The 288,358-nt window shown below is 39.8% G+C and overlaps 1 protein-coding gene and 1 long non-coding RNA gene across 4 annotated transcripts; one reads left to right on the forward strand and one right to left on the reverse strand.

Moving 5' to 3' along the window:
- The first annotated feature begins 73,372 nt into the window (after positions 1-73,372).
- On the forward strand, positions 73,373-77,172 carry LOC136322890 (uncharacterized). The gene is made up of 3 exons (XR_010728873.1): positions 73,373-73,512; positions 73,959-74,050; positions 76,183-77,172. It is a non-coding gene; the product is annotated as an uncharacterized lncRNA (long non-coding RNA).
- Positions 77,173-93,498: 16,326 nt separating this feature from the next.
- Positions 93,499-227,557, reverse strand: ERCC6L2 (ERCC excision repair 6 like 2). 3 transcript variants are annotated; one of them, XM_066257417.1, is made up of 19 exons: positions 227,146-227,557; positions 221,503-221,927; positions 209,094-209,216; positions 187,408-187,601; positions 184,654-184,815; positions 184,048-184,255; positions 179,498-179,638; positions 178,090-178,203; positions 177,683-177,802; positions 170,870-170,941; positions 169,799-169,944; positions 159,027-159,122; positions 150,761-150,860; positions 145,544-145,696; positions 140,514-140,576; positions 138,068-139,229; positions 132,526-132,680; positions 103,729-103,910; positions 93,499-95,285 (listed from the first exon to the last, which is right to left on the reverse strand). In XM_066257417.1, exons 1-19 carry the CDS (start codon positions 227,189-227,191, stop codon positions 94,316-94,318), a joined length of 4,632 nt encoding a protein of 1,543 aa, XP_066113514.1. In that variant the 5' UTR covers positions 227,192-227,557; the 3' UTR covers positions 93,499-94,315. The 3 variants fall into 3 exon arrangements, with proteins under 3 accessions (XP_066113514.1, XP_066113513.1, XP_066113515.1); XM_066257416.1 differs by having other exon boundaries at positions 140,496-140,576; XM_066257418.1 differs by lacking the exons at positions 187,408-187,601; positions 221,503-221,927; positions 227,146-227,557 and having other exon boundaries at positions 140,496-140,576; positions 209,094-209,138.
- Positions 227,558-288,358: the final 60,801 nt, after the last annotated feature.

Here is a 288,358-nt window from a genome sequence, read left to right on the forward strand (position 1 = left end):
ACTCTTTTTCTCAACCCCAGTCTGATTTGTTTAGGCTTTAATAATGTCAACTTTCTTGATAAGGGCCTTATCAAGTATTTTCTTAAACAAAGAGCCATTCACCCAAAAGAAAAATGATGCTAGTCCCCTGTAAGGCACACTTGGATGCAAACAGTAGTGGGATTCAAATAATTTAACAACCAGTTCTCTAACCTAATGACTGTTTTAAATATAAAAAATGATAGCCCTGGCCCGTTGGCTCAGCGGTAGAGGTCGGCCTGGCGTGCGGGGGACCCAGGTTCGATTTCTGGCCAGGGCACATAGGAGAAGCGCCCATTTGCTTCTCCACCCCCCCCTTCCTCTCTGTCTCTCTCTTCCCCTCCCGCAGCCAAGGCTCCATTGGAGCAAAGATGGCCCGGGCGCTGGGGATGGCTCCTTGGCCTCTGCCCCAGGCGCTAGAGTGGCTCTGGTCGCGGCAGAGCGACGCCCCGGAGGGGCAGAGCATCGCCCCCTGGTGGGCAGAGCATCGCCCCTGGTGGGCGTGCCGGGTGGATCCCGGTAGGGTGCATGCGGGAGTCTGTCTGACTGTCTCTCCCCGTTTCCAGTTTCAGAAAAATACAAAAAAAAAAAAAATATATATATATATATATATAAAAAATGATATACCGAAAGGTAGTTTATTATTTCATGCATTTAATACATAGATAGAATAATAAAAGAGGTACACAAAACTAGATTATGTTATAATGGTTTTAAAATGTTTATAAAAAATAATAAATAATACTTGACAAAAACAATAAAACAGTTATTGAATATATTTCCATATTGCTTCTTCATTGGCGTCCTCACTTGGATTTTTTTCACCTATGGATGGAATGAACACTACTATGGGTGCTTAGAATACAGTACACTGTTAAGCAGATGAACGTTAAAAGAGAGTAAGGAATGTAAATATGTGGTTTCCTCATTGGGCAGCTGTGCAGATGCCCACCTTAGAGAGAACCCTGATGACAAGTGCCATTTTAACAACTGGGTCACCAAACTCAACCCAAAAAATTGGGTGTTGGTTCTGCTGAACCAGTGCGAACTGGCTGAATCCTACACTGCCTGCAAGGAGCTGTGGTTCTGAGGAAAACCTTTGCCCTGACCCACACCCACATTTAGAAAGAAGAACATGTGCCTGTGGCAAGATCATGTTTTGTTGCTGGAGTGCAGTCTTGAAGGTGAGAGCCAGAGAGAGAATAAATATTGATTGAGTGGAAGAGAGAAAGGAGAGGGAGGAAAGAAGAGCGGACCTGAGAGGAGACAGGAGAGCAGCAGAGGAAGGGGTGTAGGAAGGGGCGTGTCTTCTCCAGGAGATGGTTTGGGTTGAGATTCTTAACTATTTTCATGCCATGGATTCTCTTCTGCCATCTGAGTAAACTTTTAGACCGTTTCTCAAAAATAAAAAGTTAAAAAAATTTACAGAGTGAAATACATTGAGCTACAGAGGAAACTAATTGTATTAAGATACTGTATAGTTACAAAAATTTAAACATTTTGTCAAATAGTAGTATGTATGCTTCTTTATGACTATTTTAAATGACAAGCCCTGGTGGCCTGTGTAATTGCTGCAAGGTGAGGCAGTGATGCTCATGTGTGACACAAAGAGTTCCATGACTGGTGACAAAATTGCAGGTACTGCTAATCCTATGGTGGGGAGTTTCTTGCTTCAAAGAAAGAAATGCTACATTCAGTTAAAGGTTAGTGAAAATAAAGCTATGGGTTTTTTTTCCTATCCAAGTCTACTGGGCCACCATGCCCTCTCCTGCATGGACTCCACCATGATGTGGCACCTGAGGAACAATGGCCTTGTCTCAGTATGCACCCTCAGTGGTGCCCTCGTGTGGCTCCTCCAGGTGAAGCTTCACATAGGGCGGGGCTGGCAGTGATCAAGGTCCATGGCTGGGGGAGGAAGGGAGTGAGTTGCCTGCCTCTCTCCACTATGGCACCACCAGGGACCTGGCCGCCCCCTTGTGGATGGGAGCTCCTGATTCCTGTCAAATACCCTCAGGTCAAATTTTTTAGCTTTCCCACAAATATACAGGGATTTTAACCAAGCTTTTGTGCACAATGAAATCAGTTAAATTCAGGATTGTCTTCCTCATCATCTCTCCAGGATTTAAGCTCCAGGAGTTCACATGGGTCTTTGGAGAACACTGGTGTGAAGGGGCCTCTGCATTTTCATCTTGACCTATCTTGGTCTCACCCTGAGACAGAATTCAACCTGTCTGGTTCTGAAGACATGCAAGGTAGCCCTATCTGATCCCTGGCTCTGAAATTCCCTTGCCCTGGATGTAAATCATCTGTCCATCTGTCTGTCTCTCTGATCATCCTTCAAGTCCTCTTCATGGGCTCAGGAAACACTCCAACGCCTTCACCTGGCAGAGATTGTGGGGTTTTGTTGGCTCTCTAATGCTTGGACCCCATCCATGGCACATGAGCTTTACTAGTGCATCACCACGGTGGGCGGAGGCTTCCCTGTGGGTCTGATGACAGCTTGGCAGAGAGGGTGTAGGTGAACCCCACCCTGGAATCTTCGAACTTGAAGAGGTATTGTGTCATTCCTCCTAGACTCAGCTGGTAAATGGAAAGGGCAAGTGGAGACACCACACACGTGAGTCACCTTCTTGCCTTTTGTGTCCCCACTGCTCCCCCCAAGTGCAGACTGCACTTACCCAGGGCACCTGGATAAGGTGTGCCTTACTCATCCATGCCTGCTTCCAGTCTGCTGACACTGCACAAACTTTCTACTTTCATGCTTTGAGGGTGGTAGCCTTTTGAAATTCAACCTACCACCTCTTTTCTTCTCTCAAAATTCTCAGCTTTTCCATGAAGACCTGGGCTTTCAAGGCCATTGGTTCATTGAATTTCAAGGGCCTATTCAGAACTAATAATTTAAGACGTTGATTCTTTGGTTTCTGCGTTTGGTTTTGTTTGTGCAATCATGAACAAAGCAGGTAGGTGACTAAAGACAGAGAGGGTCCAGGGTAACTTTTGTTAAGGAAACTATTTACTATCTCAAGATGTTGTACCAATATCCCGGGCTGTGTGAGTTCTGGACATTTGTGGACATATGAACCTTGTAACATAAGCCACAATTTCTGCCCCAGAAACTACACTATTCTTTTTCTTATAATTTAAACATATTTAAAATCTCAATTTCTATTTTATCATGTTTGAAACACTTAGGAAGAGGAGAAGGAAGAGGAGGTATGTGATAGTGACAATGTGACATCCATTTTGTTCTGTAAAGGAAGGGGAGGAAGAGAAGGGGAAAAGGAGAGGAGGGAGGGTGGAGGAGAGGGGAAGAGGCAGACAAGAAACAAGGTCAGAGGCTCAGCCCGCTCTCGCTCTCATAGAGGTGTGGTGAATAACGCAGGGTCAGGAGAGGCAGCTTGGCTCAGGGAGTTTTAACAGTGAATTGTGTTGCCCTCCCCAGCCCACTGGTGAATGAAAATGTGAGGGGACACTTCGTTGTCACAATAGGGGCCTCAGGTAATCAGAGCTGAGGGAAAAACGTGGTTGTGTATACTTGCACGGGATTTTCTCACACAGAGTGCCAACTGGAAGGCTTCCTTGGTGGGAACAAACTGAAGAGCATGGAGAGAGCTCCAATGGCCCCTGGCTTCTTGCACCAACAGCTTTCCAGTGTTCCGGGCTGTGGGGATGAAGCGAGCAGGCTCCACCCCCAGCAGAAAACAATGGATGCAGTCCCGACTGATGCTCTCACACTTTCAAAATTGACCAGTGACCAATGCTCACTTGAATCCAGCTATGAATGCATTTTTCTCATCTCTGTAAGCCAACCATGAAACCTCAGCTGGAGGGCACGGGAGGCCCAGGGACAATGAGCACGCACATGGTGGAGGGTGCCCCGCTCTGACTCTGCATGCTGGCTTCCTCCTCACCTGTGTGTTATTAAATTTTTTTTCTCCTCTGAGGCAGCAGTCTCTGGGAAGTTTCTGTTCTCATATTGTACTACCTCAGAGTACTAGTATTTCATAGAAACAAGAGCCTGGGTCCTGTCAGGTTAGCTCAGTGAATAGAGCATCAGCCTGGCATATGGACATCCTGGGTTCAATTCTTGGTCAAGGCACACAAGAGAAGTGACCATCTGCTTCTCTTCCCTCACTCCCTTCTCTCCCTCTTTTCCTCCTGCAGCCAATGGTTCGATTGTTTCAAGTGTTGGTTCTGGGTGCTGAGGATGGCTTGGTTGGTCCAAGGGTCAGCCTCAGACTCTAAAAGTAGCTTGGTTGATATGAGTATTAGCCCCAGATGCTGGGTAGGTCCCCATAAGGGCACATGCAGGAGTCTGCCTCACTATCTCCCTTCCTTTTATGTAAGAAAGAAAGAAACAAAGAGAGAGAGAGAGAGGGAGGGAAGGAGGAAAAAAGAAAAGAAAAAAGGAAAGGAAAGGAAAGGAAAGGAAGAGCCTGGGCACCATGGAATTGAGGCTTGTTTTATCATCTCTGAAAGGGGACCACTACTAGTACTCACCTCACAGGTGATGTAGGACTAAGGAAGCAAACACACAATAAGTGTCTTGTGGGGACACCACAACTCAGTGCTCCAGTGGTTACCTGACTCTTTGCTTCTCAAACAAATCCAAAGCCACAAGGCTGTGGCCAGCAGCAGCTTAAAATGCTGTTTAAGATTTCTTGGAGAGGCCCTGGCCGGTTGGCTCAGCGGTAGAGCGTCGGCCTGGCGTGCGGGGGACCCGGGTTCGATTCCCGGCCAGGGCACATAGGAGAGGTGCCCATTTGCTTCTCCACCTACCCTCCTTCCTCTCTGTCTCTCTCTTCCCCTCCCGCAGCCAAGGCTCCATTGGAGCAAAGATGGCCCGGGCGCTGGGGATGGCTCCTTGGCCTCTGCCCCAGGCGTTAGAGTGGCTCTGGTCGCACTAAAGTAGCTCTGGTCGCGGCAGAGCAACACCCTGGATGGGCAGAGCATCGCCCCCTGGTGGGCAGAGCGTCGCCCCTGGTGGGCGTGCCGGGTGGATCCCGGTCGGGCGCATGCGGGAGTCTGTCTTACTGTCTCTCCTCGTTTCCAGCTTCAGAAAAATACACACACACAAAAAGATTTCTTGGAGACAATGCGGATATGGGTATGTCATAAACCACAGGCAAAATCTTTGTCTGCCACCCCTTTCCTGTCCTCAAATTTCCCATCAGGCTGTCACTGGCTCGACTGTCCCCTCAGTCACATTGACTGTCTTGAATGTTACTATCACGGAAGTTTTAGTCTGTGATAATAACTGGAAGTCTTAGCAGCTCCAGTGTAAAATGGAGCAAGGGTTGTTCAAAGTCCATCTAGCAATTCGACATTAGAGTAAGTTCACCCAAGGCCCACAGTCAGAAATTCTGCTTCGACATGCCCGCAGGTTGTGAGGGTCATGCATCCGAACTCTGTGCTCATTGCAGTGCAGCCGGAGGAGTGGAAGACAAAATGTGAGAGCACAGCTAGGTGTACAACCAGCAAGGAGTGAAATGGCAGGGACAACAAACATTTAGAGCAGGGGTCGGGAACCTATGGCTTGTAAGCCAGATGTGGCTCTTTTGATGGCTGCATCTGGCTCGCAGACAAATCTCTAATAAAAAAAAATATTAAAAATACAACACATTCTCATGTATTACAATCCATTCATTTCCTACTCCTCATGTTCATGGTTGCGGGTGGCTGGAGCCAATCACAGCTGTCCTCCGTGACAATACCAAATTTTTATTGGATGGTGCGAAACGTACACAGGTCGTTGTATGGCTCTCACAGAATTACATTTTAAAATATGTGGCGTTCATGGCTCTCTAAGCCAAAAAGTTTCCCGACCCCTGATTTAGAGGCTTGCTGCTCAAAGTAAGGGTGCGGAGAGGGTGGAGAGGGGCCACAGGGCGTTGTCTGGTTGCTTGTTAGAAGTGCAGACTCTGGCTGAGGCCGGTGGCTCAGGGGATGGAGCATTGGCCAGGCCTATGGATGTTCCCAAGTTCAATCCCAGGTCAAGGCATACAGGAGAAGCGATCATCGGCTCCTCTCCCCTTCTCCCTTCTTTCCCTCTTCCCCTCCCGCAGGCAGTGGCTCTTTGGTTCCAGCGAGCGTGGCCCTGGGGAATTGAGGATGGTTCCGTTGGAGTGCATCAGCATCAGCCCCAGAGGGGGTTGCTGGGTGGATCCCAGTCAGGTACCATGCGAGAGTCTGTCTCAGTATCTCCCCTCCACTCACCTAAAAAAAAAAAATGCAGACTTTGCCTGCAGATCAGATCTCCCAACTCTAGACCTGTGCATTCACGAGATGCCCAGGTGAGCACTCTAAGGTTGGAGCAGCACAGAGAGCAACAGCACGCTCTTCCGATAGCCACCAAAAACAGAAGGCCCTGCAGCAACAACTGAAATCCTTGCCTTCAAGGGCAGGGCCCTATAGAGGAGAATGGAGAGAAAGTTCAATAAATAAAACTGGTGAGGACAAAGGCAGTGAATGTGTTTTCCAGGGAGAGGAAGGTCAATGTACGTGGCTTTTACAAGAAAGTCTGCTGAAGATGCGGTTAAGTTTCTCTTTCTTCCTTCCAACCCTCATGCCTCAAAGGGAACCTGTGACATGAGGACAAAATGGGTTCAAGGCCTCAGCATCCTGTGGCATTTTCAACACACGACTTTGCAGAAGCCAGGTTGTCATGCTAGACTTGTAGTGAGACTCCCACGCCCTGCATTTGCTGTGGCCGCTCACCACGTCCAAGTGCTCACACGGGGAGGCCTGTGGGAAAGAGCGAGAGCACTTCAGACAGAACATTCGCTCAATGGAGACACAAGGAAGGCTTTTTCATCTAGTGTTAGTTCCCAGTCAGAGTAGAATTCCAGAGATTGTGAAAGGCAAAAGAGATTAGTATTAAGCTGAAAATAATTTGGTCTTCAGTGTCTCAGGACTCTGCTTCCAGTCTGTCTGTTGCCTTATACTGTTGCTTCAAAGCTCTGGATGGAGGGCTGAGAAGGGACTGTTAGTAACAGAAGGACGTTTTTAAAAAGACAGTGTGGGGAAGGAAGGGTGGCGCTGGGGAGCGGGAGGGACCCGGACCCTGCAGCTGTGCTCAGAATACCCTAGCTGAGCTCTTCATCTTCGGAGCTGGCAAAGTCCACAACAGGACATTTGGGCATCCTTATTTGGCTTTTTATTTTTATTATTGGTATTTTTTTTTTCATTTCTTTTGAAAATTTGGCATAATTCAAACATGAGTTCTAAAGTGTCTAACTCAAGAGTCAGAAAAGCGCTGGAATGAGACTATATTGCTGTTGACAATCACCCTTTCAAAATGGCTCACCCAGGAAATGTCACCAAAGCAACTTTGCAAAACCCAGGCCCGCCTTCATTTTTGTGGCCAGTGACAAAGCACCATGGTGGGGACAGGCAAGGTAGTGTTGCAAACCAGACAGAAAAACACAAAGGTGTGTGTGTGTGTGGGGGGGGACTGAAGACTCATCAGGGGAGGGGTCAGCTCAGGCTTCTCTGCAGCAGAGAGGTGGTGGTTGGGGACCTGCCCACCCGGAGGAGAAAACCTCAGGCCTGGAGACAGCATAGGATTTTTTCCACTCTGCTTTTTCCCTTCCTCAGAGGAATTCCAAGTCCCTTTTACAGAAGCGAATGAGGTCCATCTTGTCCCTATGAACATTCCTGGGTTGAAGAGGGGTTAAGGCCTGAGGAGTCACCTGTATAATCCAGGAGTCCTGGTTCTCCAAACCCGGGGTTTGGGTGTCGAACATGTGCTGTCATAAAAAGTCTTCGGAAAGGGAATAAAAATGGTGGGTCTTTTGTTTATGTGTTTGTTTGTTTTTAGAGATCTCCAGAATTCTGTTGTTGGTACTGTTTCATCTTTAAGATGCACAGAGTATCTTTCTTGCTTATCTGGTGGAGTTTCTGAGAGAATCAAAAGAGGTAAAGGGGATTGTACAAATATCTTTTAAACTCTACCATGGGATGCAAGCATAAGATGTTACCATCATTAATGGGTAATGCTTTCTGTTGTGGTAAGCCCTCTCACCCAGAACCCTTTGGGGACGATATTGGGCAGATAAAATATATTATGCTCACTTTGTTAAAGATGGCTCTGCCCACATGGAAGCCCGTCACCCAGGTGATAATATTAGTTGCCCTTCTTGCTTGGGATGGATGTGATTATATTAATGTGTGTTGGGGGAGGGCTTTTGCGTCAAAAGGTTTTAAAGGAGAGATCATATTGTTCAGGAAAAGAGTGATTACGTTCTAGGAGGGGCCCATGCTAGAGGAGAGCAGAGAAAGGCCACGTGGAGGAGAGGAGAAACAGCCAAGATGGCAGAATGCTGAAGGAGAAGCCAGTTTGTGCAGAGTTTATGCAGGGAGAAGGAGAAGGGGAACAGAGGTGAATGAGACTGGTGAGGTTAGAAATCTTTGATTCTAGGAAACTCGGATAAGTTTGTGGCTTTGGAAGCCCTGAATGGAAAGGGAAATGTTTTCCCACTGTGTGTATTTCTCGCCCGCCGGGTGCAAGCGAGGATTAAAGCTAATGGCCCACCAGTTCTTGGCTCCATTATTTCATTACCGTCTGTCTGAATCTAATGCGAACCTGCATGGGCCAGGCGGCTGTGATAGTGGCCGTGGCTACTGGCCTTACAGACGAGAACTTTATTTCTAATGGTTCCACTGCCAGCTGTTGCCATACTCTGTCCCCCTAGCTTTGGGCCAGGCCTTTCATTACCCGAAGCAACTTGCCGGAACCACTGTATTCATCCAGGTTCCCAGATGCTGGCCTGGGGGCCTTGGCCCCAACAGGCAACATTTTCATAATCCTTTACAAAATGTTAAAAATAAAGGCTTTTCTTTTCCCTACAAAGCCAAATTTATTCAACTGAAAAAAGAAAAAACTGTCCTAATAGTAAGATTCCCCCTTCTTTTTGGCATTAAAATGCTTTTCTAACATTTGGTATTAAATTGTTGGGTGCTTGGAATGGTAGGGGTTGTTCTTATTCTTTTTCCCCTTAATGTGTTTACTTGGAAAAATTACAAGTTGGCCATTTCATATAGGTCCTTCCAGTTTTTGTTTTGTTTTTCTAAACATTTTATTGGTCCATAAAATTCAACAATCTGGGACTCACTGCTCAATGCTTGATTGCTTGCTTTCTGGGCCTGAACTTGTGCTTACAAGAGGGAGGGATTAAATCTGTATACTGGACCCTTCCTGTGACACCGATGAAGAGAGGAATTTGGGCTGAGAAACCTGTGACTCAGGAATGAAGTTTTCCCAGAATTCAAGTGAGCAAGTGGCCATCAGACTTCCTGACCACACAGGGCAACTGCCTGGACCCCGGGTCAGATCTCCCAGGGTGGCCTCCCCGCAGAGATTCAGGGGGGTGGCTGCATCATCCTGCTGCTCGGGGCCAGAGTTTGTTCCCAACGTTCTTAGTAAGAGTTAACAGAAAGTACCATTTTGCATGATCATCGGGTATTTCAAGCCACTGCCGTGTTCGACAGGTATACTGCCCATTAATTAGAGCTTTGTGGGAGGGCCCGGCACTCTGACAGCCATTTATAGTGTTGTTTCTAAGGAAAAATGCATTCTGCGTTCCAAATCGCTAAATTAAAATCAAACTCTTGAAACGGTTCATACAAGGTAGGATCTGGGGCCCAGCCAAGAGACCCAGCTGAATCAGAAAACAATAATTAGCATTCTATTCCATGCTCCTATGCATAGCTCCATGGGCCCGCTGAGGCCTTTGAGGTAGATAGACAGGCTGGATTTTAGACTTGGAGGTTCTCTATGTGGTCACTAGCTAGCTATGTGATTTGAGTTGTGATGGGTTTTACGTATAAAATAAATGCTGTATTTCAAAGACTGTAAGTGAGCAATTGAGCAATCCTGGACATTCCCCACCTGGTCAAGCTTCCAGATGAGCACCGCTCTGGCCGAAACTACATGGAACAAAAGAAATGCCCAGCAGAGCCTAAGGCACTCACAAACTTGTGAGGGATAGTTAATGTATCCAAGTTTTGGGGTGGTTTGTTCCACGGCAACAACTAGCCAAAACACCTTGTCATTATCAACCCCTGGGAGCAAAAAAGGTAGGTCAGAAGGTGACCTGTCTCAAGAAAAAAATGAAATAAGTAAACCTTTTGGAACTGAAGACTCTTCTTACTGAAATTGTACACAAATATTCAGCTTGTTTCACAAAATCACTCTGGTGAGCCTCCAAAACCTTTCAGTTGAGGATTCTGGTCTAAGGAAAAGTGGCCATAGATATAGAACACTGGGCCTGGAGACCAGAGCTGAAGTCCTGCCCCTCTCTAGCTTTCTAATGTTGAGCAATCTTCAATTCTCTGACCTTCAATTTTCTCATCTGTTGCGAAAACAGCTGTGTTAAGCTTCCTTGCTTGCACTTTGCATGATTAGAGTGTGAGCCACATGTATATAGCTTATCTAAGGCTACGGTTGCTGTCCTTTGGAGTGGATTGCTGGCCCGCCACTGTGAGGGGCCATTTTGCTGTTCATTCACTCACTGCTAGGAGAAGTGGCTTTTCCCTGCCTGTTTGCTCGTCAACTGTTGGGACAATCTATTAAGTGGGAACGGCCCAATGTTTTCTGGCTCCGCAGTTCTTCTACCATCTGCCCAAATTCAATGTGAACCTGCCTGGCCTTGGCCACTGGCCTTATACTATCTATGTAAATGGATACTTTAATAGTATCATCTCTGTTAACCTTTATATGGATGTCTTATAAATTGCAAAAAAACTTTGTAAATGCAAAGCATTACAAAGTAATGTACCCAAGAAAATTTGAAATCTCTACAACAGTTGGGGGACCCCAAAAGTATAATATATTTTTATTTGATATGCAGAGAGTGACTGTGTAATACCGGTGGCTGAGGCCAGGCATGTTCACATTGGATTTGGGCAGATGGTGGAAAAATTGCGGAGCCGGAAAGTGTTGGAACATTCTGTTTAATAAAGTCTCACAATGGTAGACAAGCACACAGGCAGGGGAAAACTGCTTCTCAGGTACAGAAACAGCAAGAACGACCCCTCACAGTGGCAGGCAGGCAATCCACCATCCGCAATTACCCCTGAGCACAAGCACCTATAGCTTTATATAGGCCATACACACGTGGCTACGCACTCATGCACCAATTGGGCCAGTAAACCAGCGAGCAAGCCCAACACTGATGCACCACAGCCTTATATGGGAGTTTGTCCATCCAATTGACCTTGAAGTCCATGTCTTTGGAAGAGGGATGACAAAGAGGTGTCAGCTCATATGCCAAGTCCAATCGTGTTTACTACCTGGAGAACTGTTTTGAAAATGATTCTAAGGCTGCTGATTTAGTTTTCTTTCTGTTTTTTAAAATTTATTTATTTATTTATTATCAGGTGAAAAGTAGGGAGTCAGATGGACAGACTCTCACATGTGCCCCAACTGGGATCCATCCAGCAAGCCCCATACCTGGCAAATGCTCTGCCTATCTGGGGCTGCTGCTTTGTTGCTCAGCAATTGACCTATTTTAGTGCCTGAAGTGAGGCCACGGAGCCATCCTCAGTGCTCAGGACCAATTTGCTCAAAGCATTTGAGCCATGGCTGCAGGAGAAGAAGAGAGAGAGAGAGAAGGGGCAGGGGAGGAGAAGCAGATGGTTGCTTTTCTTGTGTACCCTGATCAGGAATCGAACTTGAGACTACCACGCACCAGGCTGACATTCTACTCCTGAGCCAACCGGCCAGGGCTGACTCAGTTTTCTTTTCTTTTTTTTGTATTTTTCTGAAGCTGGAAACGGGGAGGCAGTCAGACAGACTCCTGCATGCACCCGACGGGGATCCACCCAGCATGCCCACCAGGGGGCGATGCTCTGCCCATCCGGGGCTTCGCTCTGTCGTGACCAGAGCCACTCTAGCACCTGGGGCAGAGGCCAAGGAGCCATCCCCAGCACCCAGGCCACCTTTTGCTCCAGTGGAGCCCCGGCTGCAGGAGAGGAAGAAAGAGACAGAGAGGAAGGAAAGGGGGGTTGGGGTGGAGAAGCAGATGGGTGCCTCTCCTGTGTGTCCTGGCCGGGAATCGAACCCGGGACTTCTGCATGCCAGGCCGACGCTCTACCACTGAGCCAACCGGCCAGGGCCATCAGTTTTCAATGGGAGGAATGACAATGAATTTGAAGCCATCTTCAATCCACAACATATGCATTCAGAGAAATATGTGCTGCACTAGAAAAAACAAGAGAACACATTAATAGGTGGCAACTACGATTCAGCTTTGGTCTCAGACACAAGAGAGTGTGAGACCATGGCATTCAGCATGCCCAGGGAAGGTAGGCCCACCATCTCTGGAAGGCCTTTCAATTTCCGAGAGAAGGCTGACATATGAATTTTCATGGGAGGCCTCTGCTTTTCCAATGTGAGCTCAACCTTTAAAATCATATTGCATGGGGCAAATTGACTTGTGAGCTTCCAGCTTTCAACATCTGCCTTACATCTCTGTGGGATAGCACGTCTTTTATGTGAAACACCTGTCAGCAAGAGAGTCCTGGGCAACTCATTTATCAGAGGATGTCACTGCTTTGTGGTTGGTGAGAGAGGGAGGAGAAAGGCCAAGTTAATTACTGTGAGGCTGGGTACTCGCCAGGCGAAAAGGCATGCCTGTCACTTATTTACTAGTATTTACTTGTAGGACAGTAAATCAAAGTCTCACGTCGGCTGGGAAACTCGGCAGTGGCAACAGCTGTGCCAGATAGAACAATCTTTTTTATTTGATGAGCACTTGGGGAGGGGTGGTTTCCAGGTATTTCCTGTAGCTCTTATCAGAGTCTGGGGGAGGCAAGGGGAGGGGAGGATGAGGAGAGAGGCCTCAGCTCCTGGAGAGGCACACTGCTGTCCTCACGGGGGTGGGGGGGGGGGGGAGAAACAGACAGGAGGAAAGCCCCAGCCTCAGAAGACTCCAGAGCCGTGTGCACCTGAGGACTGGTCCCACCATCTAGGCAGCCCCACTTCCAAGGCCAGGACCTCTTTTCACCATGAAAACCAAACCACCTTGAGTTCAGCAATGAAAAAGCATCCTTCCAGCACATAATGAAGGGATGCCCCGTGCTGAACAGGTCCTTGGCTGTGATGGGTGATGGAGAAGAGTGTTTTGAAGTCTGAATCTTGCAGCACCACGCACACCCAACAAACCCCAGCTTTTCAGATCCCAGGGCAGACTTGAGGGGATGGAAGCTGCGCTGGGGACAACACTTACCCCCAAGGATCTGCTTGAGGGTGGACTGGAGCAGGAGCCAGGGCTCTTCCTCTGGCACCACCGTCCCTCCCACAGGACATCTCTATGTTCATGTCCAAGGGCAGGGGAGGTATTTGTTAATTCATATGCTCATTCATTTTTAAGTGCCCAGATGAATGAGCAGGTGCTTTTCCAAGCTGTGGGAACATAATCTCTGCCCTCGAGGCATGCACAAGCAGTCCTTGGAGGACTTAGGCCTCACAACCCAGGAGGAGGGGGTTGTAGGTCAGAGGTCACCCCGCTCCTCCCTGACTGTCAGGGGGACTAGGGATGGGGCCACTATCTATGACATCAGTGAGCTATCAAGGTGCAGCAATCATATTTTCCAAACGTAAAAAAAAGTTAGAGTATAAACTAAAAAATAATTTTTTTGGCTCTACTTCTGAGTGAAAGAGGCAGTCTGGGAGGTGCAGTTGGGTAATGAAAATGTGTTGTTTTCCAAGTGTTTTGGTGGTTTATGAGGATTGTTGGTCAGGGTATTTGGAATTACCATCCTGTAGCAAATTCCTTACTCTGTGGGTAAAGTTCATGTGGGAAGAGCATTAGGAACATGGAACCCAAAAGAATGAGAGTTGTAATTCTGTAAACAAATAATAATTGTAATTCTTATTTGTAAGATTTCTATAGCATATTTGTTGCTGAATGGGAAGACTGAGTTTATTTTGCATATGAGCATTATTAGAAGGAGTGAACACCTAATAACAACTAACATTTATTGAGCTCTGATTGTGTGCCAGAAATTATCTTAATGATTTCATATATATTATCTCAATTAATTCTTGCAAGGACCATCTGAGACGGATCATCTGATTACTCTCTGAGGTCAGGCTCTCCCCTGGGTTTCCTGGTTCATAAGTGGCAGGTCCTGAAATCAAACTCAGAAAGCCTACCTCGTAGGGGAGCTTAGGCTCTCTGTGCTTTAATTTATGGGAACAGGCCACCTGCCAGGTCTAGAGAAGGTCATTGACAGCACATTGTAGTGAAAAGGCTGGGCTCGGAGTCAGAAAAACTTCTCTGAGTCTCCATGTCACTGCTTGTTAGCTGGGTGACATGGACCAAGTCAATTCCCTTCCCTGCGGTCAAGTCCTTCTTCATTCATTCGCTCTGCCTCTTTCTCTGGTGGTAAAGAAAGACAATCATTGTGTGCCAGCCAAGGTGGCCCACAAGCAGGTGCCATGCCTGGTTTGGGGGGACACGAAGATGAGTGCATCAGGGTTATGCCAAGAGTAGCACTTGAAGAGGAGGGGTACGAAGCTGTGAGCAAAGAACCACAGTCCCTTGTGACAGCAGAGCGTGACAAAACCAGAGTGGTGAGCTGGCGACCACAGAGCTGTGGGTAGAAGTATGGATGTGGGAGAGCTCTCTAGGGGGGAAGCCAAGGGCCTCCAGGCAGGCGCAATTGGGCATGGGAGACAGGAAGACATGGCAGGGAGTGGACACCCACAGTCACGTCGTGGGGTCACAGGGCAGTGGGAATGTGGGCACTCACAGCAGCGAGGCTAGAGACCAGGGGCACATTGAGAGGGGCCTTCAATGCTGTGTCTAGGGCTGTGGCCTTGGCCAAAGGAACTGTCACTGAGGTGACAGCTGGACATGGAATCCTACTGGAGGAGTGGCACAATCCAATCTGTAGTGACAGTCACCTCTGGGGACAGCACATGAATACTGGAGGAGGTGGGAGAGCTGGCGAGGGGGTAGGGGATGTGGGAAGGGTGGGAGGGCCGAGGCAGGTGCCTCTCTGAGTTCTTTTCCAACCTGCCCTCATCTAAACACACATCTAGTGAAATTTAAATAATGTGTAATTATGGAATGGATTTCAACTATGTACTATACTACTTCCTTTTTATAGTTCTTTTTTTTTTTTCTTCTTCTGAAGCTGGAAACGGGGAGAGACAGTAAGACAGACTCCCGCATGCGCCCGACCGGGATCCACCCGGCACGCCCACCAGGGGCGACGCTCTGCCCACGAGGGGGCTATGCTCTGCCCCTCCGGGGCATCGCTCTGCCGCGACCAGAGCCACTCTAGCGCCTGGGGCAGAGGCCAAGAAGCCATCCCCAGCGCCCGGGCCATCTTTGCTCCAATGGAGCCTTGGCTGCGGGAGGGGAAGAGAGAGACAGAGAGGAAGGAGGGGGAGGGGGTGGAGAAGCAAATGGGCGCTTCTCCTGTGTGCCCTGGCCGGGAATCGAACCCGGGTCCCCCGCACGCCAGGCCGACGCTCTACCGCTGAGCCAACAGGCCAGGGCTATAGTTCTTTTTTTTTTAAGTGATTGTTTTTAAGCAAACATTCAGGATGGCTTGGGAGTGTTTAATATATTTAAAAGAGCAACTGGTTTTCAAGCATCTTACCGATTTCGTGGGTGACAGCAGCATGTGGAGTATAAAATGACCTTTTCTGTTTATTAAAGCGGGTTTGCGTGGTGTCTGCAGCAACACCCTGTTATCCATGCGCGTGTATGGCATGGTTTGGAAACTGTAAAGACCACGTGGCTACATCTTTTAACACATATTCTACAAGAGTCATTTCCCGAAACCTTTGTCTGTGTTCACACACACACACACACACACACACCCTCATTAGTCTATAACAATGCAATTTAATTATCATCTCCAGACAATTTCTTTTTAGCACAATAAAACCTGAAGGGACTTAATGGCCAGCAATCAGAGCCCTGGCAAAATATTCGTCTGGGAAAAAGATGTAGAAGATGAAGCTTTTGATCAGCTCTGAGAGCGACCTTGCCTGCAGGCTGGCGGGGTGGTCTGGACTTGCTCTGCGTTTATGGGCGGCCCTCCTGTCCGGCTCTCTGGCACAGAGACGCGGCCACAGCTGCGGGGCCTCTGGTTTCAGAGCCAGGACTGCGGCACTAAACATGTGGCTTGTGTTCCCCATCGCACGCCCCGAATTTTAGGGTTCTTTTTTCTTTCTATCCCCATAGGGGACCGTCTATTTTTGGTTAGATAGATGGTTCATCATCTATTGCAGTTGACTTCCTTTTATGATCAATTAGTTAGAGGCTGTCAGCGTTGCTTCAAAGTCACCGTGTATCTTGCACATACCTCTACCCTGTAATTTAAAAGTGCTATGGGTTTCAACAAGAGAGAGAGAGAGAGAAAGAAAAAAAAGAAAAAGAAGAAAAAAGAAGAACCCTCCAGTACTTTTATTAGCTGCTGAAATGCATTAGAGAGCATGCACTTTGAACTGCACAGAAGACAAGCATGCCTGCAACTGGCACAGCCACCCCAGTCCCGCTCGGCTCCCTTCCCTAACCTCTGCACTGTTTTATCCCCAGGATTTATTGATGACCCGCACTAGCCCTTTCCCAGGCCCTGGCCGCTGGGGTGTTTGTGGGGGAAAGGGCAATGCGCGTGGCCCACTCCCTGACCCAGGCCGCCCCATAAATCAGGGCCTGCATTCGCCTGTGACGGAGAGACAGATGGCAGCTGTTGTTGGAGGAGCTCAACAGGAATCAAGGCCTGTGATCTTTCCTGTTGCTAACAGGCCTGATTTTTTATGGCTGTCAGCATCCTTGGAATGGCTGAGGGAGGCGCAGAGGGAGGCAGGGGGTGGGGGGCGATGGCTCTAGATCTCCGCTTTTTTCTCCCAAGGGGGCAAGCCACAAAGGTTTTTCTTTCTTCCTCACTGGGCAGAGCCTTGGCCTCATGCTCTGTTTCTGAAGAAGTTTCCTAGAGTGTGCGCAGGGCAAAGCTAAATGTAACCAAAACCTTCTAGAAAGGAAAATGGTGGTCCGCTTCCGTTTGCCCTTGGTGCACAGACCCTTCGTGTCGCCCCACCTGGAAGATGACAGCCGGCCCTTTCCATTGGAGTAGCGTCTAAAACTCAGGGGTCCTCTTAGAACACAGGTTTGTTTTCCCAAATGCCTTTGATGTGGAAAGACAGGCAGTAACTTGAAGCTACTTGGTGGGTCCAACATTTTGATATTTTTGTTTTTGTAGAGTGGATGGACAGAAAATTCAGGAAGGATGAGGAGGTAAAGGATGAAAAGCAGAGCTTGCCAGACAAAAGAGAGGAGGAACTCTAGCCAGTTCTGAGGTACCTGATTAGGGGGTATTAGCAGCAGATATCCGGTCATTAAGGTGGAGTTGGACCACAGTGGGTGCAGTGGCCTGAACACCAGCGTGGAGTAAACAGTTTATTAACAGTCCTTGTGTGGTCCAGCAGCCTGCCTCCAACAGACTCAACCTCCCAGCAAGAACAGAGCCGGCCACAGGGCACGGTTGTGTGGCCAACACCAAACAGAGCCTGCAGAAGCCCAGAGGAGACAGTAATAGAATCCCAGATGCAGCCAAGTGGTTTCCAGGCAGGAGAGCAAACTGACTTATTTATTTATGAAGGGCTTGAAGCTAGCCTCAGACTGCAAGGACACTCAGCTTACAGATAAAGCAGGAGCACCCAAGAAATTGCATGCAGAAAGTTCTAGTGGACATCCAAGTTCTTAGAGACATTTGGGGTCCACTGAGACTTTTGCTATAATTCTATTTGCTGCAGTGGGATTTTGCCCATAGCCAACATTCACTTCTCAAGTTTGGGTCCATTGACAGAAGTGTAAGTAGATGACAGTTTCATTCCTGCTTAGGATCCTCTGTAGGCCAGGGCTCTGATGGCTGCAACTTTTATAATCCACTGAGTTCTCATTCAAAAAAGAAAATGAGCGAAACATCCTCAAAGTCAGTTGACCAGTACAAGGCTGAAAAAAGAAAAAGAAAAAAAAAAGGTGTTCAGATGTTTCCAGAAAGGTCAGGTGCTCTGCCTTTCTCAAGACCAATTGCCAGGTGGGGCCCCAGGTGTCAAGGGGTTCAGGGCACAGGCTAGATCTCCCAAACTAATACAGTCAACGGAGAGACAGGTGCACGGGGTTTTCACAGTATTCTTTGTGTAGGGTCCAGGTTTTTGACCTCCTGACTCATCTGTGAGGCTGATTATTGACTTGCTCTGTAAAAGTAGTGGCAAGGCCCCACCTTTGTCCTCTCCTTCTGGGCCCGTGACGCACAGGCGGCGGAGGGGCAACAGGGGCAGATGTATTTTGCTCCTCCTTGACACAACTGATCTGATCAGGGCTCCGTTTGCACCTGTCCCACCTCACCTGTAAAACCTTCAGGGGGGCTTCTCCATATGTGACCCCCATCTTTAAGTGGGCTCACAAGGAGGGAAGGGTGCTGCAAGCGCCTGCCCAGTGCGAGGGAGAGTCTCCCACCACCGGCATCCACACAGGGACCATAGCGAGAGTTTGGGGAACCTGAACAGATAGAAGACCTATTGTGGGGTCAGAATAATGTCCACCAGGGATGTCCCTGAGGTAATCCTCAGAACCTGTGAGAATGTTACATGGAAAAAGAGTCTTTGCAGGTGTGATGAAGTTAAGGATCTTGAGATGCAGAGATTAGGCTGGTGGGTCTCATAAATCATAAGGGTCCTTATAAGGGAAAGATACAAGAGAGGCAGGGACAGGATCATGAAAGCAGAGTTTGGAGTGATGCAATTGCCAGCAGGAGGAGACCAAGAGCAAAGGAATGTGGGTAACCTCCAAAGCTGGAAAAACAAGGGAGGGACGCAGCCCTGCTGACACCTTAATTCAACCCAGTAAGACTCATTTTGGACTTCTGATGTCTAAAACTTTAAGATGATAGACTTGTTCTGTTTTGAACCTCTAAGTGTCTGGTAACTTGTGGCAGCAGCAACAGTGAACAAATACACTCATCATTCATGAAATGGTTTGTCCATGTGGTAACCTCACTGTTTAAAAAGCATCGTGTCTCCTCACACAAACTCCCAGCTCCGCCATGATCGGACACCAATCAATGGCATTCTGAACAACTCAGGAGAAAAGTGAAGAGTTGAGGTGAAATTAGTTGTTTGAAAACAGATTCAGGGAGGGGGAGGAGCACAAAGAAAACTAGATAGAAGGTGACAGAGGACAATCTGACTTTGGGTGATGGGTATGCAACATAATTGAATGACGAGATAACCTGGACTTGTTATCTTTGAATATATGTATCCTGATTTATTGATGTCGCCCCATTAAAAAAATAAAATTATTAAAAAAACAAAAAAGAAAAGAAAACAGATTCAGTCACTACTCTTAACAATCAGAACAAATAAATCTTCTGTCTGAGAGCTGTGGTCGGAAACTAGCATGGACCAAGGGGCAGAGGCTCCAGGTCGGCACCCACTTTTATTTCAGGGAAATTTTGCTGTCACAAAGGACTGGTTTGTAAAGGGTTCTCTGAGCATCTCAGTCTTTTGAGCCTGGTCCAGTGTCTGAGAAAGAAATGCTTAACATTTTTCTTTTCTGCTTGAAAAATCTGATGTAAGCAAACAACACACACAAGCACACACAAATCCATACACAATTTGGTCCATGTTAAATTTGATCCCACATGATGTTTTGAGCTTGGCATTGTATACAGGCCAATGCATAAGAAAGCAGAATCTAATCATGGCTGGAGCATGGGCTCTGGAGTTAGGGAACTCAGTATGAATAAACAGCCCCTGTTCACACCAGTGAATGATTACGGGTAGTTTATTATTGTCCATTAATCTCCATTCTTGCCAGTAGAAGGGAGCTAATCCTAGTCCCTACCTTCATAGCATCATCAAAAACATTAGATGACATTAATGCCCATTGGGACCTTATCACAGTGTTTAGCCCATGAGCACTTAACAGGTATGCTGCAAATGTGAATAAGTCATTATTTTAAAATGTACTTGGGGCCTGACCTGTGGTGGCGCAGTGGATAAAGCGTCGACTTGGAATGCTGAGGTCGCCGGTTCAAAACCCTGGGCTTACCTGGTCAAGGCACATATGGGAGTTGATACTTCCTGCTCCTCCCCCATTCTCTCTCTCTCTCTCTCTCTCTCTCCTCTAAAATGAAGAAAAAAAAATTAAAACATACTTGGTAGAGTGATGTTTAATTAATTATTTATTTAACCAAACTCAAAATCTGACCCAAAGGTGTTGAAAGTGGCAATGATAAAACTAGAATGTGCTTATTTAATCACCTGCTATGTGCCAGACACCCTTTGAAGCCCTTTTCCTATGAAATAACAGCAGCTCAGGGAGTTTGGGTATCTTGCCTGGGTCACCCTGCTAGTTGGCTGCAGAACTTGGATTTGAACCCAAGCAATCTGAACTCGAGCTTATGCTGCCTATTAAGGGAGACCCTCCCAAAGCGTGGACCATTATCTGTATACTCACAGAAGGGCCAGCAGATTCATCTCCACTTCCAATTTCCTGATATCCTATATGATCAGTGTGGAGCCCCAGGCATTTTTCTTAAGATTAAATGACACTGATTAATATCTTGAAGATGTTAGCCAATTAAAGTCTTGGCTTCCTAGTGAAATATGGGAGGAGATGTGGAGGAGGGTAAATGAGGGTTTAGCCAGGTGAGCGTGAGGTAGAGTCTTTCGGGCATCTCTCCAGCACCATGGTTGAGGTAATCCCCATGACAGCTGCTGAATGATTCACCACCTTCCGCATCTTCTATTGTTCCTTTTCCTTCACATCCTCAGGTCAGATATCTGGCTATGGGGATAATTTAATTCCAAGAGGATACAAGGACAGTGGCATGGGTTAGATGCCGTGAGTAAGATTTAATAGCACTTTCACACTCTATGGTTGGAGGTGCACAGAGAAATACAGCAAAGACAAGGATCTTTTGTGGAAGGAGGTGAAAATAACAACAACAACAAAAAGACACAACATTTTTTAGTGTCATACTTTGAGTTTAGAGCTACCAGTTTTATTTTCATAAATTAAAACACAAAGCCTGACCGGGTGGTGGTGCAGTGGATAGAGTCGGACTGGGATGTGGAGGACCCAGGTTCAAGACCCTGAGGTCACCAGCTTGAGTGTGGGCTCATCTGGTTTGAGCAAAGCTCATCAGCTTGGACTCAAGGTCGCTGGCTCGAGCAAGGGGTTACTCGGTCTGCTGTAACCTCATGGTCAAGGCACATATGAGAAAGCAATCAATGAACAACTAAGGTGTCGCAATAAAAAACTAATGATTGATGCTTCTCATCTCTCTCCATTCCTGTCTGTCTGTCCCTATCTATCCCTCTCTTTGACTCTCTCTCTCTGTCACTGTAAAAAAAAAAAAAAAAAATCAAAACACAAAAAGATTAAAGTGAGTTTCTTAGGTATTACAGTGTAATTAGGTTGTCCTTGGGTTTAAGAAAAACAAAGTGTGGTTTAGTTAAAGCACATGCTTTGATTCTGTAGTAAGAAGGCTTCAAATTATACAACAAAAACTTTGCCGCCGTGGCTTGTGGACCCTGGTGGGTGCTGGTGCTTTGAATTCTATTTCCATTGGATAATGCTGTATTGAGGCCTGGGTTTTGTTAATATTTTCAGAATCTTATCTCAGCTCTCACATGTTTTAAATACCAGGAAGAGTTTAATGCAGAAGCCAAGGTTATGTGGACAACACGAACTGCATGAGAACAAGCCATCCTCCCTCCCTCATCAGTTAGGCTGCAGATGTGGAAAGTCAGCAACTCTTGTCTCAGACACAAGTAGACAGAGCAACTCTGTGCAAGCAGGGGCCTGCAGGGAGAGGGAACAACCCAATTAGACAATTAAACAATGGAGAACTGAGAGCAGCCAAATGAATAGAAACCAAGGACAGAGAAAAAGAAATGAACAGTAGAGCAAATTGGGTGAAGTTGATTGTACCCTCTTGTAAGCCCTTTTCGCACAGTCAAAATATTTTATTTAGTATACTATTCATTCATTCAGGCCCCCTCATGCTATTATCACTTTCAGGATAGACTGAGATAATGGAACATCAAAAATAAAAGCAACAGTATGAGTGAAATAAATGAGGGAAGCATACAGGAGACAAACTAAGGCATGATGCTGACAGAGGAGTCAGACAAAGGAACAGTTTTTTTCCAGTTCAAAACAATCAGACCCCCGGGTAGCATATTTCACGTCTTTTGGATCTTGGCCTACATGTGTCTTTGGTGCATGCTAAAACATATAAGATAAAATAAATCATTTTATTTTTATATTCTTTACTTCAGTGGAAATAATGGTGGGAATAGGAAATGAAGAGAGTGGTGAGCTCTGTAGTTGTGAAAATAAGGCGAATTAACAAGGGGTGGGAGTCAGCTGGGAAATACAGCAGAAGATGGACCAGGGACGCAGGAAAAGTAGGAGGAGAAGCCACAGATAAATGGCTGTACAGAGGACAGCATCATGCAGAGGGAGGAGTCTCTGTCTGCACTCCTCTACTGTTCCAAGAAACTTTTACCAGAATGTTCCATGTTCTACTGAATTGTCTCTTTAGAATCTATCTCGGCCCTGGCTGGTGGCACAGTGGATAGAGCATTGGCATGGTGTATGGATGTCCCAGAATTGATTCCTGGTCAGGGTACACAGGAGAAGCAGCAACCATCAGCTTCTCTTCCCCTTCATCTCCCCCTTCTCTCTCTCTTTCCCACCAGCAGCCAGTGGCTCCATTGGTTTGAGCATGGCCCCGGGCACTGAGGATAGCTCCATTAGAGCACATAGGCTACAGGCATTCAGGTACTGGAGCATCGGCCCCAGATGGGGGTGTATCCCTGTCAGGGTCCATATGGGGGTCTGCCCCACTATCTCCCCATCTTTCATCTGAAAAAAAAAAAGAATCTATTTCCCTCATTCATCTATAAATTTCTCTCCAAGCAGTTTTTAACCCATAGGAGATGTTTTATAAACGCTTGTTGGACTCAGGTCTAGAAGCTATGAATGGAAGAATAAGTACAAGGGAAAGCGTAAGTTGTATAAGATAGATAGCATTAGAAATAATAGTAAGAGACAAGTAGTAAGGGACAAAAAGAAGAAAAATGTTTTTCAGGTGTTGGTTTGGATCTTCTCTGGAAATCCCTTCCTGACCCTTCTAGAACAAAGGGCCCTACTCTAGGCTTCTATTGCACTATGCACTTACTTCACCACAGTTTATGGTGATCTGAACAGTGACTGCCTGGTTGTCGTTTTCCTACTGGACCTTAAGCTTTGAGCACAGTGGCGAGTGTGTCCATCTGGCTCACTATGGTATTCACAGAATCTAGCACAGTGCTTGGTTTATCATAGTGGCTCAATATATATTATAAATATTTTGAGGTAACCAATTGAATGGGAGAACATATTTGCAAATGATACCTCATGTAATGGACTAATATCTAAAATACATAGATAAAGAACTCATGTAACTCAACAACAACAAAGTAAACAATCAATTAAAAAAATAAGCAGAAGACTTGAACAGATACTTTTCCAAGAAAGATATACAAATGGCCAACAGATATATGAAAAAGTGCTCAACATCACTAGCTATAGGGGAAATGCCTATCAAAAGCACAGTGAGATACCACCTCATTGTACTAGTTAGAATGGCTCTTATCAATAAGATAAGAAATAAGTGTTAGAGAGTATGTAGAGAAAAGGGAACCCTTGTACACTGCCAGTGAGAATTTAAACTGGTCCAACCACTATGAAAAACAATATGGACAATATGAAGGGTTCTAAAATATTTAAGAATCGAGATATCATATGACCTAGCAATTCCTCTTCTGAGTATCCACACCCCCCCAAATTTGAAAACATTATAAAGATACCTGTATCTCTATGTTCATTGCAACATTATATATAATAGCCAAGACAGGGAAACAACCTAAGGTCCTTCAATGGATGGTTGGATAAATATGATATGAGGTATGTATGGAATACTACTCATCCATAAAAAATAAAATATTGCCATTTGTGACAACATGGAAGGATCTTGAGAGTATTATGCTATCAGACAGAAAAGGACAAGAGCCATATGGTTTCATTGATGTGGAATATAGAACAAAAAGCAATAAATGAAATAAACAATCAAATAAAAAACCAAACTCATAGATACAGACAACAAAATGATGGTTGCCAGCGGGGAAGCTGGATGGGGGAGGATAAAGAAGGTAAAGGGGTCAAATGTACAGTGACAGGAAACTAGACTTCAGGTGGTGAGCCTACAATAAAGTATACAGGTGTCATATCATAAAGTGTACACCTGAAATGATATGTTATTAATTAATGTCACCCCAATAAATTTAATAATAAACATAAATAAAATTTAATAATATACGCATTATTTTGAATAAGAAAATGAAACAAAAGTTAAAGAGTCTCATGAAAAATAGGGAACGTTTGTTTTAAAAGTGACTGAGGGGCTCTGGCTGGTTTGCTCAGTGGATAGCATCAGCTCTGTGTATGGACTAAGGGCATGAGAAGATGTTTAGGCAACTTTAAATGAACAACTAGTGAAGCAACTATTAGTTGGGAGTTTTCATCTCTCTCCTCCCTTTCTCTTTCCCTTCCTGTCTGTCTCTGTCTCTCTAAAATAAATAAATACATAAATTAATTAAATTAAATTAATTTAAAAAATGGTGGTTGTTTTACTAGTTTATATAACTAAGCCTAGAGGAGGGTGGGGAGAGACAGGGGAGTGTGAGTGCTATGAGGACCCCCTGATTTCTTTGGTTTGTTGAATTCATCCTCTCCAATTCTGGCTGTCCCCACAAACCTGCTACCATGGCCACCAGCACCTCTAGACTCAAGTGTCAACATGAGAGAGAAAAATGGGCTCCTCTCTCTCAGGCCCAATTTTATAAAAAAGTCTCAAAAAAGTTTCTGATGAGTTCCATTCAGACTGTGTCCTCACCTCCTCTGCTCCTCTTCTTACTCGGGGATCTGATGTGCTATGACTGCCCTACTTGGGTCAAGGATCACCTTTCAAAGGAGGGCAAGGAGGAAATTGTAGCAGGCCAGACAGTCACCCCAATCTGTGTCTGTGATGGTTAATTAATGGAAGCTACTGATAGTAGTAGCAGTAATAATAAATGTGGTGAAGGAATTGAAGAGGAGGAGACACTAACTTTTGGTTTAACTTTTCCACTATTACTCTAGTAACACGGCACCTGCCCCCGGGCCTTGAGCCTCGATCCCTACTTTGGATCTGACAGCATAAGGAATTGGAAGCCACACATGGCACTTGGTAAAATTCAGTGTTCAAGTCTGACTTATCTGCCAGCCACACTCAAGGCGACTGACTTTGGAGCTGCCTCCCTTTCTCCTTCTCCTCTTGTTTGAATAAATAAATGTCAAGTTCTACAAAAGCAGGCACTGTGCCTTCTATTTCCTTTTGCGTACCTTGCCTTAACCACACAGTGCTATGTCCCCAGTGTTTATTGAGTGCTTTTTAATCATCTGGTGAACCAGCAACTGGATGAGTAACATCATGAAGCATCAACCATGTTGCAAAATGGAACATGTTTGCAGAACTTGTCTGTGAAAGCAACTCACTGAAACTAGGTGAAAATTTTGCCTCAGAAAATGTCTCCTAAGCTAGTTAAACCTGTTTATTGGATGCTTAAGATGTGCAGCTCTGTGTTTGGCGCACTTCCTGAAGAAATGGAAGACTTGGCCTCCACGAAGGTTCCCATTAAATGACCTCTTTATTGTTTCTAAAGTAAGCTATTTTAATTTTTCTCAGTGAAAGATTAATTTATACCCTTGTAGTTCAGCTCTGAGCTCTTTTGCTAACCCTACAAGTAAAATCTAGTCTGGAGAGGCAGCGTGGAAGTGGAAAGAACACGTTACAAAAGAGCTCATCAACCAGGAAACAACACAGCACCTTGAATGGCTAAGTCCTGGGTTGGGGGTGGGGGAACAAAGGAGCGCATATGTTCATGTGCAGTCAGTCCTGAAATGTTTCCGGAACGAGGTGAGCTTAGAGCCATATTTTATAAAAAAAAAGTTAGAACCATGAACTCAAGCCAGGAGCGGGGACTGCAAAAGTGAATGATCTAATCACAAACATGAATTTTAAGGCTCTCTTTCTCTCAGTCCTGAAGAGGGTATATGACTTCTGAGATTAGGGAGGGTGTAGGAGGTGGGGTGCGAGAGATCAGATAGGAAAACTGGTGAGAAGTTACTCCAGGGAGCCCCTTCCTCTTTCTGGGCTGTGTCCAGAAGCAGGATTGCTGAGAGAGTTTGGCACAAAAAGGAAGGCAGGAGCGGGCAGGAGTAGCCAGGGCCAGCGTAGCTGGAATCTGTGTGCTTGGAGGGAGCTGGCAGACTGCAGAAACCTTGAATGTCTTAGAGCAGCAGAGATCATAACTGCGGTAGGTGGTGAGAGATATCAGGGTGTCTGTGAGTCCACACTGAAGCCAGTGACCTCATGTTTCGAACCTGAGTCCTCAGCATCCCAAGTCGATGCTTTATCCACTGCGCCACCACCTGGTCAGGCTAGTTTGATTTCTTTTTTTTTTTTTTTTAATTTTTTTTAAAATTTATTCATTTTAGAAAGGAGAGAGAGAGACAGAGGGAGAAGGGTGGGGGGAGGAGCAGGAAGCATCAACTCCCATATGTGCCTTGACCAGGCAAGCCCAGGATTTTGAACTGGCGACCTCAGCATTTCCAGGTCGATGCTTTATCCACTGCGCCACCACAGGTCAGGCCAAGTTTGATTTCTTAATACATACATTTCAATTTTTCAAGCTTAATACTATATTTTTTAAACTGAATTTTCATCTGAATTTATTTTCATATCTGTGAATAAAAAAACCTATGATGAATAAAAAAAGAATGTCTGGATTGTGCTCTGTGATGAGTCATCTTCTATGCTAAAGGAAGAGCGTTGTTACAATAAGAAGTAACTTTGGGAGACAGAGGTAGCCGATTGCGAGGCTGGCATGGTTAAATAGACTTGCCAAGGGGAATTCCTTGAATAGAAGCACCTTGCTTTGTATTATGCAAGAGCAGGTACAAAGCCAATGGGCAGCAGAGCTCCGGACAGAGCGCAGAGCCTTCTGCCCGGCGGAGCAGCCAGCAAGGGCAAACCGTGCACCCTGCATGAATGCGGCCGTGGAGTGTTTGTTAATCTCTCTCTGTCTCTGGAGGTAAGGCACTTGGGACAGTGAAGATCCGTCTCTTGTCCAATTATCTGTCCCAAGATGAGTGAAATAACATGTCTTTTAAGGAGTGAAGTTTAAGATTAAGCATAATGGTTTGGGGTGGAAACTTACTACGGTTCCTTGAAGGGGAGGGGCTGAATCTCACACCACAGAGACCTGTGTGTAACTCACTCATCTATCTGTCAAAAACTTATTATCTCCTAGGGATCACATGCCATTGTAGGCACTTGAGATGCACTGATGAACAAGATAGATGTGGTGGATAACGTGAGGGGCCACCCAGGTCCCCCTTCAGCAATGAAGCGGCTGGGAGTACTGCTGATGGGTGGCCCTCAGCAGTCAGTCCCTTGCGGACTGTTTGCTGTACAGAGAGCTGTGTCCCTCAAGACCACATCCCTCTAAAGAGCAGTCATAACCAGTGACTGACCAGTGACAGTCAACATCCCAGGCAGAGAGAAGAGCACCTGTAAGAGTGCTGAGGTGGAAACAGGTGTCAGGAAGGAGGGGAGCAGAGCGAAATGCACCACGGCTGGAGTCGCATGGGGGAAGTCACCATGAGGTCAGTGACACAGGCAGAGACAAATCATAGAGGCCGCTATCTGCCACCCAACACTTCAGATTTTATTTTAAGGACGATGGAAGATAGAAGCCACTCGTTCAAACAGGGGCATTCAGTGATTTAGAAAAAGGCACTGTTCTCTTAAGAAAAAGAAAAGTTAATGATTAGTCCAGTGCATGATTTGAACAACTCTCCCCAGCATTCCTGCTGGGGAAAGCAGGAAAGCAGAAGGCTGGCCGTGGCAGCTGAGACCTGTCAGGGGCGAGGAGAGGAGAGCGGAGGGGGAGATAGGAAGAATATCAGCTCTGGAGTTCAATCAGCAGCACCCAGCATAGGTTTATCCAAACAGTGGCTTCATAATCCAAACTGCATTTTAAATCAATGGTCAGACATATGCATCCTATTAGGAATTAGGCACAGTTGCTGCTGTGAGGATGTATCCCTTGACTCAGCCTGGCTCTCCCCACATACTAACTCATCATCCCTTGAAGTAGGGGTGCACGTGCAATCAATAGTATGCATACACCTCCTACACCTGCCCCCTTCCACCTGGACGTCCCAAGTTGTTTTATACAGCTGAAGAAGGCTGTGTTTCCTTGGATGGCTAGTTCCCTATCTCTGAATAAAATGCTACATCTCTTACATTAGATAGGAATTGTGTTCAGCTGCCAGTACAGAGATCCAGCATACGCTGCTTAAATAAGATAAAAATTTGTTTATCTCTTACATAAGAGAATCCAGACACAGGGAGCAAGATGGAAGGAACTTGGATCACAAATGATTACAGAACTACCATAGAAACCCTGAGCTGTCTACATCTGGCAAGAAAGAAGACATGAGAAAGAAAAAGGGGAATGCCCCACATGTTTTTTTGATCTTCTAAGGAGATTTTCCATAAATTCTACCAACGTAGGCTCAGATTTCATTGGCCCTAACCTAGATACATTTCCTCTCCCACCTCTGTTTTGAGGCAGATGTATCACTCTTTTTAGTTAAATTAATAATCAAAATTCCTATGTTTATGACTATGTAAATATAGCTTGCCCTAGTTCCAAGAAATGAACCGTTTCTTTTCCTATAAAGAACACATCTTAGAGAGTTTTCTGTTTTTCCTTCCGTCTTGACTAGCGTTGTTCGGTGTTTGCTACTTGCCATCATTATAGCTTTAGCTCCTCTTGCCACTGTCCCAGACTCTTCATCCAGAAGATGTTCTCTGCCTTCTCTTCCTCACCAAGACCCAGGATCTTCTGTTCTTTAGTCTTATCCTCTACTGGTTTATCCTCAAATCTGCTGCACAACTATCATCCTTGGACTTGCCATTACTGCTCTTCTGGGTTGGAGGCATTGTGTCCTTGGTTTTGTATATTCTTTCTTGATTTACTTCCACATGTTGCTAGAACTTGCTGCTCAATTACTCCTAGATCAGCAACCAAAGAGGTGCTAAACTAGGCACCAAACAGACAGAAATAAATGAAATATAATCCCTGTCCTGAAGGGTTTCTTAGCTTAGTGATGAAGACAGACATGTAGAAAGATAAGTAATAACCCTTAAGTGTACATATGTACTCTAGCAGCTACAGTGTAAGGCAGCGCATGAGAAGGAGCAAAGAAATCTATTTGTGGAATCAAGGAAGGCTTCATAGTAAAGGTGACACCTGGTTTTGAAAGAAGACTAAGCATTTGCTTATTGGAGAAGTGGAGAAAGAGATTTCTAGGCAGAGGTAACAGCATGGGTAACTTAGTGTAGGCATGAAAGACAAAACCAGTAAGAGGACAAGCAAATTCAATGATACATAGAAGCCTAAGGTGGAGTCTATTAGGTTAAAGTAGGTTAGAACCAGAGCTACAGGACCTCGTATGTTTTCCAAGTTTCAAACAACCCTTTTATAAACTTCTGAGCATGTCTTATTTCCAACTCATGAGTGGCCTAAACAGGTCTACAAATGTAAATAGGTCATTAAAAAACAAAAACAGGCCCTGGCCGGTTGGCTCAGCGGTAGAGCGTCGGCCTAGCGTGCGGAGGACCTGGGTTCGATTCCCGGCCAGGGCACACAGGAGAAGCGCCCATTTGCTTCTCCACCCCTCTGCCGCGCCTTCCTCTCTGTCTCTCTCTTCCCCTCCCGCAGCCAAGGCTCCATTGGAGCAAAGATGGCCCGGGCACTGGGGATGGCTCTGTGGCCTCCGCCCCAGGCGCTAGAGTGGCTCTGGTCGCAACATGGTGACGCCCAGGATGGGCAGAGCATCGCCCCCTGGTGGGCAGAGCGTCGCCCCATGGTGGGCATGCCGGGTGGATCCCGGTCGGGTGCATGCGGGAGTCTGTCTGACTGTCTCTCCCTGTTTCCAGCTTCAGAAATATATATATAAAAAAAACAAAAAAAAAACAAAACAAAAACAAAAACAAAAACATTTTTGTACAAGAAATGAAGTCTCTTCTGTTCTGGTTGTTGGTTTTTAAGTCCCAGTTCAGACAGAGGAGGCTGAAGTGCTTCTATCAGGCCTATGCCTCTTTCACCAACAGATTGTTTGAGATTTCTCAAGAGATAGATTTTTATTAGAATTAAAAAAAATAATTGGTTTAATAATCTAGAATGCAAAATCTTTGGTGTTCCTATGGCACTAAGCAATGTTAGGATTCAGAACAATTTAATATGGGATCCAAGATGGCAGTGGAGTAGGTGGAAACTACACTTACCTCCTCCCAAGACCACATTGGAATTAGAACTAAGGTATAGAATAATCATCCTGAATAACCAACTGGAGACCAGATGAAGAGAAGTCTTATAACCAAGGATTTACAGAAGCAGCCACATCGAGACTGGTGGGAAGAATGGAGACATAAAAAGTGCTGGCCACAGGTGGCTGCTGAGGTTCTGGAGAGATCTCTCAGCTGTGGATGGTTCTTCCTGAGAAGTGAGGGTTTAAACCCCAAGTCCCACTCCAGAGGCAAGAGCATGAGAACCAGGAAGAGGCAACCACAAAATATTTGGCTGTGAAAAGCAGTAGGGTTTCAGTTCATCAGGGAGAAACGAAGTCCACTAGAGAAACAGGCCTCCTCTTAAAGGACCAATGCACAAAGTTTGTTCATAGCCACTCACCCTGCATTCTAGTGAAGAGAGGACAGAGTGGATTATAGTCATGTGAGGAAAGTCTGGGGTGTGTGGCTCTGAGGTCTGAGCTGAAGGGACAGCCATCAGAATCCCAGAGCTGAGTCACTCTCCTACACCACAGTCACCATCTTTCTTGGGTGGACACTACCCTCTGTGTAATGTCAACCTGAGTGAAAGCAATAGTCCCCACCTTCTAGACTCCCTCTCATATCAATAGATGGAGGAAAATCCAGCACCTATTTATGATAAAACGTCTCAGCAAAGTGGGAATATACCTCAATGTAATAAAGGCCATATACAACAAACCCACAGCCAACATCATACTAAATGGGAAAAATGGATTAAAGACTTGAAATGTTAACTTAAAACTATAAAAACCTAGAAGAAAACATAGACAGTAAAGTCTCAGGCATTTCTCATAGCAATATTTTTTTTCTAATATATTTCCTCAGGCAAGGGGAAAAAATAAACAAATGGAACTACAATACATCAAACTAAAAGGCTTTTGCACAGCAAAGGAAACCATCAAGACAATGAAAAGACAACCCACTGAATGGTAGAACATATTCACCAATACATCTGATAAGGAGTTAATAACTAAAATTTATAAATAAAAACTTTTAAAACTCAACACCAAAGAAAACAATTTAATTAAAAAAAGGTCAAGGACCTGAATAGACACTTCTCCAAACAGGACATACAGATGGCCAATAGACATATGAAAGTTGTTCAATGTCACTATTCATCAGAGAAGTGCAAATTAAAACCACAATGAAACATGATCTCACATCTGTCAGAATGGCTATCATCAATAATAAATCAACAAGTGTCGGTGAAGATGTGGAGAAAGGAGAACCCTCGTGCACTGCTGATGGGATGCAGATTGGTGCAACACCTGTGGAAAGCAGTACGAATTTACCTCAAAAAATTAAAAATGGGACTGCCTTATAACCCAACAATTCCACTTCTGGGGATTTATTTGAAGAAACCTGAAATACTAATTTGAAAGACAATATACACTTCTAGTTCATTGCAGCATTACTTAGAATGGTTAAGATTTGGAAGCAGTCCAATTTCCATCAGTAAATGAGTGGATAAAAAAGCAGTGGTATATTTACACAGTGGAATACTACTAGACCATAAGAAAAGGAAACCTTACCCTTTGTGACAGCATGGTTGGACCTGTAGAGCATTATGCTAAGTAAAATAAGCTTGTAAGTAAAAAAAAGACAAGTACCATATGATTTCACTCATACATGGTAGCTAATGAACAAACTAACAAGCAAAATAGAGACACACACAATAGAGAGCAGGCTGACAGCTGTTGTGTGGGGTGGGGCTGGAGGGATTGAGCAAAAAAAAAAGGAGAAGAAAAACTCATGGACACAAACAACAGTGTGGTGATTGCTGGAGGGAGGAGGGATAGGAGGAGGTGAAGGAGCAGTTGTGAGATTCAAATAATTTAACAACCGGTTCTCTGCCCTAATGACCATTTTAAGTATAAGAAAATGATATTCCAAAAGGTAGTTTATTATTTCATGCCTTTAATACTTAAATAAGAACAATAAAAGAAGCACACAAAACTAGATTAAGTTATAAAAATAATTTAAAAATATTAATGAAAAAATATTTATAATACAGTACCTGACAAAAAACAATAAAACTATTATTGAAGATATCAATATTTCCATATTGCTTCTTAATTGGCATCCTCACTTGCAATTTTTTTCCTCTATGGACGGAATGAACATCATTATGGGTGCTTAGAATACGCTATTGCACTGATGAACTATAAAAAAGAGTAAGGAATGTAAAAATGTGGCGCCCACCTTAGAGAGAACCCTGATTACAAGTGCCATTTTAACAACCAGTTCACAGAGCTCAACAAAAAATTAGGTATCAATTCTGCTGAACTGGTTTGAACCAGTGCAAACTAGCTGAACCCCACCCCTATGAAGGAGGGTAAAGAAGAAATAAATGGTGATGGACTGAGACTTGACTTGGGGCAGCGAACACACAATACAGTGTACAGATGATGTGTTGTAGAATTATGCACCTGAAACCTATATAACTTTGTTAACCATTGCCACCCCAATTAGTTCCATAAAAAGAAAAAGAAATTATGATCTCTCTTATACTCAAAATCTTTTGTGCTTTAAAATCTAAAATGTGGTCTGGCCGCATAGCTCAGTTGCTTAGAGCATTGTCTGGAAGCACAGAGGTTGCTGGTTTGATCCCTGGACACTGTTCTGGTCTCTTTTTCCTTCTCTTCCTTCTTCCTTCTCTCTCCCTCTCTCTCAAATCAACATAAGAAATGGTTTTTAGATAAGCAAATAAACAAATAAAATCTAAAATGTTTCATACTTGGGTGCATACTTTGTTTTCCTTTCAGGAGACAAAGCTAGCCCGAGTTGCAGAGGGTAAAGAACCTCCCCCTTTTCACCTTTCCATGTTATTGGGTTTATTCTCTATTTGCAACGTTTTTAAGTGCTTCAAAGGGGACTAGAGCAGACATAACCTCACTTCCTAGACTCCTGGCTCCACATCACAAGTCTCCTGGGTATTTTTACAATATTATTGGTTGAAAAACATTTAAAATGTCTTTCCTCTATAAATGCATGAGTATATAGTTTCCCCGTTTTCCTGCAATACCCACATTATAGGTAGGAAGTAGATGAGTGGACAACACGATTTATTTTTGGGAGAGGCTCATACCTGGAGGAAAAAATACCTTCATAACCCTTAATGGTAGAACCCAGAATGACGTACTTCATGGTTACTATCCTCAAATTATTTTTGCCTTATAGATCAAGATGTTTCAGTTAGTTTGTAATACAGGTAATAGCTTTTTAGGAAAAATCAGAGAGGAAATTACTCTTTTAAATTGGTTGGTGGACTTATGGAAAGGTGTGTTTGTGTAAGAAGGCAGGTAACACTGAATAATATTTTGAAATCTACTCCTAAATCTAAAACTTGATTTGTACATTTTGGTATGAGCATTTGAATGTGCTGAATTCACTCATTTATTTTTCCAACTAATAGTGAATATGCATCTGTTTGATGCTGGGCACTTAAGGGACAATGAGAGCATGATAAACTAGGAGGCCTTGCCCTCAGGACCTTAATGGTCTGTACTGGCTGGGAGATGAGGGGCCCTTCCCGCCGAACCTGGCCGCCAGTGCTCAGGAGGCTGGTGGGGTTCGAGCCGTGCATCCCCACTCTCATGCTCACGTTTTCAAATTTAATATGTGCCCCCAAAATGAAATTTTCAGTCCAATTCAACAAATTCTACTATTATAAAATGTCTTAGACTTTTTGAAAAAGTTTTTTTTTTTTTTTAATAAATTTTTATTAATGGTAATGGGATGACATTAATAAATCAGGGTACATATATTCAAAGAAAACATGTCTAGGTTATTTTGTCATCAAATTATGTTGCAAACCCCTCGCCCAAAGTCAGATTGTCCTCCGTCACCCTCCATCTAGTTCTCTGTGCCCCTCCCCCTCCCCCTAACTCTCTCCCTCCCTCCCTCCCATGTCCTCCCTCCCCCCCCCACCCTTGGTAACCACCACACTCTTGTCCATGTCTCTTAGTCTCATTTTTATGTTCCACCAATGTATGGAATCATGTAGTTCTTGTTTTTGAAAAAGTTTTTTGACCACCGCTCAAGATAATTTTGTTTGGGTCCAACCAACCTCACTGCGGCTTTCCTTGGATTAAAAATCCCAGCATTGACACCGCGGGCTCTTCTTGCTTCTGGAAAGAAGTGTCAGCTGCCCCAGGCTCCCATTCCAAAATTTTAACCTAATCCAGTGTCATTCTGAAATCCTTTCTAGGTGTGTCTGTATATTACATACATACATATATGTGCACAGTGTATGTGTTTATATATAAATGCATATGTATCATATAGATGTGCAATATACATTGTACACATATGCACATACATTTGTATATATATTTACATTTGTTTATATATATTTACATTTGTTTGTGCCTCTTTTTTCTTCATACTAGGAAAAAATGCAATATTGACATAGAAATTAAAATATTAATTGGTTTATGAGTCTAGATTCACAACTCAGTGAATACAAGGAATTTTGGTAAGACTGAAAGAGAAGTGTCCCTGTGATGTCTTCATACGTAAGCTTGCGAGGGAGTCACCCTTTAGGAAGTAAACAATATTACACAATTCTAGTGATAAGACCATTTGAAATTAACTTGACCCAAATCCTCATGTGACAGACAGAAAACATCTACACAAGAAAGAAGTCTGTCCTGACAGCCAAATTCCTATGGAGCTTATCAGTTTTATGGACACAGTTGAACCACGATCTGATACCCTGCATCTTGGGGGTGGGGCACAATGGGACATCTCTTAGGGCAGTGGTTCTCAACCTGACATATTAAAATCACCCGAAGAACTTCCAACAAATACTCCTCTTGGGGTACTACCTTCAGAGTCTTCCTACACGGCATGGATGAGGCCCAGCCCTGAGTGCCCAGCCCTGAGTGCTGGGTGGGATTCTACGGCCCTGCCTATTTGGAACCACTGCAGTGAAGTCACCGGCCCAGAAGTACTTGTTTTTGGGAGGCAGAAACTACCAAAGTGGCCTTTTCTCTCTCTCTTGTCCCAGAGTGTAAGGTTGTGGAGAGAAACAGGGCAGGGAACGTGTGATGTGTCTGGAGACGGAAGGCCCGGGCCTTCTTGCAGGGAGCCAGTGACCCTGGGGCTGGCTGTGTGGACACCACTGCACACCCAGCCCAGGGCCAGCACGGATTATGGGACTCATGGAGGATCTGCCCCTGGGAATGCAAAGAGGGCAGCCTGCACCTTCCGGGCTCCTGTGCTGGAGCAGGCTGTCCCAGAAACGAACGGCGAGGCACGCACGGAACCAGAGGACAAGAGGACTCTGTTTCAGCAGATTCATTTATAAGGAAAATATCAGAAGCAAAAGGCACACATGGGAATATTATTATTGGAAAGAGCATTTTCCTAAAGAATTTTTATAAATGGAAACTGCTTCAAGTTCAAGCCATATTTAAAAACACAACCACATGGGTGGCAGGAAGGAGGGGAACAGCTGTGTTCAAATATTTTTCTGAAGGGGTGAACATCCGACCTCATTCAGCTGTCTCTCCCGAGGGCCTGAGGTGGCGGTGAGGGCCCTGCCTGCATTTGGACCTCACCCCCTCAGTCCTTTCTGAGGCCTCTGTGACCCATCCTGGATGATAAAATACGGTAGCTGGTAAAAGAGCTATCTATTTTAGAGAGAAAGTACCCCCCACTCCCACGATGATTCAAGAACAATCCAGTTCAGTCGTGGAGTGTAGAAGTGGACATTCACTATGTGAGAGTGAGCGATACAGTCAAGCGGACAAATTCCCCGTAAAACTGGTATCTGAGTGCAACTTCAGGTCCCTGGTATTTGCTTTGGGAATAACTCAGGACTTTTCTCTTGCTTTCTGTGACCTAGAGTGAAGTGGAATATTGGGTGTTCCTGGCTGATTGTTTTGGGATGGAGGTTGAAGTGATTTGGGAACTGGAGAAAACGATGTTCTGAATAGACCAGAAGTGGGTGCTTGGTGTGGTGTACAGCCCAAAATGTAGCGGAGGCCACTTGCTGTGGCATTTTTTGGAAATTGCCATGGTTTGACACAACCTTCTTTGGCCTGCTAGAACTTGGCTTTTCTAGAAAAAGCCATTCGTACATTAAATGAGGTGTCTGGTCCAGCATTAGATGCCAGCGCCATGAGGACAGGCTGTCTGCCCCAGGCCCAGAGCAGGGGCTGGCACTCTAAATAGATTTGTTCGGGAAATAAAAGGGTAACTGTCTCCCCTATGAATTCTGAGAAAGAATATCTGGAATGCAGAGTTCCCATTTATCTGTGGGGGATATGTTTCAAGACCTAACGTGGATGCCTGAAGCTGCACGTAGTACAGTACCCTACATTATGCTATGCTTTTCCCCACATGTATAGACCTATGGTAAAGTTTAACTTATATGTTAGGCACAGTATTAACAACAGTAACTGATAAAGTAGAATGATTATACCAATATACTGGAATAAAAGTAATGTCAATGTGTTATCTCTCAAAACATCTTATTGTGCTACACACACCCTTCTGATGAGGTGAGATGGTACAACACCCTGTGATAACTAACAGAAGTGAAGTAAATGACATGGAGATTATGGCATAGCGTTAGACCACTGTAAGGCTTACTTGAACAGGAGCTATAGTTGATCTGACTGACAACTGAAGAGGCTACTGAGTGACAAATGGGTGGGGAGTGTATATAGTGTGGAGATGTGGGACAAAGGAATTATTCATGTCCCAGGCTGGATGGAATGGGACGTCTCAAGGTTTCAACATGCTACCCAGAACAGCCCACAATTTAAAACTCATAGATTGTTTATTTCTGGAATTTTCCATTTATTATTTTTGGACCTTGGTGGACCTAGGGTAACTAAAACCACGGAAAGTGAGACCATGAATAAGGGGGTACTTCTGTAAACAAAAGAGCCTTAACACACATTTTCCCCAAAATCAATCATTTTAGTTCCCAGGAAACAAAAATTTCTCTGACCGTCTATATATTGTCTTACATCATATTAATGTAATTAATATTAAAAAATTGTTTTTTTTTATTTGTAGCAACATTTTATGAACACGTCTTATGGACTCGGGCATTGTTCAGGAGTTTGGTGTGCATTAACCATTTTTAGCCCCATAACTGTATAGGATCGGCTATTTCCATGCCACAGATAAGGAAACAGAGGCACAGAAGATTCAGTGACTTACTCAGGAGCACCCAGCTAATGAGACATGGAAGTGGAAGCCCATCCCAGGCAATCTGACTCTGCACCTTGCTCCCCTGACGACTGCCCTGCACTGCAGGGTCACGGCTTTGCCTCCCAGCACCTTACTCCTTCTGTGTGGGATGCTCATGGCCCACTCCAACAGCATGGTTTATGTTCTCATAGGACTCTGTCCCTGACCATGATTCATTGGTCTATGGATGTGCCTTTGACTCATTGGTTTATGAGTTCTTCCCAGCGTTTTTAAACTTGAAACCAGCAAGGAGTCAAGGTCTCTTTGTCTCCAGTAACTGTAAAAGCCAGGAGTTTGTTGGCAGCCATATTTTCTACCACAAAGAGATAAGCCTCTGCAACCAGACAGCAGAAGGAAGCCAGGGGCTCAGAGAAATGGGAAGGAGAGACCAAACATCCTAGAACATCGAGCTTCTGTTTCCCAACATTCCCAAGGCCTTCCCAGCTACTGCCATGGAATTGTGATCTCTGTAACATCTCCCCTCTTGGCTGAAGCTAGTTGTCACTGACAACCTAGATCAGTGGTTCTCAAAGTGTGCGCCAGGGTGCACTGATGCACCCTAGAAATTTTCCAGGTGTGCCCTATGGTATTCCAGAGAAATATATGCCTGTGGGGACCAAAAAACCAACAGGATTTTCAGAGTTTAGATTTTTGGGGGACAGAGGTGTGGGGAATTGGCTATAAGCTGACAGTCTGCCCAACCCCCCACCTCACTTGCCTGATTAGGTTGCAAAAGGCTGTTAAGCTGTGGTGCTGGATTGTTTACACTACCCCCCATGTTCCTGGGAAAGACTGGAGGCAAGTTTCTTCTATCCTTTGTTTGGTGTAAAGTTAAGATGATATGTATGGTGGGGGTTTTCTGCACTCAACACAATTAAGAGTAAAAAGGGAGAAATTCTTCAATGTATTGACAAGGAAATGAGAGTTTGCCTTTCAAATATATGCCCAAACATTGAGGAAATCGCTAGGACACATCAGTCTCATGTTTCTCATAAACACAAGAATGAAAAAACTTAACACATTTGCGCCGGGACCTGCTGAATTTACTAAATCTTACTAAGAATGTATCTATATATATATAAAAAGATAACTTTTTCTCATTTTTAAAATTTTTAACTCCTCTTTTTTACGAATTCTAAAAAGCATAACTCAAAAAATGTAACATAAAAATGTTTTTTAATGTCAGAATAAATTTAATTTCAGAATAAAATTAATGTCAGAATAAATTTATTTCATTTAATTACCATAAAAGCACGCTTGGATTTTATATTTTTTCTTTAATATTTGACTTAATTATTATAACATATGTCTCAGAAATCTGTATATAGTGTGCCTACAATTATTTGTAGGATTTTAAATGCACCTTGACTTCAAAAAGTTTGAGAACCACTGACCTAGATAGTCCTAACTAGTAGAAGCCTTTTATCAACAAAGGAAGCCTTTGTCTAGAGAGGGATGCAAGCCTCTTTTGCATGGCCTTCCCCACAAGACGGAAACTGTTCAGGGGGACTTTACATCTTTGTTGTTACTTCAGATGTTTTCAAAGATGCTGCAGCAATTTGTCCCTTCACATGATCTCTTGTGAAGGGACTTTGCTACTTTTCCATCAAGTGAGAGAGTCTCTTTCCCTTCACCTTAAATTTTGGCAAGACAAATGACGTATTCTGATCAATAGACTGCATGGGGGGGGGGGTGATACGCGAACTCCAAGGCTGGGCCTTCGAAGGCTTTGCAGCTGCTGCTTTCGCCATCGTGGACACTCTCCGCAGCTGCCATGGAAGGAAGCCAGTCAGCCTCCTGGAGGATGGGTTCTCATGGAACAGAACTGAGGCCTCCTGGCTGAGAGACAGGGTGTCTGCCAGACTTGCGTATGGGTTGCTCCTGGACCTCCTGCCCAGCTGACCTTCCGGCCGAGTGCGGCCACGTGAGCGAGTCCAGGTGAGCCAGCAGGAAAACCAACCTTCCAAATCAAGGGAAATAGTAAACCATTGTCAGTTTACTCCATTAAGTCTTGGGATGGTTTCTTTCACAGCAATGGGTAAGCGATTCAGCCAATTCCATGTTCTAATTGTTCAACTTTTCTTTCTTTCTTTTTTATTTTTCTTCTTTTTCCAAATGAGAGGAGGGGAGATAGAGAGACAAACTTTCCTGCATGTGTTTCTACTGGGATCCACCTGAAAATCCCCATCTCGGGCCAATGCTCTGCTCATCTGGGGTCATGCCCACAACCAAGCTATTTTTAGTTCCTGAGGCAGAGGCTCCATGGATCCATCCTCAGCCCCCAGGGCCAACGTGCTCAAATCATTTGAGCTATAGCTGCATGAAGGGAAGAGGGCAAGAGAGAGAAAGGGGATGAGAAGGGGGAGAGAAGCAGATGGTCACTTCTGTGTTCCTTGACCAGGAATCGACCCTGGGACATCCACACACTGGGCTGATGCTCTACCAATGAGCCAACTGGCCAGGGCCTAATTGTCCAAGTTTTCTAGTTAGTTTTCTTAATGAAAACAAACACAGCTGACAGCCAGCAAGAGACCTCTGCACGGCATCTGTCCAGGTGCCTGGGTTTTGTTGTTTGGTGCAGAGTTATGGGGGCAGCAGTTATAACAGAAAAACAATAATACCTTAAAAGGCAGAAAGGGGATAATTTCACCACATGGACAGTTGACTCTTTTATTATGTGGAGATTAGGGGTGCTGACTTCCCAGCAAGTTGAAAATCTGTGTAACTACAGTCAACCATTGGTATTTGTGGATTTCCAACTGCAGAGTTGACCCTTGAACAACACAGGGTTGAACTGTGCGGATCAATGGAAAACCCACAAACAACAGGATCTATGCCATTCAAGCTTGTGTTGTTCAAGGGTCAACTGTATTTTGTGGTCTATGGAATGCTTTGGTGCATATAAAGGTAAAAAATAGTGTTCTTGTTACCTGGCAGGCTGCATTAAATCTGAACACCTAAATGTGCATAAGGGGGAACAGCACATGATGGCTCCTGCCTAGGAGACTGGGCACGTCAGCTGTGTGACGTCTGCCTATGTGGACAAAATCCTGGGTGTCATCTGAGTGCTGTTCTGAAGAAGCTGTCTTGTTGGAAAGGAATGTTCTGGGATTGCATGGCTCTGTATTTGCTCTTCCAGGCCCTGCAGTTCTCTTGCTTCAGGTGAAACTGATCCAAGTCTAATTATCAGGAGCAGCCCAAACTGGGGTATGGTAAGCTTCCAAATCTCTAGTTCTTGAATCAGCAGAATGTTTAGAAATTGCATGAGTTTTGTACCTCTTTTCTGATTGAACGAGTTAGTGCAGCCAAGATCCTTCCCAGTTCTGTGCTGTCTCTTCTGCTCATGATTGCTAGAAAGCCATGGGCGTGGAAAGCTACAGGGTCTTGGGAGGTAATCCAGGAAAGCTCCTCATTGCCTGTTAGGTTGGGGGTGTGTTGGATAACTTGAGACAGACTTGGTGAGCTGTGGACTTGGGTATTGGCATCCAGGGGGCCTCTGGGTGCTCAGGGCAGCTCAACTACCTTAATTGTAAATAAATTCTCAGGGGCACGTAAGCCAAATCTCTTGGTTTTCCTGGAATTCCACTTAAAAAAAAAATCAAGCCACAAGTGAGATCCAAGAGTCTGAAGGGCTTGGAAGAAAGAGTGCAGGGGAATCTCTGCGGAAGGAGAGAGCGGGAAATCCCGGAGTGGAGAGCTTCGCCCATGTGGGGGCGCATTTAGCATGCAGCGGACTGAACAGTGGGTGTGGTGTGAAGAAGGAGTGGGTGTCTTTGCAGGAATAGTGCTCATTGTCCCTGATGGCACCAAGGCCTTTTTTTTAGGGATCCCTACCCCGTGGGGGCTGGGGACAAAACTGAAAAAACCTCAGCTTTAAAACCAAGCAGCAGTGCTGCAGGAGGGACATTCACATGTCCACTGTGGAGATTGGCAGACATGGGGTGGACTCGCCTGGCAGTCACAGGTTAAGGGCAGGAGGCCTGGGGTGTGGACGGCACTGTGGTTGGAACTTGTGTGGAGAAATTCAGCCATGGCATCAACAGCTGCTTGGATAGAGCTTTAGCAGTAGGGTCATAAACTTAGTGTAGGCTGGCAGGGGCAGTGCAGGCTGCTCAGCAGGTAGATGAGGGGCCACATAGAATAGAGGAATTATGGGATTATTGGTTTCTAAGGGGATATATATGTATGTATGATATGAATATTTATATGTACACACACACACACACACACAAACACACACACACAGATTCCAGGAGACAGTAAGGGCTGAGATAAGCCATACAATGCAAGTGAGGATTTCAGACAAATTGTTTCAATGATTCTACTAGACACCTACAAGCTGGAAGTTTGCAGGGATGTTTGGGTAATTTCCAGGTGAAGGCATTAAAGCTCAGAAAGAAGAAGTGACTTGTCAATAAGGGACAACACTGTTGGGCTCCTGGGCCAAGTGTGGATCAGGTCTGTTTTATAGATAAAGCTGTATGGGACCCAGCCATAACCATTAGCTGTCACAGTATTTATAGGAAGAAAAGGGTGGTCTGTGATCGAATCTTCTTTATTCCAGTGGTGGGGGCATCCCTACTCTTTCTGTCATGAACACAGAATAAGAACAAGGGTGAAAACCAATGATGATTCTGAATAAATGTCATCAAAACAAGGATGTCTTGGAGTAAAACGTTTTAGGTCCCTTGTACCTTATGACCTTGAGGGCTGAGAGCAGCCTCAGCACCATGCTGAAGCCATGGCTTGGGATGGGGTCAATATAAAAAGCAGGGCCACTGTGGGTTCCCCAGACAAGCATCCTTTAAGTTGGCTTATTCCCACTAATAACCTGTGATAGCTTACACTTCAGTTGATGTGCTCTTTTCTTGCCTAGGAAGGAGAAAAGACATAAGCAACATGTGAAAAGCTACTAAAAAAGACTTGATCCCATCTTTGGCAACACTGGGTAGACTCAAAGCTTTGTAAGACCCAAAGCACCATAGGTGTCTTTACCTGTGTGCATCACAGACATGCCAGAACACGGGGCAAGAAAGATCTAAAGGCAAGAAAGGGGAAGCAGAGAAAGGGTGAAACAATGAATTTTTGATCTTCAACTAGCTGCTTTAGGACATCTGGAGGTTGACAGTCCCCAGGAACCCAGCAATCAGCCGTCCTCTTAGACATATCCTAGATTACATGGGTGGCCCTTGAGAAAATGGACACTGCAGCACAGTCAGCACTAGGCTGTCCACAGGAAGGGGTGAAGGGGGCTGCATCTGACACAGAGCATCCTGGTCCTCTCGGCTGCGCAGAGTGGGACTCCACTGGCCTCACCCGTTCTCAGAGCCAAAGCAGCAGCGGTCCTCTTTCAGGGCTGTGAGGCAGCCTCATGGGGATACTGGTCCAGCAATCCTTTCTTTTTCTTCCTTCACTTTCTTCTTCAACCTCCAATAAAGCAAAATGTGAATCACAGGAAAGGACATTGAGATTGCAAAGAAATCATTTCCATGGGCATCAGCATTCTCATCTGTGAAACGGGAGACGTGTGGCTGGGAATAATGAATTCCCAAACTTTTATTTTAAAACAATAAATGCTGTTTTCCAAACAAAATAATCATCAACACAAAGGGGAAGCATTTCACTTGAGGGACGGGGAGGAGAACAAGAAGCCTGCTAGGGCTCCCATGTCAAAGTTCCCTAAACAACAGAAATGTATTTTCTCGTGGCTCTGGAGGCCAGACATGCTTAGTCAAGTGTCGGCAGAGTGGTTTCTACTCAACTGTCAGGAAGGATCTGTTCCAGGCCCTTCTCTTTTTGGCTTATAGATGGCATCTTCTCCACTCATATTGTCTTTCCTCTAGGCATATCTGTGTTTATATTTCCCTTTTTATAAAGACACAGTTATATTAGATTAGGGTCTACCCCAACCCTTCACCTTAACTTTATTACTTCTGTAAAGGCCTTATCTCCATAGATGTTCACATTCTGAAGTACTGGGGTGGGAGTAAGACCTACAAGAATTGGGAGGGGGCACAATTCAACCCCTAACAGAGCCTTTCCAGCTCTGACCCTTTCCCCCTCTTGTGAAGACTCCTGGGCAACGCCATGGAAACACAGAGTTCCAGACACACCCTGAACAGCTGACGGGACACCTTGCAGCTCTCCTCAACTCTGACAGCTGATACATCAGCAAAGGCCCGGAAACCTTTTGAGATTATATGTCGTCACCTGAGGTCCAGATTTTGGTTTCTAAGCACCTTTCCCCACTGAGTAAAGCAAAGGTTCCTTGAAGAAATGGCAGCTTCCAGAACTGGGGTAGGGAAAGTTATAAGACAAGTCTGAAAAGTCTGAAATAGATTTTTGTGCTTGGAAATGATGATGGGAAGGAATGTGTCAAAAGGCTGTAGCATAGGGGAGGAGGTGGGGAGCACAGGGAAGGAGGTGGGGAGCACAGGGTATGGAGCAAAGAGCCAAGAGTAGGGAGCAAAGAGAGAGAAAAGAACAAAAGAGAAGAATAAAGGACACAGAAGTCCACTTAAAAGGACCCCCACTGACCAAAGTAGGGAACTCTGAACATCAAAATAAACAATGATTATAATGGATTAAACCTTTTGAATAAAACAGTTAATCTGTCAGTCTATATTGCTAAACATGAATAAATAAATGTGGAGAAGGAATATACTTTCTTATCATCTAATGCCAACAGTACATTTTAATTAGTTGGATTTGGAAAATCAAAGTTTGCAACCATCACAGTAAGATTAATTAATAAGGCAAGAATCATCCTTAGATACTAAAATTAGATGCAGAAAGTATGAAGGCAAACAGGATATTTACATTTTATCAAAAGATCTCCCCCAAAATGACTTATTGATTTAAAAGGGGATACGGTAACGTTCAGTGGAGAAATCTGGAAGACATCTTTTTAACTAAGTGACCAATGTCATGATAATTGGGATAAACGAACATCTCCCTGCAGGAGGACACAATAGCATTTTTGTGCTATATCTGCTCTATTAGTTTCCTCACAGTTCTGGAGGCCAGAAGTCTATGAATCAGTGTCGCTGGCCCAAAATTAGAGTGTCAACAGGCCTTGCTCTTACCAAAGCTCTCAGGGAGAACTTGTTCTTTATCTCTTCCAGCTGCTGGTGACTGCCAGCATTCCTTGGCTTGTGTCCACACCCCTCCAGTTTCCACTTCTGTGGTCACATCACCTCCTCTTCTTCTGTCAGTGTGATATCTCCCTCTGACTCCTTCTTACAAGGATTCACATAGGCACACTTAGGGCCCACCTGGATAATCCAGGTGAATTTTCCAATCTCAAGATTCTTGACTTCACAACATCTACAAAGACCCCTTTTCCATATAAGATAACATTTACAGGTTTCAGTGATGAAGACCTGTGATTTTTGGTCTATTGAATAATGCTGATATTCAACATTATTCAATACCTGCTAAAAATGCAACACAAAATCTCTTCATGAGGACATGTCAGACAGACCAAAACCGAGGGCATTCTACAGAACAATGGGCCTGTGCTCTTCCAGAAAACTGGTGTTATAAAAGACAAAAAGAGTGGGCACCAGGCCCTGGCTGGTTGGCTCAGTGGTAGAGCGTCAGCCTGGTGTGCAGAAGTCCCGGGTTCGATTCCCGGCCAGGGCACACAGGAGAAGCGCCCATTTGCTTCTCCATCCCTCCCCCTCTCCTTCCTCTCTGTCTCTCTCTTCCCCTCCCGCAGCGAGGCTCCATTGGAGCAAGGATAGTCCAGGCGCTGGGGATGGCTCCTTGGCCTCTGCCCCAGGCGCTAGAGTGGCTCTGGTTGCAACAAAGCGACGCCCCGGAGGGGTAGAGCATCGCCCCCTGGTGGGCAGAGCGTCGCCCAGGGGCGTGCCGGGTGGATCCCGGTCGGGCGCATGCGGGAGTCTGTCTGACTGTCTCTCCCCGTTTCCAGCTTCAGAAAAATACAAAAAAAAAAAAAAAAAGAGTGGGCACCAGTTGGAGACCAGGGAGCCTAATGTGACATGACACGCAAATGCAGTGTGTAATCCTAGACTGGATTGTGGGTTGGGGGTGGGGTGGGGAATGCCACAAAGGACACTATCAGAACCATTGGTCCCATTTGTAATAATAGTAATTTATTGGTGCTAAATCTTCTGAGTTTTTGATATATAAGAAAATGTTCTAGCCTGACCAGGCGGTGGTGCAGTGGATAGAGCATCAGATTGGGATGCGGAGGACCCAGGTTCAAAATCCCAAGGTCACCAGCTTGAGCGTGGGCTCATTGGTTTGAGCAAGGCTCACCAGCCTGAGCTCACAGTTGCTGGCTTGAGCAAGGGGTCACTCAATCTGCTGTAGCACCCCTCCTCCGTCAAGGCACATATGAGAAAGCAATCAATCAACAACTAAGAAGCTGCAATGAAGAATTGATGCTTCTCATCTTTCTCCCTTCCTGTCTGTCTGTCCCTATCTGTCCCTCTCTCTGTCTCTGTTAAAAAAAAGAAAAAAAAATTTTCTTGCTCTGAATTCATGCTATAGCATTTAAGGGTACAGAGGCACCGTTTAAGGTGAAAAGAGTATCACAAACTAGTTCTGAAAAAACTTTTGGAGATATATTGATAGAGATAAGTCTATCTATCTATCTATCTATCTAAGATATAAATCACGTGGCAAAATGCTAACAATTAGTGAATCTGGTAAAGGTTATATGGGAGTTCTTTGTAATATCTCTGCAAACTTTCTGTAAGTTTTATGTAAGTTTGAATTACACGTGTTCTCTATCTATTATCTTTTACAGGTTTCAGTGATGGTCTATAAAAGAACACGTGTGCTCTATCTATTATTACTCATCAATGTACGTACAATGTTCACATCATGGGACAATTCAGACCTAGTGACTTCCTTGAGCTGGGAGCAGGAGTGCATCTTCATTAGTCCCCGGGACCTGTATAACTGCATATGATGCTTGTCCGTGAAAGGGCCACTCTGCTCATGGAGTATGAAAACATTGTGGCAGAACAGGCAGCCTGCTGGAATGGGGCTTTTTTAATTTTAAGTTTTTTCCTTTTTGGAACACTTTATTGATATATAATTTACATACATACAATACACACATTGTGTATAATTCAATGGTTTTTACTATATCCCCAGATTTGTCTAACCATCACTGCTGTCACACTGGGAACACTTTTATGCCCCTCCCAAAATACCCCAGACCTCATATCTATCACCCCCATCTCCTCACCCTCCAACGCAGGCAACTGCTAAACTACTTTCTGTCTCCGTAGGTTGCACATTCTGTACGTTTTCTATGGACTCACACAATATGTGGCCTTTGTGACGTGACTGGATTCTTTCACTCTGTGTTTTCAAGGTTTGTTGAAAACATGTTGTAGCAGTTAACAGTGCTTCCTTACTGTAGTGCAAATGAACCAAACATGGCCCTGAGTCATTCAGTTCTTTCCGGCAGACTGAGAACCCTTAGTTGGAAAGCTCTCTTGTGCTACACTCAAAATTTTACATCTCCAGTTGTTTTAAGAAAAGCCACACAAGCAGATTTTTAGCCATTTATGGTCTTCCTGGTTTGCAGACCCTGGGAAACTACACTTAGTGTCTCCTGTCCATTTTTTTTTTTTAATTTTGTGAGAGCAGCGGAGGCAGAAACAGACTCCTGCATGCACCCCAACTGGGATACACCTGGCAAGCCCATTAGGGAGCGATGCTCTGCCCATCTGGGGCCCTTGATCCATTGTAACCAAAGCCATTTTTTTTAGCATCTGCAGTGAGGCCATAGAGCCATCGTCAGTGCCTGCGGCCATCTTGCTTTAATAGAGCCATGGCTGCAGGAGGGGAGGAGAAGAGAGAGAGAGAGAGAGAGAGAGAGAGAGAGAGAGAGAGAGAGAGGCGAGAGGGGGAGGGGTGGAGAAGTAGATGGGCTCTTCTCCTGTGTGCCCTGATCAGGAATCGAACCTGGGACATTCGCATGCCGGGCTGACACTCTACCACTGAGCCAACCTTCCAGGGCCTGCTATCCATTGACAAGATAGAGACTCATAGTTTTAAAGTCCCAAGGTGCTATGGCCTTCAGAGCTCTTTTACCCAAAGACTCCTGGCCTTGCTGATGAGCAATATTACCTAGACACCTAAACTCCCTTTCTGCCCCTCTGCCCCCTGGACTGCCCTCTGCCCTCCTCCCCTTCAGGATGGTAGTTTCTTTTCCATGAACCTATGTACAGTCTCATGATGTGAAAAACTTCCCCTTGCATGTGATCCCATCCAAGTGCCAACCAAGACAGTTTAGTGGGCATTATAGCCTCTGATGGTCATCTCTTTTTCCTTGATCACTCCTAAATCTTTCATGACTCCTACAATTCATTTTTTTTGCTGAATAACATTTCACTGTATGGATAGACCACATTTTGTTTATCCATTCATTCCCAGATGGACATATAAGTTGTTTCCACAAGTTGACTATTATTTTTGCTACTATGAACATTCATGTACAAGTTTTTGTTTGAACACTTGTTTTAATATCTCCTGGGTATAGAGCTAGGTATAGAATTTCTAGGTCATATGGTAATGCTATGCTTAGGGGAACTGCCAAACTGTTTTCCAAAGTGATTGAATTATTTCACATTCCCTTCAACAGTGTACGAGGGTTCTAATTATTTCTTCCAACCCTTATTATTATCTGACTTTTTTTATTATAGCCACCCATGTTAAATGGTAACATATTTTAAGGTCTCTTCCTTCCTTCCTTCCTCCCTCCCTTCCTTCCTTCCTTCCTTCCTTCCTTCCTTCCTTCCTTCCTTCCTTCCTTCCTTCCTTCCTTCTTCCCTCCATCTTTTTCTTTCTTTCTTTCTTTCTTTCTTTCTTTCTTTCTTTCTTTCTTTCTTTCTTTCTTTCTTTCTTTCTTTCTTTCTTTTTTTCTTTCTTTCCAGCTTAAAATATAACGCATTTGTTAGCTCACAGATCTATAGGTCAGATGTCAAACAGGGATGACTGGGTTTTCTGCTTAAGCCCTCACAAGGCCTCAGCTGGGCTGAGCTCATATCTGGAGTCTTGGGGAAGAATCTACTTCCAAGCTCATTCAGGTTGTTGGCAGTATTTAGTTTCTTGTGGTTGTAGGACTGAGGTCTCCATTTCCCTGTTTACTTTTGGTGAAAGAAGCAGACCACTCTAAGGTCCTGGAGCCCTCTGGCCAGCATCAGCATATCAAATCTTTCTTCTGCTTTGAATCTCTCTGACTTCTCCTTCAGTGACCAGCTAGAAAAAACCCTCTGCTTTTAGAGGGCTCAGGTGATTATATTAGACCCTATGAGATAATCTGTCTTTTGAATAACTCAAAACCAACGGATCGGTAACCTTAATGATATATGCATAATCTCTGTTACTATATAATTTAACACTATCATGGGTGTGCTGTCTCTTCATAGACACAGTCCCAGGGATTAGGGTAGGAAATCTCGGGAAGCATTTTAAAGTATTGCCAACCCCATATGTACCTATGAGAAACTGTTCTATAGGCACACCAGGAGCCAAATTCAAGAATGTTCACAAAACCCCCAAACTGTGAGATACTCATAAGATGGAATTCTGTACAGCAGGAGAAATAAGTGAAGTACCACTACTTCCATGAACAGAATTAATCTCACAAACAATATTAAGCAAGAGAAATTTATCTCAGAATAATGCACATAGTTTGCCTCCTTTCATATAAAGTACAGATAAAGATGAAATGAGACTATTGTAAGGCAAAATTTATTGCATAGGGATGCCCTAAAATGAGGTAAAACTATAAGAAAGGGAAAGAAATGTTTCTTACAAAAATCAGGGTGCAGTTACTTCACTTATATCTCAGAGACAAGGAAGGAGGATGCACCAGGGAGGGGAATGGAAGAAGCTTCTAAGTTACTCTGATGCTCTCTCTACTTTTTAGCCTGGTTTTATTGTGGTTTTCGTTTCTATTTTCCTGATGGCTACCCATGTGAAACATCTTTTCATGTGCTATTTGTATATCTTCTTTAAGTTGGGTTATTTGGCCTTCTACTACTAACTTGTAAGAAATCTATATATTTTAGATACAAGTCCTTTATCATATATATAATTTTCAAGTATTTTCTCCTATTCTGTGAGTTGTCTTCTCACTTTCTTGCTGTCCTTTGAATCACAAAAGTTTATCATTTATAAATTATTTTTCTTTTGTTGTTTATACTTTTGGTGTTATACTCAAGAATTCATTGCCAAATCCAAGACCATGAAGATTTAGCTCTACGTTTTCTTCTAAGAGTGTTATAGTTTTAGCTCTTACATTTAGGTCTTTGATCCATTTTTGAGTTAATTTTTCTTTATAGTGTAAGATCCTTTGCATGTGGCTAACCACTTATATTAGCACCATATATTGAGAAAAATAACCCCAGCCAAACAGTTCCTTCTGCATTGAATTACCTTGGCATCCTTGTCTAAAATCAATTGAGCATGGATACATGAGTTTGTTTTGGGATTCTCAATTATAGTCCATTGATGTGTAAGTTTATCCCTGTGCCAGGACCACAGTGTCTTGATGCTTAGAATGGTGCCTTTTCTGTGACTCATTTCCCCAAATAATGAATCACTCAGGTCAGGCACTAAGGGTACGGTCCCTTTAAAGGAGCTGCTGCCTTAGGTATGTTGTCCTGGCTGCATCCCTGCACACACCCTTTGTTTCCCTCCTCTTTTTTTCAACCTTCCTGTGATCTTTTTTGGCCATTCTACCATGCAGGAGTGTTCCCCTCAGAGCAAGGGCAGCAGCTCATCAAATGTGGAGGCAACAAGAGACCTGGAGGAGAATAGTGGTTAAGCTCAATCAGCCGGAGACGGGCGGCCCCTCTGCGCTCCCCGACTCCCTTCGACACGGTCTCTGGGGATTGGCTCTATGTGCTTCACTTTTCCAGATCTGGTTTGAGAATACCAAAGTTAAACCCAAGGTATGAAACAGCCTGATGGGGCATGGAAAAGACATTCCAGAAGTAGGGAAATAATCCTTGCAAGAGAAAAAGACCATGGGCCCAATTCCTCAATATTTGGGCCTATCGCTATCAAATGTTCTCTAGCTTTTCCAACCCTTCAAGGCAGGTCAGAAAAGATGCTGAGGAGTGAGTCCCTTTGTCATCAAGAGTACCATGGCTTTGAAAATGCTCCTCAACCTGAAACATTTCTAAAAAGGGGTATTTTACAGAGCCCCTCTTCCCCTCGGGAACATAAAGGAATCTGGAACTGGAAAGGCAACCAAGAAGCAGCATAGTCACTGCCTTCAGGAGGGAAGTACGGGGAGGAAACCTCCCTCAAGAATGTTTATCATGTGGAGGAGGGACACGCAGGGAACTCGGGGAGCGTGTCTCCAGGATGAGGCCACTGAAGGTGCTTCCCGGGGAAGCGGTGAGAAGACCTTCTGTATATAATCTGGGAATGTCCTTAATAAAAGGATCATGGACAATGATTTTAGATGGAGGAAGCATGGACTAAGAGCTCTCATCTGGAGTCCAGCTAGAATGGGACAGGGTGCAGGAACGGGTTCGGGGACACCTAGAAAAGCCTCTTTGTTTCCTGGACACAAAAAAAGGCGTCCCCATCTGTGAATAGGAAGTGAAACATAAAGAAGGCAGAGGCCTATGCCAGATTTCAGTTGTACAATCAGAATTCCAGAATTTATACTAGCATTATAGCCACCAGCTCCTGACCCCAGAAATCTTGGGAAGGAAAAATAGGAAATGTGTAGAAAAAAAGCCTGGCTTAGACTGGCCAGTTGAGTCCAGTGGGCTCACCCTGAGCCCCTCAGCCTTCTATGCTGTGACACAGGGGCTGGTCTTTATTCCTTGCCTAGAAAAGGGCATATTTTAAATAATACCACCAGGATAGGCATGGGGTGGACCGAGGACTCTACCCCTCTGCACACCATGAAGAAAACACGATACTATGAAGGACCTTAGATCTCTGCTCCCCCAGAGCCCTGCTGCTTTGGTCTATTTCTGGGGTGTTATAAGCGGGGTCTTTTTTTAATAACTTAACACATTTTTACATGATAAGTGCATGTTGATGTCTAAAATGCAGCTAAGCAAAAGGACAATAATAATTACCTTGTACTCCCCTGATAACTAATTGATAATATTTTCATACCCCCTCTGCACAGCTTAAAAATACACACACATGCACACAGAGACATATACAGATACACATATCTGATTTCTAAAATTGAGCTTCACTGTATAATAGTCTCCTGTAGGGTTTTTTGGGTTTTTTTCCCCACTCAGCTGTATATGATGAATATCTTCCCAGGGCAGCTGAAGTCTTTCACAACATAGATTTTTAGTAGTTGCTCGGTATTCCAGCCCATGGGTGTCTCACAGCTTCCTGGTGGACAGTGTATTAGAGCAATAATGGTATGCAGAGCAACACATTTTTGCCTCTTCTGAGCACAGTCAGAACAGGGCTCTCTGTTAGACAAAACCCCTGCATCTTCTAACTTTGTTTAATGAAACAGGGGTCTACAAAATGCAGGACCAGGGAAACTAGTGACCCCACACCAGGCAAATACTAAATCTTCTTTAAGAATTCCTTATTTCTGAAGGTACCCTTAAGCGCCAATAAAATCGATGGCTCCCCTGAAATAGGCAGTGCCTAAGTAAGATGATACACTTAGGGTGATCTGTCAGGTATAAAATTGCCATATAGGTCTTACAACAAAACAACAATATTGTTATTATAAAGTAAGTTCTAGACCTTAGGTCTACAGTGGTAATCTATAGAAGCTTTAGAATGACACAAAGCAATAACAGCTTTGCCTCACGTTAGCCATGAACGGCTTCCTGAAAGTTTGGGGTAAGTTAAACAGTTGGTGAATCAAATTGTACATTCCTACGTAAAGTTAGAAATGGCTCTATTTTCCTTTCTGGTTGACATTCAATTTTCCCTGTTCTTAAAACTTTAGTTTTAAATCTACCCCCTCTCAGCCCTGGCTGGAAAGCTCAGTTGTTTAGAGCATTGTCCGTACGTGCAGAGCTTGCTGCTCGGATCCCTGGTCAGGGCACATACAGGAACAGACCTATGTTCCTATTTTTCTTTCTCTCTCTATTTTCCTTTCTTGCTAAAATCAATAAATTAAAAAATAAATTAATTAAATCTTCCCCCTTCCAAGAAGTGAAGGTTGGGCAAACACTTCAACGAGGGCACCCTGTATCCTGTGGGCACCCTCCCCACCCAACTCAGCTCCAGCCTGGGAGTCTGGCCTGTGTGCCAGCAAGCTTCATAGGCGGGGCTCTCCGACTGCTGGGTGGGTTTGCACTATGGGGGTCCCAGAAGGAGAGCAGAGGGAGGGAGGAGAAGGTGACCGGGTCATTCATTGCCCTGACTTCCTCCCTGCAAAGTCACCTCTCAGAGAGTCTTCTTCCTCACAACTCTCTCCTTTCTGGTTTCCTGTTGGGACCCTTCCAGATAAATACAGAGAGTTTAGGAGTCCTTGTGCCCTTCCTTAATTTGATGGCTAGAAGCCAGGGGAGGCTTTGCTACGTGTGGTAATGGCTCTGTGAGTTAAAGATAAGGGCACACAGAAAAGGAGCGGGCTCAGGGTCAGGTGTTGAGGACCTGGGTGCTCCACAGACATGGCAGAACCATCGCCAGGAGAAGAGCCCAGAGGTGAGGTATCTACACTGTGGAGCCATGCTGCCTGGGTTCAAATACAGATTACTCCAGCGGTCAGACCTTAGATGCCCTCAGTGATACCGCCTCCTCTAAATTTGCCCTTGTGTAATCTCTCCCTCTGAGTATGGGTGGGAACTTGTGCTGTTCCTGACCAATAGAATATAACAAAGGTGATGACATGTTGTTTCTCTGATTTTCTGGCATAAGATTATAACTTCCTTGCTAGCAGTTCCCCTCCCCACTATCCTTGGTGACAGGAGCCACCACCATTCTGTGAGTAATCATAAAGAGAAGACTGTGAAATGAGAAAGTGAGGTGGCCTTTGGCCAGCAGTCAGCTGGAAACTGAGGGCCACACCCCAAAACTCAAGGAGCAGCCACCTGCCAGCAACTGTGTGGACTTGGAAGCAGGTCCTTCCCCAGCGGAGCTCCAGATTAAACCACAGCCCTGGCTGACACCTTGACTGTGGCCTCTTAGAGACCCTGGTCATCAGCGGAGCTGTGCCCGAGTTCTTGACCCACAGAAGCTGTGAGATAATAAATAGGTTTTGTTTTAAGCAGCTGAGTTTGTGGTAATTTATTAGATAACAAAAGATAACTAATAGAATGACTGTCTGTGTGACCGCAAGCAAGTCTCTAAACCAGTTTATGTCTTAGCTTTCCTCATTTATAAAACCGGAATTAGAATAATCACCAGACACTGCTGCTTTGCCGTGCTGAGATGAGGACAAATGAGGACACCGTAATATGTTTGAGCAGCTCTTGTAGAGGTGGCTTGTCACGCCTAAATGTTGGCTAGTATTTTTAGAGTGACATCACCTTTACTGATCATAAGATTTGGTTGCCTTTCTTCCCCTGCTCCTGCCCCCCGGGCAGCCCAACTTTCACCCCTACTTTGTCTCTTTGTAAGTCTGGCATTCAAAAACAGGTTTTTCACAGACCAGAAAGCACCTTGCTGAGCCTTAGCACCCCAAGACGTCACCCTGAGTCTTTTCTGTGACTTGGTCCCTCTCTCTATCCTCCTCTCTGTGGGCTCTTTCCCACTGTGATCTCTGAATTCCTTAGAAACACAGCAGGAAACCCAGCCCAGCCAACTCTCTGAGAGCCCAGGAGCTGAGCATGGATCTGAATGTCTGTCCAGTGACACTTATTATAACGCACCCCTCTAGGGGCCAGCAGAGCATCAGAGAACCGTGGCAAAGAAAGCCAGAGAGGAGTTCCGCCAGCCCTGGGCCTCTCAGAACTCAGGGTTCCGCTCCTAGCCACTTCACCGTTCAGCGGAGATCCTGGGCCCTTCTCCCTTCCTGGGGTCTGATCGATCTTAGAGTTAAAAAGCTTTTCCAGTTAACCCTCTTTCCCTGTACCCTCTCCCACATAAACTGCAAACTGTCAAATCCATCTTTTTTATCAGAGTAAGTTGAGGCCTCTGAGCCCCTTCCTTTTTCCTGTAGCCACCTACGTTCCCTTTTCTTCACAGCACCTCACAAGCAGAAAGATCCCTTCCCTCCTGTTTGGCAAGCCCTCTCCCAATCAATTTACCTCCTGTTCCTACCTACCTTCATTTGGTGGACATGGATTTTTCCTATTGTCCCCAAATCACCCCATCCTCAAATAAACACACATATGTTTACCTAAGCATGTATGCCCGATAGAGGTTTATTGATTGGTTCACTTATATGCACAATATTTTCTCCAAGAGTAAGCTGACTGCCTCTCCCTGTCCCACGCTGTGGGTGAGGAAGCTGACTCTAAATTAGCCTCCAGCTGGTTGGCACCCCAGGAGTAAAGTCCAGGTGTGCTGACCCAGCATAGCTTCTTCTTCTTCTTCTTCTTTTTTTTTTTTTTTTTTTTTTACTTTTTTAAGATTTTATTTATTGATTTTAGAGAAAGAAGACTAAAAGAGAAAGGAGGGTGGAGTAGAAGCGGGAAGCATCAGCTTGTAGTAGTTGCTTCCTGTGTGTGCTTTGACTGAGCAACCCTGGGGTTTCGAACCGATGACCTCAGCACTCCAGGTCGACATATTATCCACTGTGCCACCACAGCATAGCTTCTGTTAGACAGAAGCTTCTGGTGTGTTGAGTGAGTCCAATCCACAGTCATGGTAACTTTCCGTCCTGTCCCATAGGACAAGGTCCTAGTGAACTGGCAACCCCAGAAGATTAGCGGCTACCTCTTATTTACATTCACTGCAGAAGGCTGGACGTGGGAGGCACTCAGGAAACCTGGGGTGACCTGAATCCCTCGTTTCTTTCAAAGTAGAGGACAGGTAAACCAGAAGAGGTTAGAGTTGGTTTTGAACAAGAGAACCCTGTTCTTCCAGTGGAGTGTTTCTAGGGGGCACGGATCCAAACAGCTGTTTTACCTGTTATGGCACTGACAGCTTTTGGGGTCCTTGCTTCCTTCTCACTCATCAGCACCTGCTTCGTTGCAAACAAAACTCTGTCCACATGTCCTTAACCTCAGGTAACCAGTATATGCAGTGCTTGTCATTTATTTTTTTTTTTTTTTTTTTTTTTTTTTGCATTTTTCTGAAGCTGGAAACGGGGAGGCAGTCAGACAGACTCCCGCATGCGCCCGACCGGGATCCACCCGGCACGCCCACCAGGGGGCGACGCTCTGCCCACCAGGGGGCGATGCTCTGCCCATCCTGGGCGTCGCCATGTTGCGACCCTCCTGGGTGTCGCCATGTTGCGACCAGAGCCACTCTAGCGCCTGGGGCAGAGGCCACAGAGCCATCCCCAGCGCCCGGGCCATCTTTGCTCCAATGGAGCCTTGGCTGCGGGAGGGGAAGAGAGAGACAGAGAGGAAGGCGCGGCGGAGGGGTGGAGAAGCAAATGGGCGCTTCTCCTATGTGCCCTGGCCGGGAATCGAACCTGGGTCCTCCGCACGCTAGGCCGACGCTCTACCGCTGAGCCAACCGGCCAGGGCCTGCAGTGCTTGTCATTTAAACTAAAAGCACACATCGAACACAGAGTAAAAAGTAAAAAGTGCAGAGAAATGTACAGTGAAACCCCAGTTGACTCTGTCCCAGTGAAGCTTGAAACTGTTGAACACTTACAGAAAAATGTTAACTCCTAAACCAGGAAAGATTATGTGCTTTCTCTTTACAGACAAGGAATCTTCCCATACTCATAACTGGCCTTCACTGATTTTGCTTCCTGCATGTGACAAATCATTCAAATGGCGTTTGAGCACTCTAGGTTATTATTGCTCCTGGCTGTATTGTACTCCATCGTATGGTATATTTAATTTATTTTCTCAGTTTCCAGGAATGGTCGCTTTGGTGGTTTGCAGTTTTCCACCTGGAGGCTTCAGGCAGAAGTCTCTGGCTAAAATGCGGGGCCTGGCCGTTAGTGGTGTGTCTGTCCCGTTTAGGGAGTCAACCAGGTGACAGGCTCTCAGAGATGCTCCATCCAGCAGGGAGCTGCCCCCACAGGACAGGACAGGGCCCAGGCACCGAATGTTAAAGAGGCACAAATAAAGGGACTTGGGCCTCTGGTTCCCAAATTGAGACACCATGGTCCAGGCGAGGGCGGCGTGAACACGCTCAGGAAGCCTGTGACACGGGTTCTAGTCCTGCCTCTGCAGAATAGTAAACAAGACACACAAAAGCATTTATTGTGCTCTGACTCTGAGCACACATGGCCTTCCTTTCTCCTCACAGGGACTGTAGCAGCAGCGTTCGGTGGCTGCCCAGGCCAGCACTGTCCTGGCCCGTGTGTGTGCATCAGAACTGCTTCTGAGAAGTTCCAGTTTTGAAGCCCTTTCCCTCCCAGCCCTGCTTTACCCTCCTGGCAGCCCCCTTTTTCATAATATTTTCTGCCCTCCTTTCTCAGGGTAAACTAAATGAGGTCAATAGGTTACTTATCGAATACCTACTCTGGGAGAACATCTTGTTCTCCTTACCCCCTGGGTTTCCAAATGGCAGGCACCGTTATCTAAGGGGTTCCATGGTGTCTGATCACTGCCTTGGGCCACACATGCAGGCAGTCCACCAGTCCACCTTCTTTTGGCCTCCTTGGAAGGTAATCCCAGGACAGCCTCCTGACCTGTGAAACAGCTGGTTTGACGGGAGGGACTGGTAGTGAAGCAGGTCCTCCCTGCTCCCACCTATCGCCTGCCAACAGGTGGGTTCAGGGCTCCTCGATGTTGCGCTTGGAGCTCCAGCTCTGAGGGTGTTTGTTGGAAGTTAGGATGCCAGAGGCCACACCAGGGCTCAGGGCCATGTGGGGCTTGGTAAGGAGAGACCCTAGCGGCTCCTAAAGCCAGGGCCCAGGGGCAGGCTGAGGACCGACAGCATGCTTCTCCCAGGCTGGACACAGAAAAAGAAGGTGGGTGCAGTTGGAAAATGTGAGGCACCCACATTCTGACCCCACTGCCCACCCATAATCCCCGGGGCTTCTGAAGTAGACTGACAGCAAGTAGCAGTGCCTCAGGCCTCCTGCTGCCATCCAGGCCCTGGCTGCCAGCAAGGCTGTGGGACCGCCCCAAAGTGCTTCCAGGTGTGAATAATAACAGCCCTTCACAGAGGAGTCATCAAGGCCAAGCTATCCAAGCCCCACAGCAACCTGCTAGCCAGTGAGGTATCAACAGTGAGATATCAAAGCCCACGTTTCACAGAGAGGAAAACGGAAGCTTGAGCTAGAGAACTGTGGCTCCGCACACTGACAAAGCAGGCAGACAAACCGTGTGAGCCCGGCACAGGGAGGAAACCTGGGTGGCAGCCTGGGGTGGATGGGAGGAGGCTCTGGCTGGGGCACAGGGAAGCCGTTGCATTATAAAAGCCCTTTGGGCCTTGTCGTCCCTGAATGGGGCTATTTATCGGTGAATCCATAATGTTGGAGCAGATTGGACTCCTTGGCAAATCCCTTGGCAGACCTCTTGGCGGGTTTTCCCTAATGGAACATCCAGAGAGAAAAAGTCCCCTGTCCTCCGGGTCCCTGGTAACCTCCGGCCCAACCCACTGGGATCTTGTTTGCTCTGGCAGACAGGGAGCCCATTCAGAGCCCTGGGTGGCACAGGCGGAGTCTGGCCCGGGAGCCTGGCCAGGGAGGGTGGGTCCGGGGGCGGGCGCGGGAAGCCTCCTCCGGCTGGTCGCGGTGGAGGGCTGACTATCCGGGCCGGTGAGAATGACTGCCCTTACAGTGCTGCCTCGCCCCATAAACCAGAAAGCCACTTCCAGCTGGTAGAATGAGGCCTCGCGGGCGGGCGTCTGGTGCCATCCTGCCCCAGGAGGGTGGTGGCTGGCGGGCTGTGGCCTCTGCTCACCGCAGGGAAGGCGATGCTGTGGCCGTCAGCAGCGGAAGTGGGTGCCAGGCTGTGCACACTGCAGGCATGTTGGCCGTACCTGCTCCCTCTCTGGACACCCACAGCTTCCCAGCTCAGCATTTTAATTACGCTGCCATCAGAGAGCTTTCCTTTTATACAAGGAGGGGCTGTCCAGACTTTTTTTTTTTATTTTTCCAAGGGTGCAAAACACTACCTTCCCTCAGGCTCAAACCACATCAGGCTTGGTAAAGGCTGCGGGTGACTTCCACGACTTCCAGGGCAGCTGCCCCCAGGAGGCTGCCATCCCCGGAGGTCAGACAGGCCCTCGTTTCCAGCTCCTGCCGGGCAGCCCAGCCTGAGAGGGGGAGGAGCTTCCCTTCTTAGCCAGGAGCAGCCCCTCAAAGGGAAAGCAGACCCCCCCCCCCAAAGGACCAAGGATCGTTCGCAGCGTTTCCATCCCCGCCCTCTTTCCTTGCTGGCCACAACTGCGCACGACGAGCTGAAGATGATTATGTTTAAATATTAAAAAGCGCTAAATACGTTGGCTTGTTTGCTTTTTGCTGATAGTCACAGTCTACCCACAGAGCCCTTTCAAAACTCCAGTGTTTTGGAAAGTGGATAAGGGACTCATTCAGCGACACGCTAAGTTTGACAGAGCCAGGAATGAAGCGTGGATTTCATGAAATGAGGACTAGGCTCAGACCACACACAGAGATGTTTCTGACCCGGCTCTGCCCGCCCCTTCTCCCCCTCTCCCGGCTTCTGCTCGCTCACATGTCCCACCCTCACTCCTCCTCCTTGCCCTGATGGGGGAGGGGGGGCGGAATGTAAGAAAATAATTTTCCTTCCCTGCCTCTAAGTTCTTCTAGCAGGACTAATAATCAAATTAACGTGACACAGATCAACAGGAGAAAATTCCAAAGTTTATTATTCATATGGACAGGCGGGGCCCATCAGAATGTGACCCAAAGGCGCACTGGGCAGTGAAGGTTTGTTTATATGCCGTTGTGGACAAAGGAGAAAGGGGGGCTGGGGTCTGGGATTTCAAAGGGGAAGTAAGCAATTCACAGGTAGAGGAGAAAAGGCGAACATGTGGCAAACAAATTCCTGCTGGGCCACCCAGAAGGAACGGGACCGGAGGGGAATCCAGCAGAACAGGTTTCTGCTCAGATTTGTGCTGTCTGCACACTCGGTTCAGGCAGGCCGAGGTGAGAATGCTGGTCCCCTTCCTGCAGCAGCCCTTTCCCTGTGACTTCCCTGGGGCAGGGGAAGGTTGAAAGTTTTTTCCGAGACTTCTGTTTCTTAATAACCAGCTTAAAATCAGTAGCCCCAAAAGGTACATTTTGGGGTGGCTCAAGTTTGGTCCCCTTTACTGACAAAATAGCAGGTCACCAACAGCAGGCAAACATGTTAGCAGTGTCCACAGCCCAAGGCCAGGGATAGGGGGCGTCCCATGGCTTATGTAGCCCTTTGTTAGAAGCAAGTTGATGAAAAGATGGGTGACTCCGATCTACAGCCCCCACCCCCCACCCATCCTAAGGGGACCTTGCAGAGAAGCCAGGGTCACCTCAACTCAGCTGTCGGAGAAGGAACCACCGGAACCAAACAAATGCACCTGTTAGACTCACGTTTGTGTGGTGAGGCAAGAAACACACATTTCTCCCCAAATAAGGCCAGGTTTGTGGCGACTTCTGAGTCTGTGGGTCAGAGTGCAGTCCCGGCGTCAGGCGGCCCACTGACCAGACTGTTTCCTTCTGTGGGGCTGTATGCTGAGAGTATTAGAAGGACACTTACTCTAGGTGACACGGTGTTGCAGTAATATAATGTTATAGTAATTAAATACAGTATATAGAAATATAGAAAAATATGAAAGATATATAGAAATAATTAGGATATAATATTAGAAGCAATTAAGGAAATTAAATAAAGTTATGCTGTCTGGATAGGAACTAATCTAGTGTGTACAGTTATGATAGGCAGACTGCCTTTCTCGAGGCCCAGTTAGTGTGTGTGTGAATTTATACATAGATAAGAAGTGGCTTGCTGTCATAACTCTGTAGGTTAACATAAACAAGAGGCTTCCCTAGGAACACATTAAAAGTGGCTTATGTAACATTTCAGTAAATTAACATAAAAAGGGCTTCCTGCCAGGAACTTCCAAAAAGTTGGTTTGAGGTGATAATCCTATAGATTGACACTTGTTAGAAGGCATAGGCCAGAAAAGGTATTAAAGCTAAAGGCCCCCCTGCTGCAGTAGTCACCCAGACTCCAATGTTGAAAGTGGACTGTCCCCATGCCACTCTGACCAAGGACAGCCTAAAGGAGCATGCTGATGGGACCCCTTACGCTGTACCCAGGCACGCCAAAAGGATTTGTGAGTAATAAACTGCCTGTGTGATTCTTGCAACTAATGTGTGTTGGTTGTGTTTTTCCCTCCGGCAGCAGTTGGTATCAGCACTGATAAGTGGAATCCTCACAGCCGCCTCAAGAGTAGTCTCAAAGACGCTGCCAGCCCTGCTGGTAAGCAGGAGTGTCCCACTGTGCGGGGAAGTCGAATCGGGAATGCTTGATCAACGTAGAGCTTGGGCTCTACTGGGACACACAGGAACAAGACTGCGTCCCTGCTCTTGGACAGCAAACTACCCATGAAATCAACTTGAACCTGACGGGCCCTGTTGGAAGTTTGAAAGGTCTTAATCTTTCTTTTTTCTTTTTTGAACTTTTAAATGTAGGCTCCAATGTTTCCAGAGAGAATGAGGCAGTTCATTCTAGAAGTATTCATGGAGCTCTCCAGGTATACTGACTGGGCTGAGTGTGTGGGCTGAGAGCCCGGCGAAGGGGAAGGAGCATTTCTGCCAGGCCTTCGTCCTGGTCAGGTGCTGCAGGGCAGCTCCTTCTTTGAGGATGTGCTCCCCAAGGACTCGGCCCCAGGAGACATCGCTGTTGTGTCTGGCTTGGCAGAGCATGCAATGATTTTTCCTGCTTCCTGCCCCCAACAGCAGAGCGATGGTCCTGAGAGCAGGGGAGGGATGGGATGGCCCCCTCCATGGGCTTCTCACGAGTGTGCTTCAAAGAGAGGGACCTGAAGAGAAGACTTATGTGCCTTCTTACTTGGTAAACTGTTGAGCAAATGAGTTTGTAAAATTTGTATTTTTTGAGTTTGCTCACTTTTATTGTTAAAAAATGGCGCTGGGCAGCCACATGTATGCTTGCCCTCAGAGCAGGGAAGTTGATTGCAAATTGTGGATTGTATTCCTGTTTGGGAGGGACCATTATTTTGCTAATGTTGCTGGAGGAGGGGGTCTTTGTGGGCCCCAGCAGTTTTGCAGAGAGAGCAGAGAGAATGCAGAGTGCTGAAGAAGAAGCCAGTTTTTGCAGAGAGAAGAAGGTGTTCAGATGTAGAATCAGAGCGGAGGGGCTTTACGAGCTCCACTGAGACTGGTGGAGCCTTTGATTCTAGGAGGAACCGGAGAAGATTCTCCTGGTTGTGGATCCGGAGAATGCGTCAGTGGCTTTGCAAGTACTGAATGAAAGGAAAGTGTTTTCCCTGCCTGTTTGCTCTTTGGCCAGAATGACACTTTAATAAAGGAATGGCCCACCATTTTTTGGCTCCACTGTTTCTTTACCGTCTGTCCAAATCCAATGTGAACCTGCATGGCCACGAGGACAGCAGCCACTGGCCTTACATACATTCCCGCTTTTTGAAATAACATAATTTTGCCAAGAAGAAACACAAAGTTGGAAGCCCAGAGGTTCTGGTTTGGTTTGGAACAAAGAAGCACCACAGTTCCAGGATGTCTTGACAGGTCAAATTCTTAAGCTCAGGCAGTGCAGCCGGTCATGAGGATGAGTTCTCTTTCTTGAGCTTTCACAGGGTTTCCCTGGGGCCTCCTCATCATCTGTGACCATGCTGGGGACATTGTTGGCTTGGCCTCCCCAGGCCAAAGCAGGAACCACAAAGATGAAACAAGGACCAAACTCACAGGTTCCTGGCTGAGCAGCCACTACACATCCAGAAAGTTCCGGCCCTTCACTCCCTTCCTGGGTGGATGGAGCCAGCTGCTACCTCCTCCTACGATGGTGTCACCTCCCACAGTAAACTCACTCACGTTATAACCAAAGGCTGTTCTTTAATCCCTTTGCTCTCTACCCCTGTTCCCTGCAAAACAGTGCCCAGCCTTCTGGCTTCCTGGTGTCAGTGCTCCTGCACCTCTGTCCCTCTAACCCCTGCAGGGCACTCAGTAAACCGTGGGCTGGGCCAAAGGGCCCCCACATGTCCTCTGGGAGACCCAGTCTTTCATTTGTGGCCTAGTGACTAGGTTGACAGGCCTTCCAGGAAGGACAATAAAACAGAGCTTCCATAAACAGTGAAACAGAAGAGAGCATGATTCTGATCTTGCAAGACAGTGGGAAGATAAAGTAAAATCCCCTCTTTCTTTCAACAAATGTTTATCAAACATGTACTATGTTCTAGGCCCAGAAACACTGCCAGTTCCCAGGTATTTGGTAAATACTCTGGAACACGTTACCAGAGAAGGAAGTAGCTTTTGTGGACATTATAAGTTGGCATGGCAGAGACGCTCACTTGTGCTCACTTGTACCCAACACTTGTGCTCCTCTATCCCCCTGTGCACAGCACTAGAATGCACCCCAGCATCCTTTGCAGTCAGGTAGAACCATGTGCCTAAGTTCTGGCCAATGAAATGCATGCACAGTGATGTGTGCTACACCCAGGCCTAGCCCACCAAAACCTCTACGTAATGTAACAATTAACTTAAAATGGATCATGAACTTAAACGTAAAACATAAAACTTTTAGAAAAAAATAGGGTAAAATCTTTGGGCTGCAGTGCTGGGCACAGAGTTCTTAGGCTTGACCTAAAATCACAATCTGTAAAAGAATAAATGATAAATTCAACTTCATCAAAATTAAGAGAAAAACAAAACAGCCCTGGCCAGTTGGCTTAGCGGTAGAGCGTTGGCCCGGCGTGTGGAAGTTTCAGGTTTAATTCTGGCCCGGACACACAGGAGAAGCGCCCATCTGCTTCTCTATCTTTCCCCCTCTCCTTTCTCTCTGTCTCTCTCTTCCCCTCCTACAGCCAAGGCTCCATTGGAGCAAAGTTGGCCTGGGTGCTGAGAATGGCTCCATGGCCTCTGCCTCAGGCGCTAGAATGGCTCTCGCTGCAAGGGAGCAATGCCCCAGATGGGCAAAGTATCGCCCCCTGGTGGGCATGCCGGGTGGACCCCGGTTGGGCACATTCAGGAGTCTGTCTGACTGCCTTCCTGCTTCTAACTTTGGAAAAATACAAAAAACAAAACAAAAGTAAACAAAAAAACCTTTGCTCTGAGTACGACTCTGTTACTAGGATGAAAAGACAAGCTACAGGCTGGGAGAAAATATTTGCAAACCACATATCCATATGTCTAGACTACATAAAGATTTCTCAGAATGCCAGAGGCAAAAAGAAACAATCTAATTATAAATTGGGCAAAAAAAACCATGAAGAGACCTCTCACAGAAGAGGGTGTACAGAAGCAAGTAAGCACATGAAAAGGTGCTCAATATTATTAACCATCAGGGAAATGCAATTGAAAATGACAATGCACCACACACTTGTCAAACTGGCTAACACAGATGGCTGTGGCCGCACTGAGGCTAGGCAGCGCTGGAGGAACCGTACCCCTTGTCCATTTCAGGCGAGACAGAAAGCTAAACAGGCAACCGTCTTCCACTCCGGCATTTACACACCTCGGGGCTTGTCCAAGAGAAATGAAGACTATGTTCACATAAAAACCTCAATCAACATGTTTACAGAAGCTTTATTCATAGTGGCCAAACACTGGAAATCTCCTTCAGTGGGTGAATGGTTAGACAAATCATAATACATCCATACTATGGAACACCATTCAGCAATAAAGAAAGAACAAACGATTGTTACATGTAACAACCTAAAAGAACCTCCAGGGAAGTACGTTGTATGAAAAAAGCTACTGTACCCCCCCCCCATGTATAAGACACACCCTTTTCTGAAAAATTTGGAGTGTAAAATCTGGGTGCGTCTTATACAGTGGTTGTGGCATTTCAAATGCCATAGATGGAATTGAGGACGAGGCAGTATATGAAGACAGTGATTCATCATCAGACACAGATAAGGACAAGCTAATGGATGGAAGTTTTGACAGTGATGAGGAGTTATATGAATTTTATGATGCATAAAACTTGAGTTCAATAACTTCATGTAATACATTTTTTTTTCAAATATCGGGCCTCAAAATTAAGGTGCATCTTATACATGGGAGCATCTTATACATGGGGAAATAACGATAATCTCAGGCCCTGGCCAGTGGCTCAGTGGATAGAGTGTCAGCCCTGTTCAATTCCTGTTCAGGGCATGGAGACATAGTAACCATCTGCTTCTCCCTCCCTCTCTCCCTCTTCCCCTCCTATAGCCATGCCAGGTGAATTCTGATCGGGGCACATGTGGGCATTTGTCTCTCTATCTCCCCTCCTCTCACCCAAAAAGAAGAAAGAAAAGAAAAGAAAAAAAGAAAGAAAGAAAAAAGCTAATCTCCAAAGACTACATACTGTAAGATTCCATAAATGATTCCATAGATATATAATATTGTTAAAGTGACACAGTTACTGAGATGAACATCAGAGTCACGGTTCCAGGGATTAAAGAGAGGTGGAGGTGGGAGGGAAGTGTGTGGCCATTAAAGGCAATATGAGAGATGCTTGTGGTGCTGGAACTGTTTTCTGCTTTGATTGCATCAGTGTCAGCATTGGCTGTGACGTACTCAAGTTTTGTTAGATGTAACCATGGGGAGACACTAGGAGAAAGGTACAGGAGGTCTTTCTGTATTACTTTTCTTCTGATGCATGATCTTTGCCCTTTTCCCTCATCTACTGGATGAATGAAGACGGTCTTAGGACCCAGAGGAGGGCAAGCCACAGAGGGAAGGGACTGGGGTCCCTGAATGACTCTGGCACACTTGCCCAGATGCAATCAAGAAAAAACTTTTCATGTGTTAAACCACTGATGTCCGGGGCCTGTTTGTTACTGCAGTCCCTTCTACTTACCCTGACTAATGAAACATTGGAGGATCTGGGGTTTTAACCCAAATTTAGGTTCCACAGGGAATCAACAAAATATGCTGATTTTTGCATGAAGCTATTTTGGTTTCTAGTGCAAAGAAATGACCCTGTCTTTCTATCAGTATACACACCTGGGATCAGCTCCCATGTTCAGCATATACTGGCTTTTCAAGGTCAAGTAAGTCCTCGGGTGCCTAAGCTTCATTCTCGGCTGTCACGCTTGGGAGAGAGGCGCACCTACAGGGAAGTCTTGAGGACCTGTGTGTCCAGCAGCTTCCTCCTGGTTCTCTTTGCAATGAGACTCTTCTGGCATTCAAGTTACTCTCTGTCTTTAGCCCAGAATGACCTTTCTTAAAAACAAACCTGACCAGTTGCCTTGGTTAAAAGATAAGAATGACAATGAAAAACAGCAGTAATGCTACTATTGATATCATAGCTGTCAATTATCCAGCACCTGCTATGCACCTAGCAACATTTGTAAGCAGTCTCAGTGTCCACTCTTGGGCTGTGCTGGCATTTCCAAGGCCAGCGCCTCCTGGAGAGCCCCCCACCCCCGCTCCTCCTCACTGTGGGTCAAGCTGCACCTCAGTTGCTGTTCACTGTGGCCCTCCGGGGCTCCCTCTTGGGGAAGTGCATCCATCCTTGGAGGCTGTGCCTTCAGAAACAAGATGTAGGCAAGTAGGCCTGGACTTTTCCAGCTCTTGAATGGCTTTACATGCCAGGTACTGAGCAGAGTGATTTTTGTACAGTGTCTTACCCGGTTAAACAAAGTATATGGTACAATGGGGAATTCTGACAGGTTCTTCTTAGGATGATCTCCTAAAGCTCAGGCCCCAGGCCTCGATGGAGCCACGACGAAGTCCCACTGGCTGCACCAGTTTTCTGTTGCTGCTATAACAGAAATGAGCACAAACTTAGTGTCGGGAAACAACATAAATGTGTCATTTTACAGTTCTGTAGGTTTGAAATGTCACTGCTTAAAATCCAGGGGTCGGCAGGGCTGCGTGCCTCTCCAGAGAGCCCAAGGGAGAGTCCTCCGTGCCTTTCCCGGCTTGTAGAAGTCTCCCCCTTCCCAGGCTCGCCGCCCTTCCTCATCTTCACAGCTGTGGGCTCCAGCTTCACGTGGCTCACTCCAGCTTCCTCTTCTGTCTCCTCCCACTTTAGATCTCACTGGACTAGTGACACAGCTTCCGGGGTTCAGAAGCGGGCATCACACCAGCTGCACAGGTCCACAGCAAAATGAGAACAATGACAGGGGGCTGACTTTCCCATGAAGCTAATTCATTTTTAAAATTATAATTCTGAATGCATGAAATGTCTTTCTGAGAAAAAAAAAGAAAGAGAAAAATTGGCAAACTGAAATTTTCCTGGTTTATAAAGTTCCAACTTCTGGGAAAAAATGCTTTGGTCCCATGGACAACCCTTTCCTTCCCACCCTGGTCCGAGCATCACCCACACAGTAGCCAGAGGCTGGCCACCTCAGGGGCAGCTGACGGAGGGGAGTCCTGAAAATCTGCAGCCTGGCTGGGAGTCATGCAGAGGTGAGGGCGCCTGTGAGTGGTGCTTTTCAGCCCCCTGGTCACACCCTGTGGGGCTGAGGAGTGGAAGGGCTAGCCTATGAGCAACCACAGGCTAGCTGCTGGGGGCAAGCTGCCCTACCATGTGTCACTGTCCTTAGCTGACAAGGGGGCAAGGAGACATTCATTAACACATGCTTGTCCTAGGCCAATGCAGTTCCATGGATCAGAAGGTTGTGTGGTCTTTGGCAGATCACTCAACTTCTCCCAAGTCATTTCCCCCACTGTCAGTAGAACAAAAAATGTCATGACACCATCCTCAGGCCCCTAGGAGGCTCGCCAAACACCTATAAGAGAACTTGTGCTCCACATGCATGTGCTCTATTTTAAATAAACAAACACCAGCTTTCACCTTACCTTGTGGAGAATGTTCACATTTTTTGAGGGTTTAAAATCACAGTAATCTTTTTTTTTTTTAAGTGAGAAGGAAGATAGACAGACTTCTGCATGCGTCCCCACTGGGATCCACCTAGCAACCCCTGTCTGGAGCCGATGCTCAAATCAACCGAGCTATCCTCAGCGCCAGGGGCTGATGTCAAACTAATCAAGCCATTGGTTGCAAGAGGGGAAGAGAGGAGAAGAGGGAGAGGGAGGAGGAGAGAAGCAGATGGTCTCTTCTGTGTGCCCTGACTGGGGATCCAACCTGGGATGTCTGCATGCCGGGTCGGTGCTCTACTCACTGAGCAAACCTCCCAGGGCCAAATCACTATAATCTTTAACACAACCTGTTTCTTGGGTTTTGCCTGTTGTCATTCTATCTATCATCTATCTATCTATCTATCTATCTATCTATCTATCTATCTATCTATCTATCTATCATCTATCTATCTATCTATCTATCATCTATCTATCATCTATCTATCTATATCTATGGGGAGGCAGGGAGGCAGAGAGGCCAAGAAACAGACTCTCGCATGTGCCCTGACCAGGATCCTGACTCAGGAAACCCCCTGTTCTGCCCATCTGAGGCCATTGCTCTGTTGCTTGGCTACTGAGCTATGTCAGTACCTGAGGTGAGACCATAGAGCCATCCTAAGTGCCTGGGGCCAACTTGCTCAAACCATTCGAGCCATGGCTACAGGAGGAGAATAGAGAGAGAGAGAGAGAGAGAGAGAGAGAGAGAGAGAGAGAGAGAGAGGGAGGGAGGGAGAGGTTGTGGGGTGAAGCAGATGGTTGCTTTCTCTACGTGCTCTGATTGGGAATCAAGTCCGGGACTTCCATACACAGGGCGGACACACTATTGCTGAGCCAGTTGGCCAGGGGCTGTTTCATTGTTTTTAGAGAAACAAGTTAAACAAAAAGCAACTTTAAAATAGTCTCTAAGTCTGCATTTCTGTTTCAAGATGATGATAGAAAATTCACTCAAGAGATGAGAGGGGAAACCAGCCTTTGACAAGCAAATTAATTTAGTTTAAAAATTGTGTGTTTACAATACTTTAAAAAATGTCTAGTGCTCTATTAGTTTCATAGATACCTAGCTACTGGTGAGACCTTTTCAAATATCAGTAAATGACTTAAAAGATAGAAGGAAAAAAGAAGAGAGAGATTAAACTTTGGTTTTGGTTTAAAAATTATATGAACTTTTCTATAGATAGTAAAATCAATATATGGATATATAAAGAAACATATAAAGAAGACTATAACAATCAGTCTTATTCCCACTAACCAGAAATAAACACTGGTAATTTTGTGGCATCCACTTCTGTTGTTTCATTTTTAACCAGCAAGAATTAAACAATTTTCCGCCCTGGCTGGTTGGCTCAGCGGTAGAGCGTCGGCCTGGCGTGCAGGAGTCCCAGGTTCGATTCCCGGCCAGGGCACACAGGAGAAGCGCCCATCTGCTTCTCTACCCCTCCCCCTCTCCTTCCTCTCTGTCTCTCTCTTCCCCTCCCGCAGCCGAGGCTCCATTAGAGCAAAGATGGCCCGGGCACCAAGGACGGCTCTGTGGCCTCTGCCTCAGGTGCTAGAATGGCTCTGGATGCAACAGAGCAACCCCCCAGAGGGGCAGAGCATCGCCCCCTGGTGGGCATGCCAGGTGGATCCTGGTCGAGCGCATGCGGGAGTCTGTCTAAATGCCTCCTCGTTTCCAGCTTTGGAAAAATGAAAATAAAATAAAATAAAAAAATAAAAGAATTAAACAATTTTCATACCATAATGATATCCCACAGAATCCTACCAATGTAGACAACTGACTTTAGTTGAACATAAGACATTTTGATTTATTTTTATTTTTATTTTTTAGATGAGAGGAGGTGAGACAATGAGGCAGACTCCACCTGGGAATCCCGCCTGGGGCCGATGCTCAAACACTGAGCCATTTTCACTTCCCCGGGGGGCCACTCAAACCAATGGAACCACTGGCTGTGGGAAGGGAAGAGGGAGAGAAAGGGGAGTGGGACGGGGTGAGAAGCAGATGGTCACTTCTCTTGTGTGCCCTGACGAGGAATTAAACCTGGGATGTCCATACGTTAGGCCAATGCTCTTTCCATTGAGCCACTGGCCAGTGATTCCATCAGATTCCATCTGATTCAATGGACTCAGATTCCATTTTGATTTTTTAAAATCATTTTACCCTCCAATATTTTTGGATGCTCAATGATATCTGATTTGACTCCACTAGGATTTCCCATTTTATTTCTATCCTAGAAATTTCTGGAATTTCTTAGTGCTTTCTACAGCACTGGTGGAAGAACACAGCTCTTAGCACCGCACTGAGTTTCATCCCTGGGCACAGATGCTAGGGAGCCCAAGGACAGTGAAGGTAAGCAGACAGGGGGCACGTGAGTCCTGTTCCACATTCTGGGCCTTATATATTATTTCATGACCAGCATAGTAGCATGGTGCCCGGGGTTCAGCCCTGTCCACCTTTCTTCTTCCGGCTCACCTTCCTGATCTGCTGGGCTTGGAACACTAAAGAGTTTTGTGTTTTTTACCAAACCCTTTTGCACTTGGGTTTTTACACATGAGTTCAAGTGTGTGACAGGCTTGGGAGATGAGAGTAAAGTAGGGGAGGTCAGCCTCTGTTATTTCCGGCCAGCTCGTGGATGTCAGGATGCTTAGGGGCCTCCCGTTTAGCCAGGATAGGTGGTACTAAACAGGTGTGATTTCTGGAGCCAGTAGCAGTGTGGCTCCTTCTCAGTCACAGAAGAGGGAACAGCTTCTTGGTGGCTTTGGGAATCATCTCCGTAAGCTCGACTTATAGATGGTGTTTCAACCCTCCCACTGAGCCTATCAGTGAACTGGGCTTCACACCAGCTAGAGTGGATCCTGGTCCTTGTAACTGAGCCCTTGCTGACCCTGCTATCCTCTTGCACATATTTAGAGCATCTGCTATGCAACCACACTGTATTTGGCAAGAAGACATCTGCCGTAGAAGTACCGTAAGAGCTCACATCACGCCACACTAAAAGTTGATTAACTTCCTTCCCAACAGCCAGGTGAGCTAAGTACTATTATCAAGTCTATGATACTGAAGAAGAAACTGAATCATGGATGGGTTAAGTAACTTGCCTGCAGTCACTCATAAGGAAAGAGGAAAAGCCAAGTTTTATCCCTTCACCCTCCAACTCCTGGGCCAAGAGTTTACATCCCCGCCCTGTGCCACCTTATCCATCATGCCTACAGTCTAGGCAGAGCCTGATAGTTAGTCTGATGTCATTTCTTTTGAACGGAATGAAATCAAACACCATAAAATATAGGCATGCCTTAGAGATATTGCAGGTTCGGTTCCAGACCACTGCAATAAACTGAATATTGCAATAAAGCAAGTCCTGTGGCTTTTTGGTTTTCAAATATATATTAAAGTTAGGTTTACATTATACTATTGCCTATTAAGTGTGCAACAGCATGATGTCTACAAAGTAACACACATACCTTAATTAAAATTATTTCATTGATAAACAATGCTAGCCATCATCTGGGCGTTCAGCGAGTCATAATCTTTTAGCTGGTGGAGGTGCTGCCTCGATGTGGCTGGCTGCAGACTGATCAGGCTGGCAGCTGAAGGTGAGGTGTCTGCAGCAATTTCTTCAAGGGAAGCAACAATGGACTTGGCTGCACCAATTGACTTTTCCTTCCACTTGAACACTTAGAGGCCATTATAAGGTTGTAGTTGGCCTAATTTCAATAGTGTTGTGTCTCAGGAAATAGGGAGGCCCAAGGAGAGGAAGAGAGATGGGGAAACCACCTGTCACTGGAGCAGTCAGAACACACAACATTTATAGATTAAGTTCACCATCTTATATGGGCACGGTTCCTAGCACCTTAAAAACAATTACAGTAGTAACATCAAAGATTACTGATCACAGATCACCATAGCAAATATAATAATGATGAAAACATTTGAAATAGTGTGAGAATTACCAAAATGTGACACAGAAACACAAAGTGAGCAAATGCTGTAGGGAAAAGAGCATGGATAGACTTACTTTGATGCAAGGTGGCCAGAAATCTTCAATGGCGATGGCACACAATAAAGTGAATGGCAGTCGCACGAGGCATGTCTGTGCACAGTTATGAACTGCATTGTTTTGACTCTTTGATTTTGTTCATATTTATTTGAGGGTTTATAAATGAGACATGAGAGATTTTTAAACTTGAAGTCCAACTGGGAACCATAAAGAACTCATGTTTTCCTATGTGGAGGACTCAGATCCCCCCCCCCCACCCCCGCCACACACCATCTTCCTGCAGAATGATACTCCACAGGAAGCCTGTTTAGCTCTTAGAAACTGATTTCTTATGCCCTGCATTTGCAGTTGGGAATATTAACCAAATAGTTATTCCTGCAAAAGACATTTTCAGTTTATTCCTGAAGAGGCCTGGGAGTGTGAACCACACACCCTGCATAGTTCTTACTTTCTTTGTAGGGAAGCTTAGCAAGAAAATTACGTTTCTCTTCACTCCTCCACAGAGGTAATTTATCACTATTTAAAGAGTTGTATGTTTCTGTGGTTACTTCAGAATTAACCACAGACACTCAGACTTCTGCAAAATTCTAGTTATGATCTGCACGGAATGCAATGCCACACACCAATGTCTCCCACAGTGCAAAATCCCAGCCCTGTTAATTACACAATCATCAGAGCCTGTGCATACCCAGAGCCTTACCATTGACAGTATCAGTAGCTTGAGTTCATGGTTTCAATGTACATGTCTAAGGTCTTCCTGCCAGTCCTGTCCTACTCCATCCAACACAGAAAGAGGCAGTGCTAACACGATGGAATTTTAAAAAGCCAAAACCACACAAAAGAACGCAGGCCTAGGTATAGCGCTCATCTGCTAAGTATGAGACCTGTTCTCCGAATGAGGGCTCCACACACAAGGTTAGTCCCGAAAGCCGATACCACCTTAGCTGGGGAGGGGCCGGTGGCGCCATTCAAAATTCTCGCCAGCGGTTACCTCAGACAATGTAAATACAAAACTGGTGCTTGTGTTTATTTAAAGTTATTGGCATTGGGCCCATTCCTGAGAGACAGAGATTATCTTGTTTACAGCAGCACCCAGATGATGGACAAGACTCTGTATAATATAAATAGAACTATGGGGGGGGGCACCCGTTAGCATAAACAACTTCCCTCAAGCAAAACAAACCCTGCCAAGACTCAAGCTGGAATTCATTTGTTATCCAGCTCTGAGTTGACATGTTTCAACATAAAACAACTGCGAATGCGGAGGGGGAGGGATGACGTTCAAGGGCACTGAGAGCCTGTCGTTGGACTGCTAACGGTTTTTACAAAAGGTACTTCTGGCTTTGTTATGTTGCGAAGTTCATTTCTCTGCAAATGCTTGTCACTCATGTCACTTCACAGGACGGTGTGGCTGTGGACTGTGCATTCAGGAAGGGGCCAAGGGACCACCTGAAGGTTTGCCCTTGCCCCGGCCCGTTGAAGGCATTTGTCCTGGTGGAGAAATCCAGGCTTGGGAATCTTGTGAGATGCACAGTATAGAAGCAGATAGTAGGATTTCAGGGTAAAGGTACAGAGTTCTAGTGTAGGCCAAGCTGGGTGATGACCATTGTCCTCTGGCAGGGTCCAGACTTGCCTGGGAGTCGGCAGGCCCCAGGAGAACTCCTGTACGCAAATGAAGGGAGCAGCGAGCAGACCAGCTCCTCCGGAGAGCGTGCCTCTGGGTCCGGCCTGTGACTCAGGAGCTAAGGCCCTCAGCGGAACCTGGTGAGCCCTGGAAGCGGGCGGTGACAGGAAAAGAAAGGGGAGCAGCGGGGAGGTCACAGGGGAGCTACCCCAGGGAAAAGAAACACTGTATTTGTATGTGTAGGGGGGTGTGGGGGACAGGACAAGAGGGCGACGAGGCTCCTGCCACAGATGTCTGGAGTCCCCTTGCTCTGGCACACAGCACAGGTGACACCAGAACGGGCAGGACAACTGGGCTGGGAGCCTTGCTTTCTCTGGAACTCATGTCTCTCTCAAGGGTCTTCCCCCTTGTGTCTGACTGCGTGGGGAGTCAGTGTCCCTGGTACTCTGCAGACGGGAGGGTTCGGCACTGGGAGTAACTCCGTGTGCTGGCCCGCCTGTGGCCTGCCCTCCGGGTCCCCGGCTGTCCCCTTCTTGCAGCCTTCCGGGGCAGTGGCGTTCTGAGCACTCTTCTTGGCTGTTTACAGGCTGTTATGCCACCCAGAAAAGTCACCTTTACCCCGTCATCTACTGGCCTGAACCACTCCCCCATGTATGATGAGGCCTTTGACCTATGAAGGTAGGTTTTTCTCCCCAACCTAAGCCGCACATCTGTCCTCTCTGGCTTCACTGTCAGCAAGTCTGAACACCACTGACCCTCACTTTCGCTTTACCTCGTCCACCCAAACATGGTCCCTGCAAACAGGAAGTCGCACTCCAACCCCTGTCTGTCTGTCTGGCCCACTCACCCTCACTGTCACTCGTGCGCACCCTGATTTCGGAGAACTCCGGGTCTGGACTTTTCCATTTCCCTCTCATCCGTGCGGCACCTCTGGTCCTGCTTCACTCTCCTTCTCTCGCGCCTCCATTCCCTCCACCCTCCTGCCCCTTGGACCTCTGCCAGGCCCCACTGGCCAACCTTGACTCTGGGTCAGTGCCACAGTCCTTCCCCACCCTCGCCCTTCGGTAGTATACAGTTATCTGCTGCTAATAACAAGTGACCATGAGGTTCAACAGCTTAAAACAACAAACGCTATTATCTCATACGGATTCTGCGGCTTAGCTGGTGGCTGTGGGTCAGGGTCTCTCATGAGGTTGCTGTGAAGATGTCGGCCAGGGCTGCGGTCACATGAAAGCCTGACTGGGGGCAGAAGATCTGCTTCCCAGATGGCTCGCAGTGGCTGTTGACAGGAGGCTTCAGTTCCTTGCAACAAGGGCCCCTCCACAGGTATTCTTGAGCATCTTGTCACATGGCAGCTCACTTCCGCCAGAACAGAACATGTGATCCAAGAGGAAGCCTCAAGGTCTTTTGTGGCCTAGAATCTGAAGTCACCTGCTGACACTTTTGCTACATTCTATCCCTTAGATGTGAGTCACTGAGTCTAGCCCACACTCAAAAGTAGGGAAATTAGACCACTGTTTGAAGAGAGAAGTGTCAAGTGACCTCTGGACGTATTTTAAAAGCTTGACAGTGGCCTTCATCCTTCCCCTCCCATGACAGCAATCACTCTTCTATCCTGCCCCCTGGGCTGCAGCCAGAGACAACCTGTGAAGCTTTAGCCCTGGTGAATCTTGTCATTCACCTTCTCCGCTTCCATATTGGTGCAGCTGAGCCTAGCTGGAAACCCATCCCACATGGGGGCCATGCTGACGTGCTGTCTCCAGCTGAGCCGGGCTCTTTCTGCTCCTAGTGTGCCCTCTCCAAGACCCCCGGTGACTCTTACTACTGTATCGTGGTGGCACATCCAACATCCATCTCTCTCCTCAGACCCCTGCCTCCCTGCCTTTCTCTCCCTCTCAGGGGGCAGTTTGCTTCTGACTCCACTGATGACACCTGCTTCCTCTCCTCTTTCACAAATGAGTCTGTATCGCAAACGACTGTCCCTCACATCTTAGGGGGTTTCTCTTCTTTTATTCAAGAATAACCATTCTTTTTTTTTTTTTTTTTGTATTTTTTTCTGAAGTTGGAAACGGGGAGGCAGTCAGACAGACTCCCACATGCGCCCGACTGGGATCCACCCGGCATGCCCACCAGGGGGTGATGCTCTGCCCATCTGGGGCGTTGCTCTGTTGCGACCAGAGCCATTCTAGCACCTGAGGCAGAAGCCACAGAGCCATCCTCAGCGCCCGGGCCAACTTTGCTCCAATGGAGCCTTGGCTGCAGGAGGGGAAGAGAGAGACAGAGAGGAAGGAGAGGGGGAGGGGTGGAGAAGCGGATGGGCGCTTCTCCTGTGTGCCCTGGCCGGGAATCGTACCTGGGACTCCTGCACGCCAGGCTGACGCTCCACCACTGAGCCAACTGGCCAGGGCCCAGCCCATTTTTTTTTAAGACAAAACAAAATTACAATCCATTCTTGGCCCAATCTCTCTGTCCCCCCACCCCCAGCAGACATGTCTATTGCCCTTCAAAGACTGTCCTGTATCTCCTCCACTTCCCCGTTGAACTTCTAGAAAGCGTGGTCTGCGCTCTTGGTCGCTTTTTTCACCCTTCCTACCACCACCCACCTCTCAACCTACAGCAACCTCCACCTCCAAGGCCTCCATGACACTGTCAGGGGCCACCACACCAACAACCACACAGGCACTGGACTCTCCTGTCTTAGGGGCCTCTGCATAACCCTAACTCTCTGGTGACCCCTCCTTTACTTCTAGATAGACCTCCCTACCCCATTCTCCTCCGGTCCCTCACTCCTCTCTGGCTCTTCTTTTTAGGATGCTCTTGGTCTCTTTGAGGGGTCACGCTAAGCCCGTGTCATCTTTGCCCTGGCATTCCCCAGCTGCACTTGGAGTCCAGTCCTTGCTGGAGCTCAGAGTCTATAATCAAGCTGCTCTCTGCACTGCTCCCTCCTGGCTGTCACACACGAACCCTAACCTCAACATGCCCCAGAGGAGACTGATCACATTTCCTTCCAAACTTGGCATCCCTGTCTACTCAGTCTCTTAAGCTGGAACCTGGGAAGACTTCCCTCTTTCTCCCCATATAACTAATCAGTTAAGTAGTCTTGGAAAAGAAAACAACAACAAGAATGGCTGAGACCATACTCCAGGGGTTCACCCCTGCCTCTGCCACCTCTTGGCCTGTGGACACTGGGCAAGGCCACTGCCCTGCCTCTGTTTTCTCTTGTATAAACTGGGCATAATTAACAGCATCTACTTCATAGCAGTGTTGTGCTGAGTAAATGATAAATACATGTTGTGCCAGAGAGTGGGAGCTCAGTGAAGGTTGGCCCTCACTACCTGGTCCCCTTCACCTCCAGGGACAGACATTACCCAGGCAATGCTACTCTAAGTCTGGTCCACAGGCTGGGACCAGGTTAGGAAATATTTGATACTGGTCTGCAATGACATAAGTGAAGTGAGAGTAAGCATTTAAAAGCATTTAAAACTGATACAGCAATCTTACAGGATTATTTTATACCTGTTGAACCTAATAATATAAAATTGGGGTTTCACCTCCATTAGAATAGTTACTATTAAAAGACCAGAAAACAGTAAGTATGGTTGAAAATGTGGAGACATTGGAATCTTTATACACTATTGATGGGAATACAAAATGGGTTAACCACTGTGGAACAGTACTGTGGTTCCTCAAAAAATTAACAATAAAATTACTAGGCCCTGGCCAGGTAGCTCAGTTGGTTAGAGCATTGTCACAATACACCAAGGTTGTGGGTTGGATTTCCAGTCAGGGCATGTACAGGAATCAGCCAATGAGTGCATGAACTAATGGAACAACCAGTTGATGTTTCTCTCTCTCTCTCTTTCTTTCTCACTCCCTCTCTCTAAAAAATAAATTAATATACAATATACCAATTTTACTTTTGGGTATATACCCAAAAGAATTGAAAAAAAAAAAGATTTGGAAATATATTTGTATATCCACATTCATAGCACTGTTGTTCCTCATAGCAAAAGATGGGAGCACCCCAAGTGCCCATGGACGGATCTAACGATAAACAAAGAATGAACATTCCTACACATACTACAACATGGATTAATCCTGAGGACAGGAAACTAAGCGAAACGAGCCAGTCACAAAGGGGCAAATACTATATGATTCCACTTTTATGAAGTACCTAGAATAGTCAAATTCACAGAGACAGGAAGTAGCATGGGGCAGGAGCTGGCAGGAAGAGGAAGTGGGAGCTGCTGGTTCATGATGCGTAGGTAGGCTCAGCGTGCGAGATGAAAGAGTTCTGGAGATTGGTTGTACCACAGAGTGAATGTACTTAACCCTGCTGACTGTACACTGAAAAATGGCTGGGACGGTTCATTTTATGTTATGTGTATTTTACCTGAATTAAAAATTTTGATTAAAGAATTAGGTCTTGTAGTTTATATGTCTTTTTCAATTTTATTTTTTTCTAGTAATCCATTCTATCTGTCCAGGAAGGACCAGACACAAAGCAAAGCAAGTCCCTTGCTGCACAGCACAGGTGCCCCCAGAGCACTGCGGGCTCCCTGCACTCCTCAGCGTGCTCCTCCTGCACTCCTGCCCTCCCGGCCCACTTTGCACCTGCTGGCCACTGTGATCTTTCCAAACAGCAAGCCTGACTTTGTGCCTGTCCTGTGCAGTTTTTCAGTTGTTCTTTGCTTGCTTCCAGAAAAACTCCAAGTCCTCCGCTGGGGACACTGGGTCCCCCGGGCTCCTGCTGGGGCCTCTGTTCCGCACCACTGTACCTCACCCAGTGGATGGTCCTCTGCATCCCTCTCCAGGGCACTGGCTTGGCTTGCAATGCCTTTTCTTGTGTCACATCCACCTCATTCTTGCTTGTCTGTGACAGGCCACCTTTTCCAGGGCGCCTCGTCTGAGGGTCTATGTTTCGTTTTTTCCACACTGGGTGATTAGCCAGGGGAACATGAGCCTCCTTCTCTTAGAGGCAAACTTTAAAAGTAAGTTTTCGGCAAATGGTCTACTCCTCAAATGATTCCTGGAAGGTGTTCCTGCCACTTGCATGAATGTTTTCCTTCTCCAGATTCATTAGCAAATCAGAGCAATCCAGAGGTCCTTCCAAGCCAAGGGGGATGAGAGCCAGACAGCTGGGTTCTGTTACATAACAGGGCCCAAGGGCATAAACCCTCTGAGGACCCACAGCCAGGATGCCCACCTCTGTCCCCAACCTGTGCAAACTCAATGAGCTCTCAGCGCAGGAGGATAGAGGCTTTGGGCCTGGTTTCTAATGTGCTTCCCACCAAGCAGAGAGCAGGCCCAGCGGAGCTTGGCATCACCACCCTGTGCAGGTTGGCTGCTCCCCAAGGCTGGTCTCTCCGTGGCCTTGATCTCTCTGCTCCATCTTGCAGGGCAAACCCTCGTGTATCCTGTTCGAGATCCTGTTCTGGGCCCCTGGATTCAAACTGTGTGCCCACACCACCAAATAAGTTTTTATAATTGGCCCACATTGTAACTAAAGACAGAAAGGGGCATCGCTTATTTTATTTCATGATAGCCACAAGTAGGGGCAATGTTATCCTAAGGCTGACCCTCCTTCCTGGATAATAGTTCTCAGCCTCCTGTTGTATCTGTGTGTGTGCACATGTGTGCACACGTGTGTGTATAAAAACGGCAAAAAATCTTTATTCATAGACCCAACATAGGAATTAGGAATTATTTATGGTTTCCTGCAATCCTCCCAGGTATAATATGTCAGATTCAAACTGGAAACTATGTCTGGGACGAAATCCTACTTGAAACAGTTCCTTGTGGTTCATATATTAATGACTGATGACTGGTGGGTTTACACAAACAAAATGAATATTACAATTTTGTGGATTGGCAAATAAATTACCTTTTCATAGGATTTAGGCACTTTCCATGAAGCTTTGGTTTATTCAAACAAGTGCTTATGCATACAAGTTACTGAATTGCCAACCTGCAACCCTTGAGGCCTGGTTCTTAGATTAAACAGGAGGCCGACTTCCTGCTTAAATGGGAAAATATGAAATGCATGATAAATAGAAAGATTCCTCGTTGACATTCTCAAGCCAGCTGGGAATCTTGAGAATGTGAGGTTCTTCCTCCATACAAGAGAACAGCACGGCCTCACAGGCCCTCAAATGCCTGGTAGGGACCGTGCAGGACAATGGCATGTTGGAGTTGGCCAGCCTCGTATCTCGGCCACACAAAACTCTCTGTGGCTGTGCCAGCCCCTGCGCTCGGTGAGATCTCTGCTGATGTTAAGTTGCTCCAAGGTAGGAATGTAGGAGCGGTCTTTACTTTGGGGTTTTCATAGCTCTGGAGCATGACTTTACTGACAGATAAAGACTCCCATAGGATAACTATCAAAGCTGATGGGCTGCATTTGTATAAATACCCAAACAAACTCGCCAGGGTGCTATATACGGTGAGAGACAAACTTGGACTCTGAGGCAAAGATAAACAAGCCAGTTATGGCGACATTCACAGGAAATGGTTCTCTCAAGAAGCTGTCGCTGACACAAACCCTGTGAGGAGAGAGGAGGCTGGGAGACCTGTGCTTGATAGTTTGGTTTCTGTCTGTCTCTCGCTTTCTTCTTTCCTCTCTTTAAAATCAATCAATAAATTTTTTAAAAAAGTTTTTTTTAAAAAAGGAGGCTGAGTGAGGTGCTAAATGTAGCTTCCACTTTAGCCAAGCAGGTCTTGCTTGGCCCACTTCCTGTTGCCCCGAGTGAAATGGGGCTGTTTCCTGAGGTTCTGGTGGAAGACATGGGAGAGACCTTTCAGCAGGGTCCCCCCTCTTTCTTTGATGAAGGGAGGATTGTGGGGCACTGGCCTCAGGGTGTGCGTGGGGAGTTCCTAGTGCAGGACACGCAGGCCTGGCCTGGGGGCTGTGAGGAAGGGGGTGGAAGCCGCCACCACCCTCCCTGTGCCCGGCACCCTGCTGCTCAGCGGCAGGTCTCCAGAGGGCCCGAGCCTGCTCAATGGCGTGTCACTAAGGAGGAGCGGGCCTGTGATTTAATTTTTCTACCCTTATTTGATGCCAATATCATCCAAAGTAAGTTGGAGCTAATTTTTTTCAGAAAGGTGGGAATGTCTGTATGCTGTTCCTGTGGGCAGAGGACAGCCAGCCTGACTGGGCCTGGGGCAGAGCTGTGGGGTGAGGGTAGGGGTCAGGTTCGCAGCGACCAGGGAAGGCTTGTGTTACCTCCGAGCTGAGCTAGGCAGGGGGTCCCCAGGGATGGGGAGTGAAAAGTGCTCAGGGATCTGTACACTTAACTTTTATTTGCAAATAGTTATGTAAACATATATTCAAGCTGGTTGCTGCCCTGGAGGGTTCTGGCGTGTAGTCAGCACATCCCCTGGGTCCCAGTGCTGGGCGCCCCCACTTTATAGCATTTGGAAGTCAATTTGATTGGAGCAGGCCGTAGACCTTGCTGATGCTGGAAACTTATTTTCTCTTGGATTCGAGCCCTCTTGTGCTTGCTGAAGAAGGCAGAGGAGGGAGTGTTCTGGCTGAGCATGGGCAGGAGGTACAGTACATCACTTCTGTAGTTCGGGTGCCTCCAGGCACCCAGCACAGACCTCAACGTACAGGCTTTGGCTCAGGTGTCATGTCCTCAGGGAGACCTTCCCTTGATTAGTCTTCTTAAAAAGGGACCAACCAAGAAAGAAATACAGTACCCCCTGAAAAAACAGGTAAAACAAGATAAAATGACCCATGTTGGTGTATTTTTTTTTTCATTTTTCCGAAGCTGGAAACGGGCCCAACCAGGATCCACCCAGCCTGCCCACCAGGGGGTGATGCTCTGCCCATCTAGGGCGCTGCTCTGTTGCAACCAGAGCCATTCTAGTACCTGAGGCAGAGGCCATGGAGCCATCCTCAGTGCCCAGGCCATCTTTGCTCCAATGGAGCCTTAGCTGCGGGAGGGGAAGAGAGAGACAGAGAGGAAGGAGAGGGGGAGGGGTGGAGAAGCAGATGGGCGCTTCTCCTGTGTGCCCTGGCCGGGAATCAAACCCGGGACTGCTGCATGCCAGGCCAACGCTCTACCGCTGAGCCAACCGGCCAGGGCCTATGCTGGTGTATTTTGTTAACATCAGTTACCGTAGGTCTACCTGGCAATATTTCTTTCTTTGTTGGTTTAGTATCTTTGTCCCACGAGATGTAAGCTCTGTGAGAGCAGGGACCTTGCTTGCATGCTCATTGCTCTATGGCTGGCATCTAAGACAGTGCCTGAAATACAGTAGGTGCTTTGAAAAACTGCATCCATTGTGTGGAAGTCCCAGGTTCGATTCTGCGTCAGGGCACACAGGAGAAATGACCATCTGCTTCTTCACCCCTCCCCCTACCCCACTCTGCCCCTCCCATAGCCATGGCTGGAATGAGCAAGTTGGCCCCAGGTGCTGAGAATGGCTCCATGGCCTCTCTCAGGCACTAAAATAGCTTGGTTGAAGAGGAACGGAGCAGCAGCCCCAGATGGGCAGAGCATCAGCCTCAGATGGGGTTGCCAGGTGAATCCTAGTGTGTGTGTATGTGTGTGTGTGGGGGGGCATGTGGGATTCTGTCTCTCCGCCTCCCTGCCTCTCACTTGATTAAAAAATAAAAATGAAAAAGGAACAAGTCCAATCTTGGAGTTTCAGAGAGGGCGGGTGAAGATAGGGCTGGAAGACATTCACTGAACTTACTGTTTTGGTGGCCGTGGAGGTGAGGAGGCACACCACTCAGATCTCCCTTTTGAAAAAAACTTGCCCCAGGGAGTGTATTACAGACAGCCTCTGGCTGTGGGAGCCAGGGTCTGCCCAGCATGTGAGCAGGGCCGTGTTCCCCCAGGGAGGCCCTCGGCCCGCGGTGGAGCAGTGCTCACACAAGGGTCTGCTTTTCTGACGACAGGGGCACACTGTGTCACAGATCCACACAGGATGCCCAGGCGTCCTCAGAGCTGCCCTTAGCCCAGCGCAAATGCTGCCCCATCCCTTTCCTGCCTCTCCTTCACAGCTGTTAGACCTGCAGCTCGGTCACAGGGTGCCTTCTCCTTGCACTGTATCCACCAAAGGCGCCCCCCAGATGAACCTCTTGTACTTCCAACTCTGCCTCTTGGTCACCTTCCGGGAGGACCTGAATTGATACGGTGGCATTGATGACTTCAGTGCGGGATGTTTAGGTAGAGTTATGAGGCTGGAAGCCAGGCTAGGGTGACTTAATAGTGGACAGTGAGGAGATAGAGCCCAAGAACATGAACAGTCCCTGTGAGGAGGCTTGGATGGACCACATGCTTTCGGCCATTAGAGAACAGCATGTCTTGCAAGTATCCTCTGGTCCCTCAGAAAGAGGTGAGCACCATGTAAAGGGAAATCAGAATAATAACGACGAATCGTTTCCTCTTTTGTGGGCACAACTATATTTCTTTTTCAAGGGCTTGCATGTAAGAACCCCAAGAAAAGCAGGGGAGATTAGCACCGCCTTCACCTTTGCAGTTGTTGCAGTCTTCAACATCTCCCTTTCTCTGCCACCGTCACCAGATAATTCAAAAGCTGTTTAAAAGTTCTTTAGTGTATGAGTTTTTAAAAAGTGCTGAAACCAGTACTATTCAGGAAAAGATAAAGTTAGAGCGTTTTATTCCCCAACAAACACTAAGTATAGGAAGTTCTGGGAAGCACTTCAGCTAGTAGGAAGAAGGTCCCAGATGGACAGTCTGAGAAGCAATAGGATTGACCGACAATGAAAGTAAAAATACAGGCAGAAATGTAAACAGAATTATCTCTATAAAACCAATGCCTTGTGGGTTTTTTTTAAAAAAGAGATAGAACATAGTCAAAGGAGCACTTAAGTTGTGTGGGAAAGCTCAGAGTTAAAGTGTTCAAGGTCCTTGGATTGTTCGGAGGAGGATCAATACACTGATTACCCAAAGGTTTGATGTTTTTAGTCTGCATACTAACGTGGTTAGGAAAACAAAATAAGGAAAATAGAGAGTCCAGCTTTTACCTAAGGAAAGAGAAAAAGAGAAACAATGAAAATACTCTGCTGTTTCCAAGGCTTGGGCAGGCCTCTTTCCTGGAGTGTGTAACTGTCGCGTGTACTCCTGGGCCAGGTGGCCAAGGGGCAGGCGTTTTGTGGAGCTGTGAGGACAGAGCTGGGCTGTCTCTACCATTAAGAGTGATTTCCCTCAGTGAGCAATGGAGCCATGGGTAGGGAGAGAAGGGGGGGTAGGCTATAGGCTGAGGCCTCCATTTAAAAAAAATTTTACACAAATTATTTATTTACTAATTTTAGCAAGAGAGGAATGGCTAGAGAAAGAGAGACAGGAACATTGATCTGTTCCTGTGTGTGCCTTGACCAGGGATCAAACCAGCAACTTTTGTGCTTTGGGATGAACAATGCTGTAACCAACTAAGCCATTCAGCCAGGGCTGGGGCCTCCATTTGTAATCTCAGCCAGGATCCTACAGGTGTTAGGAGAGGAAGTGGGAAGGAGGAAAGAAAGAAGAATGGAAGGGAAAAAAGAAGGAAGGAAGGAAAAAAGGAAGGAAGAGAAATAGGATCATCTAATAAAAAGGACGGTCAACTACTGACAGTAAAATCATTGATTTAGAGAAGTTAAATACAGGAGAAGTGTGAGTGTAGAGTTGAAGATAAAAAAATTCTGTTTTTTTATGCCACTAAATTCAACAACCTAGAAGAAATGGATAAATTCCTAGAAAAATACAACCTTCCTAGACTGAGTCAAGAAGAAGCAGAAAGCCTAAACAGACCTATCAGTAGAGAAGAAATAGAAAAAACCATTAAAAAACTTCCCCAAAAATAAAAGTCCAGGCCCTGACGGCTATACCAGCGAATTTTATCAAACATTCAAAGAAGACTTGGTTCCTATTCTACTCAAAGTCTTCCAAAAAATTGAAGAAGAAGCAATACTTCCAAACACATTTTATGAGGCCAACATAACCCTCATACCAAAACCAGGCAAGGATGGCACAAAAAAAGAAAACTACAGACCAATATCTCTAATGAATACAGAAGCTAAAATACTAAACAAAATACTAGCAAATCGAATACAACAACATATTAAAAAAATAATACATCATGATCAAGTGGGATTCATCCCAGAATCTCAAGGATGGTTCAACATACGTAAAACGGTTAATGTAATACACCATATCAACAAAACAAAGAACAAAAACCACATGATCTTATCAATAGACGCAGAAAAGGCTTTCGATAAAATACAACACAATTTTATGTTTAAGACTCTCAACAAAATGGGTATAGAAGGAAAATATCTCAACATGATAAAGGCCATATATGATAAACCATCAGCTAACATCATATTAAATGGCACTAAACTGAAGGCTTTCCCCCTTAAATCAGGAACAAGACAGGGTTGTCCACTCTCTCCACTCTTATTTAATGTGGTACTAGAGGTTCTAGCCAGAGCAATCAGACAAGACAAAGAAATAAAAGGCGTCCATATCGGAAAAGAAGAAGTAAAGGTATCACTTTTTGCAGATGATATGATCCTATACATCAAAAACCCCAAAGAATCCACAAAAAGACTACTAGAAACAATAAGCCAATACAGTAAGGTTGCAGGATACAAAATTAACATACAGAAGTCAGTAGCCTTTCTATATGCCAACAATGAAACAACTGAGAAGGAACTCAAAAGAATAATCCCCTTCACGATTGCAACAAAAAAAATAAAATACTTAGGAATAAACATAACAAAGAATGTAAAGGACTTATATAATGAAAACTATAAACCATTGTTAAGGGAAATTGAAAAAGATATAATGAGATGGAAGAATATACCTTGTTCTTGGCTAGGAAGAATAAATATAATCAAGATGGCAATATTACCCAAAGCAATATACAAATTTAATGCAATTCCCATCAAACTTCCAATGACATTTTTTAAAGAAATAGAGCAAAAAATCATCAGATTTATATGGAACTATAAAAAACCCCGAATAGCCAAAGCAATCCTAAAGAAAAAGAATGAAGCTGGGGGCATTACAATACCTGACTTCAAACTCTATTATAGGGCCACGACAATCAAAACAGCATGGTATTGGCAGAAAAATAGACACTCAGACCAATGGAACAGAATAGAAAGTCCAGAAATAAAACCACATATATATAGTCAAATAATTTTTGATAAAGGGGCCAACAACACACAATGGAGAAAAGAAAGCCTCTTCAATAAATGGTGCTGGGAAAACTGGAAAGCCACATGCAAAAGAATGAAACTGGACTACAGTCTCTCCCCCTGTACAAAAATTAACTCAAAATGGATCAAAGATCTAAATATAAGACCTGAAACAATTAAGTACATAGAAGAAGACACAGGTACTCAACTCATGGACCTGGGTTTTAAAGAGCATTTTATGAATTTGACTCCAATGGCAAGAGAAGTGAAGGCAAAAATTAATGAATGGGACTACATCAGACTAAGAAGTTTTTGCTCAGCAAGAGAAACTGATAACAAAATAAACAGAAAGCCAACTAAATGGGAAATGATTTTTTCAAACAACAGCTCAGATAAGGGCCTAATATCCAAAACATACAAAGAACTCATAAAACTCAACAACAAACAAACAAACAATCCAATAAAAAAATGGGAAGAGGATATGAATAGACATTTCTCCCAGGAAGAAATACAAATGGCCAACAGATATATGAAAAGATGCTCATCTTCTTTAGCTATTAGAGAAATGCAAATCAAAACGGCAATGAGATACCACCTCACACCTGTTCGATTAGCTGTTATTAGCAAGTCAGGAAATAGCAAATGTTGGAGAGGCTGTGGAGAAAAAGGAACCCTCATACACTGTTGGTGGGAATGTAAAGTAGTACAACCATTATGGAAGAAAGTATGGTGGTTCCTCAAAAAACTGAAAATAGAACTACCTTATGACCCAGCAATCCCTCTCCTGGGTATATATCCCAAAAACTCAGAAACATTGATACGTAAAGACACATGCAGCCCCATGTTCATTGCAGCATTGTTCACAGTGGCCAGGACATGGAAACAACCAAAAAGCCCATCAATAGATGACTGGATAAAGAAGATGTGGCACATATATACTATGGAATACTACTCAGCCATAAGAAATGATGACATCGGAACATTTACAGCAAAATGGTGGGATCTTGATAACATGATACGAAGCAAAATAAGTAAATCAGAAAAAAACAGGAACTGTATTATTCCATACATAGGTGGGACATAATAGTGAAACTAAGAGACATTGATAAGAGTGTGGTGGTTATGGGGGGGAGGGGGGAATGGGAGAGGGATAGGGGGTGGGGAGGGGCACAAAGAAAACAAGATAGAAGGTGACAGAGGACAATCTGATTTTGGGTAGTGGGTATGCAACATAATTGAACGACAAGATAACCTGGACTTGTTATCTTTGAATATATGTATCCTGATTTATTGATGTCACCCCATTAAAAAAATAAAATTATTAATAAAAAAAAAATTCTGTTTTGGACACAAGCATGCCCCTAGGTCATCCCAGTGGGCATGGTCACAGCAAAGTAACAGAGTCTGAGTCTGAAATTCAAAAGAGGGGTCAAGGGGCTGCTGAAGATCCGTGATCACACACATCCAGATTCATTAAAGCATGAAAGCAGATGGAGAATGTGTGATGTAGTACTGTCCTTAGGTTGAAGGCAGCATCCTAGGAAACATAAGTGACAGGCTGAGAAGTGGGAGCCCACCGAAGAGACCAAGAAAGCGCTGGCACAGAAGTACAAGGACAGCCAGGAGCACAGCCTCCACGTAAGGGAGTAAAACAGTCCAGAAGTGATTTGCTGTGTGATGCAATAGGCCACCTCATCCTACCTAGGAAAGCAAAATGAATTTTTTTCTGAATACACTCAGACTGATAGGGCAGATTTTAAATAATCTATGTCCCTGACTTCCCTTCATCTTCTTTCTTTCTTTCTTTCTTTCTTTCTTTCTTTCTTTCTTTCTTTCTTTCTTTCTTTCTCTTTCTTTCTGTTCTGAGAGGAGGGGAGAAATAGAGACAGATTCCTGTATACACCCAGATCAGCATCCACCTGGCTACCCCCGTCTGAGGCTGATGCTCTGCCTATCTGTGGCTATGCCTGTAACTGAACTATTTTTAGTGCCTGAGGCAGATGCTCCACAGAGCTATCCTCAGCACTCAGGCCGATGTGCTCGAACCAGTCGAGCCATGGCTATGGGAGAAGAGGGAGAGAAGGGGGAGGAGAGGATGGAGAAGCAGACGGTTGCTTCTCCTGTGTGCCTGACTGGGAATCTAACCTGGCACTTCCACATGCCTGGCGGATGCTGATACTTTCTCTTTGCAGTCACTGTACCCTTTGAATTCCATGTTATGGATTGATACAGAAAAATTAATTAAAATTATATAGAAAAGTAAGAGTGTGTCAGCAGATAAAATATATTTTGCTCACCCTGTTAAAGATGGCCACTGCCCATGTGGGGCGGCTGATTGCCTTCTTGCTTGGGAAGGGGCATGGTTATGCTAATATGTGTTGGGGAGGGTTTTTATGCCAAAAGGTTTTAAAAGGAGGAACTACAAGGCCATTTTATGGAGAGTGATCACATTCTTGTAGAGAGGAAGAGCCCTTGGTGTATGTAGCAGGGCAGGGAAGCCACGTGGATGAGTCAGTCAAAATGGTGGAACTGTGAAGGAAAAACCAGTTTGTGCAGGAGACGGAGATGGGTAACAGAGGTGAATAAGACTGGGAAGGTGGAAGCCTTTGATTCTAGGAAAACTCAGGTGAGTCAGGGGCTTTGGGATCCCTGAATGGAAAGGGAAGTGTTTCCTGCTGTGTGTATTTTCTTGCTTGCCAGGTGCAAGCTAGGATTAAAGGAAAATGGACCATCAGTTTTTGGCTCTGTTGATTCCTTACTGTCTGCCCGAATCAAATGCGAACCTGCGTTGGCCAGCTGGCTGTGATGGTGGCCGCGGATACTGGCTTTACAGAGTGCCTTTAGTAGGCTATGTATTACAGGAAGAAAAAAAAAAAAAGCATAAGTATTACATAATAGGTAAGTTCACAGAAATAAAAAATGGATTCACTAGAGCAAACACTAGTCAAGTGGTCCTTATTTACTGTTGTCTCCAAGTCTCTGCCTATTTTATCCAGGTCATGGTAGGGCAGGCGGGGAGGAATCACCCTAATTCTTACACAGGAAGTGGGGGCCAGGGGCTCTTGTGGTGTGATTTGTGGGTCTTGGAAGGGGGCCACTGCTGACTCCTGATTTCCCAGCCACTAATTAATATAAATCCCACCCCTCTCAGGACAAAGGCAGCCAGACAGGGCCTCATTCACATGCAGAGAAAGTGGCCAGAGACTGATGCTTGGCCAGGCTGGTGGAGGGTTGGGGTGGGTGGGGTGTATGTATGAATGGCTCTAAGAAGCCTGTGTTTGTGGGGAAGGGAGGAGACTGTCACAAGTCTGCCTTGGGGTTAGGACACCTGTGGTGTCTCCAGAATGCTGACCAGCAGCAGGAGGGTAGAGGAGGCTGTCAGGTGAGCACTAGAAGGGGCCAAACGCATAAACTGTTCTAGCTTGTCCACACCCAGAAACTCAGACGACTAACCCATTCAAGGCAGGTGGAGGAGCCATGGGGCCTCTGAAGGATTCCAGATCAACCTGACCTGACATCTACCTGACCCGTCCACTTAATAACAGATGGTTTTTGCCACCTGACCCCAGACACAGCTGGTGCTGTGGGTCATTATTCCACGCTTGTTGGGAAGGTCAGGGATTTCAGCAGAAGGGCACTGCTGTCATGCAGAAAGACTCAGGGGCAGCCGGGCTGGGGGGCTGCCTCTGCTGTTCACCAGCTGGGGAACCCCTGTGCCTTAGTTTCTTCCTCTATAAAACAGATGATAATAATGCCCAGAAAGTTAGTTGGGCAGTGAAATGAGAAAATCCACTTGAAGTGTTTAACAAATGATACATAGTAAGTCCTCAATAAACGCAACCATGCCCTTGGAGCCCAAACTCCCTGAGCTGTTCACCAGAGGAAATACGAAGTCCACAACCGCCTAGGTCCCTGTGTGTCTTAACACGCTCTGGGGGAAGCAGTGTGGAAAATGAATTAGGGAGGGAGGAGGCTTAAGCCCAGGGATCCCGGGAGAAGTCTGCAGGCATCCAGATGGGAGGTAAAAGGGCGGGAACTCGGGCCCTTGGCAGTGGGATTTGGGAAACGTTTTGGAGACATTCTCTCTAGGACTCTATAACAGGTTCGGACCCGGCACTTGGCCGAGGGCGCCGGCTTTGATGGCGGGAGGAAGATGCAAGGTAAGGTAGGCAGCTGCAGAGGTATCTTGTGGGGTGTGGGCAGGAGCCGTGCAGCAGAAGCAGCAGGCCCAGAAGCAGGGGGGAGTGCACACTGCGGGGAGTATTTCACGCACGTGGTGGCCTGCTTCCCGGCGCCGCTGGCCCTAATCTAGGTGCGGTGTGGTGAGGCATCGAGCCCGATGTCCTCCAGGAACCCGGAGCCCGGCGGCCGTCGGGCGTGCCACGGGGCGGCCAGGGCCACTGGCTGTCACCACGCTTCGGACAGGCCAGGAGGTCCATCTCGCCGAGCTTCCTTTTTTCCTCCCTGCCTCCCTTCCGTACGGTCCCCAGAGCTCCCATTCCGCCCCGTCCCCGCACCGCCCTCCTGCTTTCCGGGACCCCGGGTAGACGCGCTCGGGATCAAGTTGAGGCTAGTTCCCCCGCGGGCCGCCCGCCAAACCGCCGGGACCGCCGACGTTCACGCGCGGAGCCCACACCGTCCGCGGCCAGGAGGGGACCCTCCCGGGCCGAGCAAACCAGCGTAGGCCGCGGCCGAAGCAGAGGCTCGCCTTTCACAGCCCCAGTTCTGACCCCGAAGGGCCGGAGTGGGGGTCCGCGGCGGGCTGCGCGCCGCCATCGAGGGTACGTGCCACCAGAGGAACTCGCGCGCCCAGCCCGGGATTCCCCAGCCCGCTCATCGCGCATGCGAGCACACCCACCCTTGCCTGCCCAGCCACACCCTGCAAACTCCTGCGTGGTCCCCCAGGCCCAGAATTGGGATTATCATACACTCCACGCACCCCTAATTTGAGGGGAGGCAAAACCCGCAAAAGGCCCCACCTTCCTTGCCTCCCTTTTCGCCGTGGACAAGGCTTGGGGACTTTCTGAGGCTTGCTGCTGTTGGCAGATAAGCGCCCTCGAGGTGCAAGCCCCTAGAGTTTGCTTTTATGTTTTCCATCAATACAGCGGGATCGTAGTTTCATCAGCTTTCTTACTCGTTTCCCCAAAGGGGAAAAATGATCCAGTTTGGGAGGAGCAGACTGTCTCTCCTGTCAAAGGGTTGGGGAGGGAGGATGGCGAATCTCCAGCCCAGGTTTAGTGGCACCGCAGAGGGGGTTTCCAGTCCAGATCGTCAGCAGCGGTGGCTGCCTTTTGGAAACTCAAAGAAGAATGTTGAAATGAGGTTTACTTTATTGGAAGCAATTTCTATCTATGCACGTTCTCTGGTATTTGCGCCCCCCCCCCCCCCCATACTGGAGGGGCAGGCGGGGCCGGTAAGCAAGACAGAGTACCCAAGGGCAGCGCTCCTGAACACCCGCGTGCAGGGCAGAGCAGTAACCTGGCTCCCGGTGGCGGACACCATCCCACAGAGTAAAAGGCGAGGAAGGAGGGGCCAGTGTCACCAGTGCTAAGATGTGTTCTGAGCTTAGGAGCCTTCCCTTTAAGGCTGCCTAGAAGCCCTGGGGAACAAGACAACATCAGTGATGATTCAATGAGAATTAGGCGAGGAGCCTAAAAAGCACTCTGCACTCTGAGCTCTGGGAAAGTGATGCATCTTACAGGATCTTACAGGTTCACGACTACCTGGGTTGTTAACTGTATTTATGACAGTGACCATGAGCTCTATTCCCTCCCTTGTAGGTTAAAACATGAACATTGAGGCAGGCAGTGATCCCGTTCTTTGGGGTTTTATAGACTAGTAAAGTCAAATAAACTTTTAGGAATTGACATGTGGTTATCAACTTTTATGTCAAGGACAGTGAAAAAGACTAAAAAACTATGACCTACTAGCATTTCATTAAAACAGGGCTATTTCCATATGCAGGAAGGATAACTTCAGAATTTAAAAACTGCACACATTGAACTTTAAAAACATTCCTACACTGCCCTTAGCTTTCCCATTTTCTGTGGACTGATAAGTTTATCACCTACTCATCTTTGCAAACTAAGCCTTCTTCGCCTTGAACACTAAGGGCAGCCACAGCCCTTGCAGATGTTAATTTACTCAAAAAATGTTTTCAGGACTTTAAGGGAACCCTGAGGAATTCAAGTGCAGTAGTCTCTCAGTATCTTGCCTCAGTTTCCAGTGTTAATGCCTGTATGTTGAGTGCTAGCAGCCAGAAACTGTTTTATTGCTTTAAATAAAAGTGAAAAAGACAGATTGTGGCAAATAAATGCATAAAAACTTGAATTTGGAAGGTTTTTTTAGTAACGACCTTATCCCTGTGGTTTGCAAACTAGGGCTTTATGGAGCTAGTTCAAGTAGTTGCTACTACTTGAACCAAAACACCTCCATTTTAACTGCTTTAAATAGTTGAGCTTCCAATTAAAATATTCAATTGTTTTTAAAAAAAATGCCCAAACACCCCTGATTCAGTCCATCTCAAAAATAAAGTGGGAACTGGGGCTGGAAGAAGCTGCAGGATTTGTCTGGGACCATCTGTTTAATTGGCAGAACCTGGTGGCACACCAGTGGGGTGGGTAGGAAGGATTCTTACTGTCTACCCTTCATAGTGTCTGTTCCCAGATTCATCAATGGTTGAACCAAATCTTCCACTGCACTACACTTTCTTTTTTTGGGACATTCTAAGTGGCTTCTTTTCATACTGGACCCTGTGCTCTGCTTGGCGCAGTTTCTGCATGAATAATGACAAACCTTTCACTGGCAACTGTTAGAAAGTAAATTAAACTTCATGTCTGTATTTCTGCTCCTGTTTTGACTATTACTGATGAAAATCTCTTTAATAGTACTTTATTATATTTTAGGTGTAGAGAGCTAATATTTGTATGAAAATTTTATGATTTTAAGGCCCTGTCTATGTAAAAAATTAATAGGTATTTTATTTTATGAAAGATACACTTTTATTAAAATGTCTGAACTCTACTGTCTGGTATATAAACTGCGATGAAGAGCTGTTTATTAGCTTCTCCAACCTCCTGTACAGCTGACTGCATGGAGCTGACAACATTTAAATGTCCTGTCCCCCACAGACTGCAAGCGCACTCATTCTGCAGCAAGCACCTCAACGGTGAAATGTAGCATACAAGATGACAAATCTGGACACAACTCAGCTGCAAATAGACAAACAAAAACAAAAACCCCAAACTCAAAACTTATATAACCTAAAACAGTGGTTTTCAAACTGTGGTTCCCTATCATTAGTGGGTCATGAAATCAATTTAGTCAATTATAAGCACACTAAAAGGAGATTTAAGCAGCCCAAGAATCAAAAGTGCAATAGCAGAGAAAACATCAAAGTATACTGCATGCTGTAAGGGTAAATATTACTTCATAACCCTTATATATCATATATGCATTAACACATACATACTGGTATGATACAAAATACATTTCACAGCCCTCAACGCTGAAAACAGGAAAACATGTATTTGGCCATTCAGTCCTTGAGAAGAGATTTATTTCTGTCTTTTCCCCCCATTTCTGAGCAATGGCTCTTCATCCTGGGTCCTCTGAGGACCTCTCCCCTCAACACAGTAACAATGATCCTGAGCACCGCCATTTCTGACTTGTGGCTATTTTCTGGACTCTCCCCCGTCAGCCTGCAAGCTCAGCTGAGGGAAGCTGTGATAGTGCATCTGAATGTGGGTCAGAAGAAGCGCAGGTCCCAGCTGCTATGCGCCAGGCACGAGGCCAGAGGCTTCCCAGACATGACTCTTCATAGATAGGGTCCCCTTGTTCTTACCTGGAGTAGTGACACACCTGTACTTCTCGAGCTCCTGGCACAGTACACTCAGGCTGAGAATGTTTCCAAATAAAGGAATTCAGCAATGAGCACATTCCATTGGGTATAAACCACACAAAATCCAACAAAATATAAGTTTCAAATAAAATAAAATATTTACTCATCTCTTTACATTTAAATACAAAAGTACTATAGAAAGTTTTATATTGCTTAAATCATAATAATTATATAAAAAGTTGAGACACTGCCATTCTGTGGCTAAGGTAATAATTATATTCAACATCATATCTCATACGGTAAACTTCTACATTAACCCTTGGATTCTCAGCAGTTATAAACTTACTGTTTTAACATAATATCATAATTCAGTTCTAGTAATTTGTGTCATCTAAAGTAATTAACAATAGTAGTACATGATACTGAGTGTAAAGTAAAACAGTAACTTATTATTTTCCAAATGTTAGTAAGAAAGAAACCCATCAATGTACACCTGACTAGGGGGAGGTGTGAACATAATTCGGCCTATGATAACGGAATCTGGGAGAGTAAACCAAAGCTTTGTAAACTAGAAGGATGCTCATGTTGATCAAGTTCAAACCCTTCATCTTTCATATTAGGAAACAGCTGTATACCAGGTAAGTGACTTATCTGAGGTCACATGATTACTCAGCAAGAGAGATGCCCCAGGTCTCCTGATAGATACAGAGTCTCTTCTATTTCATAACAGGTTTATACTATAATAAAATCATATTTCTAAATAGGTCAAATAAGATTTTCAGGAGAGTAAATACATAACATTTCCGACTTAAAAAACAACCCTAGGGCAAGAGTTTAATAAAAATATATGTTGACAAGCACGTTCAAGTTAACATAATTAGGGTGTGAGCTAGTGCTGTCAACATTGATGGCAGAAGTTCATCGTAGCGCTTCATTTAGGTATTTATATATATTATTCTTGCGTATTGGTCATGTCTTCATCTGTATCACTTGAGCTAAATTTTTTCCACAAAAAGTTCTCATTTGATTTCCAGAGAGAAGTTTCTAGCCTGTCTTTCCTTGCGGAGGCTGCAGCACGGGGCGCTTTTCCACACAGAGTCTCTACTGCCGCCAGGTCGGTGAGTTTGCTGAGACTGGCGTCGTTCTGCTCATTCAAGATGTCCCAGAAATCTTTTGGTCTCTGTTTTGCTTTTTCCATGGGTCCTGAAAGACTTTTCTTTGGCAGTCGTGTGGGACTGTTCCCGTGACTTCTAAAGAGGTCATCAAGAATAGAGGTGTCACCAAGCAAGCCTACCGCACAACTCTTTTCCAACACTGGATTTTTTATCTTTTTGTTTTCCCCTTTGAAAAGGGGTTCACTTCTTGAAATGCCTGTTCTTGTGAGGTCTCTCTCGTCTTTCACGGTATTTTGTAACTTTCTCTCACATGCTCCAGACTCACTGTGCAGGGAATCAGATGCTCTAGTATCTTCAGATACTTGGGTCTCTTCTTCCTCGTCAGCCTCTTGGGGAGAGCTGATAGGCAATTTCTGAGTTACTACATCCTTTGAAAGCATCTCTTCTCCACAGAAACTATGACTCTGAGGCTTAATTGACTTTTCTTTATATATTTTTGGGCTGCAAACTTGAGAATTTTTTTTGGTAAAATCTTTAAATGACAAAGTTTCAGAATCCGGCAACCTTTCTTTTATAAAAGATCCTCTCTTTTCAGACTTATTCCTGACTCTCTGCCCTTCCTCAGAGGCAGGTTTGATGAATTCTGTGGCAGAAGCCACAAAAAAATCTTTTACTTCTGGATACTGAGAAGCATAAAAGTCCCTTAGCATATTCTGTCGTTCTTCTGATGTGGCATTAGTTATACGCTGAGCAAATTCCTTTATAGAAGACAAATTAAAATAAGAAGCCATTTCTTCAAATTGTTTTCTGAAGATTTAATGAACAAAACCAGTGGTTATTTTTATTACATTTCATTTTTAAAGAACTTGTCATCATAATATGAAATGTAGAAACAAAGCAATCTCATTCCGTTCACATACATTACCTTAATTCCATAATAGGCATTCATATTACTGTAGCAGAATGTGACCTCTTTCTTTATATTACTGAAAAAAATATTTTATTTCATGAAATCACCAGCTTTTAGAATTATTCTGATTTATACTATTAGTTATTTCCTGGGAATTATGGGATCCCAATTTATGACTGACGTGAGAATTGTAATTCATATAATCTGTATTTAAAAAGCTATGTTGCATTCAAGTTCCATAAAATAAAATAGTCAAAAAAGGGTCTTAATAAATAGAAAACAGAAAATTCTGAAAAATAAGAAAGGAAGGGGAAGAGGGAGAGGAAGTGGGCAAGGGAGAGGGAGGCATCAACTCGTTCCACTTAGTAGTGCACTCATCGGTTGCTTCTTGTAATGCCCTGAGATTGCACTCGACCTTGGTGTGCCAGAATGCTGCTCTATCCACTGAGCAACCCAGCAAGAGACTTTCACAAAACTTTCTGATAAACCTAAAGGAAAGTTCTAAACTGATAAATCTAGATTTTTTTCTTTCCCCAATTGGTCTGACTTCAGTATAGACAACTAAACTAAATGAGCTGCTATCTTTTCCCCACAGAACTGGAACAAATAATCCTGAAATGTATATGTAATCACAAAAAACCATGAATAGCCACAGCAGTTATGAGAAATAAGTTTGAGGTATTGCATAACCTGATATCAAACTCTACTACAAGGCCATGGTAATCAAAAACAGCACAGTACTAGTATAAAAACAGATACATGGATAAATGGAACAGCATAGAGATCCTAGAAATAAACTCACACCTACAGTGTGTCCATAAAGTCATGTGCACTTTTGACCAGTCACAGAAAAACAACAAAAGATGATAGAAATGTGAAATCTGCGCCAAATAAAAGGAAAACTCAGTTTCATACCTATTCAGTGCAGTTCCATGTGGGCTCACACACAGATTTTTTAGGGCTCCTTAGGTAGTTATCCATATAGCCTCTACAGACTCGTCACTGACTGATGGCCTACCAGAACGGGGTTTCTCCACCAAACTGCCGGTTTCCTTCAACTGCTTATCCCACCGAGTAATGTTATTCCTATGTGGCGGCACTTTGTTATAAACGCGCCGATATTCACGTTGCACTTTGGTCACAGATTCGAATTTAGCAAGCCATAGAACACACTGAACTTTCCTCTGTACCGTCCACATCTCGACTGGCATGGCCGTGGGCTGCTCTGCTGTATACACAGTGTTACGTTATCATCTGTGCATGCACACATGCTGCCACACCATCCTACAGAAACTGGGAGGGTTTTCCTTTTATTTGGTGCAGATTTCACATTTCTTTCATCTTTTGTTGCTTTCCTGTGATTGGTCAAAAGTGCATTCATGACTTTACGGACACACTGTATATGTTAAAAGGAGACAAGACTATACAATATATACAGTCTCTTCAATAAATAGTGTTGGGAAAAAACTGGACTGATATATGCAAAAAAAAATTAAATTAGACCACTTTGTTATATCATATATAAGAATAAACTCAGAATGGATTAAAGACTTAAATGTGAGACTTGAACCCATGAAATTCCCAGGAGAAAACACAGGTAGTATACTTTCTGACATTGCTCTTAGTAATATTTTTTTGGACATATCTTCTTGGGCAAGAGAAACAAAAGAAAAATAAACAAATGGGACTACATCAAACTAAAAGGCTTCCGTACAACAAAGGAAACTATTAACAAAATGGAAAGACAACCTGCTGAATGGAAGAAGATATTCACTAATAATACATCCAATAGGGGTTAATATCCAAAATTTATAAAGAACTCACACAACTTAACACCAGAAAAACAAACAATCAAATTAAAGAAATGGGCAGAGGACCCGAATAGACATTTCTCCAAAGAGGACATATAAATGGCCAATAGACATATGAAAAGATGCTCAATGCCACTAATCATCAAATAAATGCAAATTAAAGCCACAATGAGATATCATCTTACACCTGTCAGAATAGTTACTGATAAATCAACAAACAAGTACTGGTGAGGATGTGGAGAAAAGAGAACCCATGTGCACTGTTGATGGGAATGCAACTGGTGCAGCCACTATGAAAAACTGTATGAAGATTCCTCAAAAAATTAAAAAATAGAACTACATTATGAACCAGCAATTCTACTTCTGAGTATTTATCTAAAGAAATCCCAAACACTAGTTTAAAAAATATATGCATCCCTATGTGTGTTACAGCATTATTTACAATAGCCAAAATAGGTAAAGAGGAGGTGGTACATACATACAACAGAATAGTACTCAGCCATAAAACAGAATGAAATCTTACCATTTGTAACAACACTGATGTTCCCAAAGGGTAGTTTGCTAAATGAACTAAATCAGACAGAGACAAGAGACAGATGACTTCACTCATATGTGAAATCTAAAAATAAAAAACTACCAAACAAAACAGAAACAGACTCATAGATGCAGAGAGCAAACCGGTGGTTGCCAGATGGGAAGGGGGTTAGGGGGCAGGTGAAAAAGGTGAAGGGATTGAGAGGCACAGATTGGTAGCTACAAAATAGTCACAGGAATGTAAAGCACAGCATGGGGAATATAGTCAATAATAATGCAGTAACTATGTATGGTGTCAGGTGGGTAACTAGACTTATTGGGGGTAACACTTCCTAAGTTATATAAGTGTCTAACACTATGCTTTACACCTTAAACTAATATAATATTGAATGTCACCTGTAATTGAAATAAAACACACTCATAAATAAAAATACATATTTCATTTCTAATATTAGGGAAAAAAGGAGATGCTATTTGAAGAAGAGTTTCATTCCTGTATAAGATGCTAAATGAAGCTGTTACATGCATGTATGAGAAAGGGCCTTGTGGACCTCTAGGAAGATGGAGGCTGTTATGTGATCCCGGCACCAAGCTCTGCTCCTTTTCCCAGGTGAGGGCGCTGTCCCCCCAACAGTCCTGTGTTGAAGCCCTAATCAATCCCCAGTGCGACTATTTGCAGATGTAGCCTTTAGGAGGTAATTAAGGTTAAATGAGGCCATAAGAATTCTCCAGAAAGTTCTCTCTCATGAGAAGACACAGTGAGAAGGCGGCTGTCTGGAAGCCAGGAAAAGGGCCCTCACCAAGATCCAAATCAACGGGCACCTTGATCTTGGACTTCCAGGCTCCAAAACTGTGAGAAATTCTGCCATTTAAACTCCAGTCTGTGGTACTTTGCTTTGGTGCCCTGAGCAGACCCAGTGAGACAGAAGGTATTGCTTAGCTGATCCTGAGTTTGGGCCATGAATCAAGAGAGCCCAGTGTTTGTAAACATTCCTTTAGACAAAAGCCATCAATGGTGTTGCAGCACATGATTAAAAGTCCCAAAGTTTTAAAATTCCATCTATACTCTATATTCTATTTCCTTAAAGCATTCGTATATTCATTCAACAAATATTTATAGAACCTTCTTATGTGCTAGGCACTGTAGTACATAATGGTAACAGAACAAGCCCCAGTTCCCTATCTTCAAGGGCTTAATGAAAATCAAAGCAGAACAGAGTGGTGAATCCCATGACAGGGGTCAATGTGGGGTGCCCACAGAAGGGGTGCCTAAACCAGTGACTGGCAGTGGGCAAGGTGGCAGGGAAGGCACCTCTGCTGTCACCTCAAGCCAGACTGGCAAAGAAGAGGGATGACGCCTTCCAGAGAGACAGGGTATGGGCACAGTTCTGAGAGGACCTGGTGCACAGAGGGGAGGGAGAAACGCCAAGGACGAGGCTGAAAATGATGAGGGGTCCGTATGCCAACGCAGTTTAAATTTTACCCTGCACACAACAGAGAATCCTGAGGGTCAAATTTTTAAAAATGTGTGTAAGTAGGAGGTTTAAAGTCACTATTATTTTTGCAACCCAGTCCAGGTTCTGTAAAGTTTGTGTTTCCTTTGACTCTACAATCTACTCTGCACACTCATGGCGTTCTTTTGTAGCTTCAGGTGAGCACCATGGCTTCCAGCCCTTAGCGCACCGGTCCTGTGAGCTGTTCCAAAGCCAGGTACACCTCTGCCTTATCAACAGCCACACTCATCGCCAAGAAAATATTTAGTAACACAAATACAAGCTTCCAAATTTTTGTCCTGAAAATTGCCAAGTTCTTGTTGGAAAGCAATATGTTCTTAAAAGGTTCCAATTTTCACTTCACATGAAGCAATGGAGGTAGTGTTATTTTGTTTATTAATCATCTCCGAATCCATTGTCAGTCTTTCCAATAAATATTTATGCTGCAAAGACTTGGTTATTGGCAAGGTTATGTAGGGGCTGATGTCTTTTATTTACCTAAGACTCGTGGTGTCTCAGCAGCTGCCAAAGGACTTTTGCCTTTGTTGTAATGACCTTGCCCCTGACCCTGGGACTCTGTCACCTCTGGCAGGAGAGCTGCTTCTGACCCCATGTTATCCAAGTGTTATGCAAGTCAATTACGTTGTGTGGTTGCCTGTTACAGAATGAGTTATGATTTCAATTCTTTTTTTAAATGTTTACTTATTGATTTTTAGCAAGAGAGTAAGGGGGAGGGAGGGGAGGGAAGGGAAGGAGGGAGGGAGCGGGTGAGAGAGAGAGAGAGAGAGAGAGAGCCGGGAACATTAATCTATTCCTGTACATGCCCTGACCGAGGATTGAACTGGCAACCTCTGTGCTTCAGGACAACGATCTAACCAGCTAGTGCTGTAATTCATTTTATTTTGCCTTCTAACTCGCTTTCATAATTCTTGGTCTTCAAAGAATTTTCTCTAAAAATTTAAGGAACTGCAAGGTACAACTAGGGGGAATAAGCTAGCCGCTCTGTGAGGAAATTTCAGTAAACTAAGCCACTTAGAGGAAAAAAAAAAAGGAGGAAAACAAAAATAGGTATCTTTCAGCAAGTGTCGCCAGAGTAATTATATATCTCTCCCCTTTTCTTGAAGAATTGGGGGAACAGGGGTTAGACAGCTAAAATCATCATCTCTCTACCTAAACTTTCTGAAGGAAAGGTCGGGGTGAACACTTCATTCAGATGACCCATCGGGCTGTAGCATGGGACAGTCTTGTTTCTCATAAAGTAGGATGGTTAGTAGGAAAGAGGTTCCTTAGCCACCCTCTGTCCTTTTACTTAGCACAAGGCATTTATTCCCTAGGCTGGGTAGGTAAAAAAAGGAAGAGAGGCAAAAACTATTTATTGTTAACTGGTTTCTATATACAGGGTTAAAGGGGATGAAGACACACGTGCTCCACAAAGACTGGTAAAACACAGACAGTCTCTAGCCTCCTAGCAGTCACTGCCCAAAGTGGAAGAAAAGGCGCACTCTGCAAAAATCACTGAATCTGTGAGGAGATGCACTGCTGTCCCTGCAGGGGTGGGCAGCTGAGTGCCAGCTGGCCACACTAGCAGCTAAGGAGCTGAGGGACCAGCCTTCCTGGGACAGCTAAGACTAGTGGCCTGGAAGTTGCCAAACCCCTGAGAGAAGCACCTGGAACCCACAGTCGCCACTATTTTCCCACAGTCCCCAGACATGATGAGGACCAATTCAACCACACCTCCATTCCTGTTTGCCTCAGTCACTACTACTTGGCACCATAGCCACTGGTCTCTCATTGCCTCCTACTCTTTATATGCATGATCTAATCCAACCCCCCATTCTTCCAGACCATTTTTTGGTACCTGTGGAGCCAGGCTATGATCCACCAATTCCCCTGTCACTTCTATGCCAACTGGTTCCTCTGCTGCCTCATGAAACTGCCTTCCTCCCATGCACTATTTGCAAATCAATGCTCATCCTTCACACCCTGCACCTCAGGGTTCATGCTTCACATTGCTTTTTCCAGACCATCATTTTTGTAAAAACTCCTTTCCCTCTATAATGTTCATGCTATACGGACAAACCATTCTCTCCCCTATTTTGTTAACTGAGCCCTTAGTTGCTTCCTGCTAGTGACTGAAAACTCAAGATCTTGAGTTAATGTTGCTTCTGTCCATCTCCTGCCATCATTCTTGATAATTATCATCACTATCCATGTGGCTGGCCCACCCAACTCTTGGCCCACCAATTTCTAAAGATTCAATTCCATGTCAGGCCCCAGTTCCCAGGATCATATACTGCCAGTCATTACCATTAACGGTAATGCCTCCAAATCCTTGAATTCAATCATCTCATGCTCCAGCTCAACTGCTCAATGACCCTCATGACACAAGGCTGGAGCCAAGTCCTCCAAGTCACTGGCTTTCTGCTTCCTCATTATCCCCCTGTACAGCTTGGGTTCAATTTTATAATTGCTCCTTGCAAACATCCCTCAACTCTCTCGCTTCTCTCTCCTGCCATTGTAACCCCGGGCAAATGCAGCAGCTCCCTATTCTGTGTCTGCACCTACACAACTGAAGCTCGCTGAACAAGTCTGCATGACTGCAGAGTTTTATTCGAATGCTCTCAAACAGGGACATAATGTTACTCAGAAAGTCTAGTCCCACAAAGCCTACTTTATAAATGATTTCTTTCACAACTTCTCTCTCCCTAACTCTCTGTCCTTCTGAACTGATGACTGTACTTCTCAGTTAACTGAGGAAATATCACTGTGTCTGTCCCCGTCTTCCTGTCTTCCCTTTCGAGCCTCTCCCGGGCTGGAGCTTCCCCAGCTATTGTATCCCACCGCTGCTGCCCTAGCACTGTACTCTCTTCACTCACTCTGCCATGATCTTTTTTCCCTATTGATCTGTTCCCTCAACACATAAACAGGTTCTATTATCTTACCAACCTAAAAACCCACCCTTGCTCCCACAATGCTCTCCAGCTACGGCTACTTCTCATACCTAGACTTAGAGAGCTGCTGCAAGGTCTGCCCACGCGCTGCTGCCCACCTCCCCCCACCCAGCCTCAGTCTGCCCAGACCCCCCGGTTGAAACAGCCAGAGTCCCCTGCTGCCCTCTCCAGGGGCACATTCCCACAATTTTGATAAAGTTAAGAGATCCCTCCTATTTTATCTCACTTCTCTTGTACTTAAGGATCTTACACTATGCCTCAGCCTCAGCCTCTGCATGACATTGCTGCCTCCAGGCTCAGCCTGAGTCTTCTCTTCTCTTTCTCTTTCTCTGTGCTCTGTTTCTCGGCCATTTACACAGTCCTATGGCCCTGAACACCATTTATAATCTCTATGCAGATGTCTTCCAAATTTAGATTCTAGTCCCCAGATCCCAGAGGAACATATCCATTGCCTATTCAACATTTTCACAGAAGTTTCATATGAGCAAAGATAACTTTTAGTTTTTTTTTAAACTCTGAACTTGTTTCTCTCTTGGTTTCCCCCATTCAGTAAATCCAACCTGTTGCTCAAGACAGAAAGTTGGGTGTAATTCTGTCTTCTCTCTTTCCCAACAGCTAGTCTAACACCAAACACTTTCATGTGGCTGTGTCTCCATAGCAACCACTCTACAGCAAACCACCATCACCTACTTTCTTACGGGATCCCCAGTCCATTCTCCCCTCTTTCCACATAGAAGCTGGAACAACATTTTAGAAACATACGTTAGATCACGTCATGCTTCAACAGCTTCCCACTGCATTGGGAACACAATCCAAACTTTCCCCACGATCTCCATGGCTTCACATACTGCAGCCCCGTTTATATCTCTACCTTCATCCCATGCCACTCTCTGCTTGGTTTATTGTGAATTCAGTGCACTAGTCTTCTCTCAGGTCCTCAAACACATCATCCCTCTCCCGATCCTTAGGGATTTTCTTACTCTGGTTTTTTGCCAAGTTATCCCTCGGGCCCAAGTTAGATGTCACCTGTGTAGTGAGGTCTTCTCTGACTCCCCAGCAGAAAGGTAGTAGCACTCTTCTGGGTCCCGTCCTTTCCCATCAGGGAGGCCTGTTGCCTTCCTTTCTTATAACACACCATTATACAATTATTTCTTTATGTTATTTTACTTTTGAAATCTTATGGGTCAGTGCCAATCCCCAGCCCCTGCACTGTAACCTGTCTTTTTTTACACTGTATATTCTGTACCCAGTGCAATGCTTGGGTGCACATTAGGCACTAAGTATTTAAAATATTTAATCAATGAGTGAATATAATGCATGTATTTCATTTACCTATAGAAAGTGACTTTTTAAAAATATATTCAGTGATTAACTTTCTGTAAAGATCTAGAACATTTATTTGGAATTTATTTTTTAAAATGTGTAGATTCAGATTTTTCTGAAACACTCAGATGCCAGATACGGTTAAAATTAAAATAATCCATTTATTTTACTATGGAGCTGTATTTCTTTTGAGACTTATTCTTAAAGTCCAGTGTTGTTACAGATTACCTGCGAATCCCCTTTGGTGTTTCTCCAATTATGAAGGTGGCCTGGTCTGTACGGTGGACTCTTTTCTTCCTCTGGCTAACAGGCTGTGAGATGTAAAGGGGAAATGAAATACCTCCTTCACTTGGTTGTTGGCCTTTCTTTGTATGTGTTGATGTATCTGTCTTCATTTTGGCTTTATATGTCTGAAAAAAGGAAACAAAATTAAGTCTCAAAAAAAAAAAGTCATTTTGGTCAAATGAGGAGACTATGTTATGTTTTCCCAATACATTTTTTAAAAGATATTTTAATTGATTGAATTTGAGAGCGAAGTATTCATTTTGTTGTTCAACTTAATTGTGCATTGATTGATTTCTTCCCATATGTGCCTTGATGGGGTTGTCCTGGGGCAATGCTCTAACCGACTGACCTATCCAGCCAGGGCCCTTCCCAATACTCTTTATAATCAAGTATATCATCTTTTTCAACTGATGTTAATGTAGATATTTAAACAATATCTTTTAGATCTTTGTGAAATATATGAAAGTAATGATAATACTATGATGTTTGCATTGTATCTCTGGTTTAAGATACAGGCTAAAGATACATCTTTCTTAAAGATATAATAAAAGTAATGGCAATAATATGATTTCCACTGGCAAGAATGTGGGCAGAATGATACACATGCTGACATCCACTATACTAAATAAGGATAAAAATTAATTATTATATAAATAATGGGATAAAAATGGGATATTTAAACTTGTTAAATTCAGTGATTTTTTTAAAAATTATTAAGCAGACTTTGAGTTATTTAATTATGCTAGTGAAACTTAAAAAATAATAATCTTTATGTGATAATTAAATAAGAAACCATTTCCACAAGTCTTACTCTTCATCTCTACTGGGTTATAAGAATATTTAGTAACTTAAAGATGCTAACTACAGTTGACTGAAACTATAGATAGAATCATATTTATTTTACAGACTATAAGTTATTTACTTAACATAAATTATTGAAAACAGTGGTGATTAGTTGGTATTTCCCTGACAAGATGGTACAGTGACTATGTGCAAAGTTACCATCCTATTCCCCAAAGAGAAACACTGGATACAATTTGACAACAAAAAATTTATATTTGAGCTTTAAAAGTAAGGAAACTCTCTACATGCCCAAAACAAAGAAGTAACATAGTGCTGAAGCTCAGTGGCCCCCAGGGATAGGGTCTTAAGTTATAGTCTGCAGAACCTCTTGAGTGGAGGGGAGATGAAAAAAATAATTTAACTCCTGGAATTAAACAAACAAACAAACAAACAGTCCTGGCAAGGTAGCTCAGTTAATTAGAGCATCATCCTGATATGGCAATGTTGTGGGTTTGAACCCCAGTCAGGGCACATACAAGAATCAACCAATGAATGCATAAATAAATGGAACAACAAATCAATGTTTCTCTCTCCCCCCTCTTTCTCTCTCTCTAAAATAGTCTATAAAAGTTAACAAACGAAAATACTGCAGGAGTTAAGAAGGATATCCAATTTGCAATTTAAAGCTAGAAAATCCCAAACTGGAAACCAGGATAGAAACAGGCTACTTCTTACTCTAGATAGAAAGAATCACTGATGAAAACTGAAATGCCCAGCCTCTGCCATTTGTGGAATCTGATTTTGTAGCAACTGAATGGTATGGAAAAATCTAAGCAAAGAACTAACAAAAAGAACTAGGCTAGCCCTGGGTGGTTAGCTCAGTCAGTTAAGAGTATTATCCCAAAACAACAAGGTTGTGGGTTTGATCCCCGGTTAAGGCACACACGGGAGCAACCGAAGAATGCACGAGTGACAAATGAATGCATCTCTTCCTCTAAAAAACAATAAAAATCAAGCCCTGGCTTATTGTGCTCGGCTGATTGGAGTGTTGTTCTGGAGAGTAGAGGTTGCCGGTTCAATTCCCTGGTCAGGGCACAGACAGGAGCAGCTCGATGTTCCTGTCTCTCTTTCTCTCCCTTCCTCTCATAAAACAAACAAACAAACAAATAAACAAGCAAACAAACCAAAAACAACAAGCCTAGAACCAGTGAAAATCATAGAGCTCAATGAGGAGTGAATGCAAAAAACATACCACAGGAAGATTTCCATAATCTAGAGAATGCTTGTGATACTAATTGGGGACAGGGAAGAGAAGTTCAGGCAAAAATTATTAGGATAATATAAAACCCATCATCATGAAAGTGGACAGATGCAACAAATGTGAAAATTCACATATGAGGAACTATAAATAAAGCAATCTGAAAGACTTTAAATAATGAGCATGTTCAGAAAGACAAGGAATGGATAAAATCCATCTACCAGAACTATATATCATATAGGCAGATTTGAGAAAGAACCTAATACAAACTCGAAAAAGGAAATAATAGTTATGAAATAAAAAACGGATAGAAACAAACTCAAAATATAGGTTAAAAAAGCCAAATAAACAGTCCTACCTACAATGTCAGTTGATAAACTAATAGAAAAAAATTACTCAGAATGCAGTACAGAGATTAAACAAGAAAGAGAGAAGGAAGACAGAAAGAAAAAAAAAACCCTAAGAGACAAGACATACCAAAACTTGTAAAATACCAGAAAGAGAGAATAGAGAAAAATAGAAGAGATAATGCCAAAAAGATAATTGCAGAGAATTTAAGAAGGCATAAATCCTCAAACTAAAAATGGAGAATCTCTAGTGAAAAAAATAAAAATAAATCTGCCTTGTTTTGTAATAGATTATGGGAATATCTTTAAAAATATCAGAAAGAGGCCCTGGCCAGTTAGCTCAGTCAGTTAGAGCAGTGGTCCCAAACGTTTTTTGGGCCACAGACCGGTTTAATGTCAGAAAATATTTTTACAAACCGGCCTTTAGGGTGGGACGGATAAATGTATCACGTGAGCAAGACAAGTGTCAAGAGTGAGTCTTAGAAGGATGTAACAAAGGGAATCTGGTAATTTTTTAAAAATAAAACATCGTTCAGACTTAAATATAAATAAAACAGAAATAATGTAAGTTGTTTATTCTTTCTCTGCGGACCAGTACCAAATGGCCCATGGACTGGTACCAGTCCGCGGCCCGGGGGGTTGGGGATCACTGAGAGCATTGTCCTGAAACACTGAGATTGATGGTTTGATCCTGGGTCAGGGCACATATGGGAAGCATATGTGCCAGTGAGTGTGTAACTAAGTGGAAAACAAATGAATGTCTCACTCTTTCCTCTCTTTCTGTGTGTCTCTTTAAAATAATAATAATAAAAATACCAGAAAGAAAAGACAAGATATCCCACAAAGAAATGACAAAGTAAAGGCAGACTTCCCATTAACACCACCATCACCAAGGGAAGAAAATAAGATAATGTCATCAACATGTAGAGAGAAAACATTGTAAACCTAGAATTCTATACCCATTTAAACTACCACTTGAGAAATTTTCAGATATACAAAGGCTATAAGAGTTTACTAGATAAAGATTCTTGCTGATGACATTCTTCTTCTTCTTTTTTTTTTTTTGCATTTTTCTGAAGCTGGAAACAGGGAGAGACAGTCAGACAGACTCCCGCATGCGCCCGACCGGGATCCACCTGGCACGCCCACCATGGGGCGACGCTCTGCCCACCAGGGGGCGATGCTCTGCCCATCCTGGGCATCGCCATGTTGCGACCAGAGCCACTCTAGCGCCTGAGGCAGAGGCCACAGAGCCATCCCCAGCGCCCGGGCCATCTTTGCTCCAATGGAGCCTTGGCTGTGGGAGGGAAAGAGAGAGACAGAGAGGAAGGCGCGGCAGAGGGGTGGAGAAGCAAATGGGCGCTTCTCCTGTGTGCCCTGGCCAGGAATCGAACCCGGGTCCTCCGCACGCTAGGCTGACGCTCTACCGCTGAGCCAACCGGCCAGGGCCTATTATTCTTCTTTTATAGGAGTTCTATGAAACTGAAGTGGCGTATGTCAAAGAATATGGGCAAGGAATGGCTTTTCATTTTACAAATATTTACTAAGCACCTAATATGTTCCTGTCACCACACTCTGCAGTTGAGAACAGGGATATTTATAAATAAAAAGATACAAAATACCCATAAAAGACTTAAAATTGACAAGCTTAATTCTAAAAAAACGATGGCACATTTAGATTTTTCTTTTAAAAAATAAATCATTTATCTCTTTAACTTGAGGTTCATTTTACTGAAAGAAACTGAAATTAGAAAAAACATAATATCACTACTGTTCTTTAGTAACTAGCCATTTCAAATGAAAATCAAATTGACTTCTTTCAAAATTACTGTGTCTCAGAATCTACTGTGACTCAGATGGACAAACACAATGTTGAAAGTACTTTTCTTAAAGACAATTTCTTAAATCTTAAAACAGTATTAATAGAAAGAGAAAAATGTTGAACTCTAAAAACAAGTTTGAAAGAGATTTGATACACTTATTTACATCACCAGAAAACAAGATAATTGTTAAAAGTTCCTAATAAAAAGTCTCATTATCTTAGATGACCTCCAAGAAAGAATTATTCATTACTGTAAGGAGAGATGGGAATGTTTGCATGAGACTAAAGGGAGTAAACAGAAAGACAATGAACCATGCCAACCAGGAACACTCCCTCCTCGTATACTGTAATTTCTGAAGCCATGGAGAAATCCTGCCAGGAAATGGCAATTTTTAGTTATTTACAAGATTACTATGGGTCTTTCTGACCCTGGAAACATTACAAAAATCACATTTTGTATAAACACATTTTTCATAAACTCTTTAGGAAAATTCAGCCTTTCCAACCACAGGGATCAGATATGTGGAACTTTTTGGTTTTTTTCCACATATTATACATTTAAAAATCTGATTATTTTATACAATCATAAAAAAGGAAAGGCATTCATCTCTCATATGGGCTCAAGAGTCTATCTTTTATTTTAAATAAATCTATCTGGATTCAGATTTCCATTTTAGTAGGGTACTTTAACACTTTACTGAAAGAAGGCTGTGAAATAATATTGTTAATTAATAAACATTTGGTGCTCTTGTTATAAAAGCTGGTTTTCAGTATTTTAAAGTAAGAGTATCCTTCACAATGGTATCCAATACAATAAGGATAAAATACTTCACAATAGATTGTTTTACAATCCTTTACAACAGATACAAGAAAAATAGTGCCATAGTGCAGATGCAATTGTAGTGACACTTACAATTTATTATAAAGCAAAGTACAAGGCCTGTGGCCAAGATGAAAAGATTCCAGATTATGTGAACTGGGCTTAAACCCATTCATTAACATGAAGGCCAAAGCTGTGTAGGTATACGATACTGAGGCAACACTATACAATAGCATTAGTAATGAAGGCTCAAGTAATGAAAATTTCAGTAAAATGAGCTGGATTAGGAATTTAGAATAGAAGATGAGGTTGCTTGCTCAACAAAGCAAAATAAATCTACTCTTTTTCCCTCCAAAGAGTAAAGTGGCCAACAACTGGAACATTATGTCTATATTTAACAGGGAATTTTGTGATTATAACATGAAGAAAGCAAAAACACAGTCTTTGCAAAATCTCTTAATTGTTCCTTTTTCTTAAAAAGTTTCTTCAAGATTATCCATTAAGATTTGCCTTGAGGAAGTACCTCTATATTCCATGATTCTGATGAAGGTTTCCTTCATCTTAAGATTTATGGTTTTAATAATAATAAATTATGAACACAAGAACTTCGTATAGTGTTTGTACAGCTTAAGTATTTCTGCAAATAAGTATTTTAGAAAGCTTGACACTGAGTATAATTTATACTTTGGTAATTGACATGTTCATGATTATTTCGATAAGTTACTGGATATTATTAGGTATTTCTAGTACAGTATTTATATAAAAAATCAAATTCAACTTATGGATTCTTTATTAAAAGAAAGCTGAGGAAGTGTAAAAAATGCAGTAATCATTTCTACAGTTAAAAATTTGTGTGATGATGAAACTGGCTGAATGGAAATGGGGTTTACTTAAGAAGCTGAATTGATCAGAGAACAATGAAGTAATAATTCCAGTTTATGAGTAATATATATTCTTCTTTGGACATATACATGCTATACAAAGCAGTCATTGAGAACTGCAAAAGGGGAAACCCCATGCCTTCAGGCCACAGTCCGACAGGTCTAAAAGGATAAAGGGTGGGCCATGGCTGCTTATGTGAGTCCTAATTTGACTTATAAAATTTTAAAAACTGAAATACACAATATGTTATCTTTATAAAACTGTTTGCTATTAAATTTAGAATATAAAAATTGTTTAATTAAATTAAAACATACTATAAATGGTCATTGTTTCAATATATTTTGGGCAAAACAGTCTCCTCACCTACCCGCAATTAAATGTTTAACTTGGAAATGGCTCACTTCAAAGACTTCATAAATATGTGCTTTAATTAAATTTTGATAAAGTTATAAAATTATTATTGATTTTTATGATGTATCTATAAAAAGTATTTGAAAATATATCATAAAATTACTATTTAAAAATGTGTAATGCATATATTCTGCAAAAGAAAAGCTATCATGATTTTAAGTTATAAAAGATATATATGGAGACCTCAATACACCGCTGACGGCTCTAGATCGGTCATCCAAACAGAGAATCAACAAAGACATAGTGGCCTTAAACAAAACACTAGAGCACCTGGATATGATAGACATCTACAGGACATTTCATCCCAAAGTGACTGAGTATACATTTTTCTCCAGTGTACATGGATCATTCTCAAGAATTGACCATATGTTGGGCCACAAAAACAACATCAGCAAATTCAGAAAAATTGAAGTTGTACCAAGCATATTTTCTGATCATAAAGCCTTGAAACTAGAATTCAACTGCAAAAAAGAGGAAAAAAATCCCACAAAAATGTGGAAACTAAACAACATACTTTTAAAAAATGAATGGGTCAAAGAAGAAATAAGTGCAGAGATCAAAAGATTTATACAGACTAATGAAAATGACAATACGACATATCAGAATCTAGGGGATGCAGCAAAAGCAGTGATAAGAGGGAAGTTCATATCACTTCAGGCATATATGAACAAACAAGAGAGAGCCCAAGTGAACCACTTAACTTCCCACCTTAAGGAACTAGAAAAAGAAGAACAAAGACAACCCAAAACCAGCCGAAGAAAGGAGATAATAAAAATCAGAGCAGAAATAAATGAATTAGAGAACAGAAAAACTATAGAAAAAATTAATAGAACAAGGAGCTGGTTCTTTGAAAAGATCAATAAAATTGACAAACCCTTGGCAAGACTTACCAAGGAAAAAAGAGAAAGAACTCATATAAACAAAATCCAAAATGAAAGAGGAGAAATCACCACGGACACCATAGATATACAAAGAATTATTGTAGAATACTATGAAAAACTTTATGCCACTAAATTCAACAATCTAGAAGAAATGGATAAATTCCTAGAACAATACAACCTTCCTAGACTGAGTCAAGAAGAAGCAGAAAGCCTAAACAGACCTATCAGTAGAGAAGAAATAGAAAAAACCATTAAAAACCTCCCCAAAAATAAAAGTCCAGGCCCTGACGGCTATACCAGCGAATTTTATCAAACATTTAAAGAAGACTTGGTTCCTATTCTACTCAAAGTCTTCCAAAAAATTGAAGAAGAAGCAATACTTCCAAACACATTTTATGAGGCCAACATAACCCTCATACCAAAACCAGGCAAGGATGGCACAAAAAAAGAAAACTACAGACCAATATCTCTAATGAATACAGATGCTAAAATACTAAACAAAATACTAGCAAATCGAATACAACAACATATTAAAAAAATAATACATCATGATCAAGTGGGATTCATCCCAGAATCTCAAGGATGGTTCAACATACATAAAACGGTTAACGTAATACACCATATCAACAAAACAAAGAACAAAAACCACATGATCTTATCAATAGATGCAGAAAAGGCTTTCGATAAAATACAACACAATTTTATATTTAAGACTCTCAACAAAATGGGTATAGAAGGAAAATATCTCAACATGATAAAGGCCATATATGATAAACCATCAGCTAACATCATACTAAATGGCACTAAACTGAAGGCTTTCCCCCTTAAATCAGGAACAAGACAGGGTTGTCCACTCTCTCCACTCTTATTTAATGTGGTACTAGAGATTCTCGCCACAGCAATCAGACAAGACAAAGAAATAAAAGGCATCCATATCGGAAAAGAAGAAGTAAAGGTATCACTTTTTGCAGATGATATGATCCTATACATCGAAAACCCCAAAGAATCCACAAAAAGACTACTAGAAACAATAAGCCAATACAGTAAGGTCGCAGGATACAAAATTAACATTCAGAAGTCAATAGCCTTTCTATATGCCAACAATGAAACAACTGAGAAGGAACTCAAAAGAATAATCCCCTTCACGATTGCAACAAAAAAAATAAAATACTTAGGAATAAACATAACAAAGAATGTAAAGAACTTATATAATGAAAACTATAAACCATTGTTAAGGGAAATTGAAAAAGATATAATGAGATGGAAGAATATACCTTGTTCTTGGCTAGGAAGAATAAATATAATCAAGATGGCTATATTACCCAAAGCAATATACAAATTCAATGCAATCCCCATCAAACTTCCAATGACGTTTTTTAAAGAAATAGAGCAAAAAATCATCAGATTTATATGGAACTATAAAAAACCCCGAATAGCCAAAGCAATCCTAAAGAAAAAGAATGAAGCTGGGGGCATTACAATACCTGACTTCAAACTCTATTATAGGGCCACGACAATCAAAACAGCATGGTATTGGCAGAAAAATAGACACTCAGACCAATGGAACAGAATAGAAAGTCCAGAAATAAAACCACATATATATAGTCAAATAATTTTTGATAAAGGGGCCAACAACACACAATGGAGAAAAGAAAGCCTCTTCAATAAATGGTGCTGGGAAAACTGGAAAGCCACATGCAAAAGAATGAAACTGGACTACAGTTTGTCCCCCTGTACTAAAATTAACTCAAAATGGATCAAAGATCTAAACATAAGACCTGAAACAATTAAGTACATAGAAGAAGACATAGGTACTCAACTCATGGACCTGGGTTTTAAAGAGCATTTTATGAATTTGACTCCAATGGCAAGAGAAGTGAAGGCAAAAATTAATGAATGGGACTACATCAGACTAAGAAGTTTTTGCTCAGCAAGAGAAACTGATAACAAAATAAACAGAAAGCCAACTAAATGGGAAATGATATTTTCAAACAACAGCTCAGATAAGGGCCTAATATCCAAAATATACAAAGAACTCATAAAACTCAACAACAAACAAACAAACAATCCCATAAAAAAATGGGAAGAGGATATGAACAGACACTTCTCCCAGGAAGAAATACAAATGGCCAACAGATATATGAAAAGATGCTCATCTTCTTTAGCTATTAGAGAAATGCAAATCAAAACAGCAATGAGATACCACCTCACACCTGTTCGATTAGCTATTATTAGCAAGACAGGTAATAGCAAATGTTGGAGAGGCTGTGGAGAAAAAGGAACCCTCATACACTGTTGGTGGGAATGTAAAGTAGTACAACCATTATGGAAGAAAGTATGGTGGTTCCTCAAAAAACTGAAAATAGAACTACCTTATGACCCAGCAATCCCTCTACTGGGTATATACCCCAAAAACTCAGAAACATTGATACGTAAAGACACATGCAGCCCCATGTTTATTGCAGCATTGTTCACAGTGGCCAGGACATGGAAACAACCAAAAAGCCCGTCAATAGATGACTGGATAAAGAAGATGTGGCACATATACACTATGGAATACTACTCAGCCATAAGAAATGATGACATCGGAACATTTACAGCAAAATGGTGGGATCTAGATAACATGATACGAAGCGAAATAAGTAAATCAGAAAAAACCAGGAACTGCATTATTCCATACGTAGGTGGGACATAAAAGTGAAACTAAGAGACATTGATAAGAGTGTGGTGGTTACGGGGGGGAGGGGGGAATGGGAGAGGGAAAGGGGGAGGGGGAGGGGCACAAAGAAAACAAGATAGAAGGTGACAGAGGACAATCTGACTTTGGGTGACGGGTATGCATCATAATTGAACGACAAGATACCCTGGTCTTTTTATCTTTGAATATATGTATCCTGATTTATTGATGTCACCCCATTAAAAAAATAAAATTATTAAAAAAAAAAAAAAAAAAAAGAAAAAAAAATAAAAGATATATATTATGAATATAAGAAATGAGAGGGCACTTTTATAGGAAAAAATTCCTTCTACAGTAGCCAAAATGTATCCATACTAGGCCTAACCAACTATGCACGCTTCCGTATAATTTATTTTCTTAATATATACAATTTTTAAATTACAGTTTACATTCAATAATGTATTAGTTTCAGGTGTATACTGTAGTGGTTAGACAATCATATAGTTTACAAAGTGGTCCCCCAATACTGCAGGTACCCACTTGTACATAGCTATTACAATATTACTGACCATATTCCCTATGCTGTACTTTACATCCCAGTGACTATGTTGTGATTACCAATTTGCACTTCTTAACCCCCTCACCTTTTTCACCCAGTTCCTAATCACCCCACCCTCCGCCTCGGCAACCATCAGTCTGTTTTTTTGTATCTATGTGTCTGTGTACAACCTATTTCTTACTGTCAAGGTTTAGGTTTATATTGGTTTTACCAGGAAAGTGTCTTATTTTTGGACCGATAGTATAAAAATGTCAGATGATCTTTGATAATATACATTCTTTTTTCCTTTGATTCATCAGTGTACTGTCTGTATTTCAAGGCATTAGGTTTAAGCCTTACATTATTTTTATTGAACTAATAGTTATTTTTTGAAAGGCACAACTGAAAAAAAAAAGTATACATAAATTTTCAACATGAAAGAGAGAAAAAATAAAACTGACTCTTAAAAGTCTGCAGATAGCCATCTTTGATGTTAGTGTAATGAGAAAAGATAAAAAGGAACATTCCCCCTACCTCACAGCCATATGATTACTCTAGCATTTTTCTATTTACTTGGCCACATATGAAATCTATCTTTACACACTGGGAAAATTCACTGGAATAGTGTAGAGAATATTTACACCTCAGTTGCTCATTGATTGCTTTCTCATATGTGCCTTGACCGTGGGCCTTAAGAAGACCGAGTAACCCCTTGCTTGAGCCAGAGACCTTGGGCTCAAGTTGGTGAGCTTTTGCTCAAACCAGATGAACCCACACTCAAGCTGGCAACCTCAGGGTCTTGAACCTGGGTCTTCGGCATCCCAGTTCGACGCTCTATCCACTGCGCCACCGCCTGGTCAGGCAGTGTAGAGAATATTTAAAGAAAAGAAGAACACTTTCTATTCATAGTCTTTGAAGAAAAAATTATTTTGGAGGTACATCACTAAAAAACTGTAGAGGGCACTATGTAGGAATAGCAAGGAAGTGAGATTGATAGGGATCTATCTTTCCCACACCTGCCCCTGCTTCCATCTGTGCAGGCGAAATATAAATATTATCGTAATCTCGGCCATATTTCTAATTCTAATTTCTGGAGACCCATCAATAGCTGGCACAGATCATATTGCCTTCCTCTCTGCTCATCTATATCCTATGGAAGAGGAGTCTGGAGGGAACAGTGCACAATGAAGCAGAACAGCTTAGTAGGGTGGGTCAGCTGTCCATAGCCGGCTACCACAAATCACTATTTTATTAGCAATTTTGGAATGAACATATCTGCTGAACTGGTTTCTCTAAAAAACACATTACAGACAGCATACACCAGAACAAAGTAGTATATATTTAATAGTCATATGTACTGCTTTCCCCTTAACCATATGATTAGGCTTGATTAGTTACTGAGAAAACTGGAGATGGGAAGGTCATTTTCAAAGGCACTGGAAGGTCCAGAGGGCTCTGATACATTGAGAAACCTGACTAGAAGGAATAACTATGGTTTGGATTCTAAGATCACCAGAGGGTCTTTCCATCACAGGAAAGTGCCTTAATCTACACCTTGTTTCTGAGAATAGCACAGCTTCCTGAACTACCTACCCTGAGGTCACTGCCATGGGTATACCATGTGGCCACAGGCTGTCATGTTGACCTGGTTGCCCCAAACTTGCCATAAAGCCTAAGAGGCAGTAATAATTTTGTTTACGTATCTGTCCAAACAAAAGACTGAAAAAGCAATCTCTTTTTGGGTAAGGGCCAACACTGTTGCTAACACATTAAAAAGTCATAAGCTTGCTTGTCTTTGCAAAGAAGGGAATCAGAAGTACTACAAAAACATATAGCTCATGAAAATAAATTTATTCAAATGGCATCTGAGAGTCTAAAATGTCAAAAACTTTTAAGGATCTTCACACAAGTGTGAAAAGCCCTTCCTCAAAGTAATCATTCAAAAGAAAAGAAAAAAGGAAGGAAGGAAGGAAGGAAGGAAGGAAGGAAGGAAGGAAGGAAGGAAGGAAGGAAGGAAGGAAGGAAGGAAAACTAATCATTCAAGATATCTGGCCACAGGTAGGAAATGTTCCAATACTCAACTAAAACCTAAGGCAACCCCTGAACTGTCTTCATTCTCCCTCTAGAGACAAGCCAGTTGGTTAGAGGACCTACCACTAATATACTGATATATGCTGAAGTCAAGTTTCTGTATACGTTAAAAATTAAATTCAGGTCTGAAAACAAACATTTTATCCGTACTCTCATCAAAGAGATTTACCTATTTAAAAGACAGAACAAAGTGACAGTCTTGGGAGAGCACACACTATAAACAGAACGTGTAAGCCCCATCTCCTCGGGATCTGTTGCCTGGAAGTCACTGTCTTCATGACCACAGCAGTGACCTGTGGGAAAGGGCCAAGGAGAGAGGCAGTGGCAGTTCCCTTCAGCAAAGCCTGCAGATGAGCAACCTGGTGTGCTCACTACCACCACCAGTCCTCCACAGGCAGGGGGTCAGGGAGAAAAGGCCTTTACAACTCCTACAGACAAAGGCTAGAGCAGGATTGGGCCTTTTGGGGTAGCTGAGGACCAGATCCAGGACAATAGGCCCTGGGGTCTGGTCCAGGCCTTACCCAGATACTTATTGTATAAACTTCGGGGAGCTTTTATATCTTTTTTAGCTCCATCAGGATCTGGAAGATAGGAAATTTGAATCTGGGACTCCCATCTGTCTCTCCCATATTTAAAATTCACAATTCTACCAGTCTTTAAAGAGTCTCCAGTACATAGTAATGAATAGGTCCTCAGCATCTTATAGCCCTGATCTCAACTTCAACCGTTGTATTGAGTTTTATTTAAATTACTGTAAAAATTTCTCTAAAGACTACTTGAAGGTTTTATACCAGTGTTTTCAACCACTAGTCTGCAGACCATTGCCAATCTGCCAGAAATTTTGTGCTGGTCTGCGAAAGAGTTAACCCCCTTGCTGTTGAATGAAGATTATAAAGTCTACACTCATTGGATCTATAATCTTCACACAACAGCAGGTGGTTAACTTTCCTGGATCACAAGAAATTTCCGGCGGACCATCACCAGGACCAGCGGTTGAAAAAGACTGTCCTATACTAGATAACACTTGTTATATAAAAAGCTCACAAAAGGGTGGTGCTGAGGAAAAAAAATTTTTTTTAAGTTCTTCTTGGCATCAGAAGAACCTTTATGGGGAAGGTGTCACAGTGATGGTGGCAGATACAAGTTTTCAATATTTTAATTTTCACTTGAAAGCATGAAGTTTATCATTGGCAACAAGTACTGTCTGTTGTTTTTCCTGAAGTGACATACTAAGTTCATTTTAAAGAACATATCTACCAAATACACAAGTTTAAATAGCCATAGCTAATCAGTTTTTCTTTTAAGTACAAATGATGCTCCTCAAAAAGTGGCTAGGTCAGTTTGCAGTTCAACTGTATAACTGCTTATGTATGCCCAATTCACCAAACAATATAAAAAATGAGAACTAAAAGGTTGAAATTTAATAAGATTACTAATTTTTACTGCTTCATCAAGGATAGTCATAAGAGAAACTAGTTTTTTTCTGTAAGTGCTTGAGAGTAAACAATCCAATGACCACTAGTACAATTTAGGGCCAATGACTCATGCTAAGCTGCCAGCAGTTTTCCCACCATTTGTGCAAATGTCAACAAGTGGAAAGGGCACTTAGTATTATTCTGAATACAGTTCTGACCTTGCAGATCCTGAAACAGTCTCAATTATCCTAGGGGTGAGAATTGCCTGTCTGCAATAAACTGGCTTGCTTTCATTTAGCACATACTTGATACCTCCATACTGGTCATTTGACCAGGATAACCAAGAGTAGATTTTGGTTTCACTCGGCTTTATATGCATGTACATAAAAGGGCTCCTTCCTTATTGAGTGAAAACTGTCTAGAAAAATGATTGTATCTACCTGCTCCAGCCCTGGCTCTTAGCCTTCTGCAATCATGGAATGGTTAGACATCCATACATGTTTAAAGTTACTTGTCAGAGTAACTCTTACATTTCAGTCTACTTACGTCATTTTACCACTTATTATTTCTCTAAATGGAGAACCTTTCATGATCTGTTCACAGCCCCCTAAGCAGCTTTACTCTCCTTGTTGCCCAATATAAATTGGCCTGGTGAGGCCAGTCACCTCACTATTGCCAAACACATCATGACATTCATTTCTGGTCCCAAACTTCTTCAACCTTGCCTCTGCCCAACATAGCCCTACCCATGCTTGAAGGTCCAGCTTCATGAGACTTTCCTTGAATACCTTTCTCTTTCATTGTTACAGAGTCTATATTGGTTTAAAATTTTATGTAATCACACGGCATACCAAACCAAGCAGCAACGATTCTGCATGTGGGCCAAGATTCTAACTTCACCCTCCAAAAAAATACAACAAATATGGGTTCTCTTTGAATAGATAGGGTCCCTGTCCTGTTGGAAACTATGTTGTTTAGAGTTTACCTATTAATAGATTATATATGCCTCTAATCTAGGGAGCAACCATATACGGGGGTCCTCAGGTTATGACAATCTCGACATGCGTTTTGAGTTTACTACGCTCACTCCCATAAAAACTTAAAAAAATTGATATGTGAGTGTTTTGCCACTAGCATCATACTTATGAACTGTGTGGGCAAACTAGTTTGGTTGTGCACAGTGGAAGAATGCGCAGTCACACGGACTATGAGTGAGGGCGTTGGTGTCCCCCAGTACACTTTCCTATGCCATTCTGGACTGTTAAAAGTGCAAGTATTCCATTTGTGTTGCTTTGTTTGGTGACTTTTGGCCCTTATCAAGGCTCCTAAATGAAAGTCAGAGTCTTCAGATGGAAGTGCTTCAAATAAAAGGAAAGCCATCACGATGGATGTCACAGAGCTACTGGAATCACATAGAGAGGAGCTGTCTGCTGAGGATCTCATTCAGCTGGAGAAGCAGCTGATTGAAGAGGAAGAGATAGGAACCCCAGAACCCAAGAGATTTACTACCAAGGGTTTGGCAGAAGGTTTTCCTATGGTTGAGAATGGGTTGGCAAAATTTCAGGCTAAGGACCTCAGCAATGACAGATTCAGTAAGATCTATAGAGCTGGTATGGATGCCTTGCAATGCTATTGGCAGATTTTGGAAGAGAGATCATCAACCTTTCAGACTAGCCTGGAACAATTCTTTAAGAAGGGAGAGAGGCCTGCAGCAGATCCTGTACCCTCTACATCAGCTGCTTCTGAAGATTCTGTAGTATAGGTAGAATCATCTCCAGCATCTCCTGCATGTTCCTTAGGCAATCCTGGTTCACCTGACCCAGTATCTCCAGCACCTTCTGCAGGTTCTCCTGCCTCTCCAGCTTCCTCCTCTCAATAGGTCACTCCCACCTTGCAATGCCCCTTCCAGTGTGCAAGCCAATCACAGGAATAATGGTAAGGAATCTTTTCAAACTCAGTTTTTTGGTCATTTTTTCTATTACTAGTGTACAGTACAGTATATTTATGTCCTTTTATCTGTGGCTCAGTTGTGTCTTTATGTTCTTCAGGCATCCTCAAACTACGGCCCACGGGGTGCATGCGGCCCCCTGCCGCACTTCTGGAAGGGGCACCTCTTTGGTGGTCAGTGAGAGGAACACTGTATGTGGTGGCCCTCCAACGGTCTGAGGAACAGTGAACTGGCCCCCTGTGTAAAAAGTTTGGGAACCCCTGCTGGATTATGACTTTACAACTGTGTTAGGATATGTAAGTAACTTAGGCTAGGGTATGTTTTGACTTACACCAAAATTTGGGTTATGTCACTGTTTTAGGAACAGAACTGAACCTGAAGACCCGTGTATATATTTTTTGTACTGAGTCTTGAGTTATGTACCCTACATGTAGGCTCTCAATCAATGAGTATAAACTTATACAATTAAAATATAATTTTTGGAAGATACCTGTATTTACCAAATAATTTTAGGAACAAAGTGAAGAGTTCTTCCTATTAAGGTATTCATTATTTTACCTGGCAATAATAGTAATAGAATAGCCTTAAATACTGAATAAGATAGTAAGATATGTCTTTCCAGTTCCATTTGAAGCAGTTAATGCTAAAGAGTCATAAACACCTGTAAGTGCAATAGTCACGGCTGCTGTTACAGCTGGCGGGCACACACAGGTTTACATTTGATTCGGATAGATCGTAAGGAAGCAACGGAGCCAAGAACTGGTGGGCCATTACCTTTATTCTAGACTTGTACGGGCCAACGAGTAAAAACAAACACATGGGCACTAAAACTCATTCACATGTTCCCTGGTTCCACAACTGGAAGAATCTTTCCATTTTTTCTAGAATCCCTAAAGGCCTCACTAGCCTCAGCCACCTCCTTTTCTCCACCTGCATGCCTCCATCTTGGCTGCTTCTCTCTCTGCAACCACGTGGTCTCCTCCCAAAATGGCCTCCTAACTCCTCCTTTTAAAACTTTTCAGCGGGACAACCCCTCCTCCAGCACACATTAGTATAACCAAGCCCCTTCTCAAGCATGAAAGTAATTAGCCATATCACCTGGGCGAGGGACATTCATGTGGGCAGCGCCATTTAAAAAATTTTTTTTTTATTTTTTAACAGAGACAGAGAAAGTCAGAAAGACGGATAGACAGGGACAGACAGACAGGAATGGAGAGATGAGAAGCATCAATCATTAGTTTTTCGTTGCGCATTGCGACACCTTAGTTGTTCATTGATTGCTTTCTCATATGTGCCTTGACCACAGGCCTTCAGCAGACTGAGTAATCCCTTGCTCGAGCCAGTGACCTTGGGTCCAAGCCGGTGAACTTTTGCTCAAACCAGATGAGCCCGCGCTCAAGCTGGCGACCTCGGGGTCTTGAACCTGGGTCCTCAGCATCCCAGTCTGATGCTCTATCCACTGCGCCACCGCCTGGTCAGGTGGCAGTGCCATTTTTAACAATAAAAGTGAGCAAAACCAGAAAATACAGATTTTACAAACTCATTTGCCCAACAACACCGCTTACAAATTAACTGAATTTAATTCTGATAGTCACTTGACTAAAAGATGACTGAAACTTTTAAAATAAAACATCAACTTATCAACAATCTTGCAGTAAAAGTTGTGAGAACTGACTCTGGTTATGTTAAAATGAGTATTATCTCCATCAGGAAATTTGCAAAAATGTTACAAACTCCATATTAGATCAAGGACCAACCACAGTTCAGATATATTTACCTGCCAAAAGCCAATCCACCACAAAGAATTCATGCTTATACCAATAAATTAGAGTAATTTTTCACATTTTTACTTAACAAATCTCTTTGGGAGGCTTTATTCAGTATTTACTGAAAATTCAATTAAAATCAATAGGTCCTGGGAATAAAAGATAGAATAAAATGTAGTTCCTAATGTGGAAGAGTTTCAGTCTCATCAGGGAAATGCTCTCTGGTATTGTTGATGACCTATCAACAGATTCTGCCTTTCTGTTTGTTGTCTGAACAAAACCGGGGTTCTCTTAGAAATGTGCTCAGGGAAGGTGGATTGCTCTCTGTTTTGTGGGATAAATTGAGATTAGTCAAGCCAATAATGTTCTGCCAGAAAGATTTTCCTTCCAATAAAAAGAGAAATAAATATATGAAGTGAACTACACCTTCCTGGCTTTGGATCCATTTGCATCAGGAAATAAGTTCTTAAGATACAAGTTGTCACCCTCCAGCCCAAGGCAAAGAACTTTGTGACTGACTAAAAGTTATCTTACTAAGAACAGAGGGGGAAGAAAATGAAAGAGCCCGAACCCCTATGATGTTATTGGAATATAGCATCAACACTGGAAATACCTCCTTCCAGACTTGCTGATATTTTAGTTAATGACCTATTGTAGGCTGCTTTTAGGTGGTTATTCTATTCCCTATTGCTAAAGACATCCTGTATACATATATACACTATCATTTAATACAATGTGTTAAGTGCTATACAGATACACATACACATATAAATAAAAATGAAGATGAAGATGGCATTTACACTGCTCTGGAGAAGCCTTAAGGGAAAGCTGTCACAGATGACACAAGGGATAGGAGTTCAAAGCAGACACAGGTGAAACGAAATTTTAAATAAGGGAACCATAGAAGCAAAGGTATGGGAGGAGAAAAGAAGTCCATGGCATGCCTGAGACTGGTTCATGAGTTGAAGACTGGGTGGGACTCTCCCTGGTGTACTGCACAGTGCCTGGCACACAATGTAAGAACCCTGAATAACGAGACTGGAGAAGCAGGCTGGACCAAACTGCAATAGGTCTGTGTGCCATGGGAAGGAAACACAAGACACTTCACAGAACTGTGGAGAACAGAAAATTAAGCTTCACAGTGACTGCTAGATTTATCTGTGCCCAATGAGGAAGGCTCACAATGTCATTTATGACCTATTGTAGGCTGCTTGTAGGTGGTTATTCTAATGATCTATACAGATCATTCCAACTCCATTCTCCATGTTCTCCTTTCTTGACTGGGCTTACTATGCTAGCACTTACGTTGCTCTAAAATGACTAACGTCTTTACTCACTTTAATATTAACTGGTAGACTCAAGAGTTGAGGAGCTTACTTGTGAAAATGGCTGTGGTGATCTACACTACATAGTACTTCTGTGCAGGAATTACTCATAATAAACATTTTCTGAACTCCTGTGCTTCCTGTTGCTAAGTGGTAGTGTTTATAGAAGTGTATGCATGGTCCTGATCCTTCAGCAGCTTGTAACACGAACGGAGAGAGAGCAAATACATAAGAGGTAAGTAACAGTAACATAGTGCCGCCCATGTCTACAATGGTGACTGCTGGGAAGGGAACTGGACATGGAGAGATCACCAAAGATGGAGGCTTTATGGAGGAAGTGGAACTTGAATTGGGTTCACCTGGAATGGAGGATCAGACACCAGATGATACGGTTGGAGGTGCAGAATGAGTAAATTTATCGAAGACTTGAATGCCAAGCAAACGTGAGAACACGTCTCATTCAGATAAGAGGGGGCTGTTTCCCCTGACTGATTAAATACATTCAGTGGGCCCTGGCCGGTTGGCTCAGCGGTAGAGCGTCGGCCTAGCGTGTGGAGGACCCGGGTTCGATTCCCGGCCAGGGCACACAGGAGACGTGCCCATTTGCTTCTCCACCCCTCTGCCGCGCTTTCCTCTCTGTCTCTCTCTTCCCCTCCCGCAGCCAAGGCTCCATTGGAGCAGAGATGGCCCGGGCGCTGGGGATGGCTCTGTGGCCTCTGCCCCAGGCGCTAGAGTGGCTCTGGTCGCAACATGGCGACGCCCAGGATGGGCAGAGCATCGCCCCCTGGTGGGCAGAGCTTCGCCCCTGGTGGGCGTGCCGGGTGGATCCCGGTCGGGCGCATGCGGGAGTCTGTTTGACTGTCTCTCCCTGTTTCCAGCTTCAGAAAAATGAAAAAAAATAAAAATAAAAAATAAATAAATACATTCAGTGGTAGTTTTGAATAATGTCAAGTTATCTAAAGAGGATTCCCAGGAAAACTATGAAAGTTATTCATGGAAAAAATAATTTAACCTAACCTGTGGTAGCATAGTGGGTAAAGCATACAAGCTGGAATGTTGAGGTCACTGGTTTGAAACCCTGGGCTTGCCCAGTCAGGGCACCTATGGGAAGCAACTACTACGAGTTGATGTTCCTTGCTCCTCTCTACCTCCCTTCTCTTTCTCCTCTCTAAAAATCACTAATAAATAAAATCATTAAAAAAACCCTACAAAAACAAAAAGATAATTTAAACCACTTAAAAATTCTCAGAACTTAGTTATAGGGTTCATTTTACCCTAAAACAACTGAAAACTTACAAATGTATTATAAAAGTATCAATTATATATAAGACACTATTTTAGGTCTCTGGGGTTATCAAAAGTGAATTCAAGGTATATCTTGCTCTTTCAAAGTCCAGACTTTATTAGAAAAGAAAATGTATACTTAAATAACTGTAATAAAATGTGGAAACCGTACTGTAGACTAGCAGGTCATATAAGGTACATGTGGTGAAGCAGAAGCAGTGTAGGAGTGAGGAGAGCTCACTCCCGCTTAGGAAGGAACGGAGGCAGGCTTTGTGGAAGAGACGCTGCATTGGAAGCAGGGTCCGAAAGGCAGACGGGGTCTAGAGATTTGGAGGATTAGAAAAGTAAAGCTATTCCTACAGAGAAAACATGTAAGGAAGGAGAAAAAGGTAAAATATTCATGCCTTTGCTTGAATACCTTTGGCAGAGTAGATACTGCCAACAGTCTTGCTGAATTTTTTGAGTCCAGATAGAGTTTTCACTACCTAAAAACATAGTTTTAAAAGAAAAGAATGCACTCAGTCCACCAGATTTTTTTTTTTAAATTGCTAAAGTGAAGGTAATTCTTGAAAAAATAGACTGACTTGTCATATTGGAAAAGTAAAAGGGAGTTTTTAAAAAAGTAAAACCTTCCAAACAAAATAGAAACCAAAGGAAATTAGGAAATGCCTAAGAGAAGACAGAGACTGAGAATATAGGAATTTAAATGAACTGCCTCTGTTGAGCCTAACAGAAGCCATTTACCCTCTTATTTTTAAAAACCAGTAAAATAAGTTGTTTGCATTAAGTAGTCTCCAAAAGTCCTTCAAATTCTAAAATATTATGATTCCCTAGCCTTATAACTTTGCTTATTAATCCCATAAAAATTCAGAATTCATATGTGTGGAGCAGAATTCTCAGATGACAGGGCCATAGGTGTCTCCATTAAGTGGCCATGCCCAATTGATACAATGGTTTTCATGGTGGGATAAAATATAATTGGAAAAGGGCTAAATGCTTGACATTCTTTAAGTCATCTTTAAGTAGATGGAGTCAATTAGAGTTCAATGAGGCCTTATATCTTTAAGCTTCTTTATTGTTACTTAGAAGGCATTATTTGAAAAAAAAAAACACCCAGTATTTTCTTTTAACTATTTAGAATCTCCCAGCTATTCTAAACAGAGAACTTGTTCAAAGAAGCCATTTCTATCTTGTATGCAATTGGAACAATGAGTAGTTAGAAGAGTTAGAATCAAACTATAACCTAATAAGCAAAGATTATTTTTGTCATTCCGGCCCATTCCCAAATTAGTTTATAATTTCCTAAAATTACAATTCTTTTTCTATTGTATTCTTCATGACAAATCAGCCATAATTCAAGGCAGGTCCTCATCTATAAAATTAGAGGACTGGGCTAGATATATTTATGGCATTCTAGCATATCTTATTATTGATACTGTTAACAGAAATAATAACAGGCCATTGTAGAGATTAACAGAGGGAGTTTCACTAATCACCTCTGCTGATAATCAATAATAATAATTACAATAGAAATTGACATTATGAGTATTTCTCATGCTTTTCTTTCAAGAAGTTAAATGTGTTATGTACACCAGTCATATTACTCCAGTAACCCTGGTAACATCACTGTGAGGAAGGATGCCGCCGCTTCTCACAGTCATGTGCTAGGAGGGGAACAAGCATATATGTTTATGGTTAACACTAGATTCTCCTTCCTCTGACAAGGTAAAGGGTATTTTTCACAAATGACAAACTATCTTTCTGAATTGATTCTAGTTCTATAGATAGAAACACAAAAGCCTTTCTTTAGGCCAACACTAGTCACATAATTTCATACATACAGAATGGGCAAGAGTTCACAGGTGTGAGTATGAAAACATAGAGTTTATTCTTGTATTATTATTAATTATTGTATTATTTTCCATATAAATTGTAAATCTATTCTCACTCCACCCTGTATATATACACAACTTAAGAAACCTTGATCTTTACTAGAATTACTTGAAAGGCTAACTTCCTGATACAAACACCATAAAATCAACATCTAGTCTCAGAAAGGAAAATGATAAGACCATGAAAAATCCCACCCAGCAAGAGTTAATTCCATTACATGCTGAAACCATAAATCTTACTTACTGGACTTACTTCATAAACCGGTCATTTATGAACAATTACTTTAAACCATCATGCCATTCACTTTCCTGAAAAATAGGATAATGGAATGCTATATCTCCCCAAAGTCTGCTCATTATAAACAGTCCATCCCTCCTTGCTGACTAGGAAAGCTGTATAAACACACTGCAATCAAAGTCCCCATAGCTCACAGAAATCCTTTCTGTAAGTCATCTAGAAAATGCCACTTTAACATGAATACAAGAAAGAAAAGTTCTTACTAACACAATATTTTGTATTTACAGTATTCTGAACAGTGCTTAAACCTGCACTGGTAATATAAAGGCGCTCCCCCCACACCGCCCACCACCCCCAGGCTGACAGCGTGCTTAGTTCTCCCATTTACACCACACTGCAATAACATAAAGAAGGGTTTACTATTAATCCAGGTTTTACTACAAAGCGACCCGTTATTTCTCTGTCAAATACTGGTGAGAGTGCCAAGTGTCTGTCATCCAATTCAGGGGATTAAGTCTTCTTTTATAGTCTGATACTTGTACCAATTTATAAAAATACAGATATAGTTTCTTAGAGTTGGTCACAGTCTATATTTTGGCTTGGATTCAGGCAGCAGAGGTTGACTATGACAGCTGGCAGGAAACTAAGGGGAGAATACAACCTCCCCCATTCAGTCACCACATCTCAGTTGCCATAGTGATTAATCCTTAATTGAATGCTGTCTTTGTACATTTCTTTTCAGAAAACTTTAAGTAAACTTAAATTGAAAACATGCAGTTGATTGAAAAAATGAGGCACCACATCACAAACAGGTATAGCTAAATTTTGTGACATACTTACATATGGTAAAAGAACAAATGAACTCTAGTAAAGGTATTATCATCAGTTCCTTCAAATACTTGCAATATTATTTTTTGATCTGAGCTTACCCCTAAATCACACAGGTTTTCCCTTATCAGACATCTCATTGGTTAAAATAATCTATCTTCAGAAATGGTTCTAAAATATTGAAGTACAATTTAAGGCAAAACGAGTTCTTATTTTATATTGTGTGAATAACTATATAACAAAGGTAAAATTAGAAATTTATTTTAGAAAAGATAAATTTTCATTCAAGACAGCTATAGAAATTATTTATAAAAGTATGAACTATAAGAAACCAAAGATGGAAAAGACAAGTATATTATTAGGCCTTTTTCTTAATATGATATATTGTTGAATTTGAAAAGTAGGTTCATAGCTTTTGTCATTTTTGGTTATCAACAATTATATTAAAAGGGCCAAAAAACTCTGTAAGACCACAGAATTTGATCCAGAACTGTGATATATATTACCTCTCTTTTGTAAGTTTCCCGTTTAGCATAGTCCTGTGCAATTTAGTTAAAGGCTTTAACTTAGACTTGATTATAGTATTCCTTGGAAAGTGAAATACATGCGGATTATGATCAGTGCCAATTGTGTATTGCTGTCATACAGATAAATAGGATTTGTTTTCCTAGGAAGTTAAAAGATGCACATGTACACACATGTGCACAGACCACACATGACCACACACACACACACACACAATCTTTTCACACATAAGTAAAGGTCTCTAAGAAAACTTTGGTGCCTGACCTGTGGTGGATCAGTGGATAAAGCATTTGACCTGGAATGCTGAGGTCGCCAGTTCAAAACCCTGGGCTTGCCAGGTCTCGGCACATATGAGAAGCAACTATGAATTGATGCTTCCCACTCCTCCCACCCATCCCTCATCTCTCTCTCTCTCCTCTAAAATCAATAAATAAAATCTTAAAAAGAAAAATGGAATGATTAAAAAATATCTTTGGTGATAGATATGAAGCACTCAGAATTCTCAGTAATCAAGATTCTTGATGTGAGCCCCCGATGGAAGACACTGCACTGGAACTGGGAGGTCCGGGGATTTTTGGAGTCTTCAGAGCAAGAGGTTTACAATTTTTTCCAACACTGTGGCTGAGTCTCTTTTGTCTTCACCTTGCTTCATTTCCCTTCACCTTAGTTTATTCTCTTTTCTTGCCATAACTGTTTTTAGTTTTTTTCAAAACTGCAAGTTCACTATTGCCATCCACCACCATACAAGTTGCAAAACTTCTCAGTGAGTGAGATGCATATCTTTAACCAATGTTTCAATGATTTATTCATTAAAAGTGTTGAAGTAATATTGACCAAATATGATGAAATCAAAGACTGTAAACATTTTTTTCTTAGAAATTTTGTGAAATGTCATCAATATATCATCTATGTGAAATATTTTTAAAAGTCTTTTCATAATCCTTAATTTAACCATCTCTACTAAGTTTTAGTAAAGAGAAAACTAACATTACCATCATTCTATCTCCCTGACATTTTTGAAGTAGTATTTAGTTTCCAGAAGAATTATAATGAGGAGAACCATGAATATTATGCAGAAAGATAATGCAAAAGGACTAGTCTGATGACACAGTGATGTCTCACTCATGTGAATGTCTGTCAGCAGCTATGGAGATATCTTAAATGAGAAGCAGTTATGTCAACAGATGAATCTAGAGAAAAAATAAATCTATAAGCTTTAAAGAAAAAATTACTAATAACTTCAATTCTAATATAGACTATCATAAATAAATAAAAATGATAAAGTACTGAGTAGTTTTCTATTTTCATGAGCAAAAACTTAACAGTCACATATAAAAATTTGGGGCCCTGGCCGGTTGGCTCAGTGGTAGAGCATCAGCCTGGCATGTGGATGCCCCAGGTTTGATTCTCAGTCAGGGCACACAGAAGAGGCAACCATCTCCACCCCTCCTTTTTTCCCTTCTCTTTCTCTTCTCCTCCCACAGCCATAGCTTGACTGGTTCAAATGTATTGGCCCTGGCACTACTGGAGCCTCTGCCTCAGGCACTAAAAATAGCTCAGTTAGGAGGATGGCCCCAGATGGGCAGAGCATCAGCAGATGGATCACAGTTGGGGTGCATGTGGGAGTCTGTCTCTCTATCTCCTGTCCTCTCACTTGGAAAAAAAAATATTTTGAAAAATATTCTAGCATGAACATTCTTGATTTTGTTTGTTTTAAGAGAGTCCAAAGCCCCAGATTCCCTAGTACCACCCATTCTTTTATTTGTAGTTAAGTTTGGTTGCGTATGACTTTATAGATTATTCCTTGGTGACTGCCCAGGGGATCAACAATTCCAGAGGGAACATCAGCCTCTTCAAGTGGTAGCAGTAACAACACTCAGTTATTTACTGAGTGCTTCTTTGTGTCAGCCACCGTTCAGAGCATTTTACAGGTACTACTTCATTTAGGCTTTGTAAATACCTTCTGAGGTAAGAAGTATAATTATTTGTATTTTAAACACCAGGCACAGAGAAGGTAAGTAACTTTCTCATGGTCACACAGGAGTATGAGGTAGAGCTAGAATTCAAACTCTGACATTCTGAGTCAAGTCCATGCTGTGGGCTACTTATAACCATCAAAATTCCTTCTGCCTCTGGATGATTACAGAGTTCAATAAATTGAAGATGAGACTAATATTTCTTTTATTTAGTTACTTCCAATGAAACTAAAAGGAGAAAAGCATGAGATATATCTCAGGGGTTATATTTTTATGTCAAAAACAAAATAACTTTAGTCTTTGGCATTGGCGAAATACTAAAAACATCACAAATATGTATGATCACTATCTATTTTGAAAACTCTGATTTTCATATAACAACTAAAATCTTTCTTTTTTTAATGGTAAGTTTATAATACTGTCTTTGAGCGATTTTTGTATATAGTTAATACGTTACAACTTCCAAAATGTTAAAGTTCAGCTATATTATTAACCTGATGTATTAAATGGTATAGGTCAAACCTGATAGATTGAATCTTTTTCTGTTGGAATGTCACTGCATCAAGAATTGATTTAAAGAGTTGGCACTGAAATGAACATGTTTCCACAGACAGTACCTGGCCTGCAAACATTGGTGCCAGGAGTTGGACCTCCTGCTTGGTGAATATTTTACACCAATCACAATTTAGTCATGAAACAACAAATTTCTTCCTATTCCCTGAAAAAGGTCTACTAAGTTGGTCTACATGTGATGGGGGAGATACACAGCCTCAAAGGGCTTATGAGAAACCCCAGCGGACGTATACTCCTGTTTGTTTCCTGGTAAGAAATATCCCTCTTTAGAAATATCACTGTGAAGAACCAAGGTTTCTGATGAGACCGTGCTTTCTACTTGAAGAATGTTGTGGCAGAAGAAGGCTGAAAACTATTGGTATTGCCAATATAAAAATACAGAAACACCCTCCCCATCTGCCCCCCGCCCCCCACCCCCCACCAATTAAAGGCAAAGTGTATTTGCAGCATTTTCATTTTTACAACTTTCCTTGAGAAGGTTCCAAAGGGACTTTTAATTGCTTTCATGTCAAGGGGTGGTTTCTCAGGTCTGTTTGGGGAGAAATCATATGCCTATAAATTTCTTCTCTGAAAAATATTTAAATAAACTAGTGACTAATTATCTAAATTATTTCATTAACATCTACTACAGAGGTTTGACAAGCTATCTTACTTTTTTTCCTAATTAAATGTATTTATAAAAGGGCATTAAAAAAGAAAAGCTAATAGAATTGGCTGTCTTTTTAAAATATACTGATATGCTCTTCATTCTAATAAAGCACATTTCTGGCAAACCCAGCATATTTCTGCCTATCTTTTGCAGATAGCTCCTAAAAGGTAGTCAAACTGTAGAAATGCTGCCCATAGTGTTGGTTGAGACAGTACACTTCTAGATCGAGTGAGAATAAAAAGCAGCATACTTGGGCCATGAAAGAATGTTTTCATGAGTTGTATTTTGGCACTGGGTCTTTGGATTACATTAAAGAATACTAAAAGCACGGCCTTTCAAAGTCCGTTGCTACATTTACTCTAAGGATATTCATTATAAGGCAACTTTCTGCTAGCTAGAATGATTATTCAGTGGTGCTCATTTAAAACCCAAGTGACAAATTTCCTTCATATGAAATGCTAGGAAAAACTTTTCTCCTCTTCAGAAGAGCTGGTATATTCCCCCACTCCAGGACAACCATTTAGCCCAGTGTTTCTCAGCAGGGTGTTATGGCATTTTGGGCAAAACAGTTCTTGGCAAGTGGGATGTCCTCCTCTCCTTACCCCCTGCGCCCACAACAGCCATTTAGTATCCTTGGCCTCCAGACAGTAATGCCAGTCGGGCACTCAGTCATTGTGACCACCCAAACTGCCCACACACATTTCCAAATGCACCAGTTGAGAACTCACTAAATAAATTGTTTACTTCCTTTGTTTTGTCTACCAGGCAACTCAAACAAATTTTTACTTAAAAAAAAAAAGTCTGGGTAAGAACATTATGTCCTATATATTTGCATTCTAACTTTCTCCCATTCTTGAACTCCTAGTTTAATTTATATTTCCCTTAGTCCTGAATTTCATTTTCTATTCTGATTTTGTTAAAACAATCCAAACCCTTTGTCAAACCAGATGAGGTGCAAATAAATATAGCTAGTTTGACAGTTAGACATCTTCTTCCCTTCTTTCTTAAAAGTAATGTTAACTTGAAACAAAGTACAGTTTTATGTAGAATAGTATGTATTTTTAACTCCTATACATAAAGTGGTAGAACTACTTCTCAGACACTTAGTTCTTAGGAATTAATAAAGGATAATAAGACAAAGAAAAGAAAATATTTTTAAAAAACCTTTGATGAAAGTGACTGTGTGTAAAAAAAAATCACATTTATATAAAGCCTTATTTCTATATACAGGAAATTTAAATGAGAAGAGCCCATAGGAAGTATTTATCACTTTTTTTATTTTTTGCAGAGAGAGGAAGGGAGAGAGAGACAGAGAGACAGGAACATCGAGCTGCTCCTGTATGTGCCCTGACCGGAGATCGAAATGGCAATCTTTGTGCTTCGGGACAACACTCCACTAACCTATCTGGCCAGGGCTTTATTACTTTTAACATTATAAATTATTTTTGCTAAAAACATTAATTCTATATTAAGCTAGTTTTTGCATGTCTTCATTTTAGATGAAAAATTTAGAGGATATGTCATTTTGGTTTTAATTGCATGATTCCTTTAGATTCTTTATGTTTGGCAAACTTTTATTGAGAAAAACTATTAAGCAACTCAGTATTATTAGACATTTAGATATTTTTCTTTTACTATAAAACATCTTCAGTGACTACAGTGCCCCAAATAATGTTTTTTTTACACTTACTTGTAAGCCACTTATAATCTTAGCAGAAACTTTTAAAGGGGTCTTTAAAGAAAATAACAGTAAGTAACTTCTGTGTAAATGAGATAAAACTAAAGATGATATTGCCCTGTGTTCTTCTTACCTTAGAAGTGCAAACAGCTATGTTAGCAGGAAGCTGGGAAAACTGCTTCAATTCAAACACATCACGTGCTGCCCACCGGCTCAAACGGTTTTCAGCTTTGCTTGATCCAATCACATTCTGGTTTGAGTGAATGTAAGCCACTTCCTGAACACCATCTAGGAGGTAATTGATGCTTGTTAAGTGATAGTTCATTAGGAAGAAATAGGGTTCCATGTATACTTTAAAAATTAACAGCAATACACTAAAAAAGTCATGCTTGTTTTGTTTTTAATCTTCAAGAAGAACATTCACTTTGTCTTTTAACATCATATTTTTTTAAAAAAAAATTAAAAAGAGAAAGAATTCGAACATGTTGGTCTAGGTTAACTTAGAAAGGACTTTTCTCTCTTATCAGTATTAGAATGTCTAAAATTAGGTAACAATTTTTAGACTTAAACCTGAACTGAATTTTGGCTAACAGAACAGTCATGATGGAGGGTCATTTCTATAAATTTGTTGTTCCAGTTGATTTAAAAAATTGTTTACTAATGTGAAGAGCAGTGCTAAGCTCACCCACTTCTTTAAACATGCACTTGATCCCGGTGATGAAGTGGGAGCTGGGGGTTACGGCCAGGGAGTTTTGTTTGGTTGGCTTTGTTCCGTTTTACTGTTTGTCTTCCGTATTTTTTGTACATATGCCCAGAGAATGTCAAGATTAGAAGCTTTTTAGGAATGAAAAAATTAACTTACAGCTTTTATCTGAAAGAAATTTAGAAAATGGCTACATTTTTTATTGCTTTGCTTCTAGGCACCTATAATTTATTTTTAAACTTGGTCATAAAAGAGAAGGCTAGAACTAAGGTCTGCAAAAGCTCTCTCAAACAGCTCTGGCAATGAACCTCGATTATGACCTTCCACACTTGGCTGTTTCAGCCCTGAGCCTCGCTCAAGCAGAATGGCCAATCACGCGAAAATAAGATGTTAAATAAGATGACTTAAGAGCAACTAAGACAATATCCTCCTTAGATTTCAAGGCAACAGTGAGTATGTATGGCAGCAGTTTAAAACCTTCAAAGGAGTCTTCTGGAAGAAAATTTACTTGGGACTTTTCAATTTTGATCATACATTTTATGCCTTACGTAAAATAGCATTAGTTCCACACTACTGATACTTTTGGACAGTAAAAAACAAACACTCAGCCGATTAAAAAAAATAGCTTATGCAATAATTCCTCAAACCTAATATGTAGTCGTAGCACACAAACCAAAGGCTACTCCAGCACTTTGTTTCAAGGGTATCAAAATATATATAATCATGAACTTTTAAATGAGACTGCTAACAACTGCAGGAGAAAGCTTGACTTGCAAATAAGTTAATCACAGTGATTAAGGTTTCTATATCCTTGTACTCTTGCTTATATACCAGCTTCTTTCATACATTTTTTTGGGAATGAGTCAGACACTTTTGAACTAACTCTTAAAATCACTAAATAGAGTCTTAGCAGATGGTGGTGGCAGGGGAAGCAGTTCTTCATCTCTCTGAATCCCTACTGAGAATAGACAGCAACTAGAGAGCAAAACCAAAGCCATGGACAGCACGTACAGCAAAAACAGATGATAAGATAGACCCATGAGCCCTAAAGTGGCAGCAAGTGGGGCAAACCCAGCAATAGCTACACACTCTGCATGGCATCAGGGCCTGAGCAAAGGAAGAAGGAAGCAACAGAATGGCATCTGATAGATCTGAGAACAGGAGACCCCAAAACAGCCCACAGGTCTTCACTGGGAAGCACAATGAGCCGGCTGGAGGTAGCAGATGAGTCTGGGAGGGCGCGCCACCCTCTGAGGCTGAGCTGAGAAGGTGCATGGGACTGAGGAAGAAAGTCCGAGGGGCTGGAGCAGGGTAGCACTTAGGAACTTCCCAAACTGGCCCACCAGGGCTCCCAGGTCAGGGCCACAGAACAGGAAAAACTGTTGAGAGGGAGTAAAAGTGCGCAGGAAGAACAGAAATGAGGAAAAAGACAGTCTAGAGCAAAGCAGGGGAGAGAGATAGAGACAGGAAATCACACCAGTTTTAAACACTATACAAAAACCACAGATATGAATCTTTGTAAATTTACAGAAGAAATTTCTTAAACTCTGCCTCATTTAAAAAATTCAGGGAAAATATTACTATAAAAATAAGCAGAAGGTCAAATCTCATAAAATTATAAAAGAGAATAAGCAGTAGCAGAACTTATCTCTACAATAAAACATGCCAGATATATGTGCTCTCAACACAGATTAAAATCATAACTGATCTCAAAATGAGGTAAAAGCCTTTAAGAAAATGATAAAACACAGAAAGCAACAACATAAATCAGAACTAAAATAACTTAAAAATGAGTGGCACAACACAGAAAAAACTTAGATATTTTAAAAAATTATTTCAGAAAAGAAGACTAAACTATAAGAAAGATAAGATGGGCCCTGGCCAGTTGGCTCAGTGGTAGAGCGTCAGCCTGGTGTGCAGGAGTCCCAGGTTCGATTCCCTGCCACAGCACACAGGAGAAGTGCCCATCTGCTCTCCACCCCTCCCCCTCTCCTTCCTCTCTGTCTCTCTCTTCCCTTCCCACAGCCAAGGCTCCATTGGAGCAAAGTTGGCCCGGGCGCTGAGGATGGCTCCATGGCGTCTGCCTCAGGCGCTAGAATGGCCCTGGTTGCAACAGAGCAACGCCCCAGATGGGCAGAGCATCGCCCCCTGGTGGGCATGCCAGGTGGATCCTGGTCGGGCACATGCAGGAGTCTGTCTGACTGCCTCCTCGTTTCCAACTTCAGAAAAATACAAAAAAAAAAAAAGAAAGAAGGATAAGATGGAATGAACACAATAGATAATGCTTAAGAGAAACAAGAAAATTTTTTAAAAGCAAAAAGAAATGAAAAAGATATAAAAAAGAATTTGAGAGAATGTGACAAATTCTGGGGACAGGTAAAGAAGATTGAACATTTGAAAAACAGGAGTCCCTGAAGAAGAAAGTCAAAGCAAAGAAATAGAACAAGTAACTAAAAAGACTAGTACAACACAATTTCCCTAAAATAAAAACCAAGTTGAAACTACACTATGAGAATACTGACCCAGAATAACCAAAACTGCTATAGACTAAACGTTTGTCTCCCCCCCCCAAATCCATCTCAAAGTCCTAATCCCTGGGGTAATGGTACCTGCAGTTGGACCTTTGGGAAATCATTAGGTCATGGGGGGGGGGCAAAATGAATGGGATTAGTGCTTTTATAAGAAGAGACAGGAGAGATGATTTTTCTCTCCACCATATGAGTACACAGCAAGAAGGGGGCCATCTGTAAACTAGGAAAAGGACCCTGACTGAGACTCTTGGCCTCTAGAATTGTGAGAAGTAAATGTTAAGCCACTCAGTCTATGATAAATTTGTTACAGCAGCCTGAGTTGATTAAGACAAATACCAAAACAGAACCTAGTAAAGCTAAGACAAAAATAGAAAGGCGTTTTTCTTTGAGCACCTAGGAAAACAAATAAACAGACACATAACACGATACTTCCTGCCAGAAGAAAATAAAGCTACATATTTAAAATACTTAACATGTGAGCCAAGGATTTTATATCTAGCAAAAATGACCTTTAGTATAATGGGTACAAACTGTCATCAACAAAAATCTCAGGGAATGTTATTCTCATGAGCACTTCCTGAGAATCTGCTAAAAATAAGCTTCAGAAAACCAAAATGACTTGAGAAACAATGATATAAAGAGGAATGGGGAGCATTAAATTTATAGTTACTAGCAAACCAAGAATAAATTAAGTCTAAGAGGAGAGATTATATAATGCAATGTCTGTATATCCTGATACTGTAAACATAGTATGTCCATTTAAAATATAGGAAGAAATGGAAGAGCATGTTTCCAGGAATCACAGTCGTAATATTGGTATTTTTACTTTTATGACTTTTATATAATATGAGATAAAACAAATGAGTAATTATGGGACATGACAATTAAATCATTCCTTATATGCTTAAGAACCAGAATTAACATTATAGAGGAAATGGTATATAAATGCAATTTAGAAGAGGTTTAGTAAAAGCTCTATAGTCTCCAATTATCAATATAAATATAGAAGTATCAAAATAATCTCATGAAGTATTTAATCATCATATATAAAATATAAAAATTAGGGGATATTTTACAGCTTCATATTCATTTTGAAATATCCCTTAATTTTTGTGAGTAGATATAAAAGTAAATATATACATACATATGCACATATAAATATATACATATGTATATAAATGCGTGTGTGTGTATGTGTGTGTATGTGTGTGTATGTGTGTGTGTGTGTGTGTGTGTGTGTGTATATATATATATATATATAAATAATCTGTCTGCTGAAAAGGCCCAGAAATAATAACCAAGCTATTGGTAGCAATGATCATTCCTAGTGATAGACTGTGATCTTTTCTCACTAAAAGAAACCAATACTTCTTATTAGGGGTAGAAAAACGTAATATTGGAACATTTTATAATATCAGATAGCAATCTAAAATGACAAGCATCATGTTAAAGGGTCTCAGGAACCAAAATGCTCATGTCCAAAGACTACCACTGTCCCAAGATCACAGAGTTGAGCTTCAATAATGATACCAGTTGCAAAATGGACTGACCCCATTAAATGTGTTTAAACCAATTAATTCATAATAATTTTTAGAAAGTTCATTCCCTCCAGGATGACAGGGGATCAGTTTATTATACTAAAAACTAGTAAGGAAAGAATTAAATATTTTCCCTGTCTTCTCTATGTGAACTATATATACCATTGGGTAAGTAACAACATATGAAAGTATGTCCTTACAGAAGCATTGTAACTAACAAGTAAAACGGAAATAAAAGAAGTAGAAAATATTTTGCTACTCTGAATGATTAAATAGTTATAGGCATTAAGCATCAATGGCCAAGAAAGTAGAGATCAGCAAACATTTTGTGCTTCCCAGTCTTGCCAAACACTGATTTTGTCTTATCAAAGGTATCAAATAGATACCTCTCATTTGCAGGAAATAGAGGCACCAAGAGAACACAATGAGCAAAATTCAAATTGGGGAAAACTCTATAGATGGCCCAGGTGAATCAACAGGTAAATCATAAGGAAATGGAAGGGGTGAAGGAAGAATACTATAGAATAAAAGAGACTATATAAAATTTTTTTAAAAAAATGAGACCAAACTATATCTAGGGATAGACATCTGTACGATAAAATCATAAAAATGCAAAAAAGTAATTCTATAAAAGTTAGAATAATTAGTTTTTATGGGAGTGGAGGAGGTGTGATTCAGATGGAGCACACGTAAGGGTCCTTGGAGGAATGACGTGGTTCTCTATCTTGACCCCGGTGGTCTTCTCTTGTCCTGCCACCCACCCAGTTCCTCATCTGTGCCTCCATGTAGCATCTTGATTGTAGAGAGCTACTTTACAAGCTAATTTAAGAATCTCTTACAGAACTAATTGATTTCACAAAACAAATACATAAGAAAAAGTTTTCAGAAAACATCGGCAGTTACCTAGAAATTTATCCATTGATTCGTACATCTTCTCTTGACTAACAACGCTCTCATTTGAAAATTTCATTGGTTTTCTTGGTACAAAAGTGCTATTATGGTGAGACAGCTTTGAAGAGAAACTAATTCTACCTTTTACAATGTTTGGTCCATGCCTCTGTTTAGAGTAACTGACATGGCTCACAGAAAAATCGTCATCTGAGGATGAGAAATCAGGAGGCCAAGAATGACAATCTTTATCTGTTGCATACTGTTGATTTGCTCTCTCCATTGTTTTAGGAAAAGTGTCACGTTTCTTTTTATTTTCCTTTTTTCTCTTAAAGCTGGAAGAACTAGTAGCTCTTTGTTTCCTTGTTTTTGAATTGGAGGAAATTTCAATGTCATCAGACTCATCACTAATATCACTACTACCTTTTCTTTTCATGATAGACTTCAGAGTCATGCTCTTATGACTTAATTGTTTTGAAATTAGTCCACTTCCTCTGACATCGGTCTTGCTATCATCACCATTATTTGTTATTTTTCCAGGATTTTCTGTTTCAGAATCTTCAGATCTATCCCTAGGTGGCTTAAATCTTACGCTATTTTTAGGGGATTTCTGGGCTGTATATTGTGTGGGAAAGATGACATCACTATCTTCTGACTCTGCGACATTCTGTAAAATACAATGGTGGTCAGTTGTCATTTTAGATTTTTTCTCATCTTCAGACTCAGAAGAAATAGTCTGTTCTAAAATATTTTCACTTTTACCAAAAATACATTTTTCATATGGAGTTAGGATGTTAGCTAATTTCTGATGTTTTGAAGTAACAGGAGAGATTTGACTTTGCTGATAACCAACATCTTTGGTTTCCGCCGAAAGGCATGCAGGCTGCTCATCAGAACTTTCATCATCAGATGCAATATTTTCATCACTTTCTCCAACTGCTTTATGCTTTATCTCAAGCAATTTAGAGAAACCACACTGGAGTAAGGTAAGCTGTCCAGGGGTACTTGCAGCTTTACTGGAGTCAGATGCTTTGTTTTTAACAGACTTCAGCCTTGAGTTGTCCACCACTTCATCATCACTGAAATCACTGCAAAAACCACATGCTTCTTTCGCCAGTGGTTCTGCGGGTTGCTCTGGGCCTCTGTGCTCTTGTTCTTGACAGTCTGGCCCTCTAGGCTATAGAAGCAATGACACACGTTAGAAAATGTCAAGATAATGACATCAAATCTATCACACTGGAAAGGAATTAAATTTGGAAAGATAATTTCTGTATTACATGGTATTTTGTAAAAGGACATTTAATAAACAAATGTAAAGGATTTACTATAATAGTCTGGTACACTCTTTTCTCTTTTCAAGTTGAATAAATTTTCAAAAAAAATAAAATTTCAACTAAAATACCACATGACCAAATTATTTGTAAGAAAAGGACAGAGCTGAGTAGTCAGCTGATAAGAGACAGGGATCCATTCTGGCCACAGAGTGAAGGCACACAACTCATTCTTTCCGTAGCCCAGCAGATGCCTCCTTAAGAAGGAAGCAAATGGGAGTTAACAAAGAAAAGAATCCGCCACTAGAAAATGGTTCTAATCGATTAAAAATAAAAATGTCAAATAGGGTTTTGACAACCAGATATAAAGAAAATATTGAAGATACTTTAAAACAAAATTAGCTACAAACTTAAATCCAGTATTTAATTTTTTTATATCAGTCAGAGCGAAATAATAAGCTTCAGTTATCTAAAACTGAGGCTTTATTAGAAAAACTTTGGGAGAAGTATTATCTAGTAATACTTCTGCCAACACTTGTTATTCATGTATTGCTATAAATTTAGAAAAATACCCCATACTCCAAATCATTGGCCTACTATAAATTTATATAAAAGAAAAAGGAAAAAACCCAGCAATAACAAAAAAAGTATTCTATATATGCTTTTTACTTTTAAAAAGGTCCTTTGATAACAAAAACTGATTTTGTAGTATATGAGATGACAAACTATTAAAATGATTATAAGATCAAGGACTCAAAATAATATATCTACTTAAAGAGAATAATTTTGATGTTTGGATTTAATATTTTAAAATATATCTACATTCCTATTTTCCCATTTAATTTGTTGTATAGTAAAAACTATTTGTTTCGTTTGGATTGGTCAGCTATACAGTAAATTCCATTTTGGACTTACTGTTTGGTTTAGTTAAAATTCCAGTCTAGATAAAAATGCCTGGTGTATGCTCCTGAATGTGTTCTTATGATAGAAAATGTTAAATTAGCCATAATTATTAATTTTATTGACAGTCCTCTGACTTTGTGTCCGTGACTTTATTTTTAAAAGACTTTTTCTTTACACACTGAAAAATTTAGGAAAAAGGAAAGTAAACTTGAAACTGTCACAGTACATGATTTCTAGGGTTCTGGGCTACAGATTCAATCTGTGCTTACTGTTTCTGCTTTGCGTACTTGAGGTTCCTCTTTCAGCCACGTTGTAGCTGTCATGACCCCTGCTTCCACTTGGCCTTCTCTCTATAAAGAATGCAAATACTGTGTAAAATATGGGGTAAAAAAAACCAACATAAAAAATAGCAATGGTGGCCCTGGCCAGTTGGCTCAGTGGTAGAGTGTCGGCCTGGCATGCAGGAATCCCAGGTTCGATTCCCGGCCAGGGCACACAGGAGAAGCGCCCATCTGCTTCTCCACCCCTCCCCCTTCCTCTCTGTCTCTCTCTTCCCCTCCCGCAGCCGAGGCTCCATTGGAGCAAAGATGGCCCGGGCGCTGGGGATGGCTCCTTGGCCTCTGCCCCAGGCGCTAGAGTGGCTCTGGTCGCAACAGAGCGACCCCCGGAGGGGCAGAGCATCGCCCCCTGGTGGGCAGAGCATCACCCCCTGGTGGGCGTGCCAGGTGGATCCCGGTCGGGCGCATGCGGGGAGTCTGTCTGACTGTCTCTCCCCGTTTCCGGCTTCAGAAAAAAACAGGAAAAAAAAATAGCAATGGTATGCTAAAACTTTGAGTTAACAAAGAAAAACTGAGTGCAGCTTGCTTCAGTTCCCTTAATGTTATTTTTCAATTTGCTAATTAAGGAACTTACATAGTCTTTATATAATCTTTTAAAATACCCTTAATTCTTAGGTAGTTGAATAGCATAGCAAAAGCAGGCTGGGCCCATAAAGTACTCTTGTTTTAAAGCTTTCTTTATCAGATGGAAAACTAATAGTTTTTCAGACAACTCCATTAAAAGCTCTAGTAGGTGAGGCAGGGTGGAAAAATGATTTTATACAAAGTAATGATGCAACAATAACCATGTTTATATAATAATTATAGTGAGGACATGCTGTCTACATTTCAAATAGCACAGATTATGTTGAGTACTAGGAATATGACATTCTAGCCTACATTGTTAGTGTACTTACTGTTCATTTTTATTAAAATGCTTATTGATTCCTTAGATATAGCAGACACAAATAATAAAAAGGTCCATTCTAATATGAAACTAAAAAGGTCTTAATCTTATAATAGGTTTGCTGCATCTTTTGGGAGAGTATTTATGCATTTAAAGCTTTTGGTATATCATTTAGCAGAAGTATTTACTTACCTAAACTCTAGAATATTAAATTTTCCTTCAAAAGGAATTTAATATATTTCTCTTTTAAAGCTTTGTTGATAGAACAAGGGGAAATAATACTACCCTCACTGAGTTACATGTCCAACTTATGAATCCACAGACACACCAATGGCATGGTTCCAGCCACCTGGTATCCAGGGCAACAAGTGAGAACTTCCCTTTAGAGAATGATAAACAGTTCCTAAACTGCCATTTTTCTTCCACTACCTAGAGGCTATTACTGCAAAGGAGTAGGGAGCCTCCTTCCGAGGACCGCCTTTTATCTTTTCAATAGAAGCTACACGACTGGAACAGATCCAATGGGCAGAGGAAAGCTCTCAGGCAATCAGAACCCCTTTGTGATACATAAATGGCCACTACAGTCTTCTGTCGTAGTGCAGCCCAGCACCTTGGAGTCATCATCAACTCCTTTCTTTTTCTCATGCCCTCTATCCGATCCATCACCGCTATCATCCTGGCGCAAATGACCATCATTTCTGGGCTGGATTACTGCATTACCTACTCCTACCTCACTTCTTGCTTCTACCCTTATGCTTCTACAGTCTAATTCTTAATAGTTAATCTAGATAACATGAACAAGCCTATATAATTCTTCTGTTCAGAACCCTCTAATTGCTTTTTTCCCCCTCAAAGTCAAAGTTCCTGTATGACCCGCTTCCTATCATCTCTCTGGCACTATCTCTTACTTCACGCCAGCCACTCTGCCCCTTCCATTCGGAAGTCACGCTGCCCATTCCCTGCTCTCAGGGCTTTGGCATTTGTTCCTCTGTCTACATCACATCTTCCTCCCTAGTCTCTTCAAAGGGTCAAATGCAACCTGGCAGTGAGCTTCTCCTTGGCTGCTCCACTTAAAATGTAAATGTTTTTCCTAGACAGTTTCCCTATTTCCCTTCCTGCTCTCATTTTTAAAAAAATGGGTTCTCTTATATTATTTTAAATTTAAATTTTTTTTTTTAATTTTTCTGAAGCTGGAAACGGGGAGGCAGTCAGACAGACTCCCGCATGTGCCCGACCGGGATCCACCCGGCACACCCACCAGGGGACGATGCTCTGCCCATCTGGGGCATCGTTCTGCTGCAACCAGAGCCATTCTAGCGCCTGAGGCAGAGACCACAGAGCCATCCTCAGTGCCCGGGCCAACTTTGCTCCAATGGAGCTTTGGCTGCGGGAGGGGAAGAGAGAGACAGAGAAGAAGGAGAGGGGGAGGGGTGGAGAAGCAGATGGGTGCTTCTCCTGTGTGCCCTGGCGAGGAATCGAACCCGGGACTCCTGCATGCCAGGCCGATGCTCTACCACTGAGCCAACCGGCCAGGGCCTATTTTAAATTTTTATTTATTAATTTTAGAGAGAGAATGACAGAAAGGAACATTGATCTATACCTGTATGTGTCCCAACCGGGGATTGAACCGGCAACCTCTGTGGTTGGGACAATAATCTAACCAACCAAGCTATCCAGCTAGGGCTTCTGCTCTCATTTTTTAATCATTGAGATACAATGTACATATAACGCTGTGCACATTTAAGGTGTACATGTTGATTTGATACATTAATATATTTCAATATAATTACCACTGTAGCTTTAGCTAATATCTCTATCATGTCACATAATTATTATTTTGTGTGTGTGTGTGTGTGTGTGTGTGGTGAGAACATCTATGATCTAGTCCCATAGCAATTTTGAAGTATACAACACAGTACTGTTGACTATAAACACTGCTGTGTGTTAAATCCCCCAAATTCAGTCATCTTCTACCTGCTGTATTTTTAGCCTTGGAACCTATCATCATAATCTACTCTGTGTTTCACTTATTATTCTCTGCTTATTATTTCTCTTCCCTAAATAGAATGTAAATATTTTTATAGGCAGGATTTTATTTGTGTGTATTTTATCCATTTCTGTATGCCTAGTTCTATGAACAGTGCCTGACACTTCATATATACTTAATAAATATTTGTGAAATAAACTCTCAATATCTAAGTCTAAAGAGAAACTATGATATAGATTTAAAAAGTCAATAATAAAACTAAATTGCTTAGAAATCATCAGATTTAAAATGTTCTAAAAATTCACATTTCTTGAGTAACAATCAATAAGCAACTAAAGTGAAGCAACTAGAGTTGATGCTTCTCATCTCTCTCCTCCCCTCCTCCCATCTCTCTTCCTAAAAAAATAAGTTCAGATTTCTACATCTTAAAACATTATAAAGGGATTTCTACAGCTTTTAAATATTAAAATGTATCACAAGAAGTGAAATTGTTCTTTTACATTATGATATATATATATATATATATATATATATATATATATATATATACTTTCATTATACAGGGCATGGACTAATATTTTAAAACATCATTTGGCTAAAAGCAGCATAAATTTAACCAAGCGTGAATAATTTTAAATTCTGACTGACAATAAACTAGCAATTATAACTCAATTTTAATAACTAAGTGCCAAAGATGTTGCCTAGCAAGGACCACAAAGAAATAGGACAAGGAGAGTCCTGTCATTAATAAATTGAACACTCCTGCAGAAGAAACAAGACAGACTTATACTTAGGACAACCAGAGGACAAGAGGCATTTCCACTTAATAACTTGTCATACTGATAAGTCTTACTTAATACTTTATAACAAAGGAGTAGGTGGCTATTCTAATAAGACAGAGAAGTAAATTATGTCAGAAAAAAGAGTAAGTAATATAATGCTAATATATTTTTATAGATAATGATATAATATTAGACATGCAAACAAGGCTAATAGATTTAGAGAAAAGAAATGGGAAAAACAAGCCCATAACAAGAAATAGCATATTAAAGAACAAGAAAAAAATCAAATGGTTACTATAAAATAAAAACTCAGAATAAAAGTTACTATAAAATAAAAACTCAGCAGCACACACCAGATATAACAGTTGTAACATTCACAGGATACAAATAATATACACCTTTCTGTTAACCATCCATCTAAACACTTATTAGTATTAGTTTAGATTCATATTGCTACTTGCTTTCTGATGTTACATGTTCATTATGTAAATATTCTCTCCCACCTCCCATCAAGATGGTCTAAGTTCTTTGACAGGGACCAATTGTTTCTTGAACTATTTTATGACACCTAATGAATAAACAAAGTATATAAAGGTTTTATTACAAAGTCCTGGAAGTTAAAGAAAATATCCTGAAGTCTAAGACTTACTTTCATCACTTATATGATGGGGTAAAGGAGGGTTGAAAAAGATGATAGTCCAAGCATTTATGATACTCATATCAATATCAACCAGAAAATATATCCTTTGGAGTCTTTTATATTAAAGAATTTTAAAAGATTTTTAAAAAGGAAATAAATATCCTGTTTGAAGAATAAGAACATCTGCATGCTGACGATGAACACAACTGGGAGGGTATGAAATGCTGGTATGGAATTTTTATTGGGAACAAAACACAAAAATCTCCAAGAGATATGAGAGTGCATGTCAGGGAATATTTGGTAACTTTTAATAAAAATACATTTTATATTTTTGTTTATTTAGTAAAGTTTCTTTTATTTATTTAGTTCCTGACTTCAATAGCTGTTTCAAAACAATAAACTTCTCTTTTCCAGTCTGAAAATGGTGCTGGAGGGTACACTATCTAGTATATGTATCTATATTTGTGTGTGCACATTATAACTATGCATGGGGAAATCTTAGTTTAGAGGAACAATAATTCATATTTTATTTTTGGAAAAGCAAAAATTCTAAACATAAGGAATTTTTTTATGAAGAAAACCAAAAATTTCTCTAAAAAGGCACCAGCAATTATATTTCAAGTTTCCTGAGGGACAAAACCATGTTTATAGTATTACTACAAAGGTCAGAGGACAATTTCACACCTCCAGGATGTCCTTTGTAAGACAAGACCCTTGGGCCCTTAGTTTGAAGAGATTATAGACCCCAAAAAGCTCTCCTCGATGCTCCTTTGATCCTTGAACTGCTTCAAAATATCGCTTGGCATTTTCACTTCCAACCACCACACAATGAAGTTGCTAAAACAGAAAAACACAAGATATTTTTGAAGTGTTTGCTCTAACAATATGTCAGAATTTCCTGGCATTCCATGTATATACAAGCTTCAGCTGGAGAGGCAGATTCTCCTTAGAGAGGAAATTTTATTTTAATTCCCTAGCAGATGTTGCCATTATAGTAAAATAATAATAATCTGACCAGTCTTATTGAAGAAGGGATCTTACACTTCCTATGTTATCTGTTTCTATCAACTTAGTCAAGATCACATCTCTAAGGACTATGCACCTGACATGAAATGTTTAATATAGGCATACATTTGGATATACTGTTCTCCTTTCTAGACTCATTACATTAGGAACTACTAAAACTAACAGAAATAATCATTACATTATAATCTGAGGTAAATTATAATTTACCAAAGTTAAATTATAATCTGAGGTAATTATATGATAACTGTAGCCAGGTTACACTGTCAAGTACCAGCAAGAACCAAATTACTATTTAGAAACATTGCATCTTTGAAACAATTTTGATTATAGAAAGAATACTGACATGTGACTTTTAAGGACATATTCTCCATTAATTTGTCTCTTTATTTACTGGCTACTTCACTAGTGTAATGTAAATACAATCTGATTAATCTCATGTACACTTTAAAATTTATTGGAAGAAACAAAGAATGCACAGAATAAAAAACAGCCTCAGTCTAATGTTGATAGAAGGATTAGTGAGAAATCATACATTATTGTGATTATCATCCAAGTTGATTTGCAATGGAATAAATTACTCTAGGCAACTAAAATTATTCTTAATAATAGTTGCTATTTATTGAATACTTACCACATGGGTAGCATTTTTACATTCTCTCATTTAATCCCTTACAGCCTTATAAGATATTATTGTTTCCCTTTCAGAAATAAAGAAACGAGTTGGTCTTAGAAATAAACAAACAAGTTTTAGAGAAATTAAGTGCCTGTCTACAGCTACTCACTTAGGAACTGTCATTTCTAGAATTTATACCTGGGTTGGGTTGAATCCAAAATTTATGATTGTAATAATTTTTCACCTCCAAGATATTTCTTTTTAAAAATTTTATTTTTATTATTTTTTAGAGAGGGGGAGAGAGAAAGAGAGAGAAACATTGATATGTTGTTCCACTTATTTATGCATTCATTGGTTGCCTCTTTGTGGGCCCTGACCAGGAATTGAACTCATAACCTTGGCGTTTGGGAAGATGCTCTAAACAACTGAGCTACCTGGCCAGGACCCAGGATGGTCTTCTTAAAACATGACTTTTGGGATCTCAGTTTGAAGAAGTTATGGATCAACAAATCAGCTTAATCAGTTCAATATCAATGTCCCAGAAATGTGGGCTATAGTCCTGGGACTATAGAATCACTATAGCAATTGATGCATCTGATGGCCTAGTTGCCTGGTGATTTTACCCTTGCTACTTGACATTACCTTAAACACTGTATTGTCAAACTGCACAACTACTAAATTTAATTACCAAAGTTATTCATAAGCATTAAATCTGAATCTTTATAAGTTTTATATCAAAGTTTTATCACAAAATTTATAAAAGGCACATTATTTTTTATTTAAATTTTCCAGAGTAGTCCCAGTAAAAGTGAAGGCCCAATGCATCCATTTGTAGGCTAACAATATATATTTAAAAAAATCATATTAGAATTCAAGAGGGTAGGGGGAAAATCAGTAATTGGAAAATATAGCTTAGTTTCTAGCTTAAAAAAAACACATAAGGCTAAAATATGCTTGGATTTCTTCACAATATACAAGATACGCAATAAGTAAAAAGAAGGAATATCCATCATGTTAAGAATTTCATGACCTCTTCCTCTACTTTCAAGGTCAGCAGCGTGTCATCTTTATATCACTCTTTCTGACCCTCTGCTTTTGCCCTCACGTCTTCCTCTTTGTTTGACCTTCCTAATCCCCTCCCCTCAAGCATCTTTGTGATTACATTGGGGATTAGGATATGAACCTTTTTGGGCGACCATTATTCAGTTCACTACAGTAAAACAGTATAAAAAGAATTATAGAGGCTTCTCAAAATGACACAGAAGCCACCTTGAAAGGATTCCCACTGGCCCTTGCTGGTTGGCTTAGTGGATAGAGCATCGGCCTGGCATAAGGATGTCCTGGGTTCGATTCCCAGTTAGGGTGCACCAGAGAAGTGACCATCTGCTTCTCTCCCCTTCACTCTTCCCTTTCTCTCCCTCTTCCCCTCCTGCAGCCAGTGGCCTGGTTGGCCCAAGTGTTGGCCTCAGGTGCTGAGGATAGCTTGGTTGATTTGAGCATTGGGCCCAGATTGGGTTGCCAGGTGGTCCCGGTTGGGGTGCATGTGGGAGTTTGTCTCACTATCTCCCTCTCACTTAAAAAAAAAAAAAGGAAAAAAGAAAAAAAAGGAAGGGTTCTCACTGGTTAAAAAATGAGATAGTTTGAATATCAATATCATCATAAACTTGGTAGTTTAAATACAAAAAGAAAAACAGAAATTTATTCTCTTACAGCTTGGAAGCCAGAAGTCTGACATCAAGGCTTTGGCAGCTTCGTGCTCTCTCCAGACGCACTAGGGGAGAAGTTCTTCTTTGCCTCTTCCAGTTGCTGGTGGCTACCAGCACTGCTCAGTTTGTGATGACACCACTCCAGTCTGCCCCTGTGCTTGCAATGCCTTATCTTCTCCTCTCGGGGTCTCTGCTTCTTACAAGGCCAATTGTGATTTAGGCCCCATCTGGATAATTCAGGCTAAGCTCTCCATCTCAAAAACAGTTTATTCAATCATATCTGCAAAGATACCTTTTCCTCATATAAAGTAACACTTACAGGTTCCAGGGATTAGAACCTTATATCTTTGAGAGTCATTATCAGTGTTTACTTTACTAAACTGTCCAATAATTATTTTTGTTGGCTATTCATCTGTCTTCAAGTATTTTACATGCTTATGTTAGCCTACAGTGGTGATTATTCCTAGTGGGAGAGTTGCAAGTATTTAATCTTCTGGGTAATAAGTGGAACTTTCCTCTTGATTTCAGCAAAGATTTGGAGTTCTGTCTTGCTTCTCTGCTTCCAGTATTTCTAATTACTGTTCCTCTAGAGAAGACACCTCTGTTGGCTGCAGCTTGGTCCAATGGGATAATACTGTAAGCGTTAAACCACGTTGTGAGGTCCAATGATACCCCAAAGAGCAGGTACCAGAGTTACCCACAAACTCCCTTATTTTTTAGTATCTGATAACTCTAAGCTTGCAATATCCAGAAGTTACACCTACTTTTCTCAGTAGCCTTTTCCTGAGTTTAGCTTGGTTTCTTCCTCTAATCTGATCCCAACTGCCTTTTGTCTTTCAGGGTTCTTTATAACTTCTGGACCACAGAGAAAACTCCTTGCTTTCCAACATTTTTACAGTATTTTCCATAAATGTCATTTTTGGATATTTTCCCCAAAAGATCTGAGGAACATTTGGGAGACTAGAGTGTGCACCCTTGATTCAAACTCCAATCAATCTTTAAATCACATTTAGTGCCTTTTCTTCACAAGACTGCCATCCTATTTTTATGTGTGCCTACTGACTTATATGAATCTTCCCTAAGTGGCCCACATTTTAAAAATATTTTAATAAGTAACTAGATCCTATAAAGTTCTAAAAACTTATATAAACCTCATCTTCTGAAGCTTTTTAAAATTATATATTATATAATATACATTATCTAACAGGCCGTTTTATTTCATTATTGAGTCAGATGGATAGTTAAAAAGAATATACAGGGTGGGACAAAGGTAGGTTTACAGCTGTGAGTACACAAAACAGCTTATTCTTGTATTATTGCTTAGTTATTATTGTATTATTTTCCATACAAACAACTGTAAACCTGATTTTGCCCATCTGTATATATGTTCTAATGACATGATTGAGGAAAGACTCTTACTTGTGATAGGCTAAGACATTATTCTAAAGAGCTGCTCCTAAGTAGAAAAATAATATCCTACTTTGTTCCAAGATTGTTTAAGTATGTCTAAAAATAGTTTTTTAAGTAGTTGTGTTATACCAAGGAACAAAAAGATGAAAGGCTTCCTATGGAGCTAAATACTTTAAGAAAAAACAAAAACTGCTGTGTACAATTCTATTTTTAGAATTAAGAAAACAGCATTAATTTAAGATTGTATCATTCTTAGGTTAACTACCACCACATGTGACAGATGTTTGCTCTTAAAGAGATGCCAACTCAATGTATAGGGAGTAATTCAAATTTAACATTTACATATAATTAAACTTGAACCTCATTCCAGATCTTCTCAAGTCAGCAGTTAGAAACTAAATCATCTTTGTTTATTTAGAAACATAAGTGGGATAGTAACTGATACCCTAAGGATATTGAAAAGTTAATGCAATTTTAGATGAATCTTACAAGCACCAGCGCACGAGGACACTTGTGCTTCTTGACTCCTACAAGTCTACTTACTGGGGGGCTCTGGGTCCCAGTTTCATTTTGTACAACATGAAATGGCTGCATTAGCTATCTCTATAGCATTGCTCCTCACTCTTCTTCATGTCATGGCATATGTAGAAAACGGTAACACATGGACATCTATCTGGAGTAAGCAGAGGCTGTTACTCAAGGCTGGAAGCTGGCTTAGATGATCCTGCTGCTCCGAGTTGTGGGATCAATGTCTCAGGGCACCTGTATGCCATTTGTGGCACACCATTATGTCTTGGCCCACAGCTTTGGAAATTGTGACTTGCTGGTCTACAGACTAGTAGTGTTGGCACTCCTCGGAGCTTGTTAAAAATGCAGAATCTTGGGCTCCACAGAATCTGTATTTTAAAGATCCCTAGTTGATTCATGTGCACATTAAAGTTTAAGAAGTACTGTTCTAAGAAACTTTCATCTCTAAAATATAAGGAACCTAAGAAGTATATTCTAGAGCATATTTCATAATCTTATTAAATGCCATTTTATAGTTAGGATAAAATTAAAAAAACATATTTTTACACAATTTGTTCCTAATTTCTAAAGACAGGCAAAAATTGACTTTTTTAATTAGAAGAAGGGAAATATATTTACCTGCTTGTATACCTGTCGTAAGTACATGATCTCCTCTACAGTTCCCAAGGATATCAGCCTAAATACTTTGACATCCCTGCATTGCCCAATCCTGTATGCTCTGTAAAATGATCAAAAACAAAAGCAAACAAAGTCAAGTGAAACAACTCTGGGTTCAGGCAATATCTTTTGGACATAAAAATGAAACATTAGTAAAATTTTAATTTAAAAAGAAACATTTCATGTTTATATATGCTATACTATTGAATAATAATTCAAAATATTATAGAAATTCATATAAAAAGACCAGTCATGGAGGATAAAAGTAATATAAAAAAATGTACATATCAATTCATTTCACTTACAAACATCACTTTCCACTGTCCAAAAACTTTTCTTAAATGTAGATTTTTCTTTAATGGTGGTCTTAAGCCTAAGCTTATGAATGTTCCCAAATGATTCCATTTATATAAAACTCTCAAAAATGCAACTAATCCATAGTGATAGAAAGCAGACCAGTGGCAGAAGCAGGAGCGATGGATTACAAAGAAGCACAGGAGAATTTGCAGGGTGATGGCTATATTCACTACTTTTATTGTGGTGATGGTTTCATAGTTGTGTACATCTATCAAAACTTAATTATACACTTTAAACATGAGAAGTTTATTGTGTATTAATTATACCTCAATGGAGATGTTTTGTAAAAACCTGGGGAAGAGTAGCGAATCATCTGGTAAGCCTATGGAAGTGCAGATTTTTTTTTTAATTATGTTTTTATTTATTTTATTTTATTTTTTTACAGAGACAGAGAGAGAGAGTCAGAGTGAGGGATAGACAGGGACAGACAGACAGGAACGGAGAGATGAGAAGCATCAATCATTAGTTTTTCGTTGTGCACTGCGACACCTTAGTTGTTCATTGATTGCTTTCTCATATGTGCCTTCACCGCAGGCCTTCAGCAGACCGAGTAACCCCTTGCTTGGGCTAGCGACTTTGGGTCCAAGCTGGTGAATTTTTTGCTCAAACCAGATGAGCCCACACTCAAGCTGGCGACCTCGGGGTCTTGAACCTGGGTCTTCCGTATCCCAGTCTGATGCTCTATCCACTGCGCCACCGCCTGGTCAAGCTGGAAGTGCAGATTTAAAGTCCTCGTCCACAGAGATTTCCATAAATTTGGACTGAATCACTCGGCTGACTCATACCTCAGGTGTTTCGATAGACACCACAGTGCTAATTAAACCTCTAACCTGACTCACAATACTGATTAACTGGGGCTCTAGTCCCTGCAGCTTCTCCCAGGTGGAGGTTTTATTGGATGCTCTGAATGAGGTCACCTGCTTCTAAATACCTGTTACAGTCTCCAGGGGAATAGAGGGCAAGTCCATAAGACCTCATGCTTGAAAATGTTACAATCTGGGGGACATTTAATTTTGACCTTTTAGAGTTACTCTCTGTTGTTGTAGTTGGTGCTCCTTTTGCCTCCTTTACCCATTCCTTCTCACAGAGAATGGCTTTATAAGAGGGCATGATGGGGTTCCAAAAACCCCATACCTCCATAAGACATGGGGCTCTGAGACGCTGCACAGAGTGGTGAGTTACTGCGTGTTACTTTCAGCCAGCAGACTAGATACAGAGGGGTTCAGAATTCTTTTCTCTCCCACAGTAGATTTGGGATCTAAAAATATTAAAAATGGATTTAAGGAGAATCCTTTGGGTTTATGGGATAGATCTGTTAGAATCCATATTCTTTAATCTTTATAGACAAAAACCTTATATACATGTTACTTTGGACCTATGTTTCATTTGTACCTATAATTTCTTGGTACATAAAGCAGGGATATATTACATGATGGGTTTTTTACCACGTAGAGACAAGTGTTACATAGTATCTTCATTTCTTTTCCTGGTTTCTCATAACAGAGTCAGTGAAGGGGAGGAAAGAGAGGAGGAATGCTGCTGCTTTAGCTATATTGTCTGTGAACTTTCTCTGAGTCCACAGCACTGTGCTTTAATGGAATACTGGGATAACAAAGGTACTAGGTCCTGATGGCCTAGATAAAAAAGAACAAAATTACAATGAATATCATAAGTTAAAAATAAAAATGAAGATTTTTCTGTGGTTTTCTGTGACAGCTGTCAGTGGCAAGAGTGCAATTAAACATGTAAGCTCTGTAGTAAAACTGCATGGATGCAGATCCTGACCCTGCCAAGTACTGGCTGTGAACTTGAGCAAATTACTTAAGTTAATTTTTTTTGCTTTTATTTTAATAATTTAATAATTTATAACTTCCTCACCTGTGAAATGGTTGTGATAATAGTGCCTATCTCAAAAGGATGTTCTGAGTATTAAATGAGATAATCAATGGAAAGTACTTAGAACAATTCCTGGCTCACAGTAAACATGCAATAAATTTTGTTACTTCTTTGTCCTTATTCTCACTGCCAATTAAAAAACTGAAGCTAATTTGCTTTGCTTTATACCCAGAAAAATGTGTATTATTACTGGAGTGATCTTAATAGCACAGTATATTATAAACTGAAATATATCTGTCAAGCAAATAGAAATGGATAATTTAAATTTCTATAAGGATAAAATAAATATCTGATTTGCCTTGACTGACATAGCTCTAATATGACATCTTATAAATACTAAGTGATCAATAAATATTTTTGATATATATCTGTATAGCATTGAAAAATAAGTGAAATATCGCCATTAAAAAAACAACACAAGAAACAACTGGACATAAGTCCTTTATAAAGTTGTACATTTTTGACTACCCTTTCAGCTTCTAAGATTACTTTTATTATTTTATTTTAAATTTATTTTCTTATTTTAGTACGAGGAGTGGAGGCAGAGAGACAGACTCCTGCATACGCCCCAACCGGTATCCACCCAGCAAGCCCACTAGGGGGCGATGTTCTGCCCATCTTGGGGCCATTGTTCCATTGCTCAACAACAGAGCCATTTTTTTAGCTCCTGAGGCAGAGGTCATGGAGACATGCTCAGTGCCTGAGACCAACTTGCTAGAACCAATCGAGCCATGGTTGTAGAAGGAGAAGAGAGCAAGAATGAGAGACAGAGAGAGAGAGGGGGAGAGAAAGAGACAAGGGGAGGGGAAAAGCAGGGGGGAGGGGAAGGAGAAGCAGATGGTCGCTTCTCCTGTGTGCTCTGACTGGGAATTGAACCCAGGACTTCCACATGCTGGGCTGACATTCTCCCACTGAGCTTACTGGCCAGGGCCTTAAATTAGTTTTTCACTTCATGCTTAGTCAATTTTAATAATTTATATTCTAGAACAGTGGTTCCCAACCTTTTTTGGGCCATGGACTGGTTTAATGTCAGAAAATATTTTCACGGACCGGCCTTTAGGGTGGGACGGATAAATGCACAAAATAAAATTATGCGACCAGCATAAAAACTGTGGTATTTTTAAATATAATTGTCGAACTTACGAGACAAACGTCAAGAGTGAGTCTTAGACGGATGTAACAGAGGGAATCTGGTCATTTTTTAAAAAATAAAACATCGTTTAGACTTAAATATAAATAAAATGGAAATAATGTAAGTTATTTATTCTTTCTCTGCAGACTGGTACCAAATGGCCCATGGACTGGTACCGGTCCATGGCCTGGGGGTTGGGGACCACTGTTCTAGAATGTTAGGTGGTATAAAGAAATACTTTGATGTTCATTTATCCCTTCTGCTTCCTAAGCTTTTCTGTATATTTGCCTTTTCACCTCAGATTAGACTTTTCAAAAGTTTGTCTATTTTACACTTTTCCATGAATTATGTAAAATATTGATTTATGTTTTGCTTTTATTTTAATAGTTTATACAATTTCCTCTATTTTCCTTAGGTTTACTTTATTTTTCTAGTTTTCTAAATGATATCCTTCTTTCACTTACTTTCAGTCTTTCTTTTCTAAGACATAAATTTAAAACTCTAAATTAGCATCAGAACTTAAATGTTGATTCACAGTAATTTCATTGTTATTTATTTTTAAATAATCAGTTTTTCTCTCTTGATTTCCTCATTTTTTATTGTTGTAAAATATGCATAACAAAATTTAATCATTTTAACCATTTTCAAATGCACAGTTCAGTGGCATTAAGTACGATGACACTGCTGTGTAGCCATCATAACTATCTATTCACAGAACTTTGTCATCTTCCTCAACTGAAACTCAGTACCCATTAAACAGTAACTCCCTATTTCTACCCCAAACCCTTAGGAACCATCATTCTACGTTCTGTCTCTATTAATCTGATAAGCCTAGCTACCTCATATTAGTGCAATCATATTTGTTATTTTGTGGTAAAAACAGAAATCTTTTTCTTATTACTGTTTTTTCTTTTTTGACAGAGACAGTGAGAGTCAGAGAGAGGAACAGATAGGGACAGAGTGACAGGAAGGGAGAGAGATGAGAAGCATCAATTCTTCATTGTATCATCTTAGTTGTTCATTGATTGCTTGACTGGAGGGGCTACAGTAGAGCGAGTGACCCCTTGCTCAAACCAGCAACCTTGGCCTCTAGCCAGAAATCTTAAGCATGAAGCCAGTGACCTTTGGGCTCAAGCCAGCGACCACAGGGTCATGTCCATGATCCCACACTCAAGCTGGCAATCCTGCACTCAAGCTGGTGACACTGTGTTCAAGTTGGGGATGAGCCCGTGCTGAAGCCAGTGACCTCGAGGCTTCAAACCTAGGTCCTCTGCATCCCAGTCTGATGCTCTATCTACTGCACCACTGTCTGGTCAGGCTCCTTATTACTGTTTTTAAAGGGAAAACTTTTAGTTGTTCACTGTGTCTGATGATAGCTGTGGGTTGGTTTTTTGTTTGTTTTTTTTAAATAAATGGCCTTTATTATATTGAGATAGTTCCCTTCTATTCATAGTTTGTTGAATGTTTTTATCATGAAAGAGTGTTGAATTTTGTCAAAAGCTTTCTCTGCATTAATTGAGATGATCCAGTTAATGTGACATACTTCACTGATTGATTTTATAGAATGTTTAACCATCTAGCATTCCAGGAATAAATCTCATTTGGTTATGATGTATAATTGTTTTAATATGTTGCTTAATTCAGTTTGCTGGTATCTTTTTAAGTATTTTTGCATAAATATTCATAAAAAACACTGATTGGTAGTTTTATTTTCTTATATATACATAGTATCTTTGCTTGGCTTTGGTAACAGAGTAATGTTGACTTTACAGCATAAATTAAGTGTTTCCTCCTTTTTAATACTTTGGAAAAGTTTGAGAAGAACTGGTGTTAATTCTTTTTGGATGTTTGGTAGAATTCACCAGTGAAGCCATCTGGTCCTGGTCTTTTGTTTATTCGGAGGTTTTTGATAACTGTGTTAACTCCACGATCACTATAAGTCTATTAAGATTTTTCTGTTCATGATTCAGTCTTGGTAGGTTGTATGTTTCTAGGAATTTGTCCATTTAATCTAGGCTATTCAATTTGTTGGCATACAATTGTTTAGAATGGCCTCTTGAAACCTTTTACTTCTATTTCTGCAAAAATATCTTTGGAATTTTGATGATTGCATTGAATTTGTAATAGTTTTGAATAATATTGACACTTTAATAATATTAAATCTTCCAATTCATGAACACAGAATTTTTTTCCATTTATTTGTATCTTTAATCTCTTTCAGCAATGTTTTTTTAGTTTTTAGTGTACAAGTCTTTCCCTTTCTTGGTTAAATTTATTCCCAAGTGTTTTTTATTTTTGGATGCTATTATTTTTCTTTTTCTTTTTTTTTTTGTATTTTTCTGAAGCTGGAAATGGGGAGGCAGTCAGACAGACTCCCGCATGCGCCCGACCAGGATCCACCTGGCATGCCCACCAGGGGGCGATGCTCTGCCCATCTGGGGCGTTGCTCTGCCGCAACCAGAGCCACTCTAGCGCCTGAGGCAGAGACCACAGAGCCATCCTCAGCGCACCGGCAAATTTTGCTCCAATGGAGCCTCGGCTGCGGTAGGGGAAGAGAGAGACAGAGAGGAAGGAGAGGGGGAGGGGTGGAGCAGATGGGCGCTTCTCCTGTGTGCCCTGGCCGGGAATCGAACCCAGGATTCCTGCATGCCAGGCCGACGCTCTACCACTGAGCCAACCAGCCAGAGCCTGGATGCTACTATTAAATAAAATTGTTTCCTTAGTTTTCTTTCCAGATTGCTTACTGCTAGTGTATGAAAATAAAACTGATTTATGCACACTGACTTTGTATCCTACAATTTTCCTGAATCAAATTTATTAGCTCTAAGATCTTTTTTTTTTTTTTTTTTGGTATGTAATCTTCAGGGTTTCCTACATATAAGATCATGTCATCTGTGAATAGAGATCATTGTTTTTCTTTCTATCTACCTTAGACACCTTTTATTTCTTTTTCTTAGCTAACTGCTCTGGCAAGAACTTCCAGTATTATGCTGAATAGAAGTGATGAAAACAGGCATCTTTACCTTATTTCTAATCTTAAAGCACTTACCCTTTCACCATTGATTATGAAGCCAGCTGTGAGTTTTTCATAAAAGGGCTTTATTTTGTTGAGATAGTTTTCTCCTATCCCTAGTTTGTTGAGTGTTTTTATCATAAGAACATGTTGAATTTTGTAAATGCTTTTCCTGCATCAATTAAATTATCATGTGTCTTTTCCCCATAATTCTGTTAATTTAGTATATTACACGAATTGATGTTTACATGTCAAACCAGGAATAAATTCCACTTGATCATGGTGATCATTCTTTTAATTGCTGTTGAATATGGTTTACTAGTATTTTGTTGAGAATTTTTGTATGAATATTTATAAAGAAATATTGGCTAGTAGTTGCCTTTGCAAAAAAGGTTTTTGTCTAGCTTAGGTATCAATGCCATGTTGGCCTCATAGAATATATTAGGAAGTATTTCTTCTTTCAATGTTTGGAGGAGATTGAAAAAGACTGGTATTCTTTTTTAAAAGTTTGGTAACATTCAGCAGTGAAGCAATCTTGTCCCAGGCTTTTGTTTGTTGGCAATTTTGATTACTGACTGAATCTCACTAAAAATAAAAAATAAAAAAACTCCCCAATCAAGAAACATAGTTTGGCAAAATGTATTAAAAATAATATCCAACTATATTTTATTTATAGGATACTCATAGGTCTAATGACATGTATGGGTTGAAAGTCAAAGGATAAAAAAGGTATTTCATGTAAAGGGTAAGCAAAAGAGAGGTGGTACACTAACAACAGACAAAATAGACTTTAAGTTGAAACCCGTTATAATAGACAAATAAGGATATTATACAAGAAAAAGAGGTTCAATTCACCAAGAAGGTACAATTATAAACATAAATGCAGCAAACATCTGAGCTACAAAATATATAAAGCAAACATTGACAGTATTAAAAGAAGAAATAGCTAGCTCTACAATAATAGTAGGAGACTTCAGTACTCCACTTTCAATAATGCATAAAACTTCTTGTCAGAAGATGAGTTAGTAAAGAGAGGACCTTAGCAACACAGACAAATTGGACCTAAGAGACATGTCTAGAACTGTCCTTGCAGTAAGAATGTAATATACACTTTTCTCAAGTACTGGTGGAACACTTTCCACAATAGACCATATGTTAGGCCACAAAACAAGTCTTAATAAATTTAAAATGACTGAAATCATACAGTTTTTTTTTCAGTCACAATAGAAAATGAATCAGTGGCAGAAGAAACACAAGAAAATTCACAGATATGTTGAAATTAAACAACATACTCTTAAGCAACCAGTCAGTCAAAAAGAAATCATTAAGGAAATTAAAAAATACATTGAAAAACTAAAATACAACATATTGAAACTTATGGGATGCAGCAGAAGCAGTGCTGAGGGAAATTTATAGCTGTGAATGTTTACATTAAAAAAGAAACAGTGGCCCTGGCTGGCTAGCTTAGTTGGTTAAAGAATTGTTCCGAAACTCCAAGGTTGCAGGTTTGATCCTCAGTTAGGGTACATACAAGAATCAACCAAAGAATATATATAAAGAAGGAAGGTCTTAAGTCAGCGATCTAACCTAACACGTAAACAACTAGAAAAAGGGAAACAAATTAAACTCAAAAGTAGCAACAGAAAGGAAATAATAAAGATTAACATAGAGATTAACAAAATAGAACTAAGAAACGACAATAGAAACAGATCAACAAAACCAAGAGTCGTTGTTTCAAAACAGGCATATGATAAGCAACCTAAACAATTCAGAAAAATATTTAGATTAAAAGTATTTGCAGGTCACTTTACATTTTGTCTGTATAATACCTGTCAATGGCTTGAAGATCATTGGCTGGATTCCAAGTAGGATCAAATAGTACAACAACATTGGCACCAACAAAATTAAGGCCTAGTCCACCAGCCCTGGAGGAAACAGAAAGAGCACATTAAAACATAAAAAGAAAATTATTGTTCTATAACTGAATTTTTCCAGATTTCTATATCCACATCAACACAATATTGCATTCACATTATAAAGTAAGGTGATTAAAACACAAATATGCTGCAAATGAAATAGCTATTAAATATTCTTTTTCTACCACTCTAAAATATCCCTAAAAATTTGACCCTTAGACCTCATATAAAAAGACTATGCTGGTTATACTCAAATGCTATTTATGTAAGATTTCCCTAACATAATATTTAAGAACTGTTAGTGTATTGAAGCTAAATAAAATAATATATGCATTTTAAAGAATCAAGCCAAGAGTAGATATATTTCTCCTTATTCCTTCCACTAAGTGCAGCTAAATGTAAACCCTAGATATTATACATAAAATAAACATAAGACACTAAAAGGTAGAGAGCACATAGATTGGCTGGGAAGTACAAAACATGAGTAATGATATGGCAATGAGTTTTCTCGCTTTTTTTTCTTCTGCCTAATATATTCCAGACTGGGTTCTGGAGAAGCTAGTGAACTGGCCAACAATCACAGACAGGAAAAGCCCCAAGTAAATCCTCTTCCTTTAGCCAAAGAAACAGAAAAGATGTAGCCTTTTAAGAAAGAAAAATGTTACACAATAACTAGCCTATTCCTGAAAACACAATAGAAAAAAATCTGTGACCTTACCTTCAACCTGGTTAGTAAAGGCTAAGTCAGCAGTCTAAACTTAAACACTTGCTTGAATGTAGTGAAATATCTTTAACTCCTGCTCATGTCAGAGAAGACGGATTGAGGAGCTGCGACTTTCTTTTCTTCCCAGTGATAATAAGGTCCCCCTCTGTAGTGTCAGTGGAGGCCATCCAAAAATAGTAATGAACAACCTCTCTCTAAGGATGTCAACAGAGACCAAGTAGAAAACATGGATTTCCATCCTAATGTGGCTACCATGGTGTCTGGCTAACACAGATTTAAATAAGATATAAAGTCTCCGAACATAATACTAAAAATGTCCAGCATACAATAAAAAATTACTAGTTATACCAAGATCCAGGAAAGTCTCAACTTGAGTAATAAAATACAATCAACAGATGACAACAATGAATCAGGTATTGGAATTATCTGATAAAAATGTTAATACAGTCATAATAAAAAATGCTTTGATTAAGAAATTACAAATATGCTTGAAACAAACTAAAAATAGAAAGTCTCAGCAAAGAAAGTGAGAATCTAAAGAAAAACCAAATGGAAATTTTAGAACTGAAAAATAAGTGAATAACAAGACTTGCTGTAATGGACTTGATGATAGAATAGAATCAGTAAACATGAGAATAGATCAATATAATTTACCCAATCTTAAAAACAGAAAGAAAATACACTGAAATAAAATGAACATAATCTTAGAGACCTAAGTGACAATAACAGAAGAGCTAATACCCAAAAGGAGAAAAGAAAGATTAAAAAAGTATTCAAAGACATATGGCTAAAAATTTCCCAAATTTGGGAAAAGCTATAAAGCTACAGATCCAAGGAGTTGTATGAACTCCAAAATAAATAAACCCAAAGAAATCCATGCCAAGACACATCACAATTAAACTTCTGAAAACTAAAGACAAAGAAGAATTTTTGAAAGCAGCAAGAGAGAAATACACACTACTTTTAGGGAAAAACAATTCAAATGACAATGTATTTCTCATCAGAAACCATGGAAGAAGGAAGCAGTATAACATTTTTCAAGTGCTGAAAATGAAGGAACTGTTAATCCAGAATTCTATATCCAGCAAAAATATACTTTAGGAATGGAAGAGAAATTATGACACTCTTAAATTTAAAAAAAAAAAAAAAAAGAAAATGTCACCGACAAACTTAAAGATAAAAATAAATTAAAAAACTACACAAAAACTAAAAAGCCATCCAATATCAAATCCTGTCAAATTTAGCTCAAAAATGTTTTTCTCTACTCCCTTCTCCATTCCTACTTCCCCTATCCTATTTCAAGTCCTTATTAAATTGCACCTATGTTATTTTATTTTTAATTTATTCATTTTAGAGAGGGGAGAGCCAGAGAGAGAGACAGAGAGAGAGACAGAGAGAGAGAAGGGGGGGAGTAGGAAATATCAACTCCCATAGGTGCCTTGACCAGGCAAGTGCAGGGTTTCGAACCAGCAACCTAGAGTTCCAGGTTGACACTTTATCCACTGTGCCACCAAAGGTTAGGCTTGCAAGTGTTATTTCATTGATTTCTTAACTATTCTCCCTTACCTCAGACCTTAAATCCATTCTTGTATTACACAAAATTATTTTAAGCCCAGAATATAAAAAGCTAAGTATGCCACTTCTCTGTTTCAAACCCCTCAAATTCTTATCCATCAGAGATTAACTCTTGTATTCTTGGTTTATCTCATAACACTACCAATATATTTAAACTTGCCTTCATATAATACTTGCAATTTTCTTTGTCTCTCCTTTGCCGGCTAACTTCTACTTGTCCTTCAGCATTGCTAATAAATGATGAACTAAATATTCCTCCTTTGTGGCTTCTCTTGGCATTTACCATACTACCGAAACCACCCTTTTACATATTTTATAATAAATACCCCTCCCATCCTTATATTTTTTTAGTTATAAACTTTAAAAGAGCTGGGTCTGAACCGTTTACATCTTTTCTTCTCCAGGACTTGTCACAGAATACTCAATATGGCTTGTTAACTTAAATAATTCCTGCTATTTAGTATACCCAGCTTTCCCTCCATGTATCCTAAGCTCTAACCACTTAAATTCCCTGGTCATTTTTGTACATATGCTGTTATCGCTGCCTAAAATGCCCTTTATGTAAACCTGCTTTTCCTTCTAATGCAATCTAATCTATAAAGAGCCAGTTTAAACATCACCATTCTTTTAAGGTCTTTCTTGAAATTCCTATTCTTCAAATGCTCAGGGGACTTTACACATAACTCCAATAAAGCATTTATTGCTCACAGTGCTCCTCAGAAGAAAAAATAAAAAGAGAGAAAAGAAATTTGTTACTTTTCTTATCCTACATTAAGCAAGGGTCAATGAAGACAACTGAATTGAACAAAGGAAGGCTGGTTAGACAACATAACAAAATAAAGAATTGCAGGCAGGTAACAACAGGTATATAGTATGATTCTAGTGGCTTATTTGAAGAGTGGTTTAGAATCTTTTTATTTTGGGATATATACCAAAAGAAATGCCCTCATCTTTCTGAAGACGTTGAGATACAGTTTTTTAGAATACAGTTAAGAGAAATACAAAATATTTTTCTCAAGAGCCTTTCAAACTGTGATTCACAGGATTGGAATAATTAGAGGCACCTAAATATTGCCTGACAAAATATTCTGACTTTAAAGTTAAGTATCCAACAGGAAATAAATTTTATCTTTTGGAAAATTGCTTATAGAGGTAATAGCATAAAGATCTCACAGAGACTTGAACTCAAAGAAAAGAGTGAGTTGAGATAGGGAGAAAAGAAAGTTTTGGAAAGGATAAAAGAAATGGGTAAATTAGAGGAGTAAGTGGAGCTTAGATGCGAAGCAAGTAGAAGAGAAGTTAAAAGTTTAATATTGTGATGGAAAAAAATTGAAACAAGGTTCATAAGGATAAATAATTTGATAGTTATATAAAAAATCAACAAGATATAACTAAAATAAAATGAAAAATTAAGAAATATTTTCTAATAGTTAAATGACTAATACGCCCCCCCCCCCCAAATAATAAATCTAGCCAGCTGTTTCAGTTAGCTTCTTGTCAGTAAGGTTTGACATGAACATATCTCAGATGGCCTTTTTAAGCCACAGGAAGGCCTCTACCCTTTGAGGTGGTAATCTCCCGAGAGATTCTGAAATTATAACTGAGGGCTGGCTGAGTTACAATAGAAACAAAGTTCCTTTCAAAAAAATAAAGTCTCTATTTTTGTGAATGGTGTAAGTTGGTGGTGTAGTTTCATTTTTTTGCGGGTAGCTGTCCAATTTTCCCAACACCATTTGTTGAAGAGGCTGTCTTTACTCCATTGTATGCTCTTACCTCCTTTGTCAAATATCAGTTGTCCATAGAACTGTGGGTTTATTTCTGGGTTCTCTGTTCTGTTCCATTGATCTATATGCCTGTTCTTATGCCAGTACCATGCTGTTTTGAGTACAATGGCCTTGTAGTATAACTTGATATCCGGAAGTGTGATACCTCCCACTTTATTCTTCCTTTTCAGGATTGCTGAGGCTATTCGTGTTCTCTTTTGGTTCCATATAAATTTTTGGAATATGTGTTCTATATCTTTGAAGTAAGTCATTGGTATTTTAAACGGTATTGCATTGAATTTATAAATTGCTTTGGGTAATATAGACATTTTAATAATGTTTATTCTTCCTAACCATGAGCACAGTTTATGCTTCCACTTGTTTGTATCTTCCCTGATTTCTTTTATCTATGTTTTATAATTTTCCGAGTACAAGTCTTTAATCTTCTTGGTTAGATTTATTCCTAGGTACTTTATTTTTTTGGTTGCAATGGTAAAGGGGATTGATTCCTTAATTTCTCTTTCTGACAGTTCATTGTTAGTGTATAAAAATGCCTCTGATTTCTGAGTATTCATTTTATATCCTGCCACCTTGCTGAATTCATTTATCAGGTCTAGCAGTTTTTTGACTGAGACTTTAGGGTTTATGGATAAAAGACTTAAATGTAAGCTATAAAACCATAAGCATCTTAGAAGAAAACATAGGCAATAAGCTCTCTGACATCTCTCGCAGCAATATATTTGCCGATTTATCTCCACGGGCAAGTGAAATAAAGACAGGATAAACAAATGGGACTATATCAAACTAAAAAGCTTCTGCACAGCTAAAGACAATAAGAACAGAATAAAAAGACAAACTACACAATGGGAGAATATATTTGACAATACGTCTGATAAGGGGTTAATAACCAAAATTTATAAAGAACTTGTAAAACTTAATACCAGGAAGACAAACAATCCAATCAAAAAATGGGCGAAAGAAATGAATAGACACTTCTCCAAAGAGGACATACAGATGGCCAATAGGCATATGAAAAAATGCTCAACATCACTAATCATTAGAGAAAGGCAAATTAAACCACAATGAGATATCATCTCACACCAGTCAGAATGGCGTTCATCAACAAAACAACACAGAATAAGGGCTGGTGAGGATGTGGAGAAAAGGGAACCCTCCTACACTGCTGGTGGGAATGCAGACTGGAGCAGCCACTGTGGAAAACAGTATGGAGATTCCTCAAGAAATTAAAAATCAAACTGCCTTTTGACCCAGCTATACCACTTTTAGGAATATACCCCAAGAACACCATAGCACTGTTTGAAAAGAAGAAATGCACCCCCATGTTTATGGCAGCATTGTTCATAATAGCGAAGATCTGGAAACAGCCCAGTGTCCATCAGTGGACAAATGGATTAAAAAGCTTTGGTACATATATACTATGGAATACTACTCAGCCATAAGAAATGATGACATTGGATCATTTACAACAACATGGATGGACCTTGATAACATTGTACTGAGTGAAATAAGTAAATCAGAAAAATCTAAGAACTATATGATTCCATACATATGTGGGACATAAAAATGAGACTCAGAGACATGGACAAGAGTGTGGGGGTTACTGGGTGAGGGGGAGGAAAGGGGCACAAAGAAAACCAGTTAGAAGGTAACAGAAACAAGATAGAAGGTGACAGAGGACAATCTGACTTTGGGTGGTGGGTATGCAACATAATTGAACGACAAGATAACCTGGACTTGTTATCTTTGAATATATGTATCCTGATTTATTGATGTCACCCCATTAAAAAAAATAAAATTATAAAAAAAAAAAAAAAAAAAAAGAAGGTAACAGAAGACACTTGGACTTTGGGTGATGGGAATGCAGCATAATCAAATGTCAAAATAACCTAGAGATGTTTTCTCTGAACATATGTACACTGATTTATCAATGTCATCCCATTAAAATTAATTAAAAAAAACAAAGTCTCTAAACTCTATTTCTAGAGATGAGATAATTCTGTCTATAGTTCTGTTGTTATATGACTAACAGCAAAGGCCTACTCCTTAAGAAATAAAATAAAATATAGACCTCTTTAAGCTGAAGATTGGTATTAAGACAGACCCATAGTGAGCATGGAGGCTATTCATTCCTTAGGTCCTTCTATTCTTATATTAAATAAGTATATCAAAAATTATACTTTAACCAGATCTTAATATTCCATAGAAATGCCTTCAATAAATTAAGCTTTACTGTCAGGTGTTAACTATTTTAAAGGGTCAAATGAAATATTCACTTAAATAACATTTCTGTGAAAATCTAAATAAATGCAGATACTATGTTCATGGATAGAAAGGCTCAGTATCATAAAAATACCAATTTTCTCAAAGTCATTTATAAATTCAGTGATTACAATAAAAATCCCAACCCAATGAAAAATGTGAGATTAGCCTTCTTTAATTAACTGAATAAGATGATTATGAAAAGCTAGTCTTTAAGATATTGATATTCCAGAATAAAGATAAGTCAGAGAAAAAAAGAGCTTAGGAAGCAAGAAAAATTTTAAACAAAAAATTAATAATTTTTGCCTGACCTGTGGTGGCGCAGTGGGATAAAGCGTCGACCTGGAACACTGAGGTCGCCGGTTTGAAACCTTGGGCTTGCCTGGTTAAGGCACATATGGGAGTTGATGCTTCCTGCTCCTCTCCCTTCTCTCTCTCTCTGTCTCTCTCTCTCACTCCTCTCTCTCTAAAAAAATCAATAAATAAAATATTAAAAAAAAAAAAAAGACGATGCTTAACCAACTGAGCTACCGGGCCAGGGCCCCTTAAAAAAAAAAAATTAATAATTTTAAATAAAAGAATAAGATTGGAAAACAAATTTTCTCAGAATATAGAGCAAAAATTATAAAAACATAAAACATAAAAGTTCAGAGATTTAAAGACTCAATAAAGGAGCTCTAAAATCTGACAAACTGGCATGTGAGAGAAAGATACAGAAAAAATAGAAGAGAAGCCATTGACAAATAATCAGAGAATTTTGCAGAGCTGAAAATGAATATAAGCCTTCAGATTATGCCTAACACATGAAATGAACAAAGACCTACACCAAGACTCAAATATCACTATGAAATTTCAGAATAGTACACATGAAGGGAAACTCTTGTGAGTTCCCAAAGAGGAAGGAGAATCAGATTGGCCTTAGCCATCTATGCAGCAACATAAAATACCAGAAAATAATGCTTTGATAACCTTCAATGACCTGGGAGGAAACTATTTTCCATCTAGAATTCTTTAGTTGGCCAAAGTAGCAATTAAGTGAGAGGGCACTAAAAGACATTTTTCTGATATTCAAAGATGCAGAAAATTTACTTTCTATAATTTTTTTTTTTTTTAAATAACAACTGGCAGTTTATTTATTTATTTATTTATTTTTACAGAGGCAGAGATAGACAGGGACAGACAGACAGGAACGGAGAGAGATGAGAAGCATCAATCATCAGTTTCTCGTTGCGCGTTGCGACTTCTTAGTTGTTCATTGATTGCTTTCTCACATGTGCCTTGACAGCGGGCCTTCAGCAGACCGAGTAACCCCCTGCTGGAGCCAGCGACCTTGGGTCCAAGCTGGTGAGCTCTTTGCTCAAGCCATATGAGCCCGCGCTCAAGCTGGCCACCTCGGGGTCTCGAACCTGGGTCCTTCCGCATCCCAGTCCGACGCTCTATCCACTGCGCCACCACCTGGTCAGGCACTTTCTATAATTTTTACTTAAAAAGTTACGTGAAGATATTCTTCAGTGAAACAAGGAGGCAAACCAAGAACGAAGTTGGCATGTAATCCAGAAAAAGTGGATCCAGTGCAGAAGAGAAGTGAAGAAAACTTCAAGATAACAGCTCTTAATGAGGCCCAGAGAGTAGCCAGTCTAGGTTAAAACCAGACCACAAAAGGCATAAGAAAGTTCTTCAGGATATAGAGGAGTCAACAGAAGAGAAAGTAGGAATGTGTATTAGTAATATATTAAAGATTTATTATAATCATAAAAGGCAAAAATACACCAAGGGAAAAGCAATAAGAAAGTTATGATTGAAATATAAAGTAAACTGAACTGTGTAAACCTAAGATAATGAATGAAGAGCTAGAAAACAGAGTTCACTTGAAGTTTCTATTAAGACTATTCTCTTTGAATTGGCCAAGAGGTCACGAACATTCAGAGGTTAACTTAGTATATGTGTCCAGGCATTAAACAATGTTTATAAAATCACAATAATGTGAATGCTGTTTTTCAATCCCTAAATTTTACAATCAACCTGAGGGTAGAACATGGAAGACATGGTTATATTGCAGGACTCTGTGAAAACTCGTGATACCCCTGATAAGGTAAAAGTTAAAACAGCTGACAGATAATATGAACAGTGATGAAAGTAGAAGAAAGGGTGGCTGTGTGCTAAGCTAACACAATCCATTATGAGTACTGAGAAGATACTGTAGGAAGTAGATGGACTAGAACATCAAAAATTAAAGTACATGATTTAAAGTTACATAGGTAATTTATATACATCTAAGAAAAATAAAAATAATGATTGTGTGAAAAGTGGGGAGAGAGTAGTATAAATAGACTAAGTGCTCTTCTTTCATAGCAAAAACCATGCTTGTGCAATGTTGACAAATAAAAAGACAACACTTAGGATTCTGGCAAAATGATGTACTAAGCTAATGTGATAATTCAGCAACCTCACATAGAAATTAAATATAAACTATTGAAAAATGAGAAAAACAAAACAAAAACTAAGCTTGTGTCTTTTGCTGAAGAATGTATTTATTATGTTATGTCAGAATTTTTACTGTGTAATGACATGCAACAAATTACTGTTTGAATTCAGTCACAGAAATATAGGAAACTATACCTCTTCCTCTCCCTTAGTTGGGATGCCTAGTAGAAGTTAAAGCAACACCACACTAGTGGAAAACTGCTACAATCAAAGGATTTCCACAAAGGTAAAAGACCCACTGAAGATAAGCTCAAAGTAAAAACAGATTAATAATGTGTTGATACCATCTACATTAGCAAGAACCAGAGGAAGCATCAAATAGAAGGATTAGGACTTCCAGGTACAAGAGTTAATAGAGCAAAAATGCCATTCAAAAGGAGACTGAAAAAAAAAAAAGATTGAGATTACTAAAGCAATAAAAGGCAGGCTGGAAATCATAAAGAACAAAACATACATAAAGATGATCAGGTAAATTTGAAAAATAGCAAACGGGACTTTTAAACATGAAAAATACAGTCATTAAAAATAAAAAATTCAATGGATGGATTAAATAGTAATTTCTAATGCAGTTGAAGAGATAATTAGGAGCTTTAAGGCAGATCTCATCAAATCAAACGGGGTGAATTGATAGAGATGATAGCATATCCTAAGTTCTGTACTATTTGTACTGTTGTTGAAGGCATTTATTACTTTGAAAAACATTATTTAAAAGTTAAGGATATTTATTTTACAGAAATTAAATGAAGACAGTATTCTATGTCTCTTAATGCCCCATATGTAAGAGCTCGTGAGAGATGACAACTTCATTCACAGGAAATTGGGAACCCAGAGCTCCTCTCCTTTTGCCTTAGTTGCAAGAATTCAAGAATAATTCTAGTGCTCAACAGCAAGTCACTCACTCATCATATATATCATTTTCTTCCTCATTTAATTAATTTGACTTATTTCTACCTTATTGAATTTTACATACGTTTATTTTTTATTATTTTTTAATTTTTATTTATTCATTTTAGAGAAGAAAGGGGGGGGGGAGCAGGAAGCATCAAATCCCATATGTGCCTTGACCGGGCAGGCCCAGGGTTTTGAACTGGCAACCTCAGCATTTCCAGGTGGACACTTTATCCACTGCACCACCACAGGTCCGGCATATACGTTTATTTTTTAAATCCTTGAAATTCCTTTTGAAAGGCAGTGGGAGCAAATCTGTAAAACACTAGATAAATGCCAATAATTATAAATTTGTTACCCCCATAAAGATTAATTTTACTTAGGTGTTTATGCTAACTTAAGTCTTCCTCTAAAGTATATATATTCTTTAAAAGGTTTTAATTAGAGATTTGTAGACAGGTATTAAAACTGATTTAATTTGAATAAAACCTGTAAATGTGGAACTGCTCTGGTTGGGATTCGGCAAAGATGAGGTAGGAAGTGCCTGGCCAGCTGGCCCTGGGACCTCTCTAGGCTCCTTGAGCGTAATTTGAAAACCAATGCTACAAATGATTCTCTATTATTTGATTAATAACTCAGTTACTTAATTCAGTTTCGTTCTGACCACAGACATGAGTCAAAACGCTACCACAGAAAATTCCTTTTAAAAAATCAGTTTTTTTAAAATTATTATCTTTATAAACGCACACATGTAAAGGGGAACTCAATGATGATAAGGGAATAAAGAGAAAAGGTTAGGTAAAACTCAAGAGATTTTTATTTCAATTATAATTAATAGTATTTTTGCTGCTTCTCCTTAAAGCCAAATAAAACAAAGCAATATAAGCCTAACCATTGAAAATTCAGTCATCATTTTAAAATTACCCTAATCTTAAAAGCAATTAGATAGTTATTAAATTTTATTTTCTTACATGGTGGAGACAAGGCAAATGTTAACATCTTGTGTGCTGTTGAACTCTTTCACGATCTTGATTCTCTCCTCTGATCTCGTACTCCCATCCAGTCGCCGGTAATCAAGCCCAGATGCCATACAGTACTGCTGCAGTATGTCGAGCAACTGGAGGCAAGGCATGGAGATGGGCAAGGGTGAGGGCACGGTTTAACAGGCTTCATGCCACTTGGAGATGACAGTTCTAAGTACGCATTATTGCTGCTCACAATTTCTTATAATTACAAGAGCAACAAATATTTTTCTGACTTTTGACACATATATTCCATTACAGTGAAACTAACTTTAACCTTCAGCAATCTTTTTTTAAAAAAAATAATAAATTTTTCAAGAAAAAAAAAACTTTAGTTTTTAAAACTATAATCAAATAAGGCCCTGGCTGGTTGGCTCAGTGGTAGAGCATTGGTCTGGTGTGTGGAAGTCCGAGATTCAATTCCCGGTCAGGGCACACAGGAAAAGCAACCCATTTGTTCCCCTCCCCTCTTTTCTTCTCTCGCAGCCATGGCTCAACTGGTTCGAGCACACTGGCCCAGGAGCTGAGGATGCATCCGTGGAGTCTCTGCCTCAGACACTAAAAATAGCTTGGTTGTAAGCATAGCCCCAGATGAGCAGAGCATCAGCCCTAGACGGGGGTTACCAGGCGGATCCCAGTCAGGGCACATGTGGGCGTCTCTCTTTCTATCTCCCCTCTTCTCACTCGGAGAAGAAAAGAAAACAAAAAGTATTGGTCAAATTATTTATGTAAATATATTTCATTTATTTATGCTATTTTCTACATTTTAAAATCTCTTAAATGTCTTAAAGAACATTTTAATTATAAACAAAAATATCAACAGAAACTTTAAAATCTATCTTTGAGTTTGTTTTTGACAGTAACTCTGACATAGTTGAGACTTAAGTCGCTTGCTTATCTCACTGCCATTTCCTACTGTATAGGGCAGAACATCTGGCTGGATGACATTATGCACCTGAGGCTTTCTGCTTTAGGAGCTCAGTCTGCACCAATCAAGAATTTGCTTCAGACCACACTCACCTTGGTGGAGAAGGAGAAGAGAAGAACTTTATCGTTGTTTTTCCTGCAATGATTTAAAAGCTGCTGAAGGACCTGGAAATGAAACACAGAATATCAGTGATCCAGTTCCAATAATGGGTGTGTTTTTTGTACATATAGACATCACCTGAGAATTTCTTAAAACTATTTTAATATAACATGATGTCAGTCAGCTTTCCTAATTCCCTTCATTTCTAGCAAGTTAGAGAAATGAAGTATTATATATTACATGAAATTTTATTCATCATATTGTGAATAATAGGTAAAGTTCCCAGAGACTTCTCTTTCATCTCATCTTGTTTTAATAAAAAGGAATCATTTCACATTATGGGACACATTAAAATGTATTAATTTTCAAAATATACTTTCTTTATATCTACAATATGTTCAGAAACTAAATTACAGAGCAGCAATCCTTTTATGAAGTATTTAAATTCTCTCTAGATAGATGTCATGATATTTATTTTCTTAAAATAATCAGTCAGACATATTCCTCTCCTCATTTTCTACTGTGTCTCTATTTACAGTAAACCCTGACTTCCAGATTTGATTCTGACCTCTAAATGCCAAAAATCTGCCCCTACACACAGTGCTTTCAGGGAGGAAGCAAATAATTCAAAGCCTGTGTATACAGTAATACTATTACTTTGAAAACAGACATTTCCACATCTGGCAATGACAGCTCTAGAACACTATGGAAAAGCAACCCATGAAGGAAAGAAAAGAAATTTTCTGAATAAAGTCTAAGGTTTTTTGAAACTTTTCAATAAACACTTAAGTAATTTTATTTTTTCAATGATAAATATTTAACCTTTAAAATAAAAAATTTATACTCAATTTAACACTTTTCATATCTGAGCAAGAGAAGACACTGTCCTAATTCTGACCTCTGCCCTGAACCCCTCAAAATAATTATAAAGTGAAATAGTCTACTCAAGTAACCAATCAAGTGTTGAGTAAAAATGTCACAGACCAGGTAAACAATATTTTAATACTTGGAAAACCTATAAAGTAGTTTTACTGGCATTTAGTTTTATTATTTTATATAAAATAAATGATTCTATATAAAGTGATATGCATTTAATTTCATACATTAACTTTTTAAATTAATACTTTATTTTTTCAGAGCAAAGAATTACATAGAACATACAGAGAACTCCCATAGACTCCGTCTTCCACCCACTCCCAGCCCTCTCCTACACAGCTTCCCCTATTAACACCTTACATCAGGGTGGTACATTTATACCAACTGATGAATGAGTATTCATAAATTATCATCAGCTTAAGTCTATAGTTCACATTAGAGCTCATTCATTATATTGTATAGTTCTGTGGGTTTGGACAAAGGTATAATAACATGCATCCAGTGTAACAGCATGATATAGAATTGTTTCACTACTCTAAAATTTCCCTGTGCTACACCTATTCCTCCATCCCTGCAAACCTCTGTCAACCACTGATCATCTCACTTTCTCTATTGTTTTGCCATTTCCAGAATATCACACAGTTGAAATCATACAGTATATATATAGCTTTCTCAGACTGGCTTCTTTCACTTAGCAACATGCATTTAAGGTGCCTCCATGTCATTTTGTGGCTTGAATGATAATTTATTTCTATTGTTAAATAATATTCCATTGTTTGAACAGACCAATTATCTATTTTATCTATTTACCTGCTGAAGGACATCTTTATTGCTTTCAAGTTTTGGCAATTATGAAGAAAGTTGTTATAAACATCTGTATGTAGGCTCTTGCATGAACATAAATTTTTAACTCATTTGAATAAATGCCAATGAGTGTGACTGTTGGACTTATGTAAGAGTATAATAGCTTCATTAGAAACTGCAAATTGTCTTCCAAAGTGGCTAGAGCATTTTGCATTCTCATCAGCAGAAAATGAGTTCCTATTGCTCCATATTCTTGCTAGCATTTGGTGTTGTCAGTATTTTGGGTTTAGCCATTCAAATAGGTATTACTGGTATCTCGTTATTTTAATTTGTAATTCCTTAATGACATATGATATTAAGCATCTTTTCATCTTCTTATTTGCCATCTGTATATCTTCTTTGGTGAGGTATCTGTTCAGATTTTTCACCCATTTTTAAATTGAATTGCTTGTTTTCTTTTTGCTAAGTTTTAAGAGTTCTTTGTATATTTTAGATAATAGTGTCTTATTGTTCTGCAAATATTTTCTTCCAGCCTGTGGCTTGTATTTTCATTCTCTTAAAGATATTAATATTTTAAATCATAGACATATTGCACAGAAATCCACTCTTATTGTTTGGAATAGTATCATACCTATTGCATTCTTAGGTATTCTTGAATATCTTACAGTAAAAACAAAAGAAGTAATAAGAAAAGTGAATGTTTTGGGACTAGAGGTCTTTATTAGGCTAGTTCAAAAAATTTAAAAAACAGACTCATTAACTAAATGAATAACTATAAACTAACATCCATTATTAGAAATTTCAGAAGTGATAGTATATTCATTATAGGTTAGTCTTGGGACAGACCCAATGTTTTATCACTCACTTAGTCTTCACAGACCTAGGCAATCCACCTAAAAAGGAATCTTAAAAATTTGTGAATGCTCACAGCTAGGAATGTTGGATCTAATTTTACTCAAATTAGGCATACAGATTAACATGACCCTTGTGTGATTCTAATAGCATTAAACTGTGCTTCCTAGTCCTCCCCCCTCAATAGTAAGTGGATTTGTGGCACTCCCCAAGGGAAAGAAAAAATGAAGATTATTTTTTTTTTTTTTTTTTTTATTTTTTAAATGAAGATTCTTATACGGAAATGAGTGCAATTTGTGACTAGACCCTTGCATAGTAGTTGAGGTCAACAAATACCTTGACACTTAAAAGAGTTGGAGTCATGAGTGTAGCTTTAAAGCTTATGAAGGATACAGTGGGTATGATGTCCACAAATAAATTGCACCTGCAGGCTAACCTATAATAAGAGAAACAGAACTAGGACCTTTAATCACCTGTATTAAAGTATACGCAACTTGGAATTTTTAACCCTCTAGGCAATAAATCCATAATAAGTCTATTGGTTTTCAATCACTAAATCACCCATAATGTTGCTAATAAAATGATGAAACAGAGTCTTAAAAATATTACTTATTTTTTTATTTTAATTACTGATAGCTTATTCCTTTCAGTCTCTGATTTGTCGGTGCTCTCTGACAAAACAAGTAAATCATATGCTTCCTTCACATATAAAGACACCTAGCCTCCAGCAACAGTTTACGCTTGTTTTTACCCTTCTAAAAATCTTAACAAAATACAAATGCTATAATTATCTTAATTCCTAAATATATAACTATTACCCTAAATATATAACTCTAATAAACAGTGTGCTTTAAATCATATATTTAATGAATATAAAAAATATAACGTGCAGGGTTATAAATTTTCATTTAATTTTACGAGTTTTAACTTTTAGTGAAGTCACATTGAATAAAATTTAAATAAATAACAATAGATAATGCAGTTTTCAAAAGAAGCCATGATTTTTGGAGATATTCTATTGGCTTAAATTATGGGATAATTAGTGCTCAGTTCTAAATTAATGGAAATTTTTATATTTTTAATTTAAAATAAATAAAAGTCAATAAATGGATGACAAAAATAAATTTACTGTTGTTAGTAAATATGATTTGATTTGAAATATCTATTTCTCCCCATCTCTCTAAGAAAATAAAATCAATAAATAAAAATTTAAAAAAATATATGTTGTGATAATAAACCATAGAGCAGTGGTAGTCAACCTGGTCCCTACTGCCCACTAGTGGGCATTCCAGCTTTCATGGTAGGCGGTAGCAGAGCAACCAAAGTATAAATGAAAAGATAGATTTAACTATAGTAAGTTGTTTTATAAAGATTTATTCTGCCAAACTTAGCGAAAATCCAACATAAAGTTCTTGGTAAGTAATTATTATTATATGCTTTAACTTGCTGTAACTCTGCTTTATAAATTTTATAAAGTAAAGTTACTTCCCTACTTTATAAATCAACATGACTGTGGAACCGGTGGGTGGTTAGAAAATTTTACTACTAACAGAGATACAAAAGTGGGTGGTAGGTATAAAAAGGTTGACTAGCCCTGCCATAGAGTATTCTCACCAGAACAAACCTATTTATTTTAAAAATACCTAACACCCAACAAAGGGGGATAGAGAGAACATACTTCAACATCATAAAGTTCATATATGACAATTCCAAAGCTAACTTGCTCAGTCAGAGGTGAAAACTGAAAGCACGTCCTCTAAGACCAGGAACAAGATAAGAACGCCCACTCTTGCCACTTTTATTCAACATAGTACTGGAACTCCTGGCCAGAGAGCTATTAGGGAAAGGAAAAAAAAAAAGAAGAGAAAAGGAAGGAAAAGGAAAGAAAAGAAAAGAGAAAGAAAAAGAAAAAGGAAAGAAAGGAAAAGAAAGAGAAGTCATCCAAATCAGAAAAAAAGTAAAACTGCCTCTATTTGTAGATTACATATTATATATAGAAAAACCCTGAAGACTCCACCCCCTAAAAAAACCCAAAAACCTGTTAGGACTAATAAACAAATTAAGTATACAGGGTGGGTCAAAAGTAGGTGTACAGTTGTTCATATGGAAAACAATACAATAAGTAATAATATATAAATAAACTCTGTGTTTTGCATCCTCATAACAGTAAACCTACTTTTGCCCCACCCTGTAGTTGCAGGATACAACATCAATATACAAAAATCAGTTGCATTTCTATATACTAATTAGGAACTATCAGAAAGAGGAATTAAGAAAACAATCCTATAACAAAAATAACAAAATACCTAGGAACAGATATAAGCAAGGAAGATGAAAGACCTGTATGAAGATTTTAAGACACAGAAGCAAGAAACTGAGGATACAAATAAATAGAAAGATATTCTGTGCTCATGGATTAAATTAATATTGCTAAAATGTTCATACTACCCTAAAGCTATCCACAGATTCAATGCAATCCCTATCAAAATTCCAATGGCATTGTTTTACAGAAACAGAATAAACAATCCTAAGATCTGAATGGAACCATAAAAGACCCTGAATAGCCACATCAACCTTAAGAACAAAACTAATGTCATCACATTTTCTGATTTCAAACTTTATTACAAAGAGATAATAATCAAAAAAAGTATGGCATTGGCATAAAAACAGACACAGGTCAACGGAACAGAATAGAGAGCCTAGAAATAAAACCACACATATATGTAATATCTTCAATGTAATATTATTCAGCCATGGAAAAAGAAGTCAAATCCTGCCATTTGAGACAACATGGATAGACCTTAGGCTTAAGGGAATTATGTGAAGTTGAAATAAGTCTAACAAAGACAAACGCTGTATGATCTCACTATGTGTGGAATCTTAAAACAAAACATCAAACTCATAGGTACAGAGAACAGATTAGTGGTTGCTAGAGGCAGGGGGTGGTGGTGGGGGTCAGGTGAAATGGGTGAAAGCAGTCAAAAGGTACAAGCTCCCATAAGATAGGTAAGTCCCGGGGCTGTGTTGTACAGCATGGTGGCTGCAGTTAACAATACCATATTGTGTATTTTGAAAGGGAATAGATCTTATAAGTTCTCATCACAAAAAATAAAATAAAATTTTAACTATGAGAGGAGATGGATGTTAATTAAACTTTCTATAGTAATCATTTCAAAATATTTACACATATCAAATCATTATATTGTATATCTAAACTAATATGTTATATGTAATATGTCAATTTTATCTCAGTAAAAAAATACATTCAAAACGTTTTAAGGTAGTCTCCCTAGTTTACATTTTATATCATAAAATTTAGAGGTCCAGGCAAACTAAACTATGGTGAGCTTATGCCGATTTTTTTTTTAATTTTTATTAATTTTAATGGGGAGCTTATGCAGATTAACTGCTATGTTTCCTGCTAGTATTTCCAGGATTAAAAACAAACAAACCTATTTTAAATTACTTCCTTTTTATTTTTTTGCCAAAAGAAATAACTTACTTTTTGTTGATTAAAACATAAAGTTGGAAATTGTTTTGTAAAAAAATCTCTAAATCCATAAATATCCATAAATAAAGATTCCTGATAGTTATTAAGGGTTAAACAACTGAATTCTGCTACAAGGAGGCTGGAAACTATTTTATGCTGCTATGACAGGCAATGCCCAGAGGCCTGGGTCATGGTTGGTGAACCTAATTCTACTTTCAACTTTTCAGACCCCTCCCTCAATAACCCATCATCAAGACCACACCCAGAGGGCAGTGTCCTGGTGTATGACAGACGTTCACTTGCACAAATAAGATCTGCAACCTTGCAATCTATGTTGGCAAGTAAAAAAGAGGCAAAAAATTCAGTCTCGACATAGAGGCCTTGAAAACTCTTAAGAGTTTCCATAGAGAACTCAGAGAACTCTTCAAAAAGTTTCTTTCTCTAATTCTGAGCTCCTACCTATCCTCATCCTCGTATTTTGCATTAGCATTTACATATCTGGTAGATTAGCTCCTTAAAATTTGAAGACAAATTATTATACATGTGGCAACAGTGTATAAGAGGATATGAATCCAATATGCAAGAAGGTTTGAAGTGTATTTGACATAACTGTTCTAATTGAGAACTCACCGATGGACGTTCAGAGTAAGCTAGTAAATGCAGATACAACTGGACCATTTATCTTTGGCTACCGTCTCTTCTGAATTAGCTGGTGTTTCTGTCATGTCACTGATAAATATTTTGTCTATCGTCCTTATGTGTATGCAAACTGAAGAGCACTCACCTTCATCTTTCCACAGTATTTTGGGTCAGAAAGTGTTTGAAAGGCTGCATGTTTGCTTTTCCGCATGAAATCTGGGAATCTGGAAAATACCTGATTACATATTCTTTTGATGAGTGTTTCCTTAAGAGGAAGAGGCAGACGAAAAGGAATGTCAACTTAACCATTTAAACCTGTATAAATTGAATATAAAAAATTTTAAAGTAATTTTAACTTTAAATTTTCTCACTTTGATTAAAAACTTAAGTGCATATACTTCTATGACATGTAAATTTAAAAATGAGCAAGTCAGTTTTCTCTTAAATTTCATTCAAGAATAACTTAAAGATTTTGGTTAGGAAATTTCATATCAAATATCAAATATTTATCCCAGATGGCCTCACAAAGACATTTTAAAAGGCAACCCAGACCTGCTGTCCAGAGGTGCTGGCCGCCTGCAGGAGCGAGACATGGTTAGCTACCTTCCGAAGGACTGCAAGATAACTGAAATACAGGCTTTTCACTGTTTCACCACGCGAATTGGTCTGCAACCACAGAAAATATGGAAAATAAAAACGAGCAAAGGGCTAACATGACTATGTAACTACTTATATCACAAAATATATCACTTACAATAATATTTATTATTGGGTTACTATTGGCACAATACATTCTGAGAAACGAATGCTAAACTGTTTATACAAAATATCTGTGAATCACTAATGTGGAGGCATACTTTTGGTGAACCATAATAAAGTGATATTTTGAAAAAGGGGAGAATCTCCTCACTCCAGAAAGTATTCATCCTCCTGATGTAGTCATAGTGATGCTGCCATAGCAGGTTCCTGGCAATAATACCATATGGTAAGGTGGCGGGGCTGCACAGGCCCCTTTCCCCTCGCCTCTCTTTATACTGCAGTGTTTCCTAGGAATCTGTGCTATTACAAAAAATTGAAGTGGCTAAAAAGAACAAATAATGAGAAACAGAACACATATCAATCTAGATAAATATGTATGTAGGGTTCCTCTATGTATGAAATTATGTGACAGGCAACTTGATAATAAGAGGTGAAAAGGGGGCAGGAAATATATATAAAAGATAAAAAATATTTGTTTCTAAATAAAAACAAACTACTTTCTATGGTATACAGTTTCAAATAAAACTATCTCTCACATCAGAATAATATCTTAAGCCTGCAATTAAAGAATAAGTTTACTGTTAGTGGATAATAAGACTTCCTGAAAGTAAAATAAAACTTTAAGATGAAGATGGGATACTTCTCAATAAGAGCTGAAATGGAGAATATCAAATTGAAGCTACTTTGAAAAACTAGTTTTCTGAGCCTGATCATTGGTGGTACATGAATAGAACATCAACTTGGGACGCTGAGGTCCCAGATTCGAAATCCTGAGGTCGCCAGGTTAAGTGTGGGATCACTGACATGACCCCAATGTCGCTGGCTTGAGCCCAAGGTTGTTGGTTTGAGCAAGGGGTCACTGGCTCAGATGGAGCCCCCCAATCAAGGTACATATGAGAAGCAATCAGTGAACAACTAAAGTGCCCCAGCTTCAAGTTGATGCATTCTCTCCCTTCCTGCTTCCACCACCCCACTAAAAAACCCCAAAAAAACAACAAAAACTAGTTTTTTGAAAATATATTTGAATCTTTTATTTTGCTTTGATTACTATTTAATATTGGAAAATATTTTTAAAACAATCCCTTTTTATTAATTTATGGCTTCTAAAGTAAAGAACTGTCTGGGAAAAACCCTGCTACTTACAATAGAGTACTATTGTAATCAAAACAAGAGAGTAAAGATATCAAACTGAAATGCTCGCCTTGTAACAACAATTTCTCCTTTTTCGGCCACTGTTGCAGGTACATGGCTCAGAAGACTGAAGTATCAAAGTCACATCTTCCGTTTCTAATACTGTTTGATAGACAGCTTTCTGAAAATCTGTCAGAGAACAGTATACAATCTGCCAAGAAAAGCACGAGGTAACCATTAGTATTTTTTTCTACCACAGTAATAATCACAACGTAAATCGGATTTCATAGACTGAAACAGTGAAACCTGCTCATAAGCTGAGTTGTCTTCTTCTAGATACAGAATTATGATCATTTCTCCCAATTCTATATTTTTTGCCACAATCCTACCACTAAATATATAAATTATAACTTTATTTCTAAAAAATCTGAGTTTATTTAATTAAAAAAATTAAAATATGAAAAAAACTTATGGTGAGGCAAAAGTAGGCTTACAATTGTAAGCAGGCAAAGAGTTTATTCTTGTGTTATTATTTATAAATTACTGTATTATTTTTCACATGAACTATAAACCTACTTTTGCCTCACCCTGCATACTTCTCAAAATTGTGGGTATTTTCAGGGTTCCACATTATTGGTCTATCATGCAAAAAAATGATTAAAATTTAGGTCAAATAAAAAACTGGATAGGATACAATGGAAATTTTTGGAACAATGGTACAAATTATAATTACCATATTACAAAACTTAGAAAAATATAAAAAACTTCATATTATAAAATAGATAAGCTAAAATATTTATATTTAATATTTTCCTATAAACTTGCAAAACTAGTAATTATAAGAGTTAAGTAAATACACATAAAGCAACTATTAGTTGCTATTTTGTGCCTGAATTTAAAAAGAGAAAAAAGCCTGACCTGTGGTGGTGCAGTGGATAAAGCATCTACCTGGAAATGCTGAGATCGCCAGTTCAAAACCCTGGGCTTGCCTGGTCAAGGCACATATGGGAGTTGATGCTTCCAGCTCCTCCCCCCTTCTCTCTCTCTGTCTCTCTCTCCTCTCTCTCCCTCTGTTTCTCCTCTCTAATAATGAATAAATAAATAAATTAATTTAAAAAAAACCTTTAAAAAGAGAAAAAAATATGATAAAATAATGCCGCAAGTTATGGGGGATACAATTTACCTTGTATTTCCAGTAGCACTGGAAATTGGTAAAATTCTTCTAGGTATAGCTATATATAACTAGGGTCATAAAACTAAATATACCCATTGTAAGTCTTTGAGCAATGTGAATAACAGGAAAAAGCCATCAATTTATAAATATTTATATATATATATCACTATAATAGAAAATTACTGTCAAGAAAAGACAAAACTGTGTCTCCATGCAAATACAGATGTCTATATAAAACAATGTAGGTTAAAAAAAACTATACATAAAATATTAAGCTATATTTTGACTCTACTTGAATACAAAAATAAAATAGAAGATGGGGGTTGATGATTAAAGTATGGAGGAAATTTTGTTATTATTTTTTCCCAGGTTTATAGAGATATAATTGACATATAACATTGTGTAAGTTTAAGGTATACAACATAAGTTCATACATAAACATATTACAAAATTATTACCACAAGGTTAATTAACATATCCATTACTTTATATAATGACATTTTAATTTTTTTGTGATGAGAACATTTAAAATCTATTCTCTTAGCAACTTTCAAGTATACACAATAGTACTGTTAACTGTAGTCACTTTGCTATTAATTTGATCTGCAGAACTTATCTTAAAACTAGAAATCTGTGCCCTTTGCTTAATCTCTCCGTTTCCCCTGCCCCTTAGCCTCTGGCAACCACCGTTCTTCTCTTTGTTTCTGAGTGTCTTTTTAAAATAAATATTCTACATATAAGTAAAATCATACATTATTTTCTTTCTCTGTCTGACATTTCATTTAGCATAATGACTTCAAGGTCCATTCATGTTTTCACAAATGACAGATTTCCTTCTTTTTTATGGCTGAATAATATTCCATTACATATTTATATCTATATATCCCAAATTCTTTATCCATTCATTTGTCAACAGACATTTTAGGTTGTTTCCATATCTTCAATACGGTGAATAATGCAGCAATGAACATGAGAGTTCAAATATCTCTATGTGAGTAATTTCATTTCCTTTGGCTCTATGCCCATAAGTAGGACTTCTAGACCATATGGTAGTACTAGTTTTAATTTGGGGGGGGAACTGCCATACTGTTTTACATAGGAACTCACCAATTTACATTCCCACAAACAGTGCACAAGGGTTTCCTTTTCTTCCCATCATCACCAACATTTGTTATTGCTTGTCTTTTTGATAATTTCCATTCTAACAGGTATGAGGCAATGCCAAATAGTGGTTTTGGTTTGCATTTCCCTGATGATTAGTGATGTTGAGCATCTTTTCATGTACCTCTTGGCCATTTGTATGTATTCTTTGGAAAAATGTCAATTCAGATCAAATTATTGTTTAATCAGATTATTATTATTAATGATATTGAGTTGTATAAGTTCGTTATATATTTTGGATATTAGCCATTTATCAGATAGTTTGTAAATATTGTCTCCCATTCTGTAGGTTGCCTCTTCATTCTGTTGATTGTTTTTTCTGCTGTACAGAAGTTTTTAGTTTGATACAGTTCCACTTGTTTTATTTTTGTATTTGTTGCTTGTGCTTTTGGTGTCATATCCAAAAAAACACCTTCAAGACCAATGTCAAGGAGATCTTTCCCTATGTTTTCTTCTATGAGTTTTATAGTTTTATGGCCTTATTATTTAAGTGTTTAATCCATTTCAAGTTAATTTTCTGTGAGCGGTGTAAAATAGGAGTCCAACTTCATTCTATCACATGTGAATACCCAAGTTGCCCAATATCATTTATTAAAAAGACTATCTTTTCTCTTTTGAGTATTCTTGGCTCCCTTGTCAAACATTAGTTGACTGTATATGCCTTCTGGGCTTTCTACTCTATGTCATTGGTCTATGTGTCTATTTTAATGACAGTACCATACATCAGCTAGACTACAAAGCTGATTACTGTAGCTTTGTAGTATAGCTTAAAATCATTTTGACAATATTGATTCTTCCAATCCACAAGCACAAGATATCTTCCTATTTATTTGCATCTTCTCCAATTTTTTTATCAATGTCTTACAGTTTTTGGTGTACAGGTCTTTCACCATCTTGGTTAAATTTATTCCTAAGTATTTGATTGTTGGGTTGGTATTATTAAAACATGTAATAACATTAACTGAGCACTTCTTCCATGTCACACATTTTAGAGCAACCATATAAGGCAGGAACTGTTACTATCATTCCCATGTAACAGTTAAAGAAAACAAAAGGAGAGACTTAGCCAAGCACTAAATGTCGTAAAACTCATTTAAGTAGGGGAGTGAGGATTCAAACCTATGATTTGATTTCAGAGTACAATCTCTAAACTTTTATGTACAACTTTCTTTTCATAATTTTTATAGTTTGTTGTTCTTCTAGATAGACGACTAAATAACACACATTAAATTGCACAAAACACTTTGAAAAAGTGGAGGTTCATGAAATTTTCCAGTTAAATAATATTTGCTTTACATAAAAATTCAAATTTTATATCAATTTCCCCAACTTGCAATTCAGTATCATATTTTCCTCTCAAATCTCTCTCTTTAAAGTAATAATCAACAGGATGCCCTAAAACTAGATAGAATTTAAATGGATTTCCATAACCTGGGACAATATTAGTTAGATTTAGTTCATAGTAATTAATGGAACCTTTATTCCATTGCCTGAGTTAGAAGAGCCACACAATTAAAAACTATAAAAGAGAAGATAACTACTATATTTAAAAAAAAAATCCTCCTAAGGTCAACTCTTCAAATTTTCTTAAACAATTAATATAATTTAATTGTAACTATCCTACAAAGTTATAAAATTAAATTAGTTGTGTCACTGCAAATAGTATTGTAAAAGAAACAAATCTTGTACTGGCCATATAGCTTGGTTGGTTAGAGCATTGTTCTGATATGAAGAGGTTGCTGGTTTGATCTCTGCTTAGGGCACATAGAGGAACAGATCTGTGCTCCTGTCTCTCTCTCTCTCTCTCTCCTCACCTCTCTCATTAAAATCAATAAATAAATTAAAAAAATTTTTTTAAAGAAACAAGTCTGTAATAAAAAGTTTTTAACCACTCTGGTCAGGTAGCTACAGTTAAGGTACTAAAGAATATGCTGAATTGGAGATAGTAGACAACGTAGGAATTACAAAATATAAACATTAGGGAAAGAAGCTCTTCTTTCTTCATTGAGGAAGAAATACATAAAAAATATTTTTGTTCTAAAATAAGAGAAGTGGGTTTAATGTAAACTAACAATACACCTGTTAGCTGACAGGTTAGTAATGAAAATGCTTGGCCTCAATTAATGTTTTCTGAAATTCTGCATAAAGTATTTTTTTTCATACTAAGTAAAAAGCAAAAAACTATATTTAAAAATATCACAGGAGATATATTTCTTCTTAAAAATTTTTCAGAAAATAATAAAATATCATTTGAAATTAATAATGCATACAAATGCAGTTCTTACCCGGTCTTCCTTCTTAGGCAACTGATCCTTGATTAGAACCTTGGTCCGCCTGAGAAACCACCCAGACAGCCTCTCTGCAAGCTTTCGCATGGCCTTGCGGCCAGTCGCTAGTTCTCTTTTTGTTGCTGTGTGCCTCTGACCATGTTCCACTGGGTCATTGAACTGCTTCTTGAAGTTGACAATGCTACCTAAAAGTCCTGGCACAGCCCTTCATAAAGGCAATAAGAAAAGTGTTAGGGCTTTATTAAATTATCTAAAAGGAAAAACATTGGCTTCAAGAATTAGACTAAGTCACTTGTTTGTTAATGACGGCAATAACAAAAGGCAAGTAAATACAACATTCTTTTTCTGTGACAGTGTTTCAGTAATTAACTAAAATGATGATAAAATTGATAAATTATTTCAGATATTTATTTCAGGGATCAAGATTAATACATTAAGACAGGTTTTCATGGGACTCTACTCAGCATACTATGTTTGGGATCAAACACTTCTGTAAACAAATAATCGTGTTTTTTCCCCACAGAAACTAATTAGCAAACAAGGTAACATGAAATTAAAGATGTATTAAATAATTTTCCAAACAAGGAAAGTGCTTTTACCCACCAGTCCATAACACACCACAGTTCCTTCATGTTGTTCTGAAGAATGGTTCCAGTGAGGCCAATGCGAACGTCACATTTTAAAGCTTTCATAACTTCTGTTATTCTAGCCTTTGGATTCTTGATTCTATGAGCTTCATCCACAATGACAGCTGACCATTCCAAACTATTAAGAGAGAAAAAAAAAAAAGGGCAAAGGGCTCAGAAAATGTCCCTTTCTTAGCCTATAGTTTTTAGAAAGCAGATTCCTCTACCAAAATATTAGATTTTCCCCCCTTATGACTCTGATGATTCCACAGCATTCTTACCTAGTTATATGGTCGCTGGCTTAGACAACCCATGAAAATAAAAAAAGTATATGGAGACAAAAGGGTAGAGAGATTCTGTGGAATGATGGTGAAATAAAACAATTCAGTTAAACATCACTAAAATAATAAAAAATTTAAAGTAATAAACAAGAGAAATAAATATAAAATATAGGATGCAATACTTGTAATGTTAACTCTGAATAAAAAAAATCAATATAAACTCATGATTTAAAAAGTTGTATTATATTAGAATCCATGTTACCTCAGTAGCAATGAGTACCCATAGCAGTCAATCCACTAAAAGAAACTGGAGCCCCATGGAGAAATGGTTGATTTCAAGTACGCAGTAGGGGAAATACTGAAGAACAGAAAGCACAGTTGTCCAAAGACAAATTGGGGGCATGTGTAAAGGATAAGATCCAGGTTAACCGCAAAATTTGATCATCATTAAGAATGACTATGACTGAGTATAAAACATTGAATAAGTAAAAACCCAAAAAGTTCTATGAAAAAAAAATAAGTTAGACCCTTATTTATGAGGGGAACCAAACTTTTGCCGCCCCAAAGTATGCCTTTGGGATACTGATTTTAAACTGAGTATTAAGAAACAGACTCAAAAAGAACCTTGGACCCTCCCCTTTCCTGCCTAAAGGAATTCAGATAGAAAAACCTACTTCAGGAAGGGAAACTGATCACATGCACCTTGCATAACCACCTTAGCACAAATGAATCACATGTGACAAACAGGGAGGACCCAACAAAATCTGCCCACCAAATTCCCCTTTGTGTCCCATTATTTCTGGTGGCCCAGCAAGAATTTATTTGCCATGTTTGCTCTTTCTTGTCTACCTGGAAGTTGCTTCTTTTTCCTTTGAAATCTCAGATGCCCACCCTCCCACTACTTTGTGCAAAACAGCTTACACAGCTCAACTGCCCAGTGCGTCCTCAGGTTCTGTATCTTGTGGCACCCCCAAATGTACATCCATAATAAATTTTGGACATTTTCTCTTGTTAATCTGTCTCATGTCAATTTGATTATTAGCCCAGCTATTAGAAATTAGAAGGTGGAAGAAAAAGTATTTTTTGCAGCTCTACTTTTCATACCATACACAAAATTTAACTCAAAATAGATCACAGAACTAAATATGAGAGCCAAAACTGTAACATTTATAAAACATAAGAAAAAAGTTTTGTGACTGAGTTAGGCATACATTTCTTAGATATCACACCAAAAAAACTTAGTAAGTTGGACTTCATCAAAGTTAAAAATTTTTGCTCTTTGTCTTAACCCTTTGAGTAGTAAGAACATTAATGTACGTCCTTGAGCCTCCTGACCATCCAGAGTAGGATCAATTTATTTTAAAAATGTGTAAGGCAACATTTAAAAAAGGCAAATGTATATTCTTCTTGTTTCTATAAATTGGTTATCAAACAAACACAATTTTAAGTTATAGCTGGATCTGGAACTAATTTCTTTTTTTGAAAAAAAAACAAAACCTCACTCCTGGGGAAGGGAGGAGTCAGCAAGCATGAAAAAAACTCACTACTCAAAGGGTTAAAGATATCATTAAGAAAATGACAAGCCCCAGCCAGATAACTTGGTTGGTTGGAGCACTGTCCTGAAGCGCAAAGGTTGCTGATTTGATCCCCGGTAGGGGCATATACAGGAACAGCTTGATATATTCCTGTCTCTTTCTCGCTCTTCCCTTCCTCTCTAAAATCAATAAAATAAATATCTTTTTTTAAAAATGACAAGACATTCTGCAAACTGGGAGAAAACAGTTGCAAATCATAACAAAAAGTATAAAAAACTACTACAACTCAACACAAGCCAAAACCATCCAATTTAAAAGCTGGGTAAAGATTTTAATAGTACTTCACCAACAAAGATATACAAATGGCAAATAAGCAAACAGGAAGTCTCTCAACATCATTGGTCATTACAGAACTGCTAATAAAAACCATAAGATACCACTTCAAACCCATTTGAATGGCTATAATAAAAAAGATTGACAATATCAAGTGTTAGCAAAGATACAGGAAAAATGGAACAGCAGTTCTCAATATATTTATATATGTATTTTTTGCTACTCTACATTCACAACAGACTCTCCTAATTAAAGTCATTCATGAAAATGACTATCTTAGTATTGAGTCACCATATACAAACAAGGTTGTATATGAGATTTAGAACAAATCTCACTATTTTTTAACAGGCACTATTTGGAGAGGTAATAGAGGAAATAAAATAAGAAACTGGAAAATCTGATGCACCTTTTTTCTTCTTAGAAAATAAGTTAATTATCATAGACTGTCAGTCTCTATAATACTGAGATGAAATTAAATCATGCTATAGAATTTGAGCTTTTCAAAAAAATTACAATATAAAGGGATAAATACAATTGATGTAAGCAGAATAATAATATAACCATTCCCATTATTGAAATTACCTGTTAAGTTCATCCAGACATAGGCGCAGTGTTTCATAAGTTGTTAGAGCAATTTCACATTTCCCTTGCTTCACACGAATCAGTTCATTGTCTTTTTTGTTACCATGTAAAACAGTGACTCTGAAATATCCCCAGGTATCCAACTCATCTTTCCAGTTGTAAAGGACAGAAAGAGGAGCAACTATTAAGAACATCTAAAAGAAGAAAAAAATTTCTGATATATTTTCTGAAAATGAAAAAGAACCCCAAAGTAAAATCCAGAATATCAATAGCCTTATTTTTTATTTTTTGACACTGCAGTTAATAATATTAAATACAACAAAGAAATCTGATATATCTGGAGGTAGGAGACAATAAAAAATACATCATTGTTAACTTTTTATTAGGACAAAATAGAAGCTTAACCTTATCCAAAGGAATAGCTATTTTACCCCTACTCCCCAAAGGAGTTGAGAGATAAGAGAGAAGTAATTTTACAAAACAGAGAAAAGGTCTGATCAGGATCCCAACAACGACTTCAAGGGCAAAAGAGGTAATATAAATATGCAAAGCATCTAGATATTTTTCTTAAAATACATATATAGTTTCTGGAGCTCTCTTTCCTTTTTATTTCCCTAGTCCATTTCCTCCTCCCTACCTCAGATACTGTCAGTTGAAGACCTGGAAAATTCACTGGAAAATCAAAGCATTTAGAAGAAAACCTTGGAGTTTCCAGTCAAGATGGCAAAGTAGGTAAACGTTGTGCTTGCCTCCTCCCATGGCCACATCAAATTACAACTAAACTACAGAACCTTTTAGGCTGAGAGAGCCATGAACGCCACATATTTTAAAATGTAATTCCGTGAGAGCCATACAATATGTTTAACACTAAATACAAGTAAACGTGCATTTTACGTAAGACCAACACTTTTAAAGTACAATAAGTCTTTGAATTCTTTTTAATAACGTTGTTATGCTGTTGCTAACCAATGATGAATAAAGTACTTCTTACCATTAATGCGACTTCTGGTGCTGCATGGTTTTGCTGATGGCTTTGTAGTCTGGTTGATACGTGGTGAGGTTAACCTTCATGCAGGCATTGAGACTTCCATCCATTAAATGTTATCGTAGGTTGGTCTTAATGTTTTTTAGATGTGAGAAAGACTGCTCACATGCATATGTAGAGGCAAACATTGTCAGTACAGCAATACTCACACGCTGCAGTGTGTGGTATGTGACGGGAAGTGCGTTCCAAGTTTTGACAATCAGCTGGTCCACGGGTTGAAGTTTTTTCATTTCTCCCCACTTGTGTTTGCTCGCCAACTCTGCTTGTTGTCGTGCAAGTCTTTCCAAATCTTCATTCAGTGACTTGAACTTATTCACTCACATGTCTGAGGCCTTCAGGTCAGCAGCTTGTAGCTCAAAATCTCTGACGGAGACACCAGGGATGTAACTCAGGTCGGCGCTGTCCACTGCACACTCCTGTGGATGGGTGATGAACTTAAAAAGACGAATGTGCTCACGAAATTCTCCAAAGTGTGCTTTGAATGACTGCAGGAGATTAGATGTGAAGCCCACTAGCTGCTGGAGATAAAGATGTTGAGCAGGGTCACTTGCTGTGCATGCATCTTTAAACTCTCCCAGTTTTTCAAAGTGTAGTAAATGACCTGTTTCAATGTTGGCGATGAAGAGTTCCAGCTTGTTTTCAAATGCAAACACTGCTTGTTGAAGGGATAAGATTGTATTTTCAATGCCTTGCATTTTCACATTGAGCTGGTTCAGATGTTCAGTCATGTCCACGAGATAGTAGAACTTCAGGAGCCACTCAGTGTTAGCTAACTCAGGATGCTCGATGTTTTTCATTTCAAGAAAAGTCCGGATTTCGCTCAGACAAGCCATGAAATGGCTGAGCACCTTCCCTCTTGACAATCAACGCACATTGCTGTGCAGAAGCAGACCAGGATAATTATTATCAACTTCATCTAGCAGTGTTTTAAACTGGCGATCATTTAAAGCTTGAGCAACAATAAAGTTGACCACCCGAATGACCAGCGACATCACCTCACCAAGCTGCTCACCACACATCTGAGCACAAAGCGCCTCCTGATGTAGGATGCAGTGAAAACTCAGGATGGGTCTCTTTTCATGTTCAGGAAGAAGCTCTACGAATCCTCTGTTTTTCCCCATCATGCACGGAGCACAATCAGTACAAACCGAAATAAGTTTATCCATCGGTAGATTTTTTTCTTTAGCAAACTCAGTGAAAGACTTGAATAAATCCTTCCCTCTTGTTGTCTCTTTCTTAGGCAAAACAGCAAGACTTTCCTCACATGGTGTGTCACCGACAGCATACCTTGCAATCATGCTGAACTGGGATAAATGGCTTACATCTGTTGACTCATCCAAAGCAAGAGAAAAGAATGGTGCTGCATTTATGTTCTTCACTTGTGTTGCCTCAATTTGATTTGCCATCATGATGGTACGATTGTGAACAGTTCTTGCCGACAGGGGCGTGTCTTTTATTCGTTTGATTATCTTGTCTTTACCCGAAAAGTTGTCAAAAAGTTCATTGGCAACATCAAGCATGAATGTTTTGGCATACTCCCCATCTGTGAATGGCTTTCCGTTTCTCACAATTGCTAAAGCACCAGCAAAGCTAGCCAAATTCCAGTCACCTTGTTGGGTCCAAACACGGAGTTGCTGCTGACTAGCTTGCACTCTGCACAGTAGCTCTTGACATGCTTTCTTCCTGCTGTCCCCCGCTGGATATTTCGATGCAAATGTAGTATGGCATGTGTCGAAGTGCCGCTTTATATTTGACCGTTTCATCGATGCAATTTTATCATTGCATATTAGACACACTGCAGAACCTGCTCTCTCCACAAAGGTGAATTCCTCTGTCCATACCTGCTGAAAAGTACGATACTCCTCATCTTTTATTCTTTTAGCCTTCTTTGTCAAAAGGGTTTCTGCAATTAGCTAGCTGACTACTTGGTTAAAAGGAGGGAAATTTACTTTCTAACCTCACAATGACCTGTGTACATTACGCATTATCCAATAAAAATTTGGTGTTGTCCCGGAGGACAGCTGTGATTGGCTCCAGCCACTCGCAACCATGAGCATGAGTGGTAGGAAATGAATGGATTGTAATACATGAGAATGTTTTATATTTTTAACGTTATTATTTTTTTTATTAAAGATTTGTCTGCAAGCCAGATGCAGCCATCAAAAGAGCCACATCTGGCTCATGAGCCATAGGTTCCCTACCCCGGCTACAGAACAACCATCACTGATAACTGCCTAAATTCTAGCTGGACGAAAGCCCTATGACTAAGGATATACTGGGACTAATAGAAAGGGGAGAGATGCTGAACAGATTGAACTAATCTGAACCAAAGAGTATGAGTTAAAAACCAGAAGGAGTTTCTGGGTTGAGGAGGACTCCCTGAGGAGCAAGGGGTTTCAGCCCCACAGCAGGCTTCCCAGTCCAGGGTTTTAGTGCCAGGAAGAGAATTCCCCATAACTTCTCTTATGTGAAGAGCAGTGGCAATTATGGCTGAGTGAGGCTAGAGTCTCAAGTGTTCTTCTTAAAGGGCCAGCATGTGAAGTTATTGCTGATAGATCCACTCATTCTAAGTTCCATCCAGTACTGGGGCAGCATCTTAAAAGGTGTCAGGGACATACAAGGAGAAACTGAATTGTCTGGCTTCAGGTTGTGGATTGGAGAAGCCACTTTCTCCCTGACAGAAGTGCTGGAAGAGGCACTTTGTTCCTTTGTTGAGCACTCCACCCACCCAGCCATGAGAGTATCCATCAACCTAGCTAACACCATTCACCTCATACTAGTAATTCCCTAAAACTCCACTCCACCAACTTTTGGGCCTACCCAAACTGATTCCAGTGGTTTTTCCATACAAACAACCTTTCATGACTCATGCTGTGGATTTTGCATACATTCCTAAAATCTCTTGCAGGTTTGCAAACCTTAAACAAGCAGCATCTCACCTCAGTGTGCTGAGTACTTCTTGCTAAGCAGCCCCAAGCATCAGTTGGCCTTGATTCACAGCTTAGCCCCACACAAGTAGCAATAGGCTGTAGGTCACAGCTCATACCATGTGTCCCTAGCAGGGCACACAGGCAATGGATGATGTTGGCCTGTACCAGAGCCTCTCCCAAGTCGCTCCAAAACCAACACACCTGATGGCCAGCTTCAGACCACACCAAAGCACCACCCAACTACCTCTACAAATGACACACCCTAAGGGCTGACTTGGCAAGCACCAGAGCCCCGCTAAAGTGAATCCTGTTCCATAAGGTCGTTTGCACAGTAGCAGTCATGGCCAGTTCTTACAACCAATCAGCCTGAGGATCAATCCCTCCCCTTGACATGACAACAGCAATCAAGTTTCAAATAAGACACAAGGGTACACACAACCCACACAAAGCACAGCCTTGGAGCACCCAGCTCAGATGACCAGGGAGAATGCACCACTGGGCCCTGCAGGACACCTACTATATAATGCCACTCAACCAAGACTGAAAGACATAGCAGGTCTATTCCTAATACATAGAAACAAACACAAGAAAGCAGCCAAAATAAGGAGTCAAAGATATATCTCAAATGAAAGAAGAGAACAAAACTCTAGAAATAGAGAACTGAACAAAATAGAGACAAGCTTTCTATCAGCTGCAGAGTTCAAAACACTAGTTATAAAGATGCTCAGTGAGGCCCTGGCTGGTTGGCTCAGTGGTAGAGCGTCGGCCTGGCGTGCAGGAGTCCCGGGTTCGATTCCCAGCCAGGGCACACAGGAGAGGCACCCATTTGCTTCTCCACCCCTCGCTCTCTCCTTCCTCTCTGTCCCTCTCTTCCCCTCCTGCAGCCAAGGCTCCATTGGAGCAAAGTCGGCCCGGGTGCTGAGGATGGCTCTGTGGCCTCTGCATCAGGCACTAGAGTGGCTCTGGTTGCAACAGAACAACGCCCCAGATGGGCAGAGCATCACCCCCTGGTGGGTGTGCCAGGTGGATCCCGGTCGGGCGCATGCAGAAGTCTGTCTGACTGCCTCCCCGTTTCCAACTTCAGAAAAATACAATAAATAAATAAACAAACAAACAAATAAATAAATAAATAAAGATGTTCAATTAACTCAGTGAGAACAAAGAGAAAACATTAAAAAAGGGATAGAAAATATAAAAAATAAGATCAGAAATTAAGAATACAATAACTGAAATTAAGAGATTAGATGAAGCAGAGGACCGAATCAGCAATTTGGAAAATAAAGTAGTAGAAAACACCCAATCAGGAGAGAAAAAAGAAAAAAAGAACCTACAAAATCTGAGAACAGTTTAAGAGGCCTCTGGGACACCATCAAGCATTACAACATTCACATCATAGGGATGCTGGAAAGAGAAGAGAGGTATGAAGGAATTAAACCTATTTGAAGAAATAATGATGGCAAAGAAAATAGATATACAAGCCCTGGAAGTGCAGAGAGTTCCAAACAAGATGAACCCAAAAAGGCCCACACGAAGACACATCATAATTAAAATGTCAAAGTTTAAAGACAAAGGGAGAATCTGAAAAGCAGCAAGAGAAAAGTAGTTAGTTACCTACAAAGGAGCTCCCATAAGACTGTTAGCTGACTTCTCAACAGAGACTCTAAAAGCCAGAGGGGACTGGCACAAGAAAGTCAAAATTTTGAAAAGCTAGGAAATACAATCAAGATTACTCTACACAGCAAGGCTATCATTTAGAATTGAAAGACAGATAAAGACCTTCCCACACAATAAAAAGCTAAAGAAGGCTCTGGCCAGTTGGCTCAGTGGTAGAACATCAACCCAGTATGTGGATGTCCTGGGTTCTATTCCCATTCAGGGCACACAGGAGACCATCTGCTTCTTCACCCTTCCCCACTCCCTTCTCTCTTTTTTTTTTCTCTCTCTCTCTCTCTCTCTTCCCCTCCTGCAGCCATGGCTCAACTGATTCAAGCACATTGGCCCCTGGCACTGAGAATGGTTCCATGGAATCTCCACCTCAGGCACTAAAAATAGCTCAGTTGTGAGCATGGTGCCAGATGGGCAAAGCATCGGCCCCAGACAGGGGTTGCTGGGTGGATCCCAGTCAGGGTGCATGTGGGAGTCTGTCTCTCTATCTCCCCTCTTCTCACTTGGAAATGAAGAAAATAAAAAAATAAAGAAGTTCATTACCACCAAACCAGTATTATAAGAAATGTTAAAGGGATTTCTTTAAGAAGAAGAAAAAAAGGATAAAAAATATAAATAATAAAATGGCAATAACTACTACACATCTATCAACAATTACTTTAAGTGTAAATGGATTATATGCTCCAATCAAAAGAAGTAGAGAAGCTGAATAAATAAAATAAGACCCTTATATATGCTGTCTACAAGAGACTCATTTCAGATCAAAAGACACAAGCTGAAATAAAGGATGGCAAAAATATTTCATGAAAATGGAAGTGAAAAGAAAATCTGGGGTAGCAATACTTATATCAGGCAAATAGACTTTAAAACAAAGGCTATGCAGTGTGGTAATGCCTGGGAAAGGAGGTTGGTGGACAAGGATATAGGAGTGATAAACAGTAATCAATGAAGACTTGACTTGGTGGGGGTGGGTAGTGAACAAACAATACAATGTACAGAGATGTGTTGAAGAATTGGGCACCTGAAACCTGTATAATTATTAATCAGTGTTACCTCAATAAAATCCATTTAAAAATAAAAGAAGAAGAACCAGCAATTTCACTTCTGGGTATTTATCCAAAGAAACCCAAAACACTAAATTGAAAAGACATATGCATCCATATGCTCATTGCAGCATTATTTATAATAGCCAAGATATGAAAGCAACCTAAGTGACCATCAATAGACAAATGGATAAAGAAGAAGTAGTACGAATATACAATAGAATATTACTTAGCCATAAAAAGAATGAAATCTTGCCATCTGCAACAATATGAATGGATCAACAGGGTGATATGCTAAGTGAAGTATTTCAAAGAAAAATACCATATGATTTAATTTATATGTGAAATCTGAAAAACAAAAGAAACAAACAAAACAGAAAAAGAAACAAACTCATAGACACAGAGAACATTTTGGTGGTTGCTAGACTGGAGAGAGATTGAAGGGAAAGGTGAAAAAGGGGGAGGGATTAAGAAGTACAAATTGGGAAAAGAAAATGGCGATGGAGTAGGCGGACGTTACAACTCTCACCTCCCAGAACCAAAGTGGATTACAACTTAACTTAGGAAGAACCACCTTGAAAAACCAACTTTGGACTAAACTAAGAGGAATCTAAAACCAAGCATCACCAAAGAAACCACACGGAGTGAGACTGGTAGGAAAGGCAGAGATGCCCCGCTCCCAGGAGTTAAAGGTGGCCCAGAGGGTCTTTCACAGTGGGGTAGGCTGCCCAGAGAGTTGTGGATCCACAGACCCAGGACCGGAACCCCAGCCTGGCGCCCCAGAGACTAGAGGAGGCATATGGATAGTATTTAGCTGAAAAAAGAGCCGGGTTACTGTTTGCAAGAGGGAGACAGAACTCTCAGACCTAGGCTCTGTCTTAAAGGGACTTCACAGAAAACCTTGTTCACAGCCACTTACCGGGGCTCCAAAGCGGGGAGCCCTGAGAGGACTGGAGTTGCGAGAGGAGAGTGTAGTCTTGGGGACACAGGGAGAGACTGTGGAGACAGCCACCCTGACTCCTCTACTAGGTCACTCCCCAAACCTAAACTGGCCATTTTTCCTGAAAAAACCAATGCCAGGAAAGGGAAGCAATTACCCTGTCCACCAGAGGCTCTCCTGCTCCAGTCAGGGCAAAGAGTTGCTTAGAAGCAGGAGGCACATCAAGGACGCAGGTTTTGAGTGCTGAGGTCTGGGCTACCCTGCCCCCCCAAACTGCTGAGTACCCTCCAAAGGGCAGGAGGGCCTGGATATGGCAGTGGCCTTGGCGCTTGGCCCTCGGCGGTGTGGCGGTGGGGGGCAGAACCTGGCGAGGCAGCCTGCACAGTGGTGGAGGCAAGGGGCTGAGCAGGGCGAGGTGGCCAGAGCGCCCATGAGGGGCAGAGCCCAGTGAGGTGGCCCACACACACATGGAGCAGCCTGAGCTGCGGCCCGCAAGCCCGCACACCCGGCAGTGCCAGTGCCCAAGTGCCCAAGGAGGTAGTGGCAGTGGCAGGCCAGCAGACAGACCACACCACAGGAACAGAGAAGCCACACACACTGGCTAAGAATAGATAAAAACCTGCCTAGGAGTGCAGCTGATATTTACAAGAGCATCTGGGCTCAGTAGAGGCAGCTACAATTCTGGACTGCCTGTAGCTCCTAGAAGGTTGCTAAGGGCCAGTCTTAAGCAGTTACCCCCATTGGTCTGTGTCAAGTTCCAGCCAGAAAGGTCCAGGGTTGGCACATCCAGTGGCCAGATACTGAGAGCATCAGTTCAGGACCTAACAATCCTAGTTAGAGTGGTATCGTAAGGAAGGGCTCCTCACACCTGACCCAGATAAGGCATAGAAAATGCTGACACAAATAGCAAAAAGAGCAGTAGCAGCAGACAAGTAGCCCAGAGCAGATTAGAAACAACAGCTGAGGCCAACCCAAAAAGATCTAGAAACAACACAACTGAAAGTTGGAGGCAAACAACACCAACCCTATACACAGCTAGCTATACAAACAGCACATTTGCAATCTATAGAGAGACAAAATGGGAAGACAGAGAAATTCAATCCAAATGAATCAACAAGAGAAATCCCCAGAAAAAGAACTGAGTGAGATGGAAATAACCAAGATACCAGATGTGGAGTTTAGAATAATAATTGTTAGGATGCTCAGGGATCTTAAAAAAACAATAAACGGACAAAATAAGCACCTAAATAAAGAGATAGCAAGCATCAAAAAGGACACTGATATCATAAAAAAGTATCAAACAAATGACAAATACAATATCAGAAATGAAGACTGCATCTAGAAGGAATTAAAAGCAGGCTGGATGAGGAAGAGGATAAAATCAGCGATTTAGAGGACAAGATAAACGAAAGCATGGAAGCAGAAAAGCAAAAAGAAAAAAGGATCAAAAAGTCTGAGGAAACTCTAAGATAGCTCTGTGACAATATGAAGAGAAACAATATCTGCATACTAGGAGTTCCTGAAGGAGAAGAGAAAGAACAGGAGATAGAGAACTTGATTGAAGAAATCATAGCTGAAAACTTCCCTAAATTGATGAAGGAAAAAGTCGCACAAGTTCAAGAAGCACAGAGAATCCCATTAAAGAGGAACCCAAAGAGACCTACACCAAGACACATCATAATTAAAATAGCAAAGCTAAGAGATAAAGAAATAAAACTAAAAGCTGTAAGAGAAAAGCAGTCAATCACCTACAAAGGAGCCCCCATAAGGATGACATCTGACTTTTCTTTTTTTTTTAATTTTTTAAAATTTTATTTATTCATTTTTAGAGAGGAGAGAGACAGAGAGGGAGAGAGAAGAGTGACAGACAGAGACAGAGAAGGGGGGAGGAGCTGGAAGCATCAACTCCCATATGTGCCTTGACCAGGCAAGCCCAGGGTTTTGAACCGGCGACCTCAGCATTTCCAGGTCGATGCTTTATCCACTGCGCCACCACAGGTCAGGCCGACATCTGACTTTTCAACAGAAACACTTGAGGCCAGAAGGGAATGGTAAAAATATTCAAAGTAATGTAAAACAAGAGCCTGCAACCAAGACTTCTTTATCCAGCAAGGCTATCATTTAAAATTGAAGGAGAAATAAAAAGCTTCCCAGTCAAAAAAAAAAAAAAAAAAAAAAAACCCTCAAGGAATTCATTACAACCAAACCAATGCTGCAAGAAATATTAAGGGGCCTGTTGTAAACAGAACAAGGGGGGGGAGTAAATCTAGTAAAAGAGGAATATAGATGTAAAGAACAAATTGGCAATAAACAACTATATATCAATAATAAACAAATGTAAATGGATTAAATGCTCCAATCAAAAGACATAGGGTAGCTGTATGGATAAGAAAACAGGATGCATACAAATGCTGTCTACAAGAGACACACCTCAAAACAAAAGATACAGACAGACTGAAATTGAAGGGATGGAAAAAATATTTCATGCAAATGGAAATAAAAAGCTGGGGTAGCAATACTTCTATCTGACAAAATAGACTTTAAAACAAAGGCTATAGTAAGGGATAAAAAAGTCACTACATAATGATAAAGGGAACAATCCAACAGGAAGATATAACCATTATAAATATCTATGTACCTAATATAGGAGCACCTAAATATATAAAGAAGATTTTGATGGACATTAAGGAGCAAGATCAATAGCAATACTATAATGGTAGGGGATTTCAATATCCCACTAACATCACTGCATAGATCCTCAAGAAAGAAAATTAACAAAGAAACAGCAGCCTTAAAGGATACACTAGATCAACTGGATTTAATAGATATCTTCAGAACCTTTCACCCTAAAGCAGCAGAATATACACTCTTTTTAACTGCTCATGGTACATTCTCTAGGATAGACCACATGTTAGGGCACAAAACGAGTTTCAATAAATTTAAGAAGACTGAAATCATATCAAGCATTTTCTTGATCACAATGTCATAAAATTAGAAATCAACTACAATAGAAAAACTGAAAAAAAATCAAACACTTGGAAACTAAATAGCATGTTATTAAACAACAAATGGGTTAACAATGAGATCAAGGAAGAAATAAAAAATTTCCTTGAAACAAATGAAAATGAACATACAACAACTCAAAATTTATGGGACACAGCAAAAGCAGTCCTGGAGGGAAGTTCATAGCACTACAGGCACACTTTAAGAAGCTAGAAAAAGCTCAAATAAACAACTTGACCCTGCATCTAAAATAACTAGAAAAAGAGCAGCAAATAAAGCCCAGAGGTAGTAGAAGGAAGGAAATAATAAAGATCAGAGAGAAAAATAAATGACATCGAGGCTAAAAAAACAATACAGAAGATCAATGAAACCAAGAGCTGGTTCTTTGAAAAGGTAAAAAAGATTGATGAACCTTTAACCAGATTCACCAAGAAAAAAAGGGAGGACTCAAATAAATAAAATTAGAAATGAGAGTGGAGAAGTAACAACTGACACAGCAGAAATAGAAAGGATTGTACGAAAATACTATGAAAAACTGTATGCCAAAAAATTAGACAACCTAGGTGAAATGGATAAATTCCTTGAAACATACAATCTTTCAAAAATCAATCTGGAAGAATCAGAAAACTTAAACAGATCAATTACAACAAAGGAGATTCAAACAACAAACAAAAGCCCTGGGCCAGATGGCTTCACAGGCAAATTCTACCAAATATTCAAAGAACTAACTTCTATCCTTCTCAAGCTATTTCAAAAAATTCAAGAGGAGGGAAGACTTCCAACTTCCTTTTATGAGGCGAGCATAATCCTCATTCCAAAACCAGGCAAAGACAATACAAAGAAAAAAAATCTCTGATGAATTTAGATGCTAAAATTCTCAACAAAATATTAGTAAACCGGATTCAGCAATACATGAAAAAAATCATACACCATGATCAAGTGGAATTTATTCTGGAGAGGCAAGGCTGGTACAATATTCACAAATCAATGTGATTCATCATATAAACAAAAGGAAGGAGAAAAATAACATGATAATTTCAATAGATGCAAAAAAAAAGCATTCGATAAAATCCAGCACCCATTTATGATAAAAACTCTCAGCAAAATGGGAATACAGGGAACATACCTCAACATGATAAAGGCCATCTATGACAAACCCACAGCCAACATCATACTCAATAAGCAAAAATTAAAAGCAATCCCCTTAAGATCAGGAACAAGGCAGGTGTGCCCCCTTTCACCACTCTTATTCAATATAATTCTGGAAGTCCTAGCCACAGCAATCAGACAAGAAGAAGAAATAAAAGGCATCCAAATTGGAAAAGAAGAAGTAAAACTATCATTATTTGCTGATAATATGATACTGTACATAGAAAACCCTAAAGTCACAGTAAAAATTGAATTCAGCAAGGTGGCAGGATATAAAATTAATATTCAGAAATCAGAGGCGTTTTTATACACCAACAATGAACTGTCTGAAAGAGAACTTAAGAAAACAATCTCATTCACTATTGCAACAACAAAAAAAATAAAGTACCTAGGAGTAAATTTAACCAAGGAGGTTAAAGACTTGTACTCGAAAAATTATAAAACATTGATAAAGGAGTTGAAGGAAGATACAAACAAGTGGAAGCATATACTGTGTTCGTTGATAGGAGGAATAAACTTCATTAAAATGTCTATATTGCCCAAAGCAATTTATAAATTCAATGCAATTCCTATAAGTTTCATAAACGTCTAATCACTGTTGCACACCTGAAAAGAATATATGTCAATAGTAATTTAAAAATTAAAAAATATTTTCAAAAACCTCAGAAAACCCTATCTCTCTTACCATTACAAGCATACCTCATTTTATTTTGCATTGCTTTGTTGTACTTCCCAAATGTTGCTTATTTACAAATTGAAGGCAAGACCCTCCACCAACAAAAAGATTATGGCTCACTTACTGTAATATTTCCTGTACTGCAGTAGTCTGGAAGTGAACCCACAATATCTCCGAGGTGTGCCTGTATATTACTAACCTACCCATATTTATTTCAGTATCTTTTGCTCTTCCACAGTTCCATGTATAAAATACCCTTGTTCTTATCGAAAGACAAACCCTGAACATATATACTGCTCACAAAAATTAGGGCATATTTCAAAATGAATATGAAGCGAATAAAAAAATTATTTCATTTTTTTTATTAAACAAGAACATCAGAAAAGCAAATGACAAGTCAAAGAAAGTTGTCTTGATTATGCAAATGAGATATAAAACCAACATTTATTTCATGGTGAAAACGCACTATACAAAAGGCTGAAAGTACTGAAGTATCTGCACATTCCTGATCCCCTAATTTTTGTGAGCAGTGTACAATAGCTCCTATTTCATTGGCAACCTAATGACAATCCTGGAGAAATTGCCTGCAATTTCCCCTACATGATTAACTTCCCCTTTTTAATTGACAACATCCATCCACAAGCAAACATGTTTTAATATTTCCCAGGGTTGAAAAACAAAAGAATATCAAAAACTTTCTTTTTACTTTACATCTCTTTCTAGCTTTCCTCCTCTACTTTACTTCCTTTAAAACAATGATCCTCAGGAGTTATCAATACTTATTTCTCCTATTTTCTTGTGAATTCATGTAAGTGGGACTTCTGTCCTACCTAACACTCCAGCCAAAGAAGTCCTTGTCAAAACTATCAACATATGTCTGTTTAGTCTTCTCGTGAATGTTTCAAAGTTCCACTGACCCTTCCCATACCAACCCTAAATCCTGCTGTCATCAACCATTTTAATGTTTAGTGTTTTCCCTAGTGTTTCCACTACTCCTAAGCTATTATATTTAATGGGGTTATAAGTTTCTTTTCTAACGTTTTATACTTGTCCAACTTGATTTAGATGAACCATTAAACATACTGAAAATTTTCAGTTTCACAATAAAATAATATGATACTACTCTAACTCCTTCTTCTCTCTTCTGTGGAATATTTTAGCTATGCCTTTTGTCAGTGACACAGTGGGTTTTTTTTCTTTTTTTCTTTCCTTTTTTTATTCAGTGAGAGGAGGGGAGGCAGAGAGAGACTCCTGCATGTACCCCAACAAGGATCCACTTGGCAAGCCCACTAGGGGGCATTGCTCTGTTGCTCAGCAACTGAGCTCTTCTTAGCGCCTGAGGCAGAGGTCATGGAGCCATACTAAGCACCCAGGGCCAACTCGCTCCAATCAAGCCATGGTTGCAGGAGGAGAAGGGAGAGAGAGAGAGAGAGAGAGAAAAGAGAGAAAAGAGAGAAAAGAGAGAAGTGAGAGGGGGAGGGGTGGAGAAGAAGATGGGTGCTTCTCCTGTGTGCCTTGACCGGGAATCACTCTGAGGATATCCACATGCCGGGCTGATGCTCTACCACTGAGCCAACAGGCCAGGGCCAGCTACACAGTGGTTTTCAACTGTCCACAGAGTAGTGCCAGCCCACGGCCAGTGCCGGTCTGCCAGAAATTTCATGCTGGTCTGCGAACAGGGTCTATAATCTTCATACAACATAAGGGTATTAAATCTTTTGCTGATCGGCCCTAGCTGGTTGGCTCAGTGGTAGAGCGTCGGCCTGGCGTGCGGAAGTCCTGGGTTCGATTTCCGGCCACAGCACACAGGAGAAGCGCCCATCTGTTTCTGCACCCCTCCCCCTCTCCTTCCTCTCTCTCTCTTCCCCTCCCGCAGCGAGGCTCCATTGGAGCAAAGATGGCCCAGGTGCTGGGGATGGCTCCATGGCCTCTGCCTCAGGTGCTAGAGTGGCTCTGGTCGCAACAGAGCAACGCCCCAGATGGGCAGAGCATCGCCCCCTGGTGGGCGTGCCGGGTGGATCCCGGTCGGGCGCATGTGGAGTCTGTCTGACTGCCTCCCAGTTTCCAGCTTCAGAAAATTACAAAAAAAAAAAAAAAAATCTTTTGCTGATCTACACGAAATTTCTGGTAGACCAGCAGTGGTCTGTGACCAGTGGTTGAAAACCACTCAGCTATAAGATGTCAAATCTGTTATTGTTTTGGAAAGAGAAAAAAGAACAGAAGATTAACTTACCAAATATGAGAGTTCCTTTTTCTCATCCCATTATCAAGCATATAATATAAGTACTTTCTCATCATACTTGATTCATCTCAAATACTTTAGTTATGTATTTATTTTATTGATTGATTGATTGGAGAGAGAAAAAGAGAGAGAGAAACATCAATTTATTGTTCCACTTACTTATGCATTTATTGGTTGATTCTTGTATGTGACTGACTGGGGATCAACCAGCAACCTTGGAGTATAGGGACGATGCTCTAACTGACTGAGCTACCTGGCCAGGTTTATTTCAAATATTTTTGAGTTTATGCTGTAACTTCTATTTTTCTCCTATTTTCAAGTATAAAATTAGGGTTCTAAAAACTAAGTCCAATTATAGAGTCTCCCTGTATCCCCCTTTTTTGTATATTACAAGATGAAAATGTTGGGTCCAAATTCCCTCTGAATATTTTGAGCAGTTTTTCACTTGAGGGGTCATTTATCAAAGATGCATGACTCTAAAGATTTCTAGAAATAGCAGGCCAAGACTCTTGTTTAAAACTGACATTTCTTACAGTCATTATTGGTCTTCAAAATTGTAAAAGGAAAATCAAATGGTTCATACTAAATAGTAATACTAAAAGAGGTCAGAGAACTGAGTTTGCAAGGTACAGAAAAAGTATATAAGATGAAAATTTTAAATGTTTACTATTATGCCATAAATAATATTGTATTTCATAAGCCTATTTTTAGGAAAAGAAGCCAAACAATAAAATGAAAAGCAGTGTTGTCCAACTGCTACGTCAGTACACACAAAACAACTCTATTTCTTATTCTGAAGCTAAGAAACAAAATTAAATCTAATATATAATATAAATAAAATTAAAATTTGCTCTATAATCTTCATACAACATAAGGGTGTTAAATCTTTTGCTGATCGGCCCTGGCCGTTTGGCTCAGCAGTAGAGTGTCGGCCTGGCGTATGGAAGTCCCAGGTTCGATTCCCGGCCAGGGCACACAGGAGAAGCACCCATCTGCTTCTCCACCCCTCCCCCTCTCCTTCCTCTCTATCTCTCTTTTCCTCTCCTGCAGCCAAGGCTCAATTGGAGCAAAGTTGGCCCGGGTGCTGAGGATGGCTCCATGGCCTCCATCTTAGGCACTAGAATGGCTCTGGCTGCAACAGAGCAACACCCCAGATGGGCAGAGCATTGCCCCCAGTGGGCATGCCGGGTGGATCGCCGTTGTGCGCATGCGGGAATCTGTCTGACTGCCTCCTCGCTTCTAACTTTGGGGAAAAAAAAATAATAATAAATGAAACCATGCATGTCAATACCAAGGTGGAAATAGCACTGCATATTAAGAGGACAATGACATACTAACAGAACTATAATGAAGGTTTCACATGGCAGAAGTGAGATATCAAGGTGAAAAATAAAATGCACCATTTTAGAGATATATTACGTGCCATAAAATTGGAATGTTTGCTATGTAGTTGACCCTTGAACAACTGGTTTGAACAGTGTGGATCCACCTATACACAGATTCTTTTCACTAAACAGTTGGGCTTTTGTCTCCCCAGGTTTCACATCTGTGGCTTTAACCAACTGTGGATCAAAAACACTATTTTTGACCTGCAGTTGTGAATCAGCGAATGTTGAGGGATGACTGTGTGCACTGTTCTACATCATTTTATATCAGAGACTTACGGTAAGTATCTATGGATCTTGGAATCATGAATACGAAGGGAAAACTGTATGACAAGTGTACAATTAAATGCCAAAGTTCTAAAGAATATTCTCTGCAATGCTTTTGGTAATATTTTTAACTTTTACAGTCTTAATTCTTTCAAAAATTCCCAATCTAATTCATACCCCATTGTGCATAGTTGATAACTTTATCTTTGGAATACTCTCATTATTTAATGAATGGGAATTTAAGTTTAGAATCCACTCTAGTCAGGAGCCCCTCCAAATCCTTTTTATCAAAGCAGCATAATAATATTACTACAACTAGAGAAACAGTCTATTAAACCAGAAAATTATAAACCAATATCCCACCAATGAATAGCAAATCAATAATTATCATAACTTATTTATGTCTCCTGTCTAACGTAATTAGACAGGAGACATAAATAAGATATGAGAATTGTAATGACAACTAAAATTATAATTATTTGCAGAAAATATATGTAAACCTTCTAAATAAACAGTAAAAATTATTATAAACAGTAAAATAACTAAAGAAGTAGAATTTATAAATATATGTGGCTTTAATACACATAAAAACACAACCAGTTAGAAAACACAATCTTTAAATTTTCATTTGTAATAGGAACCCCCCAAAATAGAATACCTACTGAAACTTAATGAATCAGAAACAAGATATATGAAGAAAACCAGAAATTTTGAGGGGAAAGGAACAACTTTGATATATAGTATCTATATGGTAAAAAGATTCATTCCCCCTATATAAACCTATAAAATATAATACCAACTAAAACATCAATAGAGTTTTAGAAGAAAGTTGAGAAAATTTGAAAAGAACTAGTCCCACCAAATTTTAAAACCTATTTTAAAGCTAAAATAATTATAACTGTTTAGCACTAGAAGAGAATCGAGCAAATAAATGAATAGGACAGAACAATATGTCTAGAAATAGGCCTAAATATATAAATGAGTTTTAGTTTTACCCAAAAATGACCCTTAAAATCAATATGAAAAACAGGGCTTATTCAATAAATGACTTTAAGATAACTGGCTAACCATTGGGGGGTTGTGGTGGGGATAAAACTGGGTTATTTGTTACTGCCTGTAACAAAATAAATTCTAGCTCAAGTAAAGATATAAACATATAAAATAAAATCTACACATTATAAAAGAATCAGGGGTGAACTAATTTACAATCTCAGAGTACAAAAGATTTCTTTCTAGGTAGATAAAACCCCTTGAAGCTATAAAGACAGATATATTTATCTAATTTTTTTAAATCTATAGAAGTACTTTCAAAAGATTGAATTCTAGAATATATGACTAAGGATATGAACCAAGAAATATGATTAAAAACTAGAACTTGATTTAAAAATGAACAAAGATATTAAAAATGTTCTTTAAGCATCTGAAAAATGTTCAACCTCACTCATAACTTAAAGAATGGAAATCAAAGCAAGATATACTTTTCCTAATCTCTCAGACTCATAGAAATTTCTTTTTGTCCATCACTATGGCAGATGAAAAAGTGGAAACCAGACAGATACTCTTATACAAATTATACAAACTGACAAGACCTCTTAAAAGGGCAGCTTGACTCCAACTATCAAAATGTAATATGCATATATAATTAATTTCAGTATCACATACTATACAATTCTGGTACCAAGAATTTAACCTGCCTGATCTGTGGCTGCACAGTGGATAAAGAGTCAACCTGGAAAGGTGAGGTTGCCAGTTTGAAACCTTGTGCTTGCCCAGTTAAGGCACATATGAGAAACAACAATGAGTTGATGCTTCCCACGCCTCCTCCTCGCTCCTGCCTTTCTCTCTTTCTTCTCTAAAATCAATAAAGTATTTTAAAAAACAAGAAAAAAGAATTTAACCTACAGTTATAACAAAAGCTTCAAAGATAAATGCATAAGGATATTCATAGTAGCATCATTTGCAAGATAATCCTTTCAGTGAAAATCAGGTACTAAAGAAATAAAGCATAATAAATAAAATCCTGGAAAAATATTTTTGTTCAGTCCACTGAAATTGCTTCTGATGCTGGTATTGTGATGGCTAGAAAAATCTTCCTCCTTTGCATTAATATCAATTAAAATTTTACCTATAATCTCTAAAGTTTTATCATACAAGATAGTGACATTTTAAAATGAACTTACTATGATTCATTTTCATAAAGACTAGAGTCCAATCTTATCCTAAATCTGAAAAATCACTGCAAAAATCAACATCGAAAATACATAGTTTGAGTCTTTACCTTTAGGAATTTATACTTGGCTCAAAACATCTATTTCATTCATTCTTAGATGATTTATTCACACTTCAAAAGTTTAAAAATGTATATGAGATGTATCATATCACACACATACCTTAAACCTACCGCTCCTTAATGTGTAACATTCAATTCATTAAAAGGATGTTTTCAAGGAATTACGACATTAATTGGACAGGATTCCATTGCAAATATGCATTAGCGTAATAAATACAGTATAAAGGATTTTCTTTCTTCTCTAGTTATTTCATAGACTGTCTTTTAAAAAATGTTCAGAGTTTGAAATGGACCAATACAAATTTTTCTTTTAAGAATTTCATCACACAAAAGAAATTAAGGCATCCAAATCTAAAAGGAGTAAGTAAAATGGTCTCTGGTAATAGGTGATATAATATTATATATACAAAACTCTAGAGACTCCACTAAAATCTGTAAGAACTAATAAATCAGTACAGTTGCAGGATATAAAATCCATATAAAAAATCAGCCATGTTTCTATAAACTAGCAGTAAACTATTGGAAAAAAGAAATTAAGAAAACAATGAAAGGAAATGCACAGTAATGTATCAAAGATGGAACAATTACGCCAGTCATTTCCTTAGAGTAGCTAGTTTTAGACATCAGTACTCCACTTCCTTTATACAAAGTACTGCAAATAGTTGTCTAAAGCAGGAGAACTTTCTTAGGAGAATTCTACAGTGAACATTGGGGCTGAGGAAAGTTCTGAATTTCACAAATAAAGAAAAAGTCCTAAACACTTTCAGACAAAAGTGAAAATGTCCTTTCCAAAGGAAAATATTCAGTTCAGCATTGGATCCTCATCTGATGCAACAAAACAAGCAATCAAAAACAAAGGCCAAGCCCTCCCAGCACTCCCCCACCCAATAATATGTAGTCACTAGAAAATTTTAATACTTCCTTTTTAATAGTACTTGGGTAATAAAAAAAAAAACTAAAGTCAGAGATAATTTAGGAAAGAATAATGAAAAGACTACACATTAAAATGACGAATGCAGTCAAAGTAACTATTCAAAGGAACATTTATAGCCTTGATGGAATTTATTAGAATATAAAAAAAAAGATTGAAAATATAGTAAATGAATTAAGAATTTAACTGAAGGAGGTAGAAAAGTAGAAATGCATATTACAGTGAGAAATTTACATATATATATATAGAGAGAGAGAGAGAGAAAGGAAGGGAGGAAAGAAGGAAGAAGGGAGGTAAGAAAGGAGGGAGAGAAGGAAAGAGGGAGGGAGGGAGGGAGGGAGGGAGGGAGGGAAGGAGGGAGGGAGGGAGGGAAGGAAGGGAGGGAGGGAGGGAGGGAGGGAGGGGGGAAAGAAGGGAAGAAAAGGAGGGAAGAAAGGAGGGAAGAAAGGAAAGAAGGACAGGAAGAAAGGAAAAAAGGGAGAGAGGCAACCATCAGTGTCACTTAAGGTGGTTACTAGCATATTTCATCACACCATCAAATAAATATCTTACTTTACTTTTCTCTTCTCCCATTTTGTTCTTTCCAAAATATTTAAAAATATTTAAATTCTTACTTTCCCATTTTTTCTCTCCACTCTGTCTGCTAATGCAAGCTCTGCAATGACATTTGGAAGCAAAGAACTACTGAGTCCAGGACTAAAAGCAGTACTTGAACTCTTGGAGATTTAAAACATATTCAGAATCATAGTGTCCTTTAGGATCAAATTTAATTTGACACTTAGGATCCATTTATGCTGTTAAATATAATAAAGAGAATTTAAAGTAATAATAATGATAATACCTTAAGCCAATACTTCTCAAAATTTTGCACTGAAAATCCCCTAATGATGCACAAGAGTAAACTGGGACTTCTCAACAGTTTTATATATGAGAGACTCTTTTAAAATGTGTGAAAAGTGATTCATTACCATAATCTAATACAGACTTCATAAAATCTGTATTAGGAAATACTTTCTTCATTTCTATCCAGTTTCCTCCATGCTGAGCAATATAAAAGTATTGACACATAGATATAGTATACTCTTTTTGCATTTCATTATTTTGTTAGAAATAATTTTTTTCTTCCTTTAAAAAGTGAAAGGAAGGGAGATAGAGAAACAGACCCTGAATGTGCCCCCGACCGGAATGCACTCAACAACTCCAGTCTGGGGCCAATGCTCTGTCCATCTGGGGCCATGCTTTTAAATAAGCTATTTTTAGCACCTGAGGCAGAGGCTCCATGGAGCCAACCACAGCCCCCAGATTGTAGCATTTGAATCAACTGAGACATCACTGTAGGAGGGTTAGAGAGAGAGAGAGAGAGAGAGAGAGAGAGAGAGAGAGAAGGGGGGATGGGGGAGAAGCAGATAGTTGCTTCTCCTGTATGCCTGGACCAGGAATTGAATCTGGGACATCCACATACCAGGCTGACACTATACCACTGACTCAACCGGTCAGGGCCAGAAATATCTTTTTTTTTTTAAATCATGTGTAAGATATTTAGAAACATACACTTACAAAGGAGAAAGCTGGCATGTGGGCATAAATAGTATTCATAGTCCCATGGGCAGAGAGACAGAGACAAGCCTAGATCTTAGACATTCTGATTCCAACCTCAGTGTTCCTTATATAAGAAGAATTTGTTTTGTATTTTGGGGATGTGGTCTTCTAAGCAACTTTAAATATCAATGACAAACCTTTGCTAGCTATATCTACAACTGTCTCCTTTTCATTCTCACATAAAGAAAAACAGTATAATGAACTTCAACTAACTTTATATGTACTTTCAAGAATACTTAACAAATTAATTAAACTAAATCATATAAATCTAGCCAAGCAAAGGATTGAAACCCTGAAACAAGTTCAAGCTGAAATTATATTTTTCCATTCTGAGAGTCAATCATATTTAACTTGAGGATAAAATTGGCAATCCTTCAAAAATTAGGTTCCTAAAATAAATATTTTAATAATGGTTCAAAATTCTTATGTTTCAAATTTATACTATAATGTGTGATGTTTAAATTCTTTTATATATTTTTGCAATACCAATTTCCTGAGTTGTATACACCTAGATATCTTACCTTTTTTGCTATGGACAAAGAGGGTTCCTTTTTCAGACTTCTTAGTAAAAACTCTGGCATGTTATTTTCAATATCTTCACGAGTTCCCTTTTTTTTCAAAACTGCAGCCAAAAATGAAATAACCTGGAAAAAAAAACTTTTCCATCAATGTGTATATCATACTGGACAATATTTTACTGCTTACATGATTCATTACCTAGTATTGGTTTTATTTATTTGTATTAAAAAATGTATAATATACATGTTTATCCTTGAATAGAGTAAAAAATTCTCGTATTGCCATCTCCTCCATGATAAGTTCTACCTACTCAATGAATTATTTCTTGATTTAATCAGTTGAGACATTATCTTGTTTTTTTGTTTTGATACATGGAAACTAATGGTTCATATTCTCTATTAGAATAAACTGTATATTCTTTTTTCCCTGTAAAAAAATAAATTCCTTAAGGGGGAATATATAGCTCATAAATCAGTGCACTTATTTATCCAATAAATATAGGTGGAATGATTATATGTTATTTTAAGATAAACTAAGATAATTCATCAATATATACATCATTCCAAAAATCAAGTGAGAAAGACAGACGTAGAAAAAAATATATAATCTCAGGGCCTGACCAGGCGGTGGCACAGTGGATAGAGTGCCGGACTGAGATGCCAAGGACCCAGGTTCAAAACCTCGAGGTCGCCAGCTTGAGCGTGGGCTCATTTGGTTTGGCAAAAGCTCACCAGCTTGGACCCAAGGTCTCTGGCTCGAGCAAGGGGTTACTCGGTCTGCTGAAGGCCCGTGGTCAAGGCACATATGAGAAAGCAATCAATGAACAACTAAGGTGTCGTAATGCACAACAAAAACTAATGATTGATGCTTCTCATCTCTCTGTTCCTGTCTGTCTGTCCCTGTCTATCCCTCCCTCTCTCTCTCTCTCTGACTCTGTCTCTGTAAAAAAAATAAATAAATAAAATAAAAAACAACAACTCAGGTAATGAAGAGCAAGAAATAGTCAATCAATTGGACTACAGTTGTTTGGAAGCTATGTGAATTTGGGCCAGTTACTTAACCTCTTTAAATAACTGTAAAAATAGCAAAAATAATATTGGTAGGGTTGTTTTAAAGATTCAAGGAGAAAAGTATAAAATATGCACGGGGCAGGGTGAATTGATATTTACTTTAAAAAAATAAATTATATAAATATTAATACCTAAAAAAGTTAGAAAGTTAGCAAAGCTATAGGGAAATAATATTTTTAGCATGAGTGTGAATATCTATAATCTGAATTCTAAGTGACAGAAGATAAGAATGGTGCAGGAGGAGTATTTAAAATAATAAAGGCCAAAAATCTCAAAAAACTGACTAAAAATAATTCAAGCCATATAGTCCAGATCCACTAAGAACATCAAGCCAAAAAATATAAAAATCTGCAAGTAGATGCTTCATACAATAACTGCTCAAAACTTAAGAGATTTAAAATAAATATTAAAAGCAGCCAGAGGTAAAAACAACAGATGACCTATAAAAAAGCAACAATTCAACAAATAACTGACTTTGAAGCAAAAACAGTGGAAGACTTTATACAATAGAATACTTTCAAAGTGATGAAGAAAATAAAAGCAATCTAGTTTTATAACCAGTGAAATTATCATTCAAGAATGAAGCTAAAGATATTTTCAGACAAACAAAAACAGACAATTTATCACCAAAAAAGCCATACTAAAGAAAATAACTAAAGGATATTTTCAGGCACAAAGAAAATGATCGTATGTAGACACTCAGTAATACAAGGAAAATCAAGAGCAACAAAAAGAATACATATATACAAAATATAAATGTATATTGGCATTATGAAACAATTAATAAAATATTTGGTTGGGATTAAATAACAGAATAATTAAAAGATATGCCAAGAAATGTATGTGAGTTAGAAAGGGCACAAGTGTAGTTATAATATTCAGAGGTCCTTAGGCTATCCAGGAGGATATAAAAGTAATAATTTACATTAGATTTTGACAAATCAAGAATATCTGTTGTAATTTCTAGTGTGATCACTAGAAGAAGAATACAAGAAAAGTAGATGAATCCACAAGCACAATGGTAGCTTTTGAAATAACTCAAAATAAAATAATCAGTAAAGTTACAGACTATTCAAATAACATGGTTAGCAAATTTGACCTAATGAACATCTGATATACAAATGGCCAAAGAACACACAAAAAGTTGTTCAATATCATGAAAAGTTGTTCAATATCATGAAGATGTTCAATATCATTGATTATTATGAAAATGTAAATCAAAACTATAATGAGACACCACTTCACATGCATTTAGAATGGCTATAATGAAGAAAACAGAAAATAACAAATGATGGCAAGGATGCAGAGAAACAAAACACCTCAGACATTGCTGGTGGGTATGTAAACAGTGTAACCACTGTGGAAAATGGAGTATCAGTTCCTCTAAAAGTTAAACACAGAATTACCATATGACCCAATAATTCCATTCTTAAATACATATACAAGAGAAATGAAAGCTTACGTCCACACAGAAATGTGTATGTAAATGTTCATAGCAGCATTATTCATAACAGCGAAAAGGTGGAATAACCCAGATGTCCACCCAAGGATTCATGGTTAAACAAATTGTAGTACTTACTATATATAATGGAACATTATTCACTTATAAAGGGAATGAAGTACTGAAATATGCTACAACTTGGATGAACCTTGAAAACATTACAGTAAGTGAAAAGAAGCCCAATACAAAAGGCCAAAATTGTATGACTCCTTTTATATGACATATTCACAAAAAGGAAAATCCATGGAGGCAGAAAGCCAATTGGTGGTTGCCAGGGATAGTGGGAGGGGGAAATGAAGAGGATTACTTAATGGATACTGGGTGTTCTTCTATGCTATGAAAACATTTTGAAACCAGACAGAAATAAGGCTGAACAACATTATGAATGCATTAAAGATCACTGAACTGTATACTTTAAAATGGTTAATTTATGTTGTGTGAATTTCACTTCAATGAAAAAATTATAGCTTGCATTTTTATAAGAACATTTATATTTTGATATTATTAATATTATTTCAGTTCTTAAAAATAGTAAAAATTAAATGTAAAATGTCAAACTAGTACATATTAATGATTGAATAAATAAAAGCTATTTTTGTAAGCATCATTCCACTTAGGTCAGAAGACTTTATTCCCTGTATATAATTTTGTATATCACAATAAATAAAGTAGACTTTCAGTAAATAGTTATCTAAAATTATAAAATAATAATATACAAGAATGGTAAAACTTGAACTTAGTCCTAAAATTTTCTTAAAAAACTGCATTCCTAACCCACATTAGGTAAGGCCATGCAATGCAAGAGTTAGAGGAAAGACTTCAGAGTTTGACTAACCAGCTTTATATCTGACCTAGGGCAATTCACATGAACTCTACAAATTTCTATTTTTTCATCAATAAAATGAGGACAGTAACATCTCATTAACATGTATGTTTGATGGGAAATCTCTATCATAGAGCCAGGCATATAGGGATCATTAAATAAAAGCTGTAACCATAAAGATACACAATTACCCAATTCAACTTAAAATTTATAAGTGCATTTAATAAGAATATATTTATTACCTACTACACGTCAGGTGCTGTGCTGGGTATTGAAAAGGGTTAGATGAAAGGCTTACTTTTATCTTCTAGCAGAAATTCACTGACTTGGAGAGGGAGCCAGGGGTGGGGGACTGGAAAGGAGATGAGTTGAGAAAGCATGGTTGAGGGAAAAAACAACTAATGAACAGAAAACAGAGTTATTAAAAAATTCACTTAACAACTGATATAAGCAAAATGGATAATGCACTAGAAGAGCCCAGATTAAGGAGGCAGAAAAAATATTCCACAAATAACTGAGTTTAAACATTGGACAATTTAAATATTTTTAATATAATCTCATAAAAGAGCTTTGATGCCTGCTCACAATTTCCACTTTATAATTATTTTAGTTAAGTTTAATGTTATTTATGCTTTGTATTCAAAAATATGTAATCTATGTTTCAAATTTACCAAATTCCTAGACAATGTAAATATTCATAACATTTCAAGTACTGACCACTTCTAGGAATATAATTTAATACTGAAAGAATTAAAGAAAATTTATAATTAAAAATGTAGGTGACTGGGGTATTGACTAAAAAAAAACATGAGGAAAATTTCTAGGGTAAGGAAAATGTTATATATCTTGGTTATACTCTATATAGACTCTTTCTCTTTCTGTTTCTATATATATATATATATATATATACACACACACACACACATACATATGTCAAAACTCATTGAACTATATACTTAAGATCTATTTATTTTACCGTTTTTAATCATACTATAATTAAAGACATACAAACACAACACTACATGCACACATTAATATATATATTCTCGGCCCTGGCCGGTAGGCTCAGCGGTAGAGCGTCGGCTAGCGTGCGGAGGACCCGGGTTCGATTCCCGGCCAGGGCACATAGGAGAAGCGCCCATTTGCTTCTCCACCCCTCCGCCGCGCTTTCCTCTCTGTCTCTCTCGTCCCCTCCCGCAGCCAAGGCTCCACTGGAGCAAAGATGGCCCGGGCGCTGGGGATGGCTCTGAGGCCTCTGCCCCAGGCGCTAGAGTTGCTCTGGTCGCAACATGGCGACGCCCAGGAGGGGCAGAGCGTCGCCCCCTGGTGGGCAGAGCGTCGCCCATGGTGGGCGTGCCGGGTGGATCCCGGTCGGGCGCATGCGGGAGTCTGTCTGACTGTCTCTCCCTGTTTCCAGCTTCAGAAAAATGAAAAAAATAAAATAAATAAAAAAAAATATATATATATATATATTCTCAAAGGCTACTGAGAAGATACCTATTAGATCCAATATGACATTCTAATGCGGTAATATAAAACTTGATCTTTTGCTTTGCTCTTAACTCATCTGTGGATTGTTTCATTATAGGAAAATTATATTCCTAATTATAACTCATAATTCAGTCTGTTCATTTAAGATGATATACAATCTTAATTCTATATCAAATTTCATGAAACAAAGATATGTGAAATGTCCATTTTACTTATTTAAGAAACTCATCCTTGTAAGAAGTTCATAGAAGGTGGCTAAATTTGTAAGTTCTAATTATAGATTAGCTGTAACTTAACTCACTAAATCCACTAATAATTTTAAAGAAAAACCTCTGCATCTCATTTAAATAACCTATACTACCTCCTAAGATTGCTCATCTACCCACCCTCCAAAAAAGGTTAAAAAAAAATCAACTTAACTTTAGTTGAGAATATACACTAAGTGGACAGGCTAACTAAAACCACTGAGAAATGTAGCTCTTTATATGAAGGTAATGCTAGCAGTAATGTGTCAACATCTAAAAGGCAGATAGAGAAAGGGAAAATGGAAAGAATAACACATGTGGACCAGGATTCTAATTGGCACTCAGCACTTTCACCCTCATGTCTATTGATCAAATTTATCACAAGCCCAAGACACGCAAAGGAAACTGGGAAATGTATACTCTGTGTCATCTAGCCCCAGCTCTGAGAAGGCAACGCCATCTCTACCATGCTATATTAGCATAGTAGAGGTCAATCCAAACTGAAGTATAGTTACAATGAAGATTTACAAAACTAATATAGAAAAAAAGGAACATTTTAAAATATGAAATAGTTGTAAAGTTATGTTTAGATAAAGATGAAAAGAACAAAAATAAGCATTTAAAACAGACACATACCAAATAGTAAAAGTCCAAAAACTTCATTTTAGCAGCTTTCTGTTTTTCACAGGCATTCCTTTCCAAATGTCAAGCAAACATTTGTATAGGCCATTTTCCTCACATACAGACTGCTCATGAGTCAGACGCTGGGAAATAATGCAACAAAGCTTCTTTGACCAGGAGAAGGTATAACAGAAATTGTCTGTTTCTTATAGGATTAAAAAAAAAAAAAAAGAAGCCTACATTTCTTACTTTTCATACCCTTGGGAGATAGAAAGGTGAGAGAGTATGCTGAATCATACTTCAAAAAGTATGATGATTTTGCTTGCTTAAAAATAATTTTTTAAAAGTACTGTTTTGAAAGGAGCCTAGCCCATTTATCTTTACAAACTTCTATTCCTGAAATCCTAACTACATGCCAAAAAAAAAAAAAAGCAATTTATCTTTAAAATACGAGGACATTTTTGTTTCTTCTTCAAAGGGTTTGTGGCTCTGGAGGGTTAGTCTCTCACATTGGATTTTTTTTTTTTATTTTATTTTATAATTTTATTTTTTTAATGGGGTGACATCAATAAATCAGGATACATATATTCAAAGATAACAAGTCCAGGTTATCTTGTCGTTCAATTATGTTGCATACCCACCACCCAAAGTCAGATTGTCCTCTGTCACCTTCTATCTTGTTTTCTTTGTGCCCCTCCCCACCCCCTATCCCTCTCCCATTCCCCCCTCCCCCCCGTAACCACCACACTCTTATCAATGTCTCTTAGTTTCACTATTATGTCCCACCTACGTATGGAATAATACAGTTCCTGTTTTTTTCTGATTTACTTATTTCGCTTCGTATCATGTTATCAAGATCCCACCATTTTGCTGTAAATGTTCCGATGTCATCATTTCTTATGGCTGAGTAGTATTCCATAGTGTATATGTGCCACATCTTCTTTATCCAGTCATCTATTGATGGGCTTTTTGGTTGTTTCCATGTCCTGGCCACTGTGAACAATGCTGCAATAAACATGGGGCTGCATGTGTCTTTACGTATCAATGTTTCTGAGTTTTGGGGATATATACCCAGTAGAGGGATTGCTGGGTCATAAGGTAGTTCTATTTTCAGTTTTTTGAGGAACCACCATACTTTCTTCCATAATGGTTGTACTACTTTACATTCCCACCAACAGTGTATGAGGGTTCCTTTTTCTCCACAGCCTCTCCAACATTTGCTATTACCTGACTTGCTAATAACAGCTAATCGAACAGGTGTCTCACATTGGATTTTATGGCAATTTAGTCATGAATGATAATATAGTCAACATTACTTTTTTCTTTATTACTATATTCCCAAGTGAACAATGTGACTTATGGTCTAAAGAACTTTTAGATTTTAGTATAGCTTTTCAATCTAAGATCATATTATCAAAAATATGGTAATGATAATAACCTTAAAAAGCTATAATTATCAGCAATCCCACCATTCCTCTCAGGACTGAGGCTTACTATACATACATTTTTTAAAAATTTCCTTCAGAGACAGTATCTTAGATTGTGCAATATCTAATAATATAAAAAAAGATTCAAAGTACCTTTATATTTTACAAATTTCTATCTCTGCTCCTCAAAGTACTAATATCATGTTCTTCACATAGTAGATGGGGAAATAAATATGTAAAATAGATCTTGTACGTATTGAATAGTCCAGTGCTCACAGTACAGGAAGCTGCGCGGGCCTGGTAGCCGTGCAGCCATGCAGCAGCTGCAGGCGAGGGCCTGAGCCAGCGCTTCCACCCGCTAGACATCAGGACCTGCAGAATATCAGCACCCTGCATGACTCCTGGACCGATGTGCTGGGCAACAACAAAGACATCGCCCTCAAGAAGTGACAATGAAAACAAATTCTTTTGGCACCTGAGACTTCTGCACAGAGCTCCAGCCTCTCATGAAACTCCAAGGCAGAATGGTGACTGTGTCTAGCAATATGAGTCTCAGAGTTCTTAAAAACTTCAACCCAGAAATGGAGTGCACCAGAAGGAGGTCTGACCTAACACTGCATATGGAGTCCCAAAAATTGGTGTCATGGTCCTGTCTAGAATCCATGACAAGAACCTGAGTGAGCAAAGAGGGTACAAGATCCTCGAGAATGCCTACTGCCGCAGGTGGGTGAGAACTGGCAAGGCTGGACATAAAATCACCAAAAGCCTGGAAGAAGGAGCAGAGACCCTTGGGCACTCGGCCCTTTTGCCCTCAGGTGCTGAGGGGCCTCGAGGACAGTTTGTTATGGAGAAAATGTTGAACAATGGTGAGTTCCTCTCACAACTCCTTCCATGGCCCCATTATCTTATCTCTCCTGAATTGACCAAAAGGATACTACCCTGTTAAATAATTTCTATCCAAAAGAAATATATATCCAAATATCTCTATAAAGTATTCTGTTTGAGTTGGCTACTAAAAAAAAAAAAAAGACTAAAAGCAAAAATAGTAGGTGATAAATCATTGGTGCTGAATTTATCATAGCCACAGATCAACATGAGGAAACTTTTAGGGTGATAAGTATGTTCATTATCTTAAGTGTGGTATTATAGTGATCATTTGAGTGGATATAAAGTAAAACTTATTAAACTGTATAGTTTAAAATTATGCAGTTTACTGTATGTCAATTACATCTGAATAAAATATATAAACAATACAACACACAAATACCTAAGAAAACTACTAAAATTAATAAGATTGACAAAACCAAATTTTATGAGGATATGAAACAACCATAATTGCCCCACAATGTTGGCAGGAATGTAAAATGGTACCACCAATCTAAAAAAGGTTTGACAATTTCTTATCAAACTAAACATGCATCAACTGTATGACAAGTAATTCCATTGCTTAGTATTTACCCAAAAGAAATGAAAACACAAGAGATCGTTCAAGAAAGTTGTAAACAGTTTTATTCATAATACCTACAAACTGGAAACAGTCCATCAGCAGGAGGATGAATAAACAAAAGGAAGCATCTATACACTGGAATACAGAACAGACAAAACTAATTTACGACATAAGAAAGCAGAACAATAATCACCTCTTTGGGCTAGTGCCAGGACTAGAAATGAAATTAAGATATTTTCTGAGGTGATGATAATATTCTAGAACTTGAGAGGGTTTATTTGGCTTATACAGAGATGTGTATCTGTCAAAACTCATGGAATAGTGAATATACTTAAGATTTGCACATTTCATTATAAATTTTATTTCGAAGTGAAAAAGTATTAATAAATATTGAACTCTAGCTTATGACATGCATGCTCAACTACATATATGGGGGTAGAATATACTAATATCTGTTACTTTAAAATGCAACAAAAATAGCTTGATGGACAGATATATGATAAATCCATGTATAATGAAACAGGAAATTAATAGAATCTAAGTGGTGGGTATTCGTTGTATAATTCTTCCCACTCTTCATTATGTTTGAAAAGTTTCATAATGTTGGGGAGAAACCAGTTTGTAAGCTAGTAATAATTCCACTTTTTACCTTTTGTGTATGTGTGTTCACGGACATGCATATATGAATTATGTTATGTAGACATTTATGCATGTTGTACCATGCTCCCTCTCAATCAGATTCTTCCAATTCATTTAAAAGCACACCAGTTTCTCCTATATCTAAATGATACAAATAAACAAAAAGAATCCTCAAAATCGGATCCTCCTTCAGCTACTAGGTCACTTTTGTTCCCTTTCGAAGCCGCATTACTTAAAGAGGCAAGGATATCTCCTTTGTTCATGTCTCCACCGACTTCATTCGAGTTTGTGCCTCCCAAATTCCAGCAAAATGGCTTTTGTGCAAGATACCAATGATTTCCATGTCACTAGATCAAATAGCCATTTTTAAATCCCCATCCTTGAAGAATGTAAAATATTACATTTGCCTACTTTTAAATGTGAAATGAGGGAAATAAGATTTATTTGGTATTTAAAGCAAGCTTTTATTTATTTATTTATTTATTTATTGTTTTTTAAGAGCTCAATTTTATATTATGGCCAAGTTAGAATGTTAGAAGGGAGAAAGTTAAGGGATGATATCAGGAAAAAGGAAAAAAAAATGAAGAATAAAAGAATACTATAGTTAAAGCAATAAATGTCAATGGTTTATTTTTACAGACATAATTCTATTGCAGTTTGAAATTCTAGTAAACTCATGAACTGTTGTTCACATTTCTTCAACTGGTTTAGTCATTATATTGATAGAAGTTCTCTTATATGGGTCTCCCAAGCTGCCTATTCATGTAGAAATTATTCTCCGAGTTGCAAATGCCAGAGAACTAGGTCCCCAAGGATCAGCAAATCTAGCTAAGTTTCAAAAGTAGTACAAAAACTACTTCCTAACCCAGCGGTTCTCAACCTGTGGGTCGTGACCCCCACGGGGGTCGAAGGACCAAAACACAGGGTTCGCCTAAAGTGTTTTGGTCGTTCGACCCCCACGGGGATCACGACCCACAGGTTGAGAACCGATGTCCTAACCTTAAGGAGATGAGCCCTCAAAGACTTTCACAGCACATAACACAACTCAAAGCCTTGCCTTCCAATTATTTCAGTGTGTCAGGTAATACAAAATTATGCACTAATATCATTTTAAAAAGAATTCTATGAAACATTAAATAAAGAAAATTCATTTGTAACATGGGTTTCAGAGATGAGAGCTAAATTTGAGCCTAAAGCATGCGTAAGAATCTGAATTGTATTCAGTGGTTTCAGGGCAGTGTTTCCCAAACTGCAGGTCACTTTTTGTAGCACCCTCATGTTTCTGACTTTGGAGGTGAACAGGCATTGGCTAGTCAAAGAAGTGTGGGAAAGAACATTCTAGAATGGACAAAAACTGTAAAAGTATATGTAAAGAGTTGCAAAAGAGCTTTATTATTCATTTTCCTCTAGTATTCTTCTATATATTTTGGTCACAAAGATATGTAGGCTCCTTTCTATATTCTTGCCATAATCTCCTGAGAAAGCGAATTCATTTATTCCACATTTAGCACCTTTAATACACAAGCCTAGAACCATGTACATTGACTAGATTTAAAGGAACAGAGCATATGGCTCATGGTACTACCCTATGATTATTGAAGGACTTAATCTTACCCTAACTTTTTATACCAGAGCTTTATACATCACTGCATTATTTGGCTATTTTTAAATGTTAAATTAGTTTTTCACTTACCTTTGAGTTCTAACAAAAGCGGTATAACTAAGAATAAAATAGCTTAAATTCATTTATAAGGAAGGAAACACAAAAGAAGTTAATCACAACCAGGGGTCCCCAAACTTTTTACACAGAGGGCCAGTTCACTGTCCCTCAGACCGTTGGAGGGCCACCACATACAGTGCTCCTCTCACTGACCACCAATGAAAGAGGTGCCCCTTCTGGAAGTGCGGCGGGGGGGCCGGATAAATGGCCTCAGGGGGCCTCATGCGGCCCGCGGGCCATAGTTTGGGGATGCCTGACTAGACAAACACTCCTTCAAATCCAGAGTGATTATTTAGTATAAAGTCTAGATTCAGAACTCTATACTCTCTGAATATTAAACATCCTTGAAAATCTAATGAAAGCAAAGGATTCTGTGGCAGATAATTTCTGAGAGGGCTCCCAATAATCCCCACCTCTCGGTATTCATAATCCCACTTAATCTGCTCCTTTTGAGTACGGATGAACCTAGCAACTTGCTTCTAAAGTACTGAATATGGCAAAAGTGAGAAGCTGTCTCTTCTGTGATTAGGTTACAAATGCCCATGACTTCTGTCTTATCAGTGCTCTCTCTTGCACCTTCATTTGCTCTCCCTGGTGGGTACGCTGCTACCAGGTTGTCAAAAAAGCTCCAAGCGGAGGCCCATGTGGCCAGGTACAACAGTGTAACAACCCACAAGGAACTAAATCCTGCCCAACACCACATGAGCCAGGAAGTGGATGCTCCCTACTCCAAAGGAGGACTGCAGCATTGTCAGAGACAGAGCCAGAGGACCTAGAACTGTACCTACATTTCTGACTCACAGCAACTACAGTATGATAAATGTGTATCATTTTTAAATATTTATACTAAATTTTGAAATAATATGTTATTCGGCATTAGGTAACGAACAAAAATCCTCTGGGTAGAAATGTATATAGTACATGTACAAATTTCAGCACACATTTTAGGAAAACAGGAAGCCTCTTTGAAGTCCACCAGTAGAATTCCCAGTGGCCCAGGAATCCCAGATTAAGAAACTTCTGATACAATATGCACAAAAATCCTGCAAGAATCAATTAACCATGCTACATAGCTCAACAAATGTCAGAATGCTTTCCTTCCATAAAGCATTACTAGGAAAGTTAAACTACTTTATAAATATAATTGCTATCTTAGTACTAGTATTACCAAAGACAAAATCAAGCCCCATTATACCATAACATTATTTTGAATAATGTACTTCATAAGTATTAAGTAGCGAGGATAAAATAATAACTACAGCACAGTCCTTGACTCTGAGGGCTTTATTGTCAGGCAGGTCACACACACACATGCACGCAATCACAAGAATTACGAGTAAAAATAGAGCTTTCCATGTGGTATCTACTCATGTACATAATAAAATGACCTTATGGAATTTCAATTATAAAATAAGTAAAATAGTTACCTGTACTGTTTTTCCAAGTCCCATATCATCGCCAAGAATACACCCTCTTCCTTGGATGAAGTGTCCATAAAGAAACTGGGCTCCTTCCCTTTGATAGTCTCTTAAATACCTATTAATAGTATAAGGAATAGAGCCTCCATCTTCAGATAACTGAAAAGCAACAGCACATGATGGAAATTTTCGGTCTGGGAAATAAGGTTTTTCTAAATCTTCATCATCAAATATGAAATTCCTGGAGCAATCTTTAATAGATTTTATTTCTTGAAGTTTTTTAAGAGGTACTTTTCTTTCTTGAAAATCTGAATATAAGATGACTGCAAATGACTTTCCATTTTCATCCACTACGATAGATTTTATGCTTGCTTCACAAAGTTTTTCATTATCTAGAGAAGGGACAAGACATCTTTCTCCTGGGTGCCATATGTCTGTAATAATAAAAAAGAAGATAAAGTTTCCAAATATTGTTTATAAAGTACCAGCCCATTTATCCACTGCCTTGAGAAAAAAATACCTCACATAAATACTCTTTTCAAATACCTGAAACAAGATGAATTAAACATATAGCATATGCAGAAATTTTCCTAAAAATATATCATCAGATGTTCTCCTACAAAAAGCAGAATAAAGGGTTCAAAATTCGTTTCCAGTGGTTCTCACCCTGGTTGTGTCGTAATCTCCCCATATATGCTCAGATACTACCTCTGTTGACTCTGACTCAGTGGATATAGGTTTTATTACTTTGTTTGGTTGTTATTGTTGAATTCAAAAGCTGATTGTACTGCACAGCCATTGGTTGAGAACCACTAATTTAAATATGCATAATGACTCATTAACATTATATATATTATTCATAATATGGTAGAATAATAGTGAATAGAAATTGGTAAAGATTAAGCTAAAATCCTCTGGAGAGTAATGCTTTTATGATTCTTCTGTCTTTTTATAGTTATTCCATCTTCTTATGCTAGAGACAGCTGCTGCTTCTTTCCCTTTTTTTTGTATTTTTCTGAAGTGAGAAGTGGGGAGGTGGCGAGACAGATTCCCGCATGTGCCTGACCAGGATCCACCCCACATGCCCAGTAAGGGGCAATGCTCTGCCCATCTGGGATGTTGTTCCGTTGCAACTGGAGCCTTTCTAGCACCTGAGGCAGAGGCTATGGAGCCATCCTCAGTGCCCGGGCCAACTTTGCTCCAATGGAGCCTTGGCTGCGGGAGGGGAAGAGAGAGATAGAGAGAAAGGAGAAGGGGACGGGTAGAAAAGCAGATGGGATCTTCTCCTGTGTGCCCTCGCCAGGAATTGAACCTGGGATTTCCACACACCGGGCCAACGCTCTACTGCTGAGCCAACTGGCCAGGGCTAGCTGCTTCTTATTGTCAAAACTGCTACTTCTAAATTGTTTTTTTATACAGAGTGGGCAAAAGTAGATTTACAGTTGTTCATATGAAAAGACATTAATAAATAAATAATAATACAAGTTGATGTTTGCCTACTCAGCAAATGAGTTCTAATTTTTAAAGACCTAAAAATAAATAATTATTCAACATCTATGATGACATCAATTATTAACCAGATACTATTCCACACAATGGGTATAAAATTTAAAAAACCAATGTCAAAAATTATAGTGATTAAACCTTGCTGAAAACCAGTCATTCTGAATCTCATAAAATGGCATCATGTAACCAACTTTTCAAGGTAGAAAACCTTTAGTTTGCCTATTCTTCTTTTTATATTACTCCCTACATCCAATCTATCCAAGAACCATATCTTGCTTGTTCTACCTAAAAAGTGTATTACTTTCCTCCATGAAACAACTCTCTGAAAAAACTGGTGGCAAACTATTCTGTAGAGTCAGATTTTAACTATTTGTTGTTTTAGATCTTGCAGGTTATCCTGTCTCTTGTCCTTGCAGCACAAAAGCAGCCAGATGACACATAAATACATGGGCATGGCTCTGTTCCAATAAAACTTTATCTACAAAAATAAATATGCCAGATTTGGCTTATGACTACAGTTTGCTGACTTCTTTCCCAAAGGATATCATCTTTGGCTTTCTCCTAAATTACTGCTATAGGCTCCTAACCATTCTCTCTGCTGCCACTACCCCCTGAAATAAATTTTCCATATAGCAGCGATATTGATTATTTTAAAATACAAATTATTAGCAAATCTTTCAAAAACCATCCACTCCACAAAGAATAAAGTCCAAACTCCTTACTATAGTCTATAAGCTCTTGTATGATCTGCCCATACTTACTTATCCAGATCAATCTGCCAGTTTTCCCCTTGATTCAAACAGGCTAAGTAGGTTGTTTCTCAGCTGTTTTTACATCATCTGCTCAGAGATTTTTGTCTCTGATCAACTTATTTAAAGCACTTATGATAAAGTATCCCTTTATTCTCTAGCCCATTGTTTTATTGTCTCCATGGCACATATCACAATGTTTATCATATTTACTTGTTTTTATGTCTTTCCCATGAGAGAATAACTTTAAAAAATCTGTATTGTTCAAAATTTTAGCCTCACAACCAGCACACAGTAGGCATTCAATAAACATGTGTGTGCTGGATTTATTAATGCAAACACATCCTTGATCTCACAGATCCTTGATATTTACTGAGAGAGACAGACACTAAAAAGTTTACAAACATGAAATTGTTATAAGTGCTTTGGAAGAAGAGACCAGTGTACTATAAGAAAGAAGTATTTTTTCTTTTTTTTTTGTATATATTTTTCTGAAGCTAGAAACGGGGAGAGACAGTCAGACTCCTGCATGCGCCCGACCGGGATCCACCCGGCACACCCACCAGGGGCGACGCTCTGCCCACCAGGGGGCGATGCTCTGCCCCTCCGGGGTGTTGCTCCATTGCGACCAGAGCCACTCTAGTGCCTGGGGCAGAGGCCGAGGAGCCATCCCCAGCGCCCGGGCCATCCTCGCTCCAATGGAGCCTTGGCTGCGAGAGGGGAAGAGAGAGACAGAGAGGAAGGAGAGGGGGAGGGGTGGAGAAGCAGATGGACGCCTCTCCTGTGTGCCCTGGCCGGGAATCGAACCCGGGACCTCTGCATGCCAGGCCGATTCTCCACCACTGAGCCAACCGGCCAGGGCCTAAGAAAGAAGTATTGAGGAAATAAAATAAAAGAGAAAAGGTTCTAAATGTCATCTGGAGGGTATAGCATGGTCAGAAGACTTACGCGCTTCACACAAATTTTATGACAATCTATTTTATTCCTGAATTTAGCTAATTTCTAGAACTAAATAGATCCAGTTAAGTCTGAGCTAGCACCTGACGAGTGGTAGTGCAATGGATAGAGCATCAACCTGGGACGCTGAGGTCCCAGGTTCAAAACCCTGCGGTTGCTGGCTTGAGGGCAGGCTCACTAGCTTCAGCACGGGATAGCAGGCTTGAGCATGAGATCCCAGACATGACTCCATTGTTGCTGGCTTGAGCCAGGGGTCACTGGCTCAGCCTGAGCCCCCACCTTCCATCAAAGCATGTATGAGAAGCAATCAATGTGACACAACTACAAGTTGATGCTTCTCATGTCTCTCCCTTTCTGCCTCTCTCTCTTAAAAAAAACAACAACAAAAGTTTAAACTAGGGCTAGGGTCTCTCTGGATTTAAAATCCAGAATAAATAGCTTAGATTGGCCCTGGTCAGTTGGCTCAGCACATAGAGCATCAGCCTGACAAGCAGACATCCCACCTTCAACCCCCAGTCAGGGCACACATGAGAAGCAACCAATTGCTTCTCTTCCTCTCCCTCTCCTCTTTCTCTTCCCCTCTTGGAGCCAGTGGTTCAATTGGTCCGAGTGTCAGCCTCAGGCACTGAGGATAGCTCAATTGATTCGAGCATCAGCCCCAGAAGGGGGTTGCTAGGTGGATCCTGGTCTGGGTACATGTGGGAGTCTGTCTCACTCTCTCCCCTCCTCTCACTTGAAAACAAACAACAAACAAACCATAAATTGGGAGTATTCCATGTTGGACTGAATGGGGTTAGGGGGAATGGGTGGGGTGAATTTAAGGATCCATAAGATTTGGACCCTGCTTTCCTCTTTAACTTCATTTCCTACTCACTCTCTCCCTTGTATTCCAGACTGGCCTCCTGGCTATTCCTCACCATGGCAAGCTCGCTCCTACCTCAGGGCCCTGAGCTTTCAGAGCCTCTACCAACACTCTCCCTATACACCAAAGTGACTGATTCTTTAACTTCATTCAGGTCCCTGCTTAAATGGCATGTACTCAGAGGTGTCTTCTCCCACCACCCAATCTAAAATAGCACTCCGTGCCACTCTTCCTTTATCTTGCTTTATTCCATTTTCAGAGGAAAATATTAAATATGTTGTTTACCTTCTCAACTTAAACACAAGTTTCCTTGAGCAAGACTTACTGTGAGTTTACCACTATACACTGGGCACCTACAACAATGTTTGAAGCTGAAATGCTCTTACAGTTAACAGATATTTACATACAGCTAACAGTTGAAGGCTTTATGTGCGCCAGCATGAGTTTTAGATGCAGTAGTTCATTTAAGCCTCACAACAACCCTTTCATTACTTCATGTAAGTAACATTATCAGTTCCATTTTACAAATGGTGGAACAGATTAGTGGTAACCAATTTACCAATGGTCACATGGCTAGAAAGTGACAGAGCCTGGATATCCAAGCTAACTGATGTGAAGCTACCATGCTGTACCAGCTCACAAATGAATGAACAATTCCTAGGAACTGAGTAGACCCTGCTCCTTTCAACTGAGACATGAGCATCCCAGTCACTGCAATCTCCACTCTGCAGTTTCGTCCGTTTATTTCACCTGCCAGGTTTCTTTTAGGTATTGATATTTGTGGTATCTAGATTATAGTGTCATCACTTTTGGCCTTCAGAGTTTGGGCTTGTTATATCAACCTCTTTGAACTTTAGGTCTGAATTCTTTATCTACTTAATGAGATCGCGATCATTATCAAAGAAAAGCATGTAGATAAACAATCAGCATATTGCTGGGACCAGAACAAATACTCAAGCTTTTGTTGCTCCATAAGAAAAGCCATTAAATAGGGGGCAAGAAGACATCCCAGACGACTTGTGCCAGATAACCAAATCCTTCTTAAACCCTCTTGGTGACTCCTCAAAGGTGGAATATAAGGCCCTGACTCAATACATCGTATATTAAGCTCTTTGTGTTATAAACGGAACTAAATATCTCAACCTTTCTTCGACTACTTAACAACAAACCTCTATCATTCACAAGGTACTGGGCATACAAGGATAAAGAATAAAAATATCGAACACTTACTGAGCGCTTACTATGGGCCAGACGCTGAGTCACATAAGTGCTTTGCATATACTACCTCACTTAATAATCACAAGAACTCAGCAAGTATCTCAATTTTACAGATGAGAAAACTGCCCAAAGTTGTTCAGCAAGTAACTCAGACCCAGTTACTAGATCCAAGCGCAGTATGCCTCCAGAGGCCAGGTTCTCAATATTGAATCGCAAAGAACTGGAGCGGTTCACAACTTCCAGCTGTCACTCAGAGGAGCCAAAGGGTAAAATCTCAACCCTAAGGAAAATGGCCAGAACCGGTCCAACTCGGCGCAGTAAAGACAAGTGTCAGCAGACAGGCGAGCTCAGAGCTTATACCTTTGCCGGCGGTTTTCCCGCGGGGCTTCCGGGCGGAGGGATCCATCTGGCCAGAGGGAGGGGCCTGGCAGCCTGATCGCTTTTAACACCCGACCAGCGGCGGAGGGCGGCGAAAAGGAGGCCAGCGGGCGGACCGCGGCCAGCACCACCTCCCGCCGCCCTGCGTACATCGCTCTCCTAGTCCCGACGCCACGGGGCGAGAGGGAGCACAGGTGCAGCCTGGTGCGGTCCAGACAGGAAGGAGAGTGGCATCCGAGGCAGCGACAGAGCTGGAGGAAGGTGTGGAGGGCCGACAGGACGACGCTCACCTAGTCGTCTCGGGCTCCACGGCCAATGGAGGACAGCCGACGTGCATGTCTACCCCCTCACCCTCCCTCTTTGGGCTGGCCTTCCTTTACCGCCCACCACCACTTCCAACCCTAACTCGGAAAATCCCGCGAGATCAGGCTTCCGACCTGTCACCTAGATCTCGCGAGAACTCTTTTAACAGGGGCAGAACAATCCGCTTGCTGTCTTTTCTCCCCTGGGAGAGGACCTTAACACAAAAGTCCGCGATAGTTGAAAATGTTGCGAGGGTAGGGAGCGCTCGCTGACTTGGTGCTGGATCATAAGGTTCCTATGGGAGTGTGGAGGAAATTTGCGGCCCTGAGCCTGCTGTGGTCCTTTAAGGGTGGGTGAGAAGGGTGGCATCCTGGCAACAACAGGCTGTCGCCGCCGCGATCTAGTTTATACTTGGTGTTTGGTTTCTTCCTCCAAGCTGCAAACCCAGGACCTTTAGGAGACGAGCAATTCCCTCCTGGAGTGCTACGGCAGTCCTGTGGGCCGATTCACAGTAGGTCGTAAATATTTAATGGTAGTAGAAAAGCAGTAACACGTGCCATAAATAGAGACAAAGGAAAAAGCTATGAAAATTAAAAAAAAAATTGTGCATGTAGGTATCTAAAGTTACCAGTGGTTTCTATAACACATTATATTGAAATGAAGCAACAGAACTTAACTTTTGCTAGTCTGTTTTTCGTAAGCATCTTCAGAACAGCATGCCACTCCACTCAGGAGGTAAATGGATATTAAACATCTAACAGTTCCAGACTTTATAGATTAATACAAAAGAGGTTCCTTCACTTGTTCAAATGTTTTTGTATACTGTACGATATTTTATTGCATTAGGTTAGCCTGAATGGACCTGTATTACTTTCCCGTGGCGTCTGTTAACAAGTCACCGCAAACTTAGAGGCTGGCAGAAACAGCAGGCAAGTATATATATTATCTTGTAGAGACCACAGATTTATTACCTTACAATTTTGTAAGTCAGAAGTCCTACACAGTTCTCATTAAGGTAAAATCACAGTATCACTGGGCTACTTTCTTTTCTGGAGGCTTTAAAGATGAATCCCTTCTCCAGCTTCAAAACCTGTACAGACCATTTGGGTCATGGCTCCCTTCCTCTGACATCAAAGCCAGCGATGTTGCTTCTTTATGATCCTTCCCGGTGTAACGCATCTCACTTCGTATTGCAGCTGGGATTCTTTGATTTTCAGGGCTCCACCTAAAAAATCCAGGGTCATTTTCCCATTTCAAGGTCTGCACCCTTAATCACACCAACAAAGTCTCTTGCCATGTAAAGTAATATTCATGGGCTTCAAAGATTAGACAGTGGTTCTCAAACTTTTTGAAGTTGGGGCACATATAAAATCCTATGAATAATTGTAGGCACATTATATACAAATTTCTGAGAAATATGTTATAATAAGTCAAACATTAAAGAAAAAATATATATAAAGTCCAAGCGTGCTTTTATGGTAATTAAATGAAATAAATACGACAAAATTAAATTTATTCTGACAAAAAACATTTTTATGTTACATTTTTTGTTATGCTTTTTAGAATTTGTAAAAAAGAGGGGTTAAAAATTAAAAAGTGACAAAAAGTTATCTTTTTATATATATAGATACATTCTTAGTAAGATTTAGTAAATTTTGGCAGGTCCCGGTGCGAATGTGTTAAGGTTTTTCATTCTTATGTTTATGAGAAATATGAGCCTGATGTGTCCTAGCATTTTCTTCAATGTTTGGGCATATATTTGAAAGGCAAACTCTCATTTCATCATCAATACATTGAAGAATTCCTCTCTTTTTTCTCTTAATTGTGTTGAGGGTAGAAAATCCTAATTCACATTAATAGGATGTTGAATATTGTAGTAAAATGTTCAAAGCTTTTTTTAGATATTGCCACATATTCTGCTTTTATAGAAATCCAAAAGCCTTTAAGAGACAATTCCTTATGTTTAATCATCAATCCACGATCAGTGGATATAGCTGCCAGTTCTTCTTCTGTTAATGTTAAACCAAAATCACTTGAAGCTTCCATGAATGGGTTTCTAATCCAATCGTATTGTTCAGTGTTAAGTGATGGAAAATGCTATGAACTAAATTCTGCCCGGCAGCCTTCAAGTCCTATTTTATTTACACTTAACTTTTGCTCACTTATATTGATTCTTCAATAGCATGCTTCTTTTTGAGAAATCTATCAATTTTATTTGGGTGTATTTATCTAAAAATAATAAAATGATGTGTTAATAATAAATATAATAATGATGTGTTAACAAAAAGAGTGGTATTTCTGTAATAAAATGGTATAATAGAGTAACTATATTTATTTTTATATCTAGGCACATGCCGCAAACTAGCACAGCTAATAATTCCAGGTCCTGAGTGGGAACAGTATGGATTTAAAAAAATACGTGGAATTAAGAAAATACAGGGTCGGTAGGGCCCTGTAATTGCTGCTGGCAAGAACAAAGTGTGCCCAAAAACTGCATCTTGCTTTATTTATAGGGCAAAATGGGCCATTAGCAAATCAAGGAGATCTTTTATATTTCCAAAGCAACCCAAGAATTTTACCAAGTGCAGAAAACCCCCACTATACATATCATCTTAACTTTACACCAAACAAAGGATAGAAGAAATTTGCCTCCAGTCTTTCTGGGGAACATGGGGGGTAATGTAAACAATCCAGCACCACAGTTTAACAGCCTTTTGCAACCTAATCAGGCAAGTGAGGTGGGGGGTGGGGCAGACTCTCAGCTTACAGCCAATTCCCCAGACCTCTGTCCCCCCAAAATCTAAACTCCAAAACCCCTATTGGTTTTTGTTCCCCAACAGGCACATATTTCTCTGGAATACCATAGGGTGACCTGGAAATCTTCTAGGGTGCACCAGTATGCCCTGGCATACACTTTGAGAATCACTGGATTAGGATGTGAGCATCTTTTTTGAGGGGAGGAGGAGTTATATTCTGCCTACCACAGGGCCTTAATGAGGAAAACTACTTGGCTCTTTGCCCTGCAAAAAGATATCCATTCTTTGATAAATACTAAAAATTATCAGTATGCTTTCATAAAATTCTATTTTTCAGCAAATAAAAACTTTGTATTTAACAGAAACATCTAACTCATCCACTAATTATATGTAAGGTGTTGACTTTTACACGTCATTAAGAGATTGTCATTTAGCCTTACTGCTTCAGGGTTCTCACCCATGACAGAAAAGAGGCTAATAATAATCAACCTAAAAAGAGTTATTGTCAACACTAGAATCTATGTAAACACAATAAATTAAAATCAATTAAAAAAAGGTTATTGTGAGAATTAAATAAGTAAAACACCTCAAATAGTACCTGGTCATAGTAAGGAATACATGTATTGCTATTGTTATCAATGGAATACATCCACTTGAAAGTTTAATTCTGCATAGCCATTGCTTCAGTTTAATAATATAGTTGATACTACATTATTACATAGTTTTGAATTTTGGACTGGATTCTAATTTGAAACACCATGGATTATGAGGAGTATTATTTAGGTACATCTTTAAAGAGTAAAAAAAAAAACCCTGCTGATTATAATTATAACTCTTGATTTTAATGTGTCCCTAATATTGGAAATTTTTTAATGTGGGGAAAAAATCTGCTTCTTGGAATTGATGAACTATATCTGTTTTACTTAAACTCTTTTCACATTGTCTCTAAAATCAATGGCAAATGGAAATTTCAATCAAATTTACTTTTTTCCTACAACTACCAGAGAAGTTTGGTTTTTCCCTCCCACTGAAATGACTAGTTGTGTAATATTGTCTTATTCTTCCAGAGGTCCACTAATTTATTATCTTAATCCTTAAAAAGGTGACCTCTAAATAGAAGATGTAAGACAAGTTTAGAAATAACTTTTGATTTAAATGAAAGAGGTCATCTAATGGAAGGAATGCTGTTTTGACTTACAAAAGAAGAGGAGACCTCATTTCCTGAATATTTATCATTTAACATCAACACCATGGTTATGATTTATAGAGAAGCAGATATAATCATGACATAATAATGTTTTAGTGAATTAGATACTTCAAAATTAGACATTCTCAAACATTCCTCCTCCCCTCCCACCACTTAACAGTAGCTCTAGCCTGAGCCCATAGCAAGGACATCCTTGTCTAGGTGTGATGTTGACATCCAACACTACGATGCTAATCACTGCAGAACAAATTTGGAAGTCTCGCAAAATATTCAGGAATTCCAGAAGTTGGTATAAATAATGTTGAATAACTAAATCACATGCAAAAACATTAGCAAAATTAAGTTTATTAAAGCTATAAAAAGAAAAAAAACGATGATAGCATAGGGAAGGAAAGGAATAAGGAAGAAGAGATGAGTACGGACAAGGTCGAAATGGTCAAAATAGAAGTGTCCTTCTTTACTAATAAGTAATCTAAGCCTTAAAGTTTAAAAGTCAAGGTTGTACAACAATGAACATACTTCACATTACTGAGGAGTACACTTAAAAATGGATTAAGAATGGTAAATTTGATGTTATTTTTTTTAACTCGGGTCAACAAAAGGACAATTTGAGGCTTGAGCCAGCTATAGTGAAAAATACAAGGTCAATAGTAGGATAGGGTTAGGAATATAATGAATACTATTACATCTTGAACCTTTTTATTTTTTGACAGAGACAGAGAGAGAAAGGGACAGGTAGGACAGACAGGAAGGAAGAGAGATGAGAAGCATCAATTCTTCATTGCGGCATTTTAGTTGCTCATTGATTGTTTTCTTATATGTGCCTTGTGGGGGGAGGCTACAGCAGAGCGAGTGACCCCTTGCTCAAGCCAGTGCCCTTGGGCTCGTGTCTGTGATCCCACGCTCAAGCCAGCGACCTTGGGGCTCTGCCTTCCAATCCAGTGCTCTATCCACTGCACCACTGCCTGGTTAGGCACATCTTGAACCTTTACCAATGCTGTTTATACTTCAGACTCATTGACCCAGTGCTCTAATTTAGAGATAATAAAATAGTTTGGGAACTATTAGGTGATTTATCCAAGTCTCAAAATGAGAACTAGAACATGAGTTGATTCTCATTCTAATATGATAGATATACAAAAATATTTCACAGATGGTATTTTTGGATTTGAAAAATTAAAATATGTAATTCTATTTCATATACTGTATCGTATCTCACATCAGATAATAATTGTAAATCCTCCGACAAAACACCAAGAACTTCTGGAGAATACTCAAAATGCAAAAAAGTATGTAAAATACTCAGAGGCCAAACATAAGGAGGGAGATGAATAAATACTAAATTACTAACCTGGCACTTATGTCACTGCTGTCCTGGAAGCATTTGCCTATCTCAGTTATCAAAAGGTCTAAGATTAATAATCTTGTGGGAACAGAGGACATGGTCTTAAGCTCTCATAAGGTGCCAAGATAGAACTGAGACTCACATTTGATATAAGAAACCTGAAAAGTGTAAGTTCTTAATAAAAAAAGGGGATAGTGAAGAACATTTAATCAATTCACTACAAGACAGGAAAGGAGAAAAATAAAAGCATGATTCTAGAAAGCAAAAGTAGTAAAAATTATATATTTGCACAAAAGCGATAAATGTATTAAACAGATTAATTTTCCTGGTAAAAGGTTTTCTCAGATTGGATAAAAACTAAATACAGCTGTATGTCTCTGAGAAGAGATACACCTAAAAAAGTAAAGGCAAGGTTAAAAGTAAATCAAAAGGATACAATGGAAAAATAATAAAGAAAATCCTTATAAGTTCATAAACATGGTTGGAATCTTTAATACTCATTGCAGTAGTTGTCAGATTTAAAAGAAACATAGAATCGACCCACACAATTCACAGTCTTGATCTAATGAACATATATAGAAAACTCCATCCTATTGTTAGAAAATAAATATTTTCACAGACACTTAGGGGACATTAATAAAAATTGACCATGAATTATTTGATAAAGCAAGTCTCAAGAGCTTTCCAGCAATCTGCTTCACCTAGATCATTTCCTCTGATCCCATCAATTAGAAATCAATATTTTTAATATATTTTTAAAAGACGATATATTTGGATATGTAAAAATACCTCTAAATAACTTATGGGTCAGAAAAAATTATAATTGAAATTAGAAAATAAATATATAACAGTTTTAAAAAAATGTTTTTAGCCTGACCAGGCAGTGGCGCAGTGGATAGAACATCGGACTGGGATGCCAACGACCCAGGTTCGAGACCCCGAGGTCGCCAGCTTGAGCGCAGGCTCATCTGGTTTGAGCAAAAGCTCACCAGTTTGGACCCAAGGTCGCTGGCTTGAGCAAGGGGTTACTTAGTCTGCTGAAGGCCCACGGTCAAGGCACATATGAGAAAGCAATCAATGAACAACTAAGATGTCACAATGAAAAACTGATGATTGATGCTTCTCATCTCTCTGTTCCTGTCTGTCTGTCCCTGTCTATCCCTCTCTCTGACTCTTTCTGTCTCTGTAAAAATAAAAATGTTTTTAGACGTTCAATTTAAGCCCTAAGATAACAAACCTCAAATTTAAATGTAAGATGGTCTTCCATATAAGATTTTCAAAGGAAATCATTAACAGATTTTATGACTACATTGAGGAGACAAAAGGGTTGAATGGGAGGGAGTAGAGGATGGGGACAGGAGATTAGATGAAGAGAAATATATGTTTTTAAAGGAGCTACTGAAATGCCAGGTCCCACACCTTAAGAGAAGCACAAGCATCTTCAGGAGGATCACTTGGAAAATTTAATCAGCATCCCTTGAAATTTGCAAGACATGGTAGACTGACTATTTTAGACCGACTATTTCACTTGAACCATATAAATAAGTCTAAGGCCAAGTGTGTGGTTGGCTAATTGCTCTGAGGTTGATTAAGAAAAGTCAATGCATTTGAATCCACCTTATTCCCAAGGTTTATTGTGACAAAAGGATGCACATTTCCTCTGGAGCAGATGTGGAGCTTAGGTGACAGAAATCCATCAGAGACTTCAAGATGACCCCAGTAGGGAACGTGGGCAGCTGGGTGCCCAGGGCTAATGTAGTGACTCTGAAGAACACAGTGAAGTTTCTTATGAGAGAAAGACGTCCAAAGAAGGCCTATCCAATCTCATAGCAGTATTCGTTAGATAACTCTTGTATTTTTATCTCCTTTTCCCAAAGCAATTCTGGGGAAGTCAGAAGCATCCTAGCAGGTGGAGGATAAGGCAGAGGCTTAAATCATATAAAAGAAGCAATTATCCCTACTTTGTCCAATGTAGCAAATAAATGAATTTATATGTTGATTTCATGTCATGAATCCTGTCATTTCAATACCCATTAGAACTAAATAAAAATAGGCTATCATATAAAAAGTTTGTGGGAAAATTGATACTTAGGGTAAGAAATGCTTATATTGAGTAAGAAGAAAAGCTAAAAATTAATGACCTATGCTTCCAACAGAAGTTGCAAAGCAACAATCTAGTTCTAAAGAAAATAGAGAATAATAAACAAATTTAAAAGTAATTAAAAAAATACTATACAGATGCTAAAGCCAAAAGTCAACTCTTTGAAAAGAGTGATAAAGTAGGCAAACCACTGGTAAAATGCATCAAGTAAAAAGAAAAAGTACAATAACACATTAGGAATGAAAAATAGAGCAAAATTAAAGATAATTTAAAGGTTTGGAAAATATGAGAGTATACGATAATTTCGTGCCAGCTTTTATGTATATATTTTAAAATATGTCAAGAGGGAAAAGAGGCACTGAGGAAAACTATAACTGTTTAAAAAAATACTTGAGTCAGTAGTTGAAACCACCCCTCTAAAAAAAGACCAAATCTACAGGGCTATACAGGCAAATTCTACCAAATATTCAAAGGAACAGATAAATTCAGTACTATATAAACTCTTCCAAAGGAAAAAAAAAGAGAATACTCCTAATTTATTTTTATCTATTTGGTGAAATCTTGACAGCAAAATCTAATAAGGATAGCCTGAGAAACAAAAATTATAAGCCTGTTAAAAACTGTTATGAATATAGATACAAAAATTCTAAACAAAATGCTAGTGAACTGAATCTAAGTCAATAAAAACAGCAATAATGTATAATGTCCAAGTTGAGTTTATCTCAGGAGTGTAAATATAGTTCAAAATTGAATTATGTAGTAACACAATTTATTACTAGATTAAAAGAGAAAAATATAAGATTATCTCAATATAGAAAAAGATTTTATAAAGTTCATTTAAATATTAGCAATATAATATAAGGACATTTCCTGAAGTTAATAAAGGTGCCCCTTCCAAAACTGCAGAAAGCACTATATTTAGTGATAAAGTGGTACACATACTTCTTTTAAAACCGTGAACACAATATCTGTTATTACCATGTTTGTTCAACATTGGTCCTACTAATTTCAAAAGTAAAGGAAGGCTACATATAAATTATAGATATTAGAAAGGAAGAATCATATCTGCTAGCATTCAGGTTTAGATTCTATGTCAATGGTGGAGTAGGAGATACCACAAGTCTCTCTTATTTAAACAATTGCATTGACAGAATTTGTTTGATGTAACTATTTTTTTAACTCTAGAGTATGTTGAAGGCTTTCAATCTCCAGGGGAAGACTAGGTCAATAAATTGTAGTTAGTTTTAGTCAATTTCAGATTTTAGCACAGTAATACCAGTCCATACCCCACTTTCAGCCAGTGGTGTATCCACATGTCCCTTTAACAGCTGGTACAAAGTGTGTGGGAGCTAGGATGGGCAAAATGGATTCTGTCCTTCAAATAATGAGGAACTGTACTCTAATTGCTGATTGCTGTTTCTTAACACACAGGTGTAGACAAAGAGGAAGAAGCCATGGTTGCATGTACTCCATTGTTGTAAGCCCTTCCTGCTCTGGCTGAGGTGATGGCCAAGGGGTTTATTTAAAGGACCAGCACCCTCTTTTTCTTCTTCATTTTTGGCTTTTTCTCATTTTTTGTAAGCCAGACATTAAAAACTAGAATATTCAAATACAACTGCATATATAGGGTAAATTAGAAAGTGACCACACATGCCCAGGGAAAGGGTCAGAAAAGACAAAAAAAACTCAAAAGAGCAAACCCTGGGGAAGGGTGAGAATCTGATTTTCAGTGTTACTATACATATATTAGATTTGAATATCTAGTGTCCAACAAAAAAAAAATCCCAAGACATACAAAGAAACAGGAAACTATGGTTCATTTAAAGAGAAATAAATAAACAAAAACTGGGGGAAAAAAACCCTAATGGCAGACATACTAGACAAAGACTTTAAAACAACTATCTTGAAGATGATGATAGAATTATAGGAAGATATGGAGAAAGTCAACAAAATGATATGTGAGAAAAGTGAAAATAACAAAGATAAGAAAACCTAAAATATATGCTGGAGCTGAAAAGTACAATAACTAAAATGGAAAACTCACTAGAAGGATTCAAAGGCAGATGTGAGCAGGCAGAAGAATTAATGGACTTGAAGATAAGACAATGGAAATTAGTGAGGCTGAGGAACAGGGAAAAAAAAAAGATTAGAGAAAAAGTAAGTAGGGCCTAAGAGACCTGTGGGATACCATCAAGCAGACCCACAAACACTTGTGGAAGTCCAGAAGAGAAGAGAGAGAAAAAAAAGTGGCAGGAAGAATATTTGAAGAAACAATGGCTATAATTTCCCCAAATTTGATGAAAGACACGAATATGAAATCTAAGTTCAACAAACTCCCAGTAAGAGTCAAAAAGAGACCCACACCAAGACACATTATAATCAAAACTTTCAAAAGCCAAAGATAGAAAGATAGAATCTTGAAAGCAACAAGAGAGAAACAAACCATCACATACATGGGATCTCAAGATTATTATCAAATTTCTCATTTGAAACTTTGTAAGCTAGAAGGCAGGGAGTTGATATATTCAGAGTGCTAAGACCAAAAAACAAAACAAAACAAAAACCTGTCAATTGAGGATCCTATATTTGTCCAAACTGTCTTTTGAAAGTGAGGGAGAAGTTAAGAGAGTTGTGGATAAACAAAAGCTGGATGAGTTTGTGACCACTAGACCTTCCCTGCAGGAAATGCTGAAGGAGTCTTGCAAGGTGAAATGAAAGGACACTAGACAGTAACCCAAAACCGTATACAAAAATAAAGATTTCAGTAAAGGTAAATACACGGGAAATTACAAAAGCTAGTATTTTTGTAACTGTATATTTTGTTTTCTACCTGACTTAAGAGAGGTTTAAAGAAAAAAAATAATCATTAGTTCATAGGCTAGTATTGCTATAAATTTGGTTTTAAGTTTGAATCTTGTTTTCCACATAATTTAGAAGACTAAGGCACTTGAAAAAGTTATTACTTTCTGTTTGTGGACACACAATATATAAAGATGAATATAATTTTTGTGACATCAAAAATTAAAACGGTGGCGACAGAACAGTGAAGAAGCAGAATTTTCATGTTTTTGAAATAGTGTTATAAATTCAAATTAAAGTGTTTATAACTCTAGAATGTTAAATGTAATACCTAAGGTAATCACAAAGAAAATAACTATAGAATACATACAAAAAGATATGAAAATAGAATGGAAACATTTGACTATAAAGACATCATTTAAATGCAAAAGAAGATAGTAATGCAGGAAATGAAGTACAGGAAAATCTATAGGGCCTATATAAAACAAATAGCACAATGGCAGTAGTAAGTCCCTCCTTTGTCAGTATTTACTTTAAATGTAAATGTATTAAACTCTTCAATCAAAAGACAGAGATTGACAGAATGAAGAAAAACACATAAACCACTATATGCCATCTAAAAGAGACTCATATGAGATCCAAAGACACAAACAGGTTAAAAGTGAAAAGATGGACAAAAATATTCTATGCAAATAGTAAACAAAATATAGCAGAGGGTGGCTATGTTAATATCAGACAAAACAGACTTTAAACCAGTGGTTTTCAACCACTTATCCTCTAGATATTTTGTGTCAGTCTGTGAAAGAGTTAACCCCTTTGATAATTCCTACTGCTTTAAACCAAATAAATTACAAAAGAAAAAGGACATTTTTATTAGAGTTCCAGTATAGCAAGGTGATATAACAATTATAAATATTTATGCATTTAATTACAAACCACCAAAATATATAAGGCAAAAACTGACAGAATTGAAGAGAAAAATAGCCAACTCTATAATAATAGACGGAAAGTTTAATACCCCACACACAGTAATGGATAGAAAAACCAGACAACAATTATGTGAAAAAATAAAGGACTTAATATAGTACTAGATCTAACAAACATGCAGAACACTATCCAGCAATAACAGCATACACATTTTTCTCAAGGTCATATGGAATATTTCCCAAGAGAAACTGACCATATAGTAAGTCACAAGTTAAATCTCAACAGATTTTAAAAGCTAGGTATCATATAGAGTATGATACAAATTGTCTTCTGTAACCACAATGGGATGAAGTTAGAAACTAATAATAAAAATAAAGTTTAAAACTACACAAAATTGTGGAAATTAAACATTATTAGGAAATACTTAGAGACTAATTAAAATGAAGGTACAATGTATCATAATTTATGGAATGCAGTGAAAATAGTGCTAAGGGAGAAATTTATAGCTATAAATATTTACATTAAAAAAGAGGAAAGATCTTAAATCAACAACTTTAATATTACAACTCAAGGAACTAAAAAAGAAGAACAAATTAAACCCAAAGTTAACAGAAGGAAAAAAATAATTTAAAAAATTATTGAGAACCACCGCCTTATACCATATACAAAAATTCACTCAAAATGGATCAAGGACTTAAATGTAAGACCTAATACAATAAAACTATTAGAGTAAAACAGAACAAAAGCTTCACAACATTGGATCTGGCAATAATTTCTTGGATATGACACCAAGGCGTAAGTAACAAAAGAAAAAAATAAACAAATTGGACTTCATGAAAATTAAAAATTTTTATGCATCAAAAGACACAGTTCAATCTGACCAGGCAGCAGCACAGTGGATAGAGCATCAGACTGGGATGTGGAGGACCCAGGTTCAAAGCCCCTAGGTTACCAGCTTGAGCACGGGCTTATCTGGTTTGAGCAAGGCTCACCAGCTTGAGCCCAAAGTCATTGGCTTGAGCAAGGGGTCACTTGGTCTGCTGTAGCCCCCTGGTCAAGGCACATATGAGAAAGCAATCAATGAACAACTAAGGTGCTGCAATGAAGGGTTGATGCTTCTCATCTTTCTCCCTTCCTGTTTGTCTGTCCCTGTCTGTCCGTCTCTCTGTCTCTGTCACACACTCAAAAAAAGACATAGTAGAAGGGAAACCAACAGAATAAGAGAAAATATTTGAAAATCATATATCTGATAAGGGATTTATATTCAGAATATATAAATAATTTATCAAACTTAACAATAGAAAAAGCAGATAAAAATGAATAAAGAACTTGAATGGACATTTCTACAAAGAAGATATATAAATGCCCAATAAACACATGAAAAGATGCTTAGCATCACTAATCATAAGAGAAATGCAAATCAAAAACTAAAATGTCATACCATCTCATTCCTATTAGTATTATTTACTACCAAAAAATAGTAATTGCTGGAATGTGAAGAATGTAGCCCTTGAACACTGTTGGTGGGAATGTAAAATGGTATAGTTGCTGTGGAAAGACAGTATGACAGTTCTTGTTTATCTGGAAAACAGTAGTACAGACTCTCAAAAAATTAAAAGCAGAATTAACATATGATCTAGCAGTTCCACTTCTGGGCTTATACCCAAAAGAATTAAAAGCAGGTTTTCAAAGAGATTTTTATACACTCGTGTTCACAGTAGCATTATAGACAATAGCTAAAATGTGGAAGCAACTCACGTGTCTATTGATCAATGAATGGATAAGCAAAATATGGTATATACATTAAATACATACAGTGGAATATTTTTCCTCCTTAAAAAGGAAGTTTTGCAACAGAGTACACCTTGGCAAACCTGAGGACAATGATGTATGCTAAGTGAAATAAGCCAGTTACAGAAAGACAAATCCTATATGATTCCATTTATATGAGGTACTTAGAGAAGTCAAAATCATAAAGACAGAAATGTAACAGTGGTTGCCAGGGGCTGGGGGAGAGGAGAGTGAGTTATTGTTTAATAAGTGTAGAATTATATGATGAAAAGAGTTACAAAGATCTAGAGTGATGAACTGTACACTGAATTGTACACTGTAAAATGGTTAAGGTGATAAATTTTATATTATGTGTATTTTGCCACAATAAGAAAAAGGTAAAGAAAACCTGCTATTATTTGCAGACAATATGAGCATTCATATTAAAAAGAAACAAAAATATGCAGATAAATCTTTAGAATAAGATAGTTCAACAAAGTTTATGGGTACAAATATGGTTTATAAAAGTCAATTGCATTCCTATACAATAGCAACATAAATTAGAAAACATGACTTTTAAAAGAAACTATAACAACCAAAAATATATAACAGTTAATCATTATTTTTAAAAATATACACAAGATATTCATAGAGGAAATAGAAAAGCTTTATTTAAAATTTACATTAAAGGAGATATATACTATGTTCATGGTGTGAGATTTTAGTATTATAAAAATGTCAATTTTCCCCCAAATTAATCTATAGATTTAATGTGATTCTCTATCAAATTACAGGCAGAGTTTTCTCCCTTGACCTGACAAGAGAATTGTAAAGGGGAATTATAAAGTGCCAAGAATATTCAAGGTAATTGTGAGAGACAGAAGGAAAGGAGCAACTAACTATTCAATGATCAAGTTCAAAGGTGGAATGATTCTTCACAGGGGAGAGAGATGAAGTTGAATTTCTACTCAACACAACACACAAAGTGGTATAATTATACCATTTGTAGGAATACACAAGAGTTGCTTTTCTACATGTCATTATTCTGAGTATTTAAATGACTAGAACTGTGTTTACTGTTTGCATGTCAAAACTGACATGTTAATGATGCATATATGGTTATGTTTGAAGTATTTCTTTTAGTATACTTTTGCTTAATGTAAGATTTTAATTTAATGGCAATGAAATAAAAAAGTTATGAACATGGGATGTTTATAAAATGTGTATATCATATACGATTAATTTATTATGAAATCTATCAACATAAAACACAAGTAGTATCTATATAAAAACATGCTATTCAACTTTAACACTATAGAAATAAAACAGGTTTAAAAGTTGTATGTAAATCAGTAGGTTACTATTGCTTTAAATAAATATGCCAGTACAAGTTTAATTATAATGATATTTTAGAATGCCCAAACTATATATTTTGTGTGTGTGTGTGTGAGAGGCGGGGAGATAGAGAGACAGACTCCTGCATGTGCTCCAATGGGGATCCACCCAGCAACCCTGTCTGGGGATGATGCTTAAATCAATCAAACTATTCTCAGCACCTGATGCCAACACTCGAACCAGTAGAGCCACTGGCTGCAAGAGAGGAAGAGAGAGAGAAGGGAAAGAGGGAGAGGAAGAGAAGCAGATGGTTGCTTCTCCTTTGTGCCCTGACTGAGGATGGAACGCAAGACTTCCGTATGCTGGGTCGACATTCTGTCTACTGAGCCAGCTGGCCAGGGCCCCAAGCTATCCTTTTAAAACTAAATTGAAAATTAAATACAATTTTAGATAAAATCTTGAAAAACAATATTTGAACTAAATCCATATCTCCCATCATATTTATTCAAAAGTGTGGTAGCCTGGAAAATTAACTGATAAAAGTACTATAGAAAGACTTTTTGCCAACTAAATAAATACTAATGAAGATGTATTTTTCTAAGGGGTTAAGGTGAAGTCCAAAAATTTGCTACAGTTTGATGAGAATCTTTATCCCCCAGAAGATCCAATTAAAGCAGGGTTAGTCAACCTTTTTATACCTACCGCCCACTTTTGTATCTCTGTTAGTAGTAAAATTTTCTAACCACCCACCAGTTCCACAGTAATGGTTTATTTATAAAGTAGGGAAGTAACTTTACTTTATAAAATTTATAAAGCAGAGTTACAGCAAGTTAAAACATATAATAATAATTACTTACCAAGTACTTTATGTTGGATTTTTGCTAAGTTTGGCAGAATAAATCTTTATAAAACAACTTACTCTAGTTAAATTTATCTTTTTATTTATACTTTGGTTGCTCCGCTACTGCCCACCATGAAAGCTGGAACACCCACTAGTGGGCAGTAGGGACCAGGTTGACTACCACTGAATTAAAGTAATGATGAGAGTTACACTTGAATAACATCTCGATAATGAAAAAAAATTGTATAGTTTTGCCTTCACTAAGCAGGATAGGAATATTAATATCACATTAAAAATTACAAGGTGAAAATATTTTCAGTCCTTATGATAGTTCCCTTAAATGGTCTTCAGATTACATGATCTATAGGGTCAATTTCAAGTCTGAAATTCTATGCGATTTCTATTAAAGATAACTTTTCCTTAAATTGTTTTAGACCACATCATCTCACCTATGGTGACTACCTGAATTTTCATTGCTTAAATTCTTCAAACAAGGTATCTGTTTCAAAAAAGAAGTTATGCACACATGGGGTAAAATTTTAAGTTCAAATTTTAAAGTATGCCTATGTACTTTGTAAAGATTGTTGCCAAAGTTTTACATCTTAAATATGTTCTCAAAGGGAGCAATACCATAGGAGCCATGAAGCAACATAGTTACTATAGGATGTACAGACTTGAAAAGGAGTTTATTCTGAAAGCAAATATAATACTATGCTTCCTTCATAAGAATCATTTTATAACACTGCCCTATATTCATCAATATATTTGAAGGAGATGGAATGAGCTAGGAATTGATAGTGTCTGGTTAATAAGTTAATGTGAGGAACTAATTAAGACAGGGAAATATGAAAAGTATGTAAACCTTAAATGAGTTTATTTTTAAACTGGATACTATTTTTTTTAATATAAAGCAGCTCTTTCAGGGGACCTGCTCTCTCCAATTTATGCATAGATTATTTGGCAGACTGGTTGAAATATCCCACACCACTTTTGCACAGTAGAAATGCAAAACCCAACGAATTCATATTTTCAAGCCTGTTAACACCTTCTCAAATTTCAATAATTCATTCAATTTCTGTAGGAAAACATGGACTTTGTTTTTCTTACTGTTAGTTATTTATATAGTTCAGTTTTATAAACAGATTCTCAATATCTAAAGCCTGCAAGAATTTCAGCAGCCACAGCATTTTCTTAATGCATTTACCAATGTTGTCACAATAGTGCCTCTTATGGCCTGAACCTCTCTATATTCACAACTATGAGAGGATCTATCTTCTCTTTTTCTACCCATGTTTTTATTACTTATGTTCAAGAAAGATTACATCAGTTCCTAAGTCTGTGACAACTTGTAAATTTGCATGACATTATTGCTATTATTTTGGATGGTAGTTTAGAGACACAGAGACTGTGATGGTGGGGACTCACACTTGGTTGTTTATCATTAGAAAAAAAATCATACCACTGAGCAAATTAAGCTTACAACCATAACAAAAATGATTTAAACAACAAAAAAATCTCCATTCTCATTTTTGTTTTTTTAACTTAGCATTCATTCATATAAATAGTATTCTTTTTCATGTATATGATATAATTGACATATAACACTTAATTTCAGGTGTACAACACAATGATTTGATATTTGTATATATTGAAAAATGGCAACAGTAAGTCTAATTAACATCCATCACCATACATAGTTACAAATTTCTTTTTCTTATGATGAAAACTTAAGATCTACTCTCTTTGCAACTTTCAAATATATTATATAATATAGTGTTATTAGCTATAGCCACTATGCTACTCATTATTAACTATAGTCATTATTAACTATAGTCACTATGGTTTCCCTTAAACACATCTTAAATGGATATTCTTGAGTTGGGAAAAAAGAAAAACTATCACTTCTAAGTATTTTAATTATTGTGTAGTGACTTTTTAGTATTTTAATTATTACATAATGGTATGTATACTAGTCTGAAAGAGTACAGTGCAGATTTTGTCATCTGTATTATTCCTTCAAAAAAAGATGGTCCTTCTAAGTTGGTCACAGTTTAGTATGGGGGAAAGGGCTATAGATAGACCAAACCCAGAGTGATAAGTGACAGGTACAAAGAGCTACTGAAATTTTGACTGAGATTAATAATATCCTTCAGGCTCCGGATATAAGCATATAAACCAATGATAATTTGCATGATTCCTTTTCTAACAATGTATTTTCTTATATTTCATATAATCCATAGACCATTTAATGGGACTAACTCAGTTTAATGTTAAATTCTGTTAAATGTCTATTTCTTGTCTCCTACAAAAAACTCCCTAACTATTGAGACAAATTACAAAAGAAATATTAATAAATTTTATACTCTTAGAAAAATTATCAGTCCCCTTAGTGTCTATTTATGTAGTCATTTGTTGGTTCAAATCAACAAATTTCAACTTTATTAAGTGCACTTACTATATGCCAGAACTCCTCTAGCCACTGCAGATACAGCCATGAAACAGAAAGACATGGTTCCAGATCCATAAAACTCAAAGTCAGTAACATGTCCACATTTCTTTACTAAAACATGGAGAGTGCATAGACTGCTACACAGTTAAATACAATAAGATTGCTGTTATTGGAATAATTGTCATACTTAAATCCATTATACTAAAATTTAAGGATATCAAAAATAAACTTCCAGAGAGAAATAGTGGATCACTCAATGAATAATTACATACTCATTTTAGACACTTCAAAAACTTCTGCAAGAAGACAACTAAGGTATATATTTTTTAGTATTAAAAAGAGAGAAAAATCTCTGAAGTTAGAATTTCCTAGTTACCCAGATTATCATTTTATCCAGATTATCACTTACATATAAGTGCAATGAAAAATAACCTTAGCTATTTCAGGACTCAGAGACTTTGCCACACAAAGACTCTCTTAAAAAATACTCTTAGCTATAATAATAGTAGAAGACTTCAGCACAGCATTTTTGATAATGCATATAACAGTTAGAAGATCAAGAAGGTAAGAGTGAACTTGAACAACACTATAAACAAATTTGACCTAACAGACATGAACCCTCATTCCAGCAACAGCATAATTCATGTTTTTCTCAAGCATACAAGGAGCATTTTTCAGAATAGACCATATATTATTAGGCCACAAAACAAGTCTTAATAAATATTTAAAGATTGAAATCATACAAAGTATCTTTTCGGTTACAATGGAATGAAATGAACATCATAAGGACACTAGAAAATTCACAAATCTGTAGACATTAAACAACACACTCTTAAATAATCAAGTCAAAGAAGAAATCATAAGGAAAATCTAAAATATCTTGAGAAAATTAAAATAAGAACACAACATAGTTAGACTTATGGGATGTAGCACAAGTGTACTAAGTGGTAAGTTTACAGTTATAAACACTTAGGTTAGAGAGAAGAAAGGTCTCAAATTAACAACCTAACTTAAGGAAATAGTCAAAGAAGAACAAACTCAATCCAAAGATAGCATAAAGAAAGGAAATAAGAATTAGGACAGCCTGACCAGACAGTAGCACAGTGCATAGAGTGTCAGACTGGGGTGCAGAGGACCCAGGTTTGAGTCCTAGTAGTCACACCAGCTTGAGCAAGGGATCATTCATCTTGAGCACGGGCTCACCAGCTTGAAAGCAGGGTCACTGGCTTGTGCGTGGGATCATATACATGACCCCATGGTTGCTGGCTTGAGACCAGTGCCAAAGGTCGCTTGCTTGTGCCCAAGGTCACTGGCTTGAGCAAGGGGTTACTTACTCTGCTGTAGCCTCCTGGTCAAAGCACATGTGAGAAAGCAATCAATGAACAACTAATGTGTGCCGCAATGAAGAATTGATGCTTCTCATCTCCCTCCCTTCCTGTCTGTCTGTCCCTATCTGCCCCTCTCTCTGTCTCTATCTGTGTCTGTTGCAAAAAAAAAAAAAAAAAAAAAAAAAAAAAAAGGAGAGATAGAGGCAGAGAGAGAAAAACAACAGAGAAAATAAAAAGATCAACAAAATTGACAAACATTTAGCTATATTGACCAAGAAAAAAAGAAGACTGAAATAACTAAAATCAGAAATAAAAAGGGATCTTACTAATGATTTTACATATATAAAAAGCAGTATAACAGAGTGCTAAAAATAATTGTACACCAACAAACTGGATAAATTTGATGAAATGGACAAATTCCTAGGAATATACAATCAAACAAGAGTAAATCATAAAGAAATAAAAAACCTGAATAAGACCTATAATTAGTAAGAAGCTTGAATCATTAATCAAAAATGCCAACAAACAAAATTCCCTGGTGAATTCTACAAAATATTTAATGAAGAATTAATACTAGTCTTTCTCAAACTCTTCCAAAATATTGAAGAGGAAGGAACATTTCATAACTTTTTTTTTTTACAGAGACAGAGAGAGAGAGAATCAGAGAGAGGGATAGATAAGGATAGACAGACAGGAAAGGAGAGAGATGAGAAGCATCAATTTTTTTTGTTGCAACACCTTAGTTGTTTATTTATTTTATTTTTTATTTTTTGTATTTTTCTGAAGCTGGAAACGGGGAGAGACAGTCAGACAGACTCCCGCATGCGCCCGACCGGGATCCACCCGGCACGCCCACCAGGGGGCGATGCTCTGCCCCTCCAGGGCGTTGCTCTGTCACGACCAGAGCCACTCCAGCGCCTGGGGCAGAGGCCAAGGAGCCATCCCAGCGCCCGGGCCATCTTTGCTCCAATGGAGCCTCGCTGCGGGAATGGAAAGGAGAGACAGAGAGGAAGGAGAGGGGGAGGGGTGGAGAAGCAGATGGGTGCCTTTCCTGTGTGCCCTGGCCGGGAATCAAACCCGGGACCCCTGCACGCCAGGCCGACGCTCTACCACTGAGCCAACCGGCCAGGGCCTTAGTTGTTTATTGATTGCTTTCTCATATGTGCCTTGACTGTGGGGCTACAGCAGACTGAGTCACCCCTTGCTCAAGCCAGTGACCTTCAGTCCAAGCTGGTGAGCTTTTGCTTAAACTAGATGAACCCGCACTCAAGCTGGTGACATTGGGGTCTCAGACCTGGGTCCTCTGTGACCCAGTCTGATGCTCTATCCACTGCACCAACATGTGGTCAGGCTCATAACTTACTTGAGACCAGTATTACCCTGATACCAAAGCCAGACAAAGAAAAGAAAACTACCAATCATATTCCTTATGAATATTGATGCAGAAGTCCTCAAAAAATACTAACAAACCAAATTCAATAGCATATTAAAAGGATTATACTCCATGACCAAGTGGGATTTATTCCTGGAATGCAAGAATATATAATACAAAAAAATCAATCAATATAATACAGCACATGAACAGAATGAAGTAAAAAAAAATTATCATCTCAATTAATCCAGAACAAGTATGGTAAAAACACTAAATAAGCTAAAATAGAAGGAAACTATCTCAACATAATAAAGCTAATTTATGGAAAAAACACAGCTAACATTATACTCAGTGGTAAATGTGTTTTCTCTAAGATCAAAATCAAGGTGAAGATACCTACTTTCACCACTGGTAGCAGAGTACTGGGAGTCTTAGCCAGAGCAATTAGGCAAGAAAAATAAATAAAACACATCCAAATTGGAAAGAAAGAAGTAAAAATATCTTTGCAGATGAGATGATCTCATATGTCAAAATCTTTAAAGACTCTACAAAAATGGTTTTAGAATAAATAAAATCAGCAAAGTAGCAGGATGCAAAGCCACTATGCCAAAGCCATTTCATTTCCATACTCTAGCAATGAGCAATTTGAAAATACTCTAATTTGAAAATAGGCAAAAGACTTAGAGACATTTCTCCAAAGACAATATACAAATGATCAATAAGCACATGAAAAGATGCTCAATCTTAAAAAAAAGATCACTAATCATTAGGGAAATGTACCGTAAATCAAAACCACAGTGAAATACCTTACTTAACACCCACTAAAATGGCTAGTATAAAAAAAGAAAAAGGAAACACTATTAGTGAGGACGTGGAGAAATTGGAATCATATGTATTGCTTGTAAGAATGTAGATATAAAATGGTACAGCCACTATAGAGAACAGTATGCTGGCCCTCAAAACTTAAACATAGTGTTATCATATGATTCTAGAATCCTAAATTCTAGATTCTAGAATTATCAATTCAGCAATTCTCCTCTGTGTATATACCAAAATAATTGAAAGCAGGGACTCAATTAGGTATTTGTGTATTCATGTTCATAACAACATTATTCACAATAACCAAAAGGTAGAAGCCACTGAACCGATACAATATGCAATATATACAAGCAATAGAATATGTTTCAGCCTTAAAAAGAAAGAAAATTCTGACACATAATATAACATGGATGAACTTTGAAGGCATTATGATAAGTGAAATAAGCTAGACACAAGATGACAAGTACTATTCGATTCCATCTACCTGAGGTACCTAGAGTAGTCAGATCCATAGAGACAGAAAGTAAAATGATGGTTTCTCAGGAGGAGATGGAGACTTATTGTTTAATGGGTACAGAGTTTCAATTTGGGGAGATGAAAGAAACTTTCCGAGACAGAGAGTGGTGGTAGTTACACAGCAATGTGATTGTTCTTAACACTACTGAATTGTACACTGAAAACTAATTTTTGCAAGTTTTATTTTACATTATGTGTATTTTACCACAATGGAAAAATAAAGAATGGTTAACATGGTGAATTTTATGTCATGTATGTTTTATCACAATTTTTAAAAATACAAAGACACCCAGAAGAACTCCAATAAAAAGAGAGATAAATTCAGTATGATGTTATACAGATATAAGTAATAAGGGTGAACAAATAACTTTTTAAAATTTCTATTTGTCTAAAAATCTAAGGACAAAAAAAGTAAAGAATGAAAGGGGAAAAAGAAATGATAGAATGGAGAAAAAACACATTTTATAACAACCCAAACTGAAATTCTATATGAAAGAAGAATTGAAAAGAGGTTAAAGGATACTAAATTATTTTTATTGTTTGAGGGAAGATATAGATATCGATTATTTAAGAAATAGAAAAGTAGGAAAAATGTAACAAGAGATCTTAATAAATTAGGGATAATTCCTGAGAAAAATAACAATAGAATATGAATCTCAAACCAGTAGAATAATTATTTTTATTCTATTTAGAAGAAGACCAAAGAGAGAGAAAGAGAGAGAGAGAGAGAGAGAATAAAGAATTAGAATAATAAAGGGCCCTTGCCAGATAGCTCAGTTGGTTAGAGCATCATTCCAAAGCAGCAAAGATTGCTGGTTCGACCCCCGGTCAGGGCACATACAGGAACAGCTCAATGTTCCTGTCTGTCTGTCTGTCTCTCTCTTTCTCGCTAAAATCAATTTAAAAAATAATAATAAAGGGAAATATGGAGTGCAGAAATGATGTAACAGTAATTATATCAATAGTAAATGTAAATGGTACTCATATTGGATTACAAAATGAAACACTAAATGCAAAGATAAGAGACTTTAAAAATGAAAAAAAGATAACGGTAGAAGTTAAAAGCGTTGGAAAATATATAAAGGAAATACAATTAGCAACAATAAAAAGGGCTGGAGTACCAAGCCATGCTAACTTTAATATTTATCAAAAAGGCAAAGAACAATATATCTACAATAATAACAGGTCAAGAAGATAAATCAGGAAGTTCAGCAAAGGTGCTGGGTACAAGATCAACTTTTAAAAGTCAGTCATAATTCTGTACTAGTAATGACCATCTAGAAATAAAGTAGGAAATAAGGTACCATATAGAGCAGTAGAAAAACTATGAAGTGCTAGTAATAAACTTTAAAAATAATATGCAAGACCTCTGGAGAATTTTTAAAAATCTAATTAAAGTTCTGAAGAAATGAAGAAATAGTTTACCTTCATGGGTAAGACAACATTCTAAAAATATAAATTTCCTCACAATATTATGTGTAAATTTACAGTATACCAATCAAAATGGTAGCTTGATGTTTCTGAGTACTCAAATATTTATCCTCAGTGTATAGAGTATTGACCTGGTGTGTGGATGTCCAGGTTCTATCCCTGGTCAGAGCACACCTAAGAAGTGACCATCTGCTTCTTTCCCTCCCCTCCCCCTTCTCTTTTTCTTCCCCTCTTGCAGTCAGTGGTTCGATTGGTTCAAGCGTTGGCCCCGGGAACTGAGAATAGCTTGGTTGATCCGAGTGTCAGCCCTAGATAGGGGTTGCCAGGTGGATCCTGGTTGGGGTGCTTGTGGGAATCTCTCTCACTATCTCCCCTCCTCTCACTTAAAATAATGTATATAGAAGAATAAAGATTCACACTTGCCCTACTAAAAATTAAGATGTATAATAAAGCTAGAGTAATCAAAAACAGTATGGTACTGATACAAACACAGAAAAATGAAAAAATAGATCAGAACGGACACTTCAGATTGAAGCCCCCAAAAAGTACAACCTATTTATTGTGTGGTAATGGGAAAATTAGTCCACCATATTGAGAAAAACAAAACAGATCCATATCTTATACACACATACACATATGGTGTGTCTGTGTGTGGAGAGGGATCTAGCTCAGCTGGACTAAAGACTTAAATATGACTGGTTAAACTATAAAGCTTAAGAGGAAAATATAGGGTAACTTTATGATCCTGGTGTTGGACTGAAATTCTTCATAAACAAGATATAAAACCACAACTGAGAAAGTAAAAAATTGATGATTTTATTTTATCAAAATAGTTCAATGAGGACTATCATAATAACCAAATTAAAACTATGTGCTAATATTTAGAATTCTCAAAGAAGCTTCTGCAAATCAATCAATAACAAAAATTTAGGAAAACTAATTGGGAAATGCACAAAGACTACGCACAAGCAAATGGCACAAACAGAAACCTAAATGGCTAAAGAATATATGAAGAACACTCAAAGTCATTAATATTCAGATGAGAGTAATTTAGGCAAATTTATTAATTACAACTAAGAATCCATTCAATTAACAGGCTTTAGAAAATCAGATAAGACCAAGTATTTGCAAGGGAAAACAGGAACCCATGTGTGCACTACTGGTAAGGGTAGACTGGTATATCTAATAAAATTCAGTGCTTAGTAATACTGAACATACACTCACCCTCTGAACCAGCCAGCCCTTACCTGGGCGTATATAACCTATAGAAATTTTCACACATAGTAGTCTTTGAAGCACTGTTTGTGGTGACAAGCATTAAAGGAAATCTTTGTGTTCATCACTCGAGGAATGAACGAATAAAGGGTACAGGCTATGGAATACTCTTTGGCAGCTTGAATTAATAAAAAACCACAGAGCTACATGAATAGCTCTTAAAAACCCAATGCTTTGTGAAAAAAGGAAATAGAGCAAAATCTACTAAAATATAGTAGAACTCCTCATTTTACAAGAACACAGAAATGTTATATATCCAACTAATTTAAGCAGTTGGCTATGAAAAGTTTGGGGAATGGGAAAGGGAATGGGGAATGGGATAAAAAGCAACGAATATCTAAATTAGGTGTTTGGCTTCAACCATAATGGTTGAATAATATGAATTAAAGAGTATGACTAGTTCATCTCTGTGGTCAGTAGAAAATAATGATAAAATATCTCTGTACCTGATGAATGTTCAGTGTAATATGGGAAGGTTTCAAGACATACTTCACTATGGAGTTTTTAAAAATGCTGAGTGAAATGGGAGAGATACAGGTATGATTGGAGGTTAGTATAATCAAGGAAAAAAGCATTCTTGGGAAAGGTGGGATTTTTAGCTGGTGTTGAAAAATAGTTACATTTGGATATGTAAGCAAAATAAAATGTTATTCAACAGAGAGTAAACTTTGAGAAAAGTCAGGAAATGGAGAAGCTTCATATCAAGTGTGGAAACCAGTGATTAAGTTTTGCTGGAGTATTTGGTGCGTGAGTGGGACTGACTAGTTAGACTTCTCAGAGGACCTTAGATGCAAAGCTGAGGAGTCCAACTATTCCAAGGACAGAAGGAACCCAATGAAGATTTATAACAGGAAAGTGATGTACAAAAGACAGAAGAGACATTGCTGATGCTCCCAGAGTCCCTGCTGATCTAAGCTGTCATGTCCATTTGATTAGTGGCAGTGATTTTAGGGACACAGCCAGCATTCTCAGATTTCCTTGTACTTCCATTTGCTCAAATAATAAAGAACTTAGAAAATTGGAGCTACCTCCAAGAAACAGTGAATCTGGGAAAACCCCTTGTGTCTAAAATTAAGCTCTATGTATTCTTGGTTTCTTGGTGTTCTTGCAGCTTCAATAAGTTTCTGTTCTTATTTCCACTCTAAGTCATTACCATCCTTAATTTATGGTTCTAAATTTGCAAGTCCAACACATTTTTGGGGGGTGGGGTACTGTAGGCATAAACTCCTAGCCTTGGGCTAAGCTGACATTAGACAAGCCAGGAGACTAGTGGTAGTGCATTACATCAGTGCAGTGAGGTAGATAATTAAAGTGAGGAACCAGAGCCTGAGGTGCCAGGGACAAGAAGGCTGGCCAGCAACCTTGGGATGTCATGGCAATGATAGCTGGTGAAGGCAGACCCTCAAGATCATAGGGATCTAATTTGAAGTAGCCAGGTTATCCTGACCTGCAGACCTGGTCTTGTTTTCTTTAGACTTAATTCTAAAATTTAGCAAGCAACAGAATTAAAAAAGTTTAGCTCAGTTATTCTGCCTTCTCTTGTCACTTAGTGTGAATGTGAATATTATTAAGTTTTTCTATTCTTCTTGCCCAGTTCCTACATACAAAGACACCTTTGCCAAGAATAGGCCTTAAGTCCCTGATCCCAGTTACCTAATTCCCTGGAACTGACCTCTGATATCTAGATATTTTTTGTCCATGCCCTTCTTGTCTGACTTTTAAAAATTTCCTGAAGGTTTACTTATCCTAGCAGCTGAAACCTTGACTACCAATAGCAGACTCACTCTCACCTCAATTCGTAAAAGCAAACCAGATATTAATAAGAGGAATCGAGTTGCTGTAACTCAACACTTGGGTACTCTAGCAGCAAAGATATCCAGCGATGTCCTGCTCTAACCCTGGGTCCCAGTTTTCACAACAGATTTTTCATCTTGCTCGTTACTTACAGAAGTCCTTGACTTGGCAACATTCCTGGTCACAGGGTTCTTCCAGGCAATAATAGCTCAGCCTTGCTCTTCTGCTTTGCTGCTCCATCTCCTCTTCTGCCCTCTCATTTACTGAAGCCTTGCCCTGGAACACTGGGCATGTCATTCCCAGTACGGTGACTTACATGTCATTCCCAGTACGGTGACTGAGCCATAGAGATTTAGTAAGGAAACGCACAATGTTCTTCACTGAAGGTGGGGGTGGGGAGGGCCAAGGAACCCTTAAAAAGATGCCATCCATTGCTGAGGTCTTAGAAGCTACAAACTGCCAAACTGCTGGTTTGGGCCAAGGCAATACCTATTCTACCCTGATTGCATCAAAAATTGGGGCTAGAGGGAAAGAGTGGTTTAGTGATCTTAACCTTCAGGGATATATGCAGAGGGCAAAACCTCAGTTAAGTCTAGTAGTCTGCAAGGCATATTTCAAACATCTGCCATTCCATCTAAGAAGGTACCTGCCCCTGCCCATCTTTATAACAGAAAAATGATCTTGTTTTCAGTTCAAATTGATATGAGGGGAATGTCTCAGCAGAAGATAGAGAACAGGGGTGTGCTATTTCTTCCTAAACCCTTCTACATTTTGGAAATCTTGAATTCTCACTTCTCATGCCCACCTATATTACTAGCCATTCAATTATCGTTTCCCTGTGGTTCCAATAACTTTACCAGCTTCCTTGCTTGCTTGCAGTTGGAAGACTGACTACATCACATGTCCAGACTGAACAACAAATAGATGATAAAGAGTCATTCTGACAATCTTCTTATTCTGCAGAACCAATCAAGCAAACTGTTGAAATCACCAGGGAAGGGACCATGGATGGTTTATGACCTTACCGGGAGAGTATTGCAGTCCTGAAGGATGCCATATCCCGGTCACCAATGACTGCTCAAGAAAGATATGAAGAGTGGGGACAGGTGGAAGGCCATTTTCTGGAATTTACCAAGTTTATCAAATGTACATTTAAGAAACATTCTTTTGAAAATATTAAATGCATGTATTTATGGGAACATTTTAAAGAATATTTAATTTGTAACAAGTGATTACATAGGCAATCTGGTGTTCTTACGACCATTTTCTTTGATTGTAGTCTTTTTAATGGGTATTGATTAAGAAATTTATCTTTAGGTTCTTGTATTCGCTGTCCCATCAGCCTGGCCTTGGTTCAAATGCTATTTTGTTATGGGCTTTACTGAATGCTTCTATTTACCCTATCACTCATCTAGGATAGTGACCATGAATCCATACATGACTTTACCATTGTCATACCCTTTCCTGGCTGCTCTCTAGGGGACAGAAACAAGAACTAGACCACTGGTATCTAGTATGGAAAGAAAGAGGAAGTACAGGTGGGACTTTGCAGCATTTATCACTCCCTGAGTTATGTTTTCCATATTTTGTGTGTTCATTGTTCACGTCCCCTCAATGACAGGGAGCAGGACTTTCTGTTATTGATGCTCCCTGCTATGGATACAACACAGAATATCTCAGGACATAGTAGGCATTCAGTAACTAGCTAGCTGTTGAATGAGTTAACTGAATATAGAAAAGAAAAATGTATTCCTAATGGGCAAATATATTCAGGAAGGATATCAGCTAAATTAATTTTTTGGCAAATTGGTAAATTAACTTCTAAAAAGTTTATTTTTAGAACCCTGGCCTCTTCTACCAGATAATAATACCTCAAGAGCTCACCAGCTCTCTCTTCATTCTCAGTTTAAATGACTAATTAAGTGGATTTTTTTTTTTTGTATTTTTTCTGAAGTTGGAAACAGGGAGGCAGTCAGACAGACTCCCGCATGCGCCAGACCGGGATGCGCTGGACCGGGATCCACCCGGCGTGCCTACCAGGGGGCAATGCTCTGCCCATCTGGGGCATTGCTCTGTTGCAACCAGAGCCATTCTAGTGCCTGAGGCAGAAGCCATGGAGCCATCCTCAGCGCCTGGGCCAACTTTTTGTTCCAATGGAGCCTTGGCTGCGGGAGGGGAAGAGAGAGACAGAGAGGAAGGAGAGGGGGAGGGGTGGAGAAGCAAATGGGCGCTTCTCCTGTGTGCCCTGGCCAGGAATCGAACCCGGGACTCCCGCACGCCAGGCCGACACTCTACCACTGAGCCAACTGGCCAGGAATAATTAAGTGAATTTTTAAAATCTGTTTTTCTGGCTTTAATCCTCTTCTATATTATATATAATAATTCTCAGATGCAAGATGCTGTGTAGTAACTCAGATTGTACATTTTACTCTTTCTTTTTGTAATTGAATTTATGATCTTCTAGGCCAGAAACACATAGCCTAGTTACATAAGCCTCATTTTTTCCAGTATCAACTTAAAAGGTGAATTTGAAAAGGCAAAAATGTTGCCCTAAAATAAATAGTCAAATCAGTCATACTTATTGAGTTTTTTCATCTTATCTTGAGAAGAGTTTAAAGAATGAACTTAATGCTCTGGTTTCTCTTCAGATCATATAAATCTTTCGCCTTTTTTTAAAAGAACAAACTTATCAATTGTAATATATTTGTAATTAGTTTAATTTGCAGTCATTCCGAAACCCTCGGGCATCAGTTTTACAGATATTTATATCTTGGATTAATTACCAGTTCCACAATTCTTTACAGACTGTCTTACCACATTACTCATTATAAATTTTAGAAGTAGTGTACAGATTTTCCAAACACTTGGTTGGCACACTAAGACATTAGTTATTTTTATAAATTTATTCATTTTTAGGTTTTTATAAAATGTTAACATTCTAGAAGCAGATAACATTCTAGAATGCAGCTGTAGTTCTAAGACTTTAACTGCCTATTAGTACAGAAGAGTATATTTAATTAAAACTCAAGACAGATAATGCTAAGGGAAAAAGAAGATGGCACACTGACAAGAAAGTGATATTTTCAGTGTAGTATACCCCACTCTAAATAAAAGTGTCTAGATTACTTACAAGAATGCAGAGAGTTGAACGTGAATGGAATTGTACAGTTAGTAAATCTGTGCTACATATTTTGCTAAGAAATCATAAAGTAAAGGAGAGAGGTCTCACTTAGTGGCACTTACATTTTACAAAATCAGAAAGACTTTAGTTTATTGGATAAAGCCAAGTCTTATGTGTACATGCAAAGATTAAAAAAAAAAAAGCCAACATAAGCAGCTTTAACTCAGATTGAATGTTTGAGATGGATCTGAAGGATTAAATTTACATTACACAGGAAATACACAGAAGAGATGAACAAATTAAATGACACTCTGAAGAAATAATCAAACACATTTGGAATGTAGAACATTATACAAAACAACTGGCCTGCATACTTTAAAAGTTCAGTGCCAAAGAAAAGAAAAAGTGTGTGTTGAGGGGTGGGGAGTGGTGGGGAAAACACCATTCTAAACTGAAAGAGACTAAAGAGACACCAAAGAAACAGCTATATACTATATTACAGAACATATATTTGGGGAATAATGAAGACATATTTGTAAATGGTTTGAGTATTAGATAGTACTATAGAATTATTATTGTTAATTTTCTTGGGTGTGTTAATGACACTGATTATGTAGTGGAATGCCCTGTTTTTAGAAGATGCAGCTGAACTATTTAGGAAAAGATTTTATGAAGGTTGCATTATTTTGAAATGGATTCAGCAGACATAGATGTTGTATGTGTATATGTACACATACACACAATATGTACACAAGCATAGGGACAAAATGTTGAGAGTTGTTGAATCTAGATAGTAGGTATATGAGTGATATGAATGTGCATTATATTTTCCCTCCAAATTTTCTCTATGTCTGAAAATGTTCACAGTAAAAAGTTGAAAAAGAACAAAAATTATTCAAGCATGTGTAATAAATAACAGGTCCTTTTAGAATTTTTTTAAAAAAGAAGGATCTAAAGGAATGTTCTTTATTGAAGATACAGAGCTAAGCTCAAAAATGAACTATAAAGCACTCTTTACAAAGAATACCTTTAGCCTATTATTAAATAAAATGTAAGAGAATAACGGTAAGAATTATTAAGATGTAGGCAGCTGGCTTTACTAACTGATGAAATCAGTTATCTATCTGTGTTTCTTCATATTATGTATGCTTTTGGGATAAATAAGGATATTAATGGCTTAGAACAGTACACAACTTTAAGCTCATAAGATTAGTTTATTTTTAATCATTTTCAATATCATAGACATCTAACCTTCATATAAGTTTTAGATAGAGGAGTCAGATAAATTTCTGACTAAGTTTAAAGTCTAACAATCTTTGTAAGCAGAATGACTGAATAAATATCTTACAATTTAGCTAACAGCACATGCATTAGTTGAACTTACCTAAGTAAGTGTGGCTCTCCCTGGAACTGTGTCTTGACATCTCGGTAACACTGTGGTAAGTCACATACTTTCCCAGAGATTGCTGCTTTTTTACATTCAGATGGAGAAACAAACAGTATAGCAAATTGGTCTACCTACTAAATAGTATAAAAGTGAAACAATGAGCTGGAGAAATATCTATTAGTTTTGTTCAATAGTAATAATTTCTCCTTTAATACCTGGCATTGACATTAACTGATACAATATTAAGTAATGTGATCAAGAATAAGTTAATTAATTCAAGGGCTTTTGATAATATGTAATGATAATTATATAATTTAAAATAAGGTCTATGCATCAACTATGTCATAGGCTGATCTAAATTAGCATTGAAAAGTTTAAATTTAAATAACTGATATTAAATAATTTTAATTATTCTTGCTTTCACTCTATAATTCAGTATTTTCTCTATTTAGTTTTCTTTTGTTATATATACTATTTTATATACCATTCTTTTCCTTTTCACTTTAAATACATGTTGTGAATATCTGTTCTGATACCCTGTGGCTTCCAGCAAGCCCTGGGTGCATCAGTAACACTCAGTCAGTCACTCGGTCATATTCTCAAACCCAGCCCATCACTGCAGTTTCATCTTATACTAGAGCTCCAGTAACTGTCCACCCATTCTCAAGAGCTTGACCGAGGTCTGCTTTGAAACTCACTGTGAATAATACACAGGGTTCTTCATGGCCATTTAGTAAGAGAGGACCTGGATTTTATGGCAACCTACTAGGAGATATCAGCTCTCTAGTTACCTTCAATTGAATGTAGATTTCCACTTTGCATTCCGAAGTCCATTCATCATTCAGTCAGCTGTGTTCAGAGACCTCATGCTGATAACTTCTTAAGAGGAGTGATCTTGTTTTTCTGAAAGTCTGAAACACTAGAAAAGAGTCTGATTCTTAGATGCCAAGTAAAGAACTCTTAAAAAAAAATCCCTACAGCAACCAAAAGTGATTGTCTTCCACTATTTTGACAGGTAGAAATTGGTAGCCATAAGCACTCTGCATTAATATGACATTCTAATCTCTTGAAAAGAAAGCTTCCCAGTATAGAATTAGTTCGTTGTTATGACTGAGGTAAAGGCCACCTGAAGGGAAATTTCTACACAGTAACTCATTTCTTGTACTGGAAGATGTCAAAAGTAGAAGCTAGTTAGTCATCGTGAGATTGCTTATCACCACTAAACATGTCAACTGAGTCATACCAAGAACATTTTAAATAGACTTTCAAGAAGCTGAAAAGTTTGCTTCTCTTGATTAGTAGTGCAGGGAGGAGAGAAATAGACATTCAACGACTAACAGGTAAATACTCTTTCCCATAGACTCAGGACAAATGAAGAAGCCCATGAAGGAACAAATCAGCAAGAAACAGAATTAGTGCTGCTATAAAAGAGAATACTTTATTTTCTTCTTGTTCCTATGAAGAATGTCTTTTGTTTGCAGATTCTCACTACTGCAACAATCCAGAGACTAGCTAGAAGCTACGCCAAGGATTAAAGCAAAACTTGAAAAATTTCCTTAAGTAGTATCTAATTATGGTTTAATAAATTCTCCATTTTGATTTGATAGAAGTTTAGACCCACAATTTGCATAATTGTGAAATGCAGACAGTATAATAATCTTCCCTCCTTCTTTCCTTGTGGTTACTCTTGTAGTCCTTGTCCCTTCCTCACTGGTGTCCCTGGTCTTCTCTGTGCACCTCCACGCTCTTCTCTGATCCCTTCACCAGAACATCTCTGGTCTCTCAAGGATGAACTCAACGATTGGCTTGATAATCTGCCTAACAGAAAATTTGAAACCTTCTATTTGTAGTTTATGGTGTAGTTGCTATGGACTGCTGGAATTCTGGTTTTAAAACAAACCAAGAACATTTAAGTATATCTGTCAAGTGATATTCTATTTTGTGATATTGTTGACTTTCACTATAAAATTAGAGCTACATTATTCTGAAAGTAATTATAGTGTCTGGATAAAGCTCTTAATACAGTAGTTTTTAAAAGCATATATTTAAATGAAGTATTATGGAAAAAACATGAAGGAGTCTCAAAAATATTAATAATTTCTTTAAAAAATTAAGGAAATACCATATAGCAATAACTGAAAATAATAACCCAGGCACAATTTATGTAAAATACCTGAAGTTTGGTACTTTTCACACATGGCGACATGGTTGGGGCAATTCTATATCTTTACATTAAAACTTTATAGTAATTTGGTTTACTATCTCCTATCTTGAAGTAACATTAAACTTTTAAGCATATTTTATGTATAAAAATGTGTGCCTTTCTGGTATACTGAGTTTTTTCCATGCTTTGTAATGAGCCCAATCCCAGAAGATGTGACCAGCACCTGCTCCCATTTTAGGCAGGAGAGAGACTGACTTCTTCATGGGGCATCTGGCTGTCCAGATAAAAGACCATCATCAATGAAAATATATCTCCTCCTCCACCATGCCACCTTAGAAAAAGAAGGCATATTCTTTTTCCAAGCAAGAGGCATCTGATGTTGTGGCAATTACATTCTGAGCCAAACCTGAGGCTGCCTTTTTTTTTTCCCCTTATAAATAGACAAAACAAAACATCTTTCTCTTGTTGCCTCCTGATGCCTTTTCAGGACCCTGACATAAGATGATGACCACCAGATGTTATCATAAAATGTCCTAAATTCAGGGTGGCCATTTCTACTGCATCCTGACGCCAAGGTCATACCATCATCTGACTGAAAATAGACCAGAGTGATAATGATACCTCACTGTCTGCTCTGCAGAGACTCCATCTTCTCATATTCCTGTCAGATGTCTGGGCACTTATTGGAAGGCACTCATTTTCCACTCCTGAGGTTTCTAGGTAGGAGGCATCCATTTGTGTGGCACAGTGCTGTCTTACTCTCTCTCCTGCTTTGGGAGGTATGACTTACTTAGTGGGGAGCTTGGAATTATAACTGAGCATTTCTAGATTATCTCTTCCTTCCCTCTTTATTGTTGGGGTCTGCTTCCTTGCAGAAGTCATGTAGACTGTTCTTGATCATGAGGTAAATGTAAAGGGCTTTGTCATCACAGGGGAGCAGGGTGCTGTGTTTTCCCAGCACTGCCTTTAGAAAGTGAATAAAGCTTTTTAATCCTGAGGTTAAGGACCAGGAATTTCATTCTTCTCATTTCTACACTTTCTTCTCCCATTGCTCTATCAATAATAAGGCTGACATTTTGTTCTTCATCTGTCTGTTTCCACTTTCTATCTCAAATGGTTCCGAACTCTAGTGTAAAACAGGGTATAAGTGCATTGACCTCCCTGTGTGACAGCAGTCTTCAAAAGGGGTGGGTTCCATGATCTGCTTTCTTGGCTCCCACAAGGTAGCCTCCGTTTTTCTCCTCCCACCTGTGTGATGAGGTCCTTAATCCTGGCAGATACTAAAAACAGCTCTGATACCCCCTTGCCACAACCTCTTTAGCTAAAGGCACTGCTCTTGCTGTTGTTGTTGGAATCAAAGGTGTCGGTGCCTGAAGGTGAGGATAGTGCTGTCTGCACAAAGCGCCCTCTTCATTGCTGCTGCCTCCTCTTCTCACCAAAGCTGCTGGCACCTTGGGCTCCCAGTGTCCCATGGGATTCAACTTATGACCCTTGTATTCTTCATCTTGGGACCAAGGTGTGAGAACATGAGGACAAAGCTGAAGGACAATCTGAGGGAAATACTCCATGCTGTCCATGCACAAATCTTAAGTGTACAGCTCAATGAATTTTATATATGAGTATATCTATATAATGTCAACAAAAAAAATTCCAAAGCTAAAGAAAGGTTTAAATAGTTTATTGGAGCTAAGGCTAAGAACCAGAACCAGAAGTAAAATCTCAAAAGATTGAGCTAATGCCCTGGGGAGTAGCAGTTTTGCAGTTCATTTTATACATTAGAATCAAAGGAGAAGAGTAAGGAAGGTCACATGAAATCTGTTGGTGGCAGACTGAGGAGGCCAGAGAAGGCAAAGTGGGGAAATCTCTAGGATTGGATAAAAAGCAAAATAAACCTGCATTGGTAGGTGCAGGTCATTAACGTGCAACATACATAGTTTATAGAAGTATGCTGGTAAAAGTGGCAATGAGTAATACTGGGGTTGCCTTGCCCCGGTATAAGGGTGCTTATCTCTAGAGCTCGGGGGAAGAGATCATTCTCTGACATTTGGAGTACGTTATTCTAGATTCACAAAAACAATGCACAGGGAGTTTCAAGTTTCTTTAAATGTAAGTTTAGGTTGTTCATTTGAGATTTCTATTTGTTTCTTGAGGTAGGCTTGTAATGCTATGAATTTCTTCTTAAGACTGCTTTTTCTTTGTCCCATTGATTTTGGGATGTTGTGTTCTCATTTTCATTTGTTTCAAGGTTTTTTAAAAATTGTCCCTTGATCTCATTGTCATCCTTTTCATCATTTAGTAACATGTTGGTTAGCCTCCATATGTGTTTTTTTGTTTGTGATTGATTTCTAGTTTCATATCATTATGGTCAGAGAAGATGCTTGATATAATTTCAGTCTTCTTAAACTTATTAAGACTTGTTTTGTGCCCTAATATGTGGTCTATCCTAGAAAGTGTTCCATGTGCACTTGAAAAGGATGTATGTTTTGCTGGTTTGGGGCAAAATGCTCTGAAAATATCAATTAATTCCACCTGATCTAATGTGTCATTTAAAGTTGCTATTTCCTTGTTGGTTTTCTGTCTGGAAGTTCTATCCATTGATGTCAATGAAGTATTAAAATTCCCTGCTATATATGATTGTATTGCTGTTGGTCTCTCTTTTCATGTCCATCAAGATTTGATTTATATATTTAGGTGCTCCAGTGTTAGGTGCATAAATATGTACAAAGGTTATATCCTCTTATTTGATTGCTCCCTTTATCATTATATGGTATCTTTCTTTGTCTCTTAATATAGCCTTTGTTTTAAAGTCTATTTTGTCAGATACAGGTATTGCTACCCCAGTTTTATCTAAAATTTCTATTTGCATGAAAAATCTTTTTCATCCCTTTACTTTTAGTCTGTGTGTATCTTTCATTCTGAGGTGGGTCTTTTGTAGACAGCATATGTATGAATCTTGCTTTCTTTTTTTTTTAAAGTTTAGCTGTTTACTTTTTTTTTTTTTTTTTACAGAGACAGAAAGAGAGTCAGAGAGAGGGATAGACAGGGACAGACAGACAGGAATGGAGAGATGAGAAGCATCAATCATTAGTTTTTTTGTTGTGGCACCTTAGTTGTTCATTGATTGCTTGCTCATATGTGCCTTGACCGTAGGCCTTCAGCAGACTGAGTAACCCCTTGCTTGAGCCAGCAACCTTGGGCTCAAGCCGGTGAGCTTTTGTTCAAACCAGATGAATCTGCGCTCAAGCTGGTGACCTCAGGGTCTCGAACCTGGGTCCTTCCGCATCCCAGTCCGACGCTCTATCCACTGCGCCACCACCTGGTCAGGCAATCTTGCTTTCTTATCTATTCAGTCACCCTATGTCTTTTGGTTGGAGCATTATTTAAGTAATTTACATTTAAAGTGATTATTGATAGAAGTGTTTTTATTACTATTTTTTCCTTTGAACTGTGTTCATCTATTTTTTTCCCCCTCTTCTTTTTCTTAAAGAAGGCCCTTTAACATTTCTTGTATTGCTGGGTTGGTAGTAATGAACTACTTTAGCTTTTTCTTGTCCGTGAAGTTCTTTATATCTCCTTCAATTTTAAATGGTAGTTGTGCTGGGTAAAGTAGTCTTGGTTGTAGGTCCTTGCTTTTCAACACTTTGAACATTTTCTGCTAATCCTTTCTGGCTTGAAATGCTTCTGTTGGGAAATTAGCTGACAGTCTATTGGGACTCCCTTGTAAGTAACTAACTGCTCATCTTTTGCTGATTTTAAGATTCTCTTTTTGTTTTTAACTTTTGCCATTTTAATTATGATGTGTCTTGGTGAGGGTTTCTTTGGGTCCATTTTGTTTGGGACTCTCTGAGCTTCCTGGACTTGAGTGTCATTTTCCTTCACCAGGTTAGGGAAATTTTGGGTCATTATTTTCAAATTGGTTCTTGATCCCCTGTTCTGTCTGTTCTCCTTCTGGTACCCATATGATACCAATGTTATTTTGTTTTTTGTTGTCCCAAAGGTTCATTAAATTCTCCTCATTCTTTTCAACTCTTTTTTTCTTTCTGCTGCTCTGATTGTGTGTTTTTCCACCATGACTTCCAAAATGCTGATTTGATCCTCTGCTTTATCTACTGTTCATTCCTTCCAGTGTATTCTTGATGTCACATATTGTAGTCTTTATTTCTGACTAGCTCCTTTTTATAGTTTCTATATCTTTTTTTATACTTGCTATCTCTTTGTTGAGGTTCTTACTTTGTTCCTTGGGCATCCATAAAACTGTTACTTTGAACTCTATATCTGATAAATCCTTATTTCTATTTCAGTTAACTCTTTTTTCTAGAGATTGCTCCTGTTCTGTCATTTAGGGCCTGTTTCTTTTTCTCCCCATTTTGGCTGCTTCTTTGTGTTTGTTTCTATATATTAGATAGATCTGCTATGTTTCCCCGTCTTCATGGGGAGGCCTAATATAGTAGGTATTCTGTTGGGTTCAGCAGTGCAGTCTCCAAGATCACCTAAGCAGAGAGCTCCAGGAATGTCCCTTGTGTGGTTAATGTGTGTCCTCCTGTTGTAATTGAGCCTTGATTGCTATTGGCCCATTGTGCGTGGGATTGACCCTCAGGCTGGATGACTGTGAGGCTTTACCTTAAACAAAGCAAATGAGCTGCAGTACAGGTGTTGACCACAGGAAGCAGAATTTGCCTTAACTGGTTTTGGTGCCTGATGAGAGCTACCTTTGGATATGCAGCTTGTGAAGCTAACTGGATCCTGCTATGATGTTGTCTGAAGCTGACCACTGGGTATGTTGGTTCTGGGCCTCTTTGGGGGGAACCTGGTATAGGCCAGTGTAAGACACTGCTTGAGACTGGCCCTCAGCCATCTGTTTGGAGATACAAGTGATCCATAGTTTTGTGATAAGTTGCCAAGGAATTGCAAAAATTGTTAGCAATGCCATTTTAAAGAGGAAAAGTCAGGCTTCTTACCCTCTCCTTTTTTTAGAGAATGCAGGAGCTTCCTGGCATACAAGGACAACTGGGTCATCTAGTCATAGTTTAACTATAGTTCTCTGGAAGGACTGAGGCCACTACTTGAGGAGTCCTGAGAGTGACGTATACCTCTAGACCAGTGGTCGGCAAACTCATTAGTCAACAGAGCCAAATATCAACAGGACAACGATTAAAATTTTTTTTGAGAGGCAAATTTTTTAAACTTAAACTATATAGGTAGGTACATTCCTTATCGAGGTAGCACCTACACATGGTATTTTGTGGAAGAGCCACATTCAAGGGGCCAAAGAGCCGCATGTGGCTCGCCAGCCGTGGTTTGCTGACCAGGGATCTAGACAAAGGGATCATGAGCCTGCTCCCCTTGCTTGAAAAACCTGCATTTTGTAACATTTTATATGCTTTCTAATAATCATCCCTTTTGAAATCCTTTATATGTATAAAAACTTGTAAACTAAACAAGCGGGGACTAGCTTACTAGGTTTCCTAATAAGCTAGCGCCAACATTTAAGGTAAAAATGACTTTTACCTTAAAGCAAAGGTAATTTCATTTAGCTTCTCTCCTTATCCTAAGCTAAACATTTCATTGTGGCAACAGGGATGGGGAGTAGACCTAGAAGATTTGGGAATGTCTTTGCCGGGTATGTAAAACAATTATCACTACTGTGTTCTCTTGTGGTCTTGATGTGTAAGAATGCTTTTTCCTTTTAATAGATCCTATAGATAGATGTTGTAAACTTGTTAGTAATTGACTATTGTACCATGCTCCCTCCTTACCCACCCCAACGAGTACTTGATTTTGTATAAAAGAAGGTTCAGCCCTCATACACTGATGGTGGGAATGTAAAGTAGTACAACCATTATGGAAGAAAGTATGGTCGTTCCTCAAAAAACTGAAAATAGAACTACCTTATAACCCAGCAATCCCTCTACTGGGTATGTACCCCAAAAACTCAGAAACATTGATACGTAAAGACACATGCAGCCCCATGTTCATTGCAGCATTGTTCACAGTGACCAGGACATGGAAACAACCAAAAAGCCCATCAATAGATGACTAGATAAAGAAGATGTGGCACATATACACTATGGAATACTACTCAGCCATAAGAAATGATGACACTGGATCACTTACAGCAAAAATCTTGATAACATTATATGAAGTGAAATAAGTAAATCAGAAAAAACCAGGAACTGCATTATTCCATATGTAGGTGGGACATAAAAGTGAGGCTAAGAGACATTGATAAGAGTGTGGTGGTTACGAGGGGAGGGGGGAGAGGGAGAGGGAAAGGGGGGAGGGGGAGGGGCACAAAGAAAACTAGATAGAAGGTGACAGAGGACAATCTGACTTTGGGTGATGGGTATGCAACATAATTGAATGACAAGATAACCTGGACATGTTATCTTTGAATATATGTATCCTGATTTATTGATGTCGTCCCATTAAAAAAATAAAATTATATATATATAAAAAAAGAAGGTTCAGAATGGTAAGAGGGCCTACATGATTTGGTACCATGCCCTATGTAGCTAGCTAGCCAGCTAATTAATAAACTCCTCAAATTTCTTCTGTAACCTGTCTGGTGTCTCTATGTAACTCATGGATTGAAGTACTTTACAACAGTTTTATGGCAGCCTCTGCTGGGCTTAGGTGTATGTGTGAAGGACCAAGCTGCCTACCAAGGCCAGCTTTTATCAGCACCTGGCCCAGAGGCAGGTCAGCAAATGTTCCAGGGCACTCTGAGATCTACTTCTGACTGCCTCTGCCTGCTGGCTTCCTGTTAGGCTATGTCACTGAAAGAGCCTCTGGATAATGCATAACGTACACGGGTGGAGTTGGAATGAGGAGGCTATTGGGTTTCCCCTGAAGGGGAGGTGCCAGTCAGGCTTCAGGGAAGATGGTAGGTGTGGCCCATACCCCAGAATCACAGGTCTCAGTCTTTCCCGATTTTGTCCTAACTTCAGTAGGGTGGAGCCACTATGAGTTGGATGGATTGGGCTTTGGATCCTAGAGTATAGGTTTGCTTGCAGCCAGGAGTGTGGTTTTACTGAATCTCCCCTGAAGGGAAGCACCAGTCAGATTCTCAGGAAATTAGGGGGAATGACTTTTACCTTAAAGCCAAACAACTGAGACAATGTCACTCCCTGAGTCTGTCCAGACCTCTGCTTCCTAGCCAAGGCAGCTGGCTCAGCAGGGCCTAAACTCTACAGGGTGGGGCAAATTTCCTTTCCCCAGGCTGTTGCCACACAGAGGGGGGTGATCAGCCCAAAAATGATGGTGATTGCAGTGTGGAAGAGTGACTCAGCACAGGGAATTTGGTAGCTGTCCTCCTGTGTCTCCCCAGAGCCACAAACCTCAGTCTGTCCTCAAGCTACTCTAATCTACTCAGGCCTGCCTCCTCCAGAGCCCAGGTTATGTGTCTGGGAATGAGATTTTTGCGTTGGCCCTTTAAGAGGGTGCCTGAGTCTCGGCAGACACCAATCTCTTTCCGTCAGACAGACACCTCACTGCTTTTTACAGCGGAATGCTATGTGGGTGCCTCTTCCCAGCTCTCAGGCTCTGGGCTGGGGAGCCTAGCCTGGGGTTTAGCCCCCCCCCCTTCTCAGGGAGCGTTCACCCCACAGCTGAGATATCTCTCTGGATCCTCAACCATGGCTCATAGGAGCTCGGGCAGCCCTTTTTGTGTCTCTGCCCTTCTGACCAGTCTTGATGTGGCTTCTGCTGTGAATTTTCTCTCCTTTTTTCTGAGTTAGCCCAAGTAGAGGCTTATCAATTTCACTGATTTTATTTTAAAGAACCAGATTTTGGTTTCATTGATATTCTCTATTGCAGGGGTCGGGAACCTATGGCTCGCGAGCCAGATGTAGCTCTTTTGATGGCTGCATCTGGCTCGCAGACAAATCTTTAATAAAAAAAAATAATAAGGTTAAAAATACAAAACATTCTCATGTATTACAATCCATTCATTTCCTTCTGCTCATGTTCATGGTTGTGGATGGCTGGAGCCAATCACAGCTGTCCTCTGGGACAACTCCAAATTTTTATTGGATAATGCATAACGTACATGGGTGGTTGTATGGCTCTCACGGAATTACATTTTAAAATATGTGGCGTTCATGGCTCTCTCAGCCAAAAAGGTTCTGACCCCTGCTCTGTTGAGTTCTTGTTAAAATTTTATTAATTCCTACTCTGATTTTTATTATTTTAATATAATTTGCTCTTTTTTTCTAGTTTCCTAAGGTGAAAACTATAGTATTGATTTTAGAACTTTCTTCTTTTCTAATATATATACTCTGTGCTATTAAGTTCCCTTATGCTGTGTAAAGCCAGTAGCCACGGCCACCATCACAGCCGCCTGGCCCATGCAGGTTCGCATTTGATTCAGACAGATAATGAAACAACGGAGCCAAGAACAGGTGGGCCATTAGCTTTAATCCTAGCTTGCACCCAGAGGGCAAGAAATACACATAGTGGGAAAACACTTCCCTTTCCATTCAGGGCTCCCAAAACCACTGATTTATCCGAGTTTCCTAGAATCAAAGTTTCTACCTCACCAGCCTTATTCACCTCTGTTCCCTATTTCCTTCTCTCTGCACAAACTGGCTTCTCCTTCAGCGTTCCACCGTCTTGGCTGCTTCTCCTCTCCTCCATGTGGCCTTTCTCTGCTCTCCTCTCTAATGCTAATCTCAGGAACCAAGAGCAAGCAAGCTTTCGGTTTGACCCATTTTATAGTGTAGAAATCAAAACCTTTAATCCAATATACAAACAAGGAAGTCTCTAATACAAAGTCACTTATCTGAGCATAATTGGATTCCTCATGAGAGTGCACCACCCCTTATCATGCAACAGTCAACAGTGTGGGGAAAAGCTTAGTCTTAAAACTAAGTCTTAGTCTATAACGACCCTGCCTTTTTACAGCCTGTCCCCACACCCAATGCAAACTATAAGCGAGCAAACATCTATATCATATTTACAAACTTATTTGATCAACATGCTGAATCCCACAAATTTTAACAAATTGTATTTTACTTTCATGTACTTAAAATGCTTTTTAAATTTCTCTTCAGATGTCTTCTTTGACCCGTGATTTTATATATATATTTAAAATGTGAAATATATATATATATTTCAAAATGATTACCACAGTAAGTTTAGTTAACATCCATTCCATACGTAGCTACAAAAATTTTTTGTCATGATGAGAACTTTTACGATTTACTTTCTTAGTAACTTTTACTTTTTCCTATTTTTAAATTCAGTTCTTTTCAGCCTTTTGTGGTTTTCATTGAACATTTTATATGGTTACATTTTCTCTCCTTTCTTTGCATAGTGATGATACTTTTTTATTTTTTTTTACTTTTTTTATTGGTTGCCCTAGAGCAGGGGTTGTCAACCTTTTTATACCTACCACCCACTTTTGTATCTCTGTTAGTAGTAAAATTTTCTAACCGCCCACCGGTTCCACAGTAATGGTGATTTATAAAGTCGGGAAGTAACTTTACTTTATAAAATTTATAAAGTAGAGTTACAGCAAGTTAAAGCATATAATAATAATTACTTACCAAGTACTTTATGTCAGTTTTTTGTTAAGTTTGGCAGAATAAATCTTTATAAAACACCTTACTATAGTTAAATCTATCTTTTTATTTATACTTTGGTTGCTCTGCTACCACCCACCATGAAAGCTGGAAAGCCCACTAGTGGGCGGTAGGGACCAGGTTGACTACCACTGCCCTAGAGTTTCCAATATACATTTACAACTAATCCCAGTACATTTACAAATAACACTATGACACTCCCAGGGTAGTACACATACCTTATTATAACAAGGTAGTCTTAATTTCTCCTTCCTGTTTTTTGTGTCATGGCTATCATTCGTTTCACTTATAGATATGCACATAATAACATACATACTATATATTAGTATACATTATCTAATACATTGTTGCTATTGTTATTATTTTGAACAAACTGTTATCTGCTAGATCAATTAAGAATAAAATAATAAAAGTTTTTATTTTGCCTTTTTTATTTCTTCTCCATTGTTTTTCTTTACTTTATGTAGATTCCAGTTTCTGACCTATATTATTTTCCTTCTCTTTGAAGAACTCGTTTTAACATTTCTTGCAAACTTCATCTCATCTACTGGCAACAAATACTTTAAATTTTTGCTTGTCTGAGAAAGTCTTTTATTTCTCTTCACTTCTGAAGGATAATTTCACAGGATACAGAATTCTGAATTGGTAGGGTTTTGTGCTTAACAAATAGAATGTTTCACTACATTCTCTTCTTGCTTGCATGTTTCTGATAGGAATCTGATATAACTTTTATCTTTGTCACTTTATAGGTAGATTTTTTTTTCTTCTGGCTTTTTTCAGGATATTTTCTTTGCTTTTTCTGAAGTTGGAATATGATATGCTTAGGTATAGCTTTGAGGGGTAATTTATGCTTCTTGGTGTTCTCTAAGCTTTCTGTATCTGTGGTTTGGTGTCTGAAAATTAATTTGGGGAAATTCTCAGTCACTATTTCTCCCAGTATAGCCTCTGTTCCTTTCTCTCTTTTTCCTCTTTCTTGTTTTCCCATTGTGCATATGTTATACCTAGTCTCTGTTATTTACTTTTTCCATTAGAACCCTGTAATATTGTGATGTAATAAGAAAAATGTATTTCCTTTTTGTCTCTGGTTCCTGGTAAAGGGCTTTTAATATTCTTATATCCTGAGTAATAAGGGTGATAGGAGTGTCCTTTGTTATTCATAATAAGTCCCTTTCAACCATTCAGGAGTTTATGTTAATAAGGTGAATTGGAAGATGAAAGCTGGTTGCCAGAGGCCAACTTTCAGGCCCACACCCTGAACTACAGGGAAGGGAGAGGGGCTACAGATTGAGTTAATCATCAGTAGCCAATGATTTAATCAAACACGTCTATCTAATGGAATCTCCATAGTAACCCTAAGTGGTGGGGTTTGAAGAGTTTCCAGGTTGGCGAAGGCATCATATGCCCAGAGTGTGGCATACCCTACGCTATGGGGACAGAAGCTCCTGTGCTCAGGACCCTTCCAGACATCACCCTATGTATCTCTTCATCTGCCTGTTAATTTGCATCCTTTCAAATAAACCATTAAATGTAACTAAAGTGTTTCTCCAAGTCCTATGAATTGTTACAGCAAATTATCAAAATTGAGGAGAGTGTGTGGGAACTCCTGATTGGTAGCCAATGGGCAACCTAGAGACCCACTACTTACAATTGGGGCTGAAGTGGAAGATAGTCTTGTGGGACTGAGCCCTCAGCCTTTGAGGACTGTGCTAACCTTGGGTAATTGATATCAGAATTGAATTAAATTGTAAGACACCCAGTTGGTGTCCTAGAGAAACTGGAGAATTTCTCAGTGTGTAAACCCCACACATTTGCTGTCAGAAGTATTATAAATAGAGAAACAATTTTCCTTTAATCTCTGAGCATATTAATCAGTTGTTTGAAATTTATGGTCTGATAATTCCCTGCCATATCTGAATTTGTGGCAGGCAGTTAGACAGGAGTAGAGCAAGGACCATAAGCCAGGCACAGAAGGCCCCAGGGCAGAAAGCCCCAGGTGCCTAGCAAAGGGCAAAACTGGGAAAACAAGAACTTAGCCCCCACTGCGACCTTTCCTCCATCAGGTGGTCATAAGGTTTAGGCTCTCCCTTGACCTTTCTTCCGCTGACATATTGTTAGTCATGTAGTTTTAGACTCCTTTAGAGAAGAAACAAACTAGAAAGCTGGAGAATACTGCATAAGCATTAACCTCCAGAGATAATTTCTAGACCTCAGTTGCATTTCAGCTCCAGGCCCAGAAAAGCAGAAAAACCAGACAAAGGGAAGCCATAGCAGACTTCAGGACAAGCTGCATAGACTAATGACTTTCTGTCTTGGAGCTGACCAATCAGTGAAGGCTATGACCCTAAAAGATACACTTGGAGAGCTGATGAATATTCTATTGAGAGTCTGCCCTGGGACCGGCTCTAAAATCCCCACCCTTAAAACCCCTTAGGACAGAGGTCCCAGGGCACTCTCCCTTCCAGGAGCACACCTGTGCCTTTCCCCCTAGGTGTGTTTTCCTTGACCCTCTGTTCCTTCTAAGCTCTAAGGAACTCATGAGTCTTGCAACCAGGGAAGCAGTGGGCAGCAGCAACTTGTCCTGGACTAATCTCCCGAGCCTGTCTCCAAGGTCTCCTTTGCTCTAACCTTCTTTTTGCACAGCCAATAAATTCTTCCTTGCTTGGTGCATTTTGTTTCTTGATTGAATTTTTTCTCTCAAGAAGATAATAATTGAGGTCTTATCACTCCCCCTGTAACAAATCTAGTTCAGATACTTACTCTCTTTTCTCAAACTGTGTTTAGCCTTTGGGCACCTGTGATCTTTTCTTTATTGCTGGATATAACATACTGGGAAAAAGGAGCTCCAATAAGTAGGCTTTTTAGTGGTGTGGTGTCAGAGGAAGGGAAGCATCCTATGGTCCTATGAATAGATCTCAAACTTTTAGTAAGCCTGTGCCTCTGGGCAGTGAACTTCACAAATACTTCTCAGTTTGTCTCTGCTTCTGAGGTGGGACAGGATGGCTAAAATGAACTGGAATTGGGTTTTTCCTTTGCCTAAGTTGGTTAGGCCCTGATAAAACCCAATAGGTTAGACTCTGGTAAAAATAGTTTCTCTTGTGCACATGTCTTGTTAAAAACAGAATACTCTGGCTTAATGGTGTCTCTTCTCTCCTCCTGGAGCTAAAACTTACAAGTGTGCCTCCTTCCCCGTGACTGGGTCCCTCTAGAGTTTTTAAGTCTCAGATTTGTTCACATTGAGCCTTCAACAATTTGTCAGTTACAGTTCAGGTTTTCCAACCTTGGTACAGGTTCCCATGAAGGTTTCTGCTCAAGAGTTTCAGCTCCAGTAAGAACTGTGAGCCTCTGTATGCTCCTGTTTGTCCCTCCGGTTTTGGAGGTAGTGCTTTGCCCTGTGATTCACTTTGCTGACATATCTAACAGTTGTTTGTTTATCTGTTTATTCAGCTTTTTATTTGTTGGCAGGATAGAATGATGACTTCCAAGCTCCTTATATGCCAGACAGGCAGGGGGGATATGCACTTATTTCTGTCACTTAGGAATAGAATTGTTGGGACATGAAGCATATGTTTGTTTGTATTGCTAAAGAGTTTTCCAGAATGGTTGTACCAACATACACTACCCTCAGAAATGCAGGAGAGTTCCAGTTCCTCCGCATCCCCACTGGCTCTTGGAACTGCTAACCTTTTCATTTTAGCCATCCTGTGTGTGTAGTGGTATGTCATTTTGTGCAATAACTAATGCTGTCGCACACACTTTCATTCCATGCTGTATTTAACTTTTATTTAAGCCCTTTTTATTGCACTTATTATTATTTTTTTTTTTGGATTTTTCTGAAGCTGGAAACGGGGAGAGACAGTCAGACAGACTCCCGCAACGCGCCCGACCGGGATCCACCTGGCACACCCACCAGGGGGCGATGCTCTGCCCCTCCAGGGCGTCGCTCTGCGGCGACCAGAGACACTCTAGCGCCTGGGGCAGAGGCCAAGGAGCCATGCCCAGCGCCCGGGCCATCTTTGCTCCAATGGAGCCTTGGCTGCGGGAGGGGAAGAGAGAGACAGAGAGGAAGGAGGGGGTGGGGGTGGAGAAGCAAATGGGCGCTTCTCCTGTGTGCCCTGGCCGGGAATCGAACCCGGGTTCCCCACACGCCAGGCCGACGCTCTACCGCTGAGCCAACCAGCCAGGGCCTATTGCACTTATTTATCTGAAATGTTTCTTGCTTTCGGAGGTTGGCTCGGAGATAGTGGCTTATATTTCCCCTGTACCTATGTCTGTTGCTATTTGCTTCCTGTACCCAATTGAACCCTGCCCCAGCTTCCAGGATACTCAAGCTTACCTCTTTCTGCTCCAAATACCTGTGAGGGTAGTTAAGAAAGACCTAAATGCCACTGTTTTCCTACAATAACACACACCCTCCAAACTCCCACCAAAGCTCCCTGGATTCCCATGTTATTAGACCTCTCGGAGCAAGGTCTACTGAAATTCCTGATGTTGTCATGTCTCTTGGTGAGAATGGGAGAATAGCATTATCTCAGGCAAGGACATTGCTACACTGAAGTAAATCATAGGCACAATTTAAAACTTCAAAATTTGACTCTATGGATTATTATTGAACAGAAAATAACAGAGATATGACTTGGGCATGATGATGGGTTTCTTCTAAAAGCCAGTTCAAATTTGCAGTTCACAAAGAGTCTAAAACCAAAATATAACTATTGAGTGATTCTTCAGCTTCTGCCATTGAGTGCTGGTTGTTATGAAGCCACAGGCTTATTATAAGCTTTTGATAATAGAAGTTGTCTTTTACCATTGTGCTAATAAATAGATACCTTTGCTTAAGAATGATTTTAGTTTTGGGAAGTTAAAAGAAGTCAGTAATAGAGAGAAGGGGCTTAATTTGGAATGAAGTTATTTCCAATTATAGTACAGCAGGTTCTAGAATAACAGTTTCCTTTGATGCCCTTTCATTATAATGTTGAGGGGAAAAATTGATTCTGGGTTGGGGTCACTGTCCGTGTGAAGTTTGCACATTTTCCTTATGTCTGTGTGGGTTTTCTCTGGGGACTCACTCCCTCCCACATCCCAAAGGTGTGCACATTATGTAAATGGAGTGTCTAACTTGTCCCAGTCGTGGTGAGTGTGCATGTGGTTTATGTACCGTGTGATAGAAGGACGAGCTGTCCAGGATGCGTGGGTTACCACCATGCATGCTGAGCTACCAGGAGAAGCTCTGACCATCAGAACTATTCCACCTGAACTGTAATAAGTGATTTAGAAAAATATTATCTTGCTTGTTTTTATTAACACTTCTTAAATGCATGGAACACTCACATGTATTTCAATGTTTAATATTGGACATTTTGGGCTCTTTATTTAGAAGTATGCTGATATTTGTGACTAGAAACATGCCATGAGAATTTAACTTTTGTTTATATCAATTAGCCTATCATAAAATTGGTTTCATAATATGTCTTCTTGCTTAACTTTGCAGTTTTCAAGTATCTGTAGACAATGTTAAGTGAGAACCTGTACTCATTACAGGTTCAATATAGTGACTAATATAGTGACTATATAGTGACAATTCAATATAGTGACTAATGCTGGTCACTATATTGAATTGAGATCTCCATTCTCTGAGCAAACCAAAAGCTATACATTCTCCATGGTTAATTATAATAAAAATTGTAAGTATTACCAAACATAGGCTGAAAGAAATAGAGGATACAGAGAGTTTTGAACTTAAGTTAGCAAAATCTTTTTAAAAGCTTTATTGTTAATTTGAAGATTGTTTTCAACAGAAAATTGCTCAAATTTCTTCTGTGTAGTATTGAACCAATTCTTAAATAAAAAATTAAAGAATTGCTCTCAAGCCCATAATATTTAGTAAATCTTCTATCTTTTAATAAGTATGGAGCAAAATCTATATAAATCAATTATTATGTATCTTTAAAATATAAAAAATTATTGTTTTGAAAGTTGAAATGAAATCTTAAGTGTTTCAGCGGTCTTTTATTTATTTTCATTATTATTATTATTATTATTAGAGAGAGAGAGACAGAGACAAACAGGAAGGGAGAGAAATGAGAAGCATAAACTCATAGTTGCGGCACTTTAGTTGTTCATTGATTGCTTTCTCATATGTGCCTTGACTGGGGGCTCCCACTGAGCCAGTGAATGCTTGCTTAAGCCAGCAACCTTGGGCTCAAGCCAGCGACCTTGGGCTTCAAGCCAGGGTTATGTTTATGATTCCATACTCAAGTCAGTGATCCCATGTTCAAGCTGGTGAGCCTGTGCTCAAGCCAGCAACCTTGGGGTTTGGGGTTTCTAACTTGGGTCTTAAATAAAAAATTAAAGAATTTTTTGTGTGGGCAGACCAATTTTATGATAGGCTAATTGATATAAACAAAAGTTAAATTCTCATGGCATGTTTCTAGTCACAAATATCAGCATACTTCTAAATAAAGAGCCCAAAATGTCCAATATTACATCCCAGGTTGACACTCTATCCACTGTGCTACCACCTGGTCAGGCTCAGCAGATCTTTTATAGCATGTAAATTCTAGCATTGGCTTCCCATAGTGAATTTTAAAACAGGTTTTCAAACAATAATATGCATTTTGAAATCTTGTTAAAATGTAGATTCTGATCCATTAGGTCTGGGGTAGGGTCTGATATTCTTCATTTTAACAAGCTTTCAAGAAATGCCAATACTGCTGGTCCACAGATCATTCTTCGAGTAGCAAGTGTCCGTGACCCCCGTTGAGTCCTCATTATTTATGAAAATACAGCTGGGGATGACACAGAAGGTAATGTGTTGCAACAGGAAGAACAATGCCCCAGTATCAAATGACATTAGTTCAAATTTAAGTACTGCCAGTTGCTTGCTATGCATTCTTGAACAAATTCATGCAATGATTCTGAGCTTCAGTTTTCTTATCTACTGTCTGTATGTTATACCCACCTTGTCTAGCTCAAAATACAGTGAGATTTCTTCCTACTTGAAGGTTAGGTTCTAAATAAATATGTAAGGCAAAAGTGTTTGTATATGTGTATGCATATGGTATATGTATATGTATATGATATATATGTATATGCTTAGAAGTACCTTTAAATCTCTCATTAAGTACATCATTTAAATAAATCTAATACAGGTGGGTAGAGGCTTTGCATACTCATCTACACAATGATCTCTTCCTAAACTGTTGGCATCGTGGTTTGTTGTAACATCTTTCAGTCCCAGTGAGGTTCAAATTTCTTTCCATTACCAAGAAGGAGAGGACAGTACAGTAATAGTCAAATTCCCTAAGGATTGCCAGCCCCCATCCTCAAAGACAGAGAGTAATTTCAAATTAACTTTCAAATACATTTGTGTAAACTTTTGTATTATTTTTCAGAAAGAGTAATCCACAACATTCACTTATAAACAGAAACTTAAATTGCAACAGATGTTTCCCTTTTTGAAAAGGTTCTTGAATTCATTGACAGACCTTTGGCTACACTGATGAATTAATTTGTTCAGGCCAGATTTCATAAATCCTCTAATAATTCTTCCCTTTACACATATTGACTTGATTTTTGAGATCTACAGCATGTGGTTTAAACATTTTAACCTCTACTACTTTAATCAACTAACATTTACTTCAAGATTGGATGATGACTAACCATTGAAAGATATAGCTAACTAAAAAATAAAGCCTAATTTGTCGGTTAAATAAAACAGGATATCTAAATAATAAGTAGAAATCAATCTGTGTTGCTGAATTTTGAAATGTTTGACAGCTTTGATATAACTCTTTCTCTTCCAGGGTTATGTGATGATAAATTTCTAGGTATTGCTACCAAGCTTGGACTTGCATATTATTGCCACACTTGAATATGGCTAATTTAGTTTTTCTATATACAATCTAGATTTTAACTATTCAGGTAGATTTTCTTATGATGTGTTAGAGTCTTATTTTTTCATTAATACATGAAAGCTAAGTACCAATTTAGCATGGTTCAAATCAGGCTTTAAAACAAAATTTAGCAGAGCTTTACATTTTTATTTTTCTTAACTCACTACACTAAACTTGATATGAACATTGCTTATGATAAACAAGTTCAAGGTCAAGTTTGGTAAAATCAAACAGTGTATATAAACCTTTTTAAAAGTATCTGTTAGAAAACTTGATTTCTAGAGCCTAATTTCACCAAGTGTCATGGGTCTTTTTTTAAGGGTAATTCTAAAAGGGCAATGAGACATTCAGTGGGTCATTTACTTGTAATAACAAGAAGGAATTGCCTGACCAGGTAGTTGTGCAGTGGATAGAGCATTGGACTAGGATGCAGAGGACCCAGGTTTGAAACCCCGAGGTCACCGGCTTGAGCATGGGCTCACCAACTTGAGTGCGGGGTCACTGGCTTGAGCATGGGATCATAGACATGACCCCAAGGTCGCTGGCTTGAGCCCAAAGTCGCTGACTTGAGCAAAGGGTCACTTACTCTGCTGGAGCCCCCTGGTCAAGGCACATATGAGAAAGCAATCAATAAACAAATAAGAAGCTGCAATGAAGAATTGATACTTCTCATCTCTCTCCCTTCCTGTCTGTCTGTCCCTCTCTCTGTCACACACACACACACACACACACACACACACACACACACACACAAGAATGAATTTAAGTTGATAACATTTTTCTTTTTGATATGAGGACTCTTTTGTCTGAGATTCCCATCAGATTATAACAGCAAGACTCATCATAATTTCAAGATAAAATGTCTTCTATGTATGGGAAGGCCGTTTAGTTCTGACTGTCCTAATCCTAGGTTAGTTAAGTAATTTAAGGATAAATTACTTAAATGTGCATTAGAATTTTCTAGAAGCCTAGTTAAGTCTCAGATTGCTGTAAGGGTGTAGATATCATTTGATGGGAAAAGGAAAGTCTTTTTAAACAAAGAGTGCTAGGAAAACTAGATAGCCACATGCAAAAGAGGAAAGCAGAAACCTTACCTTGTACATACACAAAATTTAACTTAAAATGAAATAAGAACCTGAACATAGAAACTAAAACTATGAAACTCTTAGAAGAAAACAGGAGTTATAACATTGGATTTGGCAATGATTTCTTAGACATGACACCAAAAGCCCAGGAAAGAAAAGAAAAAAATAGGTAGAACTTCATGAAAATTAAAAACTTTTGTGCATCAGTTCTATCAGGAGAGAGAAAAAGTAACTCACAGTATATGAGAAAATTTTGCAAATCACATATCTGATAAGGAATTGATGTCCAGAATATGTAGAGAACTCCTAGAACTCAACAACAAATAATTAATTAACAGCCCAATCCAAAAATAGACAAAAAACTTGAATAGACAATTTTCCAAAGAAGAAATACAAATGGTTAATAAGCACAAGAAAAAAATGATCAAGATCATTAATCACAAAGGAAATGTTTGTTTCTTAAAGCCATAGTGAGGTATAAATTCATATCCACTAGGATGCTATTATTTTATTTAAAAATGAGGAAAACAACAAGTGTTGGTAAGGAAGTAGAGAAAATGGGACTCTAGTGCAGTTGGTGAGAATGAAAAATGGTGCATCCATTGGGAAATAGTTTGGTGCTTCCTGAAAGAGTTAACATAGAATTACCACATGATCCAGCAATTAATATATACTCACAAGAATTGAAAGCAGAGATTCAAACATATACTGTATAACAATGTTGACAGCAGTATTGTTGACCATAGCTAAAACATGGAAACACCCCAAATATTCATCACTAGAGCAATGGCTAAAAAAAATGTGGTATATGCATTCAATGGGATATTATTCAGCTATAAAAAAAAATGAAATTTAGATACATGTTATAACATAGATGAGCCTTGAGAACATTGTGCTAAGTGAAATAAGCCAGACACAGAAGGACAAATAGTGTATGGTTCCATTTATATAAGATACCTAGAATAGGCAAATTCATAGAGCTATAAAGTAGAACATAGTTTATCAGGGACTTGGGAGTGGGCTGGGGGAAATTAATAGGTACAGAGTTTCCATTTAGGATGATAAAAAAGTTCTGGAAATGGACAGTGATAATGGCTGTACAACAATGCTAATTAATGTACTTAATGCTAATGTATTGCTTATTATACAAAAATTAAAAATGTAAATTTATATTATGCATATTTTGTCACAATATAAAAGAACAAAAACACAGATTTCTGAGCCCTATCTCCTGGGTTTCTGAGTCTGTAGGTTTGGGTTAGAGCCAGAGAATGTACATTTCTAACAATTTCCCAAGTGGTTCTCATGCTGCTGGCCTAGAAACCATACTCGAAGAAAAGTCCCCTTTAAAGAATAGTTCTTCCTGCCCAACAAGAAAAGGAATTCAAAAGAAGACTATATATACATATATAGTCTTCTTTTGAATTCCTTTTATATATACACACATATATGTGTGTGTGTGTGTGTGTGTGTGTGTGTATATATATATATATATATGTATGTATGTATTTCAAGTTGTGGGCCAATTCTGAACAAAGGTCGTAGATACCCCAAACTCAGTGTTAAGAAGGATCATTGAATCCTGTCCAGGCTCCGTGGTGCACGTTCCAGTACAGAGTGGAAGTCTCCAGTCCACAGGCACAGAAGAAGCAATCAGCAGCACCAGCACCACATGTGTCACCCATGAAGTGGGTTGGTTTTAAACTTGTTCTTGTGGTATCCATTATACACTCCAGCTTAATTCCTATCACAGAATTATATCTTGTGATGCAAAGCTATGGAAAAGTCAAGTCTATGTGGCCCAGCTGGGGTGTGGAGTTTTACATTTTGGTGAGAGGGGGATGGGGAAATGGAGGTGGAAACAAGAAGATTAGAATAAGGAGAAGAAGGCACAAGGACAAAAGGTGACAGACTCGAGCTGGAGAAAAGAGTAGGAAATAGAAAAGCGTGTGCACAATTTCTTGTAGGTTCCCAAGTAGTCAATTAAAAACAGACCAAAGTTTGAGAACTGGGTTGAAGGCTGAAGACTGTGAGGGGGGTAGGGATAGGCAATGCATTTTTTAGGGACCAGCCTCATCACTGGCTCAGAATTACTTAGGGATGGCTCTTAGGCAAGTTGTACCAGAAGCCTGGGTTACATCTGGAACTCAGGAATTCTCCGTGTTTTAACCATGGCCTGGAGAACACATGTGGTCCACAGGCTGCATTTTTGCCACCCACAATTTTGGGCCACATTTACAGGGGCCGGTGAAAGAATCAATCTGCTGAGTCAGAATAAAATCTAGCACTTTAAAAAGTCTTAGCCAGGCCCTGGCCGGTTGGCTCAGTGGTAGAGCGTCGGCCTGGCGTGCAGAAGTCCCGGGCTCAATTCCCGGCCAGGGCACACAGGAGAAGCGCCCATCTGCTTCTCCACCCCTCCCCTTCTCCTTCCTCTTTGTCTCTCTCTTCCCCTCCTGCAGCCAAGGCTCCATTGGAGCAAAGATGGCCCGGGCGCTGGAGATGGCTCCTTGGCCTCTGCCCCAGGTGCTGGGGTAGCTCTGGTTGCAACAGAGCAATGCCCCAGAGGGGCGGAGTATCGCCCCCTGGTGGGTGTGCCAGGTGGATCCCGGTGGGGCACATGCGGGAGTCTGTCTGACTGTCTCTCCCCGTTTCCAGCTTCAGAAAAATACAAAACAAAAAACAAAAACAAAAACAAAAATAAAAACAAAGAAAAAGTCTTAGCCAAATAGGCATTCACACATGTTGACATATTAAGTAGGAGAGGCATCCCATTAGCAATAAACTCTTCAGACACAAAAGAGATGTACAGCACAAATTATGTTATAAATAGTGGGTGAAGTAGATAAGAATGTGAAGTCAGTAGTCCTAAATTTTGTTGCAAGATCAAGTTTAGACCTAAAATAATAAAGGCATTCACCTCAGTTCAGGTCTCTAGTATCCACTAGACACTCAGATAAATGGTATATGAATAAAACCAAGCATTGTCTTAAAAGTGCTTAAAATCTAATGAAGGGGATGAGGTAAATATATAAATCAATAAATATAAGACATGGTATTAAAGATGTTATGAGGGTGGAAAGAACTAGTTTTTAAAGGAGAGTTTTCTTCAAGTATAGTTTCTAGGCCAGCAGCATGAGCACCACCTGGGAAACACTTAAAAACCAAACCAAAACAGTAAGCCATAACTTCTCTAAGATAAATTCAGTAGACTAGTGTTTTTCAACTGCTGGTTCACCAGAAATTTCAAGCTGGTCTACAAAAGAGTTAATCAGCCTGATGTTGCATGAAGATTACAGACTCAGTAATCTTAAATTCTCTTAGCTCAGGGTCCCCAAAATAATTCTCCTGTTCTTACAGGTCCCTGAGTGTAAAAAGGTTGAAAACACTGAATTAGAGTACTCTTAGCATGTCCAGTTTCTAATACAAAGTAGACATTTGGAAAATGATTTTTGTGTGTGTATGTGTGTATCAACTAAATGACCATATCTCTTCCCAGGTCTAAACAGTCTGATAATGGCCTAATTAATTCACTCTTAATTTGCATAATTAGACCCCATATCTACTTCTGGGCCCCCACGTTATACATAGGTTATGGCATTAAGAATCATGAAATGACCCTGGCCAATTGGCTCAGGGTAGAGCATCAACCTAGAGTGTGGATGTCTTGGGTTCGATTCCTGATCAGGGCACCCAGGAGAAGCAACCATCTGCTTCTCCACCTCTTCCCCTTCTCTCTCTCTCTCTCTTCCCATCCCAGAACTATGGCTTGATTGGTTTAAGCACATCAGCCCAGGCACTGAGGATGGCTCTGTGGAGCCTCTGCCTCAGGTGCTAAAAATAGCTTGGTTGCGAGCATCGGCCCAAGATGGAGGTTGCTGGGTGGATCTTGGTCAGAGTGCATGTGGGGGTCTGTCTCTCTATCTCTTCTCCTGTCAGTTGGAGAAGAAGAATAAAAATAAAAATTAAAGAATCATGGAATGGTTTATAATCTTGAACTCCTCAGCTTTGGTACAATCTAAGATGTAAAAATAATTCAAAGTCAGTTCAAATGGAAGAGGATATTGAGAGTGCTATAAATAGAAATGTAGTTAAGGGGAAGTGAAAACCTGTATGTAGGGTCAGTGGAGCTGAAAGAAAGGATGATTTACTGTTAACCTGTGAAATTGTGTGTGTTTCTACCAGAGAAGCAGGAAACAATTCTTAAAGGCAGACTGTTATCAGTACTACAAAGCCTGTAGGAATCAGTCATCCAAGTTTCTCTTAGCATCAAATTCACATCACATATCATATTTGGCACACTGACCCATTTTTGCAGGAAAACAAGACAGAATGTTTCTGAAAGTTGAAACCCTCTCGTTTTGCACACTGGAGGGTGATCCTGCAGATGAGGCTTGGCAGGAGCCCACATTGCAAAGGAAAAGGAAAAGGAAAAGTCGACCTCCTTGGAATTTCTAGGCAGTGGCAAAAATGTTTTTAAAAGGAGGGACTTCAAGGCAGTGGTCTCAAAAGTTATGAGGTTCTAAATGTGTTTTAGCAACTTTTTTTTCTTTTTATTAAGGAAAAGCTCAAGATTGATTTATTTCTGTTCTACTGAAGAATACTATAAATGTGTTATAGTTCTTAATCTTACTATGCAAAATTAATCTCACTAAATACTGGTACCTAAGCAAACCAGAGCCCAGGGCTAGCAAAACTGATGCAGCAAGTAGAATGCATGGAGAGAAATCGGGCCTTTCAGCAGAATATGATAGAAAGGTGCAACACAGGAGTTTATTATCTATCTGCTTTACAGTTTTTATAATAATAAATGAAATTATATTTCCTTTCATTTTTATGTACAAAGTATCTGTATTTAATGCATTGCCACTTGACAAATATGTGAAAGTTAAAGTAACTAACATAATAATATCACATCTTACCATGTAATTTGTTAGGTAATAGTAAGGCATTCCTTCAGCCACTGACCAAGTGTACACATATAAGGAAATTACCTACTTTTGACTGGATTTCATTTCCTCTCAGTTGGTATGCCCCTAGAAGACCCAGAAACAGCTCTGAGTGCAAGCAGTTTCCTCAGGAGGCACAGGAACTGGTGTGCTGGAGTCGGCAGCTCTGGTTGGGGGAGAGCTAACTGTGCACATCTCATAGTTCAGTGATGTCACAGTGAGAATTAGGAATAGTATTTACACTAGGAAATCAGCAAGCACTACACATCAGGGCTGGTTAGGTTTTGTTTTTGTTTTGAGCATCAGTCTTCCAGCACAACATTGGTGAAGGAAATACAGAGTGGAGTGGAATTAAGCAGGAGTTTGATTCTGTATAGGAACTGTGGGAAATAGCACAGGACCCACAGCAAAGGTACAGCGGTGCAAAGGTGAAACACTGCTGAGGGCAGGGGAAGCTAGGCTATTTACACACCAAGTGCAATTAGCCATTGCAGAGCCTGCAGGAGCAGGATGACTGGTTATCCTGGTACTTTCACCTCCAGTGAGTGGGCACCAGGGTGCCCTGACCACTACATTGCATGAAAAGCTCACTTGAGGAAAATGTGACAATATATGCAGCAGGATGTTAACCTTATTAGTCCACTCATTGGAACTCTTAACCAACAATTGGACAAAGAACTGTTCAGGAATCAAGTGTGGGCACTAAGGCAATGGCACACACAGGCTATAGGCACATTTGATTCTTATACCCTCTTATTCAAAGGAGGGAGTTTCAAAAGAAATTTAGCCAATCCATGAACCTTGAATACCTTTAAATTCAACATTTAAAGCCCATTTAGAGTATCTAGCATGACAGTCAACAGGCCACTACTTTCACCTACAAAATCCCATGTTTGACATTCACTATGCTATTTATAAAAGCCTCGAGTGTTAGTCAAAGAATGGCCTCTGACTGTGGCTTTCTGATAGAATACAAGTTAGCCATCTTAGACTGCAGATGCTTGATTAGAACAACTCATAGTGCCCAGGTCTGCCCAAGTGTTTTGTGATCAAATGTGAACATCACAATCGTCCACATTTGGAGAGGAGAGATGAGGTGAGGGTGTGTCAGAAAAAAATATCCACATACTTTATAATTTTGAGGAAAACTAACCTACCAACTGGAATGTCCTACCTAGACAACTATTTTTCTGTCATTTTTATTAAACACATCCAATCAATTCTGACTTTTCAGGCCTTAGATTTTCTGCAAAAATAAAACTGTTGGTTCTTCTCCAACAACAAAAAGATGTTTACTTTTTCTGATCACCAGTGGAGACATGCACTTTCCTTACCTCGCTTCTCCAATATGCCTGAACGGTTAAAATTTGAAATGATAAGAGACTTCAAAGAATACATTTTTGATTGAATTTATTGGGGTGACATTGGTTAATACAATTACAGAGGTCTCAGGCGTGCCGTTCTATCTGCACACTCACTGTGTGCTCACCACCCACCACCGCAAGTCAAGTCTCCCTCCACCACCGTGGACCCCGTGACCCTCTCCACCTGCCCTGGCAGTTACCGTACTGTTGTTTGTGTCTACCAGTTGGTCTGCTGGTGAATTTTTTTGTTTAATCCCTTCACTTTTTTCACCCAGTTCCCCATTCCTCCTCCCCTCTGACAGCTGTCAGTCTGTTCTCTGTATCTGTGAGTCTGTTTCTATTTTGTTTGTTAGTTTATTTTGTTTATTAGATTTCACATATAAGTGAAATCATATGGTATTTGTCTTTCTCTGACTGGCCTATTTCACTTGGCATAATAATCTCCAGGTTCATCTGTGCTGTGGCAAAACTAAGACTTCCTGGGGTTTTTTTGTTTGTTTGTTTGTTTTGTTTTATGGTGGAGTAGTATTCCATTGTGTAAATCAGAGGTCCCCAAACTACGCCCCGCGGGCCGCATGCGGCCCCCTGAGGCCATTTATTCGGCCCCTGCTGCACTTCTGGAAAGGGCACCTCTTTCATTGGTGGTCAGTGAGTACTGTATGTGGAGTACTGTATGTGGTGGCGCCGCAAAGTGCAGCATCGCTCACATACAGTACTACTTCCAGTGACGCAGGACGCACATGTCACAGCTTTGGAAGCATGTCACATCACTTGTTACGGCTAGCAGTGACAAATATGGAACCGGATAGGGACCATCACATTAGCCAAAAGCAGGCCGATAGTTCCCATTGAAATACTGGTCAGTTTGTTGATTTAAATTTACTTGTTCTTTATTTTAAATATTGTATTTGTTCCCGTTTTGTTTTTTTACTTTAAAATAAGATATGTGCAGTGTGCATAGGGATTTGTTCATAGTTTTTTTTATAGTCCGGCCCTCCAACGGTCTGAGGGACAGTGAACTGGCCCCCTGTGTAAAAATTTGGGGATCCCTGGTGTAAATGTACCACAACTTTTTATCCATTTACCTATTGTAGGACATTGGTGTTGCTTCCAAATCTTGGCTATTGTAAATAACACTGCAATGAATATAGGGGTACATATATATATTCTTTTAAATTAGTGATTCAGAATTCTTCAGATATATTCCCAGAAGTGGAGTCACTGGGTCATATGACAGTTTCATATTTAATATTTTGCAGTAATTCCATGTTGTTTTCCACAGTGGCTGCACCAGTCTGCATCTCCACCAACAGCACATGAGGGTTCTCTTTTCTCCACATTGTTGCCAACATTTGTTGTTTGTTTATTTGTTTATTTATTTATTTATTTATTTATTTATTGTGACAGAGAGAGACAGAGAGGGACAGATAGGGACAGACAGACAGGAAAGGAGAGAGATGAGAAGCATCAATTCTTCATTGCGGCACCTTGGTTGTTTATTAATTGCTTTCTCATACGTGCCTTGACGGGGGGGGGGGTGCTACAGCAGAGTGAGTGACCCCTTGCTCAAGCCAGTGATGTCGGGCTAAAGCTGGTGAGCCTAGCTCAAATCAGATGAGCCCGTGCCAGCAACCTTGGGGTTTCGAACTTGGGTCCTCTATGTCACAGTCCGACGCTCTAGCCCAGGGGTCCCCAAACTTTTTACACAGGGGGCCAGTTCACTGTCCCTCAGACCGTTGGAGGGCCAGACTATAAAAAAAACTATGAACAAATTCCTATGCACACTGCACATATCTTATTTTAAAGTAAAAATCAAAACGGGAACAAATACAATATTTAAAATAAAGAACAAGTAAATTTAAATCAACAAACTGACCAATATTTCAATGGGAACTATGCTCCTCTCACTGACCACCAATGAAAGAGGTACCCTTCCAGAAGTGCGGCGGGGGCCGGATAAATGGCCTTAGGGGGCCCGCATGTGGCCCGCGGGCTGTAATTTGGGGACCCCTGCTCTAGCCACTGCACCAGTGCCTAGTCAGGCTTGTTGCTGATTTATTGATGATAGCCATTCTGACAGATTTGAGGTGATATTTTATTGTGGTTTTAATCTGCATTTCTCTAATGATTAGTTATGTTGAGTATCTTTTCATATGTCTATTGGCCATCTGTATGTTCTTTTTGGAGAAGTGTCCATTCAGGTCCTTTGCCCATTTTTTATTTTTTTAATTTTTTTTTTTTTGTATTTTTCTGAAGCTGGAAACGGGGAGAGACAGTCAGACAGACTCCCGCATGCGCCCGACCGGGATCCACCCAGCACACCCACCAGGGGCGACGCTCTGCCCACCAGGGGGCGATGCTCTGCCCCTCCGGGGCATCGCTCTGCTGCGACCAGAGCCACTCTAGTGCCTGGGGCAGAGGCCAAGGAGCCATCCCCAGCGCCCGGGCCATCTTTGCTCCAATGGAGCCTTGGCTGCGGGAGGGGAAGAGAGAGAGACAGAGAGGAAGGAGGGTGGGGGTGGAGAAGCAAATGGGCGCTTCTCCTGTGTGCCCTGGCCGGGAATCGAACCCGGGTCCCCCGCTCGCCAGGCCGACGCTCTACCACTGAGCCAACTGGCCAGGGCCTTTTGCCCATTTTTTAATTGGGTTGTTTGTTTGTTCTTTGATATTAGTTTTATAAGGTCTTTATAATCTTTGGATATTAAACCCTTGTCAGATGTATCATTGGCAAATATGTTCTCCCATTGGGTGGGTTTTCTTTCCATTTTGTTAATGGTTTCCTTAGCTGTGCAAAACTTTTTTAGTCTGATGTAGTCCCATTGGGTATTTTTAAAGAATACATTTAAATCTTACCGCTTTCCTGGATTGCAACTGCTTGTTCCCTAGATGATTTTTATAAAATCACCAGTAACATATCTTTCAATAGCAATTTGAAATTATTGACTATTTCTTATTGTTGTGCTGTCTTGAAATTAAGACACCAAAACTGCAGAAATATCACACCAAAACATGTCAGGTTAGAGGCATTCTGGACAGCAATCTTCTTCTTCTTCTTCTTCTTTTTTTTTTTTTTTACAGGGACAGAGAGAGAGTCAGATAGAGGGATAGATAGGGACAGACAGACAGGAACAGAGAGAGATGAGAAGCATCAATCATCAGTTTTTCGTTGCGACACCTTAGTTGTTCATTGGTTGCTTTCTCATATGTGCCATGACTGCGGGCCTTCAGCAGACTGAGTAACCCCTTGCTGGAGCCAGTGACCTTAGGTCCATGCTAGTGAGCTTTTT

This window comes from Saccopteryx bilineata, chromosome 2, assembly GCF_036850765.1.
Source record: "Saccopteryx bilineata isolate mSacBil1 chromosome 2, mSacBil1_pri_phased_curated, whole genome shotgun sequence".
NCBI lineage: Eukaryota > Metazoa > Chordata > Mammalia > Chiroptera > Emballonuridae > Saccopteryx > Saccopteryx bilineata.

Bases quoted from the DNA above. Each gene is read 5' to 3' on its own strand.
- ERCC6L2 (XM_066257416.1), bottom strand. From the start codon at position 227,191: ATGGATCCCTCCGCCCGGAAGCCCCGCGGGAAAACCGCCGGCAAAG. The intron at 209,217-221,502 runs GTAACTATTTTA...TTTTTTTTCCAG, and splicing joins GACTTGGAAAAACAGTACAG to GTTATTTCATTTTTGGCTGC. The intron at 139,230-140,495 runs GTAAGCACAGAT...TTGCTTCTATAG, and splicing joins AAGTACGCAAAGCAGAAACA to CCTAGAGGGCCAGACTGTCA.